At 49.4% G+C, this 275,596-nt stretch overlaps 5 protein-coding genes, 3 long non-coding RNA genes and 4 other non-coding genes across 38 annotated transcripts in view, besides 37 other annotated features; 3 read left to right on the top strand and 9 right to left on the bottom strand.

Moving 5' to 3' along the window:
• Positions 27,357-27,858: an enhancer, noted in NCBI's record as "H3K4me1 hESC enhancer chr7:44995675-44996176 (GRCh37/hg19 assembly coordinates)". NCBI's record gives its function as "activates a minimal SCP1, AML or CMV promoter by ChIP-STARR-seq in primed H9 embryonic stem cells {active_cell/tissue: H9 hESC(primed)}" and the evidence as "EXISTENCE:reporter gene assay evidence [ECO:0000049][PMID:30033119]".
• Positions 33,471-33,971: an enhancer, noted in NCBI's record as "H3K27ac-H3K4me1 hESC enhancer chr7:45001789-45002289 (GRCh37/hg19 assembly coordinates)". NCBI's record gives its function as "activates a minimal SCP1, AML or CMV promoter by ChIP-STARR-seq in primed H9 embryonic stem cells {active_cell/tissue: H9 hESC(primed)}" and the evidence as "EXISTENCE:reporter gene assay evidence [ECO:0000049][PMID:30033119]".
• Positions 33,943-50,296, bottom strand: MYO1G (myosin IG). Of its 2 annotated transcripts, NM_033054.3 has the most exons (22): positions 50,148-50,296; positions 48,144-48,352; positions 47,845-47,938; positions 46,765-46,930; positions 46,455-46,508; positions 43,396-43,506; positions 42,954-43,070; positions 42,116-42,340; positions 41,873-42,018; positions 41,321-41,435; positions 40,986-41,156; positions 40,694-40,764; positions 39,165-39,239; positions 38,886-39,018; positions 37,953-38,119; positions 37,354-37,561; positions 36,918-37,141; positions 36,226-36,370; positions 35,696-35,800; positions 35,330-35,443; positions 34,251-34,405; positions 33,943-34,176 (listed from the first exon to the last, which is right to left on the bottom strand). In NM_033054.3, exons 1-22 carry the CDS (start codon positions 50,240-50,242, stop codon positions 34,020-34,022), a joined length of 3,057 nt encoding a protein of 1,018 aa, NP_149043.2. In that variant the 5' UTR covers positions 50,243-50,296; the 3' UTR covers positions 33,943-34,019. The 2 variants fall into 2 exon arrangements, 1 of the variants encoding a protein (NP_149043.2); XR_007060129.1 differs by lacking the exons at positions 33,943-34,176; positions 34,251-34,405; positions 36,226-36,370 and having other exon boundaries at positions 35,351-35,443.
• Positions 37,339-37,438: an enhancer, noted in NCBI's record as "active region_25958". NCBI's record gives its function as "activates an Ori minimal core promoter by ATAC-STARR-seq in GM12878 lymphoblastoid cells {active_cell/tissue: GM12878}" and the evidence as "EXISTENCE:reporter gene assay evidence [ECO:0000049][PMID:35858748]".
• Positions 45,265-45,344: a silencer, noted in NCBI's record as "silent region_18159". NCBI's record gives its function as "represses an Ori minimal core promoter by ATAC-STARR-seq in GM12878 lymphoblastoid cells {active_cell/tissue: GM12878}" and the evidence as "EXISTENCE:reporter gene assay evidence [ECO:0000049][PMID:35858748]".
• Positions 50,239-50,328: a silencer, noted in NCBI's record as "silent region_18160". NCBI's record gives its function as "represses an Ori minimal core promoter by ATAC-STARR-seq in GM12878 lymphoblastoid cells {active_cell/tissue: GM12878}" and the evidence as "EXISTENCE:reporter gene assay evidence [ECO:0000049][PMID:35858748]".
• Positions 50,529-50,598: an enhancer, noted in NCBI's record as "active region_25959". NCBI's record gives its function as "activates an Ori minimal core promoter by ATAC-STARR-seq in GM12878 lymphoblastoid cells {active_cell/tissue: GM12878}" and the evidence as "EXISTENCE:reporter gene assay evidence [ECO:0000049][PMID:35858748]".
• Positions 50,629-50,678: an enhancer, noted in NCBI's record as "active region_25960". NCBI's record gives its function as "activates an Ori minimal core promoter by ATAC-STARR-seq in GM12878 lymphoblastoid cells {active_cell/tissue: GM12878}" and the evidence as "EXISTENCE:reporter gene assay evidence [ECO:0000049][PMID:35858748]".
• Positions 51,906-52,035: an enhancer, noted in NCBI's record as "active region_25961". NCBI's record gives its function as "activates an Ori minimal core promoter by ATAC-STARR-seq in GM12878 lymphoblastoid cells {active_cell/tissue: GM12878}" and the evidence as "EXISTENCE:reporter gene assay evidence [ECO:0000049][PMID:35858748]".
• On the bottom strand, positions 54,304-57,977 carry SNHG15 (small nucleolar RNA host gene 15). 5 transcript variants are annotated; one of them, NR_003697.2, is made up of 5 exons: positions 57,806-57,977; positions 57,302-57,378; positions 55,638-55,707; positions 55,103-55,327; positions 54,304-54,603 (listed from the first exon to the last, which is right to left on the bottom strand). It is a non-coding gene; the product is annotated as a small nucleolar RNA host gene 15 (long non-coding RNA). The 5 variants fall into 5 exon arrangements; NR_152596.1 differs by having other exon boundaries at positions 57,163-57,378; NR_152594.1 differs by lacking the exon at positions 57,302-57,378.
• Positions 56,369-56,549: a silencer, noted in NCBI's record as "fragment chr7:45024687-45024867 (GRCh37/hg19 assembly coordinates)". NCBI's record gives its function as "represses an EF-1alpha promoter that drives an FKBP-Casp9 reporter gene in an ReSE screen in phorbol 12-myristate 13-acetate-treated (for megakaryocytic differentiation) K562 erythroleukemia cells {active_cell/tissue: K562(+PMA)}" and the evidence as "EXISTENCE:reporter gene assay evidence [ECO:0000049][PMID:32094911]".
• SNORA9 (small nucleolar RNA, H/ACA box 9) lies at positions 56,659-56,791 on the bottom strand. The gene has a single exon (NR_002952.1). It is a non-coding gene; the product is annotated as a small nucleolar RNA, H/ACA box 9 (small nucleolar RNA).
• Positions 57,076-57,822: an enhancer, noted in NCBI's record as "NANOG-H3K27ac-H3K4me1 hESC enhancer chr7:45025394-45026140 (GRCh37/hg19 assembly coordinates)". NCBI's record gives its function as "activates a minimal SCP1, AML or CMV promoter by ChIP-STARR-seq in primed H9 embryonic stem cells {active_cell/tissue: H9 hESC(primed)}" and the evidence as "EXISTENCE:reporter gene assay evidence [ECO:0000049][PMID:30033119]".
• Positions 57,668-57,787: an enhancer, noted in NCBI's record as "active region_25962". NCBI's record gives its function as "activates an Ori minimal core promoter by ATAC-STARR-seq in GM12878 lymphoblastoid cells {active_cell/tissue: GM12878}" and the evidence as "EXISTENCE:reporter gene assay evidence [ECO:0000049][PMID:35858748]".
• Positions 57,823-58,570: an enhancer, noted in NCBI's record as "NANOG-H3K27ac-H3K4me1 hESC enhancer chr7:45026141-45026888 (GRCh37/hg19 assembly coordinates)". NCBI's record gives its function as "activates a minimal SCP1, AML or CMV promoter by ChIP-STARR-seq in naive H9 embryonic stem cells {active_cell/tissue: H9 hESC(naive)}" and the evidence as "EXISTENCE:reporter gene assay evidence [ECO:0000049][PMID:30033119]".
• Positions 62,222-62,776: an enhancer, noted in NCBI's record as "H3K27ac-H3K4me1 hESC enhancer chr7:45030540-45031094 (GRCh37/hg19 assembly coordinates)". NCBI's record gives its function as "activates a minimal SCP1, AML or CMV promoter by ChIP-STARR-seq in primed H9 embryonic stem cells {active_cell/tissue: H9 hESC(primed)}" and the evidence as "EXISTENCE:reporter gene assay evidence [ECO:0000049][PMID:30033119]".
• Positions 62,975-71,289, bottom strand: LOC102723334 (uncharacterized). 3 transcript variants are annotated; one of them, XR_927229.3, is made up of 5 exons: positions 70,999-71,289; positions 70,561-70,654; positions 69,634-69,798; positions 66,310-66,425; positions 63,894-64,130 (listed from the first exon to the last, which is right to left on the bottom strand). It is a non-coding gene; the product is annotated as an uncharacterized LOC102723334 (long non-coding RNA). The 3 variants fall into 3 exon arrangements; XR_428139.4 differs by lacking the exon at positions 69,634-69,798 and having other exon boundaries at positions 62,975-64,130; XR_927230.3 differs by lacking the exons at positions 69,634-69,798; positions 70,999-71,289 and adding an exon at positions 70,864-70,935.
• Positions 66,211-66,260: an enhancer, noted in NCBI's record as "active region_25963". NCBI's record gives its function as "activates an Ori minimal core promoter by ATAC-STARR-seq in GM12878 lymphoblastoid cells {active_cell/tissue: GM12878}" and the evidence as "EXISTENCE:reporter gene assay evidence [ECO:0000049][PMID:35858748]".
• Positions 66,341-66,390: an enhancer, noted in NCBI's record as "active region_25964". NCBI's record gives its function as "activates an Ori minimal core promoter by ATAC-STARR-seq in GM12878 lymphoblastoid cells {active_cell/tissue: GM12878}" and the evidence as "EXISTENCE:reporter gene assay evidence [ECO:0000049][PMID:35858748]".
• Positions 66,431-66,490: an enhancer, noted in NCBI's record as "active region_25965". NCBI's record gives its function as "activates an Ori minimal core promoter by ATAC-STARR-seq in GM12878 lymphoblastoid cells {active_cell/tissue: GM12878}" and the evidence as "EXISTENCE:reporter gene assay evidence [ECO:0000049][PMID:35858748]".
• Positions 66,511-66,560: an enhancer, noted in NCBI's record as "active region_25966". NCBI's record gives its function as "activates an Ori minimal core promoter by ATAC-STARR-seq in GM12878 lymphoblastoid cells {active_cell/tissue: GM12878}" and the evidence as "EXISTENCE:reporter gene assay evidence [ECO:0000049][PMID:35858748]".
• Positions 70,749-70,798: a silencer, noted in NCBI's record as "silent region_18161". NCBI's record gives its function as "represses an Ori minimal core promoter by ATAC-STARR-seq in GM12878 lymphoblastoid cells {active_cell/tissue: GM12878}" and the evidence as "EXISTENCE:reporter gene assay evidence [ECO:0000049][PMID:35858748]".
• On the top strand, positions 71,027-147,751 carry CCM2 (CCM2 scaffold protein). 15 transcript variants are annotated; one of them, NM_001363458.2, is made up of 11 exons: positions 71,482-71,644; positions 109,534-109,707; positions 135,199-135,282; positions 135,744-135,927; positions 139,724-139,860; positions 141,107-141,242; positions 143,031-143,153; positions 144,007-144,064; positions 144,741-144,852; positions 145,551-145,689; positions 147,058-147,734. In NM_001363458.2, the coding sequence occupies exons 1-11, from the start codon at positions 71,615-71,617 to the stop codon at positions 147,336-147,338; spliced, it is 1,458 nt and encodes a 485-aa protein (NP_001350387.1). In that variant the 5' UTR covers positions 71,482-71,614; the 3' UTR covers positions 147,339-147,734. The 15 variants fall into 15 exon arrangements, 14 of the variants coding, with proteins under 14 accessions (NP_001350387.1, NP_113631.1, NP_001350388.1 ...); XM_011515561.3 differs by lacking the exon at positions 71,482-71,644 and adding an exon at positions 98,915-99,078 and having other exon boundaries at positions 147,058-147,751; NR_030770.2 differs by lacking the exons at positions 71,482-71,644; positions 143,031-143,153 and adding an exon at positions 71,027-71,138.
• Positions 71,429-71,958: a silencer, noted in NCBI's record as "silent region_18162". NCBI's record gives its function as "represses an Ori minimal core promoter by ATAC-STARR-seq in GM12878 lymphoblastoid cells {active_cell/tissue: GM12878}" and the evidence as "EXISTENCE:reporter gene assay evidence [ECO:0000049][PMID:35858748]".
• Positions 98,378-98,447: a silencer, noted in NCBI's record as "silent region_18163". NCBI's record gives its function as "represses an Ori minimal core promoter by ATAC-STARR-seq in GM12878 lymphoblastoid cells {active_cell/tissue: GM12878}" and the evidence as "EXISTENCE:reporter gene assay evidence [ECO:0000049][PMID:35858748]".
• Positions 98,838-98,887: an enhancer, noted in NCBI's record as "active region_25967". NCBI's record gives its function as "activates an Ori minimal core promoter by ATAC-STARR-seq in GM12878 lymphoblastoid cells {active_cell/tissue: GM12878}" and the evidence as "EXISTENCE:reporter gene assay evidence [ECO:0000049][PMID:35858748]".
• Positions 99,490-99,559: an enhancer, noted in NCBI's record as "active region_25968". NCBI's record gives its function as "activates an Ori minimal core promoter by ATAC-STARR-seq in GM12878 lymphoblastoid cells {active_cell/tissue: GM12878}" and the evidence as "EXISTENCE:reporter gene assay evidence [ECO:0000049][PMID:35858748]".
• Positions 143,769-144,428: an enhancer, noted in NCBI's record as "H3K27ac-H3K4me1 hESC enhancer chr7:45112087-45112746 (GRCh37/hg19 assembly coordinates)". NCBI's record gives its function as "activates a minimal SCP1, AML or CMV promoter by ChIP-STARR-seq in primed H9 embryonic stem cells {active_cell/tissue: H9 hESC(primed)}" and the evidence as "EXISTENCE:reporter gene assay evidence [ECO:0000049][PMID:30033119]".
• Positions 144,429-145,088: an enhancer, noted in NCBI's record as "H3K27ac-H3K4me1 hESC enhancer chr7:45112747-45113406 (GRCh37/hg19 assembly coordinates)". NCBI's record gives its function as "activates a minimal SCP1, AML or CMV promoter by ChIP-STARR-seq in primed H9 embryonic stem cells {active_cell/tissue: H9 hESC(primed)}" and the evidence as "EXISTENCE:reporter gene assay evidence [ECO:0000049][PMID:30033119]".
• Positions 145,686-145,855: an enhancer, noted in NCBI's record as "experimental_99227 CRE fragment used in MPRA reporter constructs". NCBI's record gives its function as "activates a minimal promoter by MPRAs in K562 erythroleukemia cells, with activity observed for the non-introgressed 7:45114089 or rs2289370 variant allele {active_cell/tissue: K562}" and the evidence as "EXISTENCE:reporter gene assay evidence [ECO:0000049][PMID:34662402]".
• Position 145,771: a transcriptional cis regulatory region, noted in NCBI's record as "Neanderthal adaptively introgressed variant 7:45114089 (GRCh37/hg19 assembly coordinates) or rs2289370 in the experimental_99227 CRE". NCBI's record gives its function as "modulates activity of the experimental_99227 enhancer by MPRAs in K562 erythroleukemia cells {active_cell/tissue: K562}" and the evidence as "EXISTENCE:reporter gene assay evidence [ECO:0000049][PMID:34662402]".
• Positions 151,718-160,250, bottom strand: NACAD (NAC alpha domain containing). 2 transcript variants are annotated; one of them, XM_006715674.4, is made up of 9 exons: positions 160,109-160,250; positions 154,180-157,393; positions 153,389-153,540; positions 153,036-153,148; positions 152,882-152,953; positions 152,398-152,544; positions 152,157-152,303; positions 151,921-152,043; positions 151,718-151,804 (listed from the first exon to the last, which is right to left on the bottom strand). In XM_006715674.4, the coding sequence occupies exons 1-9, from the start codon at positions 160,173-160,175 to the stop codon at positions 151,790-151,792; spliced, it is 4,050 nt and encodes a 1,349-aa protein (XP_006715737.1). In that variant the 5' UTR covers positions 160,176-160,250; the 3' UTR covers positions 151,718-151,789. The 2 variants fall into 2 exon arrangements, with proteins under 2 accessions (XP_006715737.1, NP_001139806.1); NM_001146334.2 differs by having other exon boundaries at positions 153,389-157,393.
• Positions 160,251-171,380: 11,130 nt separating this feature from the next.
• On the bottom strand, positions 171,381-182,978 carry TBRG4 (transforming growth factor beta regulator 4). 4 transcript variants are annotated; one of them, NM_001261834.2, is made up of 11 exons: positions 182,924-182,978; positions 180,108-180,524; positions 176,722-177,045; positions 175,819-175,990; positions 175,380-175,537; positions 174,614-174,724; positions 173,628-173,772; positions 173,106-173,351; positions 172,784-172,895; positions 172,539-172,653; positions 171,381-171,707 (listed from the first exon to the last, which is right to left on the bottom strand). In NM_001261834.2, exons 1-11 carry the CDS (start codon positions 182,948-182,950, stop codon positions 171,606-171,608), a joined length of 1,929 nt encoding a protein of 642 aa, NP_001248763.1. In that variant the 5' UTR covers positions 182,951-182,978; the 3' UTR covers positions 171,381-171,605. The 4 variants fall into 4 exon arrangements, with proteins under 4 accessions (NP_001248763.1, NP_004740.2, NP_954573.1 ...); NM_004749.4 differs by having other exon boundaries at positions 180,108-180,568; NM_199122.3 differs by lacking the exons at positions 175,380-175,537; positions 175,819-175,990 and having other exon boundaries at positions 180,108-180,568; positions 182,945-182,978.
• Positions 174,844-175,011: a silencer, noted in NCBI's record as "fragment chr7:45143162-45143329 (GRCh37/hg19 assembly coordinates)". NCBI's record gives its function as "represses an EF-1alpha promoter that drives an FKBP-Casp9 reporter gene in an ReSE screen in K562 erythroleukemia cells {active_cell/tissue: K562}" and the evidence as "EXISTENCE:reporter gene assay evidence [ECO:0000049][PMID:32094911]".
• SNORA5A (small nucleolar RNA, H/ACA box 5A) lies at positions 175,630-175,763 on the bottom strand. Its single transcript, NR_002919.1, has one exon. It is a non-coding gene; the product is annotated as a small nucleolar RNA, H/ACA box 5A (small nucleolar RNA).
• Positions 176,187-176,323, bottom strand: SNORA5C (small nucleolar RNA, H/ACA box 5C). Its single transcript, NR_002991.1, has one exon. It is a non-coding gene; the product is annotated as a small nucleolar RNA, H/ACA box 5C (small nucleolar RNA).
• On the bottom strand, positions 177,249-177,380 carry SNORA5B (small nucleolar RNA, H/ACA box 5B). Its single transcript, NR_002990.1, has one exon. It is a non-coding gene; the product is annotated as a small nucleolar RNA, H/ACA box 5B (small nucleolar RNA).
• Positions 182,677-183,386: an enhancer, noted in NCBI's record as "active region_25969". NCBI's record gives its function as "activates an Ori minimal core promoter by ATAC-STARR-seq in GM12878 lymphoblastoid cells {active_cell/tissue: GM12878}" and the evidence as "EXISTENCE:reporter gene assay evidence [ECO:0000049][PMID:35858748]".
• Positions 182,677-183,505: a biological region, named in NCBI's record as "NANOG-H3K27ac-H3K4me1 hESC enhancer GRCh37_chr7:45151068-45151823".
• Positions 182,750-183,505: an enhancer, noted in NCBI's record as "NANOG-H3K27ac-H3K4me1 hESC enhancer chr7:45151068-45151823 (GRCh37/hg19 assembly coordinates)". NCBI's record gives its function as "activates a minimal SCP1, AML or CMV promoter by ChIP-STARR-seq in naive H9 embryonic stem cells {active_cell/tissue: H9 hESC(naive)}" and the evidence as "EXISTENCE:reporter gene assay evidence [ECO:0000049][PMID:30033119]".
• Positions 190,259-190,358: a silencer, noted in NCBI's record as "silent region_18164". NCBI's record gives its function as "represses an Ori minimal core promoter by ATAC-STARR-seq in GM12878 lymphoblastoid cells {active_cell/tissue: GM12878}" and the evidence as "EXISTENCE:reporter gene assay evidence [ECO:0000049][PMID:35858748]".
• Positions 195,134-195,959: an enhancer, noted in NCBI's record as "H3K4me1 hESC enhancer chr7:45163452-45164277 (GRCh37/hg19 assembly coordinates)". NCBI's record gives its function as "activates a minimal SCP1, AML or CMV promoter by ChIP-STARR-seq in naive H9 embryonic stem cells {active_cell/tissue: H9 hESC(naive)}" and the evidence as "EXISTENCE:reporter gene assay evidence [ECO:0000049][PMID:30033119]".
• Positions 205,102-205,602: an enhancer, noted in NCBI's record as "H3K4me1 hESC enhancer chr7:45173420-45173920 (GRCh37/hg19 assembly coordinates)". NCBI's record gives its function as "activates a minimal SCP1, AML or CMV promoter by ChIP-STARR-seq in primed H9 embryonic stem cells {active_cell/tissue: H9 hESC(primed)}" and the evidence as "EXISTENCE:reporter gene assay evidence [ECO:0000049][PMID:30033119]".
• Positions 212,144-212,213: an enhancer, noted in NCBI's record as "active region_25970". NCBI's record gives its function as "activates an Ori minimal core promoter by ATAC-STARR-seq in GM12878 lymphoblastoid cells {active_cell/tissue: GM12878}" and the evidence as "EXISTENCE:reporter gene assay evidence [ECO:0000049][PMID:35858748]".
• RAMP3 (receptor activity modifying protein 3) lies at positions 229,072-255,531 on the top strand. Of its 2 annotated transcripts, XM_006715631.4 has the most exons (5): positions 229,072-229,167; positions 233,539-233,702; positions 234,979-235,147; positions 248,590-248,722; positions 254,438-255,531. In XM_006715631.4, the coding sequence occupies exons 1-5, from the start codon at positions 229,110-229,112 to the stop codon at positions 254,691-254,693; spliced, it is 780 nt and encodes a 259-aa protein (XP_006715694.1). In that variant the 5' UTR covers positions 229,072-229,109; the 3' UTR covers positions 254,694-255,531. The 2 variants fall into 2 exon arrangements, with proteins under 2 accessions (XP_006715694.1, NP_005847.1); NM_005856.3 differs by lacking the exons at positions 233,539-233,702; positions 234,979-235,147.
• Positions 248,782-249,282: an enhancer, noted in NCBI's record as "H3K4me1 hESC enhancer chr7:45217100-45217600 (GRCh37/hg19 assembly coordinates)". NCBI's record gives its function as "activates a minimal SCP1, AML or CMV promoter by ChIP-STARR-seq in naive H9 embryonic stem cells {active_cell/tissue: H9 hESC(naive)}" and the evidence as "EXISTENCE:reporter gene assay evidence [ECO:0000049][PMID:30033119]".
• Positions 261,757-262,403: an enhancer, noted in NCBI's record as "H3K4me1 hESC enhancer chr7:45230075-45230721 (GRCh37/hg19 assembly coordinates)". NCBI's record gives its function as "activates a minimal SCP1, AML or CMV promoter by ChIP-STARR-seq in primed H9 embryonic stem cells {active_cell/tissue: H9 hESC(primed)}" and the evidence as "EXISTENCE:reporter gene assay evidence [ECO:0000049][PMID:30033119]".
• The window catches only part of LOC124901623 (uncharacterized), a 6,429-nt gene continuing 3,814 nt past the window's right edge, over positions 272,982-275,596 (top strand). The window contains exons 1-2 of the long non-coding RNA XR_007060301.1: positions 272,982-274,279; positions 275,416-275,596. The exon at positions 275,416-275,596 is cut by the window's right edge and continues 3,814 nt beyond it. This is a non-coding gene — a long non-coding RNA (uncharacterized LOC124901623). The remainder of the gene's footprint in view (positions 274,280-275,415) is intronic.
• Positions 275,494-275,596: part of an enhancer, noted in NCBI's record as "active region_25971", that runs on past the window's edge. NCBI's record gives its function as "activates an Ori minimal core promoter by ATAC-STARR-seq in GM12878 lymphoblastoid cells {active_cell/tissue: GM12878}" and the evidence as "EXISTENCE:reporter gene assay evidence [ECO:0000049][PMID:35858748]".

Below are 275,596 nucleotides of genomic sequence, written 5' to 3' on the forward strand. Positions count from 1 at the left end.
AGCCACTATTTGCAGTTGAAAGCATTTCTACCCTGTTCTTTACCCTCTCATACACATACCTGCATTTACATTTTCAAGACTGTTACTAAGCTATAATTTAAAAATAATTACTTATTTCATTTTGCTTGAGTGAACATAGTTCTGTCATTAAATATTATTTCAACAATCTTAATGATAGCATATGTTCCTTTGTATGATCAGCCATAATTTATTAAATTCATTTTTAAACATTTTGAAATTTTCCAAGGTCTTACATTTAAATACAGATGCTCCTCGACTTACAATGGGGGTTATGCCCCAAGAAATCCATCCTAAATTGAAAATATCATTAAATTGAAAATGCAGCCCAGTAAGGCATGATGGTCTGCGCTGTAGTCCCAGCTACTCGGGAGGCTGACCGGGATGATCGCTTGAGCCTAGGAGTTTGAGGCTGCAGTGAGCTATGATCACGCCACTGCATTCCAGCCTGGAATGATTATGGGTGACAGAGTGAGACCCCCATCTCTTAAATTAAAAAAGAAGAAGAAGAAGGAGAAGGAGAAGAAGGAGAAGAAGAAGAAGAAAGAAAAGTAGCCCAGAGAGTCTTTGGTCAGAGAATCACTAGTGCTTAAAATCTGAAACCTTGTGGTTGTACCATTGTAAATTTGAAAAATCATTAAGTCAAACCATCAGAAGTCAGGGACCATCTGTACGATAGTGTCTTGATGTCTTGGTCTACTTGGTCTGCTATAACAAAAGACCATAAACTGGGTGGCATACAAACAATAGAAATTGATCTCTCACAGTTCTGGAGGCTGGAAGATCATAATCAAAGCACTGGCAGATTTGGTGTCTGGCAAGAGCTTGCTCTTTGCTTCATAGATGGCATCTGGCTGTGTCCTCACATGGTGGAAGGGATGAGGAGTCTCACTGGGGTCTCTCATATAAGGGCACTAATCCGATGTATGAAGGCTCCACCCTCATGACCTAATCACTTCCCAAAGGCCACACCTCCTAATACTATCACACTAGGGGCGAAGATTTCAATATACAAAGTTTAGGAGAACATGAACATTCAGACCACAGCACTTGATATTTCTGCTAGGTCAATATTGCTATAAATATGTTGTTATTACCTTCCTTTCTTTCTTTCTTTCTTTCTTTCTTTCTTTCTTTCTTTTTCTTTCTTTCTTTCTTCTTTCTTCTTTCTTCCTTCCTTCCTTCCTTTCTTCTTTCTTCCTTTCCTTCCTTTCCTTCCTTCCTTCGAGACAAGGTCTCACTTTGTCACCCAGGCTGGAGTGCAGTGGTAGGATCATAGGTCACTGAAGCCTTGACCTCCTGGGCCCAAGTAATCCTTCCGCCTCAGCCTCCCAAGTGGCTGGGACTGAAGGTGTGTGCCGTCACGCCTGGCTAATTTTTTAAATTATATTTTTGTAGAGATGGGGTCTTGTTATGTTGCTCAGGCTGGTCTTGAACTCCTGGCCTCAAGAGATCCTGTTACCTCGTCATCCCAAAGTTCTGGGATTACAGGCGTGAGCCACTGCACTTGGCTGAGATGTGCTATTTTTAATTTTCCTAGGAACTGTCAGTGCTTATCTTAAGTTATGTTAAAGTGGTGTTTCACATTTTCATTTTCATGTCTTATTACATTCCATATTTGCTATTTTTTCATGAATTTATTGACCATTCATATTTCTTCTTTGTGAATGTATTACATGTGTTCTTTATTCAGTTTTCCAGATGTCTGCCAGTGATAATAATTTTTAAGAACACACTATATATAAATATAAAAAACTTCCTGTATATGTTACAATGTTTCATTTTGTCATTTGCTATATAATTTCACTTATGGTTTTTTTTTTTTTTTTGATGAGAGAATTTTACTTTTTTTTTTTTTTGAGTTGGAGTCTTGCTCTGTCACCCAGGCTGGAGTACAGTAGCACAATCCTGGCTCACTGCAACCTCCACCTTCTGGGTTCAAGTGATTCTCCTGCTTCAGCCTCCCGAGTAGCTGAGATTATAGGAGTGCACCACCACACCTAGCTAAATTTTGTATTTTTAGTAGAGATGGGGTTTCACCACGTTGGCCAGGCTGATCTCGAACTCCTGACCTCAGGTGATCCACCCACTTTGGCCTCCCAGAGTGCTGGGATTACAGGTGTCAGCCACTGCAGTCAGGGAGAATTTTACTTTTTAGTTTATGCATATACACACAATACACACATACACACACACACATGCATTTTTCTATTTTATGCCCTGCTCTATGCTTAAAAAAACTTCCATTTATAAAGATGTTTTAGATATCTATTATTTAACTGTTTTCTTTTTCTTTTTCTTTTTTTTTTTTTGAGACGGAGTTTTGCCCTTGTTGCCCAGGCTGGAGTGCGATGAGCCGATCTTGGCTAAACACAACTTCCGCCTCCTGGCTTCAAGCAATTCTCCTGCCTCAGCCTCTTGAGTAGCTGGGATTACAGGCATTGCCACCAAGCCCGGCTAATTTTTGTATTTTTAGTAGAGACGAGCCACTGTGCCCTGCCAACTGTTTTCTTTTACATTAAAAATTTTAATCAACCTAGATTAATTTTGGTATGTGGTGTGAAGTAGAAACATTTTCTCAGATGCCTAGCAATTTGGCTCAATAACATTTACTGAGAAAGCAGCAATTATTTGTAGCCATATTTATCATATGTCAGATGTTATAACGGAATTCTGCCTGTCAGCTTCCTGATATGTTTCATTAATCTGCCCTTCATATTTGGATTTATTCTTCATATTCAGTATCAAGATACCTCAAAATTACAGCAATGTGTTAACATCAATAGGGCTTGTCCCTTAATTTATCTTTTGACTTTGTAGTTCCCTGGCTATTACTATACGTTCATTTCTTCCCAAGGATTTTAGAATACTATTATATGTTAATCCCCTTAAATTCAAGAAGGAGATAATGGTTCTCATTGGCCAGGTTATTACGCTTTTTCCTACTGGAAGTATTCTAAAAATCTTGAGAGTAAAAACACAGGAGAGAGATAAAAGAGAGGTATTAAAATCATGAAGAAGATAAATACAGTACTATTTACAACAGACAAGGCTTTATACCAGAAAAACCTAAGAGAAATAACCAAAAGTTCACTATTATCTTACTCAAAGTGTTGTAAAAAGTAAACAGTGGTAAGTTATATATGTATATTATAATATGCAGAGCAACCACGAAACATATATCTATAGATATACAGATACAGTTACACTTAAAACACTATAGATGAAAATAGGATAGGATGGGGGCGGTGGCTCAAGCCTGTGATACCAGCACTTGAGGAGGCTGAGGTGGGCGGATCATGAGGTCAGAAGTTCGAGACCAGCTTGACCAACATGGTGAAACCCCGTCTCTATTAAAAATACAAAAATTAGCCAGGCGTGGTGTCACGCGCCTGTAATCCCAGCTACTCGGGAGGCTGAGGCAGGAGAATCACTTGAACACAGGAGGTGGAGATTGCAGTGAGCCAAGATCACGCCACTGCACTCCAGCCTGGGAGACAGAGGGAGAGGCTGCCTCAAAAAAAAAAAAAAAAAAAAAAAAATTGAATGCAATTTATAGAGGAAAGAAGATGTTTTATTTTTATTTATTTATTTATTTTTTTGAGACGGAGTCTCGCTCTGCCGCCCAGGCTGGAGTGCAGTGGCGCAATCTCGGCTCACTGCAAGCTCCACCTCCCGGGTTCACGCCATTCTCCTGCCTCAGCCTCCCGAGTAGCTGGGACTACAGGCGCCCGCCATCACGCCAGACTAATTTTTTGTATTTTTAGTAGAGATGGGGTTTCACTGTGTTAGCCAGGATGGTCTCGATCTCCTGACCTCGTGATCCACCCGCCAGGGCCTCCCAAAGTGCTGGGATTACAGGCGTGAGCCACCACGCCTGGCAAGGAAAGAAGATGTTTTAAACAAATCATGCTGAAATAATTAGAAGTCTACCTGGGAAAAATTGAACATTTATACTCACCTCACACCATTTACAAAAACTAATTTGAGATGGATCATAGATCTAAATAGAAACTCTAAAACCGTAATGCTTTTAGAAGATAACAGAGGTGAGTATTTTTATGAGTTGAGGGTAGCAAAATTTTCCTAGTTAGGTCACAGAAAGCAATACCCATGAAAGAAAAAAAAGTGATGAATTAGGCCAGGCACGGTGGTTCACGCCTGTAATCCTAGCATTTTAGGAGGTTGAGGTGGGTGGATCACCTGAGGTCAGGAATGCAAGACCAGCCTGGCCAACATGGTAAAACCCTGTCTCTACTAAAAATACAAAAATTAGCTGGGTGCGATGGTACATGTCTGTAATCCCAGCTACTTGGGGGGCTGAGGCAGGAGAATTGCTTGAACCCGGGAGGTGAAGGTTGCACTAAGCTGAGATCATGGCACTGCATTCCAGCCTGGCAACAGAGCGAGACTCTGTCTCAAAAAAAAAAAAAAAAGAAAAAGAAAAAGTGGTGAATTAGAGCCTATTAAAAATTAAAAGCTCTTGGATGCCAAGAAGAAACCCCCTACTTCATGAGGCTGACTCCAGCACTGCCAAAATAATAATAAATTAAAACCTCTCCTCACTGAACCATAGCTTAAAGGAAAATATTTGCAGAACATGTGTCTGACAAAGGACTGGTAACCAGGGTATGTAAATAATCCCACATTTAAATAATAAAAAGCCAAGCAGACCAACTGAAAAATGAGCGAGATTTGATCAAGCCCATCAGAAAAATAACAACAAAAATCATGGATAACCAAGAGACCAAAAGTGGCAAGGGAGTGGGCCCACCGACTCTCGAGTTGTGGGACCAGTAGAGACCACTGTGGGAAGATGTCCGGCAGCTTCTTATCAAACAATACAGACTTACCCCATGGGTCTGCAATTCCTCTCCTGAGAAAAAAGAAAACTCATCTACACAAACTGATGTACTGAGAATGCCTCACAGCTTTATTCACAGTAGCCAAAAACAGGTAACAACTCAAATAAATTTCCATCAACAGGTGAATTGTGATCCATCCATACAACGAACTAGTTTTGGACAATGAAAAAGAAGAAACGCTGATACAGAAAACATTTGCCACGGTGGCTTGGGCCTGTGATCTTGCACTTTGGGAGGCTGAGGTGGGCGGATCACCTGAGGTCAGGAGTTCGAGACCACAACATTGATGAATATTAAAAAATGGCAGAAAACATTTGCCACGGTGGCTCATGCCTGTAATCCCAGCACTTTGGGAGGTCAAGGCTGCAGTGAACCCTTTCCCAATCCAAGGCTGCCTGCCTTGGCCTCCCAAACTGCTGGGATTACAGGCATGAGCCACCATGCCCAGCCTTTTCTTTCTTTCTTTCTTTCTTTTGAGACAACGTTTCACTCTGTTGCCCAGGTTGGAGTGCGGTGGCACCATCGTAGCTCACTGCAGCCTTGAACGCCTAGCCTCAAGCAATCCTCCTGCCTCAGCCTTCTGAGTATCTGGAACTACGCGTGTGCACCACCATACCCGGCTAATTTCTTTTTATTTTTATAGAGATGGGGTTGCCCAGGCTGGTCTTAAATTCCTGGCATCAAGCAATCCTCCTGCCTCAGCCTCCCAAAGTGCTGGAATTAACAGGCGAGCGCCACCGTCCCCGGCCCTGCATATTTTTTATTGAAATAAAAATCTGTAAACACTAAATTCTAGTTAATGATATGAGTGCTGAGGTATTTGGGGGAAAGTGCACTGTAATCTACATTTACTTTAACATACATCAAGAGAAAAAATGATGAATTTATGACTGGAGAGAATGATGGATAGATAGCAGTGTTGCTGGTGGACTTGAAGTGGGAGGTCTAAGGGCATTCACTGCAAAAATCTATCAGCTTTTCTGTAGGTTTGAACATTTTTTTTTGTTTTTTGTTTGTTTTGTTTTGTTTTGAGATGGAATCTTGCTCTGTCTCCCAGGCTGAAGTGCAGTGGCGCAATCTCGGCTCACTGCAACTTCTGCTTCCCAGGTTAGAGTGATTCTCCTATCTCAGCCTTCTTGAGAAGCTGGATTACAGGCACGTGCTACCATATCCGGCTAATTTTTGTATTTTTAGTAGAGATAGGGTTTCGCCATGTTGGCCAGGCTGGTCTCAAACTCCTGACCTCTGTTGATCTGCCTGCCTCAGCCTCCCACAGTGCAGGGATTACAGGTGGGAGCCACATGCCCGGCCTGAACATTTTCATAATAAAATGCTGGAGGAAATCATCACTGAGGAGGATGTTTTTTGAGTTGCACCTCCCTGGGGTGGGTGCCATGGGCATAGGGTCTGCTGGGGAAGGTCAGCACTCAGGGAGAAGGGGAGGGAGAAATGAGGAGGTGATGGAGGAGAGATAAGGTTGAAGGACACCCTGGGAGGCACTGGCTAAAGAGAATGCTTTGAAGCTGCCCAGCAGACACTCCCTTGTTCCCAATCAGAGCCCAAAGGAAAAAACACATTCCACGTTTAAAACTACCCCTGGGATTGGCCACCTCCCTCCAGGACCTACTGGGAGCCACCATTGCAGCCAACCAGAGCCAAGAAGGAGTCATCCTCCTCTCTATAATGACAGGCAAGGGACATGAGACAGGCTGACCATGGAAGAAGCCTAGTGGTTAGGAAATGGGCATTCTCTGAGGGCAAGGGAGCAGGGAGCCACCAGGAAAACCACTCCTAAAATTGGGGTACCTGTTAGGAGAGAAAATGACATATCTTTCCCTGGGAGGGGGTCTTAATGTGAGATGAAAGGGTCTGGGGCATGGAGGGGGCTGAGGAGAGTGGACAGGGATGTTGAATGGCAGGGACACTCCATGGAGACCCCTGTCCCCAAGGAGCTAGGAAGATGGACCCACCAGTGCTCACCCACCCTGGGCTGGTGCTGAGGATGGTTGATGCTTGGGTCTGTGTGCCTTCACGGGAGATGCTCCAGTAAGTGGGGATCCCACTACCGCTGTGGGGGTATCCTTGGCGCAGGTCCTTTGGTTGCAGCAACATTGCAGCCTCCACTGTCCCCTCTGAGTCTGCAGGTGGTGAGCTAAACTGGGTGATGGCAGTGGCCTGATTGAGCAAGAAAGCCTGCCATCAACTCCCTAAGGGGCAGGGAAGGAAGGAAGCAAAGAGGATACTGACCACAGACCCCTCCCACAGAGTTCTGGCAGGGCACAGAGAGAGGGAAACATAAGATCCACATTTGAACTCAGCCAATTCGCCAAGAAATTCATGACACCAAGAAGGCTGCTGTCCATGACAGTGAACTATCTCTGATGGAGGTGATCACAGGTACATGCAAATAGATATCTCTCTGTCTACACCTGGGCCTAGTGTCAAGCCAGTAACTGTTACATGAAATAGTTGTTAATTGTGTTATGCTTTTATTGATAAGATGACAATTATCAATGACTGTGATCTCAAACGTGATGTGTGTAGAAACAGGGGCGTGAGTTAAGGAATGGCGATAACTGCTTTTACTCCCATGATATCGTTCTCCCAAGGTGAGTCTTTAGAATGGATGCTTTTGTTGGATTGGCTTCTTCCCTGTTTATTTGGGGGGAACCGTTTTAGAAAAGAGGTTATACTTTCTTGTAAGTCCTGGGGCTGGCATCTGTGCTTCGTAGCCCTCTTTGAAGCTTTAGGAATTCTCAGGTTTGACACTGGCACAGCAGCCCTTGTAGAGAGACGGCCCAGGACCGCTCGTCCCCTGTTCTTGGGTCTGGCAGCCTGTGACTGACCTGGTGTCCCTCATGCAACCTCACAGAACAGAGTCAGGGTCACAGCACTGTCATGGCTGCACCATGACCTGGCAGTCATTCTGAGAATTGTGGGTGACCACAGGAACATGCAGCAGCCTTTTATTTCAAATAAGCTCCAATAAGCTCATTGCTTGGAAAGAGTAAACTGTGGGGTCTGCAGCTTAGAGGAGACATTCTGGGCTCCTTCACTCACTGTCAGAGAGCAGGCTATCTGGGAGCATCGAGTTTGATTGCTTTTTGTAGTCTAATTTTTTTTTTTGAGATGAGGACTCGCTCTTGTTCCCCAGGCTGGAGTGCAATGGTGCAATCTCAGCTCACTGCAAACTCTGCCTCCTGGGTTCAAGTGATTCTTCTGCCTCAGCCTCCTGAGTAGCTGGGATTACAGGCGTAAGACACTGTGCCTGGCCCTAATGTTTTATTATATTTTAGTATTCAGTGATTTTACTGAAATCTATCATAGTTTAAAAGTTTTGTGAGCGTCATCTCTTAACAGACAACTGTCTTGCAAATAGAAAAATAAATAAATGTAAAAAAAAATTACTGAATTGATTCTTTGAATAGCCAAGGAAACTTTGTGGTTGTGTTATAAAATTACATGTGACAAAATAAGTTGAAATTCTGAAGGCTGTTTTCTCTGGGCTGGTGCTTGGCAGTCTCCCCAGCACATTCATGAATGCCATGTCAATACTCCAGGCTGTCTCCATATTTTAGAAATTCCAAAATCGATTTGAGATTTGTAACTACATTCTATAAGAAGGCTCCTGTGAGAGTAGAGTCAAAGAAAAGACTTTCTAGAAGCTTGAGAATAATGCCCTTCTCCCAGCCCTCCCCTGCACACCTGTCCCATGAAGTCAGGAGGGTGAGACTTACAGGCATTGATCATCTGGAGACTTCTGAAGGCAGGAGCAGGGTAAGAATCGAGGCAGAGTGCAAAGAGAATGGGAAGTACTGTTCCCTAGAGACAAGGACTTACTCCGATTTGAGTCTTGCATTTCTCACTGGGCACAGGAGAGGCCCTGGTGTTTCTCTGGCCTAAAATGATGGAGCATAGGGTGTAGCCAGTGGAGCAGAGGACCTGCTGCCCCATGGAGGGCCTCCAGGCTGAGCAAAGGGCTCCCCAAACAGAAAAGAGGTGGAGGCACACACGTCTCAAGGGGCCCATGGGCCGTGGCTGCTCTATTCTGGTGAAGGGCGTCCTCCACATGAGAGAGGTCAGCCCCCCAAATAAAACTGTGCATGGTCACATAGCAAGCCCCCTGCCAGCTGAGACTGCTGCATCTCCCACCCTCTAACAGCGTCAGTGACAGATGGGGCACAACTGGGCAGGAACCAGAATCATCCCCTCTTCAGCCACAACATTGCTGGGCCCCAGGTGGATGAGAGACCCTGAGGGGGTAAGACATTGGAAAAAAGATAGAGGGGATGAGATGGCATATCACCCCTCACAGACACATGCACATTAACTCTTCTCCAAGACACAAGTCTGAGCTGAACGGCAGTGGGAGCAGAAGTGGGGACCTCTGAATAAGTATAAAAGTGGATTTTCTTAATTGTCTGGATTAGTGAAAATGACCAAAAAGCAATGGCCATGACTTATAGATATGTGTGTTCCCATTACCTAATGATACCATCTGCTATAAATTTCTTAGCAGGTATTGTACCAATAAAAGCATTATTAGAAGCCATTAGAACAATGACTAAAATAATTATGGTATCAATCCTAGGACTGAGTGAGTTGGGCAGCCTACCAGGGTCTTATCTACACTGTAAAAACAAAACCTCTTACCCTGCTCTGAGTTACTAAAATGGAAACTGGAGACTTCTTTCTCCACTCCTGAATCTGAGCCACGTCACAAAGTGGGACCCATTGAAGAAAGGTGACCCTGGGGCATGTCCACAGAAATGGGCTGTGACTCTCTCTCCTAGGTGTTTCCAGAGGTGCTTGCAAGACAGCTGTGCTCTGGGGAAAGGGGAATGAGCAAAGACCCAGAGAAACCTCTGTGGACCACAAATCAGAGAGGAGCAGGTGGAGGTTGAGGAAGGTGGTGCTGTAGTGGGCCCAGTGTTCTGCAAACCCACCTTCGGTAATTTCCCAAATTGTTCATAGATGTCAGGAATAGACATACTTAGTTACTTGCCAGAAACTCTGCATTAGGGGCCGATGAGCTAGAGCTCTTCAGCTAAACTGGTTATATGTATGTAACATCTGTATCTATGTTGCTATATATGTCTATATGATCATATATACATGTTGCACGTATATATTTGTGCATGTACATTCATGTGACAAAAGAAATAGAAAGATCAATTTGACCTTTTGAAGACACAAAATTTAAAAATACAATGCATTTGTTGGAAAGAATCTAGTATATAAGAAATGTGTAATGTTCAGGGGAATTAATCAACACAAGCTGTGGTTTGTGTCACGTTTTAAACTTAATGATATCTGTAGACCCAATGGATGGCAGAAATAGAAATGAGTATTGTCCATATTTAATGATGAGGAACTTGAAGCTTTCCCACTAAGATCAGGAACAAAGCAAGGATGTTCCCTCTCACCACTCTTTTTCAACATTGTACTGGGCAACCTGGCTAATGCAATAAGATAAGGAAAGAAAACAAAAGGTATACAGGGTGACTTTTTTTTTTTGAGCGTCTTGCTGTGTCACCCAGGCTGGAGTGCAGTGGTGTGATCCCAGCTCACCACAACCTCTGGCTCGCGGATTCAAGCGATTCTCCTGCCTAAGTCTCCCAAGTAGCTGGGACCACAGGTGCCCACCACCATGCCCTGCTAATTTTTTTTTGTATTTTTAGTAGAGATGGGGTTTCACTATGTTGGCCAGGCTGGTCTTGAACTCCTGATCTCGTGATCCATCCACCTCAGCCTCTCAAAGTCCTGGGAATTACAGGCATGAGCCACCGTGCCCAGCCAGGATGACTTTTTAAAAAAGAAATAAGGCCGGGTGCAATGGCTCACGCCTGTAATCCCAGCAATTTGGGAGGCCAAGGTGAGCAGATCACCTGAGGTGAGGAGTTCAAGACCAGCCTGGCCAACATGGTGAAACCCCATCTCTATTAAAAACACAAAAATGAGCCAGGCGTGGTGGCGGGCGCCTGTAATCTCAGCTACTCCAGAGGCTGAGGTGGGAGGATCGCCTAAACCTGGCAGGTGGAGGTTGTAGTGAGCTGAGATTGTGCCACTGCACTCCAGCCTGGGCAACAGAGCAAGACTCCATCTCAAAATAAATAAATAATAAAAACTAAAAAAGAGATAAAACTTTTTAAAGATGGCATGATTGTCTATGTAGTGAATAACAAAAACAAAAACAAAACCTCCTGAAGCTAATAAACAATTATAGCAAGGTTGTAGGATACCAGGTTAATCTATAAAAGTCAAATTGCTTTGTTATATACCAGTAATGAACAATTGAATTTTTTAAGAGACAGGGTCTTACTTTGTTGTTGCCCAGGCTGGAATGCAGTGGTGTGATCATAGCTCACTGTCACCTCAAACTCCCTGGCTCAACCAGTCCTCCCCTCAGTCTCCCAAGTAGCTAGGACTACAGGTGGATGCCACCATGCCCAACTAAGTTTTAATTTTTTCTGTAGAGACAGGGTCTCGCTATTTGCCCAGGCTGATCTTGAACTCCTGGCCTCAAGCAAGCATCCCAACTAGGCCTTCCAAAGCACTGGGATTACAGGTGTGAGCCACTGCACTTGGCCTGAAATTTTAAATTAAAAAGACAGCATTCATATTAGCACCAAAAAAAAGGGGGGGGGGAGGGGAAATAGGTATAAATCTAAGAAATATGTACAAGTTCTATATGAGAAAAACCATATAACTCTGATGAAAGAAATCAAAGAACTAGATAAATGGAGAGATACCCCATGTTCATGGACAGAAAGAGTCACTATTGTCAGGATGTCAGTCCTTCCCAATTAGATCTATATATTTAATGAAATCCAAATCAAAATCCCAGCAAGTTACTTTTTAGATATAAACAAATTATAAACTTTATGCAGAAAGGCAAAAGACCCAGGATAGCCAACACAGTATTGAAAAAGATGAGCACAGTCAGAAAACCGATACTACCTGACTTCAAGACTTACTATAAAGCTAGGTGGGGCGCAGTGGCTCATGCCTGTAATCCTGTAATCCTGTGCTCATGCCTGTAAAGTGCGGTGGCACTTTGGGAGGCCAAGGCAGATGGATCACCTGAGGTCAGGAGTTCGAGACCAGCCTGGCCAACATGGTGAAACTCTGTATCTACTAAAAATACAAAAGATTAGCTGGGCGTGGTGGCAGATGCCTGTAATCTCAGTTACTCTGGAGGCTGAGGCAGAAGAATCGCTTGAACCTGGGAGGCAGAGGTTGCAGTGAGCCAAGATCGTGCCACCATACTCCAGCCTGGGTGACACAGCAAGACTGTCTCAAAAAAAAGAGACTTACTATAAAGCTAAAGTATTGGTGAAAGAATAGACAATAGATCAATGGAACAGAATATAGAGCCCAGAAATAGACCCACACAAATATAGTCAACTGATCTTTGACACAGGAGCAAAGACAATATAATGGAGCAAAGATGGTCTTTTAAACAACTGGTGTTGGGGCACGGTGGCTCACCCCTGTAATCCCAGCACTTTGGGAGGCCGAGGCAGGGGGGTCCCTTGAGGTCAGGAGTTTGAGACCAGACTGGCCAACATAGCAAAACTCTGTCTCTACTAAAAATGTAAAAATTAGCTGGGCGTGGTGGCGAGCACTTGTAATCCCAGCAAGAGGCTAAGGTAGGAGAACCACTTGAAACTGGGAGGCTGAGGTTGCAGTGAGCCAAGATTGTGCCACTGCACTCCAGCCTGGGTGACAGAGTGAGACTCTGTTTCAAAAAACAAACAAACAAACAAACAAAAACAAATGGTGTTAGAACAATTGGACATTCATATGCCAAAAAAAAAAAAAGAATCTAGACAGATAGACAGATATCTTATACTTTTCACAAAAATGAACTCAAAATGAATCATAGACCTAAATATAAAACACAAAACTATAAAACTCCTAGATGATAACATGGGAGAAAACCTATATGACTTTAGGTATGGTAATGATTCTTTAGATATAACACCAAAAGTATGAACCATGGAAGAAATAATTAATAAGCTGGACTTCATTAAAACTAAAAATATTTGCTGTGTGAAAGACATTATTAAGAGAATGAAAAGACAAGCAACACACTGGGAGAAAATATTTGCAAAACACATATTTGATAGAAGGCTTGTATCCAAAATATAGAAAGAACTTCTATAGAAATAAAATATAATATAGAAATATAACATAATAGGCTGGGCACGGTGACTCACGCCTGTAATCCCAGCACTTTGGGACGCCGAGGCCGGCGGATTACCTGAGGTCGGGAGTTTGAGACCAGCCTGACCAACATGGAGAAAATCCATCTCTACTAAAAATACAAAATTAGCCGGGTATGGTGGTGCATGCCTGTAATCCCAGCTACTCAGGAGGCCGAGCAGGAGAATCACTTGAACCTGGGAGGCGGAGGTTGCGGTGAGCCGAGATCCCGCCATTGCACTCCAGCCTGGGCAACAAGAGCAAAACTCTGTCTCAAAAAAAAAAAAGGCAAAAGATCAGGACACCTCACCAAGAAGATATACAGATGTCAAGTAAGCATATGAAAAGATGCTTAACATGATATACCATTAAGGAGATGCAAATTGAAACAGCAATGATATACCACTTCACCCCTGTTAAAATGGGCAAAATCCAAAACACTGACAATACCAAATGATGGCGAGGATGTGTAGCATCAATAACTCTCATTCATTGCTAGTGGGAATGTGAAATGGGGACAGCCACATGGAAGACAGTTTGGCAGTTTCTTTAAAATCTAAACATATTCTTACCATATGTTTCAGCAATTGCGTTCCTCGGTATTTACCCAAATGAATTGAAAACTATGTCCAGACACAAAAAACCTGCACACAAATGCTCATGGCAGCTTTATTCATAGTTGCCAAAGCCTGCAAGTAACCAAGTTATTCTTCAGCAGGTGAATGAATAAACAAACTGCGATACAGCCATAAAATGAAACATTATTCAACAATTAAAGAAAAAGAAGAGCCACCAAGCCATGGCTCTTAATCAAGATCCATGATCAAGCTCTTGATCACCCAAGAACCTGGGTGATCACGCCACTACACTCCAGCCTGGGTGACAGAGCAAGAACCTGTCTCAAAATTTTTTTTTAACTTTTTATTTTTTTATTTTTATTTATTTTTGTTTTTGTTTTTTTGAGGCAGAGTCTTGCTCTGTCACTCAGGCTGGAGTGCAGTGGTGCGATCTTGGCTCACTGCAAGCTCTGCCTCCCGGGTTCACGCCATTCTCCTGCCTCAGCCTCCTGAGTAGCTGGGACTACAGGCGCCTGCTACCACGTCCGGCTAATTTTTTGTATTTTTAGTAGAGATGGGGTTTCACCGTGTTAGCCAGGATGGTCTCAATCTCCTGACCTCGTGATCTGCCCACCTCGGCCTCCCAAAGTGCTGGGATTACAGGCGTGAGCCACCGTGCTCGGCTAACTTTTTATTTTGAAATAATTGTAGATTCACATGTAATTATAAGAAATAACACAAAGCCATGAAAAGACATGGAGGAAACTTAAATGCATTTTGGTAATTGAAAGAAACCAGTCTGAAAAGGCTACATATTGTATTATTCCAACAATATGACATTCTGGAAAAGGTAAAATTATGGACATAGTAAAAAGATTAGTCAGTGGTTGCTAGGGGTTTGGAAAGAAGAGGGGAGGGATGAATAGGTGGAGTAAAAGGGATTTTTAGGGAAGTCAAACTATTCTGTATGACACTGTAATGGTAGGTACATGACATTATGTATTTGTTAAAACCCATAGAACCATACAACACAAAGAGTGAACCTTAAGGTAAATTGTGAACTTTAGTCAATAATGTATCAATATTGGTTTATCAGTTGTAACAAATGTAGCACACTAATGCAAGATGTTAACAATAGGAAGCCATATGTGTAGTAGGGAGAGGGAATACATGGGAAATCTGTACTACCTGTTCAATTTTTCTATAAACTTAAAACAGAAAATCTATTAACAAAATATCAGCTTGCCACTGTAGCTCATTCCTGTAATCTCAGTACTTTCCAAGGCTGAGGCTGGAAGGTTGCTTCAGTCCAGGTGTTTGAGGCTGCCATGAGCTATGGTCCCACCACTACACTCCAGCCTGAGTGACAGAGCAAGATCTTGCTAAAAAAAAAAAAAAAAAAATTGTATTCTCACCACCAACATATGAGAGTGCTTCTTTCCCAACAGCCTCACCAACAGAGTGTGCTGTCATATTTTTACAATTTTTAATCTGATGTGTGAATGTAGTTTTCATTTGCAGTTATTTAATTTTGAGTGACATTGAACATCTTTTCACATATTTATGTCTTTTTATGTATGTGTGAATTGTCTGTTTATAGCTTTTGCTCATTTTTCTATCAGATTGTTGGTCTTATTTTCACCTAATTTTTTCTTTTTTTTTTTTTGAGACAGGGTCTCACTCTGTTGCCCAGGCTGGAGTGCAGTGGTGTGATCACAACTTACTGCAGCCTCAACCTCCTGGGCTCAAACAATCCTCCCACCTCAGACTCCTGAGTAGCTGGGACCACAGGCATGCACCACCACACCTGGCTAATTTTTAAATTTTTTGTAGAGGCAGGATCTCCCTGTGTTGCCCAAGCTGGTCTTGAACTCCTGGGCTCAAGTTATCCTCCCGCCTTGGCTTCCTAAAGTACTGGGATTACAGGCCTGAGCCACGATTCCTAGCCCTCCTTTTAAATTTTTAAATTAAGGGTGGGCATAGTGGCTCATGTCTGTAATCCTAGCAATTTGGGAGGCCAAGGTGGGAGAATTGTTTGACCCTAGAAGGTTGAGACCAGCCTGGGCAACATAGGGAGACCCCACCTCTACAAAAATATTTAAAAATTAGCCAGGCATGGTGACGCGTGCCTGTGGTCCCAGTCCCAGCTACTCGAGAGGCAGGGGTGGAAGGATTGCTTGAGCCCATCATGCCACTGCACTCTAGCCTCGGTGACAGAGCGAGACCCTGTCTCAAAAAGAATTTTTTAAATTAAACTTTTTATTTTGAAATAATTGTAGATTCACATGTAATTGTAAGAAATAACACAGAGAGATCCTATGTCCCCTTTACTCTATTTCTGGCATTGGTAACTTTTTACTTTTTGAGATGGAGTCTCACTCTGTCACCCAGGCTGGAGTGCAGTGGCATGATCTTTGCTCACTGCAACCTCCACCTCCCAGGTTCAAGCGACTCTTGTGCCTCATCCTCCCGAGTCGCTGGGATTACAGGTGCATGTCAACACATCTGGCTAATTGTTGTATTTTTAGTAGAGACAGGGTTTCACTATGTTGGCCAGGCTGGTCTGGAATTCCTGACCTCAAGTGATCCACCCGCTTTGGCATTCCCAAAGTGCTGGGGCGTGAGCCACCACGCCCAGCCCAATGGTTAACATCTTGCAGAGTGAGAGTACAGCATCACACCAGGACACTATAGTGACGCAGTCAAGGTACAGAATGTCCATTTCCACAAGAACAGCTCCTGTTGCCCTCTCCAGGCAATCATAGCCCCTACAGGATATGGGATACAGATTAGTGGTTTCCAGCGAATAGGGACTGGGAGGAGGAATGGGGGTGGGAGGGAGGTGGATGTGCATATAAATGGGCAACACGAGGGATCTTTATGGTGAGGGAACTTTTCGGTATCTTGACCATGATGATGAATACATGGACTTATACAGGTGATAAAATCGTATAGAACTTAACACACACACAGACACACGCACACAATGCAGAAATAAAATGAGGAAAATCTGAATATGATCAATGGATTCTATCCATATGGATATACTGGTCATGATGTTAGACTATATTTTTGCAAATGTTACCCTTGGGGGAAACTGGGCAAAGTGTACAAGAGATTGCTGTATTATTTCTTACAACTGATTGGGAATCTCCTTTTATCTCAAAATAAAAAGTTTAATTAAAATGAGAATTTTCATAGCAGCTTTATTCATAATCACCAAACACTGGAAGCAGTTCATGTAGCCAGAGAATAGATAAACACTCTGTGGTTCATCCCTATAGTGAAATATCACTCAGCAAGAAATATGAATAAACAACTTATAAACATGCTTAACCTCAGAAATATGCTGAATGAAAGAAACCTCAGAAAAGAGTACTTAATGTGTGATTCCATATGTGTGGCATCTAGAATGGCCAAAAATAATCAATCTATGGTGGAAAAAAAAATAGAACAGTGGTTGCCTGGTGAAGGGGCAGGCACGTTTGGTTTGGGAATGCTCTCTAACCCCCTTGCTAGGGGTTAGGTTACAAAAGTATACACACTTGTCATCAAATAAAAAGTGGGGAAAAAACATAATCAAATGGTACACTTAAAATTTGTGTACTATGTTATATGTAAATTGTACCTCAAAAGAAAAACAAGAGCCACAAACAAATAACAAACTTCAGTTAATAATGTGCAAACAGAAGTATCTGAATACGGGAAGTATACTGTTGCCTGCAACTTAATTTGAAATGCCCCAGAAAACAAAAGCAAGATGGCTAGTAGAGAGGATAAATGGATACATATGTGATAAGGCAAGTAGAATATAAAATATAAGTCTTTTCAACTTTTCTGTGTGTTTGAGAATGTTCATAATAAGATGATGGAGGAAAAAGTTTTTGATCCAGCAGTTTGAGACACCATTATGATCAGGTACTAAATTTTCATGTGAATTTGGGTCTGTTCCTGTACTTTCTTTTTTTTCAAGACAGAGTCTCACTCTGTCACCCAGGCTGGAGTGCAGTGGTGCAACCTCTGCTCACTACAACCTCTGCCTCCTGGGTTCAAGTGATTCTCCTGTCTCAGCCTCCTGAGTAGCTGGGACCATAGGTGCGCGCCACCACACCCAGCTAATCTTGGTATTTTTAGTAGAGAAGAGAGTTTCACCATGTTGGCCAGGCTGGTCTCAAACTCCAAGCATCAAGTGATCTACCCGCCTTGGCCTCCCAAAGTGCTGGGATTACAGGCATGAGCCACCGCGCCCGGCTCTCTACTTTCTTTTCTATTCCACTGGTAATCATTCTAGTACCATACTCTTCATTTTAAAGGCCTTTGTAGCATGTTTTAATGTTTGGTGTGGCTAGCTGGCTCTTGTAGCTTCTCTTTTTCAGTGGTTTCCTGGCTATTGTTTCCTTCTAATTTTTCTATATGAACTTTAAAATAACTTGTTTATATTCGGGGCCGGGCACGGTGGCTCACACCTGTAATCCCAGCACTTTGGGAGGCCGAGGCAGGTGGATCACAAGGTCAGGAGATCGAGACCATCTGGCCAACATGGTGAAATCCTGTCTTTACTAAAAATACAAAAATTAGCTGGGCGTGGTGGTGGGTGCCTGTAATCCCAGCTACTTGGGAGGCTGAGGCAGGAGAATGGCTTGAACCCGGGAGGCGGAGGTTACAGTGAGCCAAGATCATGCCACTGCACTCCAGCCTGGTAACAGAGGAAGACTCTGTCTCAAAAATAAATAAATAAATAAATAACTTGTTTATATTCATAATTGGTGTTTTTATTGGAATTGTGTTAAATCTGTAAATTTGCTTAGAGAAAACTGACATCATAATGATACTGACTTTTCTGTCCAAGAACAAGGGACAAATGTCTTCCATTTATTCATACTTAGCCTTGTATCTTACAGGCTTATATAGGTTTCGCCCATTTTATTTTATTTTTATTTATTTATTTTTTGAGATGGAGTCTTGCTGTGTCACCCAGGCTGGAGTGCAGTGGTACAATCTTGGCTCACTGCAATCTCCACCTCCCAGGTTCAAGTGATTCTCCTGCCTCAGCCTCCTGAGTAGCTGGGATTACAGGTGCCCGCTACCACACCAGGCCAATTTTTGTATTTTTAGTAGGGACGGGTTTCGCCATGTTGGCCAGGCTGATCTCAAACTCCTGACCTCAAGTGATCTGCTGGCCTCAACCTCCCAAAGTGCTGGGATTACAGGCGTGAGCCACTGCACCCAGCCAGGTTTTGCACATTTTAGGTTTATTCCTAAGTATTTGACCTTTTTGGGCTGTTACATATACAGTGTTTGCTACCACTGTATACTCTGACTGGTTGAGATTTGTGTATATGTAGGGCATTATTGATTCCTGTATGTCAATTTTATGTATTTATTTATTTTTAATGTTTTCCACTCTGTTTTATGGTACTGAACTGTGTGTTAATTTTATATCCCAGTTATGTTCATGAATTCTTTTGTCTCAGTAACTTTATCATTGACTCTCCAAACACAATTTTAATCCTAAACCTAACTTTCACTGTAATTCTAGCCTAACAAGACCCTAACTAGCATTAACCCAAAAGCTAAGTCTGTCATTGATTTTAATCCTAACCCTATTTCTATCCCTAATCATAAATCTAACCATAACATTAAGCCTGACTCAAGCCTAATCTAACTTTTACCTTAAACCTAACCCTAGTCAAACCCCAAAGTTACCACCTATATTAAATAAAACATAACCTTACCAAAACAGAATATAAACCTTAATCCAAGAGCTCTCTCTAAGCCTAACTCCTGACCCTAACAACAAATAGCTCTACTAATAAACTTTATCCTAATTATAACAATAACCCACATCCACACTCTAATCCTAATTCTGAATTTAACATAATCTGTCACTAACAATACTCTAACCACACCCAATCCCCAAATTAGCATTAATTCTAAACCCTAACACTAAGCCTAACCCAAATGTAATTTAATCCTAACCTGAACTTCAAACCCAAAACTAACCCTAACCTTAAATCTAACCCTAAACTAACTGTAACCCTAACTAACTCCAGCTCTGAGAATCAACTTTACCTCAACTCTACCCCATTAACCTAAACACTAACGATATCCTTAACTCCAACCCTAAGTCTAAAGGTAATCCTCATACCAACCAAATATTAAGCCTAACCATAATCATAAATATAATCATATTGCCAAAACTAATCCAAATTTAACTCTAACACCAAATTTAGCCCTAACCCAATACTAATTCTAACTCTAATATTTGAACTAACCCCAAATATTACCTTATTATAGTCATGAACTTCATCAAATTGCCAACTCTAATCCTAACTCCAACACTGTCGTTAACCTTCAATTTAACTGTTAATAGTATCACTAAACCTCAGCACTAATCTTTACCCTCATATTAACTCTATCATTAAGCAAACCCTGGATTAACAAAACTCCTATGTAAACCCTTACTCTAATTCTAATTCTAACCCCAACTCGTCAACTAAAAACAACTCTAGTCCTAATGCTCATTTTAATAACCCTAAGCCCGGTGCCAACTCTAGCACTAAATTTATCCTGAAACCTAATACTAACCCCAAAACAAGAAACAGAGCTCTAATTTGAATAAATAATCCAATTCGAAATCTGTCACTGTTTTTTTTTTCTTTTTTTGAGACAGAGTCTCGCCCTGTCACCCAGGCTGGAGGGCAATGGTGTGATCTCGGCTCACTACAAGCTCCAGCTCCCTGGTTCAAATGATTCTCCTGCCTCAGCTTCCTGAATAGCTGAGATTACAGGTGCCCGGCACCACACCCAGGTATTTTTTGTATTTTTAGTAGAGACAGGGTTTCACCATGTTGGCCAGGATGGTCTTGAACAGCTGACCCCGTGATCTGCCCTCCTTGGCCTCCCAAAGTGCTGGGATTACAGGAGTGAGCCACTGCACCCGGCCACTGTTTTTATATTTTACTGTCTAATCAGATTCAAAGACCTGTGTCATCTGACAGGCACATTTCCCCCTAATTTGCTATGAATATTAAAATTCTAAAGAGAAATCATGTGACGGTTTTCAGAGAGATTGGTGTCTATTCCAATAAGGCCCCTTCTCTGACACCTGGATCTCATTACCAGATCCTAGGCTGTTTCTTGTCATTTCTGGAACTTGTCCTGAGTATTTGCAGAGTTGGTCAGACTTTGGGGGAGTAACTCATACTAACCCAAACCTATCAGACAAATGTATAATGCAAATCACCAATGTATTGTGAGTGTGGAGTTGTATACAAAATGGACAACCAGCCCATTTGTACAACTAGAACTCTGAAGTACAGCCTGCAGCCACCTACCCAGGAAAACAACATTTTCTTTTTTTTTCTGAGACAGAGTCTTACTCTGTTGCCCAGGCTGGAGTTCAGTGGCGCGATCTCGGCTCACTGCAACCTCCGCCTCCCGGGTTCAATCAATTCTCCTGCCTCAGCCTCCTGAGTATCTGGGATTACAGGCGTCCGCCACCATGCCCGGCTAATTTTTGTATTTTTAGTAGAGATGGGGTTTCACCATGTTGGCCAGACTGGTCTTGAACTCCTGGGTGCAAGTGATCCACCTGCCTCAACCTCCCAAAGTTCTGGGATTGCAGGCGTGAGGCACCGAGCCCAGCCACAACCTCTTTTATCTACAGTAACCAGCCTGGGGTGCCAACCTGCTATAAGTCAAACTTGCAGGAAGCCAGGTGCTATCTCTAGTGACAATCTAGGAAGCTAGTAATTGGCACTGTGGCTCACACCTGTAATCCCAGCACTTTGGGAGGCTGAGGAGGAGGATCTCTTGAGACCAGGAGTTCAAGGCAAGCCTGGGCAACATAGCGAGACCCCATCTCCACAAAAAATTTAAAAATTAGCCAGGTGTGGTGGTGCTCATCTGTACTCCCAGCTACTGAGAAGGCTGAGGCAGGAAGATCACATGAGCCTGGAAATTCAAGGTTACAATAAGCTATGATTCTGTCACTGCACTCCAGCCTGGGCAACAGGACAAGCCCTGTCTCAAAAAAAAATTAGCATCTTAACAATTTTCAAGTGCACAGTTCAGTGGTGTTAAGTACATTCACATTGATGTGCAATCACTACATCCATCTCCAGAACTTTTTCATCTTCCCAAACTGAATTTCTGTCCCCATTAAACACTAACTCCCCATTTCCCTTCCCCCAGCCCCTGGCAGCCACCATTCTACTTTCTGTCTGTATTAATTTGATGACTCCAGGTTCCTCATATAAGTGGAATCAGACAGGATTTCTTTTTGTGACTGGCTTATTTCACTTAGCATAATGTCCTCAGGGTTCATCCATATTGTAGCATGTGTCAGAATATTCATCCTTTTTAAGGCTGAATAATATTCCACTGCGTGTATATACCACATTTTGTTGGTCCATTCATCCATCAATGGACACTTGGCTTGCTTCCACTTTTTAACTATTGTGAATAATGCTGCTATACGTATGGATGTACAAATGTCTCCTCAAGATCCCTTTCAACTCTTTTATACATATACCCAGAATTGGGATTGCTGGATCATATGAGAATTTTTAAAAAATTTTTTGAGGAACTGACATACTGTATTCTATAGAGGCTACTGCCAAATTTTTATTTTTAACTCCTCTTTTTAAGATCTGTGAAGAGCTTCTGTCTTAGTCCATTTGTGCTGCTATAAAAGAATATCACAGACTTCCAAACACAAAGAAAAGATAAATGTTTGAGGTGAAGAATATCCCAATTACCCTGATTTGATGATTAATATTGTATACTTGCCTGGATGTGGTGGCTCACGCCTGTAATCTCAGCACTTTGGGAGGTAGAGGCAGGTGGATCACTTGAAGTCAGGAGTTTGAGTCTAGCCTGGCCAACATGGTGAAACCCCATCTCTACTGAAAATACAAAAATTAGCCAAGCATGGTGGTGGGCACCTGTAATCCCAGCTACTCAGGAGGCTGAGGCAGGAGAATCGCCTGAGCTAGGGGGGCAGAAGCTGCAGTGAGCCAAGATAGCACCACTGCATTCCAGCTTGGGTGACAGAGTGAGACTCCATCTCAAAAAAACAATTATATACATGTATCGAAATATCATACGTACCCTCCAAATATGTACAACTATGATATGTCAATTTGAAAAAGAATACCACAGACTAAATAATTTATAAAGAAAAGAAATTTATTTGTCACAGTTCTGAAGACTGGGAAGTCCAAGATCAAGTTGCCACCATCGGGTGAGGGCCCTCTGCTGTGTCATCTCATGGCAGAAGGCAGAAAGGCAAGACAGCAAGCTAGCCAAGTGCAGCATGAAGGCTCTTTTTTAAGAGCCTTAATCTCATTAATTTATTTATCCCATTTATGTATTCATTCCTTATTAGGAAGGAGCCCTCATGGCGTAATCACCTCTTAAAGGTCCCATCTCTTAATGTCAGCACACTGGTAACATCTGAATTTTGGAGAGGATACATCCAAACCATAGCGTTCTGCTCCATACCCTCCCCAAAACTTATGTCCTTCTCACATACAAAATGCATTCATTTCATTCCAATAGCCCCAAAAGTCTTAACTCCTTCCGGAATCAACTCAAAAGTCTAAAATCAAAAGTCTCAGGTAAATCAAATATGAGTGAGACTCAAGGTGTGATTCTTCCTGAGGCAAATTGTTCTCCAGCTGTGAATCTGTGGAATCAAACAAGTACTTGTTTCCAAAATACAATAGAGGAACAGGCATAGCATAAACATTCTCATTCCAAAAGGGTGCAATAGGAAAGAAGGAAGGAGTAACAGGTCCCAAGTAAGTCCAAAACCCAACAGAATAAATAACATTAAATCTTAAGACTTAATAATATTTGGCTAGGTGTGACAGCTCACCCCTGTAATCCCAGCACTTTGGAGGCCAAGGTGGGAGGATTGCTTGAGTCCAGGAGTTCAAGACCAGCCTGGACAACACAGCAAGAACCCACCTCTACTTTAAAAATAAATAGGTCGGGTGCAGTGACTCACACCTGTAATCCTAGCACTTTGGGAGGCCAAGGTGGGCAGATCACCTGAGGTTGGGAGTTCGAGCCCAGCCTGACCAACATGGAGAAACCCCGTCTCTACTAAAAATATAAAATTAGCAGGGCATGGTGGTGCATGCCTGTAATCCCAGCTACTCAGAAGGCTGAGGCAGGAGAATCGCTTGAACCCGGGAGGCGGAGGTTGCGGTGAGCTGAGATCGCACATTGCATCCCAGCCTGGGCAACAAGAGCAAAACTCTGTCTTAAAACAAAACAAAAGAAAACAAAATTAGCCAGCCATAGTGGCAGGTGCCTGCAATCCCAGCTACTCGGGAGGCTGAGGCAGGAGAATCGCTTGAGCCCAGCAGGTGGAGGTTGCAGTGAGCCGAGATGGCGCCACTGCACTCCAGCCTGGGTGACAGAGGGGAAACTCTGTTTAAAACATTTTTTTAAAATAAATAAATACGTAAATTTTAAGTAAAAAATAAATGTATAATTTAAAAATATTTTTTAAAAATTAAAAAAGAAGAACAATCTTCTTTGACTTCATGTCCTGCCATCTGAACAGAGTAGGGCAGGGGTTGGGCTCCCAAGGCCTTAGGCAGCCCTGACTCCATGGCTTTGTTGGCCACAGACTACGCTCAAGTTTCATGCATTGAATTTTCATGCCCGCTGGTGACTTTACAGGTCTGAGGTCTTGGGGGCAGCCCCACTCCCATGGCTCCATTAAGCATTGCCCTAGTGGATGCTCTCATTTGTGGCTCTCCCCCTGCAGCAAGTCACTACCTGGACCCTGAGGCTGTTTGAGACATCTTTTGGAATGTAGGTGGAGGTAGCTATGCTTCTACAGCTTGTGCACTCTGTGCACCTGCAGAGTTAGCACTATGTTGATGCCACCAAGGCTCACTGCTTGTGTCCTCTTGAGTGGGCAGCCCACTTGTGGTATGGCAACTCAGCCACACCCGAGCCCACCTGAGCCACAGCTGGGGTGGCCAAGGACTGCTGTGCGAGAGTGGGGAACAGAGACCTGAGGTGGCCCTGGACAGTAAGCCCCAAGGTCCCTTGGGCATCTTGGACCCCTCCTTTGAAACTCTTCTGCCCTCAAGGCCTTATCACTCTAAGCCTGTGATGGGTATAGCAGCCCTGAAGATATCTGGAATGCCTTCAAAGTCACTCTCCCATTGTCTGGATGAATAGTACCTGGCTTCCTTCTAGCCATAATCTCCCGATTAAATGTTGTTTGGCCACACCCTTAGTTTTCTTTCTTAAACACACTTTTTTATTCTTTCTATTCTGACCAGGCTGGGAATTTTCCAAATCTTTACATTCTACTTCCCTTTTAATTAAAAACTCTGTCTTTCATCTTTCTCTGTCTTTCTCGCATCTCACTTTACCATAAGCAGGTAAGAGAAGCCATGCACCATCCTAAACATTTTGCTGCCTAGAGATTTATTCTGCCAAATACTCTAGTTCATAGCTCTCAAGTTCTGCGTTCCATACATTAAGTCCTAGGACACAAACACAGTTCTGCAAAGTTCTTAGCAATTGTATAACAAGGATGGCCTTTCCTCTAATTTTAAAAAATTTTTTTATTAAAAAAAAATTGTTTTTTGAGATGGAGTCTCGCTCTGTCACCCAGGCTGGGGTGCAGTGGCATGCTCTCAGCTCACTGCAGCCTCCGCCTCCTGGGTTCAAGTGATTCTTCTGCCTCAGCCTCCTGAGTAGCTGGGACTACAGGTGCACACCACCACGCCTGGCTAATTTTTGTATTTTTAGTAGAGACACGGTTTTGCCATGTTGGCCAGGCTGGTCTCAAACTCCTGACCTCAAGTGATCCACCTGCCTCAGCCTCCCGCTCTTGGTACCACCCCACTTCTGGTATCAATTTCTGCCTTAGTCTGTTTGTGTTGCTATGACGGAATACCACAGGCTGGGTAACTAATAATGAAAAGAAATTTACTTCTCACAGTTCTGGAGGCTAGGAAGTCCAAGATCAAGTTACCAGCATGTGGTAAGGGGCTTTCTTGCTGTGTCATCTCATGGCAAAAGGTAGAAGGTCAAGAGAGCAAACCAGCCAAATGCTGCATGAAGCCTCTTTTGTAAGGGTCTTAATCCCATTACTACCGAAGAAGTCCACATAATCATCTCTCTTTTTTTTTTTTTTTTGAGACAGAGTTTTGCTCTTGTTGCCCAGGCTAGAGTGAAATGGTGTGATCTTGGCTCACTGTAGCCTCCGCCTCCTGGATTCAAGTGATTCTCCTGCCTCAGCCTCCCAAGTAGCTGGGATTACAGGTACCCACCACCACACCCAGCTAATTTTTTGTATTTTTAGTAGAGATTTTCTCCTTGTTGGCCAGGCTGGTCTCGAACTCCTTGCCTCAAGTAATCCCCCTGCCTTGGCCTCTCAAAGTGCTGGGATTACAGATCCACTGTGCCCGGCCAACCTCTTAAACGCCTCACCTCTTAGGACAAGCACATTGGCAACACCTGAATTTCAGAAGGGATACAGTCAAACCATGGCACTATCACTTTCCTAAGAACACATTTTTTCCAGACAAGCCCGGAACAGCTGGGTGGTCACAATCACCTAGACTAGCCTGGCCTTCCCAAGCCTCTGCGCCATTCTCTGGTGCTCAGCCTCTTACTCCACACTTGGTCCTGTCCCATCCACCCATGTGGCTTGTCACCAGCCTCATTCATGAGATTAATGGGTTTTCACACTCAGAGGCTGCTTGCTGGCTCTGCGCTCTCACCTCCACACTCAGCCTGTCCTTGCAGCAGCTGTGGTCAATTCCTTTCTGCTCTGTCTCCCTCTGCTCAGGCTGGGGTCACAGCAGTGTGGTGAGGTCAGCCCTGTGTGGGGAGGAACACTCAGCATGGCTTATTGCTAAGGAAGAGCTGGGAGGTTTCTGTCCTGTTTTGTTCACTTGGAAAATGTATTGATTGCTTGGTGGCACATTTTTCTGATAAACAGAGCAGAGTAATGGATGGTGTATGGGAACTGGACCTGGGGAAGCTAACCTCACACTGCTATGATACGGACCTTGTGATGTGCAGCATTTCTCCATCTGCAGGATTATTCTTCTGTTTGCTCAGCTCAGTGAAGATTTAAACTGAACAGATGGTCATGTTCCTTCAGATTTGCTTTCTAGAATATTCTGACCTTTTGTAGCCTGTAAGGATTTTTTTCTCCAAGCAAAAGTAAAAGCAAGAGCATATCTTGGTTGCATTGGGTGTTACTAAAGTGATTTGTGCAGGCCTCTCAGTCTCAGGACTTCTCCCAGCCCCTGCTCTGTGGGAGCCAGTACCCTTGGACTTCTCTACCAGGTGCTGGAGGTGGAGGCCTCACCCCACAGATGAGGCCTATTCCCACCCCATTATATGCATGTTGACCAAAGCCAGGTTGAATTTCCCAGGTCCAGCCTCAAAAAGTACCATCTCCCAACTGACAGGGATGGAGGCAACTGTTTTGGCTAGCTTAAGGGGCAGGTAGGGGTCAACAGGAAGCTGCCTACCCCCACCCTGCTGCTTATCTTGGTCCTGGGTGGCCTTGGTCCAAGGCTGCTTATTTTAGTCCAAGATGGAGCTGGCCTCAACCCCTGATGAAATACTGCCCTCCTGCTGAGAGCTCAGCACATGGGGGAACCATGGGAGCACAGACAACCCCTGGCCTACAGCCACTCTGTACCCGGCCACCTATAAACTGGCATGACTTGGCAGCATTCATTGTAGCAATTCGGGGGAAAATAGGAAAATACCTGCAAAAACAGGGTAGAAACTCCCTGCAATCCCACCAGCAGGACACAAGCACTCTCAATATTATATTCCATCTTTTTTTTTCTACCTACACAGACAGAGAACGGATTCTACGACAGTTTTGTTTCTGATTACCCTGGCCTGCAGCGCCTCTCTCCAGCCCCTCCCAGCATCTTCCCTAGATCCGTCTCACGCATCAAGGTGGGGTCTGGGCTCCTGGGAGGGACAGTGTGTCACAGTGCTCTCTGTGGCCTCCAGCTCAAGTATCTTGTGACCCTGCAGCAGAGTGACAGCAAGCCAGGGGTTACTGCTCCATCTGTTCTTCAGGAGCTCCGGGGGCTGAGCATCACTTTAGGCCAGGACAGAGCTTCCAGAAGACATGGCTGCATTCTAGGGGAGGGGGGCTTGCGGGCAAAGCTCTGACCCTTCTGGGGCTCAGGAGCAGTTTTTGGAGAGGATGAGTTTGTCAATGCCCACCTGCGGTGCTTACGCACCCACATGGCTGTAGAACCTGCTGTCTGGCCAGAGCGCTTGCCCCTCCTCACCAACCAGGCAGAGAGGGGGTCACAGCAGACAGAGGCTAGAGCAAGCCTTTCCCTGCATGGAAAAGGAGCACCCTGGTGACCACTGGAGAATGGCCTACAGTCCATGAATTTAAAAAAAAAAAAAAGGGGGGGGGGTTGTTGGGGGAGGCCAGGCGTGGTGGCTCATGCTTGTAATCTCAGCATTTTGGGAGGCCGAGGCAGGTGGATTGCTTGAGGCCAGGAGTTCAAGACCAGCCCGGCCAACATGGTGAGACCACGTCTCTGCAAAAAAATATATAAATTAGCTGGACGTGGTGGCACACACCAGTAGACTCAGATACTTGGGAGGCTGAGGCATGAGAATTGCTTGAACCTGGGAGGCTGAGGTTGCAGGGAGATACAGATTGCAGTGAGCCAAGATCACACCACTGCACTCCAGCCTGGGTGACAGAGTAAGGTTCTGTCTAAAAAAAAAAAAAAAAAAAAGAAAAAGAAAAGAAAAGAAAAAGTGGGGCGGGGGCAAGGAATTTTGAATAAACTGGCCAGGTGCGGTGGCTCATGCCTGTAATCCCAGCACTTTGGGAGGCCGAGGCAGGTGGATCACGAGGTCAGGAGATCGAGACCATCCTGGCTAACACGGTGAAACCCCGTCTCTAGTAAAAGTACAAAAAATTAGCCGGGCGTGGTGGTGGGTGCCTGTAGTCCCAGCTACTTGGGAGGCTGAGCCAGGAGAATGGCTGAACCCGGGAGGTGGAGCTTGCAGTGAGCCAAGATCGCACCACTGCACTCCAGCCTGGGCAACAGAGTGAGACTCCATCTCAAAAAAAAAAAAAAGAATTTTGAATAAACATTCCTTCAAAGACAATATATGAATGGCCAATAAGCACATGAAAAGTTGTCCAACATAATTCATTATTAGGGAAACGTGCATCAAAACTGCAATTAGGTAAGACTTCACATCCTTTAGGAAGGCCATTAAAAAAAAAAAAAAAAAGAAACACTTTGGGAGCCTGAGGCAGGCGGATCACCTGAGGTCAGGAGTTCGAGACCAGCCCGGCCAACATGGTGAACCCTTGTCTCTACTGAAAATACAAAAATTAGCCAGGCATGGTGGCGGGCACCTGTAATCCCAGCTACTTGGGAGGCTGAGGCAGGAGGATCGCTTGAACCCAGGAGGCAGAAGTTGCAGTGAGCTGATACTGCGCCATTGCACTCCAGCCTGGGCGACAGACCAAAATTCTGTCTCAGAAAAACAAAATAAAACAAAACAAAAACACCAAAACTTGGCTGGACACGGTGGCTCACGCCTGTAATCCCAGCACTTTGGGAGGCCGAGGTGGGCAGATCACAAGGTCAGGAGATTGAGACCATCCTGGCTAACACGGTGAAACCCCGTCTCTAATAAAAATACAAAAAAAATTAGCTGGGCGTGATGGCGGGCGCCTGTAGTCCCAGCTACTCGGGAGACTGAGGCAGGGGAATGGCATGAACCTGGGAGGCAGAGCTTGCAGTGAGCAGAGGTCGCACCACTGCACTCCAGCCTGGGCCTCAGAGCGAGACTCCATCTCAAGAAAAAACAAAAAACAAAAAACACCAAAACTTCAGAAAATAACATATTGGCATAGATGTAGAGAAGTTGGAACCCCATGTATTAGTTGTGGGAATGTAAAATGGTGCAGCCACTTTGAAAAACTATCTGGTGGTTCCCCAGAAAGTCAAACATAGAATTACCATTTGATGGCCGGGCCCAGTGGCTCACGCCTGTAATCCCAGCACTTTGGGAGGCCGAAGTGGGCAGATCACCTGAGGTTGGGAGTTTGAGACCAGCCTGACCAACATGGAGAAACCCCATCTCTGCTAAAAATACAAAATTAGCCAGGCATGGTGGCGCATCCCTGTAATCCTAGCTACTTGGGAGGCTGAGGCAGGAGAATCGCTTGAACCCAGGAGGTGGAGGTTGCAGTGAGCCGAGATCACGCCATTGCACTCCAGCCTGGGCAACAAGAGCAAAACTCCGTCTCAAAACAAAACAAAACAAAACAAAAAACAAATAAAAAAAGAATTACCATTTGACCCAGAGATTCCACTCCTAGATACATACCAAGAGAATTGGAAACATGTGTCCACACAAAAACTTATACACAAATGTTCCTAGCACCACTGTTCATAATAGCCAACCCAGATGTCCATCACCTGATGAATGGATAAACAAAATGTGGTGTCTCCATACAGTGCAATATTAGTAGTACATAGAAGAGTGAAGTACTGACAGATGCTACGATATGGTTGAGCCTCGAAGACACTATGCTCAGTGAAAGAAGCCAGACAGATGAGGCCATATATTGTATGATCCCATTTATACTAAATATCCAAAATAGGCATAACTGAAGAAACAGAAAGTACATTAGTGGTTTCCAAGGGCTGAGGGTAGGGGTAGGTAATTACTACCAGGTAACGAAGAGTGACTGCTGATGGGTATGGGTTTCGTTTTGGGGTGATGAAAATGTTCTAAAATTAGATAATGGTGTTGGTTGGTTGCACAACCTTATGAATATACTAAAGATTACCGAATTGCACGTTTTCAAATGGTAAGTTTTATGGTGTGTAAATTACACTTCAGTAAAGAAGCCGGAGGAGTATATGTGAGGATAATTAAAATAATTAAGTCTAAGCATTTTTTGAGGGGAGACCAATTTAACTTTAAATGTAAAAAAGAAAAAGAAAAAAGGTCACCTTTATGGTTCTGCTTCCTCATCTGCAAAACGGAGATAGTCACTCCTGCTCCCAGAGCTGCTGGGGGACCGGACACTGCAGTGAGGGAAGCCACCCCCAAGCCCATGTATGGGATCTCCTCTTCCTGCATGCTGGAAAAAGGATCTCCTCTGTGTGTGTGTCATCACATGCCATGTCATGTAGTCCTTGTACCAATTTGAGGAGAGGTTTCTAGTAAACTCGTTCTGTTGGTGGAAAATGTGGATAGACTGGAACAAGTGGGTAGAAGCTGGACTCCTATATAGGCACTGTCCAACACAAGCCAATGATGCCATCCCAGTGCTCAGGCATCGCTCCTCATCTGCAAAGTGAGTGCACTGGTGTGACATGGAGGGCGTGTGCCTGCACGTGCGGCCACAAGTGCTGACATCATCCCCCTCAGTGCCTCAGGCACGTCATGGAACCTCTGTTTTCTCACCAGTAACTAGGCAATGATGGTAACTCTCACCTCAAAGGTATTGGGTGGGGGATATTTGCAAAGTGCTGGAACTATGGTGCTTCGTGAGTTTTTCTATTCACTATAGTGAATGCTATGTATGGGTTTGTCAAAGTGGTGTGTGATGCATATGAACCTTCTGTCACTTTCCCCTTCCTAGCATGTCGTCCCATCCCTTGGGCTGGATCTCAGGACCCCAGGAACCACCTGTCAATTATGACCTTTTCCCCTCGAGGCTGTGGGCATGAGCAGGGAGTGCCCACCAGCAAGCTGGACCCCAGATGTGTCTCCCACTCTGGACTTCCCTGAAGTTATCACTTGTCACTAAGGCCCTCCACTCAGCCTGACAGTGGGGCTTCCTAAAGATCTGGGGGAGCTTTGGGCTCTCCTCCCACTCCCAGTGCACTAGGGAGGAGAATGTAGACAGGAAATGGGCAGATGCTGCTGGGCTCTCTGATGAGGTCACCTGCAGAGGGCAGAGGACCCACCTAATGTCTAGGACTGTGTAGGATTGTGTGATTGAAAGGTACCCTTCATGTCTGATTGTCCTGTGAGGGAGGTGCCTGGCCCAGTCCTGAAGCCACCTAAGCCAAGGACAGACTCCGGAGCTGGCTGTGTGGAGGCTTCTGGGGGCTTTTGGGTTGGGCTAGGAGAGAGCTGCCCTCCCCAGGACAGGAGCAGCAAGACATTGACCTGCAGGCCGGAGGTGACCCTGAGCCCCTACACCTGCAGGTGCCTAGCCATTCAACAGGAGAGGCCCCAGAAAGTACAGAGACTGGACAGTCCCAAACTGTCATATGCCACCCAAAGGCCCTGGTGGAAGACGTGAACCTGCCCACACAACAAAGTGGCAAACCAAGCCAGGGTGCTCTCTGAATTTAGGTTGCCCCATAAGAAGGAGAGCACAGCTCTGGGGGCACAGAGAACACCAACTGATGGAAAAGAGGAAGGAGCTAAAGGGCTGAGGGCTGAGGGGATTGAGGGGTCTGAGGGGGCTGAGGGCTGAGGGGCTGAGGGCTAAGGGCTGAGGGGCTGATGGGGCTGAGGGCTGAGGGGCTGAGGGGCTGAGGGGGCAGAGGGGCTCAAGGGGCTGAGGGCTGAGGGGCTGGGGCTGAGGGGGCAGAGGGGCTCAAGGAGGCTGAGGGCTGAGGGGGTTGAGGGGGCTGAAGGGGCTGAGGGCTGAGGGGCTGAGGGGTTGAGGAGGCTGAGGGGCTGAAGGAGGCTGAGAGATGAGAGGCTGAGAGCTGAGGGGCTGAGGGGGCTGAGAGGGCTGAGGGGCTGAGGGGGCTGAGAGGGCTGAGAGGGCTGAGAGGGCTGAGGCGCTGAGGGGTTGAGGGGGCTGAGGGCTGGGGGGCTGAGGGCTGAGGGGGGTAAGGGCTGAGGGCTGAGGGAGCTGAGGGTTGAGGGGCTGAGGGGGCTGAGAGGGCTGAGGGGCTGAGTGGTTGAGGGGGTTGAGGGGGCTGGGGGCTGGGGGGCTGAGGGCTGAGGGGGGTAAGGGCTGAGGAGGGAGCTGAGGGGGCTGAGGGGATGAGGGGTTGAGGGGACTGAGGACTGAGGGGCTGAGGGTTTGAGGGGGCTGAGCACTGAGGGGGTTGAGGGGGCTGGGGGCTGAGGGCTGAGGGGGTTAAGGGCTGAGGGCTGAGGGGCTGAGGGGGCTGAGAGGGCTGAGGGGCTGAGTGGTTGAGGGGGTTGAGGGGGCTGGGGGTCGGGGGGCTGAGGGCTGAGGGGCTGAGGGGTTGAGGAGGCTGAGGGCTGAGGGGCTGAGGGCCTGAGGGACTGAGGGCTGAGGGCTGAGGGGCTGAGGAGGCTGAGGGGGCTGAGGGCTGAGGGGTTGAGGGAGCTGAGGGCTGAGGAGCTGAGGGGTTGAAGGCTGAGGGGCTGAGGGCTGAGGGGTTGAAGGGGCTGACGGGCTAAGGGGCTGAAGGGGCTGAGGGAGCTGAGGGCTGAGGAGCTGAGGGGTTGAAGGCTGAGGGGCTGAGGGCTGAGGGGTCTGAGGGCTGAGGGGTTGAAGGGGCTGAGGGGCTGAGAGGCTGAAGGGGCTGAGGGGCTGAAGGAGGCTGAGGGCTAAGGGGTGAGGGGGATTGAGGGTGCTGAGGGGCTGAGAGAGCTGAGGGCTGAGGGGGCTGAGGGAGGCAGAGGGGCTGAGGGAGGCAGAGGGCTGAGAGGCTGAGGGCCTGGTGCCATGAGGGCCCCTGAGGGGCTGGCGGAGCTGCTGGAGGCTGAGGCTGGGGTAGGCCTGGAGATGGGGTGGTCAGCCTGGGGGCTGCAGGGGTCTCCCAAGGCCTCCCTGTGGGTCTTTCGAGGGCACAGGCCCTGCTCCCGGAGGCTGGGAGTTCTGGCCGCAGGGCCTGTCCTTCAGTTACTAGGCTCCAGAGGTCGGTCCCAGCGCCTCAGACACCCACATCCAGCAGGGACAGGGACAGCTCGCGGCTGGGATAGCGTCAGCCCTGGGCCACGGCGGCTTGGCACCACATCCCGTGACAGCTCTGTCTCCAGGCGTGCTCCCCAGCCCTGCCTGAAGATGAACCCCAAGCCCTCGCCAGTGGCCAGGTAGGAACAAGGCCAGGAGCCCTGTGGAGAGGAGCAGGGGACCACTGCGTGGACGGGGCAGGCTGGGGCACAAAGGGCACTGCTTCCTCTGGATAGCGCTAACTCCGAGAGCTCGGGCTCCTATCCCTAGCCGGGGCGCCTGGCCTCCTGCAGTCGGGTCCCCAGCGGGTGAGCCGGGCGCAGGTGGACCTGACCGAGGAGGCGGCCGGAGCCCCTGCGGGTGAGGCGGGAGCGGCGAGCAGGAGGGCTGACTCAGAAGGTTTATTTGCAGCGCTGGCGGGGCGGACAATTGGCGGCCTCGGGGTGCGGCGGGTGCGGGCGCTCAGCGGCTGGGCCAGAGCAGGGTGAAGGAGCCGCGAGCGCAGCGGAAATCGGGCTCTGGCTGCTCCGGCCTGGGCTCCACGGAGATGAGGCGCCGGACCCCGCGATGGCTTAGTGGGATGCAGTCGGAGACGCGAACCTCCAGGGTGCGGCCCTCCCTGCGGCAGGAGGAGGGGTCAGGGCGGCCACGCGGCCGGGGCTTCGTGCCCGCTACCGCCCAGCCTGCACTCACCCCTGGCAGTGTGCGGCCAGCACGCCCACCAGCTCCCCAACGCGGTTGTCCAATGGCGGCCGGGAGCGGTGCAGGCACACCACGAGGTCGTCCTGGCCGCGGGCGTGCAGCACCACCAGCTGGTCTCCTCCGCTGGTCACGCTCAGCCCCGTCACCTGAGCGGAGCGCGGGGTCAGAGTGCAGCCGCCTCAACCCGCACCCCAGCCTAGCCGGACTCACCCCCTCCCCAGGAAGCCTCTGCCGAACCCCCAACCGCACCCGGGGAGCGCCGCCCTCGCCAGGGCCACCAGCCCCCCACCGCCCCCTCCTCCCTCTCGGGGCCCTGCTGACAGGGGGAAGCTTGGGCGGGACGCTGCACAATACGATTTTCTCCAGGACTGATGGTTCTAGATCCTTGCTGTCCAACAGGGCCGCCACTGCTCACCTGTGGATGCTAAGCCCTTGCATGTGCTACTGCCTGGAGGAGCCGTTTTTAGTTCTAGGTCACTTTCACTGCATTTAAACAACCACGCCGGCTTTGGGCTGTGGCATTACACAGCAAGGCACTCACCGCCCTTTCTATTGGGACAGTCATGGGACCCCTGAAACTGTGGGAGACCCAGAGGTAGCCTGGCCTTGATCCCTACCCCCGTCTTGTGGGAAAGAGAATTTATGGGAACAGCAGCTGCTAATGAAGGGAGCAAGTAGGCCACAGAGCTCGGCAGAAGGTTCCGGAGTGGCCGGGACGGTATCCCACAGGAGGCCCAGAACATTGTGGTGGGTACTCAGGTCCCAGAATGCCCAGGTGGGAGAACCCCAGTTGGGCACAAGTTGGAAGAGGGGACCATTTGGCTTGGCTAGAGTGTGAGAGTGGGGGTGGGGGGTGACTGGGCTGGTGGGGATCACAGGATGGGACCTTTCACTCTGTGGGCGTGGGAAGCCACTGCAGGATTTTCAGCACGGGTGCCACCATCGCTGAGTTTTAGGATGGTCTGGGCCATCTCAGGTAAACAGGGGAGAGAAGACTGAGGCAGGACTCTGAGCAGCCCAGCAGTGCCCCTCACAGATGCTGCACCCTACTCCCCACCCACATTGCTCACCGCCTCAAGGGGCACGGCCCGCATCACCCGGTACTGCCGGTCAGGGTCCAGCTTGTAGAGGTGCTGGTCTGTGAGCAGGAGGGCCCGGTTCCGGATCTTGTGGAAGCGGTTCACCTGTGGGAGAGGTGGCTGGACCCAGGCTGGTGCTGCCCTGTCACCCACCAGGGCCCCAGGCTTCGGCAGTCCCTACTGCCTCCCCTCCCCGCTGGCGACAGTTTTGGGAGTGTCAGGAGCAGCTGGGCCTGGGCTGGGGTTGCCTCCATTTTCTCCCAAGTGCCCCCCCAAAACTCTGCACCAGCTTCTAACCTTGCAGACGTGGCTAGAAAAAGAGCACAGCCCTGAAGCCATCCTTGTCCCTTGTCTAACCTTGCGGACATGGCTTGAAAAGAGCACAGCCCCGAAGCCATCTTTGTCCTGAAGTGTCTTTAGTCGCTGAGCAAACAGGCTTGATGCTGTGGGATTGTCAGTGGCCTGAGGACAGATGGAGGGGAGGGGGCGCTGCTTGGGATTGAGTCATGGGACCAGACTCAATTGATAGCAGCTGTCTGTGAATCAGCATAGCTATCCTTCATCTCGGGAAACTGAGTCACACAGACTTGTGCGTGAGCTGAGCAGCCCTGGATTTCCTGAGGGCACAGAGCCCTCTTGTGTTGACTTCTAGGCTGCATCTGAGCCTGGCCCTCCTGTCATCCACACCCACCCCCGAAGGCCACTGCTCCTGAAGCCCAGGATGAGACCTTGCAGAGCTCTGGTGGGGGCTGAGGTACAGGGCCACCAGGACAGACAACCCCAGGCCTGGGAGAGGACATCTGAGGGGACCTGGTCACAGCATTAGCCGAGAGCCCTCTTTGGCAGCCCACTTCCCCCTGGCAGCCCTGGACTCGCCTGGCACTTACAGAGGACAGGTAGTCTCGGGCCCAGGCCCGTCGGCAGCCCCAGTCCTGACGAAGCCCTTGCAGGGCCCCCATGGCGGCCACCTTGGCCTTGATCTGGGGCATGTCTGAAGGGGGGATGTTCTTCACCAGCTGCCGGGCCCGCCACCTGGGAGAGGGCATGTAGTCAGACAGATGCTGGCCATGTGTTCATGTGCTCCCTGAGCCCCCTCTCCACAGAGGAAGCTGAGCCCTCAGCCTGGTGCTGCCTGCCTTTCATGTCCCAACCTCTGCCGGCCTCTCTGGCCTTGGCCCCTTGTGCCTAACGCTTGTTCCTGGAAGGTGACCCAGGGACCAGCAGTCGCCCAGTGTCCTCCTGTTCTGAGCATGCTCTGTGCCCCTCCTTCTGGAGAACTCCTACTCAGCCCTCAAGACCCCGCTCAGATGCAGAATCCCCTTACTTCCCAGCCCTAATGGGCCTCCCCCTGCAGGCTGCAGCCCTGGACCTTGAATGCCCACCACAGTACCCAAGATGGTCAGGGCTCTGCACCAACTGTGGGACATGAGCAGTCAGCTAATGTGGCATAGCATCCACCTTCCCACCTATCAAGGGGGCTGGTGTATCTCCCATCCAGGCACTGCAGGCCCGGGATGATGGGTTAAGGTATTCAGTGGATGCCAGCTGAATGGAATGTGTGGTGGGCTGAGAGTAGTACCTGCAGAAGAGTGCGTGGCAGGTGTCCTGGAAGGGCTGCAGCACAGCAGGGGGCAGCGGCCACACAAGGTCACGCCCGTAGAGTGGCGGCTGCCTTGCAGCCTGGAATCGCCGCTGCAGCTCAGCCAGGTGAGCCCGCACCTTGTGTCTCCGGAACCAGCGCATGATGGTGTAGATAGCCCTCAGCCTCCGGCAGCGCCACCTCGCCAAGGTGCCCCGCCATGCCTGGGTGGGCCAGGTGGGATGGGATACGCAGTCAAATTCAATCAGGCCCTAACCCTTAGACCCAAACCTGGCCCTGAGCATTTATTGAGCACTCCCTGGCCTGTCTCCATCAAGCAGAGACTCCTGTGAAACTTACAAGTGTGTTTGTGGCCCCTGGGACACAAGCTTTCCCCACCTCCATAGTGGATGTCTTCCTGCCCCGCCCACCTCACCTTCTGCAATAGCAGCACAATGATGGGGATGAGGCGGGCTCGGCTCTGCTCCAGTGTGACCAGTGTCCGGGGTGAGCGGATGAACAGCTTGCTGTGGCCAAAGGCCACGTCCCCCTGCAGCCCGTGCTGCTCCAGGAGAGCGCTCACGGCTGCCTTGTCGGAGCCCAGCAGGTGGTTGGGCCATGTGTATTCACAGGTCATCTTGTACCTGTCACCACAGGACAGGGCAGTGTGGCCCAGGCCTGGGGGAGAGATGATGGAGCCCACCCTGCCCACCCCACACCTGGGGAGATGGCAGGGATACAGAGTGTGTTCCTGGAGCACTTATGACACCTGTGCACATATGTCTTCCCATACACATGTCCTCACATACATGTCCTCACACAGCCCTCATACCCATGTTCCCACCTGTATGTCCCCACATGCATGTGCTCACACACATGTCTTCCCAGATATTTTGGTGTCTTGAGGCCAGCAGCGTGCTGGTTCCTGCTTGTATCGATGTTTGCGACGTGCTGTTTGGGGACCCTCTGCTCCTACCCCTTGGACTCCACACAGGGACTATGGCCCATGGAGTGATGGGTGTCAGGTGCCAGTACCTGAGCAGGAATCGAGAGTAGGGCTGGCGGGAAGCGAAGCCAGCCCTGCGGACCCTCACATTCTCCAGCAGCCCCAGGTATGCGACCTGGTGGCGACAGTGGTTCTCATCCAGCTTCCCAGCTACCTTGTCCTCATTGGGCTTGATGCAGCGGACGTAGAAGGGCTCCTGCAGGGACAGAGGGGACTTGGAGAGGGTCTGCGCCAGCAGCACTGTGCACCCTGCCCCACACCAGGGGCTTCCTAACCCCTCAAGGTCCCAGGCCAGGAGAAGAGTTGGGAACAAAGAAGGGAAATCAGCAGAACAAGGGCCCTGGAAGCCCTAAGTGCTGGGCAGAGGCCAGCAAGGCCAGGTTCAGAGCCAGGTTCCAGCCCCTGGTCGGGGGGTGGGGAGGTGGGCGTGGCAGGGGCAGGAGCAGGCCTCGCCCCATCTGCCTTCCTTCTCTCCTTCCAAAAGGGGCTGACATCTCTGGATGTTCTGTAGTTAAGCTCACCCTAACATGTCCTCTCCCTGACCCTTCACCTGTTCCTCTTCTGACTTTTGACCCAAAGCTCCCCAAGAAAGCTTGTGCCAGTTTCCTGTCTCTCTGGCCCCACCTGCCAGAAGAATCCTGGGTTTTTGCCAAGAGCTGGGCTGGGCCAAGCCAGCCTCTCAGCAGGGTCTCCCCAAACCCCTCCCTGTTCAAGAGACAATGGGGCGAGGAGAAGCCTGGGTTCCCCATGATTGATCAAGCCTCAGCCCAGCCCCTGAGGCCCCACATCTCACCTGTGCAGTGGGTGGGGTCCACTGCTGGAGCAGATGTGGCTCATACAGACAGGACAAGAACCCTCTCCCCACCACTATGATGTACAGAGGTGGTTGGGACCCTACTTGGCACCGAGGGCACAGAGAGAAGGATCCGGAACAGCCAGAGTGGGAGAGGGGTGGAACATACCTTGGAGGCAAGGTTCTCCACCAGGGCCACCATGGAGTTCTTGAAGAGTGTGCCAGCCGTCAGGGGGCGCTTGGTCACCTCTGTGATGTCCTGCTGCCCGTCCGGCCACATGGCCCGTAGAGTGGGGTCCGTGCTGCAGACACAGGCCGAATTCCCAGCCATCCTCTGGGAGAGCAGCCCCACCCACCCACGTCCTGACGCTAGTCAATGCCTGACCCCAGAGTCTCTGGGGCCCCAGGGCCCTGGCCCTCCCTATGGTGCCCAGCAAGCCGTGCTCACCTGTTGTACAGCAGCCGCTTGAAGTCCTGGAAGAGGAAATCTCTGTTCTTGTCGATGAAGCCTTCCACGGAGTACCTACCAGAAGCCAGGGCTGGTGAGGGAGCAGGGGCGGGGGCTGCCAGGCCAGAGTGCTAATGACCCCAGCAGCCCCCACTCTCTTCCCATCTGCCTCTGTTCCCATAGGTCAGTCTCTCTTCCTCCCTCTGCCTTGGCTCCTCTCCTCCTTCCCCCTCACACCTGCTTTCTCTTTCGTCATGTAAGACTCCCTCCCTCAGGAGACATTTCTCTCCTGGAAGATGAATCGAGTGGTTAAGCCCCCAGCTCTGAAGCCAAATGTCCTAGCACCGAGTCCTGCTTCTACCACATGCATGCTGTGTGACTTTGCCTAAGCCACTCAACCTCTCTGTGCTTCAGTGTACATCAGTTGCTCAGAACAGTGCCTACTGAATTTTGATAAACATCAGCGACTACAACTATGACTAGGAACTCCTGAGTCCTGGGCCTATTTTGATCTGTGGGCACTGAGAGCCTCAGAATCACTGTCTAGTTCTTGGACTGCTAGAAAGGTCAGTGCCAAATCTTGGCTCCAACTGCAGCACCTATGAAGGCTCAGGGAATGGATTTTTTTTTTTTTTTTTTGAGAAATAGTCTCACTCTCTTGCCCAGGCTGGAGTGCAGTGGTGCGATCTCAGTTCGCCACAACCTCTACCTCCCAGGTTCAAGCAGTTCTTGTGCCTCAGCCTCCCGAGCAACTGGCATTACAGGCACGCGTCATCGTGCCCGGATAATTTTTATATTTTTAGTACAGATGAGGTTTTGCCATGTTGGCCAGGCTGGTCTCGAACTCTTGGCCTCAGGTGATCCACCCACTTTGGCCTCCCAAAGTGCTGGGGTTACAGGCATGAGCGACCTCATGGGTGTAGATTTTGCGAACAGATAAAGGTAGATGATATTGGGCTGCTTTGTTGTCATCATCTATTCTATTCCCTCTCCTTGAGAAGTTCTCATGAAACACTTATACCTTGATGTGAGTCACCTTAAATCGTTTTGGGATGCGGCAAGCAACACATAAGTTAATAGCCATCATGACAACCCCTGAAGACACCTGGGCTTTGGCACTGGGAGCGTGGTCCAAGTATGGTAGCGAGGCCTCACCTGGGAGCTTGTTAGAAATGCAGAATCTTGGCCCCCCTGCACCTTCCACTCCCTCCCCACCCCCACATCACCAGCCTGAAGCCCCCCACCCCACAGATGCTGGTATAGGGTTGGGCCCAGACATGAGACGTGGGTATTTTTTAAAGGCTCCCAGAAGAATGCAGCCATGGTTAACCACTATCCTCAAACCCTGTTTCCTGCTCTTCACTTGTGAATCTGCTGTCCGGCATGTTTCAGTGTCTTAAAGGGGTGGGGGTGGCAGAAGTGGCCATAACACCTGTCTCCGAGCCACTCCCCTGAAGCGCTCCTGCCCCATGACACATGCCATGGTGCCTGTGGGAAAGCCAGGGATGTGGGTGGGAGGGGGCCCTTACGTGACGTCCCCTGCATAGTGCTTGATCCGGAAGTCTCGGCCAAACTCCATGGTCTTGTCTGTGGGGCAGAGCTATGGGGACAGGCTGAGGTCAAGGCACAAAAGGTATGTGGAGGGTCTGTATGAAGGGATAGCCCTGCCTCCCCACCTCCAGGGCAGAGAAGGTTGCCACAGTGACGACAATGGCACCAAAGCTGGGTCCCCAACCAGGCCCCACGAGGCATGGGCAGCATGGTGCCTGTGGGGCAGGTCCCACCAGCCCACTGTGGTGGCACTGGGACAGCCGGGGGCACCTGGCGGCTGGTGTAGTGTAGGTGATGGCGGTGGTGCATGTCCAGGGTCTGCAGGAAGATTCGGTCAGTGATGGTGCCAGCAGAGCTGCAGGCCTCGTCCAGCACGGCCAGGATGCCACGGTGGGGCCGCTCCACCAGATCCACAATGGTGGCGTTGTTGAAATACTCAACCTGGGGCAAAGGCAGCCAGCAAGGAAGCTCCCAAGGTCTTTCAGGCCACCTCCCCTCCTCCGCCCCACACTCAGCCACCTGTCAGGCCAGCCCGGGCCCCTCCCCATGGGCTGAGGCCCCTCCACACCCCACTGCCTGGCCTCCCTCCAGGCCACAGTGCTCACGCTCTGCCAGGTGATGCCCTCGCGCTCGTACTCTTCCTGTTCCTGCTTCAGGATGAGCTGGATGAATAGCTGCTGCAGCTTCTCGTTGCAGTAGTTGATGCAGAACTGCTCGAAACTGGGGGTGGGGTGGGCCTTTCAGAGGGGAGGTCGCTGCTTGTGGAGTGCATGGTAATGGGTGGCTGCTCCCCTGAACATCTCTGCTAATGTTCATTGAGGGTTCTGGTGCCAGCACCCTGTGTGGCTTCCCTGTGGCTTATGCATCCCTGCCCTGGACTCCTTTACCCCACCCACACCTCCTGCATGCACGTTCTGGAGTGGACTTGGGAGTCACAACCAGGAATTACTCATGCCCCGTAATTCTGCCTTCCATCAGGACATCAATGGTCAGAGGGTGCAGGTGAGGCAGGTTTGGGAGGCATGAGCCTTGGGCCCAGGGACCAGCCGGGAGAAACCCCAACATTCCTGCTGCCCAGCCCCAGCCGAGCTTTCCAGAACTAAGTGGGCAAAGCTGCTGGGTGTCAGAGGTGGAGATGTGGCTGGCCAGCCACCCACCTGTTGACGGGAAACACCTCGAAGCCATAGATGTCCAGCACGCCAATGACTGTGTCCTTGCCATCACGCCGAGGATCCCGGCCCCGGGGTTCCATGACACTGTTGATCCTGTTCACCACCCACTCAAACAGCCGCTGGTACACTGCCTGGGGGATAGGAACACCCTGCTTCCTGCTGCCTCTGGCCTGGCCTCCCCCATGAAGGCCTCCTGGGCTTCCCTCCCTGTGCCTGCCCCCAAAGTACCTTGGCACAGGCATCCCGGGCATAGCTGGCCTCAGCTGCAGTGTGGCCCTTCTCTATGAGTTCCCTGCCTCCCGAGGCAACTGTGCGAGCCAGCAGGGAGCGGAGCACGAGGTCCCGGGGTGTGGCCGTCAGCTCAGCCACATGGTCCACCAGTGCCTCCTCGGCCACTGCCAGGCCCTCCTTCTGCAGCCCACCCTCCTCCGTCTCCACAAACTCGATGTTTCCCTGGTGATGGGAAAACCATGAACAGTCCGGGCTCCATGTCTCAAAAGAGCCTGGACAACTTTGGACAAGAAGGAGGAAGGAAAGCAGGGGACATGGATGCGGTAGAGTACAGCTCCTTCTCAGACCAGCATGGTCAGCTGCTCACCATGGGCACAGACACAGCCAGAGACTGGGGGAAGGGGGCATGGGCACACCAGAGTCTCTGCCAAGGCCTCGAGGCCTCGAGTCCAAATGACATGTGAATGACCCCATCGCATCCTCCCACAGCCAGCGGAGCCCTGCACTACTTACTCCTCATGCCGCTTAGAGAGAACTGAGGCCAAGAGGCACTGAGTAAATGCAACCAAAGCCACACAGCTCATGACTGCACTAAGAGGCAGTCTGCATGATGCTCAGCTTTTACTGCGCCTGGCTGACCTGGCCCTAAGAATGGGGTCTGGACCATGTATCAACTGAGCTCATCACTCGAGCAGCTCAGCTTCTGCAGGAGAGGCAGTCAGCCTAGCACATTGCTGGGGCATCTCCAGCCAGTCTCCTCCTCATCCCTGGGTGCTTCCCAGCCAGGAAACCCTTGTGGGGAAGTAGCCCTCCCAGGCTTCTGAGCCAGGCTCACCAGGTGCAATATGGCAGCCAGGATGCGATGCACAGACTCCACCTCTTCAGGACTGAAGCCGATGACCCTCATGGCCTCGGTCACTGCCTGGTGGCTCTGCTCATCACTGTCCAAGGCCTAGGGTAGAAGGGATTCATCACTCCAAAGCCACACTGGGCCCAGGACACCTGTCTCCCTTGAGGCTTGATTCCTCCATCCTAGGCACCTGCTCACCCCTGTCCCCTGTCCCCTTCCTGAACCTGATTACTCCAGCCTAAGCACCTGCTCACCCCTGCACTCTGTCCCCTCCATCAGCCATTTTCACTCCACCCCGAGCACCCTCCCCACTCACGCAAACAGTTCACTTCACCCTGGCCTGTGCTGAGTGCTGCCCATTCCCTACCACCACACTCAGGCCCTGACACTGAGCCCAGTTTGAGCCCTTGGTGCCCCTCACACTCACACTGTGCACAGTCATGTTGAGTCCTGCTCCCTGGTGTGTGAAATTGTATACAGCAGGGTTTCTCTCCAAGTGCAGTTCATGCAGCTGCTTGTCCTCACTGCCTCTCAGCAACTAGAGGACACAGGCATCCTTTAGACAAATAAGCTCCCAGGATGTCCCCCTGTACACACACACAGGCAGGAGAACAAACAGACTTGCGCTTCCTTCCAGTATTGAACGAACAAACGTGGGGGAAGGTCAGACAGTGTGAACAGTTTCTGTGTGCCAGCAAGCTCCCCATTCAGCTGTTCAGTGGGTCAGGGAGCTCCACTTCAGTGGGAGCTATGACTCCACCATGAAGTCACTGTTCTTGTGCCAGACCTCATCTTGGTAGGGAGCTCAGTCCCTGTGGAGACATTGCCCTCGACCCAGGGGGATCCCACCTCAGTGGGTAGCTCAGAGTATGTGGAGACACTACCCGGGTCCCAAAACCTCCCACTGAGTGAGGAGGTAAGAGTTTGTGGACAAACTGCAGAATCCTAGGGAGCTCCACTTCAGTGGGAGCTCAGAGTTACTGGAGACCCTGCCCCTGTCCCAGGAAGCTCCCACCTCAGTAGGGAGCACAGGTTCCGTGGAGACATTGCTCTCCACCCAGGGAGAGCCCATGTCCTAGGGAGCTCAGCGTCTGTGGAGACACAACTGGTGCCACATGAACTCCCACCTCAGCAGGGAGCTCAGAGTCCATGGAGACACTGCCTGTGTCCCAAAAGTTCCCACTTCACTGGAGGTGGTAAGAGTCTGTGGAGATCCTGCTGTTATTCCAGAGAGCTCCACTTCAGTGGGAGCTTAGAGTCTGTGGAGACCCTGCCCTGTGTCCCAAGGGGCTCCCACTAGTGGGAAGCTCAGATTCCACAGAGACAATGGTCATGTCGCAGAGAGCTTCCACCTCATAGGGGAATGGAGAGTTTGTGGAGACATCGCCCATGTCCGAGGGAGCTCCCAGCTCCGTGAGGAGCTCAGAGACCATAGAGACACCGCCAGTGTCCCAGACAGCCCTACTTCATGGAAACTCAGAGTCTGCGTGGACACTCCTTGTGTTCCAGAGGGCTCCCACCTCAGGGAAGCTCAGAGTTCTTGGACACTGACTGATTCCCAGGGAGCTCCACTTCAGCGGGAGCTCAGAATCCGTGGAGACGTTGCCACTGTCCCAGTGAGCTCCACTTTGGTGGGAGTTCAAAGTCCAAGGAGATAGTGCCCCTGTCCCAGGGGGCTCTTACCTCAGAGCAGAGCCCAAAGTTGATAGAGACACTGCCTGTGTCCAAGACACAGCCCACCTGAGTGGGCAGCCCAGAGTCCGTGGAGACACTGCTTCACATGTCCCACTGAGCTCCCACCTCGGTGGGTAGCTCAGAGTCCTTAAAGACACTGTCCATGCTCCAAAGAGCTCCATTTCATGGGAGTTCAGAGTCTGAAAAAAACTCTCTGTGTCCCAGGGAGCTCCCACCTCAGTGGAGAGTTTATAGTTCATGGAGACCCTGCCCAAATCCTGTGGAGCTCCCACCTCATGGGGAGCTCAGAGTCTGTGGAGACCCTGGCAACGTCCCAGGGAGCAATCCCCTCAGCCAGGAGCTCAGAGTCATTAGAGACAATGCCCATGTGCCACCGAACTCCCCCTTCAATGGGGGAACTCTGAGTCCATGGAGACCCTGCCCATGTCCCAAAATCTCCCATTTCAGTGGGGAGGTAAGAGTCTGTGGAGATCCTGCCGGAGTCCCAGGGAGCTTCATTTCAGTGAGAGCTCAGAGTCTGTGGAGACGCCCTCTGTGTTCCCAGGGGCTCCCACCAGGGGGAGGCTCAGAGTCTGTGGAGACACTGCCAGTGTCTCAGGGAGCTTTTACCTCAAATAAAGGTCAGAGTCCACAGAGACACTACTGGTTTCCCAGTGAGCTCCCACCTCAGTGCAGACTCACTGGAAAGACAGCCCAGGGGGCTCCCACCTCAGTGGAGTTCAGAGTCCTTACAGACACTGCTGTGTCCCAGAGAGTGTGACTTCAGTGGGAAGTCAGAGTCGTGAAGACACTGCCGTGTCCCAGGGAGCACCACACCATGGAAGCTCAGAGTCCTTAAAGGCACTCCTTGCATCCCAGGAGGCTCCCACCTCAGCGGGCGGTTCATAGACCCTGGAGACCCTGCCCGCTACCCAGGGAGCTCCTGTCTCATGGGGAGCACAGAGTCTGTGAGACACTGTGCTTGTCTCAGGGAGCTCCCACCTCAGTAAAGAGCTCAGAATCCATGGAAACACCGCCTGTGTACCAGGGAGAAACTGCTGTGTTCCAGGGAGCTCCCACTGCACTGGGGAGCTGAGAGTTGGTGGGGACCATGTCTGTGCTGCAGGGAACTCCTAACTCAGTGGGGAGCTCCAAGTCCCTAGAGACACTGCTCCAGTCATAGGGTGCTCCCAGTTCAGTGGGGGAGTTCGGAGTCTGTGGAAACACTGTCTGTGAACCAGAGGACACAGTGGGCAGGCCACAGTTTGCAAACACACCGCTGGCGTGCCAGGGAGCTCCACTTCAGTGTCAAGCTCTGAGACTGCAGAGACACTGTTTGTTTCCAGGGAGCTCCCACCTCAGTGGGGTGTCAAAGCTTGTGGAGACAGTCCCTGGGCGCGCCTATCTCACAGAGGTGCTCAGAGTCAATGCCCGTGTCCCCAGGAGCACCACTTCAGTGTTGAGCTCTGATACCACTAGAGACACTGCCTGTAATCCCAGGGGAAGCCCACCTCGTGGGGAGCTTATTGTTCACAGAGACACTTATGGGTCCCAGAGAGCCCTCATCTGGAGGTGTCTCAGATAAAGGGGACATCCTGCTTTTGTTCCCTGCAAGTCACACCCTCTTGTTTGTGGGGTGTGGGGTACTGGTTGGGGTGAGTGTGGTGGGGAGTGAGGACGATGGGCTAGGTGGGGTTGAGTGGGCAGAGAGGGGGAATTGGGGTAGTGATGGAAGGGTCACAAGCTGGTCCAGCTTGCTGCCCTCCCTTTCCCCACCCCATTTTTCCACCTCCCCTTGCCCTCAGGGCTTACTTGGTAGAAGGCGTGGAAGTTTCTTTCACCCACGTGCTGCTTGAGGACCCGAGACTGAGGAGAGAGGGGCAGATGGACTCAGGCCTGGGAAGGAGTCTGACCCTGGGGACCCCATCTGAACATTCCCAGGTGCAAGGCAGGCTGGGGGTCAGAGAGTCCTGACTATGAGGACACTGAGGCCCAGAGAAGGGCCACAGGGAGAGACAGCCCAGCCCTCCTAAGCTGCACCGTCGGGATGGGTACCTTCCCAGGCCTGGGATGGGTCTCGGCCAGGGCTCCCCATGGAGGTCTCCTCAGCCCACCTGCCCACCTTCTCCAGTAGGTAGCTGTGGATGTGTCCTCCGATCGGGTCCCCCTTGAAGTCAAAGTTGATGTCCATGTACTTGCCAAAGCGGCTGGAGTTGTGATTGCGGTTGGTGCGGGCATTGCCAAAGGCCTCCAGCACACAGGTGGACTTGAGCAGCACGTCCTTGACCCTGTCAGGGCAGAGGGGCTGGGTCTTAAGGCAAAGACTTCCCATCTGGGGAATGCTGTCTCTGCCCCTGAGTCTTCCCAACAGAAATCACAGCATCTCAGGATGAGTTCCTCTGAACTTGCTGAGAGGGAACCAATGGCCTGGCCTCGCCCAGTGTTGCCTCTGAGGTTGTGTGACGGTCACTTCACCTCTGAGAGGCTGGGAAATGCACTTGCCGGGCTGGCTGTGCTCAGCATGGTCTGTGTAGCATTGAGGTCCTTGTTTCTCACAGCCACCTCTTCCCCTCCCAGGCCTCAGCTGCAGCCTGGGGAGGAGGGGCTGTTCTGACCACTGGGCTTTAGACCTCCAGCTGCAGGGGTGGGCAGTGGTGCTGGCCATATGTGCTCAGGAACTGACATTGCTTGTCCCCCCTGAATCCCATCTCGCTGCCTCTTGATAGGAAGAGACAGGCACTGACAGAGGAAGCTGCTTCCATAAGGGACAGGTTTCCTGGTTTCAAGGCTCCTGGCCATCACCCACACAGCCACCTGGCATGCTTGGCCATCTTGGCCAGGGCCTGCCAGCTTCTCCAGGTTTCCATGGAATCTGCCTGCTGCCCTGTCCATGAGCCATTTCAAGCATCTCTGGGCCCTGCTGCACTTCTCCTCATCCTACCTGTGGCTGCTGCCTCCTCCCAGCTGGTAGGCCCAGTACCTTGGCTAGGTCTCACCCACCCAAGGAGAGGTCCTTGGCATGGGTCACCCTGTCTCACCTCCGGGTGTGTTGGCATTATCTGGAAACTTCCCAAGTTCCCACTGAACTTGACCTGAGCTAGACTCCAGTTGCCGTCTCTCACTCCCCAGAGCCAGCCCTTCCTGCCACACTGAGGTCCCTGGCCTGCCATGCTGAGGCCCAGAGCTGCCCATTGCCACTCACCTCTCCACCTCAGCCCTCTGGCTTGGATTGGTGACAGCAGCGATGTACTGCATGATGTGCTTACTGGCTTCTGTCTTCCCTGCCCCACTCTCCCCTGCCGGAAAGACCAGAGTTGAGAGAATCAGCCAGGTTCGCTCTCTTAGCCCAGCTCCCTGTGCCCACTCACACCCCCAAGACTGGCAAGATGGGGTCCTAGGGCCCCCATCAGGACACAGGGCACAGGAGATGCTCTAATGGCCCTCCCAAATGTTCACAAATGAAGATGCCGAGGGTGGGGGCCCGGCGGCAGGGACAGGTACCTGAGATGACGATGCAGGTGTCCCTGGACCGGTGCTTCATTGCCTTGTAGGCGGCGTTGGCCACAGCATAGAGATGGGGTGGCCGCTCATAGAGCTCACGGCCCTGGTACCTGGCGATGGCCTCAGGCCCATACAGGGGCAGCTCCTGGTAGGGGTTCACGGACACCAGCACCTCACCGATGTAGGTGTAGATGCGGCCCTTCTCGAACCTGGACACAGCAGGGGTAGGCCTCAGCACTCACAGGCTTACAGGCACCCACAGGCCTTTCGCCAGAGCCCATATCAGGGCCTGGCCCCAGTAGGCCAGCGCTCCCACCCTGACGGGCTGAGAGTGGAGAAGGAAGAAGGGGGCAGGTGTTGACCTTGCGTCTCCCTGGTGCCATCCTGGGTGAGCTGAGCCACTCAGAGACTGTCTCCATTGCGGCATAGAGTTTGGGGTCCACAGTGGTCTCCCCAGGGATCCCAAGGTCACTGGAAACATGACCACTCATTTTGCAAAGGAAACAGACTTGCCCAAGACTGCACTGGGTGCCGTGAGTCAGGGCTGGCTCCTGGGGTGAACCCCGCAGGGCAGATGGGGAGATGGGGTTGAGAAGTGACTGGGCTGGGAGGGGAAGGAGGGGCCTCCTCGGCTGTTTCCTGTCTCAAGGCCTGGGCGGGAACCCAGAGACAAAAGGGGACCCCACCCAGCCCCACCCAGATGACAGGGAGGGAGTTGATGTCGTTGTCTTTACACCCCCGACCCCCCAGCCTGTGGCCAGTGGCTGCTGCCTCTCCCCTGGCACAGCCTCAGACTTCTTGACCCTTTCCTTCACAAACCTGGTCCCCAGTGGGGGTGGATGTCTGCCCTTCTCTTGACCTTTCTGCCCCTGGGAGGAGGACTGGCAGGCCTGCCCCTCAGACCCATCTCCCCTTGGTGTGTGGTACCCACCCTTCCCTGGATGGCCCTGTCTCCCGGCAGCCTGTCCTGGGTGGGCCTGTCCTGAGGTTCCTCTTTCTCCACCACCTCTGACATGGGTTTTCCTGGGCCTAGCTCCCATCCTCCTACAAGCTGGGGATGAGGGCACAAGTCACCCACGTCTCCAGGGCTCAGTGTTCTCCTCATCAAAATAGAGAGGACAATGTTTCATAAGCTCATTTTATAAGAATGAGGTAGAACAATGTGCACAAAGTGCTTAGCTCACGTCCTGGCTAGCCCTCCTCTTTGAGCCAGGCTCGTGGTCTCTTGCCTTCGGTGCTTAGTGGGGATCCTGGTCCCCAAGCTCTCCCCAGGGAGCTTCCGGAGTACACAGCGAGTGGCCTTCTGCCCCTCCCTGGGAGTCCTGGCAGGAAGCCCAGCTGCCTGTATGGCCACCCTACTGTGCCATGCCCCTACCTCCCGGGCTTCTCCCTGCCCTCCACCTGCCCTCCTTGATGGTAAATTGGGCTCCAATATCACTTCTACCAACTGTGTCCTGTGATACTCCATGTACCCCAGGAGAATGTCACCTCAACTTGGTGGGAATGTTTGGACCCTAGGGTGGAGCCTGACTGCTTCATCTCAGTGTCCCCAGGGCTCAGGCCAGGCCCCATGGATGAGATGCATCGAGGGAGCATCAACAACTGGCTGGGAAGTGGCTGGAGGGAGGTGCCCCTGGTCCCTCCTGGAAAGATAGTGCCTGGTATGTATCTGTCCAAGAAGTGTCATGCCCTGGCCCCGTCGGGCAGGAAAGAAGGGGCAGAAGATGCCTGGACTGTGTGGGAGGCAGGGGTGGGTTGAGGTGGTGGGCAGCTCCGGTGCTGACTTGCCAGCCCTGACAGGGACAGTTGCCTCCTTGTCTGTTCCTGTCCCCTGGGGCCGTGCTTTGAGGCACTCATTTCAGCCCCATCTGGTCTGGGTGGGTGTGTGCCACTGCCCCCTCCCTTGGACAGCAGCGTGCCTTCCTCTTTCCCTCAGGTCTCTGCGAGGACGCAAGGTGGGAGACCCTGGAGGAGGGGAGCCACTGCCTCCTGCCCTGGGCCTACCTGAGCTGCAGGTTCCTCATGAAGTCCTCCATGGTCACTTGGTCCAAAAGCACAAAGTCAGGTTTGCCATACTCAGGGCCTTCCTCGTCCTCCATCCTGCCGGCTGGAAACACCTTGCCTCACCTTCCTGTGCCTGCTGGAAGGACAGTGAAGGAGAGGGGGAGGGAAGGCTAGGGGAGGCCCCACCGCCCCCGCCCTGCCCCACCAGCCTCCTCCAGTGCTGGTGTAAAGTAGGAAGTGGGTTCTAGTCCTGGGAGGGGCTGCCCTCCGCACTTGCCACTCCTTCCCCCTCGAGGTGCTCTAAACCCTGCTTCCTGTCCCTGCGCCCCACAAGGAGGCTGTGCCTAACGGTCTGACCCGTTTGCACGCCAGGGGCGAGGGGCCGGATGCTGGGTCCTCCCCGCTTTGGAGGGTTCTTCGCTGGCCTCCTTCGGAAGCTCCCCTCCACCCACAAGCAGGAGACAAGACTCCGTGGGTTGGCTTCCAACCCTGGCAGCACGTTAGAGTCACTTGTGGGACTTTAAAGAAAGATTTTTTGACGTGATCTTGGTTACCTGGCTGTGTGTGTCTCTCAAGTCAGAACTGAACACTAGATGCAATATACTGTATGTACATTGTACATTAATACAAAAATGAAAAAGGATCCTAATGCCCAGGCCTTTGGGGTGGGGGCAACAGCCTTCTTTGCAGTGTGAAGGCCACACTGGGGTGTAGACGAGCAAAGCTTCTTGTGTGACCTGCCAAGGGCCAGTGGTCCTAGCACTGCAATTCCCCACCCCAGCCACGGGGGAGGGACAGAGGACCCCAGAGCATCCTCTGCATGGGGCTGGCCTTCAGTGGGACCCCTGTGCCCCTAACTGTCCTCTGCCTTGTACTTGTGTCCAGCCGATCCCCCATAAACTGCAGTGAGGACCAGGAACATGCCTGGAGCCCTGTGGCCTCATCTCAGAGCTGCTGTCCCTGCACTTTGAAGATGAGGCAGCGCATTTGGGGAGCGGCTGCATTTAGGGAGTGGCCAAAATCTCCAGACACTGCATTCCTGACACTTAGTGCTCCTGGAAGAAGTGGGAGGGGTGCAGTTCTCTTAGCTTCCAGGCAGACTGGAAAAAGTTCTTTTTCATCCCAGGACAGACTGGGGCAGGTCACACCCATCCTCTAGGAACACTGGGGCGATTCTCTCATCAAAGGTCAAATGGATGCAGTTCTCTCTCATCCTACAAATAGACTGGTGACATTTCTCTTTCACCCCTTCCCTCATACAGGGAGGTCAAAGGGCAGACTCCAGAATTCCCAAACTTCAGTCATTCATGTGCTGCCTTTGAGATTTGTTGTACTCATAAGCACTAGTTTAACTATTGTCTTTCAGTCATCCCATTTTTTAAACTTTGAAGTAATGGATAGGCAAGTTAAGTTTATTTTTTTCTCTCGAATACCTTAAAGCAAATGCATTCCTGATAAAACTGAAAGTACTTATTCAAGTACCTAATAAAACTGAGTCACGCACCACTGCAATAAGGGGCCACTGGCCTGAAAAATCCCCAAATTTGTAAGTGGGCAGCCTCTGGCTCCACCCTGGGCCAGACCTGGGGCTCCTCTTGGGCAAATTCAAAGTCAGTCCTTCGGAACTCTGACAAGTGTGGCCTCCTCCCCACCCCCAGGCTCTTGGGCTGGTGCTTTTGAAGGGTTTCCCAAACCTACACTCAAGTCTGGGAATTCTCACCCAGACTCTTGCCAGCTCATCTGTCTTTTCAAGTTTCACTTCCCCAACCCCCAGGGAGTCAAGCCAACCAGTGGAACCAAGATGGCTGTATTCCAGTAAAACGTTAAGGACACCGAAATCTGAACTTCGCAAACTTTTCATCTGTCACGTAATCATACTATTTTGGGTATTTCCCCCACCACTAACCACTTAAAAATGTCAAGACCACTCTTAGCTCAGAGATTTGGCTGGTGGGAGGAGTTTGCCCGCCCTTGCTTTAGCTGCTGCTGGTTGCTGGGACCCTGGGCGTCCTTCCTTGGTAGTTTGCACAAATTTGCCATGCATTGCCTCATTTGATTCTCATGACACATGTAGGAGTTACTGTTATTTTCATTTTACATATATTAAAACCGAGGCTGAGATGACATCACTACAAAGGAAGTTCCCTCCTGGGTCAACAGACCTCTGGGCCCTTATAGCACTGAATTCAGTGGGTCCTACTCAAATCCCAGGGAAAAGTCGGTCAGTCAGAGTCACGGCCTGGTCCTCAGAAGGGAGGACAAATGGTAGCTCTATCTGCAGCTTCCCCAGGGCATGCTCCTTACAGGGTATGACTGGTAGAACAGGTAGATGAACAAAGGCAGAGGCTCCTAATGGAAGGACAGCAAGGAGGGGCCACCACCAACTCAAGCCTGGCAGGGGCTGAGGAAACCATCCTGGCCCCAGTGAGTTTCCCTCTCATTATCTCATCTGGATCAGTTTCACAATGCCTGCCTCCACCAGGGCTCCTACGGCTGCACCTGCAGGTCCCTTGCCCTCACCCTCCTCGTTGCAACCTTCAAATCCCAGGCTTGCTCTGTTGGTGCTGACCTTGCAGCAAATCCCCAGCCCCAGAAAAATGTCCCCTTTCAGGGGAGTTGCTTTTTCGGCTCTACACAACTGTACCATAACTTAGTATTTCTATTAAAAATTTTTTTTTTTTACCTCATCTGAGGTGATACCATTGGGCTAATTGTAGGGGAATGGCTCTACCTAGGGGTATACTCTCATAGGCCACAGGCCACACAGCTCAACTGAGCCTCCTGGAACTGAGAGTGGAGGCCTAGGAGGCGCTGCCACAAGGCCAGCTCCATTCCCCGCTCCATCCTTCTGGGAGGCTATCAGGAGTTACTGTCTCCTGGGATTTTTTTTCTAAGCAGGGATGTGAGACTTCCGGTTCGTACCCCACTCCCCCCATGGTATAGCTGCAGACTAGACAATCTGCTCAGCTGCAGTCTAGAATTGGCTCCTCAACAAGGGGAGATGCTGTGCCTCCTGTTGCAGGCCCCTTTGGGTGCTTTTCCATTCACTGTCAGTAGTAAATTGGATGTAAGTCACTGGAGGCTGGGTGTGGTGGCTCACGTCTATAATCCCAGCACTTTGGGAGACTGAGACAGGTGGATCACCTGAGGTCAGGGAGTTCGAGACCAGCCTGACCAACATGGTAAAACCCCACGTCTACTAAAAATACAAAAATTAAGGCATGGTGGCATATGCCTGTAATCCCAGCTACTTAAGAGGCTGGGACAGGAGAATCGCTTGAACTCGGGAGGTGGAGGTTATGGTGAGCTATCATGCCACCGCACTCTAGCCTGGGCGACAGAGCAAGACTTCGTCTCAAAAAAAAAAAAAAAAATGCTGGGCCTGGTGGCTCACGCCTGTAATCCTAGCACTTTGGGAGGCTGAGGTGGGTGTATCATGAGGTCAGGAGTTCCAAGACCAGCCTGGCCAAGATGGTGAAACCCCGTCTCTACTAAAAATACAAAATTAGCTGGGCATGGTGGTGGGCGCCTGTAATCCTAGCTACTTGGGAGGCTGAGGCAGGAAAATCACTTCATCCGGGAGGCAGACGTTGCAGTGAGCTGAGATCATGCCACTGCACTCCAGCCTGGATGACAGAGACTCCATCTCAAAAAAAAAAAAAAAGTCACTGGTACTTTAATGGCTCTATTTGTCAGGGCTTGGCCTGGCCTGCTGCAACATTCCTTGACAACATCCCCAATACCAACATGGGGCACATCACACATATTAAGGGTATTACTTCTGTAACTTGTTTGAATGCTTAGGTGAATACCTAAGACTATCTGATGAGACAGAATGTCTTATCGAGCCAACCATCAAATGCTCCTGGAAGGTAAAGCTCCTGATGACAGTGCCTTTGTGCACCATCACCTCACTGTAGAACTCAGCCAGTTGGCCTTGGCTTGTGAACTCTCACCACAGCTTGCCACTGTCAGTTGAAACTGGTGGCACATGCACATAAGATGATCAGAGTTCCAAGTGGCTATCTACAAGCATGAGCATTGAGAATGGTGAAATACTTGGGGATCCCTTGGACTTAGCTGACAACTCCTTCAAGAAGACGCAGGGTCTTCCTATCTTTGCATCTGGCATATGTAAAAAACAGGCAAGACTAAATCACATATTTAAATCCATATTTATTAAATATCCCTTGTTTTTCATTCAGGAGATACCAGAAGGGCCCAGGTCCTGGTGCACAGCAAAGCTTCTCATTCTGGAAGCAGAGAACCTGGCACCCAAACCTAGGGCCAGAGGTCTGTCTGCCAGACCCACAGCCCAGGCCCAGAACTGGAAATTCCTGACTCCTTCCAGAAGGGCAACAAGCGAGGTTTCAAACTTGCTCAATTAAGGTGCCAAGGCTTGCATTCAAATTCAGCTCCACTCCTCACTAGGTGTATTAACACAGGCAGGCCTCATCTGTAAAAATGAGATGAGAAACACTTCAGAGACCTGTTGTGAAAATTAAGTGACATAATTGACACAACTAGGGATTATTACAAACCCCTGTTGCCATCGGTGGCAACAACAGAACTGAACCCTACTTACCAACTCCTGAACCCACTCCCACCATGAGCTGAGAGGCCTGTGACCAACCTCAGTGGCAGCCCATGCCCTTTCCAGGGGCTGAAACACTGGCCACTGACCTAAGGTAACTCCGGAGAAAAGACTATATATGTTGAAACCAAATCACAAAAGCAGTAAAATACCACCCTCAAGAATCAGGGTTCATGAGTCCAAACACTAGACAACTGTTTGTCCCAAAATAGTATTGTGAGCTTGAAGACAATGAACCTTTCTGGGATTCAATCACCTGACTTACCATACGGGAAGGTCAAAATACTTTTCATTAGCCAGGTGACTCTAAATAAAACAGGAGTGAAGTGACTTGCCAGGTCAGACCTTCCTGCACACTTACCCCTGCACAGGTTCCAAGGAACAGCCTGGCAGCCACTGAAGGTATCTTCTCTCAGGTCAGGTCCCCTCTAGCTCCAGCATCTTGGGATTGCTGCTGTAGAAACACTGACGGATGGCAGGCACTCTTGTGCCATGTGCTGGGTCAGGGACACAGAGTGAAGCCACTGGTGAGAGGTGGCTGTCAGGAACTGGCAGCTAACACGGTCGCCTCCCAGTTTCATGGACACTGGTAGAAAATACAAAATTCCTCGATTAGGGACAAGGGACCACTGATTATTCAAAACAATAGCAATAGCCAGAGCATCAGCATTTTCCACCACCCTCCCAAGCCCCAGTTCCCATAGGGGAGTCAGAGGCACCTGCATGAGCCATTGGACTACTACAAGAAAGGAGCGCAGGACTCTACCCTTTCACAACGCACAGCAAGAATGCCTGCCCTCTGCTCTGGAAGAAGGTACTAACCTCTTACCTTCCAAGGTGGTAGAACATGCTTGAAAAGATAGTAAGTGAAAAGGGGTAGCCAGTGCTTTACTCACAAGACTGCTTGAACATGAGACTCAAGGAGGGACCTCAGCAGGCCTGGGGTGTTCAGCAACTATTCCTGGCCTGAAAAGACAGAATCAGCTGAAAGCCTCTACCTTTAAGAGAGGTGACCCCACCACCCAGAGGAACACAGGAGCTGTGCTGCTCGTGCTATGCTCAAGCCAGCAACACTCTTCTCATCCCAGCCAGTCCTTTAACACACCTAACACCAAGACAAGAACTTGAAGGCATCCATCTCCTTCCCATCCAAACTTCCCACCGGCTTCTATATTCCACTCAGGATGCAGGGTTAGAGAGGCCTGGCATCAAACCCTGATCTGCTGGTTTGTGGCTGGGCAACCCTGGACACATAATTCTGACCTTGGGCCCCTCATCTGTACTGAACTTAAAAACGACCTCATGATGATACCTCAAAGATTTAAAACAATTAAGAGGTCTGGCGCAAAATAGGTGTTCAACATTAGCACCTTCCTCTTCCATGAGTTTTTCCTTTAAGATGAGCACACATTGACCTCACCCTCCACTAGCTCCTGGGGCACTCAGCTCCTCTGCAGAACTGAGACTTTGGTTCTCTTTGCTTTGCCTTGTAAATATCCTATTCCATGAGTCTCTCAGGGCAGGACTCTTCCCTGTTATTCCTCTTCACTGTTTCAACTCCTACCCTTACCACCACTCTTGGCTTCATCCTCAACTTTTATAAGACTTTTGCTTTAAGTGTATAATAAAATAAAATTTGTACTGAGCCTGGAGCACAGCAAACACTCAGGATTCCCTTCACCTTTCACACCAGCATTGTCCAAAACAACTTCCACAGCGACAGAAATGCCCTCTAATCTGTGCGGTCCAATATGGTAGCCACTGGCCACCTGTGGCTACTGATCATCTGAAATGTGGCTAGTGTGAAAATGAAATAAAACTCCAAATTTAATTTAATCATGTGTGCCAAGTGGCTACCACATTAGATGGCACGGATCTATACAAGGCCCAGGACACTAGATCCAGGAGGGAGGAAGTCATTGTCTGAAATTTCTATAACCTTGCTCTGGATGGAGCAGGGCAAGGCCTCAAACCGTTTCAAAACTGTTCTAGCAAGCACTGAAGGAATGCATAGGGTCACCGCAGACCCAAGCACGCTGGAGGCTTGCTACCCTCATTCACCCAAATCCCCCACACTCAAGGAATCTGGCAGTCCACTCTCACTAAGCACCAGTCCCTGCTGGGGGCTGTGGGAAGAGACCAGAGTTCAATTAGGCACCTGAGCTTGGTTCCAGGAGCCCAGAGCTACTAATGACTCTCAGGGAAAGATCCTTTCTGGCTGAGGAAGAAGGGAAGGTGTCTTGGAAGAGATAACCTTATTAAATTATTAAATAGATCAGACAACACGAACTAAACTTCCACATTATTCTATGACACTACAATTCTAGCATGGCTTTTCACTGTGACCAGAAACATCCTTATCATCATGTAGTTAATATAAATACTGCCTTTTCCCCTTCATTTTTTTCTCATGTATCTTACGGCTCAGAAATCACTTCTGAAGGAGTAAGTAGACCAGGCACATGAAGTAGATTTCATTTTCCCCATGAAATAATGGTTCAGAGAAAACGCAGGCCTAGTTCCAGGAAGGCAGAGTTGGGGTCTCTGCAACGTGATTTACCGGGGCATCTTGCAAAGGAGTTGCTGTGACAGTAAGCTCTTCCACTTTGAGACCGTCACCTCAGCCACGGCTCCCACCTAGAAGGGAACAAATGCAGTTAGCTCCAAACGCAGTTAGCTTCAGCTTGTGCCTCTGAACCATTATCCAGCTCTAGCTCCTTGCAACGCCTGGCCCACTCTACAGCCTCTCTTGCGGCAGGTCTACACGCCACCCCATGCCTTCCGGTGAGGTCCCTCCTGACCACACGTCCCATCCCACCTACTGGGGTCCACCCAGGTCATGCAGAAGCCCCACTTCTCGGCTGAAAGAGAAGCACGAGGTTACTCATCAAGTAATCCCCGAGTCTCCTCCGGGTAAAATGTTCCGAACGCGCTCAACCGCCTCTTGAGAGGAAGTAGCACGTGTAGTGAAGGCTTGGTCTCCAAGAATCACTGGTGCCCCCACTCACTGCGGCCCAGCCTCCCACGCCGCCCGCCACTGAACCCAATCCCCCAGGACCCCTACCTGGGCTCAGGAATGGTCAGGCAACACGTGGGGCCCAGGATGGCGGTGGATGACTAGACTGCCGAAGACCGCGCCGCTGCGACTACGAAGTACGGAGTACGGAGTACAGGTCTGCCAGCCAAGACTGACGCCGCGCGCTGCGCCGCGCACCTCGACGTCACCGCGTAGTCCCGCCCCGAAGCCGTGCGTGGCCGGGGCCACAGCGTTTGGGGTAGATGACGTCACGCGGCCGCGGGCGCTCGCTTGGTAGGGTGTGCTGGGGCGTAGAGTTTAGGGTCCTGAGGCTGCGTCTGCGTGTCAACTCAGTGGAGTCTCTCGACCGCCCTTTGTTACCCTCCTTTAGTGACCAGAAGGCTGGAGTTACGTAATCTGCCCCTACAGCTAAAAGGACGGAGGCCTGACGGCGTGGCCTGGAGGGACGCGCTGAGCCCCTAATGGGTGGTGCCTTCCTGGTGCGGCCGCACAGGCGGGGCCGGGCGGAATCCAAGCACGATGTGGACACGGAGCCTTGGGAATGAACAGGAGCCTGCCTGTGGGAGCATGTGGGAAAGGTGATGCAGGTGGAAGGGCAAATACAAATTATACATAGGGTTTAATTTTCCCTGAGGAAAAGAAGGGACGAGAAACCATCCCCCTCCCTTTTTCTTTCAAAATTTCAGCCTCTCTCCTTTCCAAATGTACTCAAGTCTTTTTCTTATATGGCCAGGTTCAACTCAGGAATGTTTCTTGGGAGCCATCTCCTTGAAGTGTAATTGTTGGCTGGGTGCGGTGGCTCACGCCTGCAATCCCAGCACTTTGGGAGGCTGAGGCGGGCGGATCACAAGATCAAGAGATCGAGACCATCCTGGCCAACATGGTGAAACTCTGTCCCTACTAAAAATACAAAAATTAGCTGGGCATGGTGAAGCGTGCCTGTAGTACCAGCTACTCGGGAGGCTGAGGCAGGAGAATCGCTTGAACCCGGGAGGCGGAGGTTGCAGTGAGCCGACATAGCACCACTGCACTCCAGCCTGGAGACAGAGCGAGACTCTGTCTCAAAAACAAAGAAAGAAAAAAATGCAATTGTTAAGGGACGAAAGGGCCAAGAGTCCAGCTTCTTAGGAGGACAAAGGCTTAACTTGGCACCTGACTCCAAATTGCAAAACCTACATAATGTGATGGGCTATCTCTACTTAGCTGCATAGAAAAAGTGAGTTTCTGTCTTTGTGTTGCCTTTAGCAGGTTGCATGTGATGTACGGCATCACAATCTGGTTTAATACTTATTCAGTAATGGTTTTCTGTCTCTTCTACCTTTGTGGAGAGGTTTCATGGGTTGGGAGGAAACTACTCTCCACCCCCCACCCACCCCCAGGCAGAGGAAAGCACATTGAAAGGTCCTGAAATTGGGAAGGACATGGTTTGCTGGTGATACAGCTAAGTATTACAAGTTTGTAGTGTTCTGGAAGGGTCTCAATGAGGAGCGGGAGATAAGGACGATGTGTTCAAGGGTCTTGAATGATCAGGCTAGAAAAGTGAGAACGTGGTTCTATAAGTAAAAGCAGAGCAGTGCTTGAAACTCGTATTTTATGTATTGCACCTAGTAAATACATTCAATCACTTTACAGTATACAAATCCCATACTTCACTAAGTGTCAAAACCCTAACAGACAGATAAGGCAGAACTGTTACTTCCAGATTACTAACGTGGAAACTAAGCCCCACCCAAACAAGTTAAGTGGTTTGTTCAAGACCTCCTACAACAGGCTGGGCGCGGTGGCTTATGCCTGTCATCCCAGCACTTTGGGAGGCCGAGGCGGGGAGGCGGGTGGATCACCTGAGGTCAGGAATTTGGGGCTAGCCTGACTGACATGGAGAAACCCGGTCTCTACTAAAAATACAAAATGAGCCGGGCGTGGTGGTGCCTGCCTGTAATCCCAGCTACTTGGGAGGCTGAGGCAGGAGAATTGCTTGAACCCAGGGGGCGGAGGTTGCGGTGAGCCGAGATCGCGCCATTGCACTCTAGCCTGGACAACAAGAGTGAAACTCCATCTCAAAAAAAAAAAAAAAAAAAAGGACCTCCTACAACAGCCAGGGCCTGGTGCAGGTTGTCCTAGCACAGGGTTCACTGGTCTGTCCATTCTGCCACTGCTATGAGATTGTAATGGCCCAACAGGTTCACCTTGCCTGCTGCCTAGGCAGAACCAATTTATCAAGACAGGTGAATTGCAATAGAGAAAGAATAATTCATGCAGAGCCAGCTGTGTGGGAAACTGGGACTTTTTTTATTACTCAAATGAGTCTCCCCAAGCATTTGGAGGTCACAGTTTTTAAGGATAATTTGGAGGGTGGGTGGCATCCAGTGAGTCAGGAGTGCTGATTGATCGGGTCAGAGATGAAATCATAGGGAATTGAAGCTGTCTTGTGCTTGAGTCAGTTCCTGGGTGGGGGCCACAAGATCTGATGAGCCAGTTTATCGATCTGGGTGGTGCCAGCTGATCCATCCAGTGCGAGGTCTGCAAAATATCTCAAGCACTGATCTTAGACTTCAGTGATGTTATTCCCGGGAGCAATTTGGGGAGGGTCAGAATCCTGTAGCCTCTAGCTGCATGACTCCTAAATCATAATTTCTAATCTTTTGGCTAATTTGTTACTCCTACAAAGGCATTCTGGTCCCCAGGCAAGATGGGGGTTTGTTTTGGGAAAGGGCTATTATTGTCTTTCTTTTAAACTATAAACTAAGTTCCTCCCAAAGTTAGTTCAGCCTACACTCAGGAATGAACAAGGACAGCTTGGAAGTTAGAAGCAAGATGGAGTTGGTTCGGTCAGATCTCTGTCACTGTCTCAGTTATAATTTTGCAATGGTGGTTTCAAGATGATGAAAGAGTACTGGGAAAGTAAATAGCTACGAAGGGCCAGAGAAGGTGTGTTACTGAAGAAAGTGGGATCTCCCAAGGGACTCAAAGAGAAGAGCTTTTTAACACAGTGATAACCCCAAAAAATTCACTAGAGAAGTGGGGGATGCGGCCAGGCGCGGTGGCTCACACCTGTATTCCCAGCACTTTGGGAGGCTGAGGTGAGCGGATCACCTGAGGTCAGGAGTTCCAAGACCAGCGTGGCCAACATGGTGAAACCCCGTCTCTACTAAAAATACAAAAATTAGCTGGGTGTGGTAGTGCATGCCTGCGGTCCCAGCTACTCAGGAGGCTGAGGCAGGGGAATCGCTTGAACTCAGGAGGTGGAGGTTGCAGTAAGCCGAGATGGCGCCACTGTACTCCAGCCTGGGTGACACAGCGAGACTCCAGCTCAAAAACAAACAACAAAGAGCCAGGCGTGGTGGCTCACACCTGTAATCCCAATACTTTGGAAGGCAGGTTAGGAGTTCAAGAGCAGGCTGGCCAACATGGTGAAACGCCATCTCTACTAAAAATACAAAAAATTAGCCGGGCATGGTAGCACACGCCTGTGATCCCAGCTACTTGGGAGGCTGAGGCAGGAGAATTGCTTGAACCTGGGAGGCAGAGGTTGCTTGAACCCAGGAGGCAAAGCCAAGTTTGTGCCATTGCACTCCAGCCTGGGCAATAGAGTGAGACTCTGTCTCAGAAAAAAAAGAGAAGGGGAGATGCTTACTTATTATCAAAGTAATTAGAGGCCAGACATCGTGGCCTGTAATCCCAGCACTTCAGGAGGCTCAGACAGGAGGATTGCTTTAGCCCAGGAGTTCAAGACCAGCTTGAGCAACATCACAAAACCCGTCTCTACAAAAAGTTTAAAAATTAGCCAGTCATGGTGGCGTCCGCTGATAGTCCCAGCTACTCAGGAGGCTGAGGTGGTGGGAAGATCACTTGAGCCCCAGAGGTTGAGGCTGCAATGAGCTGTGATTATGCCAATGCATTCCAGCTTGGGTGACACACCCAGACCCCGTCTCAAAAACAAAACAAAAAAAACAAAATCTGAAAGGATGCCAAAACATAAAAATCACATTATCAGTTTAATTGTGATTTTGCTGGGAAACTGCATGAGACTGGCACAAAGAGAGAAACATGACAGCAGTATTTTAACTGCTTATCAGAATACTAAAAATAACTTTCTTCAAACCCACATCTCAAATGAGTAATTCCATTGTTCTTCCAGGCCAACTAGTGACGCACGATATTTTTCTTCTTAGTTCAGCTAAAATCTGGGCTCTTGTCTCCCGATCAGGAAAAATTAGGCACATGGACACATTGAAGGGTCAGAATGTATTAAGTGAAAAGAAAGCCCTTAGCAAAGAGGTGGTCCTGCCAACAGGCTCCTACTCCACAGACTGAATATCAGGCCACCATACTGGAGCTGAAGAAGCCCGGCTCCCCTGCATAAAGCATGAATTCCTGGTGGCTCCACCCCATTTCCCCAGTGCACATGTAGGCCTCTAATCTGAGCCACTCCACACTGATTTATTTCCCTTACTGCACATGTGTTAAGGGATAGAATTTTTCACTGTAGGCATGTTTAGGCAAGCCCCCTGTGCATAATGACCTGGATGGCATTTGGCTGTCTCCCGCCTCTATCAGTAGCATATTTAGGGGAGGAAAGATGAATTTTCTTGCTACCCTTCTAAATTCTCAGCTAGAGTCCTTGTAACAAAAGATAGATTTTTTTTTTTTGAGACAGGGTCTCACTGTGTCTCCCAGGCTAGAGCACAGTGGTGCTATCATGGCTCACTGCAACCTCCACACCCCCAGGCTCAAGTGATCCTCCCATCTCAGCCTCCCAAGTAACTGGGACTACAGGAGCTTGCCACAACACCTGGCTATTTATTTATTTATTTTTGAGACAGAGTCTTGCTCTGTCACCCAGGCTGGAGTGCAGTGGCATGATCTCGGCTCACTGCAACCTCTGCCACCCGGGTTCAAGCAATTCTCCTGCCTCAGCCACCCGAGTAGCTGGGATTACAGGCGCTTGCCACCATGCCTGGCTAATTTTTGTATTTTTAGTAGAGGCGGGGGTTTCACCATCTTGGCCACGCTGGTCTTGAACTCCTGACCTTGTGATCCACCTGCCTCGGCTTCCCAAAGTGCTGGGATTACAAGTGTCAGCCACTGCGCCTGGCCCTAATTTTTTAATTTTTTATTTCGTAGAGATGGGCTCCTGTCATGTTGCCCAGGCTGATCTCCAGCTCCTGGGTTCAAGCAATCCTCTTGCCTTGGCCTCCCAAGATGTTGGGATTATAGGCGGGAGCCACCATGCCCAGCTCAAAAGATTAACAGGAGAAAAACAAATGGAGCTATATTAACATGTATACTTTGCATATACATGTGAGATGCCCAAGAAAATGAGTAATTCTCAAAGGAGTGGCTTAGAATTCAGGTTTAAGTACCATCTTCAGCTAAAAACAAAGAAGGGAGTGAGGAAGGCCAGTTTTGGGAAAAAGACCCGGAGAAGCACACAAAACAAGTTGCTGCCTTCTCCATTGATAAGGGTCTCTGGTGATTTAGAGTCAACTTTCTCTTCCTGGTACAGAGAGGGAGACACCCTTACAAAGAGCGATTTCTTTTAAGACTGTGAGTTTCTCTTTTTTTTTTTTTAGTATTTATTGATCATTCTTGGGTGTTTCTCAGAGAGGGGGATTTGGCAGGGTCATAGGACAATAGTGGAGGGAAGGTCAGCAGATAAACATGTGAACAAGGGTCTCTGGTTTTCCTAGGCAGAGGACCCTGCGGCCTTCCGGTGTTTGTGTCCCTGGGTACTTGAGATTAGGGAGTGGTGATGACTCTTAACGAGCATGCTGCCTTCAAGCATCTGTTTAACAAAGCACATCTTGCACCGCCCTTAATCCATTTAACCCTGAGTGGACACAGCACATGTTTCAGAGAGCATGGGGCTGAGGGTAAGGTTATAGATTAACAGCATCCCAAGGCAGAAGAATTTTTCTTAGTACATAACAAAATGGAGTCTCCTGTGTCTACTTCTCTCCACACAGACACAGCAACAATCTGATCTCTCCTTCCTTTCCCCACATTTCCCCACTTTCTACTCGACAAAACCGCCATCGTCATCATGGCCCGTTCTCAATGAGCTGTTGGGCACACCTCCCAGACGGCCTGGCGGCCGGGCAGAGGGGCTCCTCACTTCCCAGACGGGGCGGCTGCCGGGCGGAGGGGCTCCTCACTTCTCAGACGGGGCGGCTGGGCAGAGACGCTCCTCACTTCCCAGACGGGGTGGTGGCCGGGGTGAATTTCTCTTTCAAAGGGGTAGCTTATGCTGTTTTCATAGCTTCTGTTTCTCAAAATTACTAGCTCAGAATAATCCTTAGGCCAAGGAGGCATATTTTGGGGTGGCATATTCTGGTCTCCTACAGATGTATGCCTGAAAAGAAAATTAGCAATTTGGCTCTAGAAGAATAAACAGTGTTAGCTAATGAGATGTCAAAATGGAACTTGCAAGGTTGCTTCCGTTGGGGGCCACACAGTGTGGCTGTATTTCTGAGGGGTCATTCTGATCCAGAGTTGATTTGGTCCTTCATGATTTATAGGCCTGGAAACTGGATATTAAAATTCACTGATAGTTCACTCTAATCAACTCTGAAGTGTCTTTCCTTCACTAATGAAGTCTATATGGTTTTATCATGTGCACAACAGTCAAAGTGTTGCATGTCATACGTCAAAGAATAACTCAGAGAAGGCCAGGCGCGGTGGTTCATGCCTGTAATCCCAACACTTTGGGATGCCAAGGCGGGTGGATCATGAATGAGGTCAGGAGTTCGAGACCAGCCAGGCCAATATGATGAAACCCTGTCTCTACTAAAAATACAAAAATTAGCAGGGCGTGGTGGCACACGCCTGTAGTCCCAGCTACTCGGGAGGCTGAGGCAGAAGAATCGCTTGAACCCAGGAGGCAGAGGTTGCAGTGAGCCAAGATTGTGCTACTGCACTCCAGCCTGGGCCACAGAGCGAGACTCTGTCTCAAAACAAACAAACAGAAATCAGAGACATCTAGTTAGTTATTTGCAAGCCAGTTCTCATATGAGGGAGACAACTGATAGACTCAAGGACAGATGGCTGAGAGGCACAATAAGAAAACAACTGCAGTCAGTTTCGAGACCAGTGAAAAGATTCACTTAAAAAAATTGGCTGGTTGGCTGGCTGCAGTGGCTCACACCTGTGATCCCGACACTCTGGGAGGCCGAGGCTGCTGGATCACCTGAGGTCAGGAGTTTGAGACCAACCTGGCCAACATGGTGATGGTGAAACCCTGTCTCTACTAAAAATACAAAAATTGGCTGGGTGTGGTGGTGCATGCCTGTAATCCTAGCTACTCGGGAGGCTGAGGCAGGAGTCACTTGAACCCAGGAGGTGGAGGTTGCGGTGAGCCAAGATCATGCCACTGCACTCCAGCCTGGGCAATAGAGCAAGACTCTGTCTCAAAAAAGAAAAAAAATTGGCTGGAAGGCTGGGCACAGTGGCTCATGCCTGTAATCCCAGCACTTTGGGAGGCCAAGACAGATGGATTGCATGAGTCCATGCGTTCAAGACCAGCCTGGGCAACATGGTGAAACCCTGTCTCTACAAAAAATACAAAAATTAGCCAGTGTGGTGGTGTGCATCTGTAGTCCCAGCTACTTGGGAGACTGAGGTGGGAGGATAGCTGGAGCCTGGGAGGTTGAGGGTGCAGTGAGTTGAGATGGTTCCACTGCATTCTAGCCTGGGTGACAGAGTGAGACCCTGTCTCAAAAAAAAAAAAAAAATTGGCTGAAATCTAGCAAAAATGCAAATCTGGGAACACTGTCTTTGAATAGGCCAATTAAGTGTAAATTTTCAGTGTTTAGGGGTTTTCTTAAAACCAGGGAAACATTACCTGAACAGGGCCTAGCTGGGAAGCATCTATGAGAAACTATGTTCAGGTAATGTTGCCAGTGCCCCTCCACCTCAGTCTGGCTCAGTGTACATAATTTCCCTTATTAGAGTTTATTTCAGATACAAGGAGGAATCCCACATAGTCCGTACCTTCAAAGGAGCTTATTCTAGTAGAGGAAATGTCCTAAACCTGGTTAACTCTAGCATCACAGACATACAGATACAGTTATCTGGAAACTGGAGGAGGGAAAAATTGCATCCAGAAATTTAGTGGAAGATGTGATTATTGAGCTGGGTCACAAAGCTCAACAGCCAAATTCACCAGCAGTCTAAAAGACTTGGGTTTAAGCCAGGCGCGGTGGCTCACACCTGTAACCCCAGCACTCTGGGAGGCCGAAGCAGGCAGATCACGAGGTCAAGAGATCAAAACCATCCTGGCCAACATGGTGAAACCCCGTCTCTACTAAAATACAAAAATCAGTTGGGCAAAAAGATTTGGGTTTATTAACCTACCATGACCAGGGAGAGCACCCCAGAGGAAGAAGGGCTGCTTCTCATTACGAGGGAATAGGAAGGGGACTTTGTAAGGTTTGGGCTGGCCCTGAGTAATTCTGAAGAGGGGACAAGGGGAAGTGAGTATCATGGCTATAAAGTTGCTTTCATGAAGTGTGGGCAGTTTAGTAATTGGGTACCTTGGTCGCTTTTGTTCAAGATGTAGGAGCCACACAACAGGCTGGGGAGGTTATTGGTAAGAAAGCAGTAATCATAAGTAGGTGGCTGTTAGGACACTTTACAGCCAAGGTGTGACCTGGAGAGAAAGAAAAGATTGTTTTATGTTATAATTGTCTCATTGGTGTCTGTTACGAGAGACTGAATATACAAATAGACAATGGCTGGACCATTTGTACAACTAGAACTCTGACTGACAACCTGCAGAAACCTCCTCAGGAAACCAATTCGTTATCTACAGCAACCAGCCCAGGAAACAAGCCTGCTGTAAGTCATACTTGCAGGAAGCCAGGTGTTATCTCTAGTGACAATCCAGGAGTAACTTTTCTAACAGCCCCCAAAGCCTAGGACTTAATTAATAACTGGCACCCTATCTCTCACCAGATACAAAAATCAACTCAAAATGGATTAAAGACTTAAACATAAGACCTGAAACTACAAAACTACTAGAAGAAAACATAGGGGAAATGCTTCAAGACATTGAACGAGGCAAAGATTTTATGGCTAAAATTTCAAAAGCATAGGCAACAAAACCAAAAATAGACAAATGGGACTATATTAAGCGAAACTAAAAAGCTTCTGCACAGCAATGGAAACAATCAACTGAGTGAAAAGACAACCTTTAGAATGGGAGAAAATATTTGCAAACTATTCATGCGGCAAGGGACTAATATCCAGAATATACAAGGAACTCAAACAACTTGACAGCAAAAAACCACAAATAATCCATTAAAAAGTGGGCGAAGAATCTGAGTAGACATTTCTCAAAAGAAGATGTACAAAAAACAAATAGGTACATATAAAAAAATACTCAATATCATGAGTCATCAGGGAAATGCAAATCAAAACCACAATGAGATACCATTTCACCCCATTTAGAATGGTTATTATCAAAAAGGCAAAAAATAAGGGTGTTGGCGCACCTGCAGTCCCAGCTACTTAGGAGGCTGAGGTGGGAGGATCCATTGAGCCCAGGAGCCCAGCTCCTTAGCTCAAGCTGCGGTGAGCTAAGATCATGCCACTGCACTCCAGCCTGGGTAACAGAGGGAAGCCCTGTCTCTAAAAAAAAAAAAAAGACAAAAAATAAGGTTGAGCGTGGTGACTCAAGCCTATAATCCCAGCACTTTGGGAGGCTGAGGCGCGAGGATTGCTTGAGCCCAGGAATTTGAGAGCAGCCTGGGCAACATAGAGACCTCATCTCTACAAAAAGTAAAAAAATTAGCCAGGTGTGATAGCAGACACCTGTGGTTCCAGCTACTGGGGAGGCTGAGGTGGGAGGATCTCTTGAGTCTATGAGATCAAGGCTGTAGTGAGCAGTGATCATACCACTGCACTCCAGCCTGGGTGACAGAGTGAGACCTCATGTCAAAAAAAATTAGTATATATACACAATAGAATACTATTTGGCCATAGGAAAAAAAAATGAAAATGTCATTTGCAGCAACATAAATAGAGCTAGAGGTCACTATGTAAGCCTGTAATCCCAATACTTGGGAGGCTGAAGTGGGAGGATGGCTTGAACCTAGGAGTTGGAGACCAGCCTGGGCAACATAGTGACCTCATCCCTGTAAATTTTTTTTTAAACAAAAAAACAAAGACAAGTATTGCATTTACTCACTCATATGTGGGAGCTAAACAAATATTCATCTCATTGAGATAGAGACTGGGATGATAGCCACCAGAGGCTGGGAAGGGTGTGTGTTGGGGGAAAGTAGGGGGCTGAAGAGAGGTTGGTTAGCGTGTACAAACATACAGCTAAATAGAAGCAATAATTTCTCATGGGTGTGTGTGTGTGTGTGTGTGTGTGTGTGTGTGTGAGACAGATCTGGCTTGTTGCCCAGGCTGGAGTGCAGTGGTGCAATGACAGCTCACTGCAGCCTCGACCTCCTGGGCTCAAGGACCCCACTTCAGGCCCCTGAGTAGCTGGGACCACAGGTGCACACCACTATGCCCAGCTAATTTTTGTATTTTTTGTAGAAGAAGGATCTCACTATATTGCCCAGGCTGGTCTCCAATTCCTGGGTTCACGTGATCTTCCCAGCTTAGCCTCTCCAAGTGCTCGGATTACGGGTTTGAGCCACCACACCCAGCCTAAATTCTAATGTTCCATAGCAGAGTAAGATGACTATAGTTAATAACAATGTACTGTATATTTCAGAATAGCTAGGAGAGATCTGAAATGTCTCCAACACAAAGAAATAAGTGTTCAGGTGACGAATATCCTAAATACCCTGATTTTATTATTACACATCATATGCATGTATCAAAATATCACATGTATTTTGGCCGGGTGCAGTGGCTCATGCCTGTAATCTCAGCACTTTGGGAGGCTAAGGTGGACAGATCACATGAGGCCAGGAGTTCGAGACCAGCCTGGGCAACATGGTGAAACCCTGTCTCTACTAAAAATACAGAAATTAGCCGGGCGTGGTAGTGGGCACCTGTAATTCCAGCTACTCCGGAGGCAGGAGAATCGCTTGAAACTGGGGGGTGGATGTTGCAGTGAGCTGAGATTGCACCACTGCACTACAGCCTGGGCAATACAGAGTAAGACTCTGTCTCAAAAAAAAAAAAAAAAAAAAAATTAGCCTGGTGTGGTGGTGCATGCCTGTAATCCCAGCTACTTGGGAAGCTGAGGCAGGAGAATTGCTTGAACCTGGGAGGCAGAGGTTGCAGTGAGCTGAAATCATGCCACTGCACTCCAGCCTGGGTGACAGAGTGAGACTCTGCCTCACACACACACACAAATCACATGTACCTCATAAATATGTACAATTATTATGTGTTAGCTGGGTGCGATGGCTCATGCCTATAATCCCAGCACTTTGGGAGGCTGAGGAGGGAGGATTGCTTGAGCCTAGGAGTTTGAGACCAGCCTGGGCAACATAGTGTGACCTTGTCTCAACAAAAATATACTAAAATTAGCCAGGCTTGGTGATGCGTCCTTGTAGTCCCAGCTACTTGGGAGGCTGAGATGGGAGGATTGCTTGAGCCCAGGAGGTTGAAGCTTCAGTGAGCCATGACTGCATCACTGCACTCTAACCTGAAGGACAGAGTGAGACTTTATCTCTAAAAATACAAAAGAAACAAAAAATTATTTGTCAATTAAAAAAAAACTGGCAGCTTTCCTAGTTTTCGGTCCTGCTTCCAGCTTAGGAGCAACCAGAGAAAGACAAATATGTGCCCCTAACCAATCACTTGGGATGCCCTGCCCCTTGCTTCCCCAGGCCAACAGCCTCAAATGAGGACATCCCTGGAGGCTTCCCTTTTTTCACTATAAAGCTTACCCACTCCTCTGCCTGACATTGAGTCTCATCCAAATACAAATGATGGTGGCTGACTCCCTTGTTATAGCAAGCTAACAGCCTTTTTGCTTTTCTCATTTTATTGTCTTTATTCCCAGTTATCACCATCTGATCATTAGCCAGTGGACTTTTGCTTGAAGCATGAACCTGTGTATGCAAAGACAGGGCAAAGGTATTCTGATGGATAAGAACAGCCTGAGGAAGTCAGCACATCCAGAGTTAGGCTAAGAGAAGTTTTAGTAGTGTTGTTTACTGTATTATGGAGTGATAAATATGCATTTGTGGAAGACGGTGGAAGACTTTAAATATCAGGCCTTTGTTCTGTGAATGGTGGGAAAATAATGACAACCAGATGCGCTACATCATTTGCGTGTGTAAATGTGGCAAGCTGGATTATTGCAGAAGGCAGATTGAAAGGGTGTTTCCACTATCTCTGCTTTATCTTGCAGAGAATGGAATACTTATGCCTTTGGAGAGGTCTAGAGACCAAGTATTTCTTTTGAATATCAGTATAACATAGGCCCAGTCAGGAGACAGAAACACAGTAAAGAAAAGTTTAATATAAAGAATTATTAGGCCGGGCGCGGTGGCTCACGCCTGTAATCCCAGCACTTTGGGAGGCCGAGGTGGGCGGATCACCAGGTCAGGAGATCCAGACCATGGTGAAACCCCGTCTCTACTAAAAATACAAAAATTAGCCAGGTGTGGTGGCTGGCGCCTGTAGTCCCAGCTACTCGGGAGGCTGAGGCAGGAGAACGGCGTGAACCCGCGAGGCAGAGCTTGCAGTGAGCCGAGATCCACGCCACTGGCACTCCAGCCTGGGCGACAGAGCAAGGCTCCGTCTCAAAAAAAAAAAAAAACCACCAAAAAAACACAGTTTACATTCTAGCTGTGCTACAAAGTTCTTACCGGCAGATTGGTTTAGTGGCAAAATAGCAGACCTGCTGGTGACTCCAATTTGTAGTGTGCTTTTGGGCGAATCACCTCATTCCCCGGACCTCATCTGGAAAATGTGGAAATTATACCGGATGACTGGTAAGGTTCTACGATTTTATTCTGATAGGGTCTGCACATCCTTGTGGTTGCACTTCTATTTTCCAAATGTGTTTGTCTAAGGCAGGCAGACTTTATAACAGAGAAGTACTAGAAAACGGATTCCCTGTGGCTCAGGGAATAAAGTGGGACACAAGAAAAAAGAAAACCGCACCGCACCCAGACTCTCGGCGGGACGCCCCGCCCCTCAACAGTGGCCGCCTCCTCGCGCCCCTCCTTCGCCATCTGCCGGCCGCGTCCCCTCCCGCCGGCCCCCGTCCCCCGTCCCCCGCCCCCCGTCCCCTTTTCAGAGACCTGAGCTCCGCCTCCCTGGACGCGAGGCAGGCTGGGAAGTCGGCCGCCGTAAAGATGGCGGCAAATTGAAAAAGTTGGAGCTGCTCCCGCGCGCGCTCCCGCGCGCGCTGAGTGGGCGGAGCGAACAGGGGGCTGGACAGGTGCGTTCTCGCGGCCGTGCAGAAGCGAAGTAGGGGTAGGAGCGTTTCCGGCTCTCCTGAAGGACGCGGGGCGGGGTGGGGGTGGTGCAAGGCAGGCGCGTTCTCGGCCGTCCTGAAGGGGCAGGATCTTCAGCCTGTGGGCGGTGCTCTCGCCGTGAGCGGGGCCAACGGGCCGTGTTCTCCCTGAAGGGGCGGGGTCTGATCGCTGCGGGTCGGATTCCCTTGGGCCTGAAAGTGAGGATGAGCGACAACCGTGGGCGGGGCCTGCGCTGGGGAAGGTGGGGCCTGGGCGGGGCGGAGGGGGCTCGGGCCCGGAAGTGCGGGTGTGGGGCGCGGCCGGGGCGGAGACTTCGGGCCCGGCTGGCGGGCGGCGCCGGGAGCGCGGGGGCGGCGGGCCCGGGTCGAGCATGTAGCGGCTGCTGGCGGCGGGGCTCCCGGGGCGGGCCGGGCGGGCCGCGGGAGCCGCACGCGGCGATATGGAAGAGGAGGGCAAGAAGGGCAAGAAGGTGAGCGTGCGCGGGGGCGTCCTACTGCTGTGGTCGGCGGGCGGCTGGGTTGAGGGGCCAGGGTGGGGTGGGCGGGTGTTCCTTGGGGCCCGGGGGGGGGGGCAGTGGGCCAGCTGGCGGGGCGGGGCGGGGCAGGGCGAGACCCCGGACAATGGTCAGGTGGGCTTTCGCGGCCGGGCGGGCAGGAAGCGCCGCGCCTTTCCTCTGGCCCGGGCAGCGGCTCGCCCCGACCTCGGCCCCAGACGGCCTTCCCTGCGCGTCGGGACCTGGGGCTGCAGAGGAAGTGGGCCCGGCGAGGGGCCAGAAAGCTGTCCAGGGCTGGAACTGGAGCTAGTGGGCTGTGTGGTTAACGTGGAGACGTTTGCTGCTCACTGGACTTCGTTTTTGGATATCCAGTAAAAGCAAGGGTGGCCTTCACCTTATGGCCAGCTCACTCGTCCACTATCACTCAGACCTAAAACCATTGATTGATTTTAGTGACGCTAGCTACATTTGGCAGTGGGATTTAGGACATAGTTCATAGTCAAACCCCAGTTTATGTAGTTTTACAAAATGTGGCTTTAATTACAGTAAAGGGTTATAGTAGTCGATAAAGAAACATTTTAAGACTGGAAAAACGATGTGGATTGAACTACCATTAAAGTGGAAAATGGATTTTAATAAAATGTATCTTTTTCAAATAAATGCTTTATAATCTTCACGTCTTGGCTATCATTTTCTTTTTGATGTGTGTGTGCGCACTTTTATCCACAAGTTTAAAGCAGACCTCGATAATTCCTAACTATGATTTTACTACCCTGAACTCTGCAGGGAAGTGTCCTTTAATTGACAGCTACTCACCACCTTGTTTGACAGAGTGCCCCATTTAAAAGTCCTGTTTGAAATAGAATGTAGCCAGGTGGCCTTCAGGGAGTCCTGTGGTGCTGGTTCTCTACTTTCTCAACTCATTGTTTCATGTTAGCACCATGCATGTCTAATTTAGGTGCAGTATAATTTGCGGTTATCTACAAAGATGTTTTAAGTCTGGAAAATAGCTCAAGATAGTGATTCAGCCTGCAGGTGTTAGATTAGAGATGCGTGCTGCGCACAGAAGAGGGAGGAGCCAAGCAGTGTAAAAGGAGTTAGCTGGAAAGGAGAGGTGCTAACCCGGTGGCTGCTTAGTAGGGACCATCAGGCCCGAGTGTGGATGATGCTGAGCTTTGCGGAAAGTGAGCCATGTGCTCTGTGGAATGCCGGGATCCAAGAGCGCGCTAAGGACTGATGACCTCATTGTGCACCGCTTACAGGAGTACCTGGCCCATCTACCTGTGTGTGATAGGCAAGGATGGAATTGAGTGATTTTTTTTTCTAGAGCTGTCTATCAGCTTTGGTAGAAACATGAAACACCCAGCAAATAGGGAGAGAGAGAGAGAAGCAGTAAGACTGTTTTTGGGGTACAAGTGAAAAAACAGTAAAATTATCAAGAATTTTCCAGTTGGGTAATGAAAAAATTTAGGCATAAACAGGTTAATTATTAATTTCATTTTCTCACTAGAGGAGATAATCAGTTGTTATGTAGTTGCTTAAGCCAGGGGTTTTGTGTTTTTTCTGTATTCTGCCACTTGTCTTAGCTTGTTTCCTGTAGACAAGCCAGACAAGGAGCTTTGGGGCATGGATTCTTCTCCAGGTCATGACTTAACACTACCTCGTGTACTCTGCCAGTTGCAAGCTGGCAGAACCTTCCTGCTCAGCTACCACATTCAATGTGAGATCACCTCCAGTTTAATAACTTCGGTGGTTAAATCATTCTCATTAAGGTAAATTGCATTGCTCTAAACTTATACACAAATTCAGACATAAGTAGCAGAAGTGCTGACAATAGTTTTATGAAGGTACAGTTTGGACGCTTAAATTCTTCTAAGTTAGCTTCTTCAAAAAATGCAGAATTAGGCTGGGTATGGTAGCTACGCCTGTAATCCAGCACTTTGGGAGGCCAAGGCTCGATCACTTTAGCTCAGGAGTTCGAGACCAGCCTGGGCAACATGGCAAAACCCCATCTATACAAAAAATACAGAAATTAGCCAGGCGCGGCAGCGCTCGCCTATAGTCTCAGCTACTTGGGAGGCTGAGGCAGGAGGATCACCTGAGCTCAGGTGGGCCTTTTTTTTTTTTTTCTTTTTAATCTCAGACACTTGTCTTGGTGTCTGCCAAGCAGTGATTCAGGCTTTTTTTTACCTCGGCCCATTTTCCTCAGGACACAGGAATCAGTGAGTTGGCAGAGAACCTATGGACCAAAGTGAGTCTCACGGAAACTTGGCCCCAGTGTATCACTGCCCTTTCTCAAGTCACCTCAGCACATGTGGTGATGATGACTGTACACCTGGGTTTCCTCAAGTGGGCCATGGTTCGTTTAACAAATGTCTGTTGAGCCCCTCTTGTGTCCCATGAAACTCACTGGGTGATGGGGATACAGGAAGAGCTTGTGGCCCCCAGGAGCTGATGGGGAGATGGATCACTCATGGGTCCATCTGAAGGAATGAGTGCATTGACAGAAAAGTCCTCTGGCCACTAAAGGTGTGGGGCCTGGGGAGTAGAAGTGACCACTTGGGGCTGCTCTTCTGTCCTGATGTCTACAGAGTGTCTACTTTTTAGCCTACAAGTTCTGTTTTGGGGTTTGGAGAATAAGGCTCCTACCTACGGTATGGACTCATGTTCTGTGCATTGTGGCACTATGTAATTCCTTTTTTTTTGAGATAGAGTTTCGCTCTTGTTGCCCAGGCTGGAGTGCAATGGCACGATCTCAGCTCACTGCAACCTCCGCCTCCCGGGTTCAGGTGATTCTCTTGCCTCAGCCTCCCGAGTAGCTGGGATTACAGGCGTGTGCCATCATGCCCAGCTAATTTTTGTATTTTTAGTAGAGACGGGGTTTCTCCATGTTGGTCAGGCTAGTCTCAAACTCCGGATCTCAGGTGATCCACCCACCTTGGCCTCCCAAGGTGCTGGGTGGCTGAGCCACCGCACCTGACAGTAATTCCTTTTTATTAGAAACTTGGATGCACTTAAGTTGGGTTGTGTGGATTTTTATACTCAGATCACAGCCCAAAAAAGCTGTCTTGTCAGGGTTGGGTGTAGGTAATCCTAACACTTTGGGAGGCCGAAGCAGGCGGATCACTTGACACCAGGAGTTTGAGACCAGCCTGGCCAGCATGGTGAAACCCCGTCTCTACTAAAAATACAAAATTAGCTGGGCGTGGTGGCATGTGCCTATAATCCCAGTTAGGAGGCTGAGGCAGGAGAATCTCTTGAACCCGGGAGGTGGAGGTTGCAGTGAGCTGAGATCATGCCACTGTACTCCAGCCTGGGCAACAGGGCAAGACTCCATCTCCAAAAAAAAAAAAAAACCATCTTGTGGCCTTAACCTTGTGGGTCTCAGCTTCTCTGCTGCCTCTGGTCTTCGGTTGCCCCACCAGGTGGCTATGATTTCACACTGATCAAAGTTAAATATTTTTACATTCATCTAGTTTATTTGCATTGTTTAAGGTAGAAAAAGGTTATAGGTTGAGTGTAGTGGCTACGCCTGTAATCCCAGCACTTTGGGAGACTGAGGTGGGAGGATCACTTGAGCCTAGGAGTTTGAGATCAGCCTGGACAATGTAGTGAGACCCTATCTCTACAAAAAATAAGAAAATTAGCTGAGCATGGTGGTGCATGCCTGTAGTTCCAGCTACTTGGGATGCTGAGAAGGGAAGATCGCTTGAGCCCTGGAGGTCGAGGCTGCAGTGAGTGTGATTGTGCCACCACCTGAGTGACAGCAAGACCCTGTCTCAAGAAGAAAAAGAGAAAAAAAAGGTTATAAAGTTCCCTAGAAATGTAGGACTAGATATTAAATAATAAATAAGGAATTATTAATTTTGTTGGGTATGATAATTAAGTTCTGATCTGATAGGCATGTATTCTGAGATATTTGTAGGTGAAATAATATGATTTCTGGGATTTGCTTTACTCAAAATAGAAGAAACAAAGGGGATAGCTGAATGCTTTGGTAATGGTTATATATTGTTCTGTCTACTTTTATGTATTTTTGAGAATTTCCATAATAAAAAGTGGAGGGGAAAAGATCCTCTAGGTTACAGGCCCTGAACTATCAGCTGCTGTAGTCACTGCTGGACCAGTGTCTGTGAGGAACTGAAAGCTTGGATTGGACCAGTACCTTTTAAAATTTGGTCACTGCAGGCACCAGGAAGCCATACCTTCTCCATGCTGACCTGATGCAGACATAAATGTGTGTGTCTGTATAACCGAAGTGAAAGTTTAAAGGAACCACACTTAAACGCTCTGATTTTTTAATTCTATTTTTTTTTCTTTCTATTACAACTGGTGGTTGGCCAGGTGCGGTGGCTCACACTGGTAATCCCAGCACTTTGGGAGGCTGAGGTGGGTGGATCACCTGTCAGGAGTCTGAGACCAGCCATGGTGAAACCCCATCTCTACTAAAAATACAAAAATTAGCTGAGCGTGGTGGTGGGGCCTGTAATCCTAGCTACTTGTGAGGCTGAGGCAGGAGAATTGCTTGAACTCGGGAGATGGAGGTTGCAGTGAGCTGAGAATGTGCCATTGCGCTCCAGCCTGGGCGACAAGAGTAAGACTCCGTCTCAAAAAAAAAAAAAAGGCTCATGGTCATGACCCACTAAACCGATTCTATAACTGTCACAAGCCATACTTGGGTTCAGAAGGTGAATTGGGGCTGCTATATTTTGTTTTATTTTTCCTCTTGGGTAGCTATTGCAGTGATTCTTGGATGGCAACTTGGTAACTCAGGGTCAGGAGGCTGGAGAACCAGGCAGGAGGTGCTCAGCAGAGAACCTAAGGCAGCCAGTAGGTGAGGCCAGAATGATCGGCAACATAAGGCTGGTTACTTTTCTGTCTTGAAGAGTTACCATTTACATAGTATGTATTTGTTAATTTTCAACATATTGTCAGATTCTGTCATAATTTAGATTCAGAAAGCACATCAGAACCTTCCAGGGCTGCTCTGAGCATCCTTTCAGAGGAAGATAGTGTAAAGCAAAACGTTTCTCTTAGCAATATTATTGCAGTGAAGGGCTTCCCTGCAGACGAGAAGGGCGTCTGCAGTCTGCCCCACTGGGGCGCTTACTCTTGATCTTCCAGTTTTTTCATTTCCGTCAGCAGTGCCCCCTCCTTGTTGTCACTTTGCAGTGTAAGTAAATGGTCATGATTAAGTCCTATAAACCTAACTATTGAGCATTTAAATCACCCTCTATTGTTGGTTTACGTGGTGGCGATACAAGTTTTTAGTGAGATAACTTGGTCATGCCTTGCCTATTATGTGCTTAGCCCACTGAGAAGAGGGTTAGGGACATTGCACTTTGGAAAGTAGGTCACTTACACCTAAAATTAGAGACTAAAGGCAGACCTAGGATGTCAGAAGAGACATGGGGCAGGCAGCAGCCACTTCCAGCCAGGTTGAGACCGGGACTGTGTCCTGCAGTTCAGAAGCAGAGATGAGGTGGAGAGGACCCCCCAGTCCTGGGAAGTCCTTGGGCTGGGAAGTTGGGTGTTGGTTCTGTATGCACTTGAAGCCACTGGAGGTGTTCCACATCATGCATTCACTTGTCCATTAAACTATTGTTTATTAGCACCAATGGTGTCAGACACAGATGCTGGAGACTGAAATGTGTACGGTGAGCCTGTGGCTGCAGAGCAGGAAGTGGAGCCCGGGGATGGATGGTGGGAGCAGGCTTTGGTAAGAGTGATCAGGAACACCTTTATGAAAACTTCAAAAGCAAATGTAAAGAAAAAAAATCATGTAACGAAGTCCCCTGTGCCCATGTGTGGGCAGTCAGTTTCATGTGCACCTTCTCCTCATTCCTGCTTCCTGCCTGTGTGGGCCGAATAGTGTCCCCTCAGAGTCATGTGCTGAAGCCCCTACTTCCAGGACCTCAGGATGTGACTGTATTTGAAGATGGAGTCTTTTTTTTTTTATTTGTTTTTATTTTAGACGGAGTCTTGTTGCTCTGTCACCCAGGCTGGAGTGCAGTGGTGCAATCTTGGCTCGCTGCAAGCTCCGCCTCCCAGGTTCCCGCCATTCTCCTGCCTCGGCCTCCTGAGTAGCTAGGACTACAGGTGCCCGCCACCACACCTGGCTAATTTTTTTGTATTTTTGGTAGAGATGGGGTTTCACCGTATTAGCCAGGATGGTCTCAATCTCCTGACTCCGTGATCCACCCACCTCGGCCTCCCAAAGTGCTGGGATTATAGGCTTGAGCCACCATGCCTGGCCTGAAGATGGAGTCTTTAAGGAGGTGATTGAGGTAAAATGAGGTAATTGTGTGGGCCCTAATCCAATCTGATGGATGTCCTTATAGGAAGTTATTAGGACACAGAGAGGAATGATCATTGGAGGACTCATGGAGAAGGCAGCCATCTGCAAGCCAAGGAGAGACCTCAGGAGAAACCACCCTGCTAAATTTACCTTGATCTTGGACTTTCAGCATCTAGACTCTAAGAGAATAAGTTTCTATTATTGAAGCCACTCAAGTCTATAATACTTAGTCCTGGCAGCCCAAGAAGGCTAATGCACCAGGTGATTTTGAAGCAAACCCTAGAGTTCAGTTTGTAGATAGAAGTGCAGTAGTAACTCATCAAGACAGAAGAGTAACAAGCCTTATGTTGCTGGTCATTCTGGCCTCATCTGCTGGCTGCCTTAGGGTCTCTGGGGTGAGTTCTGAGGACCAAGTCTACACTGTCAACATGGCCACGGACGAGCTGCTCAGAGTGACAGGACAACCCTCACTGTGCTGTATGTAAACCATAAATCACAGCACACTCTTTGTGGTTGGGAGAACATGTATGGTGTTTTGGGAGCTGGCACAGTCAGGGATGTCATTCATTTCATCTGGGACAGGCTTTGTGCTCTGGGATCTGTGGCGGGAGCAGTGAGCCCAGCCATGTCCTCTGCATGCATCGCTGTGTCCTTGTGAACAGTGGATCTTTGTTAGCGCGCTTCGCACTCCTTGGCTTTTTTATCTTTCAATCAAGAACAGCAACTGCTCTTCAAATGATTCTACAGGTATGAGGGAGTTTACATTTGGATTTGTCAATGGAACCATTAGGATTTTTTGTTTGTTTGTTTTGTAAAAATAAGAACTTTTTTCCTTAGCCTTGTGTCTGTGCCAAAAATGTGACCTTTTTTTTTCTCCCAAGTGTGCCCAAACAGTAACAATTTTTTGCTTGGATTATGTTAAGAATTAGGGCATTTGACCATAGGCATTAGATGTATGTGCAATGAAAGTGATCCCCTTTAATAAGCATAATAGGAACATGGAATTTGGGCTTTTGTTTGCAGCTTAGGATGATGGTGTGTCTTGTAACCCAAGGAGGTTTTTCACTTTTCTGAAAGTGAGAAGACTGGTCAGCCTAAACCCGTGGTGTCACTGTTCTTAAGGGAAACCTAGTTGAGGAGTGGGAGATAACCATTTCACATGTTGTTTTTGTACCTTGGAGAAAAAAAAGAGAGAAGCCTTTATTTAAATCTTTATGTCTATTCTATAGTTTAAAATTCCATACAGGTTTTTTTCAAAAAATCAAATTTGCTTCCTGTGTGTTGTCACCATGAGCTCTCTGGTCAGGTGTGGAAACTGAAATGTTTCCCTTGTTGGTTTATGTGGTGGGGTACATTTTTTTTTTTTTTTTTTTTTGAGGTGGAGTCTTGCTCTGCTGCCCAGGCTGGAGTGCAGTTGCATGACCTCAGCTCACTGCAGGCTCCGCCTCCTGGGTTCAAGCAATTCTGCCTCAGCCTCCCAAGTAGCTGGGACTATAGGTGCGTGTTCCCATGCCCGGCTAATTTTTTTATTTTTGGTAGAGATGGGGTTTCCCCATGTTGGCAAGAATGGTCTTGATCTCTTGACCTCATGATCCACCCGCCTCGTCCTCCCGAAGTCCTGACCAATGTGTGCCTCTGTGTGCCACCGTGCCTGGCCAAGGGTACATGTTCTTTTTTTTTTTTTTTTTTTTTTTTTTTGAGACAGTTTTGCTCTTGCCCAGGCTGGAGTGCAGTGGCGCGATCTCGGCTCACCACAACCTCTACCTCCCAGGTTCAAGCGATTCTCCTGCCTCAGCCTTCCCAAGTAGCTGGGATTACAGGCATGCGCCACCAAGTCCGGCTAATTTTGTATTTTTAGTAGAGACGGGGTTTCTCCATGTGGGTCAGACTGGTCTCAAACTCCCAACCTCAGGTGATCCACCTACCTCGGCCTCCCAAAGTACTGGGATTACAGGCGTGAGCCACCGCACCCGGCCAAGGGTACATGTTCTTAATGAGATGCCTTGGTCAGGTCTAAGTGTCAGTTATGGTGCATGTTGATTTTCTGTCAGATGTCTGAAAATGCCCTAGATATGATTATGTCTAGCTAATTTATTACTGCCATTAGATACATCACCTTTACATAGCTTTTACTTTTCATGCTACTGGGTATAGACAATAACCATAGCCCACCTGCCTGTGCACTTCTAATATCAGGCTGAGTTCAAGTTCCTTTCTAAGGCTCCCCCTCTCACTTAGTATTGTCCGTCTTTCTTGAAAGAGGTATGTGCAGCCTCCGTGTTTGCTTTTTCCAGCACATTCTTCCACCCTCAGCATTTTATGATGAAAATTTTTGGGACAGGCACGGTGCTCACGCCTCTAATCCCAGCACTTTAGAAGGCCAAGGCAGGCAGATCACCTGAGATCAGAAGTTCAAGACCAGCCTGGCCAACATGGCGAAATGCTATCTCTACAAAAATACAAAAATAAGCAGGGCATGGTGGTGTGTGCCTGTAATCCCAGCTACTCCAGAGGCTGAGGCAGGAGAATCGCTTGAACCCGGGAGGCAGAGGTTGCTGTGAGCCAAGATTGCGCCATTGCACTCCAGCCTGGGCGACAGAGGGAGCCTCTGTCTCAAAAAAAAAAAAAAAAAAAAAATTTTTGAGTACACCAAAGTTGAAAGAATTTTGCAGTGAATACTTGCACCTAGATTCTGCCACTAACGTTGGCTATACTTGTTTTTTTTTTTTTTTTTTTTGAGACGGAGTCTCACTCTGTCACCTAGGATGGAGTGCAATGGCGTGATTTCGGCTCATTGCAACCTCCGCCTCCTTTGTTCAAGCGATTCTCCTGCCTCAGCCTCCCCAGCAGCTGGGATTACAGGCATGTGCCATCACGCCTGGCTAAGTTTTTGTATTTAGTAGAGATAGGGTTTCACCATGTTGGTGGGGCTGGTCTAGAACTCCTGACCTCAGATGATCCGCCCACCTCGGCCTCCCAAAGTGCTGGGATTACACTCATGAGCCACCCTGCCTGGCCTGGCTATACTTGTTTTATCCCATATCTAGCATTTGTTTATCACTGTACCTGCCCATCAACTCATTTTATTTTTCTGATGCATTCCTCAATAAATTGCAGACATTGTTTCACTTTGATCTAAATACATTAGCATGCATGTCATTAACTAGGGTTCAATATTTGCTTACAGTTTTCTTTTGATGTAAAATTATGTAACAATGAAATACACACTTTTTTTTTTTTTTTAAACAGGGTCTCACTCTGTCACAGAGGCTGGAGTGCCGTGGTGCAATCATGGCACACTGCAGCCTTGACTTCCCAGACTCAAGTGATCCTCCCGCCCCAGTCTCCTCAGTAGCTAGGACTAAATGGGTTTGTCACCATGCCCAGCTAATTTTTTTTATTTTTTGTAGAGACGAGGTCTCACTGTGTTGCCCAGGCTGGTCTTGAATTCCTGGGCTTAAGCAATCCTTCTGTCTCGGCCTGCCAAAGTGTTGGTATTACAGGCGTGAGCCACTGCTCCTGGCCAAATAATACACATCTTCAGTGAATATTAGCTAAATTTTGACAAATGCATACTCCTACGTAACTGAAACCCCTACTAAGAAATAAAATATTACCTACCATCACTGAGAAAATTCCCTTATGCCCCTTAGAAAGTCCTTCCCCCAAGGTAGTACTGTTCTGATTTTTTTCCACCATAGGTTAATTTTGTTCATTCTAGAACTTCATACAGATGGATTCATACAGTATACATTGTGTTGTGCAGGGATCACTGTACTCAGCATAATGTTTTTGAGATTTATCCATATATTGCTGCATGTTTCAGTTGCTGAGTAATATTTTGTTGTATGTTTATGCTGTGATTTGTTTATTCATTTGTTGGAGATTTAGTTTCTTTCTAGTTTGTGTATATATATATATATTTTTTTGAGATGGAGTTTTGCTCTTGTCGCACAGACTGGAATGCAATGGTGTGATCTCAGCTCACTGTAACCTCTGCCTCCTGGGTTCAAGTGATTCTCCTGCCTCAGCCTCCTGAGTAGGTGGGATTATAGGTGCCCGCCACGATGCCTGGCTAATTTTTGTATTTTTAGTAGAGATGGGGTTTCACCATGTTGGCCAGGCTGGTCTCGAACCCCTGACCTCAGGTGATACACTTGCCACGGCCTCCCAGTCTACTTTGTATTTTGAAAAAGCTGCTGTGAACATTTGTGAATGAGTCATTATGTGAACATGTTTTCATTTATTTTGGGTAAATACCTAATAATGGAATTGCTGAATTTTATGGGAACTATATGTTTAACTTTATAAGACACTGCCAAACTTTCTGCTAAATTTTTGTCTCCTAATTCTTTGTTTTTTTCTCTTTCCAGAGACAGGGTCTCATTCTGTAACCCAGGCTGGAGTGTAGTGGTGCAATCAGAGCTCAGTATAACCTCAAACTCCTGCAGTTCTCATGCCTCAACCTCCCAAGTAGTTAGGACGATAGGTGTGTGCCACTATGCCCAGCTAAATTTTTTTTTTTTTTGAGACGGAGTCTCACTCTTGTTGCCCAGGTTGGAGTGCAATGGTGCGATCTCAGCTCACTGCAGCCTCTGCCTCCCAAGTTCTAGTTATTCTCATGCCTCAGCCTCCCTGGTAGCTGGGATTACAGGTGCCCGCCACCACACCCGGCTAATTTTTGTATTTTTAGTAGAGATGGGGTTTCACCATGTTGGCCGGGCTCCTCTCGAACTCCTGACCTCAGGTGATCCAGCTGCCTTGGCCTCCCAAAGTGCTGGGATTATAGGTGTGAGCCACTGTACCCAGCTGGGCTAATTTTTAAAAATTTTTATTTTTATGTTTTATTTTTTAATGGTTGCTTTATTTATTTATTTATTTACTGAGATGGAGTCTCACTCTGTTGCCCAGGCTGGGGTGCAGTGGCGTGATCTTGGCTCACTGCAACCTCTGCCTCCTGGTTTCAATCAATTCTCCTACCTCAGCCTCCCAAGTAGCTGAGATTACTGGTGCCCACCACTATGCCTGGCTAATTTTTGTATTTTTAGTAGAGGTGAGGTTTCAATATGTTGGCCAGGATGATCTCAAATTCTTGATCTCAAGTGATCTGCCTGCCTTGGCCTCTCTAAAAGTGCTGAGATTATAGGTGTAAGCCATCGTGCCCTGCCCTGGCTAACTTTTTAAAAAGTTTTTGTAGAGTATCAGTATTTTAGTATGTTGTCCAGGGTGGTCTTGGACACCTGGCCTAAAGCCACCTTGGCCTCCCAAAGTGCTGGGATTACAGGCATGAGCCACTGCATCCAGCTAATCCTGTCAGTTATTGAGAGAGAGGGTGTTAAGTTCTCTAGTTATTATTTTGGATTTGTTTTTCCCTTTAGTTAGTTTTGGCTTCATGTATTTTGAAGCTCTGTTGTTAAGTACATACACATTTAGGATCATAATATCTTTTTTTTTTTTTTTTTTTTGAGATGGTAGTCTTTCTCTCTTACCCAGGCTGCAGTGTAGTGCTACGATCTTGGCTAACTGCAACCTCCACCTCCTGGGTTCAAGTGATTCTCCTGTCTCAGCCTTCTGAGTAGCTGGAATTACAGGCATGCACCACCATGCCCAGGTAATTTTTGTATTTTTAGTAGAGACGGGGTTTTGCCATGTTAGCCAGCCTGGTCTTGAACTCCTGACCTCAGGTGATCCACCCGCCTCGGCCTCCCAAAGTGCTGGGATTACAGGTGTGAGCCACTGCTCCCAGCCCATAATGTCTTGTTGAAATGAATCTTTTTCATTATGACATGACCATCTTTATTTCTAGTAAGACTTCTTGTCCCAATCTCTTGTCTGATATTAATATAGCTACACCACATTCTTTTTTTGCCTTAGGGACTTTAGCAACTGCCGAAGAGTCTCGCTCTGTCGCCGAGGCTGGAGAGCAGTAGTATGATCATAACTCACTGCAGCCTTGAACTCCTGGGCTCAAGTGATCTTCTGCCTCAGCCTCCCAGGTAGCTGGGAGTACAGGTGTGCGCCACCATGCCTGGCTAATTTTTTTTTTTTTAGAGATGGGGTCTCACTATGTTGCCCAGGTCGTCTCAAACTCCTGGCCTCAGTGATCCTCTTCAGCCTCCCGAGAAGCTGGGGTTACGGCCTTGAGCCAGCCACACCTGGCTACCCCACTTTCTTATGCTGCATGTTTGCATGGTGTGTGTCTTTCAACAAGTCTGGAGTTTTAAACTGCATGCTTTATAAAGAGCATTTTGTTACAGCTTGCTTTTTTATCTAGTCTGATAGTTTCTGCCTTTTAATTGTGAAGTTTACATAATTGATGTCATTATGTTTAAGTCTATCATTTTGATATTTGTTTTCTCTTTCCCTTTGTGCTTTCTTCCTTTGTTTCTCCTTTTTGATTATTTTTAACTCTGTTCTATTGCTACTGGCTTTTTTGCTGTAACTCCTCTATATATTGCTATATATATCCATGTCTTGTCACAGATTACCATCCATTAATATCATTTCTTTCTTGTACACTGTAAGAACCTATCAGCAGTATCATTCCATTTGTACTCCCTCCTGTTTTTTGCAAACTTTTTGGCATATATTTTCTTTCTATACGTGTTATAAATCTTACATTAGATTTTTTTTTTGCTTTAAACAATCGACTTTTCACCTTTTTATATTGAAATGATTTAATTATATATACGTAGTAGACTTAAAGCACACAGAGTATATACAGAGTACACAGAGCCCTCATACGCCTTCCACCCAGATCCCTCAAGTGTTAACATTTCTGAACCATTAAGAATAAGCTGTAGACATAATGCCCCATGACCCTTTAACACTTCAACTGTACCTTCCTTGGTACAAGGACACTCTAACCACACCATTCTGACATCATTAAAATCAGGAAATTGACATCCATTTGATCTTGCTACGTAATTCATGACCCCACCCAGACTTGCTGATTGTTATGATACTTTCTTTATATAGCTCTAGGATCCATAGATTTTATAGATTCAGGATCATGTGTTGCATTTGGTTTGCATGTCTCTTTAGGCTCTTTGAACTTGAAATGGTTCCTAGTCTTTTCTTGTCTCTGATGATTGATATTTTTGAAGATTACAGATCAGTTAGTAGGATGTCTCTCAGTTGGGTCTGTTTTTTCCTCATGAGTTTATGTGTTTTTGATAGGACTGCCACACAGATGATGTATTCTTCTCATTGCATCATATCAGGGAAAATAATGTCGATTTGTCCCATGTTGGTGATGTTAACTGTGGTTACTTGGTTAAGATAGTCTTGCCAAGTTTCTTCATTTTAAAGTTCTTATTTATTCTTATTTTACTTACAAGACTGTAGTTCTCTAGTATCCTTATTTATTTTGAAGCTCAAATTGTCCCAAACTCAGCCAGTGGGAAGCACTTTAAGCTGGCTCTGGTCTCTTATTTGTATTTTTATTTATTTTAATTATTATTACTTTTTTTGAGATGGTGTCTTACTCTGTTGCCCAGGCCGGAGTGCAGTGGCACAATCTTGGCTCATTGCAACCTCTGCCTCCCAGGTTCAAGCGATTCTTCTGCCTCAGCCTCCCGAGCAGCTGGGATTTCAGGTGCCTGCCACCCATACCCGGCTAATTTTTGTATTTTTAGTAGAGACAGGGTTTCACCATTTTGGCCAGGCTGGTCTCGAACTCCTGACCTCGTGATCCGCCCACCTCGGCCTCCCAAAGTGCTGGGATTACAGGCATGAACCACCGCGCCCGGCCTATTTTAATTTTTAATTGCAGTAAAAAAGCAAACGCATAACAAAATTTACTATCTTAACCTTTTAATTTTGGCCATGTTGCCCACGCTAGTCTTGAACTCCTGGGCTCAAGCTGTCCTCCCACCTCTGCCTCCCAAAGTGCTGGAATTACAGGGCTGAGCTACAACTCCTGGCCAGTCTTAACCTTTTTTTTTTTTTTTTTGAGATGGAGTCTTGCTTTATCACCCAGGCTGGAGTGCAATGGCGCCATCTTGGCTCACTCCAACCTCCACCTCCTGGGTTTAAGCGATTCTCCTGCTTCAGCCTCCCCAGTAGCTGGGATCACAGGCGTGCACCACCAAGCCTGTCTAATTTTTGAATTTTTATTAGAGACGGGGTTTCGTCATGTTGGCCAGGCTGACTGTGAACTCCTGACATCGGCTGATCGGCCCACCTCAGCCTCCCAAAGTGCTGGAATTTCAGGCGTGAGCCACCATGCCCGGCCAGTCTTAACCATTTTTAAGTGTACAGTTCAATAGCACCAAGAATATTCATGTTGTGCATCTGGCATCTTTTTGACAAGCCCTTGTCTTTCTTTAAACACTTTCTTACATTTGCTAAAACAAGATGTTTCAGCTAATCTTGTTCTTTCCTGTCCCAGCCCTGGAACCAGACAGTCGTCCAAGGAGTCCTCCTTGCTTTTAGTGGAAATGGTATTTGGAAACCAAATAGCTCTTTTTCTGGATCTATTTATGTATTAAACATTAGAGTTCACACTGATACCTCTAATTCCAGTCCATGACACAGAATTTATTCCAGTCATACCCCTTTCCACATTTATACCTTGCTTTTCCAACAGTGAGAAATCTGGTTCCTGTTTTCTTCAGTGTATTTGCTTTTTTGCTCAGTCTCCCCATAGGTTAACACTCCTAGCTGTGCTAGGCAAACTCAGCTGAAGACATGCTGCTGTTCCCTCCCCACAGTTTGCTGTTGGGGATGCTGTCCTAAAGCTGAACTAAGAAATATTCCCTTCCCCTTCCCCTTCCTGGATTCACTGGCCAAAAGCTTGGGTTTGATGAAAGGGAGGGGGAGGTGAGGATGAAAAAAGGGTAAAGGTCAGTTACACAGCTCAGCCCTGACCAACATGTTCCTGTGCCTTGCTGAACACATTGGCTTAAGCTGGGCCCTGGGTATCTCAGTTTTCCCCATGTCTTGCATGTTGAGGCAGAGTTGGTCCCAGACATGCCTTCTCTAATCCTATGGCATGTGTGCCAGTCCAGAGGTGGCCCAGGACGTCCTGGTTCCTTAAGCGTGGCCCTGATGAAGGGGAAGGGATAGTGAGAAGACACAGGATAAAAAGCCAGTTAGAGAGCTCATCTCTGGACATGCTTCCCGTCTTGTCCTTGACATGCATGCTGACCCACTGCTGGGCCTTGGGCATTCTGCCCTTTTCAGCTTGACAGACTGATGCTGCCCCCACCTCCCCATCCGAAAGCCATGATTTGACATTTTTAAAAGACCGAAGAAAAGAAAGAAAATTTATCTTTTCTGTTTATCCCTCCTTTTATCATTTTTAGCACTTTTATTTCCTCTGGAAAATTTCCATCTGGAATAATTTACCTTTGGCCTTGTCAACTTAAAAATTCAAGAAATGTACATATTTGGAAAGGATACTTTATTTCTTACAAAGAGTTGCAACCTGTAGGCTGGCCATCCCACAGGCTGGGAAGCGTAGCCTTTGGCAGAGCCTGAAAGGTAGGCACTTCAGAGGAGGAGGGGTTGGAACAGGAATTTGTGCTGAATGGGTTTGTGCTGACCAAGTATATACATATTCAACAGGTTATAGGAGGAGTTATGAATATTCATGGAGGGGGTCCTGATGCATGTGTACTGAACAGACATGCAATTTATTTTATTTTATTTATTTTTTTTGAGACAGTTTCACTCTTGTTGCCCAGGCTGGAGTGCAATGGCGCGATCTTGGCTCACTGCAACCTCTGCCTCCCGGGTTCAAGCGATTCTCCTGTCTCAGCCTCCTGAGTAGCTGGGATTACTGGCGCATGCCACCAGGCCTGGCTAATTTTTGTATTTTTAGTAGAGACGGGGTTTCATTATATTGGTCAGGCTGGTCTTGAACTCCTGACCTCAGGTGATCCACCCGCCTCAGCCTCCCAAAGTGCTGGATTACAGGCATGAGCCACTGTGCCTGGCCCAAACATGCATCTTTTTTTTTTGAGATGGAGTCTTGCTCTGTTGCCCAGGCTGGAGTGCAGTGGCGCGATCCTGGCTCACTGCAACCTCCGCCTCCCAGGTTCAAGCGATTCTCCTGCCTCAGCCTCCCAAGTAGCTGGGATTACAGGCGCCTACCACCACGCCTGGCTAATTTTTGTATTTTTGGTAGAGACAGGGTTTCACCATGTTGACCAGGCTGATCTCTAACTCCTGGCCTCAAGTGATCTGACTGTCTCGGCCTTCCAAAGTGCTAGGATTACAGGCGTGAGCCACCTCGCTTGGCTAATTTTTTTTGTATTTTTAGGAGCGACAGGGTTTCACCATGTTAGCCAGGATGGTCTCGATCTCCTGACCTCGTGATCCACCTGCCTCGGCCTCCCAAAGTGCTGAGATTACAGGCGTGAGCCACTGCATCTGGCCCAAACATTCATTTTTAAAAGAACTTTTAGGTTCAGGGGTACATGTGCAGGTTTGTTATATAGGTAAACATCTGTCATGGGGATTTGGTGTATAGATTATTTCATCACCCAGGTACTAAGCGTAGTATCTGACAGTTATTTTTTCCAGACAGGCATGTTCTTTGCATTCCATGTTCACTTTGAGGTGGAGACAACATTATATTCAGGCCCCATACCTCAAAAGGTGAAGCAAGGAGACAGGGCACTCAAGTGCACAGCCTCTATAAACTGGCTAGAACCAGTCTGTGGCTGGTGGTCTTCTTGTCAGGAGAGAGTTACTGAAGTCAGTCTCTTATACAGTCACAGCTATAGTTTTGGCTTGTGGAACAGGAGGTCAGTTGGCATCTGGTGGTGAGTTGCAGTTGTTTTCCTATTGCTTATCCAGGACAGTGCTTGTTTGGCTGCTAGAGAAAAAGAAGAACCCTGTGGCAGTTAGAACAGAGTTGATCTTGAAGAGTCAGACTGTGTGGCTGAATCCTTACCTGGCACGGTCGTAGGTCTTGTTTATAATTTGGTGTCTTTTTTTCCCCATGATCTTCATGAACGCATGTAATTTGGTATTTTATTGCCACAGAGTCCATTCTGTCAGTTTTGTGGTCTCTATTTTAACATTAATGCTGGTCAGTTGTGCCTGAACTACAAAAGGGAGGGAATATAATGAGGTGCGTCCCAAGGCATCTTGTCATGGCTGGAACCAAAACAGGCTTTGTTCAGTCAGTTGGAGTGCTTAGGATTTTATTTTTAGTTCTTAGCCTGAAGACCTTGCTTAGAATTTTTCATGGTGTAGGTCTGACACATTGTTTCACCTTTTATTATCTGAAAATACCTTCATTTCATCTTCATTTTTGAAGGATAGTTTTACAGCAGCAGTCCCCAACCTTTTTGACACCAGGGACCGGTTTCGTGGCAGACAGTTTTTCCATAGACCAAAGTGGGGAAAAGGTTTTGGGATGAAACTTCCATATCAGATCATCAGGCATTAGATTCTCTAAGGAGTGCGTAACCTAGATCCCTCCAACACACAGTTCAGGGTTTGTACTCTTATGAGAATCTAATGCAGCCACTGATCTCACAGGAGGCGGGGCTCAGGTGGTAATGCTTGCTGGCCCTCCACTCACCTCCTGCTGTGTGCGGCCTGGCTCCTAACAGGCCACGGACCCAGACCAGTCTGTGGCCTGGGGGCTGGGGACCTCTGTTTTACAGGATATAGAATTCTAGGTTGACTGTTTTCTTTCAGCATTTTTTATTATTTATTTATTTATTTATTTTGAGATAGAGTCTCGCTTTGTCACCCAGGCTGGAGTGCAGTGGCGTGATCTTGCTCACTGCAACCTCCACCTCCTGGGTTCAAGTGATTCTTTTGCCTTAGCCTCCTGGGTAGCTGTGATTATAGGCACATACCACCACGCCCAGCTAATTTTTTTTTGTATTTTTAGCAGAGATGGGGTTTCACCATGTTGATGGGGCTGGTCTTCAACTCCTGACCTCCAGTGATCTGCCTGCCTGAGCCTCCCAAGGCGTGAGCCACCATGCCCAGCTTCTTTTGGCATTTTAAAGATGAAGACTCATTATCTTCTGGCATCCATTTTTTCTCTTGAGAAGTTACCTGTCATTTTTGTTGTACTGAATGTCTTTTATTTGACAGTTTTAAGAATTTCTTTTTTTTTTTTTTGAGATGGAGTCTTACTCTGTCGCCAGGCTGGAGTGCAGTAGCGCAATCTCAGCTTACTGCAACCTCTGCCTCCCAGATTCAAGTGATTCTCCTGCATCAGCCTCCCAAGTAGCTGGGATTACAGGCATGCACCACCATGCCAGGCTAATTTTTGTATTTTTAATAGAAATGTGGTTTTGCCATGTTGACCAGGCTGGTCTCGAACTCCTGACCTCAGATGATCTGCCTGCCTCGGCCTCCCAAAGTGTTGGGATTATAGGCGTGAGCCACTGCGCCTGGCCTTTTTTTTTTTTTTTTTTTTTTGAGACAGGGTCTCACTCTGTTGGCCAGGCTGGAGTGCTGTGGCGTGATCTCGGCTCACTGCAACCTTGCAACCTCCGCCTCCCGGGTTCAAGTGATTCTCCTGCCTCAGCCTCCTGAGTAGCCGGGACTACAGGCATGCACCACTGTGCCCGGCTAATGAAAAAAGTTTTTTAAATATAGATGGAATCTCAGTATGTTGCTCAGGCTGGTCTTGAACTCCTGGCCTCAAGCCATCCTCCTGCTTCCGCCTCCTGGGATTACAGGAATGAGCCACCGCACCTGGCTGGGTTTTATACTTTGGTTTGGTAGATCAGTTTTGATCTTTGTCCTTACTCTTAGGGTAAATTTCTTAGTCCTGGAATGTATGTTTTACTCCTAAGATGTGGCCTTTGTGGGGTTTCAAATGGATAGTCTCAAGTGTTTAAGGTACTGATTAAGCCCCTTTAACTTGGCAGGACTTGGACTCCAAACTCTTATCTACCCTGCAGCTAGGGAGAGCTAAAATCTCAGCTTTTTTTTTGAGACGGATCTTGCTCTGTTACCCAGGTTAGAGTGCAATGGTGTGATCATAGTTTACTGTGACCTTAAACTTCTGGGCTCAAGCAATTCTCCTACCTTAGCCTCCCAAGTAGGTAGGACTACAGGCATGCACTATCTGGCTAATTTTTATTTTTGTAGAAATGGGGTCTCACTATGTTGCCCAGGCTGGTTTCAAACTCCTGAACTCAAGTGATCTTCCTGCCTTGGCCGCCCAAAGTGCTGGGATTATAGGCATGAGCTCCCGCACCCAGCCATCAGCTTGCTCCTTCAACCTTCAAGCTATCGTGTCCTTTCTGGGCTTGTGGGAGTCTCACCTCCGCTTACGCAGTTCAGGGTTCAGCCAAAGATTTGAGGGGACCTTATACTCAGACTTTGGGTTCCTTTTTTAGTGGGTTCCTCCTTTCCTATATTTCCCTCTCAATTTCCAGCTTCTTTAGCAGTCTCAAATCCTCCTTTAACCTGTCAGGCCAATAAAATTGCAGCTTTTTTTTCTCTGCTCCACTCCTCTGAGACTGGGGCATACTCTCAGGAGTAAAGCAATATAAAAGTGGATCTTGCCCAGTGATGTTCCCTTCTTTCAAGGGTCATATAAATTCCAAGCTTCTTTTTTATTTCTTGTTTGTCTCCAGTGTCTTTAGAAGATTGTTTTTCACATTTTATCTAGAGTTCATAATCTCGGTCTGTGAGAAAGTTATTTTGATACAGTCTACTTCTCTCTTAAGGGAATAAGAACTTCTTTGGGTTTATTTTTTCTTGACAGTGTGTTTTGGAGCTCTTTCATTATAGATATATAGTTTCTTTATTCTTCTTTAGGGTGGAATGGCATTTTTATCTGTGGGCTACTGTATTTAAACAGCAGCCCTCCTATGGACTTTTAGGTTGTCATTTTGCTTAAAAAATAATGAAGCAATTAATTTTCTAACCTGTCATGTATGTAATGCATCTGTAGGATTAATTCCCGAAAATGCACTTGCTGGGAAACATAAGTGCATTTGTAATTTTAGTAGATGTTAACAAATTGTTTTGTATGGTAGAACCAAGGTTTATTCTTTTTTTCTTTACCCACCTCTCAAGAGAACAGTTTTTATTAGGTGAAAGTGGTATTTGCTAAAAATTTTGAGTATTTTCCAAAATGAACTTGTTAAGTTTTCTTACTAAAAAATACATTTGTATCTCAGAAGAAAGTAGCAAAATATATTATATGAAAAAAATCACACCCACTAGAAACAACTGTTATTAGTCTTTCACGTTGCTTTCCTGTTTGTGTATGCTTTTCTGTGTTAGCAGTAATAATACAGTCTTATTACCTTGGTATTTATTTCAAACACTTGCTTAGTGCCCACTGTGTAAAGAGCTTTCTGGGGAGCTGTCACTGCCTGCCTGAATCTCCCTCACTGTCTGAGGGTGGTCTTAGTGCTCATGAGGTCGAGAATATCGAGTGCTGTGTCAGAAGGGCAGAGGTCAGGTGGATTTAAAGCTGTTGCACCAAAGCCAGGTGTGGCGACATGCCTGTAGTCCCAGCCTACTCATGAGGCTGAGGTGGGAGGATGGCTTGAGCCTAGGAGTTAGAGAATGCAGTGAGCCATGATTGTGCCACTGCACTGCAGCCTGGGTAATAGAGCAAGACCCTGTCTCTAAAAAATAAAAAAAATAATAAATAGGCTGGCACGGTGGCTCACGCCTGTAATCTCAGCACTTTGGGAGGCCGAGGCGGGCGGATCACCTGAGGTCAGGAGTTCAAGACCAGCCTGGCCAACATGGTAAAACCCCCGACTCTACTAAAAATACAAAAATTAGCCAGGCATGGTGACACATGCCTGTAATCCCAGCTACTCGGGAGGCTGAGACAGGGAGAATTGCTTGAACCCGGAAGGTAGAGTTGCAGTGAGCTGAGATCGCGCCACTGCACTCCAATCTGGGCGACAGAGCGAGGCTCTTTCTCAAAAAAAAAAAATAAAATAAAATAAATAATAAATAAATAAAACTATGCATCAAGCACCATCTCCCTGTCCCCTGGGTATGCCTTTGGAAGTGCAGTTTGCAGAGTGAGTGAGATGAGGCAGGGGAGTAGGAGGAGGAGCTGAGGAGGAGAATGGGGCAGGGGAAGATGAGACAGGGAGGAGGAGGAGGGGAGGAGAGGGGAAGGGATGAGAGAGGGAAGGAAGGTGGAGTCATTGTTCCTGCTGTTGCCTTGCGTGGCTGTGACAGCTGTTGAAGCTGTCTTCTCACAGTTTTGCACACTGTGGGTTATGATTCATTAGTGGCATGTGAAATCAACCATGTAGGTAGCAACCTTTTTTTCATGTAAGAATTTAAAGGATACAAGTATAAAGTTAAAGAACTTAAGGAAAAATTTTGCTAGATTCATTTTGAATTAGAGCTGTCACGTATTTCTTAGCTATCTGCATGGAAAACACCTAGAAGCAATGACAGTCCAATAGCAGTGGAGCACACCTAGGACTTTATTGTAGTCTGAATTGTATGTCAAGTAGTGTGGTTACAGTAAGTGAGGGGATGTAGCTTTTTGCCACAAAATCTGTACTTTGGAAGGTGAATGTGAAGCAATGAGAACAAATGGAGATTATTAATCTGTGCTGTGGTTGGCGTTCAGAATTAGGCCACATTTTAGTATGTTTCATGTGGGGATCATTATTTTTTTTTGGACCAGCTTTTTTTTTTTTTTTTTTTTTTTTTTTTTGAGATGGAGTCTTGCTCTGTTGCCCAGGCTAGAGTGGAGTGCAGTGGTGCGATCTCGGTTCACTGCAAACTCCGCCTCCCGGGTTCACGCCATTCTCCTGTCTCAGCCTCCCGAGTAGCTGGGACTACAGGCGCCCACCACCGTGCCCGGCTAATTTTTTGTATTTTTAGTAGAGACGGGGTTTCACCGTGTTAGCCAGGATGGTCTCCATCTCCTGACCTCGTCATCCGCCCGCCTCGGCCTCCCAAAGTGCTGGGATTACAGGCATGAGCCACCGTGCCTGGCCTTTTCTTTAGAGTTTCTGATGAATTGCTTTTCTTTTTTCTTTCAAAAGAAACATTAAATTTTAAAAAATTTCAGTAGCTTTTGGGGTACAAGTGGTTTTTGGTTACATGGGTGAATTGTATAGTGATGAAGTCTGGCTTTTATTTTATTTTTTGAGACGGAGTCTCATTCTGTTGGCCAGGCTGGAGTGCAGTGGTGCGATCTCGGCTCACTGCAACCTCTGCCTCCCGACCTCAAGCGATTCTCCTACCTCAGCCTCTCGAGTAGCTGGGATTACAGGTGCCCACCACCACGCCTGGCTAATTTTTATATTTTTAGTAGAGACGGGGTTTCACCATGTTGACCAGGTTGGTCTCGAACTCCTGAGCTCAAGTGATCCACCAGCCTCGGCCTCCCAAAGTGCTGGGATTACAGGCATGAGCCACCTCACCCTGCAAGTCTGGGCTTTTAGTGTACCCATCACCCAAAAAGCGTACATTGTATCCAGTAGGTAATTTTTCATCTCTCACCTCCCTCCCACTTTCTCCCTTTCTAAGTCTCCAGTGTCCATTATATCACTCTGTGTGCCTTTGTGTAGCCATAGTTTAGCTCCCACTTATAAGTGAGAGAACCATGCCCGGCCCAGACTTCTTTTTTTAAATGTTCTAATAAAACTTTATTTACGGCTGGGTGCAGTGGCTCACACCTGTAATCCCAGCACTTTGGGAGGCTGAGGAGGGTGGATCACCTGAGGTCAGGAGTTCGAGACCAGCCTGGCCAACATGGCGAAGCCCCATCTCTACTAAAAATACAAAAATTAGCCGGGTGTGGTGTTGCGCGTCTGTAATCCCAGTTACTTGGAAGCCTGAGGCGGGAGAATCGCTTGAACTTGGGAGGTGGAGGTTGCAGTGAGCTGAGATCGTGCCACTGGACTCCAGCCTGGATGACAGAGTGAGACTCCGTCTCAAAAAACAAAACTAACAAAAACAACAACAAAACACAAGAAAACCCCACTTTATTTACAAAAACAGGTGGCTTGCCTGTGTGGTAGAGTTTACTCAGCCTTTTTCTAGAGAATGCCTTGTTATTGTGAATGAGATTCAGTTTTATTATGGTAGGCAGTGAGATTACTGGGAAATCTTTTTTTTTTTTTTTTTGTCGTGTGCATCTTTGTTTAGTCATTATTTTGATAGCTCTGTATCAGTTTTTTTTTTTTTTTTTTTTTTTTTTTTTTTTTTTTTTATGAGACAGAGTTTTGCTCTTGTTGCCCAGGCTGGAGTGCAATGGCACAATCTTGGCTCACTGCAACCTCTGCCTCCCAGGTTCAAGTGATCCTCCTGCCTCAGTCTCCGTAGTAGCTGGGGTTACAGACATGTGCCACCACGCCCTGCTAATTTTGTATTTTTAGTAGAGTTGGGGGTTTCTCCATGCTGGTCAGGCTGGTCTCGAATTCCCGACATCAGGTGATCCTCCTGCCTTGGCCTCCCAAAGTGCTGGGATTACAGGCATGAGCCACCGCACCCGGCCTCTGTATCAGTTTTGAATTTAGTTCTGGGTGTTTTCCTTACACCTAAAGTGTGGACTTTTTGGATTTCTACTGAGTAGCCAGTTCAGCAAAGTCTCTTCAGCTGATTATAATGTTCAGGAAAGACTCTTCAGCTGATAATAACTTCTGGCATCACCATTCAGCAGTCAGTCAAACATTAAATGATTACCTGTAGGCATTGTGGAGTTTCATCTCTGCATGTCCAGGCCAGCCCTTAGTCAAGGCCCAAGAAACATGTTTTTATCGTCAAGAACTTCTAGGCTCTTAGTTTACATAATGGAATCTTACAGATTTTCCTTTGTTTGCTTGCTGAACACTGTCATTGTCACCCTGGGATTTCTTTTCTCTGCTTCCTGGGTTGGTTCCACTGTTTCTTGGAGTCCACATCTTTTTCTCTCTTGGATGATCCTCGTTTTGCTGGGAGTAGATCCTCTAGTATGTTTTTCAAAAGGGGGTTTTTAGAGTGTAAAGATCCCAAGGCACTGCAGGTGTGAAAATAACTATTTTGCACCTTGATTGACAGTTTGGTTTTAAATTAACTTCCAGATTTAAATTAATTTCCACACAGAATTTTAAAGGGATTACCATATTCCCATTTATCAGGATACATCTGATGCTGATCTGAGTCTTACTGCTTTTACAGGTACTTTTTTTTGCATTTTCTTATTGGAAACCTAAGATTCTCTTGAAATTCTGCAGTTTTGTGAAGATGAGTCTAAATGTTGAGGGTTTGTCTCTTACATTCAGCCTACTTGTTACTGTGCTTTTTCTGTCCATAAAATTGAGTTCATCGTTGTTGTCTTCTGATATTTGTGTCCCTCTTTGATTCTGCCTGCTCTTATTCTCCTCTTAGGAAACTGTTAGACTCGATGGACCCAGCTTCTGTGGCCTTTAATTTTTCTCATGTTAAACTTTTTACCTTTTCACTTTATGTTCTAAGACAGGGTTGGCAAACTTCATGTAAAGGACCAGACAGTAAATATTTCAGGCTGTGTGGGCCAGGGGGCAAAATTGAGGCCATTAAGTAGGTACTTATATAAGAGAGAAAGCAAATTTTCGTAAATTTTTTTATTGATGAAATTCAAGGTATAATAATTGAGTACAATTTTTTGTAATATGGTTCTACTACTGAGAATGGAATTCTTTTTGGGGGCTAACATTTTGCTTAATCAGGGTTCAAAGTTGGTGATTCCCTTTATCGAATTGGTGGCAAATGTTCATCTGTAAAACATTTGCAGCTGTGGCCATCAGCAGCAGGCAGGCATTGGCCAACCCCGCAGTTCTCCTTCACATCATTCTTTGGGCTCTCCGCTATGTCCTTGTTATTATTCTACGAATTTTTTATTTTGGCAGTCATATTTGTAATTTCTAAGATATATTTCTTGTTCTCTGTTCTCTCTTTTTCTTTTTTTTTTTTTTTTGAGATGGAGTTTCACTCTTGTTGCCCAGGCTGGAGTGCAATGGCGTGATCTCACCTCACCGCAACCTCCGCCTCCTGGGTTCAAGTGATTCTCGTGCTTCAGCCTCCCGAATAGCTGGGATTAACAGGCATGCGCCATCACGCCCAGCTAATTTTGTGTTTTTGGTAGAGACGGGGTTTCTCCATATTGGTCAGTCTGGTCTCAAACTTCTAACCTCAGGTGATCTGCCCACCTCAGCCTTCCAAAACGCTGGGATTACAGGCGGGAGCCACTGCACCCGGCCGTTTTCTCTTTTTCATAGCTATCTAGTCTTATTTTATGGATGCAGTTCTTCTCAAGTGTCTCTAAGTATACTAGCTAGAATGTAGGTTCCTGTGCCTGTCTCTTCCCATTTGTTCTTTGGCTTTTCTCTCTCATGCTGACCGTGGGGATCACTGTGTTTGTGAGGGAAGGTTGGGGTTGACTAGTGTTCAGAGCATGTGGGTTTTCTTTTTAGTCATGTCTATTTCCCTGGAATCCTTCCCCTCCCTGCAGTAGCCAAAATAGAGGTGAGGCTGCTCAGCTGAGTGGCACCTCTTTCTGTATCTCCCTCCTGGTTTGCCTTTTTCCCTTTGAGCCTACCTGAAGGTCAGGGTCAGCTGGTTCTGCCCTGTATAGGCAACTTTTAGGAAGGAGCAATCTGAAATTGTGACTCTACTCTGGTTTTTAAAGACAGAAAGTGACAGTCCAGTTAATACCGGATATTGACTCAAATCTAGTTCTGATGCTGCTTTTCCAACTTTATGACAGTTTCTACATCTGTGGTATATGGAATAATAATTGAAGCACTAAATTTTATTCTGAAGCAATCAGTCTTTTTGGAATCAGGAAATATTAAACTTTATTTGTTACAGGTTAATGAAATAGAATTGTATGAAAGTACCATTTTTATAGCCAAAACACTGTTGAAAATCAGCACTTTGATTTGGTTCAACCTAATATTTAAAAAATTATATTGTAATTGTTATGTTTATTTATTGATCTGTGAATATAGTCACTCTAACCAGATTTTTTTTTTTTTTTTTTTTTTTGAGATGGAGTCTCACTCTGTTACCCAGGCTGGAGTGCAATGGTGCTATCTTTTCTTACTGGAACCTCTGCCTCCCAGGTTCAAGCGATTCTCCTGCCTCAGCCTCCCAAGTAGCTGGGATAACAGGTGCCCATCACCACGCCCGGCTAATTTTTCTACTTTCAGTAGAGACGGGGTTTCACCGTGTTGGCCAGGCTGGTGTCGAACTTCTTACCTCAGGTGATCCACCTGCCTCAGCCTTCTAAAGTGCTGGGATTACAGACATGAGCCACCGCACCCAGCCAACCAGAATATTTAATTAAGTAGCCCTCCCTATTTGCAAGCCATTCTGGAATTATCAGAGTTCTAAGAGCCTTCACCAGCAACAGATCCAACTTCTGCTTTTCTAGATTAGGAAATTTGCCTTGAAGAAGTGAGCTTGGCCAGAGGCACGCTGTTTAATTTCAAAGTGCTGCTGACTCAAACTCATGAGTCCTGGAGGCAGGTAGAGGCACTTGTAGGCTGAGGACCCGTAGAGCCCGGTGTGCCCTGCCCAAGCCCCACCTGGGAATGGAGTTATCTCTGTAAAGATCTTGCTGCCTTTGAGCAAGCACTGCAAATGGGGTAACTGGAACAGCCTTGTCGCGTGTTTCCACCCTTCGTATGAGGCAGGTACCATGGGTCTTCACCAACAGCACGGCCTGTTGTCTCCAGGAAATGGTAGCCCCTCACAGTGCTTTCTGTCTGCTTGTTTAGCTTTGGCATTTGAATGTGCAGAATGGTGGACTTTGAAATTAATGTCCTTCTGTTGACTGCAGAATTTCTGCTGGAAATGCAGGGAGGCTGCTTGTGGGGTTCGCGTGCTGTGGGAAGTAGGGAAAATGAGCTGGTTTACTTTGTGTCTTTTTGTGCATGCAGACTGTTTGGATTTTGCCAACAGTTTCTGGGTGCTGCCTGCTTTTTAAACTTTTAAAAAATTGTAAACAGCTTCAGTGGCTTTGCAGAAGGAAGCTGTGGTTTCTGGTCTTCCTGTTCAGTCATGTTTTTTTCAGAGGGAGGGCTAACATCTGGCCATATTTTTCAACAAATTCAGAAGTGAGTAGAGAATGCATAGTAGCTGTCGGCAGAGGAGGAACCAGAATCTCTCCAAAGAAATTCCTCAAACAGAATTTCACACAGGGTATTCCATGGAGAATGAGGTAGGTGCAAGTCCAGTGTGGAAAGCGCCATTTAGAATGATGATGGTGTGAGTCCCTTGTGGGTGGCTTTCATGGCTGCTTCCCAGGGCTTGCCCATTGTGAGCTAGGGTAGCCCAGTCTCCATGACCCCTGCTTTGGGAGGATGGGGTGGGTGGAGGGTTCATTTGCTGGCTTCCTGGTCTGAGACCCTGTGGCAAGGGGCGTGTATGGAGAAGTGCCGTTCCACCCAGGTGGGGAGTATAGGTTGTTGGATTCATCCATCTTGACTCAAGGAAGAAGAAGCCACAGGTTTTACATCTTCCACGGAGAAGTAATTTTCCTATGGATTTGTGGTCGGGACCCAAGAGCCTGGTTGAAAAATGATGTAGGGAGATGGCCAAGCAAGAGAGCACCCAAAGCTGGAATTTCATCCACGAAGCCTGCAACACTAGTGGGGTTCTGCTTGAGACTCCACCAGCATGGATCCTGGCCACCGCCAGTGTGGCCTCCTGTGGGCACTAAGGTGCCTATGCCTTTCTCACTGAAGCAAACAGGCGGTAGTGGGCAGAGCTCTGGTTCCCCTTGAAATTCGCTCTGTCAGCCGGGTACAGTGGCTTATGCCTGTAATCCTAGCACTTTGGGAGGTGGAGGTGGGTGGATCAGGAGGTCAGGAGATCAAGACCATTCTGACTAACATGGTGAAACCCCGTCTATACTAAAAATACAAAAAAATTGCCGGGTGTGGCGGCACGCACCTGTAATCCCAGCTATTTGGGAGGCTGAGGCAGGAGAATCACTTGAACCCGGGAGGTGGAGGTTGCAGTCAGCCGAGATTGCGCCACTGCACTCCAGCCTGGGTGACAGAGTGAAACTCCGGCTCAAAAAAAAAGAAAAGAAAGAAATTAGCCGTGTCCTGAGATGCGGGTGCACACCGGCTGTGTCATACTTATCATTTAGACCTCTCCAGCACCGAGGAAAGGTCCTTTTTCCATTGGTAGGCACCAAAGCACTTAAAAAAAAAAAAAGCTAATCTGTCAACTGACACTGCAGGGAGTGCTGGAAGTTTGTGGAAATTCACATAGGCAGGGGTGCAATGTGGGTGTCCACAGAGGAGTTCTTTGTCATGGAGCTTGTAGGAGGGGATTTGTCGTAGTGCCTCGGATGTGCACCTTAGGCAGTGTGATTTATGAGGATGGCAGGTGTCTCTCTGGGACTATAGCCTATCACTGTCCAGCTGGACAGAATCATCGCTCCAGGTTCCACTGTCTTCTCAGACCCAGGCACTGAGTTTGGTGCCTCTTCCAGTCATTTTCCCTCATTCCTGCTGGGCCCTCATGTGGCTGTGCAGTTGCGGTTTGTCTGTCTCCCTCTTTAGACTGGGGGTTCCCTGGGGGCAGGGACGGTGGCTTCTACAGCCCCAGTGTCTGGCGCATAGTGAATACTCATGAGATGTACTGAATGTTGGCCTTAAGGATACCTAGGCCTTTTTATAATACTTTAAACATCTTTGTTCAGAGGCGGTTTTGTTTTATTAGATAAAACCCACCTTGTAGTTTATTCATAAGGGTTAAATAATTTGCGCAAATGAAAATGCCTGAACCCTGTAGCAGAGACATGCTGGGTACTGCTCAGTGTGACTAAGTGTTCTTCTCTTTCTTCCTTCATAGACTTTTTAGCACTTTCTCCAGAGTAATACTGAGCTCAATGTTTTGCATGGAGAATGCAGCTAGAAGGTATAGCCATACTATTTACTTTGGTCCCCAAGTAGAGGCCACTGTTTCATGAGTCTGCTTTTGCTGGTTCTTTTAGTGGATTCATTTCTCCTTGTAAATTAATAAACAGGTGCCCTGACTTATAAGTTAGTTTCTGAGAATTTGTTGAGCAGATCCAGTTACTCCAGATCCTGTTCACCCAAGTGAGCTGATAATGTTGAGCTTCAGATTTAACAAAACTCAAGACCCGCAGTTGGCATCTGAGGGCCAGCCTTGCCCAGAGCCTGAGCCTTGGCTTTGTGTGAGGAGGGCATTCTCACTAGGTAAGCCCTAGTAGGCCAGATTTAGTTTTAGTTTTTTAACTCAGAAGTACATTTTAGGTTTCCAACTTTAAGAGTTGTTTTAAGCTTAAGACGTTAACTTTGTAAGAATTTGTAAGGATCTAGGCATCTTCCAGAGTGAGTTTAGAAAGTTCTGTATAGTTATCTGAGGTGGCATATATTCCATATGGATGTCTTTGCACAGCGCTGCATGGTGACTCAGAGCCCTGTGTTCCCTCCTCCTGGCTCCGTACTGTGGACTCTGGCAGGTCCCTTCGACCCTCACAGCCTCAGTTTCTTCAGGAGAGACTTAGGCTGGGATAGACTCCACACCTCACTTTGGTGCTGGGACTCCACTCATGGAAGAGAAATAGCACTTAGCCTGGTTTCCTTCTGGGGACTGAATTGGTCCTTTGGTCTCTGAGGTTCAAAGGTGACAAGATCATTTAGTGGTGATGAACAGGCATACTCAATCAAATACATGTTGAATGAAGAATGGTTGCCTGGGCTAATCCCACCTTTTAAATTCTATGTGTCCATCTATAGTACATTCTAGTGAGTTAAAGAACCCATGATGGTTTACTGGAATCCTGATTCTGTACATTAAAAATATGCTAAACCATTTAATTATTTCCCTCGTTCCTTCCAGACAGGGTCTCACTCTGTTTCCTAGGCTGGGTGCAGTGGTGTGATCACAACTCACTGCAGCCTCAACCTCCCAAGCTCAAGTGATCCTCCCACCTCAGCCTCCTGAGTGCCTGGAACTACAGGCTAATTTTTAATATTTTTTAGAGACAGGTCTCGCTATGTTGTCCAGGCTGGTCTTGAACTCCTGGCCTCAAGCGATCCTCTTGCTTTGGCCTCCCAAAGTGTTGGAATTACAGGTGTGAGCCACTGTGCCTGCCCTCAATTTATTTTATTTATTTTTTTCTTGAGACGGAGTCTCACTCTGTCACCCAGGCTGGAGTGCAGTGGCGTGATCTTGGCTTACTGCAACTGCTACCTCCCAGGTTCAAGCAATTCTCCTGCCTCAGCCTCCCGAGTAGCTGGGACTACAGGTGTGCACCACCATGCCCGGCTAATTTTTGTATTTTTAGTAGAGACGGGGTTTCACCATGTTGGCCAGGGTGGTCTTGAACATCTGACCTCAGGTGATCCACCTGCCTTAGCCTCCCAAAGTGGTGTGATTACAGGCGTGAGTCATTGCACCTGGCCTCGATTTATTTTTTAACTAGAACTTTCCTTTAAATTTATTTTCTTTCTTTTTTTAGATTTAAAGAGAACAGGGCCTTGCCCAGGTGCAGTGGCTTACACCTGTAATCCCAGCACTTTGGGAGGCCGAGGTGGGTAGATCACTTGAGGTCAGGAGTTTGAGACCAGCCTGGCCAACATGGTGAAACCCCATCTCTATAAAAATACAAAAATTAGCCAGGTGTGGTGGTGCACACCTGTAATCCCAGATACTCGGGAGGCTGAGGCAGGAGAATCGCTTGAGCCCGGGAGGTGGAGGTTGCAGTGAGCCGAGATCACACCACTGTACTCCAGCCTGGGCTGTATAGTGAGACTCCAGGTCAAAAAAAAAAAAAAAAAAAAGAGGGCCTTGCTTAGTCACTTAGGCTGGAGTGCAGCGGGCAGTCATAGCCCACTGCAGCTTTGAGCTCCTGGGTTCAAGTGATTCTCTCCCCCCAGTCTTTCAGGTAGCTAGGACTACAGACGTATGCCACCACGCTCAGCTTTTTTCTTTTTAATTAATAATTATTATTTGTTTTGAGATGGTCTTGCTCTGTCACCCAGGCTGGAGTGCAGTGGTGTGATCACAGCTCACTGCAGCCTTGACTTCCTAGGCTCAAGTGATCCTCCCACTTCAGCCTCCCAAGTAGCTGTGACTACAGGTGTGTGCCACCATGTCCTGCTAATTTTTATGTTCTAATTTTTGTATTTTTTTTAAAAGATGAGGTCTCACCCTGTTGCCCAGGCTGGTCTTGAAGTCCTGACTCTAGTGATCCTCCCATCTTGGCCTCCCAAAGTGTTGGGATTACAGGTGTGAGCCACTGCGCCCAGCCATCAGCTTAAATTTTGTGTTCAAAAGCAACTTCTTTTCCAAAAATCTGAGGTGGCTTCTTGTTCAGTTTTGTATCTGGAATAGCAGAGAGCTCTTCCCCAGCACCGGCTGTCCCTCCTACCACCCCCTGCAGCTGAGAGCTGAGCAAACATTACCTCTGAAAAGCCCCATCATCCTCAGCGAGAACAGCAGCTACCCTGCATTCCGTGCTGAATGGGTAGGAGTGGCAGAGGGAGGCTGCAGCAGATGTGCAAAGATGCATTTCTTTACTTAATAGTGTTAATATTCCACTTTCTAGGAAGGCTTACCCATCAATTAAAATTATTTGAGACATTAAAAAAAGAAACTTAGGGTAGCTGCTATTGAAGACTAAGGACTAGGGCCAGAGAGACGCCTGCCTCCAAGTAGTCCACAGAATCTGCTTGTTAAAATGTTCGTGATTTGGAGGCCCAGGTAGAAGGGGCAGGTTCCTCTGAAGCGCCTTGGCATGCCCTATCTTTGGCGTTCCGGGGTCGCCCTCCTCTGCTAGTCTGTGAGCAGTCAGAAGGTTGTATCTCCTGTTCATTCCTCTCCTTGTCTCTTGCTGCTCAGAACAGCAGCTTTAAGAACAGGGTGGCTGAGCCCTAAGTGTACCTTTGGAGCATCCTGTGTGTCTTCAGCATTGATTGACTGTTTTTACTGTGGATTTAATTTCAGTTACTTTACTCTGGTCTTACTACTTCGGCTTGACTGTGACATCGTTGAGGGCAGGGGCTGTGTCACCTCTAACCAAAGGGCCTCCCCAGATGCCTAGCCTGGTCCAAGCGTTCCATCAAGAGTCAGTACCAGCGTTTATTGCTGTCCAGTCTGTGCAAGCTCCATGCTGGCTGCTGGGTAAGAGCCAAGGGCAGCCAGGCCTAATGGCTCATGCCTGTAATTCCAGCACTTTGGGAGGCTGAGGCTGGTGGATCACCTGAGGCTGGGAGTTTGAGACCAGCCTGGCCAACATGTTGAAACCCCATCTCTACTAAAAATACTAAAATTAGCCAGGCATGGTGGTGGGTGCCTGTAATCCCAGCTACTCCAGAGGCTGAGGCAGGAGAATTGCTTGAACCGGGGAGGCAGAAGTTAAGTGAACCAAGATTATGCCATTGCACTCCATCCAGCCTTGGTGACAAGAGCAAAACTCCGTCTCAAAAAAAAAAAAAAAAAAAAAAAAAAAGAGCAAAGGCCAGAGGAGGAAAGAGCTGAGCTCGATGTAGGGAAGAATTGATGTGATGCTTGGGCAATAAGAGGCATCTACAGATGGCCGTCCTGGTTTCCTTGCCCTGCAAGAGTTCCTACTATTTCTCACTGCCTAACTGCAGAGGGTCTCTCTTTAGGGGTGGGATTGTAGGACGGGGGAGCGCCAGAGTCCTTCCCAGTGCAGACTGTAATTCTGTGTGGAGACTATAATTTTATGACCTGTACATCAACATTAAAATAACAGTGTAGGTTGCATGTGGTTTGTGGGACCTGTTGATTTGGTGTGGGCTTCTTGGTTAGAGGTTGATCTTGGCAAATCTCCTGTCTCAGAGTTGGTTTCCTGTTGCTCCCATAGGTAGATTAGTAACTAGTTTGGCTAACAGGCAGCTTTCAGAAGAGCCAACAAATGGAGCCAGGCTGCTTGCCCACACTGTCAGATTCAGAGCTCAGTCACTGTCCATGACACAGCTAGTTATCATTTAGGAGGAATGAGCTTTGGGGGCTAGCAGGCAGAAATGGTTTAGGGACAGCCATTTTCCTGTGGCTGATGTGAGATTATCCATGTCTGTGGAGATGCAAGCTTCCGAAAAGCTGGGCTCATGGGCCAAATGCCTCTGTATTTCCATAACCTCCAGGCCAGGGTCTTGCACATCATAGGGCCTGGGAGAATAAGTGAGTGGTCAAGCATACACATTTGAAAAGTAATTCATGTGCCATCTGTCACTTGAGAGTGCCAGAAGAGAGGAAATCACAGGCAAGCAAAGCCTGGTGTGTTTTTAGTGAGGCTAGAGAAACATGATTTTTTGCATGGCTAAAATTGCATCACTAAATTTTGAGGGCCGTTTTTAACTTACAGTTTACCATGATTTCTTGGCTGACAAATCATAGGTGACCATTTCTCACCATTCTCCCATGAGAACCCCGCACTGCAAACTACCTGTCATGTCCAAACTTGTCCTGGGGCTCAAAGCTTGTCAGGGATTAAGGAGAATGAAGCCCGAAAGTGCCTTAGGGACATCCTGTCTTCACTGCTGTCATAGAGCCAGGGCCTGGGCAGCACAAGGCCACATGCTTTCTGAGCCCAGGCCAGTCCCAGCAAGCTCTTATGGAAGCACTTTTTTTTTTTTTTGTTTTGAGACGGAGTCTCTCTCTTGTTGCCCAGGCTGGAGTGCAATGGTGTGATCTCAGCTCACTGCAACCTCTGCCTCCCGGATTCAAGCGATTCTCCTTTCTCAGCCTCCTGAGTAGCTGGGATTACAGGCATCTGCCACTACACCCAGCTAATTTTTGGTATTTTAAGTAGTGACGGGGTTTCACCATCTTGGCCAGGCTGGTCTCAAACTCTTGACCTCAAGTGATTTGCCAGTCTTGGCCTCCCAAAGTGCTGGGATTATAAGCATGTGCCACCATGCCTGGCCTTTTTTTTTTTTTTTTTTTTTTTGAGATGGAGTTTCACTCTTGTTGGCCAGGCTGGGGTGCAATAGCACAATCTCGGCTCACTGCAACCTCCGCTTCCCCGGTTCAAGCAATTCTCCTGCCTCAGCCTCCCAAGTAGCTGGGATTACAGGCGCCCGCCACCACACCCAGCTAATTTTTGTTATTTTTAGTAGAGACGGAGTTTCACCATCTTGGCCAGGCTGGTCTCTTAACTCCTGACCTCAAGTGATCTGCCTGCCTCACCCTCCCAAAGTGCTGGGATTACAGGTGTGAGCCACTGCACCCAGCTTCTGGAAGCATTTTTAAAAAGTTTTTATTTTTCTTGAGACAAGGTCTCACTCTGTTGCCCAGGCTGGAGTGCAATGGCATGATCACAGCTTACCGCAGCCTTGACCTACCGGGCTCAAGCAACCTCCTGCCTCAGCCTCCCAAGTAGCTGGTACTACATGCGTGAACCACCACACCTGGCTAATTTTTGTAGTTTTTGTAGAGATGGGGTCCCACCAGGTTGCCGGGCTGGTCTTGAATCCCTGAGCTCAACAATCTACCCACCTCGGCCTCCCAAAAGTGTTGGGATTATAGGCGTGAGCCGCTGCACCCAGCCTGGGAGCACTTTCTGTCCCCTCTGTGGTTCGTCTTAGAGCGGATCATCTTGTAAGGATGTTGGTGATCTTAATTTTTTATGCTTTTATATTTTGCCTCAGTTTAAGTGTAATCAGCAGGAAGCAGAAAATATATTCATCATTTTCAAAAAATATTTAAAAATTCAAATATTAAAAAAATACAGAGAAAAGTTAACAAAGCTACTGTATACATCATCTGGCTCCAACTGTTACCAACTCTGAGGACCTTTAGTCATCCTTACTCCATGCTCTCCCCTACCACCGGATGTACTGAGCAGCAGAGAATGGGACCTGGGAGGGGGCCTATTCCAGGTCAAAGGGGAGAGACTACTCCTGGTCAACGGGGAACTACTCTGGGTCTATGAGAGGACTAGTTCAGGTAGATGAGGGACTACTCCAGGTCAATGGGGAACCACTCTGGGTCAAGGGAAGACTATTCCAGGTCGGGCAAGGGGAGCTATTCCAGGTGAAGAAGGCGGATGCAGGGGTGGGTCCAGTCAGCCCAAGTGAGAGAGGAAGCATTTTAGCAGATTATAGGGCTTTAAGCCTGGGTCACAGGTGTGTCACCTGTTGGGGGCACGAATGAAGAGCTTAGGCTGTGATGCTGGTCCAACTTTATTATAGTCTGTGGTAGTGATGAGTAGGAGACAGTCTGATTATATACATATATACATATATATATATATGTATAGACAGCAGTGGAAGAAGAGATAAATTTTAACTTATTGTCAAGGTAAATACAGTCATAAAATTAACTGGTATATATTTTGCTTGTTCACAACATATCAGACGTGCTCAGAACTTTATGTAGATTATTGTATTGATTGCCTGTGGCACTTCTCTAAGGATTGTTAGCCTGTTGTGCAGATGGTGAGAGCTCATCCAACCAGTTTGCTTAGTAAGTGGTGCAGCCCAATGCATGCCGGAGCAGAGATCATGCCTAGGACCTGAGGAACATCTATCTTTACTGGTAGAAGAAAGAGAGCTGGCAAAGGGTGCGTGAGATGCAGGAAACACAGGGGACAGAGTGACAGAGGCGTGGTGGCAGCGTTAGTGCACTTCTCTGGAAGCAAGACTTTCTGTTGTGTTTTTTGTTTTCGTTTTTATTGAAAGAGCTTCCTGATTCCATGTCTGTTTTAGTGGGTGAATGGAATAAAAACCCAGCTATGAAAGGGTGAAATAAATAAAGGTAAGAAGGAAGCTGAGGAGCAGAAAGCTCAGCCTTGGCTGTCAGGAGGCAGCAGGGTCAGGAAAAATGTTGGGTTTTGCTCTTTGAGGATTTGTTTTATTTGGGGTGGCTTTTGTTTGCTTATTTACTTTTCCCGCTAATGCTGGAGAGCTGAGCATGATGGTGGTGGTGGGGAGGGGCTCATACAGGGCAGGGTCCAACCCCAGCCTCATTAGGGAGGCAGCTGCAGGGCCTGCTGGGAGCCACTGGACGACCAATTTCTGCTTTTTTCAGGAGTGGTTACTGAATAGTGTAGTCCTTGGCTGCAATTGTCTGTGAAATTGGTGGGTTTGAGGAGGTGTCCTTATAGGACCACAGGTTCTGCTACACCGTTTTATATTGGATTTTGCATATGGGTGAATTTCCCATATGCTGGAGAGAGACAGAAATGAGAGCTTTTAATGAAAGTTTGGTGGTTTATTGTATATATGTTTTGTTAGTTTCTGTGTTTGGTGATAAGGGGGGTCTGAGCTTGGCCTACTGTGGGGGTTTCGGCTGCCATCTGTGCACTGGGTCACCCTATCCTGGCAGGCACCTGCAAAAGGAGTGTTGTCATCTCCTCCTGCGTTTCCTCTGTTGAGAGTTATGGAGGAGATGGTGGGGAATAAGTTCTCACTCTTAGTCACGGCTCTGGTTTTTGCAGGCCTGCGTGATGTTTCCTTGCTGCGGCTGCACATCAGTGTCTTGTTTTCTCGGGTTTATGTTCCTTTGGGTGACTGTAGATAGGGATTGTAGCATGATCTCTCAGCACAATTTGGGATTGCTTCCCCCCAGACCCCCACCCCCCGCCGCCATTGTCAAAGGTGGTGATGAAAAGCTTTCTTACGGAGTTATTGTGAATGAAGTGTCAGGTCTTTTCCTGGGTTCTGCAGGCGAGGCTTGCTGTAATCCTCTCTTGCTCTCTCACTGATTCTCACTCTTTAAGGTGACTTTGATTGCAGGATTAGCCTTCAGAACCCTCATGAAATGCTGGATAGGGTGTGAAGTCATCAGAGTTAGGGGCTGGCCAGCTGCTGATCAGGGCTTCTCCCCCTACTTTTTTTTTTTTTTTTTTTTGAGACAGTATCTTGCTCTGTTGCCCAGGCTGGAGTGCAGTGGCATCTCGGCTCACTGCAATCTCCGCCTCCTGGGTTCAAGCAATTCTCCTGCCTTAGCCTCCCGAGCAGCTGGGATTACAGACATGTGCCACCACACCTGGCTAATTTTTGTATTTTTAGTAGAGATGGGGTTTCACCATGTTGGCCAGGCTGGTCTCGAACTCCTGACCTTAAGTGATGTACCCGCCTCAGCCTCCCAAAGTGCTGGGATTACAGGTGTGAGCCACCGTGCCTGGCCTGGTTTCTCCCTTGTTGATCTGCATTGGAGCTCAACACACTCAGTGTCCCCACTTGGAGTGTTCCCCACTGGGGAAAGAATTGCATAAAAAACATATGCTCCACTTGTTGATGCTAGCACTGGCCACACCTTCCACCTGCCTTCCTGGAGTTCTCAGAAATGAAGTGTCCCAGCTGAGCTGGAAAGAGTTGGAGTGATGTTATGTTTTATCTTCTGTGGGGAATCTCCCCCTTCTATCATTGTCTTGCCAGATAAGGTTACCTGGCTTCTATGTGTTGTAGGAACAGGTGAAGAACAAGGTGCCTCCATGCCAGAGGCTGCATGGCAGCCCAGCCCCACCGTGCCGGCCTGCGTGCTGGCTGTGGTCCCTCAGGCTTGTGTGCTGTTGGTACCTTTCTCACCAGTCTGGCAGTCAGTGATCCCTGTTGCATGGGGGCCATGGTAGTAGTTTTGGCTACTTCTGTTTGTTAACCATAGGTACAACACAAAGCATTTGTAAATAATGAACTCCAATCATTGCCGTTTCTGCCTGCAGCCTGGAATTGTCTCGCCATTTAAACGAGTATTCCTAAAAGGTGAAAAGAGTAGAGATAAGAAAGCCCATGAGAAGGTGACAGAGAGGCGCCCTCTGCACACTGTGGTGTTGTCATTGCCTGAGCGCGTCGAGCCAGACAGACTGCTGAGCGACTATATTGAGAAGGAGGTAAAGGTAAGTCGTCATGGGCCACAGGACGTGCCTGCCAAACGACAGTGACGGTCATGCTTGTATCCACCAGACACTCTTGAGTTTATAAGACACAGCCACACAAACACCTTAGTAGTTGATTATCCCACCCATTGTCTTGTCTATGCTGATAAATTTAATAATTGGATAACTGAAAACCCAGATTCTGTCTGCTGACCCCAGTTTATTTTTTTCTGTAGTAGCAATGCCACCTTCTTTCTCTCGAAGACTTGGCTGTGTGAGTAGTATGTGCTGCTCCACCAGAAGAGGGTTAAAGAGCTGGGAGAAAACTCACATCTCCTGTAGTTTGCAGTTGAAAAGAGTTACCTGGTCAAGGCCATGACCTTGCAGGTCTAACAGTCACCGCCTAGAATTCAGACCATGTGTTTGAGGCTCATCATTGGGTCTCAAAGGCCTGAGGCCAAAATACTGTGCATAAACCATGTGACGTGCATAAGTTGATTTTTAATCCCTCCCCTAAAATGAAAATATATGAATAAAAAGGTATAAAGCCATGAGGTCAGAGAGAATAGGAAAGGAGACAACAGTGGATGAGGTGGTCCGTAAACATGGAAGAAGGAAACCGCTGAGGGTGAGATGAGTTAGAGCTAATGCAGCCAGACCCGAGTTCCTGCAGAGGACCCAGAGTCCAGGGGGCTCAGGAGGGGCATGGGGCAGTTCGAATGTCCATGGGAGGGATTTCCACTCTCACCTGGCTCAGCCAGATGATTAACTCATCCCCACCCACTGGAAGATGGGGCTTTGGACGTGCAGAAACCTGGTACAGGGGCAGGTGGGGAGAGACCAAGACAGAAGATAAGGAAGTCAAGTCAAAGCCTGTATGTGGAATGGAGAGAATTCCCAATTCCTTTTTCTTTCAAGCTTCTAGAATGCCTGCAACCAGGCCTTTCCCACAAAGGAATTCTTGGAAGGGTGCTCATTGGGGAAGTTAAGCAGCCCCTACTGGCCCTTGGGTTTACCCAACCAACCAGCCTGAATAAACTCCAACAGTCAGGACTCCCGCCAGGCATCCGACGTCTGTCAGCTTTTTGGAGCCTCATTTCAAACACAGGCAGCTGAGTATAAGTACACATTTGAGGACAACTTTCAACCTAAAGGCAGAGCTCAAGACAAATACACAAACATGAATAAACAGCAACAATGCAGAAAATAGGGGAAGAAATGTAAAAGTATATAATATTTTCAGAAAGATAAGAGGAAATATTGTTGACAGTGACAACAGGATTCTACTTTTAAATAAAAAGGTGAGAGGAAGAGCTTCTGGAATTAAAACTGTTAATTAGGCCAGGTGCGGTGGCTCACACCTGTAATCCCAGCACTTTAGGAGGCCAAGGTGTGCGGATCACTTGAGGTCAGGAGTTCGAGAGCAGCCTGGCCAACATGGAGAAACCCCGTCTCTACTAAAAATACAAAAATTAGCCGGGCGTGGTGGCAGGCGCCTGTAATCCCAGCTACTTGGGAGGCTGAGGCAGGAGAATTGCTTGAACCTGGGAGGTGGAGGTTGCAGTGAGCCAAGATCACACCACTGCACTCCAGCTTGGGTGAAAGAGTGAGACTGTATGTCAAAAGAAAACAAAACAAAACAACTATGTTATTTATATATCTTTAAAAAATTCAATAGAGGTGTTGAAAGATAAAAGTAAAAAAAAAGGCCAGGTGCTGTGGCTCATGCCTGTAATCCCAGCACTTTGGGAGGCCAATCACGAGGTCAGGAGATTGAGACCATCCTGGCTAACACAGTGAAACCCTGTCTCTACTAAAAATACAAAAAATTAGCCGGGCGCGGTGGCGGGCACCTGTAGTCCCAGCTACTCGGGAGGCTGACATAGGAGAATGGCGTGAACCCAGGAGGTGGAGCTTGCAGTGATCCCAGATTGTGCCACTTCAGCCTGGGCAATAGAGCGAGACTCCGTCTCAAAAAAAAAAGTAAAAAAAAGTCCCAGAAAGAATATTCAAAAAACAAAGAAGGTTAATAAACAAAAGATGAGAAAGAGAAATGAAATTAGATGACCAATTCAGGAAGTTCAACATCTGACTCCCAAGAAAAAAGAATGAAGGGAAGAGTGAGAAGAAGTTATTAAGACAGTAAAGGAAGAACATTTTGAATAATTGACTGATGGACATGACTCCCCCCATTGAAAGGATCCTGTCATGATGACTAGACAGGTCTCTAAAACCTCAACTCACAGAAGCCTGTTCTTAGAAGTTACTGGAGGATGTGCTGCATCAAAACATAAGGGGAGGCCGGGCATGGTGGCTCACGCCTGTAATCCCAGCACTTTGGGAGGCCAAGGGGGGCAGATCAGATGAGGCCAGGAGTTTGAGATCAGCCTGGCCAACATGGCGAAACCCTGTCTCTATTAAAAATGCCAGAAAAATTAGCCAGGTGTAGTGGCACACGCCTGTAATTCCAGCTACTTGGGAGGCTGAGGCACGAGAATAGCTTGAACCCGGGAGGCGGAGGTTGCAGTGAGCCGAGATCGCACCCCTGCACTCCAGCCTAGGCGACAGCGTGAGACGCGGTCTTCAAAAACAAAACAAAACACAAGGGCAAACCAAGAATAGGAAGACACGGATTCATAGCCCAAGGGGTCTGCCAGGGAAAGGAACAAAGATAATTCCCAGGATGACAGGAAAGTGAAGTCCCAGGAAATTAATCTAAGAAACAGGCCACAGAAGCTCTGGGATAAGTAAGTATAGACTATATGTTTGGGTAGAATAATGTATTGAGAAGTTGCTGAAGAAATAGAATAGTACATAGAAACAAAGCAAATAGAGGTGTGGAGGAATTGATAATAAATCATTAAAAATGAAAACTTAAATGTTGGAAACTCCTGTTTCTGGGAAGATGAAGTAGACATTCTTTTCCCTGTTCTTCTAGTTAAGTGCATCTAAAATCTAAAATCCTTGGACACTATATGCAATAACGTAAGAACACTCTGAAAGGTAAAGAGAACGCAGACCACCCAGGACCCAGAAAATGACCCAGTAGTGATTTCTTCAGGTTGTCTTTTTGCCTCATGTAGCCCAGACTATGAGCCGAAGAAACTGGCAGCCCAGAAACACCAACAGGTACAGACAGAACCCCCTGCCAAAGCCAGCTCCTTCTGACCAAAGGACCAGGAAAGGGGCAGCCTAGCACAAAACAGAGAATATTTAGACAACTGCTCAGTGCAAACCAAACATGATAGAAAGGACTGTGGTCCTACCTCTGTGCCTGCTACCAGAGGCTAAGTGAGGGCCACTTACTCCTCCAGAGAAAGTTGAATAGGGACCATGGACTTTTATCCCTGTTGGGCAGTAACAAACCCCTAAGGAACCTTGTGTGGTTCTGGAGTGTTAGTGGAGACCACATTGGGTGGGGCAGTAATGAGGCCCTCCTATTCCTTCCAACCAGGGAAGAATCAGTGGAAGCCACATGGGGAACCAGAACTCTTATCATACCCAGCAGTAACGAGGAAGGAGCCCTCCACGCAGGAGGCCAAGTAGGGAATCTGACCTTTGACCCCTACTTGGTGGTAAAGGTGGTGTTGTCGAGCGCCGTGGCCCATGCCTGTAATCCCAGTACTTTGGGAGACTGAGGCGGACGGATCACGAGGTCAGGAGTTCAAGACCAGCCTGACCAACATGGTGAAACCCCATCTCTACTAGAAATACAAAAATTAGCCAGTTGTGGTGGCACACGCCTGTAATCTCAGGAGGCTGAGGCAGGAGTATTGCTTGACTCCGGAAGATGGAGATTGCAGTGAGCTGAGATCTCACCACTGCACTCCAGCCTGGGTAACAGAGCGAGATTCCATCTCAAAAAAAAAAGGTGCCGTTCCCTTCCCTTCTGAGGGCCTAGGTTAAATTTTCTAGCATTTGTATTGTTGAAGTCCTGAAAAGAGAGGAGAAAGAGGGAAGGGCTGAAAAACTTTTCAAAGATCTTATGGGTTGAAACGTTTGGCAAAGGACAAACTTAAAAGATTCAGAAAGCTGAGCAAACGCCAAACAAGATAAATCCACTACTAAAGCCCATCATAGTAGAATTTCTGAAAAGTAAAGACAACAACAACAAAAAATCTTGAAAGTGGCAAGAAAGAAACACTTTACTCATAGGGGAAAACAGAAAGCAGATTTCTTGTTACACATAATGAGGACCAGTGGCACAACATTCTTCAAGTTCTGAGAGACCCTGAGAATCAAAAGGATAATGAGAGAACACAAGCAACTCCACACACAGTGGGCCAAAAAATAGACCAATTCCTTGAAAAGCACAAACTCCTCCCACAGTCATCCAATATGAAATAGATCATTTGAATACCCCTATAATTATTAAAGAAATTCAGTATCTAATTTGAAAACTCCCATTAAAAAAAGTCTTTAGGCCCAAATGGTTTCACTGGAGAATTCTATCAAACATTTAAAGAATTAATGTCAATTCTACATACTCTTCCAGAAAAACAGAAAGGGAGGGAACTCTTCTGTTCTCTCTTCTCTTCTCTGCTTTCTCTTCTCTTCTTCTTCTTTTTTTTTTTTTTTTTTCCTTGAGATAGGGTCTGTCTCTGTTGCCCATGTTAGAGTGCAGTGGCATGATCATGGTTCACTGCAGCCTCGACCTTCCAAGCTCAAGCAGCCCTCCCACCTTAGCCTCCTGAGTAGCTGAGACTACAGGTGCCTGCCACCATGCCCAGCTAATTTTTTATTTTGTAGAGATGAGGTCTCACTGTGTTGACCAGGCTGTCTTGAACTCCTAGACTCAAGCAGTCCTCCCACCTCAGCCTCCCAAAGTCCTGGAATTATAGGCATGAACCACTGCACTTGGAATATTTTCTGACTCATTTTGTAAGGGCAGTATTGCCCTGATACCAAACCAGACAAAAAACAGTGCAAAATTAAAAGAAATAACAGACACCAATACAAACATAAAATTCCTCAGGAAACTATTAGGTAACATATTCAGCAATATAGAAAAAATTATACCTACTGTGGCTGTGAGAATAAACAACAAAAAAATTATACACCGTGAACAAGTGGAGTTTGTTCTGAGGATGCAAGGCTGGTTTGATACTTGAAAATGTAATCCATTGGCAGGAGAATCACTTGAACCCAAGGAGGCGGAGGTTGCAGTGAGCTGGGATTGTGCCACTGCACTCCAGCCTGGGTGATGGGGTGAGACTCCATCCCAAAAAAAAAAAAAATTGTGGAGAAATTTTAATTAACATTTCTTCAAATATTTAACTTTATTTTTTTCTTTCCTTCTAGGGCTCCCATTAATCACATATTGATATTTATTTTATTTTTCATGCCCTTTCATTTTTCTCTCATTTTTCCTATTCTTTACTCTTCCCAATGCCTTCTGGGAATGTTTCAAACCACTCTCCGTCTTATGAATTCATTCCTCAACTGTATTCATTCAACCCTGAATTAAATTGTTTGTTTCTACTATATCTGATTGGTCCTTTTTTATAACTCCTTGTCCCTATTTGTTTCCAGTGCCCTCCTACATGCCCTTGAGAATATTTATTAGGATTATTGTAAATTCTTGTTTTCTCTGGCTTATCAGTTCTTCTCCCTCCAGAATTAGTTGTTTAGTTTGTGATCTTGCCTTTCCAGTGCTTGAGGTCTGTGTTCCACAGATCTGTCTTTATTTTTTCCATTCCCTCCAGAATATCAGCTATAGTTTTTTTGTTTTGTTTTGTTTCGTTTTGGGATGGAGTCTCGCTCTGTCGCCCAGGCTGGAGTGCAGTGGTGCAGGCTCCGCTCACTGCAAGCTCCGCCTCCCGGGTTCACGCTGTTCTCCTGCTTCAGCCTCCCGAGTGGCTGGGACTGCAGAAGCCTGCCACCACGCCCAGCTAATCTTTTTTTGTATTTTTAGTAGAGATGGGGTTTCACCGTGTTGGTCAGGATGGTCTCGATCTCCTGACCTTGTGATCCTCCCGCCTCGGCCTCCAAAGGTGCTGGGATTACAGGTGTAAGCCACCACGTCTGGCCCAGCTGTAGTTTTTATATTACGTTCTGAGTTCCATCTATAGCCCACTTGCTTCTGAGGCATCTCCAGGATGAGATTCAAAGGAGGGAAACCCCAATTGCTGTAAGTTCCCCATCTTGACTCTTGACTTCCTTACAGCATAAACTACACTTCTGGTCCTCAAGATTTAGCCCAATTTGACTGGGCTGTCTTTTTATGTTCAGTAGAATTAGACTATATCACAGAACCACCAAACATTTTTTACTAGTTTATGGAGAGAATTACCATTTTCTAGAGGTAGGGAAGAGACATTAGTGACCTCATATGGCAAATTACTATGGAGAATATAATTATTTCCAAATTTTCCTAGAACCATAATACTTTGTGATTGTTACAGTGATTCTTATTTTCCTTCCTTCCTTCCTTAGACCTCTTAAGTATACCCTATAATATGATTTTTAATTCAAAAGTTATTAAAATTTTGTTTTGAAGATTTCATAACTAAACTCTAACCGATCCCCAAGATGACTAGAAAAGCCTCTTGGTTTTACAAAACTAGTTTGGATAGTGCTGTTCTGAAGGTATAATAGAAATTGGTGAAATTATTTGTGGCCTGTCTTTGTGTTCTTGCTGTATCAATATTTGTATCTTATCAGATACCTTTACATATGTCTAGCCTTTTCTTTCTATCTGACATTAACTTATTCAACAAATATATGTTGAACACTTGCTCCACTATCGTTATAGCTGCTAGGTGCAGCTAGAAGTGACAGCTGATAGAGCAATTTCTTTAGAGTAGTTTGTGCAGTTTCAGTTGAAAAATCAGCGCCTGGTTTCCATTCAGGCCCTGCTATTGTGCATGGGAACTTGAATCACCTTGGAACTTTTGTATTGATTTCCATAAATGGGAAGTTAGATGAATTGCTTAATAATACCATATGTTTGCAGAAATAAAAGAAAAATCACCGCTTAAAAAAATGTAATCCATCATATTAACAAGCTAAAGAAGAAAAATCACATAATTATATCAATCAGTGGCAGAAAGTTTATTTGACAAAATTCAGCACCCATTCTTGATTAAAAACTCAGACAAATGGGGCTGGGTGCGGTGGCTCACGCCTGTAATCCCAGCACTTTGGGAGGCCGAGGCAGGTGGATCACAAGGTCAGGAGATCAAGACCATCCTGGCTAACATGGTGAAACACTGTCTCTACTAAAAATACAAAAAATTAGCCGGACGTGGTGGCGGGTGCCTGTAGTCCCAGCTACTCGGGAGGCTGAGGCAGGAGAACAGCATGAACCCGGGAGGCGGAGCTTGCAGTGAGCCCAGATCATGCCGCTGCACTCCAGCCTGGGTGACAGAGTGAGACTTTGCCTCAAAAAAACAAAACAAAACAAAACAAACTCAGACAAACAAGATATGTTTTTGAACAATGAATATGTGGATATCAAAATTAAATCAATACCATTCACAATCACTTAAAAAATGAAACACGGGTATAAATCTTACAAAACATGAATAAGATTTGTATGCTGAAAACTATAGAACACTGATGAAAGAAATCAAAGATCTGAATAAGTGGAGAGACACACTGAATTCATGGATTGGAAGACTCAACCTAATTAGTATGTTACTTGTCCCTAAGTTGATATAAATGGACCAACTCCTTGAAAAGCACAAACTACTACTACAAGTCATCCAATATGAAATAATTTGAATAGCTTGTAACTATTAAAAGTGAATTCTACAATTCCTATCAAAATTTCAGCAAGAATTTTTTGTAGATATAAACAAGACTATTCTTAAAGTGCAGTGGCACGATCTTAAATTTCAAGCTATTCTTGAAATTTAAATGGAGAGGCAAAATAAGTAGAATAGCTAATAATAATTTTGAAAAAGAAGAAAATGAGAAGAGTCAGCCTGTCTGATTTCAAGATAGATCATACTGCTATCACAATCAAGACTGTGGTATCTGCAGAGGGACTGACACAGAGATCAGGGGAGCAAAATGAACTAGAAACAGATCCACACATATATGCCCAGCTGATTCTTGACAAAGGTTCATAAGCAATTCAGTGGAGAAGGGATAGGATAGCCTTTTAACAAATGGTGCTGGAGCAGTTGGACATTTGTAGGCAAAAATTGAACCTTGCCCTGAATTTCACAACTTAAACACAAAAATTAACTCAAAATGGATCATAGGCTTAAATATAAAATACAACTTCTAGGATAAAACATAGAAAATCTTCAGGATGCAGGGCTACGCAGAGTTCTGAGACTTGATACCTAAAGCATAATTCATAAAAGAAAAAACTGATAAACTGGACTTCATCAAAATTTAAAACTCTTGCTCTATAAAAGACAATGAAAACATATGCTACAGACTGAGAGGAGATATTTTTAAACCACATATCTGACAGAGGGTTGGTATCTACAGTATATAAAGAACTCTCAAAACTCAACAGTAAAACAAACAATCCGATTAAGACATAAGCAAAAGACAGGAGGAGATACTTCAATGAAGAGGATATACAGATGGCAGTAAGCACATGAAAATATGCTCAGCATCATTAGCCATCAGGGAAATGCACATTAAAACCATAATGAGCTGCCAATACACACCTAACAGAATGTTTAAAAAAAGTAGAACACAAGATGCTGGAGAAGATGTGGAGGAACTGGACCCCTCATTCATTGCTGGTAGGGATGTAAAATGGTACCGCCACTCTAGAAAGCAGTCTGGCAGTTTCTTCAAATCTCCACGTGCAACTACGAACAACTTGGCAATTGCACTCCTAGGCATTTATCCCAGGGAAATGAAAATTTATGTTCACATGAAAACCTGCCTACTAATATTCAAAACAGTTGTATTCATAGTAGCCCAAAACTGGAAACAACTCCATGTCCTTTGGTGGATAAATGGTTAAACAAAATGAGGTCCATCCATGCCACAGAAGACTATTCAATAATACAAAGGGCTGGGCATGGTGGCACCTGCCTGTAGTCCCACCTACTGGGGAGGCTGAGGCTGGAGGATTGCTTGAGCCCAGGAAGTCCAGGCTGCAGTGAGCCATGATCATGCCACTGTGCTCCATCCTGGATGACAGTGAGACCCTGTCTTAAAGCAACAACAAAGGAACAAACTACACAGCAACCTGGATGGGCCTCCAGAGAATTATGTTGAGTGAAAAAAGCCGTTCCTAAAGGTTTCACACTGTATGTTCCTTTCTGTAACATCTTTGAAATGACACAGTTGCTGAGGTGGAGAACAGATTAGGGTTTGCTAGGGGTGGAGAGAAGTAGGTGTGCCTATAAAGGGCAACAGGAGGGGTCCTCACAGTGATGGGTGCTCTGGCTGTGTTTACATCCATGTCCTGGTGTGATGTGCTGTAGTTCTGCAAGATGTCACTGCTGGGGGCAATAGGGTAAAGGGAGCGATGGATCTCCCTGTATCATTTCTTATAATAAGAGAATTTACAATTACCTTAAAATAAAAGTTTAATTATAAAGAAATTGCAATTTGACTACTACTTGGCATGTCAGTGAGAGAATGTAGATAATAAAATGATGTAAAAACTAAGTAATGATTAAGAAAAATTATCTAAGTTGTAAGAAAAGAGAGGGAAAGTGGGAATGGTGATACAATTGGAAGTCAATATCTTAAATTGATAAGCAATAGGAATATAAGCCCATTATTTAGAAAAATGGCTCTAGATCCTAGAAGAATCAGAAGACTTCAGTGTGGCTGCCTCTTGGAAGTGGTTTGTGGATGGGGTTGTCCCAGTTAGTAAAGGAGATTGTTGTTGTTTTGTTTTACAATTTTTTGAACTTTATTTGCCTTTTTAAACTGTATACATTTCATAAAATAAAAACAATCACAATAATAAAATCCACCAGTGATAGGAGACATTTAATCCCACATACTCCAGTGTGGTGTTTATGGGAAGTATTTTGTTTTTAGAATGAACATTAATGAACAAGTTGAGAGGGATTTAATAGTAGCTTCTGTTTTGGAATGCTTACTGTGTGCAGCAACACTATTTAACATTTTAAATATATTTTTCTCATTTAATCTTCACAAAACCTTCATAAAGTAGAAACATTCCTCTGGGAGGCCGAGGCAGGCGGATCACGAGGTCAAGAGATCTAGACTATCCTGGCCAACATGGTGAAACCCCATCTCTACTAAAAATACAAAGATTAGCTGGATGTGGTGGTGTGCACCTGTAGTCCCAGGTGCTTGGGAGGCTGAGGCAGGAGATTCGCTTGAACCCAGGAGGTGAAGGTTGCAGTGAGCCGAGATTGTGCCACTGCACTCCAGGCTGGTGACAGAGCAAGACTGTCTAAAAAAAAAAAAAAATTCTTTCTGTAGTTTCCATCACAAGCTGACATTTTCCCCAGTAGGATTTGGTGCAGTGCAAGGCTCACGTGGGCTCACCTAGTGACTATGAATGGACTCATAGCAGGCTTGCTGTGTGGTTTTAATAATGGGACAGGGTAATTAATCACATTTGTGATAACAAACCCAAGAAGCTCTTCTCAGATTTGTTATTATTTTTTGAGACAGGGTCTCACTCTGTCACCCAGGCTGGAATGTAGTGACACAGTCATGACTCACTGCAGCTTCAACTTCCCTGGGCTCAGGTGATCCTCTCACCTCAGCTTCCTGAGTAGCTGGGACCACATGTTGCACCATCACACCTGGCTAATTTTTGTATTTTTTTGTGGTGATGGGGTCTTGCCATGTTGCCCAGGCTGGTCTCGAACTCCTGTGCTCAAGCGATCCTCCTGCCTCGGCTTCTCAAAGTGATAGATTACAAGTGTGAGCCACCATGTCCGGCCTATTATTTATTTTTATCTAATTGAATATGTAATTTATGTACATGGTTCAAAATTCAAATGATAACAGAGATTCTTGGTGAAAAGAAATCATGTGCACCCTCCGTGGGAGGAATTGCTGACACCAGCTTCTTGTGTCTTTACAGTCTGTCCATATATGAGCTTACACATGCATTTGTTTCCCAAATGATTACACGGTATACACTGTTTGCACCTTGCTTTTTACACTGAACAGTGTATCTTGATTTATCGCCGAGTGTTCACATTAGCACACATAAAACTGCCTCGTCCATTTTAATGGTTGCATGATATTCCATTAGATAGCTGTGTCATATTCTATTTAACCAGTGATTTATTAATACATATTTAATTTATTTTCAACTGTTATGTATGTTTTACTGTACCTATAGGATAAATTACAAAAGTGGAGTTTCTAGATCTAAGGCTAGGTTACTTTTTAATTTGACAGACATTTCCAAATTGCTCTTCATAAAGGGTTGAAGTCAGTGCATACGTGAGGACTCTGTGAGTGTGCAGGCGGCCCTGTACCTCTGCAGGTTCTTCACCTGAGTCAAGCAACTGTGGGTTGAAAGTATTCAAAAAAAGAACAATAAAAAAACCACTACAACAATAAAAAATAATACAAATTTAAAAAATACAGTGTAACAACTATTTACATAACATTTACATTGTATTAGGTATAAGTAATCTAGAGATAATTTGAAGTACAGTCTTGGCCATATAACAACATATTGGTCAACGACAGACCACACATATGACAATGGTCCCATGAGATTATAAGGGAGCTAAAAAATTTCCATTGCCTAGTGACATAGCTGTCTTAACATTGTAGCACAACGCATCACCTTTTCTGTGTTTGAATGTATTTAGAGTCACAAATACTTACTATTGTGTTACAGTTGCCTGCCTGCAGTATTCATACATTAACATGCTGTACAGGTTGTAGCCTGGGAGCAATACCATATAGCCTAGGTGTGTAGTGGGCTATAATGTACCATCTGAGTTTGTGTAATTACACTCTGTGATGTTCACTCAATGATGAAATTGCCTAATGACATATTTCTCAGAATGTATCTCTGTTGTCGAGTGATGCATGACTGTTACACAGGAGGAGTGTAGGTTATGTGCAACTAATACTGCCATATTGTATGAGGAACTTGAACATCTGCAGATTTTGGTATCCCAAGAGGCTCCTGGAACCAAGCCCCAGCAGATACTGAGGGACAACTGTACCTGTTTCTCCACCCTCTGAGGAACGCAGTGTTTATTCAAACTTTTTGGTCTTTGCCAGTCTGATATTCTTAAAATGTTTTCTCATTATAGTTTGTACTTATAAGTGAGGTTGAGTGTCTTTCAAATGGTCAAAAGTCAGGTCTCTTTCAGACTACCTTTCTAGATCCATTGCCCATTTTTTCTGTTGGGTTATTGCTTCTTTTCTTATATCTTTGCAGTAGCTCTCAGTGTGTCGGGTAAGTTAGTCCTCTGCTGTAAAGTTAGTTTTAAATGTTTTCCCCTAGTTTGTCATTTGTCTTTGTTCATCATTGTCTTCAATTGGTTCTCTTGCAGCAGAGCCTGAAACTGGGGATCATGTTCCACTGATCTGTAAAGGGCATGCTCAAGAGAAAGAGTGAAGGGGGTAGGGTAGGGCAGAGGGGAAAGATGCCTGAAAATCATAGACTCGGGTTAATTTCAACCTGATCATGCTCTAAAGCCTAGAATGCCACAGCTCGGTGAAGACAGAAGTAGCTCAGGGTGTTACCCATCCACCCTCAGAGCAGTGGGGGGATCCTGGGTGAGACACCACTGCCTGTACTACACTCCACCCTGCACTTCCTCATCCACATATTTCTCACGTTAAGTTCATTCTATCCAGACTCAGCTTCTCCAGAGGCATTTGGTCATGATTTCTGGAAACCTTTCCAGATGAACTACAGCCCTGACTACTTCAGTGGGTCCCAAGGCCTCATTCCACCCACTGGGGACATAGCACCATGTAGCAACTATTGGTTTAGATGTATACTGCATCCTAAAGAAGAGGGGGCATCCTTTCAGGGTGTCATCTCCCAGCTGGCCACAGCTCTATCAAGATGACAGCTCCAGGATGCTTGGGTATTTATTTATTTATTTATTTATTTATTTATTGAGACATAGTCTCGTTCTGTCGCCCAGCCTGGAGTGCAGTGGCGTGGTCTTGGCTCACTGCAAGCTCTGCCTCCCGGGTTCATGCCATTCTCCTGCCTCAGCCTCCCTAGTAGCCGGGACTACAGGCGCCCGTCACCACGCCTGGCTAATTTATTTATTTATTGTGAGACGGAGTCTTGCTCTGTCTCCCAGGCTGTAGTGGTGGCATGATCTCAGCTCACTGCAAGCTCTGCCTCCCGGGTTCATGCCATTCTCCTGCCTCAGCCTCCCAAGTAGCTGGGACCACAGGCACGTGCCACCACACATGGCTAGTATTTTTGTATTTTTAGTAGAGACGGGGTTTCACTGTGTTAGCCAGGATGGTCTCGATCTCCTGACCTCGTGATCCGCCCACCTCGGCCCCCCAAAATGCTGGGATTATAGGCATGAGCCACTGCGCCCGGCCACGCCTGGCTAATTTTTTGTATTTTTAGTAGAGACGGGGTTTCACTGTGTTAGCCAGGATGGTCTTGATCTCCTGACCTCGTGATCCACCCGCCTCGGCCTCCCAAAGTGCTGGGGTTACAGGCGTGAGGGTATTTTATAGGACATTGAATTCCGTGATCATGTGCCTACTGCTGTACCTCCTTTAGCACTAAGTGAGTCCCTTGATCCAAGGTGATGATGGTACTTGCTGTCCCACATCGGAAACCACATGCTCCACAAGCCCTTGGAGAGTAGGTTGGCAGCTGCTGCAGGCAGGAGAGGCAAACCCTTATGTGGAGGACATGCTAATTTTTGCCAGAACAAGTGTTTCTTATTGCAGGATCAAAGGAGTTCTGAAGTATTCAGCTGGCCAGCAGACAGGACAACTGGTTGGTCTCTTGGAGGGGATGATGCCTTATCAGGGCTGCAGAATTGGTATCCTGCTGGCAGGTCTGCCACGGTGAAGGGCTGTAGTGTATTTGCTTGTGCCTAAGTATGTGAACCAGGCTTGGGGTTTTCTTTCTGTCAGCTGTGTATTGGGAACCCTTTCTGAGGCTGTGGGTGTAATTTAAGGGAGAGGCTTCAGAACAGGTCCGCTGGGAAGTGTTTAGGTTTGGGCCACCTGTTCCTGCAGCTGGCACTGTTAGCACAGTCCTGCAGTAAGAACGTGAACATGTACTGTTGTCCATCCCACATGAACATCAGTAGTTCCTGATTGGTTTGAGGAAGAAGTGTTTACCGCATCAGTAGCTACAAACCATGTACCCAAGATTGTTTATCCACTTGAATAAAGATTCCATTTAGCTCAGTTTGTGGCAGTCTACAGTCATCTACCACAATTTATCCACCATAATTTCTATAGGAGCCAGACTGGGCATGAGATGGGGGCCCCTACCCTGTGTCATTTATGTTTTCAAGAGCAGCATTAATCTCTGCTTTTCCCACTGGGAAATGATACTGTTTTTGATTTACTATGGCCAGGGGTCAGGGGCCGGATAAATTTCAGGGGCTTCCAAATGGCCTTTTCTACTTATAGCTCTTATTCTTTAGACAAAGGACCAATGGAAGGATTCTGCAAAGTGCTAAGTATGTCCGTTCCTCTTGTATTACGTCTCTTATATTCAGGGAAGTGGGCAGATGGCCACCAGTGGAGTCTTTACCCAGTGGATGTACTTTCAGGTGGACCTGGCTGGGCTTCATGTATTATCTGACTCCCATATGTTCCTACTCTGCAGAGGACCTTTTTGATAGTTTGGGTCCCTAAGTATGTGCATTGTCTCAGACCCTCTATTTCAAAAACCTCTGAAGACTTGCAGTTCCTATGGTACTTTTACCCAGGTGAATGAAGTCCCTTTGGGAAGAGCTGGGGAAATCACTGTGGTGTGTACTTGCCTTGGTGTTGCAGGTCGACTCCCACGCAGGCTTGGTCTCTCCTTCAGTCAGTGTTTCTGAGTCTGAGAGCTGCTCCAGATCTAGAAACGGAGTCAGGGATTGATACTTTGCATTGTAGAAGCTCACCTTAGCCTTCTGCTTATTCCGTTTTGATTTTCTTGTTTATATATAGTAAGCAGCACCCTTCTTGGCTTCGTATCTGTCCTGCCCATGGAAACTCCAGCATTCTGTGAGCCGTCTCCATAGATCCCTGCATGGATCCCAGGCTCCCCTGGCTACTATTTTGACTTTGCTGCCTATTACCAGCTGACACCTACACCTGCTCTGTGCGAGTCAGTGCTGCTCCCTGGCTTCTGCTAGGGAAGGTCTTATTACCCCCTTGCTCCTGGGGAGCCCAGTTCTGTACACGCACACCTGATGGTTAGCTTCCCCTTCGGAGGCTGGCCAGTACAGAGCTTCCCAGTGATGCCTGTAGACCTTCTGCACACTCATTAGTGCCATGGTTGATGGAATGCCATCATGTTCTCCTGAGGGACATGGGCCACGGGTGGGCTTTCCTGTCATTTTGTATGTCGATTATAGTATGTCTACTTCCCTGAGCCTTTCGATACCTGGATCCACTTTGCCACAGCAGTCCCACAATCTCTGCTTTAATATGAGCCATCACTTTGGCTGAACTTTGAAGAGCCTGCCAGCAGTATCTGAGAATGGCCTCTGGACCCCTTCTCAGGGTGTTAAATGCTGTGTTATAGTACATGCCGTAGTAGAGAAGATCTCTCATTCAGCTTAATATTCTGTCCCCCTGGATCCAGCACCTTGAGGTCCTCTCCCAGGTGCATTCCCCAGCTCTGTCAGAACTCGTTAGACACATCCCGTAGCCGGTGTCAGCCATGGAGGAGGACAGGGCAGATTCTGGGGAGAGCAAGCAGTATCTCATGAGATTCCCATTTCATTTGAGGCCTATGTGTTATATTCAAGCAAGGAGTGTGTGGGGGGCTTCTGTCGTACAACAAAAGGGGATAGGTCACTTCTGTAGGCACAGTGTTAAGAAGAATTTGAGGACTAAGGTTCTCAAAGGCATTTACCCAGCTATCCCCATCCCAAATCTCAGAATCCTGTTCCTTCCCTGTTAGGGCCCAGACCCTGCCACGGGAACTTTATCAATCAAGGCCAATAAAGAGAAGTTATGGGGAGACTGATTTAGGATCAATATTAAAAAAAAAAACACTTATATCTTGTCAGAAGTTGTTTTTAGAAGAATTTTCTGTTTAGAGCCAACTCCCCTACCCCACCCCCTAGACAAGGTGCTTGAGGAGGTGGTGAGCCTGCCAGCGTGGAGCTGTGTGGTTGGCAGTCAGGCAAGGGTGTGTGAGAGGCCACCTGGCCATACCGTCTTCTTTCACTAATCCCAGAACTGATGGAGCTGATGGCTGGCTGGTCAGATGTCCCCTTGCTCTCTCACTGCTTCACCGTGGTCCTCTCTCTTGTAGCTGTGCTCTTGGCTTGCTGGGACAGTGGGTGTGGGCTGGGCATGGCATTGCCATAGGGGCACTGGGTGTTGGCCAGGGGACACCCAGGAGACAGGGTTCCCCAGGGCAGATGGGGAGCCCATTTTGAGAACTGTCCAGGAGGCATACATACCGTATCCTATTCAGATATTAGAACAAGGATTAGAGCTGTACTTTTTCTTTATTGACAAAAGTTGTTTTCCTACTATAAATATTTCACAGTGAAAAAAATCTCAAATGAGTAAAGATTCATCCCTATAGGAAGAAAGTAGAATCGTGAATCCTCTTTAGAGATCTGTGAGCCTGAGTTTTTGAAGCATCATGGCCAGATTTTGGATAACACCAAAGAAAAGCAAGATAATGATGGTGATGTCGTGTCACCCCAGCCACAGGGAGGCCAGGGAGAATTCCTGTACAATTCTGTAAACATAATTCCGGGGTACTTTTGTTTCAGCAAAGCACTTGACATATGACCCCATCTTAGTCAGTATTTTTTATTACCCTTTTGAGAACAGAGAATAATATTTGTGGATGATACAAAACTAGGAGGGATAGCAAATGAAATTGAATAAAGCTAATTAGATGAAATTTTTTATTGTAGTAAAATATACATAAGATTTATTATCGGCCGGGCCCGGTGGCTCATGCCTGTAATCCCAGCACTTTGGGAGGCTAAGGCGGGTGGATCACGAGGTCAGGAGTTCAAGACCAGCCTGGCCAAGATGGTGAAACCCCGTCTCTACTAAAAATACAAAAAAATTAGCTGGGTGTGGTGACGGGTGCCCGTAATCCGAGCTATTTGGGAGGCTGAGGCAGATAACTGCTTGAACCCAGGAGGCAGAGGTTGCAGTGAGCTGAGATCGCACCACTGCACTCCAGCCTAGGTGACAGAGCGAGACTCCATCTCAAAAAAAAGATTTACTGTCTTAATCATTTTGAAGTGTAGAGTTCAATGGCATAAAATCAATTCACATTGTTGTGCAACCATCAGCACTATCCATCTCCAGAGCTTCCCACCAGCCCTTACTGAAACCATGTTCCTGTTGGACAATGCCTCTCCATCTCCCTCCCACAGCCCCTGGCAACCACCGCTTTACTTTTTGTCTCTATGATTTGACTACTCTAGGTATCTTATGTAAGTGGAATCATACAATATTTGTCCTTTTGTGACTGGCTTATTTCGCTTAGCACAGTGCCCTCAAGGTTCTTCCATGTCGTAGCATGTGTCAGCATTTCCATTGCTTTTAAGGCTGAATAATATTTCATTGTATGTGTAGATCACATTTGGTTTATTCATTTATCTGTCAATGAACATTTGAGTTGTTTCTTGCTTTAGTTGATTGTGAATCATGCTGCTATGAACATGGGTGTACAAATGTCTTTTCAAGCCCCTGCTTTTATTTCTTTTGTATATATACCCAGAAGTGGAATTACTGAATCATATGCTAATTCCATGTTTAATTTTTTGAGGAACCACCATATTGCTTTTCACAGGAGTATCATTTTACATTCCCATCAGTAATGCACAGGGTTTCAATATCTCCATATCTTTGCCAACAATTGTAATTTTCCCTTTTTTAAATAGCCATCTAGGCTGGGTGTGGTGGCTCACGCCTGTAATCCTAGCACTTTGGGAGGCTGAGGCAGGAGGATCAATTGAGCTCAGGAGTTCAAGACCAGCCTAGGCAACATAGTGAGACCCCACCCCCGTCACTATTAAAAGAAAAAAGTAGCCATCCTAGTGGGTGTGAAGTGGTATTTCATTACGGTTTTGATTTGCATTTCCCTAATAACTATTGATGTTGAAAATCTTTTCTCATGCTTGGCTTATTGGCCATCTGTGTATCTTTAGAGAAATGTCAAGTCATTTGCCCAGTTTTTAATTGGGTTGTTTGGTTTTTGGTTGTTGAGTTCTAGGACTTCTTTATATATTTTAGATATTAATCCCTTATCAGATATGATTGGAAACATTTTCTCCCATACTGTGGGTTTTTTCACCGTGTTGATTGTATTCTTTGGCGCACAAAAGTGTTTAATTTTGGTGAAGTCCAGATTTGTTTTTCTTTTGTTGCCTGTGCTTTTGGTGTGATAGCCAAGAAATCATTGATAAATCCAATATCATGAAGCTTTTCCTGTGTTTTCTTCTAAGAATTTTATAGTTTTAGGTCTCACATTTATATATTTGACCCATTTTGAGTTAATCTTTGTAAATATTGTTAGGTAAATGGTCTAAACTTCATTCTTTTGCCTGTGGATATCCAGTTTTCCCAGCACCATTTGTTGAAAAGACTGTCTTTTCCCCATTGAATGCTCATCATGGCACCCTTGTTGAAAATAATCTGACCATATACACAAGGGTCTTTCTTGGGCTCTCTTTTTTTCTTTCTTTCTTTTTTTTTTGAGATGGAGTCTCACTCTGTTACCCAGGCTGGAGTGCAGTGGTATGATCTCGACTCACTGCAGCCTCTGCCTCTTGGGTTCAAGCAGCTCCCCTGCCTCAGCCTCCCAAGTAGCTGGGACTACAGGTGTGCGCCGCCACACCCGGCTAAGTTTTGTATTGTTAGTAGAGACGGGGTTTCACCATGTTGGCCAGGATGGTCTTGATATACTGACCTCGTGATCCACCCGCCTCGGCCTCCCAAAGTGCTAGGATTACAGGTGTGAGCCACCGCGCCTGGCCTTGGGCTCTCTTTTCCAATCCATTGGTCAGTGTCTGTCTTTATATCACGCTCTTTCCATGACTGTGGTGGTGTAGTAAGTTTTGAAATCAGGAAGTATGAAAATAGTTGAAATTTATTACTGATAAATGTAAGCAGTATCTACATTTGGTTTATATGAGCAGATAGGAAGAGGATGGAAAGGCCTCAGCTAAGGGCAGGTCTGTGGAAACATTCCAAAATGTTCACTGATGACAGGCTAAGGATGAGCCAGTACTTGGATGTGCTGCTTATTTGTTCTGAAACTGCTCTAATTATCAGAAGGGTCTTACCAGCACTATAGAGATTGGGGAAGCCAATACATACTTTTGCATTCTTCCCTCCCCACTTCCATCCTCACCTTATGAAATATAAAACTTCTTGGAATAACTATACATTTCCTTATGGAGCTGCCCAGCACACGCAATTCTGAAGTTTAGGTTGCCCATCTGACTAAGCCCAAGATGAACTTGTATTTGCCACCGTGCCCTGAGTGTGCTTCAGCCAGTTACTCTTCTGCCTGTTTCCTGCTCCATCCAGTGAGAAGGCTACATTGCATAGCAAGCAGCAGGTAGACTGACTCATGTCACCGTGTTTACGTTGCTTGGATTCGGAAATCTCCAGAGTGACCTCCTTGCTTGGTTCCCAGTCAGAGAGGTCATCTGTCAGCAAAGACAGTTTCCCAACCTTTATACTTTTTGTTTCCTTCTCTTGCATAATTGCATTAGCTGAGACTTCTATATGATGTTAAATCATAGTGATAAGAGGGGACATCTTTGCCTTGTTCCTGATCTTAGGGGGAAGGTATCTAACTTTTTGCCATTAAGTATGATGTTCGCTTTAGGGTGTTTTTTTTTAATACTTTAAGTTTTAGGGTACATGTGCACAACGTGCAGGTTTGTTACATATGTATACATGTGCCATGTTGGTGTGCTGCACCCATTAACTCATCATTTAGCATTAGGTATATCTTCTAATGCTATCCCTCCCCCCTCCCCCCACCCCACAACAGTCCCCGGTGTGTGATGTTCCCTTTCCTGTGTCCATGTGTTGTCATTGTTCAATTCCCACCTATGAGTGAGAACATGCGGTGTTTGTTTTTTTGTCCTTGCGATAGTTTGTTGAGAATGATGGTTTCCAGTTTCATAAATAGATGTTTTTAATTAGTTCAGGAAGTCTCTATTCCTGGTTTGCTGAGAGCTTTTGTCATGAATGGGTGTTAGATTTGTCAAATGCTTTTTCTACATCTATTGCTACAATCATATGATTTTTCTTTAGCCAGTTGATGTGATGGATTACAACGATATATTTTTTTTTGAGACAGAGTTTTTGTTCTGTCACCTAGGCTGGAAAGCAGTGGCACGATCTTGCCTCAGCCTCCTGAGTAGCTGGGATTACAGGCACCTGCCACCACGCCCAGCTAATTTTTTTTTTTTTTTTGTATTTTTAGTGTAAACGGGGTTTTGCCATGTTGGCCAGGCTGGTCTCAAACTCCTGACCTCAGGTGATCCACCTACCTTGGCCTCTCAAAGTGCTGGGATTACAGGTGTGAGCTACCATGACCAGCCTAATTTTCTTATTTTTAGTAGAGATGGGGTTTCACCATGTTGGCCACACTAGTCTTGAACTCCTGACCTCAGGTGATCCACCCATCTTGGCTTCTCTAAATGCTGGGATTATAGGCATGAGTCACTGCCCCCGCTACGATTGATATTTGAACATTGAATTAGCCTTGCACACCTGGGATAAATCCTGCCTGGTCGTGGTGTATAATTATTAATACATTATTGGATTCAATTTGCTGATTTTTTGTTTAAAAGTTTTGGCCAGGCATGGTGGCTCATGCCTGTAATCCCAGCACTTTGGGAGGCCAAGGCAGGAGGATCACTTGAGCCTAGGAGTTTGAGACTAGCCTAGGCAATGTGGCGAAACCCTGTCTGTTAAAAAAAAAAAAAAGAAAGAAAGAAAGAAAAAACAAAAAATACAGGCTGGGTGCGGTGGCTCATGCCTGTATTCCCAGCACTTTTGAAGGCCGAGGCGGGCGGATTGATTGAGCTCAGGAGTTCGAGACCAGCCTGGGCAACATGGCAAAACCCCGTCTGTCTCTACAAAAAATACAAAAATTAGCTGGGCCTGGTGGCATGTGCGTGTAGTCTCATCTACTAGTGGGAGGATCGCTTCAGCCTGGGAGGTTGAGGCTGCAGTGAGCTGTGATTGTGCCACTGCACTCCAGCCTGGGCAACAGAGCAAGACCCTGTCTCAAAAATGTGTATGTGTGTATATATATATATTTATTTTAGTGGTTGCCTTAGGGTTTGCAATATACATTCACAACTAATCAAAATCCACTTTCAAATAATGCTGTGCTGCTTCACAGGTAGTGCAAATACCTTGTAACCAAGTATTCCCAGTTCACTCCTCCCACTGCTTATAACATTGCTGTCATTTATTTCATTTATCCTTAGGCTACAGTCACCCAATACACAAATTTTATTTTGAACAAATTGTTAATGTGTTAGAGCAATTAAAATAAGAAAAATAAAAGATTAATTTTACCTACATTTATTTCTTCTCTGATGCTTTTCCCCTTCTTTACATAGATCAGAGTTTCTGACCAAATCATTTTCATTCTCTCTGAAGAAGTTCTTTTAACTTTTCTTGAAATGTTAAATCCCTGAGTTTTTGTTTTTCTGATAAAAATCTTTATTTCTCTTTCACTTTTGAAGGATAATTTCACTGGATACAGAATCAAATAGTTCCCTCCTCTCTCTTCTTGCTTGGATGGTTCCTGAAGAGAAATCCAGTGTCATTCTTGTTCTTGCCATTTTATAGGTAGGATGTTTTTTTCCTGTGGAAAAAATTCCCAGATTTCTGCAAAGAGAGAATCTTCCTTTCTAATTTTCTTTTTGTCTTTGATTTCTGCAGTTTGATGTGATTTGCCTCAGTGTAAATTACCTGCTTTTTACCGTTTCATGTTCTCTGACCTTATTGGATCTGTGGATGGGTGTCTGACATTAGTTTGGGGAACTTCTCAGCTCTCATTACTCCAAATAGTTATTGTGTTCTTTTCTTTCTCTTGATATCCTCATTGCACATATGTTACACTTTTTGTAACTGTCCCACAGTTCTTGCATATTCTGTTTTCTTTCTTTCGTTCTTTTTTCCCTTTGCTTTTCATGTTTGGAAGTTTCTGTTGACGTATTCTTAAGCTCAGAGAGTCTCTCCTTGGCTGTGTCCAGCCTCTTGAGCTTGTTGAAGGCAGTCCCCATTGCTGTTACAGGACTTTTGCTTTCTGGCATTTCCTACTGATTGTTGCTTAGGGTTTCCATCTCTGCTTATGCTGCCTATCTGTTCTTACATGATGTCTACTTTTTCCGTTAGAGCCATTACCATATTAATCGTAGTTGTTTTAAATTCCCAATCTGGTAGTTCCAAAATCTCCACTATGTCTGAGTCTGGTTCTGATATGAGGAACTTAGGCGTCAGGTTAATAGGCCTTAGTGTGAGGTACGTTTGGCTGGCTGGGAGTTGGGCTGTGTTTACTGTTTGCTGCCCTTGTGATGCTGGGGGATAAAAATCTCCTGTGTATCCTTGTTTTTGTCTTCCATTGTTTTTGGGTTTTCTTCAAGATTCCTTCTTAAATAGAGTCTGAGGCCTGCAGTTCTTATAGGTGTGCATCCCTGTTATTACACAGGGGTCCTGTTGATGTGGCTTTCAGGGGAGAGGAAGTGTTCTGTAGTCCTGGGATTAGGTCTCAGTGTTTTAGTGAACCTGTGTCCCTGGGCCGTGGCCTTCACATGTGCTTCTCAGTTTTGTTTTTTTCCTCCCCCTTAGGAGAGACATAAACGATAGAGGAGGCAGGAATTGGGTGTTTCCTTACCCCTAGGTGGTTAGGCTCTGGTAAAATAGTTTTCCTTGAGGAAAGCCCTTTGTTAAGGATAACAGAATGCTCTGGTCATGCCTTTTTCTTTCTTTCTTTCTTTTTTTTTTTTTTTTTTTGAGATGACCTCTGAGCCCTTTATATGTTGGTTGGGAAACTGGAGTGCAGTGGCACCATCATGACTCACTGCAGCCTCAACCTCCTGGGCTCAAATGATCCTCCCATCTCAGCCTCCTGAGTAGCTGGCACCACAGGCACACTGCCGTGCCCAACTATTTTGTTGTTGTTGTTGCTGTTGTTGTTCTTGTTGTAGAGATAGGGTCTCACCATGTTTCCCAGGCTGGTCTCAAACTCCTGGCCTCAAGCAAACCTGCCGCCTTGGCCATCCAAAGTCCTGGGATTATGGGCATGAGCCACCACACCTGGCCTGGTTATACTTTTAAATGATGTATTCTTCCCTCCTCCTACCAGAGTATGAGGAGATGTTTCTCCAGTCTCACCCTGAGAGCCTGGTGGGGCTCATGGAGGTAAAACTCAGACTGGTATGGGGACCTCCCCAGTGACTATTCCCCTGGAGTTTTTGTCTCCTACTGGTCCATGCTCAGTCTCTGCCATTTGTCAGTTCCCCTTTCCTCTCTGCTGGTGCTGGCTCTAGGGTTTCTGCCCCGCAATGAGCTGTGATTCTTAGCATTGCATATCTGTCTCTCCATCTTTGGGGTTATTGTTTTTTCATGTGACCTCAATTATCTGATGGATCTGAGAACAGTCATTGATTTTAAGTTTGCCAGCTTTCTTGTTGTGAGGATGGGAGTGATGACTTCTGAGCCTTTACAAGCTGGACAGGAAATTGGAAAGTCCCATTTCATTCTTTTTTAATAGAGAACTTAACTGTGTGAGGTAATGAACAACTGAGAAATGTTGAGTGCAAGAAGCCTGTTCTTGGGAAGAATCAGCAACCCATTTTAAAAAACAGAAACATTGAAAATGTTATGGTGGTTGGTAAGATGCAGGCAGGAGCACAGCAGGTACAGTGCTGCTGCCCACAGCCTTCTACACCTGAGGCCCTGCATTATGGAGGTTTGCTAAGCCAAGTGCCTCATGGCCATGTGTGACCAAAAAAACCTTTTTACTAAATGTTTTGTGCTGCTATAACAGATACCACAGACTGGGAAATTTATAATGAATAGATATTTCTAGGCTGTGCATGGTGCCTCACACCTGTAATCCCAGCACTTTGGGAAGCTGCGGTGAGCAGATTGCTTAAGTCCAAGAGTTCGAGACCAGCCTGGGCTACATGGCAAAACCCTGTCTCTACAAAAATTAGCCAGGCGTGGTGACACACACCTGTAGTACCAGCTACTCAGGAGGCTAAGGTGGGACAATTGCTTTGAGCCTGGGAGGCAGAGGTTGCAGTGAGCCAAGATCACGCCTCTGCACCCCAGCCTGTGTGATAGAGTGAGACCCTGTCTCAAAAAAAAAAAAAAAATCGTATCGTTCTGGAGGCTAGGAGGTTTAAGGTTGAAGGGCACAGCTGGTGAGGGGCTGCATCTGCATCTTATGTTATCCCAGGGCGAAAGGTGGAAGGGCAGGAGAGGGAAGGGGGTCAAATTCATCCTTTCATCAGGAACCTGCTCCTGAGATAACAAACCCTCTCCCAGGATAACAGCATTAATGTGCTCACAAGGGCAGAGCTCTCGTGGCCTAATCAGCTCTTTTCTTTCTTTTTTTTTTTTGAGATGGAGTTTTGCTCTTGTTGCCCAGGCTGGAGTATAATGGCGCAGTCTTGGCTCACCACAACCTCCGCCTCCCGGGTTCAAGCAATTATCCTGCCTCAGCCTCCTGAGTAGCTGAGATTACAGGCATGCACCACCACGTCCAGCTAATTTTGTATTTTTAGTAGAGACGGGGTTTCTCCATGTTGGTCAGGCTGGTTTCGAACTCCCAACCTCAGGTGATCTGCCCACCTTAGCCTCCCAAAGTGCTGGGATTACAGGCGTGAGCCACCGCACCTGGCCTAATCACCTCTTAAAGGCCCCACCCTTAACACTGTTGCATGTGGGGACTAAGTTTCCAGCACATGCTTTTTGGGGGACACATTGAAACCATAGCACTTCATTTCTCTATTTATGCTCATTTCTCAGCTATGTTGACCTTTGCAATTGAGGAAGTTTATTTTTTAGTGAAGTTGTGCATGATGCCATTGTTTTCAGTTTCCCCAGCAGTGACGAGAAAACCCTGACCATCCCTGTTTTAGAATACAGATTCTACCAAAACTAGTAGTTTTGGTACTAGTAGTTTGGGATACTCATTGCAGGACTTTTGATGATGACCTTCACTGTAGAATAGTAGGAGATGGGGCAGCACTGTCCTCAGCCAGTAGAGATTTCTGTAAGAACCCAGGACTCTCTTCCTAGAGTTGGGCCTCCACGCGAGCCGGAATGGAGACCCATGGGCCTGGTGGCCTGAGTATGAAGCACTTGGTTTGTGCTCTCGGTGGTAGTGATGGTGGTGTTGGCTCAGCTCCCATTTCTCATGGCATTTTTTTCTTCACTTTCTTTCAGTATTTAGGTCAGTTAACGTCCATACCAGGATACCTGAATCCCTCCAGTAGGACTGAAATCCTGCATTTCATAGACAATGCAAAGGTAACCCTATCCTCTTAACCCTGTGCACTAGCCCTCAGCCCCCACCAGCCCTTGGTCCCTGTACTCTTGGCCTCGTGGCTGTGAGGAATGAGCCAGTCCCATCACATTATGGGTACACTTGGCTCTTGGCCATAAAGACTATTCCTTAGTATGGACATTAAGTTGATTCTCGACACTTGCTCCATGTGATTTTGGGCTGTTTCCAAAATTTACACTTTCAAGATATTTCAAACCATGTGCCGTAAGTCTGAATCTGAAGGCAGTTCCAGAAGAATCTCCCAAATGGTTTGAACACATTGGTGTCCCTGGAATAAGCACTGTTCTGAGGGGAATAACACTGACCTTATTCACTCAGCATTTGTCACATGTGTGACATCGGCCAGCACAATATTCTCAGGAGAAGCGCCCCATGCCGGTTGACAGCTGAGTCTGTATTTCTGATGCCCTGTGGTTCCTTCCAGAGAGCCCACCAGCTTCCGGGACACTTGACTCAGGAGCACGATGCTGTGCTCAGCCTGTCTGCGTACAACGTCAAGCTGGCCTGGAGGGACGGGGAGGATATCATCCTCAGGGTGCCCATCCATGACATCGCCGCCGTCTCCTATGTTCGGGATGACGCTGCACACCTGGTGGTCCTGAAGACAGGTACAGGAGGTCAGGGGTCAGGAGGGTCCTTGTCCTAAGGAGTACATGTGTGAATTTTATGAAGTTCTGGAGACAGTTTTTGCAGCTTCGTGTTGGGTGCTGCTGTTTGTCACGACCAATAATTGTCTTTCCTGTCTCTGAGATCAGCCAGAAGAGGGCTTGAGATCAGTTACCAGACACTGGGGGTGACTGTCACACTAAGAGCCTTTGGGGACTCAATAATACTGGGATACAGTATTTAGGACTGGTATCCTGTTCCTCTGCCCGGTGGGGCTCCTATTGACTCCCTCTGGGTACAGTGGAGTTGCCCCTCTGCCCAGGTGTGGTGGAGCCTAGAGAGAGTGCAGTGGATAGGGACCTCACCTCAGCTTGACTGATATTTTGAGCTCTGCACAGTGTCCTCAAACCTGGGACAGAAAAGATGAGACCCAGACCTCCCAGGAGCTCTTGGTCATAGAGGTTACTCTCTGTGTGTCCTTGCCGTCTGCTGCTTTCACAATGGGATAGAATTGGGCAGAATTGGGCAGAATTGGGCAGAATGTTATTTTTGGCTGTGGTGAGTACAGTGCTGCCTCACTGGACCCAAGCCCAAGCTGCCCGTTAATTTCCAGCAGCTTCCAGCCCAGGCATTCAGGCCACTGAGGATGAGGGGAGAGACCATGGTTCGCCCTACCTGTATTTTGCCCCTCCCAGTCCTGAGTTTCGAGGCTGGTGTTGCAGTGGGGACAGTATCCTGGGCTCCTTGGATCTCTGCTGGTGACTGGGTTGATCCCAAAGCCTTTCATTTCCAGAGGGCCAGTGGCAGGGTGTGAAGGGGTCACAGTGGGTCTGCCTAGACCACACACTGTGTTTTAGGTAGCAGAGAGGGGAATTTGTTGTTCCACTTAAGGTCAGTAGTTCATTGAGAATCTGGCGAGTGTGTTCATTATTGACCCCTTGAGCCATGAAGCTGCCAGCTTGAGTGCGCTCTTGAGAGCAGTCCACTGAAAGCCTGTGAGTCTAGATGCTTGGGGTTGCTGTGGTCATAAACTACACAGGGAACACTGGCGGGGTTTATGAAGGTGGCTGTTGCTCTGTTTTGTTCTCTGTGTAGCAGTAGCTTAGACTTGCGTACACCCTCCCCAACGCAGGCACACACCACACCTACACACATGTACATTACTCACCCTATCTGGCTTAGAAGGCTGGGTTGGTGGCTCCTTCCAGCCATACTATCCGACACCATGGTGACCCTCCTGTTTTTCTACCTTTGGACCCTGCGGGAGGCCTTAGGCCTGGGACATCCTTAGGGACAAGGAGTGAGGAGACTGGTTTCTGACTCGCTTCTTGCAGGTGTTTCAAGCTGGTAGGGAGGGGAGATAGGCTCCTCCCTTTATTTCTTCTGCTGCATGACAGTTTCTCAGCTTTAATTATTAGAACACATTGCTAAAGGAAATGGATGACAGATTTTTTTTAATGGAGAGAGAATGAGCGCCATAGGAGAAACTTTCCAAAATTAGATGAAAAACAGGACTTCTGGTCTTTGAGAGAACTTTTGATTTAAAGGAAGAGAGTGAATCCCTGTGTCCTGGGGGCCATCTTCCTTGTTTTTGTGGATGCACCGGAGCAGTTGTGTGTCCCCTGTGTTACATAAGGTGTGCTGTGTTTATTTTTTAATTTTTAAAATATTTTAAAAATTTTTGTAAGGATGAAGTCTCTCTATGTTGCCCACGCTGGTCTTGAACTCCTGGCCTCAAGCGATCCTCCTGCCTTAGCCTCCCAAAGTGTTGGGACTATGGGCATGAGCCACTGCACTGGGCCGCCATGCTGTATTTAGGATTAGGCATCCAGAGTTCTCAGCATAAGAGACTAGCAGGTGAATAGCTAACGTTTACTTGGTGCCTGCTATGTGCAAGCAAGTCTCTGTGCCTCTTTGGACCAAAAGTACGCTGGTATTTGGGATAGCACAGGAGTGGGGAAGTTGGGGGCCAGGTCTAGCTGCAATAGGGTCCATGTGGCAGGAGCTGCTTGGAGGGTGATGACTTGAGTTGGTGCCAGATGGGGCAGGGTCACCCGTGCACCCGTGGTAGCACTTCCTGGATGATATAGGAGAGGCACACAACTCGCTGCCCGCATCCTTAGGCTGCCCACCCTGCTTCCTTGAGAACTACCACAGGCACACACCAGGGAGCCAACATTTAAAAATGTTTAAAAGGTAGAGATTTCTTACCAAACTCATACCAAAAAAAGAAAAAAAGTAAAGGGAAACCAGTAAATTTTTTTTTTTTTTTTTGAGACGGAGTCTCGCTGTGTTGCCCAGGCTGGAGTGTAGTGCCGTGATCTCAGCTCACTGCAAGCTCTGCCTCCCAGGTTCACGCCATTCTCCTGCCTCAGCCTCCTGAGTAGCTGGGACTACAGGCTCCTGCCACCACGCCTGGCTAATTTTTTGTATTTTTAGTAGAGATAGTATTTCACCGTGTTAGCCAGGATGATCTTGATCTCCTGACCTTGTGATCCGCCACCTTGGCCTCCCAAAGTGCTGGGATTACAGGCATGAGCCACTGTGCCCGCCTTTTTTTTTTTTTGAGACAAGTTTGGTGCTTGTTGCCCAGGCTAGAGTGCAATGGTGTGGTCTTGGTTCACTGCAATCTCCGCCCCCCGAGTAGCTGGGATTACAGGCATGAGCCACCACGCCCAGCTAATTTTTTTGTATTTTTAGTAGAGATGGGGTTTCACCATGTTGGCCAGGCTGGTCTTGAACTCCTGACCTCAGGTGATCCACCCGCCTTGGCCTCCCAATGTGCTGGGATTACAGCCATGAGCCACTGCGCCTGGCCAATTATTTTCAATAATATATTTTATTTACCCCTCCGTACCCAAAACATTATTACATCAGTATATAATCAATATAAAAATCGTTGAGCTACATAGCATTCTTTCTTTGCCTACCTCTGAAACCCTGTGTATAGTTTGCACTCACACATTTCAATGTGGGCTCATCACATTTTGCATACTCAGTAGTCCTGTGGCCAGTGGCTGCCATAGGGACAGAGCAGCCCCAGGAGTCTCACTGTGGGGTTTGAGGTACAGTTTCTTATGGAGCCCTTGTCTCTGTGCATGCGCTAACTTTGCATGTGGCCTGGGACGGCCTTCTTCTCCCTCCTGAGGCTGGCCTGCCCTCTGACACCCTGGCACTAGTGGCACTTCTAGGTTTTGTTTTCAGTCTTGAAGTCCTCCCAGGGTGGTCCGAACTGATGGTGAGAGCCCTGCTTCCTGGGGATTGGCCTCACTTCTGCCATCAGGAAAACCACTGAGTTACTCCATGTATTTCAGGAGAACCTCATTTGTCTAGGGAGGCAATGGGTAGGATGTTAGAAACAAGGGCACTGGGGTCTGACCGTCTAGATTGCCATGTGGACAGTGCAACTCACACGCCCTCAGGCCAGGCCTTTCACTTTCCCATGCCTCAGTTTACCCATCTGTAAGAAGGGAACTCCCCAGAACACATGGAAACCTCCTGGAGGTGACTGTTCTCAGGGTTGTATATGTGGTCTGTTGTATATGAACTTGAAGCGTGTGAAACTGCAGGATGACATGCAGCTCTGGTGCCCTTGGAGCTCAGGGGTCGCGTGTTCCCACCCTTATTTAGAGAAGCGAAGTGTGTCTGGTGCAGGCCCTTCACCTGAGTCGTTCTGTGGGTGCCTGAGCCAGGTAAAGGTCCTCTCAGCCTGTTTCCATGGCGGCCTCAGCTGTTTCCTCAAGTGCCCCCATGCCTGCCCTTCCACTGTGCTAAACTGAGATGGTGTTGACTTCTCAGCCCAGGACCCAGGGATCTCCCCCAGCCAGAGTCTGTGTGCGGAAAGTTCCAGAGGCCTCAGTGCAGGCTCCCTGTCGGAGAGTGCAGTTGGGCCCGTGGAGGCATGCTGCCTGGTCATCCTGGCTGCAGAGAGCAAGGTGAGACTTTCTCGCCCCACTTACTCAGAACTGGCTCCTCCCAGACCCTGCTCATGGCCAGCCCCACCCTGGCCACACCCAGCACAGTGCTGGGCACTGCTGGGTGCCCCAGCTACTTCCTCTGCCATTGCCTGTCCCTGCCTCACCCTAGTCTCCACCCAGCCCCACCTCTCTCTGCTCAACCCTGCCCCAGGCATTGCCCCCATCCTGGCCCTGCCCACAGCTCCTCTGCGCATGACTGCATCCCAGGTCCTGCCCCAGGCCCAGGCTCCCCACCGGTTCCCACCCCTGTGCCTTCTGACCCTCCTACCTCCAACCCCCAGCAACTTCTCTGAGACCACCTGGCCACTGAGCTTTTTGCTTATCATTCTTCAAGGTGCCCCCACGCTGATGGGCGGGCAGCGGCGGTCACCTGTGCATCCTAGACCTGCCTGGTGTTAAGGACTGTGCTTGCAGATTCCTCACAACCTGGAAGAGCCAAGGGCTGGGCCCTTGTAGGCTAGGATTTGGGGCCCCCTCAGCCACCCAATAGCTGTGGGGCCTTGGCAGTCACTTAACACCTTTGTTTAATTTCCATATCTGTAAAATGGATGCTAGTGACCACCCACCTTAAATATCCTCTAATGAGCATTTCTCAGTGTTGGTGCTACTGTCATTTTTAGCCGGATAATTTTCCATTGTGGGAGGCTGCCCTGTGCACTGTAGGGTGTTGAGCAGCATCCCAGCTTCTCCCCTTGTGACAGCTGAAAATGTCTCCAGATATTGCTACATGTCCCCTGGGAGGGGTACAAAAATTGCCCCAGTTGAGAGCCTCTGCTTTAGACAGCACACTGTTATAAAACTGTTTTATAGCTGTTAGAAATGCCTCCAGGTGGGCTGTGATACTGATGGTATCTCCTCTCACCTCTTTCCTGGGCTGGGATAGGGTTGTGAGGGTGTTGATAGGTCAGGTTAATGGAAAGAAGACGTTGGACTGGCAGCTAACACTTGTGCCCTGCACAGTCCCCTCACACTTGCAATACCACCCCTGGGCCACATGGCAGTCCTAGATAGAGTCCTGGGGCAGTTGGCTGGGTCTCTCTTTTGACACCCCTTTGGGTCAGTGAAAGGCAGAGGGACACATTCTGGTATCCACTCTTCATTCATGTTTATTGAGCATCTGGGCTGCCCCAGGTATCCTGGAAGCCGCCTGGGAAGGCGCAGTCTCCAGCCAGACTGACCGAGCAGCTGCTGTCCCCCACTGCAGGTCGCTGCGGAGGAGCTTTGCTGTCTGCTAGGCCAGGTCTTCCAGGTTGTTTACACGGAGTCCACCATCGACTTTCTGGACAGAGCGATATTTGATGGGGCCTCTACCCCGACCCACCACCTGTCCCTGCACAGCGGTATGTTGAGTGAGAGTGGGCAGCGGGTGGGAGCAGGGACAGGAGGGGCTACTGCAGTGGCCCCCAGCTCCCCATGAGTTACTCCTGGAATAGCGCAGTTACTGCCGTGACATGGTGGCCTTTTGTTTCCAGACTTTGCTGTTCACATTAGCCCATAGGGTTTCATGAAGGCAGAAGTGTCACCTGTCCTTGAGAGAGTTGCACCAGGTCAGCGCTATGGCTTCCTGGAATAAATTTGGGGTCTGTGAACACTTTTTTGGAACCACTTGTGGCTAAAGTCACTTCACTTAACTCGGAACAAAGAGCTTGGAGAAGGCTCCTAGCACTGGGGCCTGTGATGGAATTGGGGAGGCTGAGAGTGGGTCTGGGGAGCCTCCTTTTCAGTATGCCCAGACTATGGCTGCTCTTAATGTGAAACTCCTTCCAGGACCATGGCCAGACCCATGGGAAGCTGCTCAGGCTGCCCTGGGAGGCCAGCTGGCAGTGGTGGAGCAGTGGCAGATGGGGAAGAATGGAAGGTACCCCAGAGCTGTCTCTTCCTGCATGGCCCACACAGCATTTTCAGGAGTCTGTTAGTCCATTGAAAACACTTCATCAGCAAGCTCACTTGAGTTAAGTCTTCAAAAACATCATCTGTTTTTCAGATGTATTACTTATTGAGGATTAATGGGTTATATAAATTGAGGTGCATAAAAAGCTGTTGGAGGCTGGGTGTGGTGGCTCATGCCTGTAATCCCAGCACTTTGGGAGGCTGAGGCGGGCGGATCACCTGAGGTCGGGAGTTCAAGACCAGCCTGACCAACATGGAGAAACCCTGTCTCTACTAAAAAATACCAAGAAAAAAAAAAAGGCTGTTGGAAACAGTGCGGCTTGTTGAGTACAATTTCTTCTTTTTACGGAGATAAGTCCCAGCCCTCTGCCCTTTCCCCAGTAACTCGCACATCTCAGTGAAGAGAGTAAATGGTGGAGAAGCCTGTGCTGGTGTGAGGGCTGCTCCTCAGTGCCTCCTTCTTCCCTTTCTTGCTGCTGGTGCCAGAGCCCTTTGTGGGCACTACACGCCTTGTGTTGGCCCAGCAGCTGCAGAGAGACAGCTGCTGAGCTCTCAGGCATCCTCTCTATCTCATTTAGTCCTCGGTGGCCCAGCGAGATAGGTGCAATCTTCATCCCCATTTTAGAGATGGGGAAGTGGAGGCTTAGAAGTCAACAGCTTATCCAGAGGAATGTACCATATGAGTAGCAGATGATTTATCGAGCTGTAATTAAACATTCAGTTTTAGTGCGACTGGTTTGGCCCTTGTGCTTTAAAATTCCCAAAGGGCCTTTTTTTCTTTAATAATTTTTTTTTTACTGAGAAGTACACAAGTCATACATGTACAGTTGAATGAATTTTCATAAAGTAAACACATCATGTAACACCACTACTGGGGGTTGCTGAAGTGGGCTTCTTCCCCTGCCAGCCTTTCCCAAGACCTCCCCGTGGGATCCACACACAGATGTGCACACGTTACGCACATGCATGCATTCTCTGCTTATTTCTGCCTTGGAGTTTTGCTTGCTGTGTTCTCTCTACTACAGCTATGCCAAAACATAGCAGCATAAACAGCAGAAATATATTCTCTTATAATTCTATACGTTAAGAGTCCATTGTGGGTCCCACTGGGCTAAAGTTGAGGTGTCCACAGGGCTGGTTCCTTCTGGAGGCTCCAGAGAAGAAGCCATTTCCTTGTCTTTCCAGCTCCTAAAGGCGGCTGCATGCCTTGGCTCATGGCCCTTCCTCTGTCTTCACAGCCAGCCACGTGACCTCTTCCACAGTCACATCTTCCTTTGACTGTCAGCTTCCTCTGCATTTCAGGACTCTTGCAATCACATTGAGCCCACCCAAATTCTCCAGGGTCATCTCCCTATTTCAAGGTCAGCTGATAAGCATCCTTTACTCCCCTTTGAAATTGGTAACATATTCACCAATTCCAGGGATTAGGATGTGGACGTCTTTGGGGGGTCATTATTCTGCCCTCCATACTTACCTTGTTCCTAGTGCCAGAAATGTCCCTTTTATCTCTCAGCCTCTCCCTCTGCTTCATTTAAAATCTTACCCTCTCTGCAACACTCACCTGCCTCGCTCACAAAGCTTTCACTCACTGTCTGTGCTGGTGTGAAATGTGCCTTCCTCAGGTTTGAAATAGCAAATTACAGTCTGTGTCACACGGACCTAATGTCATTTGTTGAATGTAGCTGCTCAGTGCCAGACCCTTTGCTGGTCTGAGGGTCTTGGGAATCCTGTGGCTTCACTGGGTTCAGATGGGGAGTCAGACTGCCCGGCTCTGACTGTGGTTTCTGCTGTGTGACCTGGGCCAAGTTGTGTAACTCTCTGACTTACTTCCTAATCTACAAGTGAAGACAGGGGTGATATATGCCTGGGTTAAAGGAGACAAAGCCCCAGTAACCCTGCCTGGCACATGAGTGATACCTCAAAGACAGCTTTTGCTGGCTCTGGCCATGGGTGAATGTGTACTTCAGCCCAGCGTGCAGCAGGATTTGCATTTGCCAGGATCCCCAGGAGGGGTGTATGTGGGCTCAAGTCTGGGAAGCCCTGCCCTGAGGCACACAGCACATTCCAGAGTGCGGGCAGCTTGATGAAGGACAGCAGGGTCCCTGAAGACCAGGGCTGCCGCTGTCTCCTGTAAATACAGCAGTGGGCTGGACTCAAAATGCCTCCCCACTATGTCCCTGAAAGTCATCTTAGTTTTCTGCATCTTCCTTACAGATGACTCTTCTACAAAAGTGGACATTAAGGAGACCTACGAGGTGGAAGCCAGCACTTTGTGAGTGCACATGCCACCAAGCCCTGCGGTGGGACACGCACCAAATGCGTTGTCTGGTGTTGTCCAGGCTGCAGCCAGTCAGCTCCCCCATCTCAGCTCACCCTCGCTAAGCCATCCCCAGACCCACTGTACCCAGCTTAGTGAATGGCTGAGGCCTGGCTCGCCGCCCTCTCCTCGTAGACTTCTAGAGCCCTTGCTGTCCCTCTTGTCTCTCCCTGCCTACCTTCCCATGGCCTCCCAAGAGTGAGCTTGTAATAGGCATGTTGGATGGAGCTGTTCCCCTGCCCGAGCCTGCCGAGGCGCTGGCCTTCCAGCCCATCTCTGCCACCACCTGGGGCTCTGTAGTAGTTCACCCACTCGCGCTCTCCATTCCTGCCACCTCCCCAACCCTGGCTCCTTCCCCTGCCCAACAATGCTGCCCACTGCCTTGACCTGTGTACTCCCTCTCTTCACTCAGAGCCCAACTCAGAGCCATGCCCCCGGGGAGCCCCAGGACCAGGCCAAGCTGACCACCCTGCATGCCCAGTCAGCTCTCCTCTCATCATCATCATCATCACTTACATTCCTCTGTTCAAGGACAGGGACCCACACACACGGCATGGACTAGGTTTCCTGAAACGTGTGTGGGATGGAGGGTCGGGGAAGCCACCCGCTCACATACCACATTCTTTCGCAGCTGCTTCCCTGAATCTGTGGATGTGGGTGGTGCATCACCCCACAGCAAGACCATCAGTGAGAGCGAGCTGAGCGCCAGCGCCACTGAGCTGCTGCAGGACTACATGCTGACGGTAGGCCTCCGCTGCAGGGACGCTGGGCTGCATGAGGGAGGGGGTGCCCCAGGGAGGATGGGGGGAAGGGGAGGAGGAGGAGGAGCAGTGCAGGGCAGGCTGCAGTGAGTGAGGTCACCTAGAGCACTCTTGGTCAATTTTGCTGACATCACTGCCTTTTCCTGGGGATAGTCTAGGAGAGCATCAGTCAGTGGGGCTGAGTTGGGAGTGCTGTGGCCGTCAGGGCTGGACTGTGGGCCTGTGCTTGGGTCCTGGGGGAGGGGAGGGAACGGTGGCCCCTGCAAGGCCACATGGCCAGACATTTTTATCCTCCCCATCTTATATAGTTCTGTCATTGCAAACTCAAGTCTTCCTGATTTGCCTGTGTGCCTGTGTGTAGCCTAAGGGCACAGGCATTGGCCCCGGGCCAGGTTGCCAACTTCCACCCTGCCCTGCTGGCTCCTGTCCCTCCCATGCACTCTGTGTTCCAGCTCAGGAGAGTGGAGCTGCCCGGGTGCCTTGGTCTCCTCTGGGTGGCCCCGTGCCAGGTCTGGTAGGATGGGGACACATTGTGGTCATTCTGATGCCCCAGCCTGTGCAGAGGTGAAGCCAGAGACAGCTGGTGCTCTGGCTGGGGTTAGTGGCTGTGGCAAGGTGGGCCCGACTGCCGACTCTTGCCTACTGTGCCCAGCCCCCTATCTGGCTCTGCTCTCTTGCAGCTGCGCACCAAGCTGTCATCACAGGAGATCCAGCAGTTTGCAGCACTGCTGCACGAGTACCGCAATGGGGCCTCTATCCACGAGTTCTGCATCAACCTGCGGCAGCTCTACGGGGACAGCCGCAAGTTCCTGCTGCTTGGTGAGTGGGCCCTGGAAAGAGGGTGGCTTGTCCAAACCTGGCTTGGAGAGGCTGATCCCTCCTGGGAATGTGCACACGGACCCCTCAGTGGGTGCAGCAGGGGCTCCATCAGGGATGGGAGATTTGAACCAGAGATGGCATGAGAGCAGAGTCCAGAGATCGGGGAATCTGCTGTGATTAGTCAGAAGGGCTTTTCCCAGGTACTGTTGGGGGCCCACCGACAGGCCTTCATTCTCCTGGGAACTCAAGCTGAGCTGGGTGGGCCCTGCCAGGAAGTAGCAGAGATCCCCCAGGAGCAGGGCTGGGAGTGAACACAACCCTGAGATTTAGGAAAACAGTGCTGGAGGAGCCAGAGAGGCATGGGTTTTGGTGAATGTGTAGGACTTCAAGGCGGAAGGACCAGCGTTTGCCAAGACCCCTAAAATGCTCGGCACATTAGGTCAGTGCGGCTAGAGGGCTGTGTGGTCTGAGCAGCAGAGTTGGATGTTGGCCCCACACCTCTCAGGGGCGGTGACTTAGCTGTGGTTTCCCTCTGCCGACACTTAGAACACAGCAAGTTTGCGGTAATGTGTTGCTAGTAGCCAGTTGAAGGCTTCTGGGTCCTGGCCTGTTTTCCCTGCAAACCAAGGAAGGTGGGTTTGTTAACCATCGTACCGACCTGGCAGTGGCAAACGTGGATTGCCTGCCCAGGGCTCCCCGCTCTTAGGAGCGTGAAGGGCTGGAGGCTGGGGCAGCCTGTCTGTACAATAGGTTCTGTCTAAGCAGTGCCTGCCCCTTCTGTGCTGGGCCCTGCGTTGCCTCCTGGCATGGGACTCTGTCTGCCCCTCCACATCGGGGAGTAGAGATTCTGAGAGACACACTAGGCTTCCCAAATAAGAGGGCAGCCCTCTGAGTTGGGACAGTCACCTAGGTCATGGCAGGGAAACTGGACTTTGGCATGAGGCCTGCCTCTGAGGACTGCACCCTTGTTGCCGGGTGCCAGCAGGTGGCTTTGAGCACTGCTCTGGGCCTCAGCTTTCCCCACTGTAAAATGGGTCCTTTGTGAGGACTAATAGAGAATGAGAGGAGGCCACAGGTTCTTGGCCTGTGCTGGTGCCTTGAGGCCAGGGAGTGTGCATGTGGCAGAGGCAGTAAGCTGTCAGGGCCAGCAGCAGTGTCTGTCAAGAGTTGAGGTTTTAGCCAAACTGTCTGGCCCCAGGAAGCATGATTTCAACCAGGATGCTAGATGCAGTGAGCATGGCATCAGGGTCCCCAAGGCCATGCACCAGGGGCAGCTGTGGCCCTGTCAGGGGGCTTTGAGCCCTGAGAGAAGAGCTGAGTGGGCTGAGCCGAACTGGAGGTGCCATGCTGGGTGTTGTGTGTCTGCAGGTCTGAGGCCCTTCATCCCTGAGAAGGACAGCCAGCACTTCGAGAACTTCCTGGAGACCATTGGCGTGAAGGATGGCCGCGGCATCATCACTGACAGCTTTGGCAGGCACCGGCGGGCCCTGAGCACCACATCCAGTTCCACCACCAATGGGAACAGGGCCACGGGCAGCTCTGATGACCGGTCGGCACCCTCAGAGGGGGATGAGTGGGACCGCATGATCTCGGACATCAGCAGCGACATTGAGGCGCTGGGCTGCAGCATGGACCAGGACTCAGCATGATGGACAGTGGATGGGGGGGCACCCACACCTTCCGCGCAGTCGTCATAGGCCTTCCCAGAAGGAGCTGCCCAGACCTGCGTGTCAGCCCTTGGTGGTGGCCAGGGAGAGGCGCCCGGTGCAGATGGCCCCGGGCGGCCCAGGTCCTCTACTGTGAAGGAGCAGGGAGCTGCCGAGGGACACGAGCCTCAGTGCGGGGTGGAAGGCTCTTTGCCTTGTCCACCAGGGCTCAGCCAAGCCCTGCAGTGTGTCCCCGCTCGGGGAGGGCCCGGCCGAGCGGGCAGGGAGAGCCAGTCCTGTCGGCTGGGCCCTTGGACGGCTGTCAGTTTTGCACATGATGTTCCTATTGTAACTCTCAGAGACCTTAAAAAGAAGTTTACTGCAATGTGAATAATTTAATCTCTGGTTGCCAAGCATGTTTCTGATCCAGTTGGGTGAAAGCCATCGGTGCCAGGAGGGGTGTCCGCTCTAGCCTCTGTCCCTGGGTCCCCATCTGCCCTGCAGCACCTGGGACTCGGCAGTGGTCCCTGGGGGCTGGGGTGGAGGAGGCAACAGGCTCTTGTGCCACAGGAAGGACTTGATTTGGACTTGAGCAGTGTGGATGTGGGGCAGGAGCGGGTGTTCTGAGGCCTTTCGTGGGCAGCGTGTGTGAGGGTAGCGTGTGTGGCATGTGTTGGGGGCACCTTGATCTTTACATCCTGTGCACTGAATCCTTCAAGGTCACTGGCTGTGCCCCGCACCCCCCCTCCCCCCAACCCCATGCTGCAGGTTTTTTCCTCAAGCAGCCTGCACTACCCCGTGGAACAGAAATGCTCTCTGAGATCTCGTCACCTTGGAGCCTGGGGGCTGGGTCTTCAGAGGCCAGTGTGCAACTCTGCCGACCCTCCCTGTGCCGTCATTGTGGGCCTGTCTCCATCCTTGTCCCGTGAGCTCTTCTCCCCAAACCCTGTTGGCCTTGGTCTTGCCTATACCCTTTGGGCCCTTACAAAGCTTCCTTGGATATGGGAAGGGGAGAAGAGGTGACCTGGGTCAGGTTGTCCGGAGCCTCTCCCTCCACCGGAGAGCAGCCACAACCCTGCGGAGACCCCCAAGGGGACAGACATCTAGGAAGGAGACTGGCTGTCACATCTCCCTCCTGCCCAGGCTGGGGGCCTAGCCTTGCTGGATGGAGGGGCTGCATGTCAGGCCCCAGGGATTCTCTGGCCCAGGCTTGGGGAAGCAGGGAGAGCCTCTGGGGCTCCATGGACACCCTGATTGTGTCCAGGCCAAGCCAGAGGATCTGGAGTATCTCAGGCACCTTCCTGAATAAGGTAGACGGGTTTGTATGGTATCACAGCTTCTGAACAGGAAGGGGCCTGGTCGGTGTTTTTTTGTTTGTTTTGTTTTGTTTTTCTCAAGACAGAGTCTCACTCTGTTGCCCAGGTTGGAGTGCAGTGGTGCGGTTTTGGCTCACTGCAACCTACACCTCCTGGGTTCAAGCGATTCTCCTGTCTCAGCCTCCCGAGTAGCTGGGACTACAGGCGCCTGCCACCACGCCCAGCTAATTTTTGTATTTTTAGCAGAGACGGGGTTTCACCATATTGGCCAGGCTGGTCTCAAACTCCTGACTTTGTGATCCGCCTGCCTCCCAAAGTGTTGGGATTACAGGCGTGAGCCACCGCGGCCGGCCCGGTCAGTGTTTTATGGGCGAGTTTTTCCACTGTACTGGGCTGTTGTAGAGCTGCTTACTCATGGGACCCCAGGCCAGGGCAGGCAGCAGGCTCTTTACTGTTGACACTGTCTCTTAAGTTTACATGAAAATGGACATGCCCTGGAAGCATCAGGAGAGGCTGAGGACAAACCACACAGTCTCCTGGGCTCTTGCCCCCTACCAGAGCCCACCCTGTGCCAGAAGGTTCAGTGTCCCCCTTCCATCCCTCTGGTTGAACATGGCCTTGCATGGGCCTTCTGTGTGGAGTGTCAAAGGAACCACATGCTTGCCCCTCCAGGGTCCATCCCAGGTGTGGCCCCCGTGCTGCAGTCGCTGGTCTTTGCTAGCAGAAAGAGTAGAGGACATGGAGCAGATGAAGGGACACCAGAGGGTAATGAGGGGACACCAGAGAGTAATGAAGGGACATCAGAGGGTGGTGACAGGACACCAGAGGGCAGTGAGGGGACACCAGGGAGTAATGGGACATCAGGGAGTGATGGGACATCAGAAGGTGATGAGGGGACACCAGAGGGTGGTGAGGGGACACCAGAGAGTAGTGAGGGGACACCAGAGAGTAATGAGGGGACACTAGAAGGTGAGGGGACACCAGAGGGCGGTGAAGGGACACCAGAGAGTAATGAGGGGCACGAGAGGGTGGTGAGGGGACATCAGAGGGTGATGGGACACCAGAGGGCGATGAGGGGACACCGGAGAGTATTGAGGGGACACCAGAGGGCAGTGAAGGGACGCCAGAGAGTACTGAGGGGACACCAGAGGGTGGTGAGGGGACACCAGAGAGTAATGGGGACACCAGAAGGTGAGGGGACGCCAGAGGGCAGTGAAGGGACACCGGAGAGTATTGGGACACCAGAGGGCAGTGAGGGGACACCAGAGGGCGATGAGGGGACACCAGAGAGTAATGAGGGGACATCAGAGAGTAATGAGGGGACATCAAGGCGGTGAGGGGACACCAGAGAGTAATGGGACATCAGAAGGCGGTGAGGGGACATCAGTAATGAGGGGACGTCAGAAGGCGGTGAGGGGACACCAGAGAGTAATGGGACATCAGAAAGCGGTGAGGGGACACCAGAGAGTAATGGGACATCAGAAGGTGGTGAGGGGACATCAGAAGGCGGTGAGGGGACATCAGAAGGCGGTGAGGGGACACCAGAGAGTAATGGGATATCAGAAGGCGGTGAGGGGACATCAGAAGGCGGTGAGGGGACATCAGAGAGTAATGAGGGGACATCAGAAGGCGGTGAGGGGACACCAGAGAGTAATGAGGGGACATCAGAAGGCAGTGAGGGGACATCAGAGAGTAATGAGGGCACATCAGAAGGTGGTGAGATATCAGAAGGCGGTGAGGGGACACCAGAGAGTAATGAGGGGACATCAGAAGGCGGTGAGGGGACACCAGAGAGTGAGGGGACATCAGAAGGCAGTGAGGGGACATCAGAAGGCGGTGAGGGGACATCAGAGAGTAATGGGACATCAGAAGGCGGTGAGGGGACATCAGAGAGTAATGGGACATCAGAAGGTGGTGAGGGGACATCAGAAGGTGGTGAGGGGACATCAGAAGGCGGTGAGGGGACACCAGAGAGTAATGAGGGGACATCAGAAGGTGGTGAGGGGACATCAGAAGGCGGTGAGGGGACATCAGAAGGCGGTGAGGGGACACCAGAGAGTAATGAGGGGACATCAGAGAGTAATGAGGGGACATCAGAAGGCGGTGAGGAGACATCAGAAGGCAGTGAGGGGACACCAGAGAGTAATGAGGGGACATCAGAAGGTGGTGAGGGGACACCAGAGAGTAATGGGGACATCAGAAGGCGGTGAGGGGACACCAGAGAGTAATGAGGAGACATCAGAAGGCGGTGAGGGGACATCGGAGAGTAATGAGGGGACATCAGAAGGCGGTGAGGGGACACCAGAGAGTAATGAGGGGACATCAGAAGGCGGTGAGGGGACATCAGAAGGTGGTGAGGGGACACCAGAGAGTAATGAGGGGACATCAGAAGGCGGTGAGGGGACATCAGTAATGAGGTGACATCAGAAGGTGAGGGGACATCAGAAGGCGGTGAGGGGACACCAGAGAGTATTGAGACACCAGAGGGTGGTGAGGGGACACCAGAGAGTATTGCGGGGACACCAGAGGGCAGTGAGGGGACACCAGAGAGTAATGAGGGGACACCAGAGAGTATTGGGACATCAGAGAGTATTGGGACACCAGAGAGCAGGGGACACCAGAGGGTGGTGAAGGTACACCGGGGAGTATTGAGGGGACACCAGAGGGCGGTGAGGGGACACCAGAGAGTAATGAGGGGACACCAAAGGGCAGTGAGGGGACACTGGTGAGTATTGAGGTGACACCAGAGAGTAATGAGGGGACATCAGAGGGTGGTGAGGGGACACCAGAGGGAAGTGAGGGGACACAGGGTGATGAAGGGACACAAGAGGGTGATGAGGGGACACCAGAGGGAAGTGAGGGGACACAAGAGGGTGATGAAGGGACACCAGAGGGTGATGAGGGGGCACCAGAGGGCAGTGAGGGGACACCACAGAGTAATGAGTGGACACCACAGGGCAGTAAGGGGACACCAGATGGTGGTGAAGGGACACCAGAGGGAAGTGAAGGGATGCCAGATGGTGATGATGGGACTCCAGAGGGCGAGGAGGAGACACCAGAGGGCAATGAAGGGACACCGATTTATTGAGTAGCAGAGCTGAGGGAAGGCGTAGGATGGCTCCAGCTTCCGGTCAGTGGCTACATGGTCAGTTCCTGCAGAAAGAGATGGTCATGTTGGGGGAAGCACCCCGCAGTGGAGCCAACATCAGGACCTCTCGAGGCCCTTGGGGACAGCTCAGGGGTAGGGAAAGGGGCCAGTGCTCACTCACCATGATGGCGTTGACGATGTCACTGTGGTTGTCTCTCAGAGCCCGCACGGCCTTGGCCCTGGACACATTGGCCTGCGCCATCACCAGCTCAATGTCACGCAGTTCCAGCCCCGCCTCGTCCACCTGGAGTTGGGGGAGCAGGGAAGTGGCTGGAGCTGCTTGAGGTCCCTGGGGCAGAGCCCCCATGTAGCGCCTCCCACCACCCCCTGCGAGGCCCTGGAGCCCCTGCACTTCACCTCTTCCTCCTCCTCCTCTTCCTCTTCCTTGCACTCCAGCCTCACCCGGGGCCTGGGTGCTGACTCAGGGACCAAGGCTGAGGGCTCTGAGGGCACCTTAAACTTCTCAGCTGCGGCTTTGTGCACTTGCTGGGACAGGTCCTCAATCTGCAAAATGGAAGACAGCTGTGTCAGTAGAGCCTGTCCCCCCCTTGTCCCCTATCCCTCGGATCCCCCATTCCACCACAGCCGCCACCCAGACCTTGGCCTCGCCAAAGACCACATAAGTGTCTGAGGCTGGGCTCTTGAAGACATCAGGCTTGGCGATGACAAAGAGGATGTTCTTGGACTTCTGGATGGTGATCCTGGTGACTCCCTGAATCTGCCGCAAGCCCAGCTTTGACATTGCCTGGGAGTAGAGGGCAGAGGGGGGCTCAGACCTGGTGTTGACCCACGTCGGGGGAGGAGAGCAGCACAGTGCCCAGGAAGGCAAAGTCTCCACCGCCAACTTCCCCAAGACCTTGGGCTGGTGGTTGGTCCTTCCCCATGAGCCTCAGTCTATAAGGGCCTTCTCATGACATTCCAGCCTCAGCTGTTTAGGGGAAGGTGTGTGGGTTACTGGCATGGACCCAAAGGTCCCCTGATGGATGGGATTTCATTAGCCATGGAGTGTGAGGGTCTTGGTAAGGACGTTCCCCACACAGATGGTCCCAGGCCTGAGGTCCCAGAGGGAGCCACCAGCCCACCTTTCGGGCCTTCTTCTCACTGCGACTCTGCTTGGCTTTGGCGATGGTCTCCTCACTGCCGCCTGCTGGGGCCTGAGAAAAGGTGAGGGCTGAGCATCCATGGGTGGGGTGTGGGGCCCTCCCAGAGGCCCACCCTCTTCCCTGGACTGGGCACCTGGGCTGGACACTGCACGGTCTGAGGAGCCAAGATGTCCTGCTCGTCCAGCTCGGCTGATGACTCCCCGTGGCTATCCGAATGCTGGCCCGAGCCCAGGGCCCGAGGCGAGTCTGGGGAAGGGGAGAGGTGTGAGGATGGCCTTTTGCTTCTAGGTGGCGGGGAAGGGGGTTCAGGACCCTGGCCCTGCTGCCACATCAGGGCCAGAGGAAGCAGTGCCAGCTCTCCATGGTGGCTGTGGGGTCTGGGCCCCCCACCTCGCCACCTCAGAGGCCCTCCAGCTCAGGACAGCTCTAAGGAGGAGTCCAGTTGACCCAAGCCCCAGGGCACTTCACTCCCACCCTCTGCCTTACCTTCCTCCAGGCTGTCCTCATCCTCTTGCTGCTCGGGGGCTGAGAGCCCTTGAGGGCCAGCTGGGCTCTGGGGCCCAGAGGGAGGAGGCACTTGGCAAGGCGGCAAGATCTGCAAGGCCAGGTCTTTGGCATCCATGGAGGCCACCTTGGGGCTGAGGAGTGGGGAGTGAGGCGAGAGGCTGACTCGCGGCCCAGTCCCCAGAGGCTGTGTGGTTCCTGAGACAGCAGCAGCGGCAGGCTGGACTCCTGCCTGGGGCGGTGGGAGGCCCAGAGAGCCTGGGGGCTCCTCGTCTTCCACAGAGTCTTCCTGGGGGTCCTGGCACAGGCAGGGGGCTGGGGGCTCCAGTGGGGGTAGGGCTGCCCCAGCAAGGGTACCAGGAGCAGAAGGGTCAGGGCCCAGGGGCCTGTCCACGGGCGTGCTGGGCTGACCCTTGGCAAGGTTTTCTGGGGGCTGCAGCAAGGGGGTGCCAAGGACACTGGGTACTTCGTGGGGTTGCTCAACACTGCCCAGACCCAGTACAGGCTCCGGCTGCTGGGAGGTTGGTGCAGACGTGGGGGCAGGCGCGTCAGGGCAGCCTCTGTCCAGACTGGACACAGCCCCTACTGAAGACTCTGGGCAGGAGTCCAGACTGGCCTCTGTGGCCACAGCTGAGGGAAGCGTGGGCTCCGGGGTGGACTTGCCACTCAGGCCTCTTTCCTCCCTGGCTGGGCTCAGGAGCCGGGCCTGGCTGACCTCAGGGCAGGCAGCAGGAGGCGCATCGGGGACCTCCCTTGCACCTCCAAGTGCTGACCTGGGTCCATGTTCCTGTGCCAGTGGCTTCAGGCCTCCTTCCTGCTGGTTCTCAACCTCCAGGGTCTCCTTTTGGGGTGAGTCAGGCTTAGCCCCATCACCTGTGTGCGCTCGCGCTTCCAGACATGCTTCCCGTCCAGGCCTAGAAAGGGCTTCTGCTATTTCCTCCCCAGCACCAGAGGCCGGCTCAGGGAGACTGAGGGCCTCCATGCCCAAAGTGGAATCCGCATCTTCCTGTGCGGCCCAAGGTGTCCCAGCTTCTGCAGCTGGCTGTGGGTCATCCTGTTGGACCTGGTCCAAGGCTGCAGGCTCCGGGACTGTAGGGAGGGCTGCATTCTTCTCCTCAGGTGCTGGCCTGGGGCCTAAGGCCTCACCTACTTCCTGCTGAGCCATGGTGGCCACAGGCTCTGTCCCTGGGGCACAGCCTGCTTCTGCCTGCAAGGTTTGAGGGGTGGCCACAGCCAGAGGCTCTGGACCTGAGGTGGGGCCTGTGTCTTGCAGAGGCAGAGGTGCTGTCATAGCGGAGTCCTGGGGTAAGGTGAGGCCCTCTTCAGCCTGCTGGGACACAGGCGTGGCTGCAGCCACAGGCTTTGGGGCTGACGAGAGATCTGTGTCTTGTAGGGGCAGAGGCGGTGTCATAGCGGAGTCCTGGGGTAAGGTGAGGCCCTCTTCAGCCTGCTGGGACACAGGCGTGGCTGCAGCCACAGGCTTTGGGGCTGACGAGAGATCTGTGTCTTGTAGGGGCAGAGGCGGTGTCATAGCGGAGTCCTGGGGTAAGGTGAGGCCCTCTTCAGCCTGCTGGGACACAATCGTGGCTGCAGCCACAGGCTTTGGGGCTGACGAGAGATCTGTGTCTTGTAGGGGCAGAGGCGGTGTCATAGCGGAGTCCTGGGGTAAGGTGAGGCCCTCTTCAGCCTGCTGGGACACAATCGTGGCTGCAGCCACAGGCTTTGGGGCTGACGAGAGATCTGTGTCTTGTAGGGGCAGAGGCGGTGTCATAGCGGAGTCCTGGGGTAAGGTGAGGCCCTCTTCAGCCTGCTGGGACACAAGCGTGGCTGCAGCCACAGGCTTTGGGGCTGACGAGAGATCTGTGTCTTGTAGGGGCAGAGGCGGTGTCATAGCGGAGTCCTGGGGTAAGGTGAGGCCCTCTTCAGCCTGCTGGGACACAAGCGTGGCTGCAGCCACAGGCTTTGGGGCTGACGAGAGATCTGTGTCTTGTAGGGGCAGAGGCGGTGTCATAGCGGAGTCCTGGGGTAAGGTGAGGCCCTCTTCAGCCTGCTGGGACACAAGCGTGGCTGCAGCCACAGGCTTTGGGGCTGACGAGAGTTCTGTGTCTTGTAGGGGCAGAGGCGGTGTCATAACGGAGTCCTGGGGTAAGGTGAGGCCCTCTTCAGCCTGCTGGGACACAATCGTGGCTGCAGCCACAGGCTTTGGGGCTGATGAGAGATCTGTGTCTTGTAGGGGCAGAGGCGGTGTCATAGCGGAGTCCTGGGGTAAGGTGAGGTCCTCTTTAGCCTGCCTGGGGACAATCGTGGCTGCAGCTACAGGCTTTCTGCCAGAGGGGAGGTCCAGCCCTCCTTCTTCCTTCAAGTTCTGAGGAGAGTCTGGACACAATGTGAGGCTTGTTTCTTCCTGTGGAGTTGGAAGTTTTTCTGCAGTGACAGACTCTTGGCCTAAGATCTCGCTGATGCCCTCCTGGGAGGGCTGAGGCATTGCCATGGCAGCAGATTCTTGTCCAGCGGTGGAGTCTGTTTCTTCCTCCCCAGCCTGTGGGGTCACTCTGGTAGCCACCTCCACCTGGAGGCCTGGGGCTACCTGCAGAGTGTGAGGGGTCACAGTGGCAGTGGACTCCTGGCCTAAAGCAAGGCCCTCTTCTGTTACTTCTGAGATCAATTCCTGTCTCTGGGACAGATAGGCCCCTCTGTCTGAGGTCTGAGGAGCAGCCTCCACGGCCCAGGACACAGTCCCATCCTGAGCCTGCAGCCCCTTGGCCCCACCTCCGCTCTCCTCCTCTGTCTTCTGGACACTGTCCTGGAGCAAAGTGGCCTGGGCATGGGGCTCCCCGCTGTACAGCCTCTCATCATCTGCCTCTGCGTAGGAGGCTGAGTCTGAATCAGAGGAGGCTGCAGAGGTGTCGTCCCGGAAGGCAAAAGCCTCGTCCATGCCCTCCGTGATGGACAGGTCAGACAGTGACTGCAGGAAGGAGGCAGACGTGCTGTCCTCCTCACCCTCCCCAGCCAGGTCCCCACCTGGGTCGGGATCCGCCACAGCCTCCTCTTCTTCTTCCTCTGGGGATAGCGGTGTCACCTCCACTGCCTCCACCTGAAAGATGAGGCTGCCCTGGAAGGGTAGGAGGGCTGCGGGGATCATTGGGTCATTGGCCAGGAAGTCCAGGTCGAAGAAGTGGCCCTCCTGGCCCCAGGAGGAGCTGCTGTCTGCAGAGAGGCTGGACTCAGAGGACGGGGGCTCTGGGGTCCCTGCTGGGTGCAGCTCTCGTTCATCCACCATGGACCCCTGCGGGGACAGGCCCCAGCCTGAGGGGAAGTCCAGCCCTTCAGCCGGAGCCAGCAGGCTGAGGGAACAGGAGGGTGAAGAGGCCCAGCTGTCCCCATCGGCCGTAATGTAGGAGCCCGAGGGTGAGGCGGGGGGCGAGTCCAGCAGCTCATCCCGCAGCTCAGCCTCTGAGTCCCTGGCGTCCCCGTGGGGCCCACAGGCAGGAAGCAGGGCATAGGTGGTCTTGGTGGGGGTGGAGGGAGGCGTGAAGAAGGAATCAGGGTCTGGGGGAGGGGAAGGCACAGAAAGATCACCCTGAGAACACAGCTCGGGGGGTGGGTCTGGGCTTGCGTGCCCACCCTCCTGGTCCCTGAGCGCTGTCCGGGCAGCTCTGGGTGACAGGAGGGCCTGGCACGTCTCCTCTCCCATCACAATCCGGGGCTCCAGGGTGGCCGGGAGAGGAGCCTCCGTGGACAGAGCCTGGGAAGACAGGCCCTCAGGGAGGAGCATGGGGCTTGGGCCGCCCTCCCCTGGGTCCGCCCAGGCCGAGGGTGCCCCACCAGGCCCTGCATCCCAGCTGGCTCCCTCGGGCTGGGGCCGGGCACCCGGCTTGCTGGGCAGGAACGTGAGGGCCAGGTGGCTGGGCCCTGGGGTCAGAGCACAGGGCTCCCGCCGGTCCCCTCCCAGGATGGTGGTGGCAGCGGCCGCATCGCAGGACAGATCTGTGGAGATAGAGAAGATCATGAGGTGCCCCTGGATGCATCTCCCAGGCAAGGGCCAGGCCCGGGGAGATGAATTCCGGCTGCATAGGGCCCAGAGGAAGGTGGATCCAGGAAGGCAGGAGAGAAAAGAGAAGACCCTCTGCACGCTGCGTTTGAGGGAGAACTTCCAGGAGTTTTGACAGCAGAGAGCAGATGCTAGTGGTTTCCTAGAGAGGGGTTTTGAGGGAAGTGTTGCTGGGAGTCATGAACAGACCTGTCTGGCGGCTTTTCTCAAGGACACCTCAGCAAAGAACTAGCATTTCAGCCTCTCTGGGGAGACTGGATTGCAGTTTCCATTCCACAGAATCAGTGTGGTTCAGCTGGGCTCGGTGGGAGGGGCTGGTGGTGGGAATCTGCCAGGCAGTGCCAGTCCCATCCCATGACCTCCCAATAGATGCGCCACATGAGGCAGGTGGCACCAGCACGACGCGCGCAGCTCGAACACTCTGGGCTTCATGCCTCGCTCTGCCTCCTCTCTCTGCTGTCCTTGCTACCTACACTTGAGGCCAACATGTCAGGGTTTCACCAGGCCCCTCTGACCCTGCTCCCCTCCTGCACCCAGGGAGATGGGGAAGCCAGGGGCCACCACACGCAGCCAAGTTTCTGGAGAACAGAGATGAAGTGTCCCGTGGAGGCTTTGCTGGAGCATCTGGCCACAAGGGCAGTGGTGGGCAGGAACGGAGACCATGGAGCCCAGCAAGAGCACAGGACAGCTTCAGAGGGCCAACAGCAGCCTCTGGCTGAGTCCTCTCCTTGGTGGCAGCCACCCCATGGGTGACCACCAGTTCCTTCCCGGGTGCTGGGAGTTCCCACCCTGCCCTGTGGGCCTTCTCTGGGTCCCATGATGCACTCCCCCAACCCGCTGGGCAGGCTTCAGTATGAGGAGGCTCTGGTACTCAGTAAACGTCTGTGAGCTAACACACCTCCAGCTGAGAAAGGAGTCCATAGGAAGTAGCCCTCATGGGTCAGAAAGGACTTAGGGGACTCAGGAAGATGGAAGAAAACCCCTCCGAGGTTGCGGCACACCAGACCGCTATGGTTTTCTGCCTCCTGGACTCTTACTGGCCTGTATTTTATCACAGGCGAGATCACATTGCACATTCAGTTTTGAATCTAGCTATTTTCACCCAACCTAATCTCATAAGCATTTTCCTGTGTGCTCTAAATGCTCATAAGCTTCATTTTAAATGTCTCCATTATGTCCACTCCCTCACTTGGACCTAGGCCAAAGGCACCTCTGTTTGAAGCATCCAATGAAGGCCCTTCAGAGCCCAGGCCAGGTCTTGCCCAAGGTGGGGGAGCGGCGGCACACAGGGGCCAGCTCTCCAGGCTGCAGATGCCTGCCTGGTGGCTCCTGCTCTCCCGCACTCACTGGTGACCAGGACAACATCTCTTGCACCTCAGCTTTCTCATCTACAAAGCAGAGCCAGGATTAGAGTTGAAGCTGAAAGAAGGGGGACCCTGTTGCCAGGCTGCTCCAGCTCCCCTCAGCAGCATCAGAGCCCTGAGCCCTGAACCACCAGCCAAAACTTGTCACCCAAGGGCTTTGCTGCTGGGGTGATGGGACATCCAGGGGGTCCTGAGACAAGGGGGTCCTTTGGGTTCTTGCATGCCTGACACCCAACATCAGGAGTGGGCGTGGCTGGTGGGGCATCACTGGGTGCCCTGAAGCTGGGCTCTTGGTTCTGGCCCCTGGTGTGGCCCCCAGGGCAGGGGAACGGCTGAGCTGTTGGGATGGAGCAGAAACCAAAGGCCAAAGGTTTTTATAACTCATTCAAGGTCACCAAGCAAGCCAGAACAGAGCCAGCACAAGACCCTGGGGCTGGGAAGTCTGGGCCTGCACTCCCTGCCTCCCACCTAGAGCAGAGGCAGCAGCCTGTGTCACCCCAAACCAGGCCCCAGGCCCCAGCAGTGGTCCCATCTCTGGGTGACTTCTTGCCCACAGCAAGGTGCCCTTGGCCCTACCCACACATGGCTGACCTCCACGCCAGGACTGTCCAGGCTCGGCTCTTTCTAGGCCCCGTAGACCCCATCAGCCTCCACCAGCATTTGTTGACCCAGCCTAAGGACAGGTGGTCTGCACACCCAGGGCCATTGCTAATCAGGCCACCTCCCCCAAGGCCTTCCACCTTCCAGACCCAACTTAGGCTTTATTCCACCACCTGGCCCTCCATCCGGGCTTCCTAGGCTCTGGCCAGTCCTGCTCCTCCCTCCAGAGCCATGACCAGTCGCCGGCCCAGGACAGACCGGGTGCAACTGAGGACCCTCCCGGTGGTCACCTGATCGTACTGGGGGTATCAGCCGGACACCCCGCCTCCAGAACCCGCTGCCTCTGTCCAGAGCGGCCCAGCCCCAGCAGGCTGGCAGCTCGGTGCAAACAACGGGATGCAGCGGGCGGGATGCGAGCCCCACGATCCCTGGGTCGGAAGCCAAGGGCTTAAGCCCCCACGTTCTTTCTGGCTCGCGGCGGGCACTTCGTGCGCCCCACCTTCCCCGCAGTTCTGAGAGAGGCGGTAGCAGGGTTCAGATGGAGGGAAGGACAGGGCGCGGAAAGGGGAGGGGACTCGAGGGGGGCCAGGGGGATGGGGGAGAGGGGTGAAAGGTGAGCGATGGAAAGAGAACCCGGGCTGGAGAGGGGAGAGGCTGAAGGCAGGGAAAGAGTGGCCACGGCCTCACCTGTGCGGGGCCCGGGTCGGTCCGCCTCGGGCAGCAGCAGCTCGGCGCGGGCAGCCTCCCCAGGCATGGCCTGGCCGTGCGCCCGCCCGTCCCTCAGTCCTTCCGACCCTCCGTCAGTCCGTGCCGCCGCCCCGCCGAGCCTGCGCGGCCACCGCCCCTCGGCCGGGCGGTGGGGGCAGTGGGTGACGTCAGGCCGCCCCGCCCGCCTGTCCCAGCGAGTGAGCGTGCGCGGGCTCGCCAGGCACTGCGGAGGGCGTAGGGGGGGCTCCCTCCCCGCCCCCACCCCACCCGGCTGTGGCCTCCCTCTCGCTGTGGGCGGTTTCGTGGGGGAGCGGGGGTGGGCGCCTGCGCCCGGTCCCACCCTTTCCACAGCATTTACGAGGGAGGGTTTCAGGGCCAATTGGAAGCTGGGTTGCCTCAGGGTGGCATTCGCCCGTGGCCAGGAAGAGGCGGGGACGCCCCTAGAACCCTGGTTGTGGGAGGCTGGGGAGGTGGTTGGGATTCTGGGATGCTCGGAGCGCTTTGGGTGGAGTTGGCGGCGCAGCCTCCTTCCCCGCTGACCAAGCAGAGGGTGCAGGGCCTGGGGAGGGAGGGGGCCCCGCCCAGCCCGATGCCTCCATGCAAAAGGTGAGCTGGAGCTGCAGCTCTGGAGTGATTGGCTGGTCCTGGCAGTCGTCGGTCTCCGTGGCAACCGCCTCCTGTCTCCATGGCAACCAGGGATGGAGCCGACGAGAGCGCACCAGGGAAGGCGACCCGGATGGGTCGGTCTCCAGGTCTCTAGGCAACTCGGTGATCTGTCCTATCATCTCCCCTCCACCCCCACACTAGGCAGTAGAAGGAAAAGGAAGAAAGTGTTTCCCTCTATTCCTGGCAGCACCCTCTGCCACACCTCCCAGGAGGAAGCCCGCCCCGTGAATTTCCTGAAATGCCTCTTGCTTTCACACAGGCTACTGCGCCACCCAGATTCACTGAGCACCCCTCCTCCCCCGTGCCAGGCACCAGGGAGACAGATGAATGAGACATTGTCATCACCCCTGACTGGGGTGGGGGGAATCAGAGTAGCCATTGTCACAGGCAGGGAGGGAGGTTTCAACATCCTCAGTCTTCTGTGGGTTCTAACTTTGAGCTCATGAAGCCAGGGGCTGCCCTCTGACTCCCCCAGACCTGCCTCAAGGCTCAGTGCTACACACCTGGCTGCCTGCTGGGCATCTCTCCCCGCTGTACCCCAGGAGTCAGACACACCACACCATTAGAATTAACATCAACTTCAAACAATCTCTTCCAGAAAACAAAAGAGAAGGGGACACTTCCTAACTCATTTTATAAGGCAAGAAATATCCTGATGTCAAAACTAACAATGTGTCGCCAGGCGCGGAGGCTCACGCCTGTAATCCCAGCACTTTGGGAGGCCGAGGCTGGCGGATCACGAGGTCAGGAGATCGAGGCCATTCTGGCTAACGTGGTGAAACCCCGTCTCTACTAAAAATACAGAAAATGAGCCGGGAGTGGTAGCGGGCTCCTGTAGTCCCAGCTACTCAGGAGGCTGAGGCAGGAGAATGGCGTTAACCCGGGAAGCGGAGGTTGCAGTGAGCCGAGATCGCACCACTGCACTCCAGCCTGGGCGACAGAGCGAGACTCCGTCTCAAAAAAAAAAAAAAAAAAAAAAAAACTAACAAAGTGTCAATACACCCCAAGACCCCCAAAACGAAAACTGCAGACCAGCATCTCTCATGAATTCAGGCACAAAAATTCTCAATATTGGCAAATCAAATATAATGATGTATAAAAAAAATACACCATGACCAAGTGGAATTTATTCCACGTATGCAAGGCTGGTTTGACAGTTGAAAATCAATCAACAATACTCCAGAACACCAACAGGCTAAAGAAGAAAAATTTTGGTATCAGTTGACACAGAAAATGTGTTTGACATAACCAACATCATTCATGATTTAAAAAAAAACACTTTCAGCAAGTTAAAAATAAACTTGATAAAGATCTTATATAAAAAACTTATACAGCTAACATCATACTTAATGGTGAAAGACTGAATGCTTTTTAAGATTGGGAACAAGGCAAGGGTGTCCGCACTCACCACTCTTTTCAACATATTATTGGAATTTCTAAACCTTGCAATAAAGCAAGAAGAAATAAAAGGCAGATTGACTTCCAGAATGAAAGCATGGGGAGTTCTGCTGAGCAGCTCCCCAGTGAAACTGGTAAAAATTATTATTATTAATTTTAATTTTTTAATTTGAGATGGAGTCTTGCTCTTTTGACCAGTCTGTAGTGCAGTGGCATGATCTCGGCTCACTGCAACCTCTGTCTTCCGGGTTCAAGCGATCCTACTGTCTCAGCCTCCCGAGCAGCTGGGACTACAGGTCCCACCATGCCTGGCTAATTTTTGTATTTTTAGTAGAGACGGGGTTTCACCCTGTTGGCCAGGCTGGTCTTGAACTCCTGACCTCGTGATCCACCCACCTTGGCCTCCCAAAGTGTTGGAATTACAGGTGTGAGCCACCACACCCAGCCTGGTAAAAATTATTAAAAAAAAAAAAAAACAAACTGAGTTGAAAGGTCAGCAAGCCAGGCGTGGTGGCTCATGCCTGTAATCCCAGCACTTCAGGAGGCTGAGGTGGGCAGATCATGAGGTCAAGAAATCAAGACCTTCCTGGCCAACATGGTGAAACCCTGTCTCTACTAAAAATACAAAAATTAGCCGGGCGTGATGGTGCATGCCTGTAGTCCCAGCTACTCGGGAGGCTGAGGCAGGATAATTGCTTGAACCTGAGAGGCATAGGTTGCAGTGAGCTGAGATCGTGCCACTGCACTCCAGCCTGGTGACAGAGTGAGACTCCGTCTTGGGAAAAAAAAAAAAAAAGAAAGGGCCCAACAAAATAAAAGTGAAAGAGAGAACAAATTAAAGCTTCTGGAAATGGTCTGAAGGGCAAACAGCAAATGAAGAAACATCTGTTCAAGGCTGGATGTGGTGGCTCACGCCTGTAATCCCAGCATTTTGGGAGGCCAAGGTGGGCGGATCACTTGAGATCAGGAGTTCGAGACCAGCCTGGCTAACATGGTGAAAATCCATCTCTACTTAAAAAAAATACAAAAATTAGTTGGGTATGGTGATGCACACCTGTAATCCTACCTACTAGGGAGGCTGAGGCAGGAGAATTGCTTGAACCCTGGAGGCGGAGGTTCGTTGCAGTGAGCCGAGATCCTGCCACTGCACTCCAGCCTGGGTGATGGAGTGAGACTCTGTTTCAAAAAAAAAAAAGAAAGAAACATCTATTCAAGAAAATCTATGAGAATTTAGTAAGAAAGGCGAGAGTCTGTGGTATTTGAATCGAGACAACTCACTCCAGCAAAGGGAGGTGGACTCCACACCAGACTGGTGTTGCCAAGAACACAGGCTTCTTTTCTTCCATCTCCCGGTCAGAGGGCTTTCTTACTGGGAGGACGGAGTACTTCAGCATATCTCATCCTGCTCCCAGCTGCCTGTTGTGGAAGTAAGTCCTGGGTGAGTCTGGTTGAGGTGGGGCTCCCTTCTTCCACTTAGCCCCCACTTGTGGAAAGTGGACTCTACTTCGGGTGTGGCATGCTGAGAATACTGGGGTCCTGACAGCCCTTCTCACCGCTTATGAGGTGAGAGTTCCATGCCAGGAGAGGCTGCTGCCTCCCTTCCACTGACTGCTCAGCTCCTAGAGTGGGAGTGTGACTCAGAAGTTTGCCACTGAGCTAAGAGATTTTGCCTGGAGGGGAGAGGCAGGTTGTAAAACAGATAGCCCATGATCTCTTCCCAGAGGAAATGACCTTACTTGCAAGGCAACATAGGAAGTTTAAACCCAAGGGTATTCTCAACAGCAGTAGAGGTTATGGTGAAAGGCAACTGGAAGGAGATTCATGGATCTAATGAAGATACAGCCTAGGCTGGAGGTTGGCTAGTTTGCAGGAGAAAATGGGGTAATAAGACACCTGGGTGGAGCCCTACTGGGATTAAAGAAAATGTTAAACACTGGCCTCTGAAACTATTCTAGCTAAGAGGCCACAATTTGGATGAGTTTGCAGAGGAATTTCTGCCCAGAGTATTGTCGAAAACAATAGAGCAATCAGTGGAGTTTAGGAGTGGCAATTAGTGGAGTTTAACAGCTGGGCATGGTTAGGAAAAGAGAGTAGGAGAGCCTTACCAGAACCACTCTCATTCCAGGGTGACTGTGGGCATACACATAGCTGCACCTCCCTGAAGAGGACCATCAGAGGCGGAACATTGTAGGGGAGCGCGAAAGACCTCACCAAAAATAATCCAGCTAGTCACTAAGCAAATAAACAAGCAAACAGCAATACAAGCTCCAGAAGGGAGGGGGTTTGGACCTGTACCCAGAGTTGCTATTGGGTTACTGTTCAATTATTTATTTAATGTTATTAAAATGTCCACTTTCCAACAAAAAATTGGCAAAGAAATGAAAGTATGACTTGTATACCAGAAAAATAAAAAAGGCAGGAACAGAACCTGCCTGTGTAAGCAACAAGATTTTAACAGAAAAATATTTCAAAATAACCACTACGAATATGTTCGTAGAATAAGGGAAAGTATGATTAAAGAAGTAATGGAAGGTATATGATGATATTCCATCAAATAGAGAATATCAGCAAAGAGATAGAAATTATTTTTTTAATTAAAAAAAAATTTTTTTTGAGACAGGCTGTCACTCTGTTGCCCCAGCCGGAGTGCGGTGGTGTGATCATGGCTCATTGCAGCCTCCACCTCTGGGGCTCAGGTGATCTTCCCACTTCAGCCTCCTGAATAGTTGAGGTATGTGCCACCACACCCAGCTAATTTTAAAATTTTTTTGTAGAGACGAGGTCTCACCATGTTGCCCAGGCTGGATATAAATTTTTTAAAAATGCAAATTATGGAGTTGAAAAGTAAAATATCTGAAAGAAAAAATTCACAAGAGGGCTGAACAGTAGATTTCAGTGGGCGAAGAAAGAATTAGTGAACTTGATAGAGATTAGAGATTGATGGAGATTATACAAACTGAATAACAGAAAAAAAAGGAAAAATGAACAGAAACTCCAGAGAATGTGAACACTATTAAGCACACCCACATACACATAATGGGAATACCAAAAGGAGAGAAAAGAAAAAGGAGAAAGAAAAATATATGAAATAGTAATGACTGAAAACTTCTCAAATTTACTGAAGAACAATAATCTACACAGCCACAAAGTTCAATGAACTAAAAAAGAATATATGAAAATAGACCCACATGCCTGTAATCCCAGCATTTTGGGAAGCTGAGGTGGGTGGATCACCTGAGGTCAGGAGTTCAAGACCAGCCTGGCCAACACGGCAAAACCCCATCTCTACTAAAAAATACAAAAATTAGCCAAGCGTGGTGGTGGGTGCCTGTAATCCCATCTACTCAGGAGGCTGAGGCAGGGAGAATTGCTTGAACCCAGGTGGCAGAGGTTGCAGTGAGCCAAGATCAGGCAACTGCACTCCAGCCTGGGTGACACAGCAAGACTCCATCTCAAAAAAAGAAAAAGAAAATAGACCCACAGACACATTATAATCAGACACATTATAATAGTTCAGCAAGGTTGCAGGATTCAAAATCCATATATAAAAATCAATTGTTTTTCTGTAAACTTGCAATGAAAATCCAACATTGAGATTATGAAAATTCCAGGAGCCAGGCATGATGGTGCACACCTGTATCCCAGCTACTTGGGTGGCTGAGGCAGAAGGATTGCTTGAGCCCAGGAGTTTGAGGCCACCCTGGCCAACACAGCAAGGCCCTGTTTCTAAAAATAAAAAAATAAGCAAACAATTCCATTCAAACTGGCATTAAAAAAATAACATACTCAGGAATAAATTTAACAAAAGTAGTTCAAAACTAATACTCTGGAAACTCCAAAACAATGTTGAAAGAATTAAGGAATATCTAAATAAATATGAAAGTATCCCATGTTCATGGATCAGAAGACTTAACATTCACATGGTAAAAATCCCCAAGATCTAAAGATCCAACCCAATCCCTATCAGAGTCCCAACTAACTTCATTGTAGAAATGGATGAGTTAATTCTAAAAATCACATGGAATTGCAAGGGACCTAGAGTAGCCAAACAATCTTGAAAACAAAAACCACCTCCCAATTTCAGTACTTAGTACAAAGCAACAGCAATCAAGAGATAGTGTGCTACTGGCAGAAGGATAGACATAAACATAAATGGAATAGAACTGAGAGCCCAGAAGCAGACTGATTTTTGACAAGGCTATCAAGATCATTGAAAGGGGTAGGGGGAAAGAACAGTCTTTTCAACAAATGGTGCTGGGACAAAAGGATAGCCACATGCAAAATAAAGCTGACACTTACTTCACACCATGCTACCGTTTGAATATGCCCTCTTAAACTCATGTTGAAATTTAACTGCATTGCAACAGTATTAAGAGGTAAGACACCTTTAAGAGGCATTTAGACCATGAGGTCTTGGCTATCATTAATGCTGTTAACATGGGATGGTTTAGATTCTGAAGGGTGGGCCCCTGATAAAAGAATAAATTTGGCCTCATTTTCTCTGTCTTGTGCATGCTATCTCACTGTGTGATGCCTTCTGCTATAGGATGACACTCACTAGATGCTGGTGCCATGCTCTTAGACTTCCCAGCCTCCAGAACCATGAACCACATAAAATTCTTTTCTTTTTTTTTTTGAGACACAGTCTCACTCTGTCACCCAGGCTGGAGTGCAGTGGCGTGATCTTGGCTCACTGCAACCTCCACCTCCTGGGTTCAAGTGATTCTCCTGCCTCATCCTCCTGAGTAGCTGGGATTACAGGCACTTGCCACCATGCCTGGCTAATTTTTGTACTTTTAATAGAGACAGGGTTTCACCATGTTGGTCAGGCTGGTCTTGAACTCCTGACCTCATGATCTGCCCAACTTGGTCTCCCAAAGTGCTGGGATTACAGGCATGAGCCACCATGCCTGGCCAAGTTCTGTTCTTTATAAATTACTCAGTTTGCAGTATTCTGTTGTAGCAGCATGATATAGTCTGGTATCTGTCTCCACCCAAATCTCAGTTGAATTGTAATCCCCAATGCTGGAGGTGGGGCCTGGTGGGAGGTGTTTGGATCATGGGGACGGACCCCTCATGGTTTGGTGCTGTCTTTGAGACAGTGAGTTCTCCTGAGATTTGGTCTTTTTTGAGACTGAGTCTTGCTCTGTTGCCAGGCTGGAGTGCAGTGGTGTGACCTTGGCTCACTGCAACCTCTGCCTCCCAGATTCGAGCAATTCCCATGCCTCAGGCTCCTGAGTAGCTGAGACTACAGGCATGCACCACTAGGCCCAGCTAATTTTTTTTTTTTTTTGTATTTTAGTAGAGATGGGGTTTCACCATGTTGGCCAGGATGGTCTTGATCTCCTGACCTCGTGATCCGCCCGCCTCGGCCTCCCAAAGTGCTGGGATTACAGGCATAAGCCACCGCGCCCGACCAAGATTTGGTCATTTAAAAGTGTGTGGCATCTCCCCACTCTACACACTCTCTCTCTTGCTCCTGCTTCACCATGTGACATGCCTGTTCCCCCTTTGCCTTCCTACCACGATGGGGAGCCTCCTGAGGCCTCCCCAGAAACAGATCCCACTATGCTTCGTGTACAGCTTGCAGAACCCCATGCCAATTAAACCTCTTTTCTTATAAATTACCCAGTGCACACACATACACACACACCTTTGCAGCAAGATGAATGGAGCTAGAGGCCATTATCTTGTGAAATAACTGAGAAACTGAAAATCAAATATCGCATGTTCTCACTTATAAATGAGAGCTAAACAATGGAGGGGTACACATGGACATAAAGATGGAAATAATAGACACTGGAGACTCCAAATGTGGGGAGGGTGGGAGACAAGGGTTGAAAAACTACCACTGGGTACTATGTTCATTACGTGGGTAATGGGTTCATTAGAAGCCCAAACCTCAGCATGATATAGTATACCCATGTAACAAACCTGCACCTAGTGTACTCCCTAAATCTATTTTTTTTTTTTTTTTTTTTTTGAGACAGTCTGCTTCTGTTGCCCAGGCTGGAGTGCAGTGGCACGATCTCAGCTCACTGCAAGCTCCACCTCCCAGGTTCATGCCATTCTCCTGCCTCAGCCTCCCAAGCAGTTGGGACTACGGGCACCTGCCACCACGCCCGGCCAATTTTTTTGTATTTTTAGTAGAGATGGTGTTTCACTGTGTTGGCCAGGATGGTCTCAATCTCCTGACCTCATGACCCGCCCACCTTGGCCTCCCAAAGTGCTGGGATTACAGGTGTGAGCCCCCGTGCCCGGCCACTCCCTGAATCTTAAAAAAGATATTCTTCCAAAAGACATGCAAATGGCCAAATAAGTAAATGAAAAATGCTGAAAACCATTAGTTATTAGGGAAATAACAAAAACCACAATGAGAAATCACTTTATACGCACTCACATGGCTAAAATAAAACTCAAATTACAAGTGTCATTGAGGATGTAGAGAGATCTGAAACCTTACACACTGCTGGTGGGAATGTAAAACAGTCTAGCAGTTCCTTAAACGACTAAACATAGTTACCATAGACCCAGCAATTCCACTCCTAGGTATATAACCAAGAGAAAAATGAAAACATACATTTATACTCAAACTTGTACAGGAATATTTATAGCAGCATTATTCATGTATTAGTCCATTTTGCATTGCTATAGAAGAATATCTGAGATGGTAATTTATAAAGAAGTTTATTTGGCTCACAGTTCTGCAGGCTGTACAAGCATGGTACTGACATCTGCTTGGCTCCTGGGAAGGCCTTAGGAAGCTTTTACTCATGACAGAAGGTGAACAAGGAGCAGGCATGTCACATGACGAGAGAGGGCAGAACAGATAGGGCAGGAGTTCCCAACAACCAGCTTTCAAGTGAACTAATATAGAGCAAGAACTCACTCATTACAAGGATGGCACCAAGCCATTTATGACAGATGTTCCTATGATCCAAACACTTCCTAACAGGCCCCATTCTCCAACACTGGTGATCCTATTTCATGAGATTTGGAGGGGACAAAATATCCAAACTGTATCAGTTCATATTATCCAGAAGGTGGAAACAATCCACATGTCCATCAATGGATGAATGGATAAACAAAATGTGGCACAAACTATAATGGAATATTATTCAGCCAAATAAAGGAATGAATACTCATACATGCGACATGAATGAAACATGAAAACAATATGCTAAGTAAATGAAGCCAGTCACAAAACACCAAAATATCACATCAGTATATGAGGCTTAGAAAATGTGCAAATTGTGGTGATGGTTGCATGTATCTGCAAAGAGACTAAAAACCACTGAATTATACATTTTTGTTTTCGAGATGGGGTCTCACTCTGTCGCCCAGGCTGGACTGCAGTGGTGCTATCATGGTTCACTGCAGGCTTGACTTCCCAGGCTTAAGTGATCCTCCTACCTCAGCCTCCTGGGTTGCTGGGACGACAGGTGCGTGCCACTGCGGCTAATTCTTGTATTTTAAAAAATAGAGACAGGGTTTTGCCTGTTGCCCAGGGTGGTCTTGAACTCCTGGGCTCAAGATCTGAGGGCCTTGGCCTCCCAAACTGCTGGGATTACAGACGTGAGCCACCACACCTGGCCTAATTATACATTTTAAATGGGTGAAGTGTATGGCATGTGAATTATATTTTAATGAAGTGGTCATAAATAACAAAATAAAAAGCATATTGATTTGAAAGGATAAATACATTCCTGTTTTCAGGACATAAATATCTACATAGGAAATCCAAAGGAATTTTAAAAATGCATAAAGTTTAGCAAGATCACATAAAAATCAATCCCATTTCTATATGCTAACAATCAATGTGTGAATGCCAAAATTAAGCACTACACCACTTACAATTGCTCCAAAATCATGACTTAGGGGTGTGTGTGTATATACGTGTATATATACATATATACACACATATATACTTATATACACATGTACATATATATACACACACACACACACACATATATATTTTTTGAGACAGAGTCTTGCTCTGTTACCCAGGCTGGAGTGCAGTGGCACAATCTTAACTCACTGCAGCCTCCACCTCCCGGGTTCAAGTGATTCACCTGCCTCAGCCTCCTGAGTAGCTGGGATTACAGGTGCCTGTCATCATGCCCGACTAATTTTTATATTTTTAGTAGAGACAGGGTTTCACAATGTTGGCCAGGTTGGTCTTGAATTCCTGGCCTCAGGCGATTCGCCCGCCCCAGCCTCCCTAAGTGCTGGGATTACAGGCGTGATCCCACCACACCTGGCCGACTTAGGTAATATAAAACAAAAACTACAGGCTGGGTGTGCCTGATGGTGCCCAGTGAAGCCAGCACAAACTACCCCAATGCTTGGGTGAGTGGCCAAGCATCAGAGCAGTGACTAGACTTTTTCTTTTTGGGGAAACAGCCTAGGGTTGGGAGCCTACAGTGCTGAGGGCTGTGGGCCTCTCCATCTCAGCTCCACCCCACTGTCCTACTCTCTGTTCTGTATGGCTGGAGGCAACCCAGTTCCCTGACTGCTATTTAGTCAGGTTCTGCCAATAGGTGTCTCTAAGGAGAGGCTGGAAGGTAGAAAGCTTGTTGCCTCCCAGCACCTGGTAATCCCCGCAGCAGCAGGGAGGCTGCCAGGGTCCTGTTTGGGCAGCCAGTTCCTAGATGACAGCACAAGGCTCTGGTCAGGGTGGTGAAGACAACGATGGAGTTTGGCTCTTGGTGCCGTGGTGTCAGCCAAGTGGGATCTTCTCCTCTCCCAGAGCCAGCGCCTCCCAAGTGCTCACCCAGCCCTCACATCACCTGTCACCACATGCTGTCAGGGTGCCTTTCACTCAGCTAAGTGTGAGACAACTGATGGGAGAAAGCCTCCCAGGATGGCTGTGGTTCAGTAGCCACAGCTCCATCAGAACCCCCAGCCATGCACTGAATCTCCAATCAGCTTCCCTGGGAAGCTCCTCTGCTCTGGAGGTTCAGAATTCTAGGACTCCACCTGCCTGCTGGGGCTGATACAGACCCCTACGCAAGAGGCCGGCATATGTGAATAAGCACTCATGGAGGGAAGAAGCTGGGAGAGACAGGCAGGTAACAACCCAGGTCTGTCCCTAAAGCAGCCCTCTTGGGCTGGGCGTGGCGGGGGAGTGCACAGGGCAGACTGGAGAACCACGCCCTGCTCAACAAAGCAGACAGACAAGTGCTGACAGTGCAGAGGGTGACCAAGCCTGGGAAGGCCCCAGGGGTCCAACACCAAAATTAAAGGTTTATTATACACAAGAGGACGTTCTGTCCCTCAGAGTGGCTGGCCACCCTCCCCACTCTGGCCAAGGTCCTGCACAGAGGTTTGTCCTCAAGGGTGACCCTTCTTGGCCGCCCACAGCTAGACCTCCGGCGGAGAGGCACGCAGTCCATGCTGCTGGCACAAGTCACTTGGCCAGCTCCTCAGCCACCGCTTTGCGCATCTTGTCCTTGAGGTAGGCGCCTTTCTGCCATTCAGACTTGAGTTCCAGCCACTCATAGAATGGGACCTAGAAGGAGGCAGGGGAGACAGGTCACATGGGCAAGGAGATCCCTTCCAGCCAGTGGCTCTGCCTGCTTGCCTGCTGTCCTCACATTGACCCCTCACCCAACACCTCTGCTGACCAACAGCTCTGCACACCTGCCCCTTGGCCTCCAAGTCTTCAAGGCAGAGCCCATGAACTGCAGGCAGTGCGGGCGGGGAGAGGTGCTAGCACTGTCAGTGCTGGAGGGGTCTGCAAACTACTCGGAGGCCCAAGAAGGGCTTCTGAATTTTAAACAGTTAAAAAACTCACAACAACCCAAAGAAGCAAACAGAACCCTTGTGTGGCTCATGAAGCCACATGTTCATTCACTGGCCCTTCCCAGGGAAGGTGACCACCTTTGATCTTAACCAAGGTCTCCCAGGTGTGAAACCAGAGTCAGGCCCAAGACCTGCATCTTTCTGCTCCTGCCAGTTCCACTGGTCCTACTTTTCCTGACAACAGGCGCTGACCAAGGGGGCAGAGCAGCTGCACTCAGAGCCCCAACAGCTGTGCAGCCTCTTGGGCTTCAAGCTGCTCATCTGTGAATGGGCCCTACCCTGCCCACCTCTTAAGCTGAATAAGCAGGCTTGGTTGCCTTTTTGGGTTCACCCACGGGGTGAGATGCTGGGAAGGTTAGAGGGGAGGCTGGAGCAGCTAGGATCCACAGTAAACTCCCTCCCTGGGCTCCTGGGAGAGGCCCGGGGCCACGGGCAGGGCATGTGTCTATACCTGCTGGCTCAGTTCCACCTGATCCCCTCTCTAGCGTGGGTTGGGGATTCTCCCTGTGCAGTGACCACCTGCCCAAGAGGTACTCACGTCCACTATCAGGAAGCCTGCAGCCACTATGTGTCGCCGGGCCAGAACAAAGCGACCCAGCAAGTCCTTGCTTCGGCTGTTGAAGTTGGGGAACTCCCACCGCAAGAACGCTAGCCTGGAAGGAAGAAGAGGTGGCTGACATGCTTCCACTCTCCCAGCCCCTCGGAGGGGAAAGATGGAAAGCAAAGAATATGCAGTCCAACAGCCATGGTGCCCCCATGGCCAACAGGTCCCTGGCCACCTACCTCTTAGACCCTGGAGGTGGTGACTGGCTCCCAGTTGGCTGGGCAAGGTGAGGTGCCACAAAGTCCCTTACGGGCAGAAACTCGCCGTCACTGTCCAGCAGCACCTCAGCATCTGGGGAAGGGGTGTGGGATGAGAACATGTTGGGGGACATCCCTCAGAAACCCCCCCACAGGAAAGATGAACAAAGATGGGACTGTGGGGAGCCCAGGCTGACACCCTGCAGCTCCCTAGGTCAGTACTTGCTGCAGACGGGGTGGGTTAGAAGAGTCCCGTTAGACTCAGGCAATGCCAGGCCCTGTGCCAACCAGGGGGAGCCCTCACCCAGCACCCAGCCATACTGCGTGGCCACCTCGAGGCTGCCCTTGTCGGCGCTCCCCAGCAGCCCCTTCAGCGTCTCCTGCAGCTCCTTTTGCAGGGGGGTCACCTTCCTGTCAAGGGCTGAGGGCCCAGGGGCCACAGCCGAGGCAGGCAGAAGGGGACCCGAGTACTCGGGGTACTCCAGCAGGGCAGTGGCGTTGATGTGGAGCAGCTTCTGGAAGGTGTTCTGATCCTTCTGAGACTTGCCCCCTAGGAGACAAGGAGAAAGAAGAGGGAGGTGGGCCTACGGCCAGAGATGGGGAGACCCTGATGAGAGGGCAGTGCACCCCTACACCCAGTCCCAGCCCAGTTTTCTGGGTCAGGAGGCAGCAGAGTTACGGTCTGCTGGCCACCTACAGGGAGAGGATGGAGAGCGAGGGGGAGGGAGAGCCCTGGCCTCCATCTGCCCCAAATTCTCACCTGGCACTAGGCAGACAAGACCAGGCAGTTTCCCAGTTCCAGTAGTACTAGGGGCAGGGGGCTCACCTAGAAATTGGATGTGAAATTCAGGGTGGAGGACGGCTTGCAGCTCTGCTTCCCGTGCCTGCTGCAGCACACACAGGGCCCACACCAGGTCCACCTGCAGGGCTGGCTCCAGGCCTGGCAGCTCTGACCCCAGCTTCTCATGTACCTGGGCAAGGATAGAGTGTGGTGGAGAAAGCAGGCTCTCCTTAGGGGCTGCAAATAGCCATGGGTGAGACACAATCCATGATGTGGTCTTGGCCTGGTTGGGATGAGGCCAGAGGAGGCTACTAGGTAACAAGAGGCAGAACCCTGGCCCTTGGTGAGGCCTGGAGCAATCCTGGGCTTGAAGGTACCAGGAATCTTCCTCATGCCCCAAGACCACTCTGAACAGCAGAAGAGTGCTGCTGAATGCTGGCATTTGATTAGGTTTACTACAACCAACCTACTGGCAGGGAACAAGATCCCTTCTCCCATAATGTCTCCAAGTGAGCACCTGGGACAAGGAAGGAGGAATCTCTGGTCCTCTGAGAGATGAGAGCATCCAAGAGGTGAAGCAGCACTCCCCAGCCCCTGGCTAATTGTTCTCAGGACTGTGCCAGACAAACCCCTGATGGAATCCCAGGGAGCCTGGGATCACACCTGGCCTGCTGGCCTCTGTGGCTGTCCTAAGGTCTTCATAAAGAAGGCTCCCCCTCCTGCCCTGAGCTGGTGCACATAGCACGAAGGCCCACTGGAGCTTCTGAGCATCAACAGGGCATTAAAAGGAGCACCAGAGGCAGGACCCCCCAGCGCTGCCTGGCAGGGCAGTCAACCAGACAGCAGGATTTCATGTGTTCTCAGTAATCCCTAGGATGCCTGGCTCCAATCAGTTCCCCCTGCCCTCCCATGCCACACATAGTGGCCCCTCCCGCCTCCACCTAGCCCGAGCTGATCTTGGGAGGACGGTTCATGAGCCATTAGCTGAAGGGGAGGATAAAGGTCGAGCAGTGGGAGCCCAGAGGCCCTACCAGGCTGAAGAACTGATCCTCTTGGTCTGGATGGAAGTTCAGACGCGCAAAAGCCAGAAGTACGCTGCACAGGTGGGGCAGGGTGATGTCCTGCGCTCTGTTCAGGACGTGCTGGGTGGGTCAGAAATAGCAGAGGGACAGAATAAGCTCTCTGCCCAGCACGCTGTCCTCCTGCCTGGCTCTGAGTCTGAGGAGAGCCTGCATGGCCAGGGGCAATGGCAGGACCCTCCATCCAGGGCCCATGAGCTGTGTCGGGAACAGAGAAGGACTTACACAGGCCCAGACACTCCTTCGCCTGGCAGCAACTACCCACAGAGGCTGGGGACACCTAGAAGCTGCTTCTTTCTGATAAGGGATTTAGAAATATTCTCCAACCAGTAAACTTAGTTTAGACTGGTCACACATAAACGTAACTGCAGGTGTCATCTTTCTGTACAGTTCCACTTTGCGAGGGGGATCAGTGATTCAGTAGACAGTTCTCAGTGGATTCTCAGTCTCATCAGCCATGCTGCTACCTGCTACAGCTACCCCAAAATGGATGGAAGCACTTATAATGGTCAGTGAAAGAACAGAGGAAACAGTTCTCAAACACTTTTTTGAGAACTGAATAGCAGCCCTTTCAAAATAAGCCAAAATGCAAGAAATATGTATTTGCCCCCACAAGTGAGCATTTTCAGACTGGCTTTACTTTCCCGACTAAGGCAATGGTTCCCAGCAGATGGCCAGGAAGCCAGCTTCTCTGAGTTGGGGCCAGGCCCTGGCTCACCTGGGCAAAGGCCTCAAACAGGGGCAGGCTGAGCCACTTGAGTAAGGCGAAGGACTTGGCACAGTGGGCCACCTCACCAGAAGTCAGGCTGGGCATGAGGGATAGCAGGTCGGTGGCCAGGCGCTGGGACACCTGGGTCTGGTGAAAGCTGAGTTTGCCTTCAGGACAGAGCAGATCACAGGGTTTAGCTGGAGAGAGTCAGCAATCACCCAGCAGCTCCACCCCACCTCAGCCTCGAGGTCTAGATATTTGATGTCTGTAACCAAATTTATCCCTGAGCCTGGGACACAGGAACAGGGCCCATGAGTCACAGTGTTTCTGTGGCAGCCTTCTGGGCCAGTGCCTACCATGCATAGGACAGGTACTGAATTTGACACGGCTGCAGGCATCTGCAGGGCCAGCGCTCCCCTCTCTCCACCGTTCTGTCCAAAGGGCTCACCATAGGCATAGGCCACGTCCAAGAGCACATCTTTCGTCAGAGAGAAGGGCTTCTGCACCAGGTGGTAGGAGATGGCCCGCAGCAAGGGCACGGACCGCCGGCTCTGAGCTGCCAGCATCACCAGCACCTTCCGCAGCTCATTGGGGCCAAAGTGCTCCACCAACTCCAGGCACTGTCAACCACAGCCGCGCAGAGGTCAGCTCAATGGCCTGGGGTGGCAGAGATGAGCTGGGGGCAGGGGTCCCATGGTCCCATCCAGTGCAGCCCCTGTGACAGCCCCTGTCAGACTGGGCCTGAGCTGACTAAACACAGGACCACTGTGCAGGGCCTGCCTCCTCATCCACCCCAGGGAACCCCTGGACCTGGAGCACTGTCCACAGCCAAACTTATCCCCAGGTCCCAGGGTAGGTGACCCAGGGCCCATGAGCTGTGGAGCTTGCTGTGGCAGCCATCTGGGCCAGCCCCCGCTATGACAGAAACGGGCACTGAATTTGACTTGACTGCAGGGCTACAGCCGATAGGGGTTAGCACATCTCCAGGAGAGTTCTAGCCAGAAGCCAGGCCTGGGCAGTAGCTGTGTTACTTCAGGAGCTGCCTGCCATGCCCCCCTCTCAAGATCGTGCTGTGATGGGGTTTGGGGGAAAGATAAAGGTGCAATCAGGGAAGCGCCTGTGTTGGGAGGAGCAAGTGGTGCTTGATGAATGCAGCCACAGGGCAACCACCTGTTGCAGCTCCGAGCCCTCTGGTCCTGCCCCATGTGATGCCTGAGGCTCCAGACAGAAGCTCCCAGGGCTCTGATCCCAGTGCACACAACGCACCCCTCTGCAGACAACTGTCACCCAAAGAACAAGCCCAAAGCCCAGGGGAGGCAGGCTGGGTGCCACCTGCTTTCAGGCCCAGTACCTTGTCTTCCAGGCGGTTCATTAGTGGCTCCGAGAGGTGTCCCACCTTCATCATGACGGTCACTAATGTGTGGGAATCTTCAATTTCTGTCCAACGCCTTTCCAGGTGTGTGAGCAGCTCAGCCAGCAGCTCCTGCGAGTGCTGCTCCTGTGAGAGGGTGGCACAGGACTCTGCCAGGAAGGCCAGGTGCTTGTACTTGAGCTTCCGCATGCGCCAGCGGACCTCCTGCTCCACCGACTGCAGCTCCTTGGAGGCCTTGGGGATGCCCAGAGCATACAGGCTTCCCAGCAGCTTCGAGAGGGTACCATGCCAGACCGAGGCAATCTAGGCAGAGAAAGGACACAGGAGAAATGATGTGGCACTGTCAGTCCTGTGTGTGAGCTGGAGGCTACCTCTCTGAACCTTGTTTCATGAGCATTTACTACAACTCTTCAGAGAAGACAGTATCAGTTCCCCACTCCATTGTAACAGGGCCCCAGTGCCTGGCTGCTCCTCACAGCCTTGCTCAGCCTCGAGGCCTAGACGCTTGGTGTCTGTAACCAAATTTATCCCTGAGCCTGGGACACAGTAACAGGGCCTGTGAGTCACTGTTTCTGTGGCAGTCTTCTGGGCCAGTGCCTACCATAGACAGGGCAGGCACTGAATTTGACATGGCTGCCAAGCACCTGCAGAGCCAGAGCACCCCTCAGGCACAGGCCAGATCCAAGGGTACACCTCTGAGCCTGATCCTCTAGGCTACAATAAATAGCACATTTCTGCTCAAGGTGGCTGAGGTCATTTGCAATTGCTTGCAAGCAAGAACTCTAGAGTGGCAAGGGAAATTCTCCAAGTTTCCCCAATGAAGTTTTGACCTAATGTAGTTGATTAAAGAGAGACCACACTCTTTTACATGGTCCTGGCTACAGCTCTGGGTAGTGGGCACGTAGACTTCAGCTGCAAGTAAAGCTGTCAAATCAATACAAGAGGTCAGAGAAAAAGTTGAGCCTGATGGATGTCACCTGATGGCAGAGAAGGTGGCACTTACGCTTGCTAAGATCAGTTTTGTTATCATTCGTGACTTTTACTTGCAACGACATTAAAAGTTTTAGGTATTAAAAACTTGGGCCAGGCAGATCACCTGAGGTCAGGAGTTCGAGACTAGCCTGGTGAACGTGGTGAAACCCTGTGCCTATTAAAATTACAAAAATTAGCCAGGTGTGGTGGCACATGCCTGTAGTCCCACCTACTTGGGAGGCTGAGGTGGGAAGATCACTTGAACCTGGAAGGTGGAGGCTGCAGTGAGCTGAGATTGTGCCACTGCACTCCAGCCTGGGTGACAGAGTGAGACTCTGTCTCAAACAACAAAACAAAACACACTGGCTTTTCTCCAGGAAAATAATTTGTTTTTGAGTCAGAGAAGCTCCAACCCCTAAACTGTTCTCTAACAAACCAATCTCGCAGTTTCTGGCAACGTGAAAGTTTCTTAGGAATGCAACTGCTGCAATAAGCAGGAGTCCCTGCAGTGCGTTAGGCAGTGAACCACCACCTTTACCCTCCAGGGACGCGGCACCCAAGCATGCCAGACCCTCAACTGCCTGCAAAGGGAGGAGCACCCCAGGCACAAAGGTTTGCAGGAACGCTTTTGACATATGGGTAAAAAGACCCCCGGTATCACTAAGCCCTGCCCACTCCCAAATGCAGAGGCCTCCTAGGGATGACCAAGCTGCTGCTGCTACCAGCAGCACCTCTGAACAGGCTCTTACTAAATGCCAGGCATCCTTCTGTGTGCGTACCCCCATGAGACACCAACATCCTATGAGAACCATCAGTCCCACTATACAGGTAAACGAAGGTGAACTTATTTCTACATAGTTCTGGGTCCGGAACCTGCACCACAGCCCGTCCTCTCTGCTGGTGCCTGCTTTGTTTCTGAAGAGGGTAACTGCTATTCAGGTACTGTGTCCACAGGGCCCACAGTGTCAACATGGGTGGCTCTAGAGCCCTTTGGCCCTGAATCCAGCCTTGCAGAAGAGAGCAGATGGTAAAACAAGTATGGCTCTGTCCTTTCCTGGGCCAAGTCTCTCAACACTGAACCCTCAGGTTCAGTCTCTGCGCTTATGAATGAGAAGCAGAAACCACACCTTCAAGGAAGTGAGCTGCGAACAGAGAAGCTGCTGTCTGAAGGGCTGGGGAGGAGGGAGAAAGTACTGGAGTAAATTCTAATCTTACAGAAGATCTGGGTGTCTACCTTCCGGTTTCATGGACAGCAGGAAAATCTTTGAAAAGAAAGCTGTTATTACATTACAGATACTTGCCTTATAATTTTGTTACAATGTTCAGTCTTGCATCATAAGACTTTCTTAAATCACATGTGAGTAAAAAGAGTCAATAAACAGCAATTAGAATTGTAGCCAAATAACAAGGGGGCCTAACTAAGTTCATTTTATGAATTATATCCCCAGCAAGAAATAATTATGTACTGTAACCCCAGTCCACACAACACAGGCATATATATACATCCTTAACTAGAACAAAAGTTCCATGAGACATTAGTGAATCCCCTTACTATATGTGATGAATTCTGGTATTTTTTATACTACTCTACCTCATTAAGAATCAGCTGGCCACATCCCACTACACTGATTTTATAACCTGCAGTTTGAAAAGCACTCAGTTAGTGCAACTCCTTCCTTGGATAGTGCCTTTCTCTTCATTACACCTGACAACTGGAAACATGGTTTCAGTGCCCCAGCACTTCCCTTCCAAAGCAGACCAGGGATTTAGGGCCAGTTCAGCCACAGCAGGAGTCTGTACTCCTTTTTTTGTACATGGAGCCCAGGGGAAGACTCTCTAAGAAGGGAGTCCCTCACAGTGAGCAGGAACTGGCTTCTGTAGTCTGAGTTCTGCCCTGCTCAGTGCCACACAAATGGGTCTTGTTGCTTCTCTCCATGGTCATCCTTGGAGGGTCTGAACATGGCTAGATCATGCCCACGTCTGTCTCAAGTTTCAAGGACCTTCCATCAGTCATGCTGCATCTCCTTTGGCTTCAAAAACAGTGCCTTGCCATCAGCCAGACACTGGCAGAGAGCAATACAAGTCAAGACTATATGGTGAGGGGGAAAGCACCCAAAGAACTGAGAAGAACCAGGCTCACTTCCCATGCTTCTATCACTATGCGTCTTGGCTGTCTGTAAGACGAGCATAGCAATATTTACCTAACAGGCCTCTTGTAAGGATAAACAAAGAGAAAGCACGATAAAGCACTTTGAAATTTATAAAAAAATAAAAAATATCACAAGAGATGCAAGGCCCCTGTCTATGCTTGGTAAGCACTGGCTGCTGTGGACCCCAGCATTTCTGGCTGTTTTCCTCTTGTCTATGCTCTCAGACCACACTCCGGCACCCACCTGACTGTTGAGCAGACAGAGAAGTTGATGAAAGTGGGCATCCTGTATGAGCAAGCCTTTATCTTCTGGCTTCTCAGACAGCAAGTGAGAGAGCCGGATAAGTACCATTGCTGCTTGATTGCTGTCCAAGTCGTGACTGCCACCAAGTAGCTCCAGGAGCTCCTCTGGCCTTGTGGCCTTCTTGATGAGGTGGTCCACCTGCTTCTCTATGTAGGGAGTAGATGCTCGTTCCTTCTCCACCGGCTCCATCAAGGAACCTGGGAGGTGGGAAATGGGTGAGGTGGCTGAGGAAGTCAGAGTCTTATGGGCTACCCAGGCAAGTCTCAGTCGGCCAACTGGAGCCATGGCAGGGGCCTGACGAGCAGCTTCTCTCAGGAGGCACGTGCATCGCTTTACCAGGTGAGCTGCCATGATGTCCTGGGTGGCAGAGAGACAAGACTCCTAGCAAGTGATTCCAAACCCTGAAGAGAAAAAGGAGAGAGAAGGGGCTACTACAGGGGCAGTTCCTGACTCACAAACTTGAGAAATGAAATAGTCAAAGCCACTCTATCTGTAAAATCAGACTAAGTCTTTCTTGACAATCCATAGGTATGTGATAGTATTTTCTAAAGCAAAAGTCTCACAGGATTTTTGTTTCAGTACAGAATGCCATCAAATATCAAAACTCAGGAACATTACAGCCTGGGTGGGAGGGTTTCCATCCTGCTTGTAATTTGAAATCACCTAGGATGTGGTTCAATAATTCAGATTCCCAGGTCCTGCCCAAGGCCTCCTAAATGATGGCATCTCTGCAGACACGACCTAGACAGCATTAATTTTTTTTTATTTTTTTATTTCAAGGGTAACCAGGATTAAAAATTACGGGCTTGGCCAGGCGTGGTGGCTCACGCCTGTAATCCCAGCACTTTGGGAGGCCTAGGCGGGTGGATCACTTGAGGTCAGGAGTTTGAGACCAGCCTGGCCAACATGGTGAAACCCCATCTTTACTAAAAATATAAAAATTAGCTGGGCATCATGGTGCACGCCTGTAATCCCAGCTACTTGGGAGGCTAAGGCACAAGAATTGCTTGAACCTGAGAGGCGGAGATTGCAGTGAGCTGAGATTGCACCACTGGACTCCAGCCTGGGTGAGAGACTCCATCTCAAAAAAAAAAAAAAAAAAAAATTCACATTCCCAAAGCCTCTGTGGATATATTTTAACACTGTAGACATAGGTGTGAGCCTCTCGAAACCAAGGTAGATTACATCACTAGCCTACTAAAACCCCCCCACCAAATTTCTAACAGCAAAAATTCTGAACCAATAATAAGAAGCACTTCATAACATGGCCCAGAATGATTTTCTCAGTCTTAGCTTTTTCTGCCTCCCAGCAACACAAGGCCCCATTTTAAACAGGCCTTGCACTTCCACTTCACCTTACAGGGCTTGTTATCTGGGTCTCCTCCTCCCCCTATAAGACCCTTTAAAATACATCTCATCCTTCCAAGGCCAAACTCAATGTTGCCATCTCCAGCAATGTGTTACATATAGCCTTGATGTTGCTTTTAACAATTCTATCGGCCAGGCGCAGTGGCTCACGCCTGTAATCCCAGTACTTTGGGAGGCTGAGGCGGGCAGATCACGAGGTCAGGAGATCGAGACCATCCTGGCTAACACGGTGAAACACCGTCTCTACTAAAAATACAAAAAAATTAGCCGGGCGTGGTGGCGGGCACCTGTAGTCCCAGCTACTAGGGAGGGTGAGGCAGAGCTTGAAGTGAGCCGAGATCGCGCCACTGCACTCCAGCCTGGGTGGCAGAGCGAGACTCTGTCACAAAAAAAAAAAAAAAGAAAAAAAATTCTATCAGCTAGTCTAGCTCCCTACGGTGATTACATGATCCAGGGAAGACATGCGACAAGGGCAAGATAAAACGTTCACCTAGGCCTCATTTCTGCCAAAGCAGAATGTACGTTTGATCTTTCTCCACTTCCTGGAACTTGGTATATGGCCAGCACATTTTCTTTTTATATGAGGGGATTAAAGCAGCTGTAAAAAGCTTAGTCTAACTCCACTTAAAGAAAAAAAAAAAGAGAGAGAGATCAGAGAGTCGGAGTATTTGCCCAAACGCAACATCTACCACTTCCTGAGCCTAAGCACAGTGTAGAAATCTTTCCGACTTATTTTTTTGAGACGGAGTCTCGCTCTGTCGCCCAGACTGGAGTGCAATGCTGCGATCTCGAGTCACTGCAACCTCAGCCTCCCGGATTCAAGCGATTCTCCTGCCTCAGCCTCCCAAATAGCTGGGACTACAGGCCCGCGCCACCACACCTGGCTAATTTTTGTATTTTTAGTAGAGACAGGGTTTCACCATGACCTCAAGTGATCCACCCGTCTCGGCCTCCCAAAGTGCTGGGATTACCGGAGTGAGCCACCGCGCCCGGCCGCCTTTCCAATTTTTTAAGAGCCCTAAGAGCAGTTTAGCCGAGTAAACGGAAGCCCAGGAGCCAGACTTGAGTTTAGGCAAACAGCAATCCAAAACTTTAGTTCTAAAATGCAGAGAGAAAACAACTTGCACTAAGTCACGAAAACTGGCTCGCTGGGGTCATGGACGGTCAACAGGGGCGGCGTCTTCCAGGCCTGGCCGCGCGGGCTAGAGAGGAAGCGTGCGCACTGGCAAGCCAGCACGGAACGAGCAGACGGCCAGGCCCACGGCATCCCACCGCGTCCCAGCCTGCTCCCCAGTTCCACCGCATCCCAGGACCTTCCCAGCCACGCCTGTGTTGTGCACTCGAAACCCACGATCAGCCGCCCCTTCTCCCCGTGCCACAAGACCTACGCAGCGAGCACCACCGCTGACCTCCATCCGCCGCCCTAACTGTCCCCGGAACCATGAGGTGCGCGGCGCGCTTCCCTACGTCACTCGGAGCGCCGGCGGAAACGAGACGAGCCTCGCCCCGCACGTCCGGAAGCCACGCCTCCAGCTTCCGGCCACACCTTTCGGCGGGTGACATCTTTGCTGAGGGCTCAAGCGGAGCGATAGGTCATGGGAAACTTAGAAAAGATAAAGAACCTAGGAAGAAAGGCTTCGGTTGCCCCCCGACCAGTACGCCATCCTCATACGGAGTGCGGGAGACGACCCTTTGTTGTCGGTGCTGTCACCCTATCCCTCCCTGCTTGCGTAGGCGTAGGAGAGTTCCTAGGGCGGTGGAAGACTGGGCTGGTGGAGTGGGATAGGCGACGTTGAGGCCTGTGGGGGCTGGGAGGACGAGTGAGTGGAGACTGGGGAACTCCAGAGCGCCCACTTGCAGCTGGATTTTTATGTGCAATTTTCCTGATTTTTAAATAGTGGTGTTTAATTACAAAGTAAAGTGCAGGATAGCCCAAACGAAATGTATCTGAGGTCTATATATGGACTTGATTAATTTTTACTTCCTGCACAGCCTTTTATTTTCTGTGGAGTTAATAATTACTTGGCTACGCACGGTGGCTCACGCCTGTAATCCCAGGCCTCGGTGGGCGGATCACTTGAGTTCAGGAGTTCGAGACCAGCTTGGCCAACATGGCGAAACCCCGTCTCTACTAAAAATACAAAAAAATTAGCCGGGCGTGGTAGGGCGCACCTGTAGTCCCAGCTACTAGGGAGGCTGAGGCATGAGAATCGCTTGAATCCGGGAGGTGGAGGTTGCAGTGAGCAGCGATCTTGCCACTGCACTCAGCCTGGTTGACAGAGCAAGACTCTGTCGCAAAAAACAAAACAAAAAACATAAAAATAAATAATTACGTTTGTTTGTGTTTGTAAACTAAAAATAAAATTGTAAGCCCCCCAAGCACTGAACGGACCTCCTCTTAGCCAAGGAGACCCCAGAGAAACCTTAAAAACTGAGTTCCCAGCCATTCTGGAAAGGGAGGTTGAACACCCCTTGTTAAAGTAGAGATCATAAGACTAACAGACTTTGTGGTAGTAAGATACCAAATTATAAACAAGACCTAAGGCCGTGCAAGGCAAGGGTTAAGTCAAGCTTGCAGACCATCAATCTTGCTGAAGAGGTCTTTTTTGACCCAGTGTATTGTGGCTGATTCTGGCATACTATCTTAAACATTCTTTTCTGCTGACTCCAAATTTTACACAGAGCCTCACTCTTTTAACCAGTTGCAAATTAAAAAATCTCTTGGTCAAGCTGGCTGAGGTGGGAGGATCACTTGAGGCCAAGAGTTCAAGACTAGCCTGGGCAACATAGGGAGACCCTATCTACCCCTACCAAGAGATCTATCTATCTATCTATCAATCAATCATATATCGTGTATATATCTATGTATTTGAGTCCACATATAACTTGTAAACCCCCCACATCAAGACATCCTGTCTTTTGGAGCCAAACCAGTGTATACCTTCCACACATTGATTTATGTCTTTGCCTGTAACCCCTGGCTCCCTGAAATGTATAAAACCAAACTATAATCTGACTGCCTCGGGAACACTTAAGGCTTTTTGGGTTTGTATTTTCCTGGGGCTGTGGTCACTCATTGGCCCTGAATAAACCTCTTTAAGTAATTTACAGAGTTTGATTTTTCTGTTAACAGTTAATTAAGATTCCATGTATTTATCACAAATTCTACTCCAAATCCTTCACAAGTTGTCTGTCAAAAGACAATATTACAACAGATTTATAGATCTGTTAAAAGAAAAGCTTTAGACAAACTAATGGAGTTTTGTTGAGGAAAGAACCTTGAAAACATGCTAAGGGAAAGAAGTTAGACACATGAGGCCACATATTGTATAGTTCCATTTATATTTGCAATGTCCAGAGTAGGTGAATTGATAGAGTCACCTATGTGATGTTGAGGTGGGGAGAATAGGGAGTGACTTCTGATGGGTTTGAGGTTTCTTTTTGAGATGGTAAAAGTGTCCTGGAATTGGATAATAGGGATGGTTGCACAACACTGAGTATACTAAAAGCCACCTGTGACTTAAGAAATATATATGTGGTCTCTGCATAGAGCTTCTAAAACCCTTGTAACTTTTTTCTTTAGGTTTTCATTAAGGCATTTTATAAAGATAATATCATTTGTATTTATAAAATGTTTGCTACATATACATAATATATATAGTGTATATATAAATTTAAATATGCTCAAGTTACAAAGCAGAATTATGAAAAGAAACCCGTGAACCCATTACTCCACTTAAGAAATAGAATATTACCAATATTGTTGCAATTTTCTGAGAGTTTCCTCTTCTTTCTTATCCCTCCACCCCAGCTAATTGCTATCCTGATGTTTTTCATTTGTGTATGTGTATTTTAATTTAATTTAAAGTTCCAGGATACATGTGCAGGACGTGCAGGTTTGTTATATAGGTAAACGTGTGCCGTGGTGGTTTGCTGCACCTATCAACTCATCACCTAGGTATTAAGCCCTGCATGCATTGGCTACTTATCCTGGTGCTCTCCCTTCCCCCTGTCCCATGGACAGACCCCAGTGTGTGTTGTACCCCTCCCTGTGTCCATGTGTTCTCATTGTTCAGCTCCCACCTATAAGTGAGAACATGCAGTGTTTGGTTTTCTGTTCCTGTGTTAGTTTGCCAAGGATAATGGCTTTCAGCGCCATCTGTGTCCCTGCAAAGGACATGATCTCATTCCTTTTTATGGTTGCATAGTAGTCCATGGTGTATATGTACCACATTTTCTTTATCCAGGCTATCATTGATGGGCATTTGTAAAACACTTGTAACTTCTTGAATGATAGTGACATCTTTTGTTATTCATCATAAGCCCCTTTTAACCATACCTGAGTTTATGCCACTAATGAAGTGGCTTTTGGAAGATGGGAGCTGGTTATCAGAGAAACCAACCATGTGATTAGAGGGCTGAAACTTTTAGCCCCACCTCTCAACCTCCAGAGAGAGGAGAGAGGCTGGAGATTGATTTGATTACAGTTTATCTAAAAGAAGAAACGGAGGCAAAATTAATAAAAGTGGAGAGTTTACATTTGAACCAAAATGAAGACAGCTGCCCAGAAGACTCACATGCAAGTAACCTGGGATATGAGCTTCATTAAGCCTTTGTTACAAGCAGGTTTTTAAAGGTAAAAAAGGGGACTAGGCATGGGGCAGATAAAAAGTTGTTTGTCAGGAATTCTCATTGGTTTACAGAAATAACATTGATTAGTGATGGCTATACATTGTTGAATGATAGGGTATGAGTTATGTTGTGCAGCATGCAGTATTGTTAGGTTAATTTATAGCTACTTGGGGGGCAGTCAGTCTAGAGTCCACATAGCAAGCAGCTTCAAAAGATGATTATTCAGCAAGAGGGAGGAAGTGAGATGTGACTGCTGTCTCTTTCTCATGCCTTTTTTTGGGCCTGATAATTTAGAGGAAGCTCATATTCCTCATATAAAAACATTTCTTTTGACTGTCATTACTAATGGCCAATGATTTTATCAATTATACCTAGGTAATGAAACTTCATAAAAACTTATTAAACAATGGGGTTCAGAGAGCTTCCAAGTTGGTGAATGCATCCACATGCTGGGAAGGTGTCACCTCCCAAACCCCATGGGAACAGAAGCTCTGATGCTTGAGATTCTTCCAGAAGTGTTGTGATTAGAGGAACAGTTTCCTTTGGAACCTGGCCCTAAGACTTTTTTTTTTTTTTTTTTTGAGATGGAGATTCGCTCTGTCGCCCAGGCTGGAGTGCAGTGGCGCTATCTCGGCTCACTGCAAGCTCCGCTTCCTGGGTTCATGCCGTTCTCCTGCCTCAGCCTCCCGAGTAGCTGGGACTATAGGCACACGCCACCATGCCCGGCTAATTTTTTGTATTTTTAGTAGAGACAGGGTTTCACCGTGGTAGCCAGGATGGTCTTGATCTCCTCATCTCGTGATCCGCCCGCCTCGGCCTCCCAAAGTGCTGGGATTACAGGTGTGAGCCACCGTGCCTGGCCCCTAAGACCCTTTTAATCTAGATGTTCATCTGTATCCTTTAAAATATGCTTTGTAATAAACTAGTAAACATAGATGTTATGATCTGATTGTGTCCCTCCGAAATGTGTATGTTCAAGTCTAATCTGCAAAGTGTTGATATTAAGAGGTGGGGCCTTTGGGAGGTAATTAGGTCAAGAGGATGGAGCCCTCGTGAATGGAATTAGTGCCCTTATAAAAGAGGCCCGAGGGAGCATGTTTGTCCCTTTCTCCTTCTGCCATGTGAGGACACAGTAAGAAGTTACCTTCTATGAGGGAGAGAGCCCTTACCAGACACTGAAGCTGCTGGTGTCTTGATCTTGGACTTCCCAATCTCCAGAACTGTGAGCAATACATTTCTAGGGTTTATAAATTACTCAGTCTATGGTATTTTGTTCCAGCAGCCCAGATGGAATAAGGCAGTAGATAAAATGTTTCTCTGACTTCTGTGAGCTCTTATAGCAAATTACTAAACCTGAAGAGCAGGTCATGGGAAACCTTGCTTTGTAGCCAAGTCAAACAGAAGTGTGGATAGTCTGGGACCCACTACTTGTGACTGGCACCTGAAGTGAGGGCAGTGTTGTGGGACTGAGCCCTTAACCTGTGAGGTCTGTGCTAACTCTAAGTAGTTAGCGTCTGTTGTGGTTTGAATACTTGACCCCTCCAAAACACATGTTGAAACTTCTCCACTTGCCATGCTGGTTTTAGCATAGAAAGTCTCATGTCTTGGGAAGCTCCCCTACCCTTCCTCGCCTCAAGTCCCAGGCAAACTGGGATGCTTGACCACCCTGTTTCTGTCTGCTCCTGTCTATTCACCTTCCCTCCAGTTGGAATCAAACCACAGTTGATATGAGCTCTGGAGTGCAGAAGCTGATACAGCACCTGAGGCTGCCTTCTGACTGGCATCTGGAAACTTGGCTGGCAAACAGTTTCTTATACTGATAATAACTTCCTATAAAGGGCAGGGGTCTTCCCTGCACCTAAACTGTTTGTACAACAACATGGCTCATGCTAAGCACCTGCCTTTCTTCTGGGAGTTTGGAATTTTGGTGTATGCTAGGCAGACACCAGCTCCTGATAAAAACCCTGAGCACCAAGTCTCTATGAGCTTCCCTGGTAGACAGCATTGTACACGTGTCATCACAACTAATTGTTGAGGGAATCCAGTAGTGACTCCCTCTTGTTTCTGCTGGAAGAGAACTCTTGGAAGCTCATGCCTGGTTTCTTCCAACTTCACCTCATGTACCTTTCCCCTTTGCAGATTTTGCTCTGTATCCTTTTCTTTAAGTCTTAGCCAAGGGTATGACTGTGTACTGAGTCCTGTGAGTTCCTCTGGAGAGTCACAGAACCTTGGGGTGGTCTTGGGGACCCCTGACAAACCTGTTGAGGGACTTTCTCAGAGAAGGGCCCTTCTTCAGGGCCTGATGGAATCGATGTCTCTTCAGATTCCTGCATAAGAGGAGGAATCAGACCCAAAGGCTAGTCTAAGGTCAGCCTGGCTCCCTGCTCTGGCCATACACAGCCTGTTCTACCCTGCTATCTATGTGGCAAACTGAGGCCCAGGGAGGGCAGGACTTGCCTAAGGACACATGGAGAGTGAGTGTCCAGGTCTTCTGCCACCAGCCCCAGGCCTCCCCCTGCTTCTGTGCCTGCCCGGGGCTCTGTCCCAGCTGGACTCAGAGTGGTGGGTCTTTTGCACCCCCAGCAGGAAACCCTCAGCAGGGCCAACAGTCCTGACCTCTGCCAACCCTTCCAGAAATCCACAGAACATCTCATCCATCCTTCCTTCTCATCCACCAAGAAGGCCACAGCACCCTCCTCATGCAGTGTGGTGAGAGGTGTGGTACAGTGTGCAGAGTGGGTCGTGACAGCCACAGCCCAGTGGACCCAGCCCTGTCCTGCACCAGTAGGGCCCAGCTCATAGCCGTTCCTGGCTTTCAGTCAACCTGGGCTCCTGCTCTGGAGGCCACTGACATTGAGTACCTGTGCTAACAGATGTGCAGGTGAGAAGGCCTCTGGGGGTACGGGTGATGGAGCTGGGAAGGGGCCAAGGTGGTCCACCTTATCAGAGTCCTGGGAGCTCCGGTGGCAGCTGCCATGAGAATGCAGTGGGAGATGGTGGAGTGGCCCCATGGATCTCTCTGGCATGGATGCTCAGCCTCTAAAGGGGGCTGTTTTACCAGCTTGTAAAATCTACCCAAGTAGGGTACAGGCTGGGCTGTCTTGGGGGAAAAAACATTAAAACTTAAAGCAGTGTTTTATATGGAAAAATATGAAAGGGTTTTTTTTTTTTTTTTTTGAGACAGTCTCACTCTGTTGTCCAGGCTGGAATGCAGTGGTGCGATCTTGGCCCACTGCAACCTCCGCCTCCCAGGTTCAAGCGATTCTCCTGCCTCAGCCTCCCAAGTAGCTGGTATTACAGGTGTGTGCCACCATGTCCGGCTCATTTTTTGTATTTTTAGTGGAGACAAGGTTTCGCCATGTTGGCCAGGCTGGTCTTGAACTCCTGACCTCAGGTGATCCACCCGCCTTGGCGGCCTCCCAAAGTGTTGGGATTACAGGCGTGAACCACTGTGCCCGGCTGGGACTATTTTAAAATATCATGTATTAATAAAAAATTTGAGGTTCATGAAGACTGATGGATCAGGAGATGATTGCCATTGAGAAGCTAGTTTATTACTCTCAGTTCTGGAGAGAAGGGCACATGCCACACCACAGGGGCCACATGGGAAAACACTGGGGTTGGCCCTGAGGCAGAGGAATGGGGCAGGGAGTGGTGGGCAAGAGCCTTTACTGTGGTTTCTGTGGGAAAGAACAGGTAAGGCAGGGCGACAGTTTAGGATTGGGTGGTTTGAGTAACTTCAGGGCCTGGAGCAGAAGGGCTGTCCCTCATTGTCTGATACCTGGCCCTGGAGTGATTAGAGCAAGTCCATAGTGGCCAGAGTGTGAGAGCCCCATAGAGGAGGTGTTTGAGGGTGTGAGCATTGGATTGGTTGGTTTGTGTTTGAAAAGTGTACCCTGCCCAGGAGGAGGACTCTTCCTGAGAGGTGAGGAGCTGATGAGGGAGGCAGAAGGCCAAGGCAAGGTGATTCAGGCCCATCATCAGGGTGCAGAACCAAGTCTGTCCAGCATATACATACAAGGCAGATGTTAAAGCATTGTTTGCAGAAGCTGGAAACATAGTCAATACAGGGGCCAGGGCAGGGTGAAACTTCTCTGTAGGGGAGGAGCCTCCAGCATCAGGGGATGGATGTGTCTCCTGCAGCCTAACTCTGAGCTGCAGGCTAGACAAGGTTGGGTGGTTCCAGCTGCCCAGGCTGGCCTCAGGGTCCCAGCATGAGCAGCAGTGCATGGAGGTGGTACGGCTCCATTTCAGCCCTGCCTCTCCCCAGCACCTGACCAGCATGGGAGGCTGAGTGCTGGGCCTTGGTGGGCAGGGACAGACGGGGATGGGGAAAGGGTATGTCCGCTGGCCTCCAGCCTGCAGGACCTCCTGGTAGCTTCTCCTTGAGATGGGGAGGGGCAGGCCTGGTGCAGCAGTATGCAGGGGTCCTGGCCTGGGAGAGCAGGCTGCTGGCTTCCCACCAACACAGTGCATCATTGACAGGGCCTCCACGGGACCTGTTGACCCACCTTTCCCATACCTGTGTCTCAGGCTGCTGGGCCAGGTGCCACAAGGTGACCATGTTACCTGCTGGTCCTCCTTTCACATAGATCTGGCCTCCTTGTGGCGCCCCCTCAGCCCACCCAAGTCATTCCTCTGATGAGAGGTTCTCTTCTGTGCTACACTCCCACCTTGTGCTTTACCAAATTCAGGGCCTGCCCCTCTCCCACCAATCCTGGTCCCCAAACACTCCCTGGCCTGGAGGGCCAGCCCACAGGCCCTTTCTGGTTCCCCTCTTTTTATTTAGAGAATGTGCAAATTTTTTGAAAAGCTAAGAGCATGGTACGGTGACTATCCATAAATCTGTCATCTAGATTCAGCAAGAATTTGGCCATACTTCCGTCTTCCTTCTTTATCCCTACCCCTGCCTCACCCCCGCTTGTTCTCACTGTACATATGTGTGTATGTATTTGTGTGTATGTGTGCATGCATGTATATGTGTGTGTTGTGCATACATGTATATACATGTGTGGGTATATGTATGTCTTGTGTGTACATGTATGTATGTGTGTGTGTGTATGTATATCACAGTCTGCTCAGGCTGCTATGACAGAATATTATAGACTGCATGGCTTAAATGACAGAAATTTATTTCTCACATTCCTAGAGGCTGGAAGTCCAAGATCAAGGTGGCAGTAGATGTGGTGTCTGGTAGAGGCTGTCTGGGCTGTCTTCCTGGTGTGCATGTGACCATCTTCTTGTTGTATTCTCACATGGCCAAGAGCAGAGAGAGAGCTCTCTGTGGTCCCTTTCCACTCGTGAGGGCTCCACTCTCATGATCTAATTATCCCCCAAAGGCCCCACCTCCGAATGTTATACCTTCACCTCACCTTAGTGGTGAAGATTTCAACATATGAATTTTGGAAGAGGAAGGATGAACATTCAGACCATGCAATGTAAGTGTTTATATTTGTGTATGTTTATAAGCATATGAATATAGGCATGCATATGCGTGTGTGTATGTGCTGTATATATACAATTCAAAAGTTTTCTTGGTTTGTTTGCTTGCTGAATCCTTTGAAAGTGAGCTGTAGGCTGGCCGGACACAGCGGTTCACGCCTGTAATTCCAGCACTTTGGGAGGCCGAGGCAGGAGGATCACGAGGTCAGAAGATCGAGACCATCCTGGCTAACACGGTGAAACCCTGCCTCTACTAAAATTACAAACAAAAAAAATTAGCTGGGCATGGTGGTGCATGCCTGTAGTCCCAGCTACTCAGGAGGCTGAGGCAGGAGAATTGCTTGAACCCAAGAGGCGGAGGTTGCAGTGAGCCAAGATCGTGCCACTGCGCTGCAGCCTGGGTGACAGAGGGAGACTCCATCTCAAAAAAAAAAAAAAGAAAGAAAGAAAGAAAGTGAGCTGTAGACATCACAAACTTCTCCCTTAAGCACTTTAGCAGCAAACATTGTCCATGTGACCCCACTGTAATTATCCTACTAGGGAAATTAACATTGATGCAATAAGGCCATCTGATTCAGGTCCATATCCGAATGTCCCCAATTGACCTTTGTCTCCTTAATCTCTATGATTGTTGTTGTTGTTATTTGTTTGTTTGTTTTTGAGACAGGGTCTTGTTTGGTAGCCCAGGCTGAGTGCAGTGGTGCAAACACAGCTCACTGCAGCCTTGACCTCCTGGGCTCAAGCTATCCTCCCACATCAGCCCCCCCAGGTAGCTGGGTCCACAGGCATGCACCACCACACCTGGCTAATTTTTGTATTTTTGATAGAGATGGGTTTTGCCATGTTGCCAAGACTGGTCTCAAACTCCTGAGCTCGAGGGCTGCCTCAGCCCCCAAAAGTGCTAGGATTACAGGTGTGAGCCACCGTGCCTGGCCTATTTTTAATTTTTTTCACATGTAAGCCTTCCTGCACCACATTTCTTCCATGTCTTAGTATCACTCTCAACTCTGGGGTTTTTAGAAATTCAGCGTGCTGTACTCTGTCCTCGTCAGTACCCTCACGGCGCTCATGTGTGGCAGGCTCATGTGTCCCTCCAGCAGATCATCATTGGTCAGGCGGACGCCAGCACTCCCCTTGTGCCTTCTTTGCCCATCTATTTCTCCAAGGAATCCTGCTGCCTTTCAGTGGAGGATTGTTCATGAACAAAATCCAGGCACTAGTTGAACCCCTTCATGTGTGGGATGGTTCATCCCATTTCCCAAGCCCCTGACATGTCATGTGAACTCAAAGATGTATTGAGTTATTGAGTGAACACAGAGAGGCAATGATGGAGACAGCAAAGCTGAAGATGATGCAAAGACCTAGCATCTCAAACAGTCCTTGCACTCCTGGTCCCTGGTCCCTGACACCAGTGTCTTCTGAGATGGCCCCTGGTGCCCCAGACTCCCCACTTCACTGGTTGGGCCCTGCCTTCAAGACAGCTCTGGGTGCTCTGTTTTAGGGGGACCCTTCTTGTCCTTCTGCACATGGCTCTGGGGAACTCTTTTTGGGGGCCTTCCTCTCTTCCTGTACACATCAGCAGTGAGCAGGCTCTTTCTTCTGGGAGGCCCCTGTGCACCTCAAGGGCAGCAGCTTGGCCAGGACAGCCTGGTCCCTCTGTGTGCAACACCTAGGAAGGCCTGGCACTTATGGGTTAAAGGTCAGTCCTGCCTTCCTCCTCCATTCACTGACAGAGCATGATGATGGAGGTCTCTGTGGGCACTGAAGCCGTAGGGAAGTGACCTTACCAGGTCACATAACCAGTGAGCGTGGCTCTCATGGATGTGGGCTCCTCATGAGTGTGGGCTCCCGGAGAATCTAGGCTTGCTGTGAGTGTGGCTTGCTTGGGCCGGCCCTGTTGTTCTCCCTTGCAAGCTCTGAGGAGGCAGGGATGGAGGAAGCTGAGCAATATCTCCAGGTCCCACCTTCATCTCAGCCAGCCTGATGGTATGGGTCGTCTCCTTGACCTTATGTGCTGGGTCAGTGAGCCAAATGGGGCTGACCTCAGGTCAGGCCTGGGCCTGGGGCCCCTGGGCTCCTGCAGAAACCTAGGCAGGTGAGGTAGTGGACCCCTCCCTCTGGCTTGACCAGGGCCCAGCCTGCCTCCTATGTCCTGCCGGAGCACACACAGAGAGGACCCCCATTCAAAATGTCTCTGCTTTATCATGGACTCTCCCAAGGCTGTGGCTTCGTGTTTTCGAGGCTCTCATCTGGACTTGATCCAATTCGAGCCACTCCTCAAGTGCAGCCACAGAACACGGGGAGGCTGGTGATTTTTTTGAGTACAGCTCCTTTCTTCTTGCTGCTTAAGCTCAATCATTTGATTTTCTTCTTTCTGCTGAGACCCTTGGCCCCTGGTGAGCTAACTGGATTCCTCTCGACCCCCAAGCCAGGAGCACAGCCAGGGTGTAGAAAGTGTTTGGAGAAAGAAAATCCCACTAGAGGCGTTTTAGACAAATTTTTTCAAACATGTGAAAAAGCAGCCTAGAGTTGAGGAGAATAAAAACCCCTTCTTTCAAGTTGCCTTGTATACCGTGTTCAGCTTTTTTGTTGCTAAAAGATAATTTTCAAAAAAGGGAAAAATCATGACTCTTCTATACAATAGATACAAAGTGAACAAGGGACAAGAGATTTAATTTAACTCTAGAGGGATCAGGCTCAAACCAAAGAGCAGACACAGGTACAGGTTAGGACGATGAAACTGCTATACGAATGGAGACAGAACTGTTTCCTCTGTGTGAGAGTAAGTGTGCATCCTGTGTGCGACAGAGGGGCTGGAGCTTGGTGCCGACAGGCACTGGCCATTAGCGATCCTCCCAGCCGCTCAACAGGCCTGTGTCACTGCACAAGTCAAGTGCAGTTCCCTGGGGCCGCAGGGATCTGGCCAGGTGTGAGTTCCCACACAGCCATCTTCTTGGGTGCCTGATGGCCAACACTGTGGACCCTGAAATGACCAGCAGAGCTGCATGTCCTGTTGTGTGAGGCAGCCGTGTGTGGACACAGAGCTCAGTGTCTCTGTGGGGTGGTGACTGTCTTCCAGGGACATAATATTCTAAACACCCCTGACCTAGAGCAGCATCCACACTCACCCCACCCCTTCCTCTCACTTCCTTTGCACTTCCTGTAACCACACCTTTGCCCTTGCCATGCCACCGAAACTGGCCCAGGCCTAGGCAACCTCTGAGCTACCAGACCCCCACAGGCTCAGCTCCTGATCTTGTCCCCATGAGCAGGGCTAGCAACACCTCTGAAGGGGGTCAGCCCCGGGAGATCTGGCCAGTGTCTCCAGAACCTAGTGGAGAGGCCTTTCCTGGCCCAGAGATGCCACCATGGCTGTGTATTCTCACCAGAGGTCAGCCGCCTGTTGAGTGCACCTGGCTGGACTCCCCCACCCACCTGGACATGCTTATCGCCACGGGGTTTCCCTGTTCCCGGCCAGCTGCCTTGTCTGCCTGGAGCACCCAGGGATGAGGCCTGCGTTTGCTTCGTTCCTCCCTCAGGAGCCCGGGACAGATACACAGAAAGACAAACACATGAAGCTGAGTGGATTTTTAAATTAGCAGCCGTAGAAGGCATCATGCACTCTCTGGATCCAAGAGAGATGGTTTCTGTCGAGCAGACTTGGGTGGGTCACTCCTGGCAGCAGGGGCTCCCAGGGGAAGGTCTCTCACTGAGAGGTGTTCTCTGCAGGGGGGCACGGGGAACTCAGATGCAGTACAGAGCCCGGCCAGGGGGGTGGTGGGGAGGAGGGAGGTCATCCGCTGTCCATTGTTCATGTGCTAATGTGTTCACGCCCACAGGCCCGGGGACCTGCGCTGCTGGCCCCTTTGCTGTTGTGCAGGGGAGCAAGCAGAGCCCTGCACCCCACTGGCTTTCCCCCAGCCCTCACCTCGCCTGCAGACAGGTGGATGAGGCCACCCTCATATGCCAGAAAGGGAGTCCAGGTCATAGGTGGGCTTGGACGGTTAGCCCAGAACCCATGTTTGGAACCCCTGACCTAGAGCTCTCCCAATATTTGGGAGGTAAGCTGCTCTCTGCAGTGAAGTGGGAGAGGCACAGGCTTTGCACACAGGTCGAGCAGCACTGGGCCTGCCAGTCATTTGCCTCCCTGGGCCACTTTCACTCACTGACACTCACTCCCAGCCTGAGTGGCTTCCTTGAGTGCCTGGGGGCCTGCAGCTGGCATAGTCTGGGTTGGTGTGCCGAGCCCTATCTGCCCCCAGGGCCTGCTCATGGACTGCACCCACTTTCAAGGCCCCACTGAAGGCCCAAGCTGGCCAGGGGAAGCTCAGGGAGAAAGGGAACTCATACCTAGGACAGGGGCCAGACACTTCATGGCACAGCGGCTGAAGCGGCACTTCTTTTCTCCCTAACACCCGCCGTCCATGGAGCACTCACTCTGCTCCTCGCAGAGCTCTGGGCTCACTGCAGGCTGCACCCAGGGGCAGCTGCCAATCTTTGGGGCTGATACTAGGGGAGAGATGGGCCAGCCCTTCATCACCCAAAGCCCTTTTATGCTTCCCAGCCTTGCTGGGCCCACCTCCCAGGGCTCCCCATGCCAAAAATACCCATTTTATAAATGAGGAAGTTGGGCTGGGCGCTGTGGCTCATGCCTGTAATCCCAGCACTTTGGGAAGCCAAGGAAGGAGGATCACAAGGTCAGCAGTTCGAGACCGGCCTGGCCAACATGGTGAAACCCTGTCTCTACTAAAAAAAAAAAACTACAAAAATTAGCTGGGTGTGGCAGATACTTGGGAGGCTGAGGCACAAGCATTGCTTGAACCTGGATGGTAGAGGTTGCAGTGAGCCGAGATCGCTCCACTGCACTCCAGCCTGGGCAGCACAGCGAGACTCAGTCTCAAAAACATAAAAAAAAAATAAAAATAAATAAAATAAAAAATAAATGGGGAAGTTGAGCCTCTGTTCTGCTCTGGGGTCAGATGTGTCCCCGGGGCCTCCTTTCTGCTGATCTCATGGCAGGAACCTCCACACCATCCTTGGAGGCTGGACCACAGGACAGAGGTGGATGAGGGTGGGTCAGCCTCAGGCAGGTTCCGGCAAATGAAGGGGGCTCACATGTAGGGCCGAGTGTGTGGGGCAGTTGTGTGGGCACTAAGAGGGTGGTCCCAAGTGTCCAGCTCAGGAAGATACTTGAGAAAGCTGGTTCCTCCCTCCCCCAACAGATGGGAGCCAGGCTGTCACCATGGGGCACAGGGCCAGGTGGAGTATTACCAATGGTGGGGTTTTGCAGGAGCGGCTGCAGGAGCTGGGGCAGCACTTGCTGTTGCCAAGACAGTCATTGTAGGTGAGGCAGGTTTTGACGCAGGGCACCTCCTCGGAGGAGCTGGCCTCGGGGCACACGGCCTGCTCTGCACACAGGATGGGCAGGTGAGTGGGGGTCCAGGCCCCATCCCCAGGCTCCTCAAGGGAAAGCAAGGTAGGGGCAATGAGGAACGCAGCCGTTAACAGCTTAACATGCTGTTTCTTAGAAGGCCAAAAAAATCTACCAGGAATGTGACAGCCTTGACAAAAGCATGGGAAGTCAGCTGAGAAAATTAGGAAGCAAGACCACAGGCCCACTGCAGGTGGTGGGACGTTAAGACCCTGACCAGACTGGCTAGGGCCTGAGGATAGCCCCCATTCTCCGCTGCCACTTCCCCATCTCCCAGCTGCACTGCTCGCTCTCAGGCCCAGACGCTTCTCAGGCCCAGTGGGACAGCTGCCTCCACGTGGAAATACAGCCCTGCTTTTCTGCCATCCCTGGACTCCCCACCACCCACCCCCAGGAGTGAGTCTCCTCTGTTTCTCTCTTCCCCATTCCTGTCGCCAAACCACCAGGACCTGTGGTGCCTTGGGTTCCACCAGAAGCAGAGATCAGGCAGGAGGACTCTCCTGGGAGTGTCCCCTAGAGAGGTTACCTGGCGAAATGAATGCTGGGGCCACAGCAAGGGTCACTTTCAGGGCAAGCAGGGCCAGGGCCAGGCTGAAGAGACAGTGTATGGTGGCGGGTGGCAGGCAGGCGGCAGGTGGTGGCCTGAGGACATGGGTTACATTTAAAGGACCTGGGTGGGAGGAGGGCCTCGGGGCGGGGGGCAGGGGGCAGGCTGGCATGGCCCCAACTGGACTGAGGCACTTCCTCCTTGAATGCCTCCAGAGGCCAGGCCCAGTGCTGGGGAAATGGCTGAGAGGTCTGGGGCGGCTGCTATAATCAGGGTCATGTTTCAAAAAAAAAAGTCCTTAGTTAGGTTGACCAGTTTTTCCCCATTTTGAAAGTAATGCGTGTTTATTATGAGAATTGATAAAATTAAGGACAGGGGAAGGAAGAAATAGGACCTATCCCAAACACTGCTATAGCAGTTATTTTAAAATGGTTGCATAGGGGCCCCCGGGGACAAAAGAAATGATGTGTCCCAAAGTTGTACGTTACCTAGGAAACAAAATAGGAGAGAGATAGCAGGCGCAGGGGCTCTCTCAGACGGTGTTTTGCTTCTTTTTTTTTTTGTAGTTTTTGGGCTTTTGACAAGAAGGAGATGCCTTCTGCTTATGAGCTGCAAGCTCCTTGTGGAGAATGCCAGGCACTGGATGAGGAACGAGTCAGGCTCTATGTTAGGGGCTGTCTGTGCAGGGCAAACACCAGGAAGGCCTCTTCCCAGAAGGGACCCTTCTGTGCCAAGTGAGCGGGTGCCACGGAGCAGGGGCGGGTGCTGCCAGTGCGCTATGCCTCCTCTGCTCTGGGGCATTTTCTTGATCCTCTTGCCTGGAGGGCTTGGACAGGGAAGGGGCCCTGGGGATTGTGGAACCTGGACATCTGCCTTGAAGACCCCGTGGTGACCATGTGCTGGCTGACAGCTGGTGCTTAGTCCCAGGTCCAGGCTGCACTCCTGTCCAGCTGGGGACCCTCATTGCAGGCCTATGGCCTCTGGGCTTTGGACACAGAGTCCCTTAAAACTTCCCCTGGGACCCTCTGCTACTGAACATCGGGATGTTCCAGCCCAGAATGTCCTGCTACTTTGGCGGAGCTGTAATGTGCCTCCTGTACGTGCCCATGGCATGACATGGCTCCATCACGGCCCTTATAGTCCCTCTGCAAAGCAGTGGGCCTCAACCCAGGCCCTTCCTGGGGTAGCCAGCATGGACACTCTGGCCATGGTGACTTGCCACCTCTTGTGCCTCTCCATGGCTTGAAGTTTACCCAATGCTTCACGTAGGCTGTTCCACCTTCCCGGGAAGGGAGCTACACACACACCAGAGACCTGGTGGAGTCCAGGGCTTGGGGAAGTGAAGGTGGCAAGGCCGTGATTGTTTACTGGCAGGCCTTGGTGGCCCTTTTCTCTGTCTCTGTCCGTTCCTACCTACATCATGAGTGGATTTGGCTAGAAGATCTGAGTCCTTCTGTCGCCGATGCTGGGTCTGAGGTGAGAGCTGACCCATCCATCCCAAGAACTCAGATCCCTGGCCACAGACTCACACTGTGAGCGCCCTCCCCCTGCCCCCCACCCCACACCTAGTCCCTTCTTCCTTGACAGCACAGAGGGGCACTTCCTTCACCAGCATTTCCCATCTCCACAGGGTGCCCCCAGAGCTAGCTATGCCATTTTCAGGGCACCTTGTTCAACAAATGGAAAAAAAGTACTGGTAAAGGTACTAGAATAAAAAAGTATTTTTCTCTTCCACAGTCTCTCTGTACTTGTCATGATGCTTTTCACAATGTGTCAATTTAAGTAAATGAAAATAAAAATTTCTTATTATGAACATGAGTATCAGCAGTCATTTTTATGTTGTACAATGCCAATTCAAAGGCAAACACAAGAGCATTGAGCTCTTAGGCAGAATCACCCAATCACACAATTCTTACCTTGTAGCTCACATGGGCACACATATACAACAGTGCAAACGCTGCACAAAACTAACTCAACTGGTTTTGTTCCACTTATTTTTTTCTCATTTCTTTTTATTTAATATTTTTGGATCCATCTGTTGTTCTGAGGAAACAGCTTCCTCTTAAGCAGTTTTACTCTTCTGACACAAGGAACTGGTTGACTGAATGTGTCAGATTAAACTTTCCCTCCATTACATCAAACCTGCTGTAACCAATGTTGTGGCCAGACACTCTTAGCACCCTAGGTCTGCTTTGCCTCTTATGGCCATTCATATCTATATGAACTTGTATATTAATAAGGATAAAAAGTTGCATTCTTTATTTTTATCTTATTTTAATAAGATAAAAATATTTAATTTAATTTAATTTTTTTTTTTTTTTGAGACAGAGTCTTGCTCTGTCACCCAGGCTGGAGTGCTGTGGCACAACTCCGGCTCACTGCAACCTCTGCCTCCTGGGTTTAAGCGATTCTCATGCCTCAGTCTCCTGAGTAGTGGGACTACAGGTGCTTGCCACCAAGCCCGGCTGATTTTTTTGTATTTTTAGTAGAGATGGGGCTTCGCCATGTTGGCCAGGCTGGTCTTGAACTCCTGACCTCAAGTGATCCGCCTACCTCGGCCTCCCAAAGTGCTGGGATTACAGGCATGAGCCACCGCACCCAGCCCTATTTTAATTTTTTATTGAGATGTAATTCACATGCCGTCAGATTCACCCCCAATTGTAAAGTGTACAATTGAGTGTTTTTTAGTACATCCAAAACGTCATACAACCTCCACCTCTAATTCCAGAACATTCCATCACCCTAAAAAGAAACCTAGTACCCACTATCAGTTACTTTCTATTTCCTTCCGTCCCCAGCCTCTGGCAACTGCCAATTGACTTTCTGTCTCTGTGGATTTGCCTATTCTGGACATTTCATGGAGATGAAATCATAGAACGTGTGACCTGCTGTGCCTGACTTATCTCACGGAGCGTGGCTGCTGAGGTTCATCATGTTGTAGCACGTGTCGGTGCTTCACCCTGTTTATGTACCATAGTATTCCTTGGTGTGCATGCACACACTCTGTTGGTCCATTCATCTATTGATGGACATTGGGCTGTCTCCACCTTTTGGCCCCCGTGAGGAGTACCGCTGTGAGCACTGGTGATTTCACCTGTTGACATGTACATGCCCTGCCAAGGCTCTCCTTCTCTGGCTACCGGACAAGCAAGGAAGGCACTTGGCTACTGTCTTCCCCTTTCCTGCTGTGCTGTCCTTTTCAGAGTAACTGGCTGGCTCCTACGGGAATAAGGCAGGCAGGAAAGGGCCGGCAGGGCTCCTGGGCTGCTCGTGTTTCTCAGAGACCCGTCGCATCCTTCTGTGGCTCCAGCCTGTCGGGAAGCCAGGGCCCCACTCCGTCTGTGCCTTTCTGGGACCTGTGCACATGGGATGGCCAGGCCTGCTGCACATGTGGGTCACATGTGTGTTTGTTCCATTGTCCCACCAGACTTCACTTACTAGCACATATGTTGACAGGTGAAATTAAGGATTTCAAGGCATAAGAGCAGAATGTTGAACCAAGCTTAGGGACACATGGTTGTGTGGGCTGCTGGCATGAAGTGGCACACACCTGGAGCCCCTGATTTACCCGCTGTCTTGGCTGCCCCCAGGGGTCCCAAAGACCCTCTGTCCCTGGCCCCTACTCCCCAGCTCTGCTCTAACTCTGACGTCTCAAGTCCCACAGAGGCTAGGCCCTGCCACAGCCTGACCCCCTTCCAGCCGGCTCAGCCCCTCCTGATCCACACCTCTGCCCTCACACCTCTCGGGGCTCCAGGCTCCCGCTTTCCCCTTTTCTCCCCAGCCACCCTCTGCCTGGCCAGTGGACGTCTTCCGATGAGTTCACTCTGTGGAGCCCCAAAGCTGTTGCGTTCAGAGTCTGCCTGGGCCCCGGGGCACGACTCCCATCACACACCCACCAACCCCTCCCTGCTTCCCCCAGGGACTCTTCCACGACCTTCGTCTGCTCTCAGGGCCCTGGAGCCCCACCTCCCACTCCCAGCAGCAAATGGCCTACTTCGACTTCAGAGAGGAGGGCGAGGCTGTCAGCAAGGCTGTGCCCACCCTCTGGAAGACTTAGTCTTCTTCATCCCTAAGTCTTCTTAGACTTAAGAAGACTTAGGGATGATCTTTCTCTTGCCTGTCATCTGGGTTCAGGGGATGACCTTTCTCCTGCCTGGGCCAGGCGGCCAGTTCGAGGCTGCTTCCAACACCACTAGCACCCCCAGTCATGTCAGGCCCAGTTCCATTCCCCTTTCTGCGCTCCTTTATTCCCTTCATTACTACTATTTCTGGAAGAAAAGCCACAGGCATGCAAGGATGACAACACACACGGTGCAGGGCAGGGGGCAGTGGCGTTCCCACTTGGCCCTGACCCCCGTTCTCATTTTTGGAGGCTGATTTCCTACTCTCTTCAGAGATGATCAAGCCTGTTCAAGTATGGATGTGCAGGTCCGTTCTCCTTAGAAATGCGACTTATGTGCACACTGTCTCCCCCTCCTTTTTTTTTTTTTTTTTCCATTTGGGGAACATCCATTTAGCTCAGCCAAACTGAGCTAGTTCTGTGAGCTCAGTTTGGCTGGGTTTTAATGACACACGCCTGCTTCTGAGTGGCGGCTTAGTCCCCTCGGTATGGATGTGTCCACATAATTGCTAGTCTCCTATTGATGGACATTTAGGTTGTTTCTGATTCTTTGCTACCACAGAAGACCCCAGCTTTCGGCATGTGGGCAGGGAGCTCTGCAGGGTACCAGTGTAGAGGCGGAGATGCTGGGCCAAAGGGTCCATGTTTCGCCCACATGGGAGGCCCCGCCCAAGTGTCCTCCAAGCATCTGGCCCGATTCCCAGTCCCTGCTGGCACACCTGGGTATGCAGGGCTGGTCCCCGACACCTCATGAGCAGACACGCTCATCCTGCCCACTGGGTAGATAGGTCGATGGGTGATGGTGGAGGCTTTTATTTTTACTTTTTATTATGATAATTTTAAACATACAGCAAAGTAAAAATAATAGTTCAATAGGTACTCACAGACCGATGGTCTAGATTAACCTTGTCAACATTTTGTCGGACTCATGTTACTATTGTTTGTGTTGTTGTTGGAATTTAAATCTGAAACATCGTGTTGTTTCAACCCCAACTACTTTCTTTTTTTTTTGAGACAGAGTCTCACTGTCACCCGGTTTGGAGTGCAGTGGTGCAATCTCAGATCACTGCAACCTCTGCCTCCTGGGTTCAAGCAATTCTCCCTGCCTCAGACTCCCGAGTAGCTGGGATTACAGGCTCCCACCACCACACCCGGCTAATTTTTGTATTTTTTAGTACAGACGGGGTTTTGCCATGTTGGCCAGGCTGGTCTTGAACTCCTGACCTCAGGTGGTCCACTCGCCTCAGCCTCCCAAAGTGCTGGGATTACAGGCATGAGCCACCACGCCTGGCCAATCCCCTACTACTTTCATATGAAGTTGGAAATCCCAGGGCTGTTTTCCTACAGATAAAATTATTCTACGCGTAAAGTAACTGCTAGTTCCATGAGCTCAGGTTGGCTGGGTCTTTCCTTCTCAGTGGTGTCCAGCCTCTGCAGTCCTCCTTCAAACTGCCCCTGCACCCCAGCTCCCCCAGCCTCCCTCCTGTTTCTTGTCCCTCTATAGTCCTCACTCCTCAGGGAATGTCTATGGCACTGCCACTATCCCCTTTCTCTGCTCTCCCCTCCCCTCATCCTGTGGGAAGCATCCGCCCACGCTCCCTGAGCCCCTGCCCTAGCCCCCACCCCTGCATCCCTGGCAGCAGCTCCCAGGCACAACCAGGGCCCTGCCTGGTCCGGAGCACGCCCATCTGTTCAGCCTTCAGAGGCCTTGGACCCACATCTGCCCACTGTTGCCAATGCAGAACTTGGCCTCCTCCCACATCTCCTTTCCCTGGGAATGGTTCCTCACAGCCAGAGACTTGGAGGGCCTCCCTTTTGTGTTTCTCCATCTAATCAGTTACCAAGAGGTTGGGCCACTGGTGGATGCCCCTCCAAAACCCTCTTGAGTGTGTTCCTGTCAGCTCTTCTGGGCTGCTGCCCTGGGATGGGCTGTTGTGGCATCGGCCACTGCAACAACCGCCTTAACACACTTGTCTGACTACAGACGATCTGATTTGTTCATGAGATGTCCTGTATACTGTCCTCCAGAGCACAGGACCTCTCTCATCTTGTTGAACAGCACATTTGCAGCATCTGGGGCATTAGCCTTTAATGGGAAGGAAGGGAGGGAAAAAAGGAGGAAGGGAGGGAGGAAGGAGGAGAGGGAGGGAGGGAGGGAAGGAGAGAGGGGAGGAGGGAGGGAGGAGGTGGGAGAGGGAGGGAAGGAGGCAGGGATGGAGGGAGGGAAGACTATATCAGGCCTCCCCACTTTCCAGTTAGTTGTCAATGCTCTGTCCAGCATGGCCTTTCACGCCTGGGCATGATCCTATCACAACCCCATCTGAAACTCTTCGGCGGTTTCCCATTACCTGGGGGGAGAAGTCCAAATGCTGGGGTGTGGCATTCATGCCCTTCATGACCTTGAATGAAGTGGCCTAGAGGAAGCGTTTGAGTGCATGCCTGTGTGAATCTAGTCTTGGCTGTGCTAGTTGTGTGACCTTGAGCAGCTTACTCCTTCCTCATTTGTAAAATGGGGTAATAATGAGACCTATTCCAACTACCAGAGGGAGCTGGGGCCCGGGGGGCCAGGAGGGAACACATGTTCTGTGTGGCTGGTGGGGGGCAGTGGGGAGGAGTGAGAGGTGTTGGCAGGACAAGGAGTTCGGGTTAGGTGCACAGCTGCCCTTAGAGCCCTCAGGGCCAAATGGAGAAGCCAGAGGGTTCCAGGAATGCCATTCCTCCAGGCTCACCAGCCCCAGAGGCAAGGAATGTAGGGTTCTTCTTGCGCCCAGGGGAAGGTTGTTGGCCCCTGGCTTGCCTGGCTCCAGCCTATCATCTTCTAAGATGCACAGGCTCTTTCACTCCCCAGCAGCTCCTGTGTGCCCAGGATTGATGGGGAAATGAGGCCCCGGGTTGTGGTCATCTGGAGCACACTGTCCCCACTCCTGGTCCTATGGGGTCAGCTGGGTCAGGATTTTCTCCAAAACTCTGAGTAAAGACAGGGATGGAGGAGGCCATGCTATTCCACAGGTGTGTCCTGGTCTTGTGGTGACTGCCACAGGCCCTGGGTACATGACCTGCCTTCAGCCCTTGCAATCAGGGTCACGGCCTCTGATCACGTGAAGGTCTCATGCTTGTCATCAGGGTCACAACCCTGGTGCAGGTCCTCAGCCCTTGTCATCAGAGTCAGGACTCCTGGGTGAATGTCCTGTCCTTGTCATTGGGGTCATGACCCTTCGGTGAAGGTCTCACTCTCATTATAGGGGTCCCGACCCTGGGTGCAGGTCCTGCCCTCAGCCCTCTGCCCTCATCATGGTCTGTCTGCTCTGACACCCTTCCTACATCTCCTGTCTCACCAAGTCATGTCCCTGCATACAGTTGCTACACCTCCTGCCTCTAGCTCCTGCTTAGAAAGTTCTCTCCTCCCATCTTTCAAAGCTCTACTGCCACCTCCTACTCCAGGGCTGCAAGGCTGTGAGGCTGCAGTGGGCCCTCTGCCCCTTCTCTTGTACCTAGCAGAACCGTGGGCCTCATGGGCCTGTGGTCATTGGCAGGTGGGTTGGATGTCCCACTGGCTCTGTTTCTGCCCTGGACCACAGCAGGTAGAGCAGGGCTGCAGAGGATGCTGGGCGCAGCCCTGGTGGCTAAGGCCTCATGGTGTCATCTCTGTCCAGCTTGTTCACTTGTGGTCCATTTGCTAACACTTGTGTGTGGCCAGGGGCACAGGCACATGAAATGCAGACCCCAGGTGCATACCCACAGAGGCTCCTCCCCAGCTGCGAGGCTTCTGACAGGGAGTCGCCCCCGAGCTTTCAGAAGAGTCCAGCGCTACACAAGGACGCAAGGAGCATGGATGGTCCTAGGCTGAGATATCATGCAGCCTGGCAGGTGCAGAGAAACAGGGTCTTTTTGGGGAGTCATTTTCTCCAACACTGAGGTGGGAGAGGGCTGGGGAGGCTGGCAGGGCTGGACCATGGAGAGCCATGGGGGCCAGGCCAGGGGTCAGGGTGGCAAGGCAGGATCAGACACGTTTTAGAAAGGCCCTTTGCCAGTTGACAGGGAGGTGGGAGGAGAGGAGAAGGGGAGCCTGGACAAAGGTAGGCACTGGGCCTGGGAGGAAGGTATGTGGGACCGGGGCCTGGGTCTCCTGGGCTGAGAAGGGAAAGTCCAGCAGGGGTGGGGTTGTAGAAGGGAGGGCAGCAGGCCTGGCCTCTACATCTCCATAAACTCTTGATTTCCAGCTGATGCCCCTACTCTGCAGAAACACTGACCCTGGGGAGATTCTGAGGCTCAGGTCAATGCCTTGGGTAGAGAATGAGGAGGTAATGAGCCCTGAATGGAGTGGCTTTTCACTGTTCCAGCCAAGGGGCCCCCTTCTTTACAGCTGGGGGCCTTGAAGCTCAGCTTGGTCAGGGACTTGCCAGTATCACACTGGGATTGGGGAGTGGCCCTGGGACTACCCTTGGCCTCTGGAGCCCCAGGGCCAGGCTGGGAGTCAGAGCACCACCCTGCTCTGTCTTCTTAGAAAAGTGGCCCAGACTGCTGTCCCACACTACTCATGTCGTACAGGGTCAGAGACCCACAGTGGGCCTAAGGCCCTACTGAGGCCTGGTTCTGAGATGAGGTTTCTGGGAGAAGCCCCCTTGGCCGTCCTTTCTCTAGCGGTGGCAGAGCTGGGTGCTCTAGCCTACTAGAAAGATTTCAGTGGCTCCCGCCATGCTCTGCAGACATGGCGGTCCTTCAGCCTACTTACCCCCATGACATTTTGCAATTTTATTTTCTTTGCTAACATTAGAGGACCATTAAAAGCTAGCTTTCTGGTGTGGGAATACAGAAAGACCACCCACATGAGAACAGGCAAAATCTCTTCATCTAGAGCTGCTCTAGCAAGGGGGCTGGCCGCCATCACTGCATTTGGCCAAGACTCACAGGCAGGCAGAGGGAAAGGGAGGGAAAGCTTCACAGTGGAAAAGGGAGGCTCAGGTGAGCCCTGATGGAGGCAGCCAGCCCGGGGAAGCTGGGGCAGCTCACTAGAAAGGGGGCTGCCTATGTGATTGGTTAGAAGAGCATATTTGTTTTGTTTCTGGCTGGTCCTAAGTTGGAAGCAGGGACAAAAATTAGGGAAGCTGCCAGTTATTAATCAAGTTCTGGCCATTTGGGGCCGATTGTTAGAGGGGTTATTGTTTGGCCTTCCAGGATCGTTGCTAGAGAGAGTGGTCTGACTTCCTATGCATTTGGCTGCATAGGAATAGCAGGCTGGCATCCCGGCTGGTTGCTGCAGACTATGGGACAAGTTCTACTCATATGTATGGCCTGGCTATTGTCCTATTTGATATTCAGTCTCTCCCTGGTTTCTCCTGAGGAATCAGAAGAAAGACCTTTGGCAGCTAGGCAATCCAGATCAACTTCCCCTCTGAGGATGACTCAAGAAGCTGAACAATAATAGCCCCCAAAAGTCTTACTGAAAGCATCAAAAAGCTAGCAAGATCTGGAAGAAGACAAGAACCCAGCGGGGTGAGCCTAGACGTTCCAAGCTGCTTTTGCTCTGGAGGCATTTCCAGTTCCAGGGAATTAGCCTGAAGATGAGCTTTGTTTCTGGCCCTGTCCTTGGACTGGAGGTCTAGACGCCAAAGCCCAGTAAGATGTAAGAGGACAACATTTCACCTGATTTTTAATGCAGCTCTGCCAGTTTTCTTTTGGCAATGTCTATTGGTGATACTAATCTTGACCAATTTTTGCCGAGCGTCTCCACTGCTCAGAAAGAGACTAGCAGCCCTGACATCCGGGGGCCATGCCTTAGGGTGCTCCTGCTGAACACAAACAATTACCCAAAACATCGACCTCAGAGAAAGAAGCCTGCTCCATAATCAAGTGTAACTCAGGAGAACATCAACTAACCACAAAATGGCCCAACAGCTCCCTCTCCTGGGTCATGTGAGCAATTGCTGCTTCTTTACCAACTATAACTTTAGCTGAAGATATTTCATCACAGAATTAATTACTCCTGCTGCCTGACAGCCTCCCACCCAGAAAAAAACCCTGTTTTCTTAAACCCTCCCCCAAAATCAAGGCCCAATCTCATGAGGCCTTTATAACACCCTCTCCCCAAGTCGCCTTATGGTTCTCCAAAGCCTGTGTTCTCCCTTGTTACTGCAGCAAGAAATAAACCCAACTTGTTCAACCTGGTGGCCTTCGCCTGGAAGTCTTAACACTGAAAAGTGACTCTGTGTATCTCTCCATTTGTAGTTAATAAATATCTTGGGGGTTGAATTTGAGATTATACTAATAACTTGTTCTTTTCAAACTTGTGCCCGCTAATTTTAACATTCGTTGGTGGATCTTGTCTGTACCACTTATTACTGTGGTGTTTGCCTGATGGTAGTTTGTCTTCGTTCTTCTACACTTATTAACTGGAATTATTCTGTAAGGAAAGGCTGCCCTTTGCCCCATCATTTATTAGATTACTTAGCACTTTGTTCCAGCTTTGGCCATTGGGAGTGCCTTGAGATTGGCTCCCATGTTCTTTTGACAACTGTTCTTTTTTTTGGGCACTTTCTCACTTTCTGGCATGAGAAGATGCTCCAAACTCATCTTGTAGCTTCCCTGCTTCAACCTGGGAATGAGCCATTTTTCTAAGGATCATGGTGCCTTTTTACTGGAGAATGGTGCTTAGAAGCTGAGATCCTAGCAGAGCTGTCCATGCTCCTGGGTTGTCCCTTGTTGAGGCTCTCTCATCAGCAGACAGGCTAGGAAATATACGCATGTCTGCTAACCCACGCGTGGACATGCATGTGTATTTCTGTGTCTATCTGTTTGTATGCAGATTAAAGTCCTGAGTTTATACTGATACCTCTGGTTCCAAACCAACACAATGGGGCTCGCTTTAGCCTTTCCTCACTTGTAACTTCTTTTTCCAACAGTGAGAAACCCAGCTGTCATTATTATGATATTCTTACTAATTTTTTCAGTTCTAGTCCATGCCTCAAGTAGTTTCAGAATTGCTTGCCACACCCTTGGAGGAAATACATTCACTGGCTACATTACAGCATTTCTTTTTTTTTTTTTTTTGAGACATAGTCTCACTCTGTCTCCCAGGCTGGAGTGCAGTGGCACGATCTCGGCTCACTGCAACCTCCGCCTCCTGGGTTCAAGTGATTCTCCTGCCTCAGCCTTCTGAGTAGCTGGGATTACAGGCACGTGCCACCATGCACAGCTAATTTTTATATTTTTAGTAGAGACAGGGTTTCACCATGTTGGTCAGGCTCGTCTTGAACTCCTGACCTCAGGTGATCCACCCTCGTCAGCCTCCCAAAGTGCTGGGATTACAGGCGTGAGCCACCGTGCCTGGCCCATCGCAGGATTTCTGTGCGGTTCTTTTTGCCTTTAGCCATACAGGATCCAGTCCCGGTACTGTTTTCCACAATGACTTAGGTGAGCTCTTTTCCTCCCTGCTCCCTTCAATGCAGCTGTGCTGTTCATTTGCAGTGCTGTGAAGCTCAAGTGCTACTGTCTGCATTCCATTTTGGGTTTTGCTTGTTTTTTGAGTGTGTGAACTCTACTTTAACTCTAAGAGTCACACAAAAGGCTAGAGACGCAGAGTGTACCCCTCCCCATCCTATCACTTTGTTCTCATCCCCCTGGGTACCCTTTTTCCACCCTTCTCTTAGGTGACCAATCTCTTTAGCTCCTCATTTATCCTTTTCTATATTTCTTTGGCACAAATGAGCATGTACATGTCTATTTTCTTCTCTCTTTTTGAGACAGAGTTTTGCTCTTGTCACCCAGGCTGGAGTGCAATGGCACTATCTCGGCTCACTGCAATCTCCACCTCCTGTGTTCAATGATTCTCCTGCCTCAGCCTCTCAAGTAGCTGGGACTACAGGCATGCGCCACCATGCCCAGCTAATTTTTGTATCTTTAGTAGATGCGGGGTTTCACCCGTGTTGGCCAGGCTGGTCTGGAACTCCTGACCTCAGGTGATCCGCCCGCCTCGGCCTCCCAAAATGCTGGGATTACAGGCATGAGCCACCACACTGGCCCATAATCCACAAGTTTAATATGTGGTAGTTTCATTATTTTTCAGTTCAAATATTTTATCATTTCCATTTTTATTTCTTCTTTTGCTCATGGTTTATTAGAAGCATATTTCTTTAGCTGTTAAAAAGGAGGAAGAGGCGACAGAGCGAGACTCCGTCTCAACAAAAAAAAAAAAAAAAAAAAAAAAAAAGGAGGAAGAGCTCCACAATTGAGGTGAGGGTATTTCTAAGACATACTTTAAGTGAAAAAGGCAAAACACAAACAAGTATCCATAAAATGTTATCCTTCAGGTAGGAAAGAAGGGGATGTAAGAAAATAGACATGTCAACTGGGCGTGGAGGAGGAGCATTTCTTCCTTTGCTCTTTCCAGCGGCCATATGAGCAGTGTCATCTACGTTCTGCAGATAAGGAAATGGACTGAGAATTCATTTGCTCTTTCCAGCAGCCCTATGAACAGAGTCATCTATGTTCTGCAGATAAGGAAATGGACTGAGAACTTAGACAGGGAGTGTGTCTTCTTTCTCTCTGCACCCCGATGCCTGAAAATGTCGACTGGAAGACACCTAGGCCTGCAAGGCTGTGAGGGAAGTCAGGGGGTCCCAAGGGCTGCCTGTGGCCACCCTGACTTGGATCTGGAACACCTGCTCCTCCTTACTCATTGCTGCCTGGCGTGGCTCCACACTTACCCACTCCTCCAAAAAATGGCCCTGGCTAGGTTGGGTTTACAGTGGATTATTAATGCTTTGATAATCCTGCCTGCCCTCTCCCTCCGCCCTCTCTCTGTCTCCCCAGCCTCCTGCTCCTCCTCTGGTCTTCCTGTCCAGTCATGCTGCCACTGTCCTGCCTTTATTCTGTAGGCTGAAACATTCCTGCCTCCTGCTTCTAGTCTTCAAGTAAACTTTCAAGTAGCGTATGTTCCTCAAACATGGCTCTCAGGGAGCAGATCTTACCAGGAGTGGAAAAGGCTCCCCGTTGCCTGTCATGTGGTATATACACTTCTAGAAAGCCCTCCATAAATCCATTTCAGTAAAAGGGACATTTACCACTGCTAAGAAGGGATGGCTGAGCACACTAGTTCTTCACTTAACAACCAGAGTTATTTACAGAATCTCCTTCCTACACATGCTTTTGGGATTTCAAGTTTGAATTGTGACTTGAGTCTTACTCTGTCACCCAGACTGGAGTGCAGTGGTCCAATCATGGTGCACTGTGGCCTCATCCTCCTGGGCTCAAGCAATCCCCTTAGTTCAGCCTCCCAAATAGCTGGGACTACAGGTGCACATGACCATGCCCATCCAATTTCTAAAATTTTTTTTGTAGGGATGGGGTCTCACTGTGTTGCCCAGGCTGGTTTCGAATTCCTGGCCTCCCAAATGAACTCTGAAAAATTTTTTTTTGTATTTTTTATTTTTTTATAGAGACAGTCTCACTGTGTTGCCCAGGCTGGTCTCAAACTCTTGGCCTCAAGTGATCCTCCTGCCTTGGCCTCTCAAAGTGTTGGGATTACAGCTGTGAGCCACCGTGCCTGGCTTGACTTAATTTTTAATAAAATGTGTGTTTCAGTAGGGTTTCCTTTGTTCTGCATGGCTAATTATTGTACTGAGCCACGTCTTCCATGCCCAGAGGACATCTGTGTTTCAGTCAATGGACCCCATTGCTCCCCATCCTTGCCCACAGGTGCTTAGGCTGCTCCTCCTCTCAAGCTCTTAGACTCATGCATCAAAACATCCAAACAAGGTCCCTCTTCTCCAGATATCTACCTCTTCTCCTACAGTGTCTCTTCCTGCCTGAGTCCACCCTGTCTCACTCTGTCCTCTGCTTGCCTACGTGTATAAACCATACTCCTCAGAAGCATGAAAAGCTGCAGGCTGAGATCTTATTAGGCTGGGCCAACGTGGAGTGCAGTGGGACTGCCCTGCAGTAGTGGGAGTCGTGGGGCGGCCACTGTTCCTGCCAGCTCAGGGGTGGAAGAGGAGCATTTCTTCATTTGCTCTTTCCAGCAGCCCTATGAGCAGGGTCATCTATGTTCTGCAGATAAGGAAATGGACTGAGAACTTTAGAAAAGGACCTGGGAGCCAGGGTCTGAAACAAAGTCTGTTTGACACCAGAGTGAGGACAATCATTCTGCCCCGGCTTTGATTGCATTTTATGGTGAGGCTCAAAAGAGAAAATGGGAAAACTTCCTATGGGCTGTGACATGCTGTATAACGTTGGGCATAGTGGTTACTAGAAGTCCTTGTAAGCACTGTGAGCCAAGAAGGCCAGCGGGGTTGAGTGCTACTAGAAGGTTAACAGGCTGTCTTCTAAGAGGCCTCACGAGGTGGGGATACCTCAGTGGTACTGTAGTATCGCCACAGCATCCAGGCTTAGGGCCTTAACCTCACAGGCCCAGAAATGCACAGAAAACTTCATACACAAGGAAGGACTATGTGTTAGTTTATTCTCACATTGCTATAAAGAACTACCTGAGACTGGATAATTTATGAAGAAAAGAGGTTTAATTGACTCACAGTTCCACAGGCTGTTCAGGAGGCATGGCTGGGGAGGCCTCAGGAAACCTACAATCATACCGGAAGGGGAAGTGAGTACCTTCTTCTCATAGTGGCAGGAGAGAAGAGTTCTCGAGAGAGTGTGAGAGAAGGGGGAGGTGCTACACACTTTTAAATGATCAAGTCTTGTGAAAGCTCACTCACTATCACGAGAACAACAAGGGAGAAATCTGCCCCCGTAACCCAATCACCTTCTACCAGGCCCCTCCTCTGACACATGGAATCTCAGGTGTGAACATACTCCTCTGGCCTCCCGGGCTTTCTTGTTCCACCTATCTTCTGTTTCACCCAGAGTATGGCCATTCTCCAGGTCCTATGTCTGTCCTGATTTCTACACAGGTGACTCTTTAGCCATTTTAGGTGCTACTTGGGTCATTGGAAGAGATGATCCAAGGTAAGTTTGGGAAAGGCAGTGCTATGGGATGAAAAGAGCCAACAATTGACTGAGTCAACAAACTGGACCCCACGCTAGCTCTTTTGTGTGTGTGTGTGTTTCTTTTTTTTTAAATTATTATACTTTAAGTTCTAGGGTACATGTGCACAACGTGCAGGTTTGTTACATATGTATACATGTGCCATGTTGGTGTGCTGCACCCATTAACTCATCATTTACATTAGGTATTTCTCTTAATGCGATTCCTCCCCCCTCCCCCCACCTCACGACAGGCACCGGTGTGCGGTGTACCCCACCCTGTGTCCAAGTGTTCTAATTGTTCAATTCCCACCCATGAGTGAGAACATGTGGTGTTTGGTTTTCTGTCCTTGCGACAGTTTGTTCAGAATGATGGTTTCCAGCTTCATCCATGTCCCTACAAAGGATGTGAACTCATCCTTTTTTATGGCTGCATAGTATTCCATGGTGTATATGTGCCACATTTTCTTAATCCAGTCTATCATTGATGGACATTTGGGTTGGTTCCAAGTCTTTGCTATTGTGAATAGTGCCACAATAAACACACATGTGCATGTGTCTTTATAGTAGCATGATTTATAATCCTTTGGGTATATACCCAGTAATGGGATCACTGGACCCCATGCTAGCTTAACCACCGTCCCCTCTCTGGGTCTCAGATTTGCAACAGGTGGCGGGAGTGTGGGAACTATGGGCCTCACCCCAGAGTGGCTTCCAGGAAAGAACTTCCTGAAGCTGTGTGTGTGGCTGCCTTTGCACTCTGCAGCCATTTTATTCCAGGAATGTAACACATAGGCCTGTGCAAAGATTTTACCATGAAATCACATTGTTATTTGTTGTACAGAAAATCTAACACTAGAAAGTTGGTGATGTCCATTGTGATATCCACACAAAGGAATACTATTCAGCCATCAGAAGCCTTCTTTTTACAGTAGGGCTGAAAAGGGGAGGAGAAAATAATTTTCACTTTATGTATTACTGTGTTGCACAAGGTTTAAATTGATATATTTCTGTCTTCTTTACTGCTACCACCATGTACTCCTTTAACTTTATAGAAGGTTTTATTATTACCAAATAGTAAAATGGTCATAACAAACTAAGAAAAAACATCAGTATCTTCCCTGTTGTAAAATCTAATGAAGACAGATAAAGGATTTCCAATCACGGCAGACACAGTACTGGCAGAATGGTCATACTCAGGACACGAGAAAGCCAGGGAAGCCAAAGAGCACATTCACACCTGGCATTCCAGGTGCCCAGTGCATGTTCTCAGAGCAGCAGCAGGGGAGCCTGGAGGGTTATGATTTCACATGAATCTAACTAAAAAACGTAAAAAGTAGGCTGGAAGGTATTATGATTTTTTTTTCTAAAGTCAATATGCCACAGATGATTTTTATTTCCTTTTGTTTCACTTCATTTTTTATTTCTTCCCCCAAAACGACATGTACCACTTCTGTAAAGTGCAGAAAATGCAAACACAAAAACCCGGAAGGTGCCTTCCAAGTCTGCGAACTGCACAGGAGCCTGTGCCCCCCACCTCTCCAGAAGCCTGCCTTTCCCCAACTACCAACACCAGTTTCAGATCTTTTGCTATCATGAGGGTTCAGGACAGCTCTGCTCTGACATCCAGAAAGGAGGAGAGTCCCAGGTCAGCCATTTGGCCCTGGACAAATAGCCCTTTATTTACTTCTTTCTCCCTGTAATATGGGGACAGACAAAAATGAAGTTATTAAGTGCCTATGAACTAAGAGCTTCTGGCATACTTCATCTTTTTTTTTTTTTTTTTTTTTTTTTTAGACAGAATCTTGCTCTGTTACCCAGGGTGGAGTACAGTGGCGTGATCTTGGCTCACTGCAAACTCCACCTCCTGGGTTCAAGCGATTCTCATGCCTCAGCCTCCTGAGTAGCTGGGATTACAGGCACCTGACACCACGCCTGGCTAATTTTTGTATTTTTAGTAGAGATGGGGTTTCTCCATATTGGCCAGGCTGGTCTCAAACTCCTGACCTCAGGTGATCTGCCCTCCTCGGCCTCCCAATATGCTAGGATTACAGGTGTGAGCCACCGCACCTGGCCTACTTCATATTACTATTATTATTATTATTTTAAAAGATTCCCAAAGCAAAATCCTGGCATCCAAGAAAATCTGGAAGGAACATCTTCAGTTTCATGGCCCATGTCTCTTGCATTTCTCCTCAACACTTCTTGTGCCAAATGCTCACCTCCCTGACAGGGACCATCTTTGGTATTCACCAAGTCCTCCAGATCTCTGATGAAGGCCTCCCCCTTTTTCAGTTCAGGATATCAAGTCTGGCTTTGGGTAAGCACAGTCAGCACTGAGAGGCTACCCCGTTAGGCTAGTGTCCTTGAGCTCTTAGTCAGAAAGCCCATTCACAGCCACAGCATTTACTTTGACTCATTAGAGGTGTAACCTATTGAGAAAGATAAAGGAATAAGCAGAGGACTCAGGGATTCATTCATCCCACAAAAATCTGAGTCTCTACTATGTGCGAGGCTCTCTACTGGGCATCAGAGGCTTGAAGATGGGTAAGACAGGATTGCCGCTCTCATACGGCTGAGGAATACTATATGCAGTTTTGCCCCATCTCCTGCTCACACTCTCCCTGGCTCTGTATTTTATGTTACTATATTTCCCCTGCCTTTGCATCTGCCATGACTATGACTGTAACTATCCTGAGAGCCAGGGTGAGCATCTTCCAAGTTGTAGACTCACCATTCTTCTCAGCTTTTTGTCCTGTTTTTGACTTAATTAAACAGGAACCTGGGCTCTTGTGAGCAGGATTAGGGGAAAGAGCGATGAGTGGCTATAAGGCATCAAGGACTTGATTCTATTCCGAGACCAGGAGGTCAGCGAGAATGAACCATTCCAAAGGGATCTTGCCTTGAATCCATGCCCCAGCCTTGTGTGAGGGAGAGTGTGTGTGTGCCCATCCTATTGCTGGGGTGGTGTGTCTAGTGTGTGTCTAGTGTAAATTGGATCACAGTGGTGTGTTGAATGTGGGAAGGATCTGGCAGAGTGATTCAGTCCTCAGATGAGGGTATCTGGAGGGTGGGGTTCAGGGAGCTGTCCCTTGTTTGCTTTTCTGCTTGTTGAGTTTGAGGCACAGGTAGAGGACAGACTGGGGGCAGAGAGGTCAGGGTCATTTCAGATTTGTCTGCACAGGGTGCAGAATGCATGGTCTTAATGGTCATGGATTATATTGCCAAGAGGTGCTGAGGGAAGAGAGAGACTGCCAAGGGCCAGTCTTGGAGAAAGCCTGTGTTCTTAGGGCAAGGGAGGGAGAGAAAGACACTGAGAGGAGTGACTGAAGAATACCAGGAAGGAGAAAGTATGGGGGGTGGGGTGGAGGGAGTAGGGAGATGGGGGAGGGGAGGTAAGGGGGCCGCAAGTGCCAAATGCTGCCAAAGTTGGAGAAAATGAGGTCTGGCAGTGTTCACAGGGGTTGGGAACCAGGAGCGTACTTTGGAGCTTTCAGTGGCGCCTTTTCAGGAAATATCAAGACTAGAGGGAAAGGTTAAGATGAAAGGTGGCGAGTAGCGGGAAAGATGGTTGGAGGGTAGATGCTCCAAGAGTTGGTTTGTAAGGCAAACGTGGCAGAATTGGCTTTGGAAACAGAACCCCATATACCATCCCTGGAGTGGAGGGAGGGTGAAGATGAGGCGTGTAAAGATGAAACGGGGGAGCAGAGAGCACATCAACTTTTACCCAGTACAGGAGGCCACGGGGCCATCCACAGAAAGTGATAGGGACAGGAATGCAGCTGATGCTCTGGGGGACTGGGAGGTCTCGGTTGATAGCAGGCAGCTGTCCTTCGTTGAGCTTCGGGCTGAGCTTTGTGCTCAGGGCCTTAGACTTCATCATTATCTTAGCTATCTCCACAAAATCCTTCCAGACCAGACATTACCCTCATTTTACAGACCAGGAAACTGGGGCTTAGAAAGGCCAAGTAATTTTCTCCATGTGACATAGTTGGGAGGTGATGAAGCCAAGAGGTGAACACTTAACCCCATACCTAGGAGGGGATCAGCTGTGGGGCGATGCTGAGCCCTCCTACAAGGCTGCCCACGCAGCAGGACTGCTGGGCTGCTGCAGGCGTGGGGAGAAGCCATTTTAATAATGAAATGGAGAGACCCATAAGGCAGGCATAAGTATTGCTGAGACTTTTATTTTTGATTCTAGAGAGTCCAGAATACATGATTTGATGCAAGGAGGGCTGCCTTATCTTGGAGAATCAGATCAGGAATGTCCTGGGCCCCCCAGTTCTGCCGGGTAAGGGCGGCAAGGGCCGCATGGGTAGGCGGGGCTCGTCAGCCACATTCTCAAGAAAATCTTTTCCAATCTGGGCAACATAGTGAGACCCCATCTTTAGAAAAAACAAATTAGGTGGGCATGGTGGCATGTGCCCTTAGTCCCAGCTACTCAGGAGGCTGAGGCAAGAGGATGGGTTGAGCCTGGGAGGTTGAGGCTGCAGTGAGCAATGATGGCGCCACTGCACTGCAGCCTGGGTGACAGCATGAGACCCTGTGTCAAAAAAAAAAAAAAAAGCTCTGTGCTCCAAGGTGATGGGAGCTACTTTGGCATTTGTGGCCACCCACCGAAAACCAGAGGATGGGAAAAGTTTGCCAGGGAATGCTGATGGCGGGGGGGCACCGTCTTTGGGATAGTGGGAGAGGCTGCTGTGCTGGGGATCGCTCCAGCACTGGTCTGGGGCTTGGGGCTCCTCAGCTGTGCCTCTGCACCCGGGGCCCTTGGATTTGGTTTCCTCCTCCGTGGCTGTAGGGACCCTACAGAAGTGTCCTCTCAGCCTCTGTTCTTCTGGAAGGCTTGGGACAACCTGATGCAGACCTGGGGACTATGGCTAATGAGTGTGGGAGCCCCAGACAGAAAGCCAAATGGGAGGGGTGGGGGGTGTAGAGGCTGTAGGCTGGGCCCCTGTGGTTGGAGAGGAAGGTTTAAGACACAGTCAGGAAGGCTCTGAGGGCTGCCCAGACATAGTCTCTGAGGGGCCCTTTTGAACAGCATTAGGATGGGGCTAGCCTAGGAACCTCTAGGAAAGGAGCCAGGCTCACCCAGGGCTGGAACTTGTAGTTGAGGTGTCCTCTTCAGCATTGTCTGTCCCGTAAGCATAAGGCTGGGGGGCTGGCGGACATCAGGCAGTGTACCCAACATGGGGCAAAAGGGCTTTTACAGCCAGCGGAGCCAGGTGCTGTGAGCAGTATGAACGAAGGCAGGCCGGGAGCAGGGCCGTGGGCCTGGGCTCGGGAGGAAACCGCTGAGCAAGGTGGGCTGTATCCCCAAGTAAGGAGTCCCTGCAGGGGGTGGACGGGAGTTGACAGGCTCAGGCTGAGCTCCACTGGGCTACACTGAGTGTCTCAGGCCTCTCCATCTCAGGCCACGATTGTCCTGGGGCCAGCTGGGGTGGAGGTGGCAGCAAGGTCAAAGGGCAAGAGAGGTAGACAAGGCTAGAAGCACTAAATGCTCTGGGAACCCCAGGTGTGACTTAGAGATGACTGTGGAAGGGAGGGCAAGTGGGCCACCTACTGGGCAATAGGCCAGGGGGCAGCGGTCACAGAGTCACTGGCTTCTGAGACCAGACATGAGCAAGAGTTGGGCCTTAGGCACGGAATAGCACACCCTGTTGCTGCCCCCGAATACCCCCTAGGCTGTCCTAAAGCAGACTTTGCCTAAAGCCCAACGAGAAACGGTGCATGCCTCGGATGAGGGCTGGCCCCACAGCTGGATCTGAAGAAGGACTGGAGCACGGGAGTACATGGGCACTGGAGTTCTCTCTGCCTCTCCTCTCTGGCTGCATCTCTCGGCAGTGCCAGGGTTCTCTCCTCCTGAGTTTCGGGAAATGGTCCCAGGCTGAACTGAAGTCTCAGCCCAATTTCAGATTCCCAGCAAGGAGACTTTGAGCAGGAGCTTGGGTATTATGTCCATCTGACCATGCAGAAGGGGTGGAGACACCATGTGACTAGCTTACACTCAGCTGGGGGGTTGGAGGTGATTGGTTTGCACACTGGGCAGTGGTCCCAGGAAGCTCCTAGGCAGGTGGGGAATGTCATGTGTCCAGAAGATGCATGTGCAGATGTGTGTATACATGTATGCCCTACCTGTGTGTGGGGATGCCCTGAAAACTTAAAAAATTATGTAATAAAAATAAATTTTGCAATAGAAATATTGTTAAAACTTCAGAAAAGACACAAAAGAAACTTAACTGATATCTCTGGACAAGTGGGACTGAGGCGTTAACATTTAGCACTTTCGTAACTAAAAAATTATTTTGTAATAAAACATTTTGTAATAAAATAATTTTAAATAAAATATCAAAAAGATATTGTAATTGAAATTAATAAAATATATATTAAATATTTTTATAATAAATATGTAAAAAAAGTGACAAACACTCTACAGTATATCAATGTTTAAAACAAGAAAATGAAGACACACATAAGTATAAAAAATGCAAAACTGCAAAAAGGTACAGAGTGTTTGGGTGAGGGAAAGTTCATTTAGTTCTGTCCCAGGCATTTGATGGTGAAACCCAGTTCCTGAGCTGGGGATTGCGGGCGAGCGCAGGAGGGCACCCAGCCCAGAGATCAGATGTGAGAAAAGAGTCAAGGAAGGCTCCTCGGAGGAGGTGACCCTGCAGCTCCATCTTGACAGGTGAAGTTGAGCCAGGAGGAGACTGAGCTGGGGGAGCTGACCCGGAGGAGGAGGGTCTCAGAGCGAAATGAGGAGCCGGTTAATTCCAGCAGAAGGCAGAAATGAGCCGCTGAGAGCTCAGAGAGGGTACATGGGCATCCTGGATGGAGGACACACGCGGCTCACCTCCTCCAGGCTCTGAGCTGTGCAGAGAAGCGGGCCAGGCTCAGCCCGTACTCGGCTCCTCGGCGGCAACCGCACTCATGCATGAGAAGAGCGGCGTTCCTGTAGGTCAGACACCGCAGAGCTCGCCCCTTAGCCTGGCTGGCTTCTCCTCCTGTCCTGGCCTTTGAATGTCGAGCCTGCCGAGCCCCGTGCTTTTGCAGGGTTTCTGCACAGGTCCAGCCCGGCAGCCCGCCTCTCTCTGAGCTCAGGTCAGCCTCACAGCAACGCCCGTCAGGCCTGGCTCCTTCCCTCCACTACTGCTCCTTGTCTGCAGCCGGCCCCGTCCACCATCCAGGACCTAGGCAGACCAGCGGAGACTTCGGCATGGGCCTGCTATTCCCCAAACTCACCGGCTCACCATCTCCCCATCTCTTTCCCTGCGGAGGCATGTGTCCTTGTGCTTCCGGTGGATCCTCCGCACTGCTTCTCAAAGTGCCATGTGATGTCACACTCCTGATGCACGTGCACAACTTGCAGAGGGCATTTGTTCATTCGCTCATTACACAAGTATGCGTCAGGCGCACACGTTGTACTAAGCATTGTTCTGGGCGCTGTATTACAATCATAAACAAGACAGATGTGGACCCTGCCCCAGGTAGCATGCATTCCACAGGAAGGCATGCAGTAAACTTGAACATCATTCATTCCTCTCAGTCTTTTCATTTCCCCGGTGAAGGGGAAAAGGAGTGCAATATGAAGTCAGCACTGGAGTGCAAGAGGGGCTCCCCAACTACTACCTGAGGGACTTCAAGTAAAGCAAATCAGGCAATTAATCAGAAAATTACATTATTTAAAAAAATTTATTTATTTAGACAGGGTATCACTGTGTCACCCAGGCTGGAGTGCAGTGGCGCGATCACGGCTCAACACAGCCTTGACCTCCTAGGCTCAAGTGATTCTTCCATCCCAGACTCCCAAGTAGCTAGACTACAGGTGCTTGCCACCATGCCTGGCTAATTTTTTTTTTTTTTTTTTTTTAGAGATAGGGTTTTGCCATGTGGCCTAGGCTGGTCTCTAACTGATTTATTTATTTGAGACAGGGTCTCACTGTTTCACCCAGGCTGGAGCTCAGTGGTGCGAACACGGCTAACTGCAGCCTTAGTCTCCTGAGTAGCTGGGACCACAAGCTCATGCCACCATGCCTGGCTGATTTAAAATTTTTTTTTTTGTAGAGACAGAGTCTTGCTTTATTGCCCAGGTTGGTCTTGAACTCCTGGGCTCAAGTGATCCTCCCACCTCAGCCTCCCAAAGTACTGGGATTACAGGTGTGAGCCACTGCTCCCAGCCATGACTTTACTTTTTATTGAAGGATCAGGTCTATTATCACAAATGTGGAGTTCAGATGGTAGGTCAGTCAGCGTGCTAGCTGGAGATGGGACATACTCTCCAAAGAGCAGATTGAAGCAGGGAATGTCTGTGTACTGTGGTGTCCAAGGAGCCAGCGCTGTATGGGGAAGCACACCTAACATCTGCCAACCAGAAAGGGAGCCATCCAGCTGCAGCCCCAGGCCTGAGGGAGCAGGGGAAAGGGGCTGGGTCTAGAAGCCACTGGCAGGGCTGCATCGAGCCCTTCCATCTGCCACTGGTGCTTCCTATTGGCCAGAAAAGCGAAGGTAGAGGATCTGTGATGTGTCTGAAGGTTAGTGTGGGTGGAAGATCAAGTGTGGCACCGATCCAGGGGGCAGACATGAGTGCCCAGCATGGACAGAAACTTTCTCTCCATCCTTCTTGCCAGCTAACAGAGAGGACCTCACCTCGTCCTCCTCTGTAACAGTGGGGTGTGGAGAAAGATGGTGTTGAGTGGAGAGTGGTAGCAGGAGAAGTCACTGGCAGTAGTTTTAGGCTGACAGAATCTCTTTGAGCAGAATTACTAAAAAATGAAAAAGGGGTTTCCACCTAGAAAAAGGTGACTTGGGGTTTTTGTTGTGTGACTCTTTTGCAACCAGAGGGATTCTCCTCTCTCTTGGCTTTGAAGGTTTTTCACCTTAAGTCTGGGCTCCATAGACCTTTTGAAATTTGAAAATCACAGAGCCTGATTGTCGGCTGACAACGGCCAGCACCATCCATTGTTGCACTGCCTTCCCGTCCCCTGTGGCTTCCGTGTGGCTTTGTGGGAACCAAGCTGTTTGTGGAGAAAGCACACAGTCGAGCGTTCATTGGAGAGGGACCTGGTGGGTGGGCGATTGTCATCCAGGACCCAGGCATGAATAAAGGGTGACCAATGAGAATAAATAATAGCGCACATGAGCGGAGGACGGACTTGAGGACAGTCCAGCCGGGTTCCCTGGGGCAAAGCCTTCTCTCTGAGCCTCCATTTCCTTGGTATTACACACTAAAGTCCTGAGTCCTGGGGATGGGTTTTGAGGTTTGGAATTCAACATGAAGTGACTCAGGCAATAATTTAAACTCTTTTTCCATTATTGAGTATCCATCTCCTCTTTTAAGATACATTCTAATCCGATCCGTCATTCGCTAGATGATGCCGTTATCATCCCGCTTTAATCAGGTTTGAGGCTGGACGGTAAACTGAGTATCTGAAGTAGTCACACATTAAGACCAGTGAGGCCTAATTTCAAGGATGCAGTGCAGCACAAGAGGGGTTTCGGGTTGTTCTAAGGGAGTTGATGGTTTCAGAATGTGTCCTTTGTAGTGGGGCATGCAGGACCCAGGGAGAGGATTCTATTGTCCTCTTCCCTGGGGAAGCTCAGAAGAGGAAGATCGTGGGGTCATCTACAGCTCTCGCCACTGCTCTCATATCATTGCCCTCTACTCTCCCTCCTGGGTTCCCTTGACTCTTGGCTAGCATGTTGGACAGTCTCTCCCTGGTCTCACCAGCCCCTCCCAGGCCATAGCTGCAGCTCTTGCACATTTACTGTCAAAGCACTGCCAGGAAGGGCCCGGAGACCCCTAAGTGGACTGACTGCCTGGGTTTTCCATCTTCCTTTTTGGCCCCGGTGTGAAGCCGCAGCCCTTCCTTCCCCAATGATCAGGGTCAGCTCCTCCTATCAGAGTGGTCACTCTGTTCTCCCCCTGGTAGGATCAGGACGTCCAACCTGCAGAGTCAGAGTTATGGGCATGGGCAACATGACTTCCCCATGTGGGCCACTGGAGTGATGGCGTGGGGCCTCCTGCTTCTTCTTTGATATCCATCCCTGTGGAGTCTGCACAGCAACATGGCAAATGTACACTGCATTGTGGAGGATGGGACCTCACTCTCACAGGGCTTCATCTCCAAGCTGGCTTTTCAACAGGGTGACCCTGTACTCCAGCAGGAGGGCGGCTTCTGGGTGGAGCCGTGTGTGATGTGAGTAGGGCTGCCAGGGCTGGGTGTACCTCCCACACTGCGGGATTTTCCTGTGTGCTTTTCCCACCTCCATTCCCGGTGTCAGGGGTTGCTCTGGGGGAGGCCCAAGTAAGACGTGAAGTGTGTTAGTTGTATGAGTTTTAGGTTATATTAGGTGGTACAGTTTTCTAGGGCTGCCACAACATTTTATCACAAACTTAGCACCTTAAGCTACACGAGTGTATTATCCTACAGTTCTGACGTGGGTCTCCCGGGCTAAAGTCAAGGTTTTGGCAGGCTGTGCTCCTTCCTGGGGGCTCCAGGGCAGTCTGTGTTCTTGCTTTTTCAGGCAGTTGGCGGAGAGGAATTCTTTGTGGCTGTAGGCCCTGGGCCCCTGCTTCCTTGCTGGCCGTCAGTGGGGGCTGTTCCCAGCTCTAGAGGCCACCCCATTTTTTGACTGGTGACTCCTTCCTCCATCTTCAAAGCCAGCCATCGGAGGTCGAAACCTGTGACATCTCACTTCTCTTCCCCAGTCTCAACTCTCTGATCCAGCCAGGAAAGGTTCTCTGATTTGAAGGGCTCATGTGATTAAATTGGCCTCCCCCCACCCCCCACCAGATAATCCAGGATCATCTCTTTGCCTCAAGGTCTGTGAGCTTCATCACCTCTGTGTTCATATCAGTCAGGGTTCTCTAAAACAGAGCCAACAGGATGTGTGGATATACAGAAAGAGATTTATTTTAAGGAATTGGCTCATGGGGTTATGCAGGCTGGCAAGTCCAAAATCTGCAGGGCTGGCTGGAAGGCTGGGGACACAGGGGAGAGCCCACGCTTAAGTCCAGTGCCCATCTGTGGGGGGACTCCTTCCTTGGGGGAGGTCAGTCTTTTCATTACCTTCGCGTCTTTACCTGACTGGATGAGGCCCACCCACATTAAAGAGGGCAATCTGCTTTGCTCAGAGGCCACCGATTTAAGTGTTAATCTCATCCAAAATACCCTCACAGCACACCCAGCATAGTGTCTGAGCACGTATGTGGGCACCGTGGCCCAGCCAAGTTGACACATGAAATTAACTAATACATCCACAAAGACCCTTTGACCAAGTAAGGTGACAAAGGTTCTGGAGATTAGGTACGCACATCTTTGGGGGCCGTTATTCTATGAACCATACTGATCTTTCCCTTTCTCTCTTCTACTGAAATCCAGAGCTTCATCTTTTCCTCAGGGATTCATGACACACAACCAAACCAATGGAGTGTGTGGCCCTGAGCTTTCCAAACCAACAGGGAGCACATGGTACTGAGCTCTCTGGGGTAAGTGCTTCCTTAGGCCTCACCCTGAGACAGTGATCCTGGGCACAGAGCTGGCACCTTGGGGCTTCATGGTTTCTTGCTTCACCATGTCACGTGGGAAGGGGCTTCCTGCCTCCCTCCCTCTGTCACTGTGCTGTACTCCCTCGGAGGAGACGGCAAACACGTTCTTAAGAGAATGACCCTTAACATGTACTGTGCTCTCCAGTCTCCAAAGTACTTTTCCTTCTTAGCAACGCAGGAACCCTGCTCCTAAATGACATTGTTTTTATTGTCAAGTGCAGGCAATAAAACTCATAACTCACACCCCAAATAATCATAACAGGTGTTTTAAACTGTTGCAGTTAACTTTGAGCTCACCAAGGTTCAAAGAAGCCAAGAGGTATGCTCAGGGCCCCAAACTTGCCCTGGCACCAGCTCTGAGTCTTTGCTTATGTCGCCTGGTGGGAGCAGGGCAGAGGGGGATGGGGTCAGCATGCTTAGGGTCAGATGATGTGGTGGGAGAGGGGAGGTTGTGCTCCAGGAAATGACTGTGCGTATTTTGTCCAGCAGGGGCCAACAATGTTCTGCCTGAACACACTCACACATTCCTCACGTGTGCATACACTTATGCCCCACACCACAGTCACAATCATGAGACACATAGATTCATATATGCTCCACACACAACACACATGAACACCCATTCATACACCACACACACACACCATCACCTCACAGCAGGTACACACACATCCCATACACACATGCCACACATTCGTGAGCTGCACAACACACCCACACAGGTACATATACTCATCAGTGCACACACATAAACTCTCACAACACATGCATTATATAAAACCCACCACATGCCACAAAATGCACTGTAGGAAAATGAGAAAGCAGAGACCAGCAGAAGGTAATGTAAATTAAACACCACTTTAAATCTTTCCAGAGCCAGAAATGACCACAGATAACATTTTAATGTATTTTCCTCAAGACATTTTCTGATAGGTTTTTCAAAAATAAAATAAAATGAAAGTAAACTTGCTTCATTGACTTAAAAAAGGAAATGAATGGCAGATGAATGGGTAAATGAAATGTGGTCTATCCACACAACAGAATATTATTCAGCCTTAAGAAGGAAGGAGGCCGGGCGCAGTGCTTCACACCTATAATCCCAGCACTTCGGGAGGCTGAGGTGGGCGCATCACCTGAGGTCAGGAGTTCGAGACCAGCCTGGCAAACATGGTGAAACCCCATCTCTACCAAAAATACAAAATTTAGCTGGGCGTGGTGGGAGGGCCTGTAATCCCAGCTACTTGTGAGGCTGAGGCAGGAGAATCGCTTGAATCCAGGAGGTGGAGGTTGCAGTGAGCCGGGATGGCACCATTGCACTCCTGAGTGACAAGAGCAAAACTATGTCTCAAAAAAAAAAAAAAGGAAATTCATCTCAGCCTCCACAGTATCTGAGACTACAGGCGCACCTCACCACACACGGCTAATTTTTGTATTTTTTTTGTAGAGGCGGGGTTTCACCATGTTGCCCAGGCTGGTCTAGAACTCCTAAGCTCAAGCAGTTAGCCCACCTCGGCATCTCAAAGTGCTGGGATTACAGGCATAAGTCACCACACCCATCCTAAAATGCTTGATTTGACGTTAAGTATTTTTTATTGCAATTAAACAAATGAGCAAACAAACGCAACAGGAGATGGAAGGCTGTGTCTTGATCCGTGGGAAGGTGGAAAACAGCTGAGGGTCAGAGGCACCCCTTCCTGGAATCTCCTTCATCACCCTTCTTTGAAGACCGGTCCTCTGTGTCCCTGGAGAGGGGTCACCGAGGCGTTGCTGCTGCCTCAGGGACAGAGGCGTAGTCTCATCGACAATGATACCGTTATTTCAGTGTCTGTCCAGCAGGGGGAGCCAGGTGCCCGGGAATGGCTTCCCTTGGCTCCTTCTCAACCCCCACCCTCCTGAAGTCTAGCCCCAGAGCAAGCAGAACCAGATCCCAAACCTCACCAGGTTCTGTGCTCAGGCCCTTGCCTGGACACGTGGACTCCGGGCAGAAGCATTACTTCCAGGGAGAGTGAAGGCCCAGCGGCCATGTGTTCCCCTGATCTGGTAGAAACACCAGGATGTTATTTCTTCCTCTTAGAAGAGGCCACTTGAGTGTCAAGAAAATGTTCTCTTACAACTATTTAAGAATAAGAGGAATCACAGAATAAATATCATGATAATGGTGAATCAGGGCTTGATCAGGAGAGAGACTACACCGCAACCTGAATGGGGAAGTTTGGTGTAAAGAATTATGAACCGGCCGGGCGCGGTGGCTCACGCCTGTAATCCCAGCACTGTGGGAGGTCGAGGCAGGAGGATCACCTGAGGTCGGGAGTTCGCGACCAGCCTGACCAACATGGAGAAACCCCGTCTCTACTAAAAATACAAAAATTAGCCGGGCATGGTAGCACAAGCCTGTAATCCCAGCTACTCGGGAGGCTGAGGCAAGATAATTTCTTGAGCCCCGGAGGCAGAGGTTGCAGTGAGCCAAGATCATGCCATTGCACTCCAGCCTGGGCAATAACAATGAAACTCCTTCTAAAAAAAATATAAATAAATAAATAAATAAATAAATAAAATAAATAAATAATTATGAACGCTAAGAGGGGATTCCTGAGAGGACCCCAGTGCACACAGGATCGCAGACACAGGGAATGGTGCCGGGGCCAGCACCCACCGAGGGACAAGCAGGGAGACAGGTGCTGTCCAGGGCACACCCCATGGTCAATCTCATTTATGGCGGCAGCCTTTCCACACTCAGGGTCGGGGGGATGCACCGTGGAAGGGGCAGGTCCCTCTCTCCCATGGCTCAGCTCCTCACAGCCTGTGTTAAACCCACCTGCCCTGCAGAGGCCATGGGCACCACTGGGCACAGAGAGGAGAAGTGAGGGCCCTGCCTTAGAGGGACCTAGGGGCAGTAGACACAACTCCCTGGGAGTTTGTTGGGGCATGGTTGGTTCCATGGAGGAGAGGTGTTGGAACCCAACTCTGTAGAATGGCCAGGGCTTCCCCACTGCAGAGCCAGGGTGGGGAGTCCAGGAAAGGGAGCATTGCTCCCTGGTGCAGGCTTGGGGGAACTGGCTGCCCCCCTCCCACCTGACAACCCCATCCTACTGTTCCAGCCTGCAAGCTATGTGCAACCGCCTTTGGGGCTGTGGGACCGAGTGGAGACTAAGACTCTCCTGGAGAGAGCTGTAGGGCCGAGTCTGTGTGGGATGTGGGTGGACACCTGGGCCTGGACCATCCTCTTGGTTTGTCTTGGCTGGTGTAGGGTGTGCGTGTGTGTAAGCCAGCCCCCTGCTGCCCTGGTCAGCTTGTTTTATGACCCCTGGCCTGTGGGCAGAAGGCCTGGCTGTGGGCACCATCAGTCTCACTAGAGGCTCTGTGGCCACCCCTACACCTGCTGCCCACCCCTCAGGCAGAAGGCAGGACAAATGATCAATTTTAATTAGTTTTGACTCCTTTGAATTAATTCTGGCTGTAATCAGAATTTCTTCAGTAAAAAAGCACAGAAAGTTCTTCTCCCGAATAAGGGTCTTGTTAAATAAAGTGGGTCTTTCTAAGCCAGGAGAAGTTCAGCTCAGCTCCTGGGAAGGTAGCAGTACCTACGGCTCAGAGGAGTGGAGGGCCCATCCATGTAGGAGCCTGGGCCTGTGCCCCAACCTCAGACCAGCATGTGCCCCCAGGGGTGGTGGGTGGGCCCTGGAGGGCAGAGAGGTGCCTCTAGCTGGCTCTCGGAAGTCCTGACCAGTGACAATTCTTAAGACACCATTAAGTGTCCACTGGAGCCAGGGCCTGTGCTAGGGGCTGAGGGTGACAGAGGTGACCCATCTGGCCAAGTGACCTGTGGCTGGAGAAACTGAGGCCCTCCTTCGCCTCAGGGACCCTGACACTCTTCAAGGCCAGGTCTTTGGTGGTGCCAGATACTCTCCTGTCCCTTGGTTTGCTTGTGGCTTGGTTCTTGGTGTGTGATACGTCTCTGTGTGTGTAGTTGCCACACCCTCCAGTCTCTCTCATACACACTGTTTCCCAAGCATACACTCACAAACACACCTTGTCTCAGACTCAAACACACACATGCCACACACACACCATACATCACACACTCCATGCACACACATGCATCTACACACACCCCACATGCACATCACACACACGTACTCCATGAACAACACACACACGCACACACACAGACGCACACACACACACCCCCCAACCTCTTTTATGCACTTTCCTGACCTTTGGAGACCTGGCTCCTAGATGTATCTCTGCTCAAAGTTCCCCTCCCTGCCTGGGGGCAGCTCTGGACTCTGGTCTACTTTCGGCCAGGGCACACCTAGCCCACTCCCAGGTCCACCTTCCTCCAGTCTACCCCCAGACTCCTCTAGGCCATCATCAGCCAGCGCTTCATCCTCACCTCAGCTCCCTCCCCGGTCTACCCCCACCCTCTGCCCCTGAGCCTGGACGGAAGTTCCCCAAGTCTCTCCAGCCTGCATCCCAGCCCACCGTCAGCCGGCCCCCACGCTCACCCCAGCTCACCTCCCAGTCTGCCCCTACAATCTGCTCCCAAAAAGCTCCTTTGCAGCTCAGCACCCCAGCCCCGCCCTCAGAGCCCATCAGCCGGCACCCCACCTTACCCCAGCTTGTCCCCAGCTCGAAACCCTGCCCTCGCCCCCCTCTCACCCCGCTGAGACTCCAGCCGCCCCCATCCCTCCCACCCGGCGCGCCTGCAGGGACTGCACCCCACATCTGGAGGCAACGGGGCACGGCCGCAGGCGTGGTCTGGGGGTGCGGCCTGAGGGCGGACCCCCTGAGGCCCCGCCCCACCCCAACCCCAACCGGGCGTCCCCCAGCCGCGCCCCCAGCGGGACCGAGCGTGACCCAGCTGCGGCCGGCCAGCCATGGAGACTGGAGCGCTGCGGCGCCCGCAACTTCTCCCGTTGCTGCTGCTGCTCTGCGGTAAGGGGGCGACGGCCCGCACCGGGGGCGCCCCCACTCCTCGGGGTTCACCGGACCCGGGTGGACCCGCGCCTTCCCGCACCTGCGCCGCGGTCCTTCCCTTGCCCCGGAGCTCGGGAGGGGCGCACAGTGACCCTGGCGGGATTCCCAGGCTCTGCGGGAGGGTTCCACCCGGGAGAAGCTGAAGGCGAAGGACTCTGGCGGGCAAGGGAGGCACAGGGCCCCCTCCGGGGTCTTCTGACGGCAGGGTCCGGCAGCCCCCGGTCCTTCTAGTTGTGATGTCCCCCCACGCCCCGGTTCTGGGGTCGCCTCAGGGTGGGCGAGAAGAGGTGGACCAGGTCTGGCTCTTTACCCCTTATCCCCCAGGGTGGGCTGTCTGTAAGGTAGTGAGCTCTCTGTCCTGGCATTGAGTGCCTGCCCACCACTCACAGGGGCGTGGGCGGGTGGACTCCGGACTGGGTAGCTGGTCCTCCCAGGGCCCCTCAGTGTGTGGACGCCTGTGTGTGTCCTGGAACTGGCTGAGAGGGGAAGCGGGGCGACTCTCTGAGCCATCCTCTCCTAATGCCTTCTTCGGCAAGAAATCAGGACTCTAGGAAGAACCATTGCTCACAAAATGGAAATAGATTAAACTAAAAGCTTGTTTTGAAGTACCTTGCTAAAGAAATTATCCAAGAAAAAGTAAGAGAGAGAGAGAGAGAGAGAATGTGTGTAAAGGCTGTTGGGGAAGAGTGCTTGCTGAGGGCTGGGGTCCACTGAGTGGTGACTGAGCCTGGCCAGTTCTGGGGGGGACATTGGTGATGGAGGGCCCTGGCCTGGTGGTCCCCAGTTTCCCTGGCTGTAAGATGCAGAGTTGGGCCTGTTTTGATGATTTGGGATTTGGTACGGGAGGTGGGAAAAGGGTGGACCAAACTCAGTGGTCATTTTCCTTCCATTGAAGAGGTCTTGGTGTGCAGAACTTGTGTGGCTTCATTTGGTGTTCCAGGGCTGGAGCCTAGGATGTGGTGGATTTTGTGTTGAAGTGCAAAGGTGGATGGCAGCTTCTGAAATCAGGAGCATGCTGATTTGGGATTTCAGCAAACTTCCAGTGAGCGCCCCTTAGGTGGAGATCTTGGTCGCTATAGTGGAAGGAAGGTCCTCTCAATTCATTCTGGGAGAAGCTGAGGCTTTCCTGATCATCTCCAGTATCAAATTGAGAAGGACCACAGGCTTCCGCCTGCACAGAATCCCCCCTTAATAATCCTGTCTCTCGTGGACCCAGTTCCTGAGGGCCACTTCTTTGTCCTGTTGTGTTGGTCCTGACTGTCCCCCTCCAATGGGACATGGGTTCACGCTCCCTGGCCAGAATAGGGACCAGGTCCAGCTTCTCAGCAGACCCTCCCAGTGTTCGACTGGCCAGAGTGAGATTCAGGGAGAGGTAAAACTTGCTCATGGTCCCAGGCCGATGTGTCAGAGGTATCCGGGACTGGAACCCACATCTGCCCTGGATGCTGCTGTGTCTGGAAGGAAGGAGCTGGGTGGGTTCCTCTTGACTGAGGACTAGCTCAGGAGGACCAGCAGGGAGGGTGCAGGCCTCTGGGGCTTCTTTGAGAATTCCAGACCTTTTTCCAGAAAGCATTTGATGCTGTGTGGGGCTGTGGGGATGCGAAGTCCAGCAGTTGTCTACTCAGCAGGACACTTTGCTGTGGTGCCCAGCTCTTGACTGGACTCTTCTGGTCTGGGTGAAAATCCTGATCATGATCCCAAGATTATAAAGCACTCACTGGCCTCAGTTTCCGAGCTGCAATGTAGATGTAATAATAGCAATCTGTAAAGGGCTGCTGAGACCGTCAGTTTGATTCCATTCAGTTTAGTCCCTATCACCTTGTGTTGGGCATGGGATTGTGGGGTGGAAGGGTTCATGCTTAAACAAGGGGAGGTATGGGAAGGCACCCACCAGTGACTGCACTGGGCCTCATGAGGCTCACTCACAGCACCCAAAGATGGAGCACCATAGTGTGTGTGCCTGTGTGTGCAAGCGTATGAACATGGTACCATCGTTTTTATCATTAAATGATGTCCTGCTGCCATGTTACCTGTGGTCATATTGATTCTACTGAATCAAGTGGGCCCAAGGGCCATGGTTGGATAGCAGTAACTCTGGTGAATTAAAGACTTGGAGGTGGCCGGCCGGGTGCGGTGGCTCACGCCTGTAATCCCAGCACTTTGGGAGGCCAAGGCGGGCAGATCTCGAGGTCAGGAGATCGAGACCATCCTGGCCAACATGGTGAAACTCCGTCTCTACTAAAAATACAAAATATTAGCCGGGTGTGGTGGTGCATACCTGTAGTCTCAGCTACTCAGGAGGCTGAGGCAGAGGAATCGCTTGAACCTGGAAGGCGGAGATTGCAGTGAGCCGAGATCATGCTATTGCACTCCAGCCTGGTGACAAAGCGAGACTCTGCCTCAAAAAAAAAAAAAAAAAAAAAAAAAAAAAAAAAAAAAAAAAGACTTGAAGGTGGTGATTGGCCAAGAAGAGGCCCATAGATTTTTGGCACTGGAGGTTCCTTGGAGGTTATCTGACCTCCATGCTCTTACCTATTCTTCATAAGGAAACAGAAATCTGGAGGTTAGAGAGGAAGTTGCCCAACCACAGAGACCAGGGGCAGAACCGCCCAGAATCCACAGCCTCCCAAGGTCGACTGACCGTGGCCCATGGCAGCCACTTGCCAGTCTCGTCGATGCTCTTTCTGTCAAGGAGGGGGAGAGCGCCTGTGTTTCATTTCCAAATGACTAGCCACAAAAGCCCTTTCTGGCGGAAATGCATCTGTTTGGCTGTTTATCATCTCTCAGTGGCGTCTGGAAGTCCCTGAGACAAAAGAAACACAGGCCGGCATGTTCTTTGTTTCCCAATGAAACCAACCAAAATGGATTTCTATTTTGATTCAGTTCCTGCGACCTTTACTAATGCAGCCAGTAGCTTGATTGGCAATGGCCCTCTTTTGTGGTGTTGCCAGGAATCTGTCTTTACACCATTGTTCTAACATTGGGTGGGTTGTCAGGTTTTGCTGGGAGCCCCTCAAGCCTCATGTGCACTAGAAATGAGCTCCCTGGGGAGGGCACTTGGTTTCTCAGGGTGCCTGCCTTGTGCAGGCCCAGGGCTGGTGCTGTCACAGGCATCCTCATAGCACCTCCGTGGGTAGAGGAGTTATCCCAGAACACCTGCCTGAGGATGGCATGTGGTCCTCAAAGGCACATTTACAATCTGCCTGAGCCAGGTCCTTGCGATGGGGCATGTGAAGATTATGGAGTATGTAGAGATTTGGGGCATGCAGAGATTCAGGGAGGGGCATGTTGTCAGGGACCCCTCCTTCTCTTTTTAGATAGCTGTGCGACCTGGGTGGGTATTTGTAGAGCCGTGGGGGAGGGGCTGGGCAATGCCCTGGCACTGGGGGTGGTGGGGAATTGATGCTGTCTTTGCCTGGCTCAGTGAGGGAGATCAGGGGCTCAGGGAGAATAATAGTTGCCTGAGGGTAATGAATACTTATCAGGACCTTGTCCCTGAGCTGTGTTTCAGAGCATCATAGTTAATGTGAAAATGTGGCAGACACAGGCCCTGTGTAGGGAGGTGGGCTGTAGGAACAGCCATGACTTGGGCTGGCTGCGGCAAATACCTCCAGGAAAGGGCTGGGGAGGAGAAGGCAGTGGTTCAGATTCATTCTGACTTCCAAGAAGAGGAGGAAGGAAGGAGAGGAGAGGAAACAGGGGAGGGGGAGGAGGGTAAAGAAGGACAGGGGAAGGAGGAAGAGAGGAAGAAGGGGAAGGAGGGGGAGGCAGAGGAGGAAGAAGAACTGGGCTGGGTCTCGGTGGCCTGATAGGTGACAGTCAGAGTAGGCTGAGGGGGGACCAGGCCAAGTGGTCCAGGTCTAGGGGTTCAGATTCAGACCTAGGGGTCCAGGTGGACCAGGCTGCAGGTGTGGGCACTGGCCAGGAGGGACAGGGTGGGGCTAGCCTGGCTCGTGCCCATTGGGATGGTGGGCGGAGCTCAGGAGACCCACCCAAGGGTGCTGAGAGAATCTGTTAGGGAGTGACGCCAGACCCAGGGGTGAGGACAGGAGCTGGATGTGGAGAGCAGCTAGGCGAACCTTCAGAGTCCAAGGCAGGGGCAGCTTTAGGGTGAAGGTGCACAGGCCGCCTTAGTCCTCGTGTGACTCCACGTGGTCCCTGGGGCTTGCACCCCTTGGTCACTTATGCCAGGGCTGTCTTTTCACCTGCAGGCAGGTGCAGTTGAGCAGGGTGGCAGAGGGAGGCCTTGGGAAAGTCGCTTTCTTTTGGGCCTCCATCGTCCCATCTCTAAACTGAGGGAGGTGGTGAAGGAGGCATGATGTTTTTCAGGCCCTTCCCAGGATCAATGCCGACCTGTACTCCAGAATCTGTTGCAGAGCCCAGGCTTGACATGGAGCTTGGAAGTGCCCACTGGGAGAGAAGGAAAGGAAGGTGGGGATCGGGGACCAGGGCTAAGTGGGGCCACTCCAGCCAGGAGCCCTCAGGGCAAGGAGGTGAGCCTTGGATGCAGCCCTGCTTGGCAGACCAAGGGTGGGAATTGGAGTGAGGGTGTCAGTGTGAGGCAATGGTGACATGCCACCTGGAGACAGCTCTGTGGGCAGGTGGCCTGGCTTTGAACCTTGACTCCCCTGCCTTGTCTAAGTGAGGAAGCAGCTGACCCACCCTGCCACAGGGTTTCAGTCTTTAAGTACCTGCCCTGTCTGGCTGTTGTAGGGCTTGGCGGGTTGGGCCACACTTAGAACAGGGCATTCAGGGAGCACTGGTCAGTACTGAGGGGGGTGGAGAGCCTGGCTGAAGGGAAAGAGAAATGGGGCAAGGGTCTGCCAGGTAGGTGCCACTGGTTCTGTTTCTGAATGGGGACATTGAGGCTCAGAGGGGCAAGTGAGTGAGTGTCAGGGTCAGGGGCAGAGCCGAGGTGAGCACCTAGAGCCTTCTGGCTCCTGCTTGCTGCTCTTCCATCCCCCATGCCCTTACTCCTTGGAGTGTGGTCCTCGGACCTGCAGAAGGGGCTTGCCTGGAGCTTGCAGAGATGAGTGCTTTGGCCTCCAAGCCTGCTGGACTGGAATCTACATTGCTTGAGGTCTTCAGGTGATGGCCTGCACATCTGAGTGGAGACACATTGCTTTCCATCTCTCAGTCTCAGCCTTGACCCCATGTCTGAATCACTTGGAGGTTTTAACAAACATGAATTATTGGTTTCACACCCCAGAGGCTCCCATGCAATAGGCCTGGGCTGTGGCCTGGGTGAGCCTATTGTGCAGTTGACTCTGCTGGGTCTGTCCTATCTCTGGTGGCTGCCCTGAAAGATGACAGTGCCCAGAGGAACTAGGGATAGAGCCCCCAAGCCTCAGGGCTTTCTGGGTGGGTTCATGAATGGTGGTCCCTACCAGCCTTATAGAAGAATGGCTTCACTTTTGAGTCTCTTATTACTTTTTGGTTCCTTCAAAGCACTTCAGGGTCTAGAGCTGTGCTACAAGAGAACCTGGGGTCAGCAGCTTGGGATACACAGAAGTGGGAGCTGCTGGTGTCCAGGAAGGAGGCTGTGGTAATGGGGGACAGTCTGATTGTGGAGGAAGAGGGGCAGGTGCTGCCAGCAGCCAGAGGGTCGTGGAGCAGCAGCTCATGGGTGGGACAAGCTGGAGGCTGGGGTCAGCAGTGGTGGGAATAGGAAGTTGGGGCCCGATGGAAGCTAACCTTGACAGAGATTTTGTAGGTGCACAATTATTAACCAATGGAAACACACAGAATCAGAATCACTCTTTTTTACAGATGGGGAGACAAAGGACCAGAAAGGTGAAGGGCCCTGCTTGGAGTCACACAGCAAATCAGGAACTAAACAGGATGAGGTCTCTGTCTTCTGGCTCCGTGCCAGTGGGGCATCTGGAGGGTGGCACGGTCAAGCTTCAGAAGGACACGGGCCTCCATTCCTGCAGAGATGGTATGGCTTCTCTTGAAGGGACGCCAGCTTCAGTCCTGGCTGATGCTTGCCCAGGATTCCATGATGTGAAGGTTCAGAGGGCCTATTTGGGTTAAGTGGGAGAGTACTGTGGCTGAAAACCCACTTCTGCCTTTCTATTAGACTTTAAATAAACTCTGAAGACCTGTACATCCTGCTCCAACCTTGCCCTGGGTCTACCTTTCCAAAGTCACTTCTTCTTTCCTTTACACCCACAATGGTGTGTACCCCACCCTTCCACACACAGTATACCCAGCTCCACTGTGCTCCTGCCTGTGCCCTGGACACCTCTGTTCCTCCTCTGTTCACGTTTTCTAATAGCTTCCTGATTTTTATCTACTTGTTCTGTAAATTATTGAGAGAGGAGTATTCTCCAATTATCTGCTGGGTGCGGTGGCTCATGCCTGTAATTCCAGCACTTTGGGAGGCCAAGGCGAGAGGATCACTGGAGCCTAGCCTGGGTAATATGAGATCTTGTCTCTACAAATAACAAAAAAAAAATTAGCTGAGTGTGGTGGCACATGCCTGTGGTCCCAGCTACTCAGGAGGCTGGGGTGGGAGGATTGCTCAAGCCCAGGCAGTGAAGGCTGCAGTGAGTCATGATCACACCACTGTACTCCAGCCTCGGTGACAGAGTGAGACTTTGTCTCAAAAGAAAAAAAAAAGAATTCTCCAATTATAATTGTGAAATTGTGGATTTGTCATTTTCTTTTTGTAGTTCTGTTTTTGCCTTGTGTGTTTTGATGCTGTTATTAGGTGCATACATATTTAGGATTGCTACATCATCTTGATGAATTGAGCCCTTTATTGTATTGAAAAGACCCTCTTTATCTCTAGTAATATTTTTTGCTCCAAAACATACTTTGTCTGATATTAATATAGCCACTCCATCTTTCTTTTGATTAGTGGTAGCAAGATGTGTCTTTTCCCACTCTTTTATTTTGAACCTATTTGAGTCTTTTCATTTAAAGTTGGATTCTTGTTGGCAGCCTACTGTTGGACCTTACTTTTTGTTCTTATTTGACAATCTTTGCTTCTTAGTTGAAGTGCTTAGACCATTTACTTTCAATCTGATTATTGATATGGTTAGATTTAAATCTACCATTGTACCATCAATTCTTTTCCTCTCTTTTCTCCTTTTCTGCCTTCTTTTGGACTTAGTATTTATTATTATTACTCCATTTCTTTTTCCTCTTGCCCTTCTCCTCCTCCTCCATCCTTGCTAATTGGGTGTAATTCTTTTTTTTGTTTTGTTACTCCAGTGGTTGGTTCAGGGTTTATGGTATACATCTTTAATTCATCAATCTGTCTTCAGGTGACATTACACTGATTCATGGATAGCCTAAGAACCTTCCATTTCTCTCCTCCTGAACTTTATGCCATTGCTGTCATATATTTTATTTAAATCAAAGTTATAAATCTCACAATACATGATTATTATTTTTTACAGAATTTAGACATTGAGAAAAATTCTATATATTTACTTGCATAGTTAAAATTTCTGATCTCCTCCATTCCTTTGCATAGGTCCATATTGGCTTCTGATAGGCTTTCCTAAACATTACTTATAGTTTGGGTGTGTGGGTGATATTTCCTTTCACCTTTTGTATGTTTGAAAAAGTTTTTATTATGCCTTAAAAAGCCAGCATTATTGAGATATAATTCACATGCCACACAATTCACCCATTTAAAGTATACATCAATATTTTTTAGTACATTCCTAGAATTTTGCAACCATCACTATACTCAATTATGGAACGTTGTTGTCACCACAAAAATAAACCCCCTACCCATTAGCAGTCACTCCCTATTTCCTCCAACCCCCTTAGCCTTAAGGAATCACTAATATGTTTTCTGTCTCTAGATTTGCTTGTTCTGCACATTTAGTGTAAATGGCATCATATAATATGTGAGATTTTGTGACTGGCTTCTCTCACAGCAGAATGTTTTTAAGGTTCATTCATATAGTGGTATGTTTTAGCACTTCACTCTTTTATGTACAAATAATATTCTATCACATGGGTATACCACATTCTAGCCATTCATCAGCTGATGGACATTATTTCATCTTTTGGCTATTATGAATAATGCTGTTATGAATCTTCATGTAAAAATCTGTGTGTGAACATGTGCGGTATAAATTTAGGAGTGGAACTGTGTAGTCATATGGTAACTCTACGTTTAACATTTTGAGAAACTGCTAGACTAGTTTCCAACGTGGCTGCTTCATTTTACATTCCAATCAGCAGTAGTATATAAAGGTTCCAATTTCTGCATGTCCTCACTGACACTTTTTTTTTTTTTTTCTGAGAGAGGGTCTCATTCTGTTGCCCAGTCTGGAGTGCAGTGGTGCAGTCATAGCTCACTGCAACCCCGGACTCCTCAAGCCATCCTCCCACTTCAACCTCCCAAATGTCTGGGGTTACAAGTGTGTGCTATCACGTCTGACTGCCTTTTTGATGATAGCCATTCTGGTGGGTGTGAGTGGTATGTGATTGTGGTTTGATTTGCATTTCCCTGATGGTTAATGATGTTGATTGTCTTTCATGTGCTTATTGATCATTTATATATATTTTTGTAGAAATGACTATTCATATCCTTTGCCCATTTTTAATTGCTTTATTTTTCCCTTTATTATGGAGTTGTAAGAATTCTTTATGTAACCTGGGTACAAGTCTTTTATCAGATATACAACTTGCATATATTTTCTTTCATTCAGTGGGTTGTCTTTTCACTCTCTTGATGCTATCCTTTGAAGTACAGAAGTTTTAAAATTTGACGTGTCTAATTTATCTATTTTTCTTTTGTTTCTTGGGTTTTTGGTGTCATGTATAAGAAGGCTTTTTCTCACACAAGGGCACAAAGATTTTCTCCTGTATTTTTCTAAAAGTTTTATTTATTTATTTTTTGAGACAGAGGCTTGCTTTGTTGCCCAGACTGGAGTGCAGTGGCGCAATCTCAGCTCACTGCAACCTCGGCCTCCCAGGTTCAAGCTATTCTTGTGCCTCAGCCTCCCGAATAGCTGGGTAATCTAAGAGTTTTATAATTTAGCTCTACATGTAGGTCTTTGATGCTTTTTTTTTTTTTTTTTGAGACAGAGTCTTGCCTTGTTGCCCAGGCTGGAGTGCAGTGGTATGATCTCCGCTCACTGCAAGCTCCGCCTCCTGGGTTCACGCCATTCTCCTGCCTCAGCCTCCCCAGTGGCTGGGACTACAGGTGCCCGCTACCTCGCCCGGCTAATTTTTTGTACTTTTAGTAGAGACGCGGTTTCAGTGTGTTAGCTAGGATGGTCTCGATCTCCTGACCTCGTGATCTGCCTGCCACGGCCTCCCAAAGTGCTGGGATTACAGGCGTGAGCCACGGCGCCCGGCCTGTGATCCATTTTGAGTTAATTTTCGTGTATGAGGTGAGAAGGGTCCGACTTTATTCTTTGGCAAGTGTATATCCAGTTGTCGCAGTACCATTTGTTGAAAAGAGTATTCTTTCTCTGGTGAATTGTCTTGGTACCTTTGTAGAAAATCAATTTATCATAAGTGTGAGGGTGTATTCCTGGACTCTGAATTCTATTCCACTGGTCTATTTATCTAACCTTATGCCAGTACCATGCTATCTTGATTACTGTTGCCATGTTGTAAGTTGTAAGATTGGGATGTGTGAGTCCTACAACTTTGTTCTTTTTTTTTTTTTTTTATTTTTGAGACGGAGTTTCATTCTTGTTGCCCAGGCTGGAGTGCAATGGCGCGATCTCGGCTCACCGCAACCTCCGCCTCCCGGGTTCAAGCGATTCTCCTGCCTCCTGCCTTGGGAAGCCTCTCCTGAGGCTTCCCAAGTAGCTGGGATTACAGGCATGCGCCACCACGCCCGGGTAATTTTGTATTTTTAGTAGAGACGGGGTTTCTCCATGTTGGTCAGGCTGGTCTCCAACTCCCGACCTCAGGTGATCCACCCGCCATGGCCTCCCAAAGTGCTGGGATTACAAGCGTGAGCCACCTCGCCTGGCCAACTTTGTTCTTTTTCATGATTGTTTTGGCTATTTTGTGTCCCTCGCTTTTCCATAGAAACTTTAGGATCAGCTCATCAATTACTGCAATGGGCCAGCTGCGATTTTGATAGGGATTGCATTGAGTTTGTATATCACTTTAGGTAGTACTGACATCTTAACAATTAAGTGTTCCAATGTGTTAACATAGGATGTCTTTCTATTTATGTAGATCTTTTAAAATTTCTTTCAACAGGCCTGGCATGGTGGTTCATGCCTGTAATCCCAGCACTTTGGGAGGCCGAGGCTGGTGGATCACCTGAGGTCAGGAGTTCGAGACCAGCCTGGCCTACGTGGTGAAACCCCGTCTCTACTAAAAATACAAAAAATTAGCTGGGCATGGTGGCAGGTGCCTGTAATCCCAACTACTCAGGAGGCTGAGTGAGGCATGAGAATCCCTTGAACCTGGGAGGCAGAGGTTCCAGTGAGCCGAAATGGTGCCACTGTACTCCAGCTTGGGTGACAGAGTGAGACTCTGTTTCCAAAAAAAAAAAAAAAAAAAAAAAATTCTTTCAACAGTGTTTTATACTTTTCGGAGTACAAGTTTTGTACTTTTTAATTATACTTATTACTAAGAATTTTATTATTTTTGATTGTATTGGAATTGGAATTGTTTTCTTTGTTTCCTTTTTGGATTATTCATTGCTAGTGCACAGAAATACAACTTATTTTTTTGTGTTAATTTTGTATCCTGCAACTTTGCTGAGTTAGTTTATTACCTGTAACAGTCTCTCTCTGTGTGTGCCTGTATGTTGATTCTTTCAGATTTTCTAAGTATAAAATCGTGTCATCTGTGATAGAGATAGTTTTACTTCTTCCTATCTAACTTGGATGCCTTTTATTTCACTTCTTGCTTAATTGCTCTGGCTAGAACTTCCAGTAATTATGTTGAATAGAAGTGGTGAAACCTGGCATCCTTGTTTTGTTCCTGATCTTAAAGGATAGCTTTGTCTTTCATCATTGGTTATGTTAACTCTGGGCATTTCATATATGGTCATTATCATGTTGAGGAAATTCCATTCCATTCCATTCCTAATATATTGAGTGTTTTTTAATCATGAAAAGACATTGGATTTTGTCAAATGCTTTTTCTGCATCAATTGAGATGATCGTGTGGTTCCCCCCTTCGTTTATTAATGTGATATATTACATGAATTGACGTTCTTATGTTGAACCACCCTTGCATTCCTGAGATAAAACCTTCTTGGTCATGGTGTATAATCCTTTTTATATGTTGCTGGATTAAGTTTGCTAGTATCGAAGGTTTTTACGTATATATTCAGAAGCAATATTGGCCTATAGATTTCTTTTCTTATGATGTCTTTGGTTTTGCTGTCAAGATTATACTGGCTTCAGAGAATGAGTTGGAAGATGGGGAAGTGCTGCTTGCTCTATTTTCTGGAAGAGTTTGTGAATGATTTCTGTTAATTCTTCTTTCAGTGTTTGGTAGAATTTGCCAGAGAAGCCTCTATACCTGGGATTATCTTTGGGAGAAATTTTAAAATTAAGAATTCAGTCTCTTTATTTAGTATAGACCTATTTAGATTTTTGATGTCTTCTTGAACCAATTTCAGTAGTTTATGTCTTTAATAGTTTCCTAGGTTGTAACAAAGTACCATAATCTGGGTGACTTAAAACCCGTTCTGGAGGCTGGAAGAACCCAGGTGCTGGGCACTCCTTCCCAGCCTTTCCTGAACTTCTGGTGGCCCCAGGTGTTCCTTGGCTTGCAGTAGCATCACTCCCATCTCTGCCTCCATCTTCACACTGTTGTCTTCTCCCTGAATGTCTTCACCTCATCTTCTTTCTGTGTGTGTCTTTCTCTGTGTTCATATTTCTCCTTTTTGTAAGAATATACCAGTCATGTTGGATTAGGTCTACCCAAATGACCTAGTTTTAACTTGATTACCTCAGTTGAGACCCTATTTCCAAGTAAGGTCAGAATCTGAGGTGTACTAGGGGTTAGGACTTCAATATATCTTTTTTAGGGGAGATGCAATTCATTCCATAACAATGCCTTATTAGGAATTTGTCCATTTCATTGACATTATCTAATTTGTTGGCATATAGCAGTTCATAGTATTTGCATATAATCTTTTTTATTTCTCTAACACAGGTAGTGATATAGTGATATCTCCTCTTTCATCCCTGATTTAGTAATTTGAGTCTCTCTCTTTTCTTCCTGGTAAGTCTAGTTAAAGGTTTGTCAATTTGTTGATCTTTTAAAAGCTTTTTTTTTTTAATGAGCTTTGATTTTGTTGATTTTTTTTCTATTTTGTAGTTCATTAATTTCTCCTCTAATCTTAATTTCTTCCTTTCTTCTGCTGTCTTTAAGCTTAGTTTGATCTTCTTTGTCTGGTGCCTTAGGGTGGAAGGCTGGGTAATTGATTTGAGATCTTTCTTCTTTATTATTTTATTATTTATTTATTTATTTTTGAGACGGAGTCTTGCTCTGTCACCTAGGCTGGAGTGCAATGGCGCAATCTTGGCTACTGCAACCTCTGCCTCCTGGGTTCAAGCGATTCTCCTGCCTCAGCCTCTCGAGTAGCTAGGACTACAGGTGCATGCCACCATGCTTGGCTAATTTTTTGTATTTTTACTAGAGATGGGGTTTCACTGTGTTAGCCAGGATGATCTCGGTCTCCTGACCTCATGATCTGCTCGCCTCGGCCTTCCAAAGTGCTGGGATTACAGGCGTGAGCCTCTGCGCCCGGCCTTATTTTATTTATTTATTTATTTTTTAGAGACAGAGTCTTGCTGTGTCACCCAGGCTGGAGTGCAATGGTGTGATCATGGCTCATTTCAGCCTTGAACTCTTAGGCTCAAGTGTTCCTCCCACCTCAGTCTCCCTGTTGGCTGGGACTGCAGGTGTGCCACTATGCCTGGCTAATTAAAAAAATTTTATTTTATAGAGATGAAGGTTTCACAATGGTGCCCAGGCTGGTCAGGAACTCCCAGCAACAAGCCATCCCACCTGGGATTCTAAGAGTGAGTCACCATGTCCAGCCTTTTTTTTTTTAATATAAGTTTTTACAACTAAAAATTTTTCTCCAAGTACTGTTTTAGCTGCATCTCTCTAAGTTTTGGTATGTTGTGTCTTTTATTTTTATTCATCTCAAAACCATATCTAATTTCCCTTGTGAAATTTTCTTTGGCCTATTGGTTATTTAGGAATGCTGTTTATTTTCTACATATTTGTGAATTTCCCCAAATTCTTTCCATCTTTGATTTCCTTCTTTCTTTTTTTTTTTTCGAGACAGAGTTTCACTCTGTTGCCCAGGCTGGAGTACAATGGTGTGATCTCGGCCCACTGCAACCTCTGCCTCCTGGGTTCAAGCGATTCTCCTGCCTCAGCCTCCTGAGTAGCTGGGTCTACAGGTGTGCACCACTGTGCCCTGCTAATTTTTGTATTTTTAGTAGAGATGGGGTTTTGCCATGTTGTCCAGGTTGGTCTCGAACTCTGGATCTCAGGTGACCTGCCCACCTTGGCCTCTGAAAGTTCTGGGATTACAGGCGTGAGCCACCACGCTCAGCCCTGTCTTTGATTTCTAATTTTATTCCATTGTGGTCAGAGGACATTTATATAATCCTTTAAAATCTATTCAGGCTTTAACAAAGTCTCATGTCTTTTTTGATTTTTTTTCTTTTTTTAAAAATTATTTTAGTCTAATAAAAAATTATTTTATTTATTGTTATTATTTTTTGAGACAAGGTCTTGCTCTGTCACCCGGGCTGTAGTGCAGTGGCATGATCATGGCTCACTGTAGCCTCAGACTCCTGGGTTTGAGCAATCCTTCCACCTCAGCCTCCCAAAGTGATGGGATTACAGGTGTGGGATGCCACGCCTGCCTCCATTGTTTTTGACAACACCCTCAGGCATGGACTTCTGTTCTGTTCCAAATATAGTCAATCCCTTCTGCAACAGCTATGGAAATATCTGTCTCTTCTTACAGCCTGCCTCTTCCCCTGGGCAGGACCTGGCACTGTATTGGACTGGGGGATAGGACAATGGCCTGCTTCTACCAGAATGACATCTCTGCTCCACAAGCAGGCACCCATGAGGGACACTGTAGTTCCTGATTTTGGCTTGCTCCTCCCATTGTGGAGCCTCCACCCTACCAGTGAGCTGGGGTGGGGTGGTTGGGGCCCCAGTACTCTTGGCCTGCCATGCCTGGTGCAGAACCTCCACCTTAGAAGTGGGGACTGGGCGGGGCAGGGAGCCTCAGTTCTCTAGGCCTCATCTGCCCAGAAAGAAGAGACCTCCTGCAACCTGGAGCTGGGAGGGACATGCCTGCTTGTCCCAGGGTGAAACTGTAGCCCAGGACTGGGAGCTGGGGTAGAGAGAACCTCCATTTGTGGTTGCACCCACTGGAGTACAGGCTCTACAGCCAGAGGTAGGGTGTGGAGTGGGAACAGGTTGTGGCTCAAATGTCACAGATTCTCACTATTCTTCCCGAGATGTGGTAGATTTTCTTGAATAACCTTCTTCATTTGATGTGTGCCCTTAGGATGAGCTTCTCATACCACCATCCCAGAAGTCTGTACCCCCTTGTTGAGTTTCTTTTCTTTTCTTTCAACAGAGTCTCACTTTGTCACCCAGGCTAGAGTGCAGTGGCACGATCTTGGCTCACTGCAACCTCTGCCTCTTTGGTTCAAGCGATTCTCATACCTCAGCTTCCCGAGTAGGTGGGACCACAGGTGCACGCCTCCTTGTCTGGCTAATTTTTGTATTTTTAGTAGAGACAGGGTTTCACCTTGTTGGGTCTTTCTATTGAGGTTATACTTAGTTGATTTTTGATTGTGAGCTGCTTGTTTTCCTTGGGAAGTTAATTATGGCAGCTTTCTGAGGGCTGCAATGATGGTGCCTCCTTCTGAGAGGGTTTGGGTTTATTTGCTCCTGCGGGGGCCTGTCCATGATGATCAGTTTAAACTTGGGGTTTCCCTGGGTCCATCCAGGTCATGTGAATTTGGGCTGTGAATCCACAAGAAGGTCAGCCTTGCTTATGACTTCTCAGAGAGGGGTCCCCCTCCCTGCTCAGTGCCAGGTCCCATTCCTCCTACTTGGCCGAGGGTGAAGAGTTATTTCTGGTTCACCTACCTCTGAATGTCAGTTTATGGGGCCTTTCATTAGACTTCTCATCTTGGCCTTTATCCACCCCCAGTTTTCCAGGCTGGGAAGATGCCTCCAGGGCAACAAATCCATGGCCCTCTGGGTTCCACTCCATCTAGTCTTTAGCTTGATAATTTCTTGCCATCTTGTCAGCTCCTTGATGATTTTATGAATGTATGGTTTATATTTTATCCAGGCTTTCAGTTGTTTTCAGTAGAAAGTTTGTCCAGACGTCTGCCATATGACTGGACATGGAAGTGTGTCCGCTTATCTTCTCTACAAGGATATAGTGAGGCTTGTATAAGCCTTTTACAAAATCCACACTATAGCTGCAAGCGGTGTCCATCAGAAGCTGTGGGTGGTGCCCAGGTGTCAGGACCCTGGGCTATTGTCCAGGCTGCCGCTAACAAACTGGGATTTTGGGTGAAAAATGTGGCCTCTCTAATATTGCTTTTGTGGAAGGAAGGACACATGCCTTGAGGTGCCTGTGGGGACCAAGTGGGCTTCTCCCTATGAAGGTCCCAGCTGTGTCTGTGGACAGCTGAGCAGGAGGTGGTGGGCAGTGGTTTTTACGTCCAAGTTTCCCAGTGCCCAGTGAGCCCTGATGGGCTTTGGGAAGTGGAGGAAACCCCAGCATGGAGCTGACTGCCCACTGGGGAAAGCTGTAGCTTTCCCTGTAGCCTCTGTAGGCTTCTGCCACTTCTGATAGTGTGGGGAGGACTGCAAGGAGCAGGGCTGATCATCCAGGGCACCTGCTTTCCCTTGGGGACTGTCAGCAGCTTTGCCCACAGCTCACACTGCTTCAACTGCTACCATCCTGGGGTCCTCACATTCATGGCGCAAATGCTGCTGTGGACCTCCTGACACCAGGCCTGAGCTGGGAGGAGGGCAGACACATATAGCAGAGCCTCGACAGCAGGGGAGCAGTGGGGCCCAGTTGCCAAGGAGAGGGGTGAGGTGGGGGTGTTGGTGGGGGCTGTGGATTTCCTCCTAGGGAGATGGGAGTGGGCACTCCCAGCTGAGGAAATGGACAAGGCCCAGTGAGAGCAGACAGGATGGGGAGCACCGTGCTTTGGCTGGAGGAGTGAGCCAGGAGGGTCTTGGGTACCGTGGGTGAAGACAGCAGGCCCGGCATGCACAGATGACTACCCCAAAGCTGTGTGACCCTGGGAGACACTTAACCTTTCTGGGCATCAGCCTCTCCATCTGTGTAGTGGGTGTTATAGTGCCCTTGGGGTCTGCTGTGATGTCTGGGACAGATGACAGGGGCCTAAGGGCCAGGGAAAGTACAGGCTGGGTCCTCAGGGACCTCCTGACTCCCATGGCCTCAGCAAGCCCTCATGTGTGCGGCTGGCCACTGTCCCCACACTGGCTGCTGTTCTTGGTCCATCTCTGGGCCATTGACTGGTATTTGCTGAAGCCATGTTGCTTTGGGCACCTGGACCCATCTTGCTCCACGCTCCTTCTGCTACCCGGGCAGCTCAAGTCCTCTTAGGTGATCCCGATGGGGCCTGTGCATTTTTTATCCCCCTATAGCCACTGCACCATCCCTTTCAGTGGTCCTGATGCAGCCCTGGTCATGTCCCCTTCCCGCCACTGACATCGGAGCTCAGGTCTCCTTCTGACTGTGGCTGCCTGTATGCGCAGCCCCTATATGGCCTGTGCATCTTGGTGAGACTTCCTGACACTCTGTCCTGGGTTCTGCCCCATCTATTATATGCTCTATCTTCAGTCACTCCCCTAGTTGGACTGAGATCCCTGTGTCTTCCTCTTGCCCCCTGGAACCCAGATGGCAGGTCCTGAAGACAGGAACCAGACCCTCTCCCTCTCCCCTTGTCCAAGGATCCAACACAGTCCGCAACACATGATAGCGGTGGTCCAGGATGTTTTGCTAAATCTTTGGATAAATTTCACTGGGTTGACAGTGGGTACTGAGCCACCATCTCCATGTGCAGACCCTGTGGGACCATGTGGGGGACCTGTGCTACATGCAGGGATGGGACAGACACAGAATGAGCACATGGCCTTTCTGTGAAGAGAGGTGAGCACCCCAGAGGCTCACTCAGGGGTTGGGGCCCTAAGTGGGATGTGTGGCCTTTCAGAGAATCCAGGCCTGCAGCTGTGCTGATGAGACAAGCGAACGTGGGGGTCAGGGACATTCCAGGTGCTGGAAACCATGCAGAGTGGCCAGAAGGCCCTGAAACACCTGTTCTGGGAGAGCCAGTCACTGACCCTGTGTCCAGGGGCCATGGTGGTGACTTCACCCAGCCTGTGTCCTTGCCATCTGCTTACACATGGCAGCAGGCTGACCACTGAGCCACAGCCTGTGTGCTTCCCATCTCCAGGGTTCTCTGGGGCCTCAAGATGCCCTGGGTCCTGGGGAAGCTTGCATGGACAGAAGGGGAGATGTGAGTGCCTACACAGGCTTCTCAGACCACCTGCTGGGACCTGCAAGTCCTCTGTCCAACTTTACCAGCTGTGACCCCCAGGGGCCCTTCTCAGTGCTGTCAGCCTGGATTCTGAGGTATAGGTTTGGGCAGTCACGAAGGGAAGAAGGTGCCTTGAGTCTGGGAACCCACGACCCTGAACAGCTGGCAAGCCCTTTTGTGTTCTCCTCTGTGGGGTTCCAGCTAACACCTGTCCTCTGTATGTGCTCCAGGTGTTCTGCTGCAGGTGGGGGTGGGCTGAGCATGACAGTTCCCTTAACCCTGGGATCTGGACCCCTCCAGCCTTCCTTTGGCCTTAGACAAGCCACTCCCTTTTGCTGGCATCAGACGCTTGTTCAACCAAGGGGCTTCCAGGGTCTTCCCTAATGTTAGCATTAAGCAGGCTATGACTCTTGAGGAGTGTCTGGGGCGCTGTGTTCTGGTGGAGCAGGTCCCTGCACCAGAAAGTGGTCCTGTCTAAACCTGCCATTTCCATATTAAAGTGACTTATTCAGCACTTGCTCAGTGCCCAGGGTGAGCCACACATGGAAGAAGATCAGACTCTGAAATGCTCACTGCTTTCTCTATCATTCAGCCAAGACTTATTGAGGGAATGAATGAATGATACGTTCCTGGAGGTGGCACTGAGCATTTCAGACTAAGTTAGCCAGCTCAACCTCCTTGTGAGGTGGGGCCTGTATCCCTCATCTTGCGGATGGGGAAACTGAGGTTGAGCTGGTAACCAGTGAAGTGTGGGTGTGAGCCAGGTCTGTCCCATGTCAATCTGGAACCATTTTCTTATCTGCTTCTTCATGGTATTTCCTCTAGCCCAGCACCAGCCGCCGGAACACAGATGACAGGGCTGTGTACACACATGCTCATGTATGCATACACATATGCACTAAGATATAGATGGCAGGGCTGTGTACCTACACACACACACACACACACACACACACCAAGACACAGACAGCAGGGCTGTGCGTGCACACACACACACACACCCGAGACACATATGCCTGGGGTCTCTCTTGAGTATATGATGAGCACCAAAGCAGAGGTCAGGTGAGGGAAGTTTAGGAGCAGGGAGGTCCTGTCGTCTGGAAATGGGATGACCGTGGAGACAGGCCCTGAAGGACAGGGGGCATTGCTCAGTGGGAGGGAGGATGTTCCCCATGGGGAAATGTGTGGAGCAAAGGCATGAGGAGGAAGGGGAGGGGATGTTTTGGTGGGCAGAGGTTGGGAAGGGCAGTGGGGAAATCCTGGGACAAGCAGCTTGTGTCAGACCCTGAGAAAGTCCAAAGGACTCATTCCCATTGCTGGGAACATGAGTCCCTGCAGTGGCCTCAGCCCCTGGTTTCCCAGAATTGGAGGGGGTCTTTGACCGGGAGGGGTTGGTCTTTACTGGCCTGGAGCCCTCCTCTGCCGCCCCTGCAGGCAGTGGGATGGTCCCCAGGTCTTAGAGTCCTCAGGATGTTCCCAGGCCCCTGGGACTCCTAAGCTGGAACTGGAGCCTCTTTGCCAGCCCTGATCTGCCTGAGACCCTCTCACCACCTCCCAAGGAGTTTGGCCCAGGGTCTCACTGCCTGATCCCTGCCTGTGCCACTGCCTGTGAGGCGGTGAAGTGAAAAGGTGGACTTGTCCTGTCTTGGGGACAGGTCCCTGTGTGGAGCCTCCTTTCTGCACTGACAGGTAGGTCAGGGTGGAGGGTGAAGGACTCCGCTGGAACGGTCTCAGGCTTGCAAACGGAGCCTTGCTAGTGAGTACTCAAGTTATGGCCCCTTGGGCCTCCCCTGTCCTGGCATCCCCAGTGTGAACTGTAGTGGAATTCTTATGGCTGTCCCCTCTCCAGGTGGGTGTCCCAGAGCAGGCGGCTGCAACGAGACAGGCATGTTGGAGAGGCTGCCCCTGTGTGGGAAGGCTTTCGCAGACATGATGGGCAAGGTGGACGTCTGGAAGTGGTGCAACCTGTCCGAGTTCATCGTGTGAGTGCCACTGCTGGGCGTGGGATTTGCTCTGACCACAGCGCTGCCCACTGCCCAACCACTGCCTGACCACAGCCTGACCGCACTCTACCCAAGGCCTCACCCATGCCTCACCCACAACCCACCGTAGGCCACCCACAGCCCTTTCATGTGCTGCCCCACACTTTGCCCAGGGCCCCAACCACGCTCCTATTCACACTCTGCTCTTGGCTCTGGCCACCCCACCCACATCCCCCTGGCACATCACTCACGGCCCCGCCCATGCCGTGCCCCTGCCCACGGCATTTGTGCTCCCCACACCCACAGCGGGTTCCCAGCTTCCTACCCCCCATTCCGCATCCTCACTCTGATGTTCTAGCAATTCTACACTGTGCCTCTGCTTCTCCCTCTCCTCTGTTATTTAGGAATCCTCCCCATGCCTGCTTTTCCTCCTGATCCAGATTAGTGCCCTGCCCTGGGAGTGTCCAGTTCGGGGGTTCCCTGGCCTGGGGGTGCCCTGTCTGGGAGGTGCTCTGCCTGGAGGGTGCCCTGCCCGGGGAGTGTCCAGTTTGCGGGTGGCCTGGCCTGGGGGGTGCACTCTCCCAGGGGTGGGTGCTGCCCTACCCCAGGGGGTGCCCTGGCCTGGGGGATGCCTTGCCTGGAGGGTGCTCCACCTCTCCTTACAGCTGGAGCTGGGTGGACATTGTCATGTGTCTTTCTTACAGCACCAGTCATGGCTGGGTCTGTCCTCAGTGGTCAGAGGACTTAGAGGAATTGGGTTCCAATGGTTTATATCAGGTGTAATTGTGGACAACACCTCATAGTGAAGGGAGGTCCCCTTGTTCTAGAAGCTTCCCAAGCTTTTCATCTCCTTACCTCCTTGGAAATTGCTCATGGCCTCACAGTCCTCTGCCCCACCCCACTCCACCTCTGGCTTTGCAGTCTTGTGCCACCCCCTGGTGGCTGCTGCCAGACCCTAAATGTGCTGGCCTCATGCTTTTGCATGTTAGCACCCCAGCCCCTGTCTTCCGTAGAGACACTGACCATGGCCCTGCCCCAGGAAGCCTCCCCGGCCCTGGCCATTCTAGTGGCCCAGCAGATGGGGGCTTCTTGAGGCTGTCACATCTGCAGCCCCACTCTGTGGGGGAACTGCTTGCTGAACCAAGTGGAATGGAATTCTGAGTCTGCTGGGAAGGGGTGCTGGGATTCAGGAAGGGGTTTTGCAGGCTCCTCCTGGTCCTCAGTGAGCCTGGACACAGGCCTGGAATGGACCCACTGGTGGGGGTGGAGTCAGGGAAGAGGAGGTCATAGCTTCGTAGCTTCTGGTCTTGCTCCTCTCTGTAACCCGCTAAAGCCTTGGTAAAGAGACTAAATAGAGATGTCCAGCCGTGGATTGGGAGGACAGGAGTGGAGGCAACCCGATGGGCATTTAGGAGCCAGTGAGTGAGTGGGCAAGAGCCACTGACTGAGTGCCCTTGGTGAAGTCAGACCTGATGCTGGAAAAGGGGAGCTGGGAACAGCCAGGTTGACATTGCGGAGCCCTCCCACGACCCGGCCGGCAGCACCAGCTCCCAAGAGAGTGGCAAGAGTAGCTGAGAAGCAGTGAGGTGTCCAGAGCCCTCCTCCACCCCAGCTGGACACTGGAGGTGTATTCTTGGAGCTGGTGACACCAGGGTTTCTGGGCCTTCCCATGTAATTGAGAACGTGGCACAGTGTCCCAGAGAGGGAGGCTGGAGAGAGCGGCTGATACGCATTATCTTTTGCCACTGGGTCCAGGAGGGTGGTCTAGGGTAGGATTGGAGCTGTCCTTTCTGAGGAGTGAGACCAGCCAAGAGGAAGGACCTAGAAGCAGTGACCCCCCCAACCCCTGGAAGCTCTGGGGACAAGCTCTTCTGCAGGGTCCCAGTGTCTCATCAGCTCTCAGTCCCCACTCCCAGTCACGAGTCACTTCCAAGCAGGGTCCCTGGAAATCTGACCTAAGGCTCTGACCCTGAAGGACAGAGACCAGAGAGATGGAACCAAGCAAACCCGGGGGCCATGCACCAAGAAGAAAACTGCAAACGTCACGACTGATATCTTCAGAGGGCAACAACTATCTCTCATGTGATGAATGAGAACAAAGAAAGAGGTTTAGAAATGGAAGATGCAATAGAAGTGAAATGGAATAGAAAGGTTGGAAGGGAGATGTTGAGGAAATCTCCCAGGAATAGGAGAGAGAGACAGAGAAGATGATCAGGAGGTCAGTGGTCAGTCCAGGCGTAACACCAAGATAGTAGGAATTCTAGAAAGAGAACAGGAGAATGGAAGGATAAAGGGCCCTTGCCAGGGGCTGAGGGCATGAGCTTGCAGCCGGTGAGGGCTTGCCCGGTACTAGCACGAGGGAGGAAAATGTCCCACATGGACCCTGGAATATCAGAGCTGTGGAAACAAAGGAAAACTTCTACACCTATCCAGAAGGAGGAAAAAAATGAGCTCTAGGTTGGAGATGAGGGGATCAGAGGCCTTCAGGCTCCCCCACCGCAGCCCTGGAAACCGAGGACTGTGGGATGCAAGGACCTGAGAATTTCGGACTGTGATTTCTCAGCTAGTGTGCTATTTCCCGCCAATTTGTCCACTAATTAGGGAGAAACGAAAATACTGTCAGACGTGTGGCACCTCCAGCATCTGATTCCCACATACCTTTCTCAAGCTCTGGCGGCTGTGCGCCAAGGTGTGGAGCAAACCACGACAAAAGAAGCTATGAGATTTGGGGAGCGGAGCCAAGGCAGGAGAGGGAAGCCCCAGGGAGGGCGGTGCCCCAGCGTGGCAGTACACCCTGGGTGGAGGCAGCCTGGCCCAGGTGGAGGGCACTTGATGCTTACCTGACATGGTGACTGCCTGCCCATGCCCTGCAGCCCAGCTCAGTCAAGAATGAAGGACACTCCTTTCTTTCCCCTGAATGTTCATTCTGCTTTGGTCCCCACTGAAGCAGGGTGGGCCTTGGTGAGCTTAGAGGAGAGGTGGCTTGCTCCCCTCAATAGGACTGGTCCACATGACGACCCCATCAGGAGTCGAGTCATGGCTGGGAAGACCCTATTCCCCAAACTCGCCCATGGCCTGCCTGTGGCCTTCCCTGGGGAGGAGTCTCATTGCCCCTCGGGGCAACCAGAGCGTGTCCTCTCCTGGGAACCTCCCTCCAATAGCAGCAATGGGCTCCTTCTGTACCCAGTTAAGGAGCATTGCTATGGGATTTCCAAATGCAACACTATATTGCCTGGGAACACACTCAGGTGGTGAAACATAAAGGAAGGTGGGCAAACACCCCAGAGGTGGGTGGGGGGAGAGGGAGTCTGACTGGGGGGTTTGCCCGGCTTCCAGCCTGCTGGGCTCCTCTCCTTCCCATCCTGGGTTGTGGTGCATCTTTTTTAGGGAGAGTGCTCTGGGGAGCCTGACTGAAGGAGGAGTGGAGAGGCCCCAGATTATCCAGGGGATGAATAAATCATAAGTAGTTCCCGGTTTTCTAGAGAAGCACTGAATGTGGACCTCTCTAGATATGTGACAAAAATGCAGATTTTGTGGATCCACAGAGATGGGTGCTGTGCTCAGCTCTGCCCCAAACCTAACAGCTGGGGTGGGCTCACCCCATGACCTCCTCTGTGCCAGGCACTTGCTGGGGCACATGGACCTCAACTCATTTGGTTCTCTCAACCACCTGATAGGATAAGTGTTATTAAACCCACTTACAGATGAGGAAACTGAGGTCCAGGGAGGATAAATGACATGGCCCATACCACAAAGATGGTGAGTGGCTGAGCTGGAGTTGGAGAGGCCCTGCCATGTTGGCTCTGCAACCTGAGCCTGAAGCCACTGTCCATGCTGTCTTCTGGGATTACCTCTGCTCCGTGGGCTTCTCCATGTGGCCTAGCTTTGGCTGGGAGTGGGGTTTGGGAACAGCAGGGGCTTTCAGCCCTGCCTCACCTCCTCTTGGGACGGTTCTGGGGCTAGACATCACTCCTCTTGCCCTGTAGACTCGCTGTCCACAGAGGGTCTTCTCCAGGGTCTGTCTGGCTCATCTCAGCCCTGGGGATGGTTGTTGGGGGGTGGCATTCCTGGGTAGCAGTTCAGTGGAATGACTTTGGAGGCACAGAGGTTACCGCATGTGATTCTCATCACACACATAGATGCTGGGAACTTCTGAAGGTGAAGGCTGTTGCAGGGTGTTGTTAGACGGCTCCCCAGCTCCTGGATCAGCTGGCGGGGGGTTGGGGTGGACAGCAGGCTACTGAATCTGAGGCCCTGTGGGAGAAGCAGGTCAGGGAAGATGAGGGTTTGTCCATGGACCTAGCTGTTGAGGTGTCTCTAATGCCTGGGCATGTCTCAGGTGCTGCATTGTGGCTGAGGCCCAGGAGAGCCAACAGCTTTGTACTTGGATTCGAGGCTGTTTCTTTTGCTCTGGCTGTTCTCTGCTGACACTACCTGGAAAGGCACAGGTGTGTGTCTGACCTACATTCCAAGGTGCTGAGAGCCAGCCTTGGATCAGTCAGGAGCTGGGCTGAGTGACTGTACCTGGGCTTCCCAGACCCTTCCTGGGGCATGGGGTTGGGAGACCAGGAGAACCCTGGGTGGAGTAGGTCAGAGTCCCTGTTTCCTACCCCTTTCTGATGCTTTGGGAAATCTACGCCCAGATGATGTTCCATGCAGGAGGCAGCTCTTTCCTGTTGATGGGCCAGATCAGTGGCTCCCTCCTGGGACAGCGCGGGAAGGAGGAGATGGGCTACTTTCCCATGGGGAAGCCGAGGCAGGACCCTTCACACTCCTGCATCTGTACTCATGCAGCACAGACGTGGGGAAGTGCTAGCCCTGCACAGAGGGGGTGGCATCTGGGCAGGAGTCCATCTAGCTTCGTCTAGAACATCCTGAATGAGTGGCTGCCACTCTAGGCCTTGCAGACCCCAATGACAGGGAGGTCATCACCTCCACAGGCTGCCCATTGGAACAGGTGGTGGCTGGGAAGTCCTTTATGCTGAGTTGACCTCTGGGTCTTGGTGGCTATAGCCCTTGGTCAGCATGAGGACTGTCCAGAGCCTGTGCTGGGCGGTCATGGAGCATCATGGGTGGTTTGCTGAGTGCCCTTCCCATCTTTGATCTCATGGACAGGGGGACCCACAGGAGGGGGCTCCACATGTCCTGCTAGATGGGGCTGAAGGAGGCAACTTCTGAGTAGGAGATGAAGAGGCAGGGACTGGGGCTCACAGGTCTGACTCCCACTTGGCCACCACCTGGCACATGAGGGCAGGCTGACTTGATTAGGAGGTGGCTGGCCCCTGGCCTCAGAGAGACCCTCCTCTCAGGCTCTTAGGGTATCCTGGATGATGAAGGCTTTGCAGGTCCAAGCGGCTGTGATCCAGGCACCCTTTGGCCCTGGAGAAGCATGGCTTGGTGTGTCCTCTGGGCAGACCTGCGTAGTGCTTAGAGGTCCAGGGAAGCTGGGCTGAGACCCTGGATCCTGGGAGCTCATGGCCTCAAAGGCAGCAAGTCATGGTCATTGTGATGCAAATGTGGGCAGGGGACACAGGGAATGGGTCATGGGCACAGATGACCCTGTGGCCAGAATGGGGATTTTCCAAGGCTGGGCTGTGAATAGGTGGCCAAATGGGACTGTACCCAAGCCACCCCACCCATCTTCCTGGCCTCAGGTCAGGGCAGGTGTGAGGGGGGATGGCGAGAGCCTGGCTTTCACCCCCTCTGCTTTTGCAGGTACTATGAGAGTTTCACCAACTGCACCGAGATGGAGGCCAATGTCGTGGGCTGCTACTGGCCCAACCCCCTGGCCCAGGGCTTCATCACCGGCATCCACAGGCAGTTCTTCTCCAACTGCACCGTGGACAGGGTCCACTTGGAGGACCCCCCAGACGAGGTTCTCATCCCGCTGATCGTTATACCCGTCGTTCTGACTGTCGCCATGGCTGGCCTGGTGGTGTGGCGCAGCAAACGCACCGACACGCTGCTGTGAGGGTCCCGGTGAGATGGAGTGGGTCACACCTGGCAAGCTGGAAGAAAGTTCCCTGGGGATGGGAGAGCGGGTGGGTGCTGCCAATCTCCAGCTACTGTGGCCACACCCCACCTGGTCATGGGCAGACCCCTCCCTTCCTGGGCTGACCTGCTCCCTCGAGGCCAGCCTGCTCCCTGGCTGAGGCTCAGGCTATCCGCCCAAGCTCTTTGCTCATTCTAGGGCCAGTGGAGGAAAATGTGATAAGGCCAGAGCTTGTGTGCTGGGCACAGAAATCACCTGCTGCATCCTGTGCTCCGCAGGCTGGGCCGGAGCCTCTGCCCGCAGGTTTCTATGCTGTTTCTTAGCACAGAATCCAGCCTAGCCTTAGCCGCAGTCTAGGCCCTGCTTGGACTAGGACTCCTTGCTTGACCCCATCTCTGGTTCCTGCCCTGGCTCCTGCACCAGCCCCAGCTCCTGCCTACATCCAGGCAGAAAGATAGGCAGGGGCTCTTGGAAGACGTTCCGTGCTGTGACCTCCGAGCCCTCCTGGTGGGAAGACAGCTGGAAAGGCTGGGAGGAGAAGGGAGGGGCTGGGGGTTCCCAGGAGCCATGCGTGGCCTGCAGAGTCCATTCCATCATGATGCTGTGCCCGCTATGGGCTGTGTCCATGACCAGAGGCTGGAGTGGGGGTGTGTTAGAGCCCCTCACCGGGACTTGCTGTGCGGATGGGGCCTGGGCCTCCTTCCTACAGGGGCTCCTCTGTGGGTGAGGGGCCCTCTGGAATGGCATCCCATGAGCTTGTGGCCTCTATCTGCTACCATCTGTGTTTTATCTGAGTAAAGTTACCTTACTTCTGGAATTTCCTGTTTTGTTTCATGTTATTCAGAGAGACGGTGCATCTCTTGGGACTGATGAGTCCCCTGTACATATTGTACAGATAGGGAACAACTGAGGTTCTGGAATCCCAGAATGTCAGCGCTTAGGGGGCTCAGAGAGTGTTACAATAGGAGAGGGGCCTGACAGGAGGAGGGACTTGCCTAGCTACTCGCAGCCCCTTGGGCACTTCCCATCCCTGACCCATTGGTTTGAGGATGACAGGGAAGATTTCTCTCTCTTCTGTTTTCCCTTTGCAGCTGCCTTGGGCTTGCTAGGACCCCTGCCTGGGTTTTCTGGGGACCGAGAGGCCCTGGTCAGGTCTGGCTGGAGGCAGATGCTGGTCCTGGGGGGTCCCTAGAGCAGGTGGAGGGGCTTTATCTCCAGGCCTCTGGCCAGGCCCTTGTCCAGGCTCCAGTTCTGTGGACCTGTGTCTTTTGCATGTGGGCTGTTGGATCCAGGATCTTCTTGCTGGATCCCAGGACCCCTGTGAGTGGAGGCAGGCACGACCCTGGTAGTTCCTCTGCCTTTAGAGGCCCAGCTCCCCTTCAATGCCCAGGCAGGCAGGTTCTGGCACTGGGGATCTGCATGGTGGATGCCACTGGACCGGAGGTCTGGGTGGGTGGCCTGAGCCTGACCCCATTGGGGGCACAGTGTAGGGGACAGAATCTGAGTCTACTCCATGTTCTTGGGGCAGCCTTGGCCGGGCATGAAAGGTTGCGATCCCCATCACCTGAGCCTTGGCCAGCTATCTCTGAGATGGGACACCATCTGCCCGATGAGGTGACTGTGTGGAGACAGGGAGGTCAGCGTGCCCACAGGTGTCAGGCCATCTGGCCTGCAGTGGTGGCTCTGTGTTCAGTGGATCCTGGGGTCTCTCATGGGGCCTCTGTGTAACTTGCTCCCTCCAGCCCATTCCGATTCCAGAACCACTCTGCACTGGGTTCCTGGCTGCTATGGTAGAGGTGCAGCCCTGCCCCTTGGCTAGTGTTAGGCACCCCCTGGTTGTGCATCCCTGAAGAAATGCTTGAAATGTGCTGAGGGAACCCCCCAACAAGGGGCTGGGACACCTGCAGCTACCTCCTGGGTCCCCTGGAACCCAAGCCCTGGAAGCTGCTCTGAGTAGGGAGTGAGCCTGGAGTCATGCTCTGGCCTCCTCCCAAGCTCTTGGGCACTGTCTTCTGATCTGCTACCTCCTCCCTGAGGACAGAGGTCCTGGGGGGCCTGGTGAGATTTCCGTGAGGGTTTGGATTCCTGGGGATGGGGTCCAATGAGGGGTGTTCTGGAGGCTTGGAGGTCCCAGGGCAGGGCCCTCAATCACTGTTTCCAGGCTAGGTAAAGCATCAGGCTCTAATTCAGTCAGATGCTGCTCTTGCTGAGTGCACTCTGGAGACAGCTTGAGTTTTTCTGCGATGCAAACTCCAAACTCGGCAGGAGTTTCAAGCTCCCTCACCAGGGACAGGGCCGGTGGGTGCAGCTACACTGCTGTGTGGGCAGATTGAGGAGTTGGGTAGGGAGCCAGGAGGCCTGTCCACATAACCCTGCAGAGGCTCACAAGGCAGGAAGGGACATCAACATTTACTCAGCCTTGATCAGGTGAAAGAGAAGTAATTATTCAGGCAGTAAGAGGATATCTATTCATGTTTCCTATTGGAATCTTCTTTCAATTTTTACTTCTCCATGTGTTTTCTCCAGGGCACCAAGGGTCTAAGGTGCCAGGCCCACAAAGGGAATGTGCTTGTGTGGGTGTATGTGTGTATGTGTGTATGTGTGTATGTGTGTGAGCGTGTGTGTGAGGGTGTATGTGTGTTGGTGTGTACATGTGAGTGTGCGTTGGAGGCAGCAATAGTGTGTGTATTCTAGGAGCTTCCTTATCTAAAAGTCTCTTACATTTCATCAGTTTACGCAATCATTATTAATGTCTCATTTTGCAGATGTGGAAATTGAGGCTCAGAAATGTAAGGGGACTTGCTGAAGAGTGGTCTTTTATATTTTCCTGGCCTGCTGCCCTACTGAATCCAGCCCTGAGAGGTGACAACTGCCTTGAGGAGCCCCTCTGGACCCTGGACCTGCATGGGTTTCCTCTGGCCAGAGCGGGTCCCTTCCTGACTGTGGCAAGTTTCGGGCATGCAGAAGGCTGCCGGGGTCCTCTAATAGGGTGACTGGCCCAGGCGGTCAGTCTGGTGCAGCCTTAGTACTCGGGTCACCATGGTGGTTGTGGTGGAGTGCAGCCACAGCCCTGCCTCATGGGGGTGGAGGACTCATCCCCGAGTCTGTTCTCTGGGCAAACCCAGCTGTGGTCCACAGGTCTTCCTTTCTGGACACACCCAGAAGACCCCACCTGCTTCACTCCTTGAAGAAGGAATCAACCCTTAGCCCTGAAAGGCCCCCTGTGGCTCAGCTTCAGGACTGGACTGGCGTCACAGGTGATTAGAATTAACGTGGGAATGACCGCTCATAGGAAGCAGCCGCCATGAGTATGCGTGTGTGTATAAGTGTGTGTGGATGTGTATATTTGTGTGTATATGTGTGAGCATATGTTCATGAGCGTGCATGTGGGTACATGTGAGTGTATATTCCTGAGTGTGTGTGTGACTGTGTGTACAAAGTGTTGGCAACTACAGCAAGATGATGGCTGAACCCTGTGTGGGTTGTACACATTTGCCACAGTCCATGCCCTTTGTCACGTGAAAATACTACTACTCGTAAGTGAGAAGAGTGAATGCCAGCAACTCTTGGGGACTGTTGTGGCTGGGTTGTGTCTTTAATCATTTCATCTGCCAAGGTTTTTGCACCACTGTGTTGAGAGCTGTGGGGATCACAGAGACATACAAGGCACAGCCTGACCCCCAAGGGTTCCCCGACTTGTTGGAGAGGCAGATATGCAAGGCCCAAATGCAGTGTGCACAGTGAGTGAGGCAGCTGAGAGGTAGGTTCCTCCGGGGATTTTGAGGAAGGTTGATGGTTGATGGAGAGGGTTTTTAAGCTGGATCTTTAAGGGTGAGTAGGAGTTTTCCACTGCAGGAGAAGAGTGTCATGAACAGAAGCTCAGAGATGTGCAAGAACATGGTGTGGGTGGAGCCCAGGCTGTGTGGGTCAGGTGGGACTGAAAGTGTGAGCAGGGCCCAATTTGAGGAGGCAGGAGGGGACGGTTTGGGGATGAAGGTCTCTGCAAATGCACATTATTTAAGTCATTGATGGCTTCTCTCATGGGGCCTCTGTGTAACTTGCTCCCTCCAGCCCATTCTGATTCCAGAACCGCTCTGCACTGGGCGCCATGCAAGGCTCTGGGAGACAGTGGGAAGGGAGCCGCTGTTTCTGCCCTGTAGGGAAAGGGAGAGACTCTCCATATCAAAACACAACACGGAACAAGACAGCTACTCTTTGTACAGTGGCCTTAGCAGAGGCACTTCAGTGGGTTGCAACGGCTCATCAATGGAAGTGTGAATTCTTTTTGTCCACCTCACCCCTGACTACTCAGCAAACAAAACCTGGGAGTACACAGGGTTTGTAGTGAGGGCAGCTATTAGAGGGTAGCCATCTTTATCCTTGGCAGAGGATATCCTGCACCGGTCTATGGGACCTGCCACTGAGGTCACTGTGGTGGCAGCTGTTGACCTCATTCACTGGAGGCTGAGCCTATGGGAGCATCTTGTTAAGGAGCAGGTGACCTTTATTCCCTGAAATTGCCCCATGTGTGGTCTGCAAGCCAGTTCTCATGACTGAGGAGTGGACTTGCCAGACTGCAGAAATCCAGGCCTGAAGAAGTTATGTTGCCAAAAGGGGAGATCTCTAGAACACAGACCTGCCTCTCCATCAGGCCTGGCAATTACTGATGGTACCTGGGGCAGTCCAGGCAACGTGGGGGCCGAGCAGCTGCATCATGAACGGGGTCCTTGAGGACTCTGACTTCCATCTGAAGAGTGGTTGTGCGGAATTAAGAAGGAAATTTCCTGACCCTCTCTGGCAGGTTTCTGAAGGCCTGAGTACAGCGTGCTCTAAAACAGGCTTCAAGTCCACGCCGAGACTCAGCCCCGAGGATGTGGCCAGTGATGCTCACTCAGGGTGCTCCTGTCCTTACTCACTGGGGGAGGCATTTATTGATGAAATAGATTTGAATTTTTCAACTGATGGGATTTTGTTCACTTTTAAGACCCCAGTGGGTTGGAAAGGCTTTAAGAGCCCATGGAATTTCTTCTGATATATATAAAGTGAAAAAGTAGAATATAAAACAATGTAGAGGAACTGCTTCCGAAATGACATGAGAACTTCATGGACCAAACAACCATAACTAGTGCAAATCATAAAAAAACCCCAGACAACCGTTTAAAGTCTCTGGAAATTGTCTTAAGGCTACACAGCAAATGAAACATTTATTAAAGAAAATGTGTCAAATCTGGGTAAGAACAGGAGCATCTGTAGCACTGGAGCTGTGACTGGTTCACCTGCCCCACCCCCCCGCCCCCAACCCAGAGTCCAAGAAGACAGGGTTCTCTCTCTCTAGCTCCCAATCAAGGCATCTTGACATGATGCCCCTTGGAGGAGCAGGTTGCCAGCACTGCTCACCCCCACGCAGCTCTGCGCTGCAGGGGCCGAGCTCCAGGCAGGAGCGAGGGGTTGGCTTCCAACATGGTCCTTGAGAAGGCGAGGCACTACTTGTCCACAGCCTCATCCCTGCCTGCTGAGAGCCACGCACTGGGCAGCTCCTGGCCCTCTCGATGCCCACTGGCACAGCAGACCATGAGCTCCAGGGCACACTCAAATCCCCCACCTCCGTGAGACTACTGGATAAGGTTCCAGGAAGCGAGAGAGTCCACGGGTGAGAGGAGTGGGCTGGAGGGTGGGGGCCTGGATTTTCCTGAGGGGTGCTGAGGAGTGAAGTGGACTGGCCAGAGGCTGCTGGCCCAGGCTGTTTTACAGAGAGCAATGGGAGATATGGGAAGGGTGTGTTAGAGGTGCAGGTCACATGATGGGAGCAGCACATGGCAGAAGCGAGGGATCTTGAGGGGTCTTGGGCAGGAGGACCAGCCCCACCTCACCCCATGGGTGGGGACAGTGGAGGGGAGCTGGGGGCATCCACTTCAACTCTGGCTTCCTGTTGACAGGGAAGGACGGTCTGTCAGGGGACGGAGGGCCCCTCCCTCACACAGGCATCTCTATTTCCTTCAGGCCCTGGGCCAGCCTCCGCTTCCCTCAGGGTGGTTTCTGCTCTATTGGCCGTTGAGGCAGCGTGACCCTTCCTCCCTGAGCGGGAGAATGTTCCGTCCTGACCCCTTGCTGCCAGGGCTGTGAGCTCTGTGTCCATCTCTGTTCACACAGAGAGGCCGGCTGGCATTTCAAGGCACTGTCTTAATACCCTGGTGCCCCCTTCCCTGCAAGCCCCTACAGCCCTTCCCTCAGTGTCCTTGCTCGGACTGGCCTGGGCTCGTGCATCACAGGCATTGCGGCCAGGGGGCCTGTGATGCATGTGTCAGCTTTGGTTACACGCCTGGCATATGTGTAGACACAGCGATGGAGCAGCCACCCGGGAGGGCGCACAAGACCTGGCACCAGGGAGCAGAAGTGGGGGCCGAATATGTAGAGCCTGCTTTGGGGTAACTGAAGGGAAGAAGGAAAGCAGGACCGCAGGAGCATGGGGCCTGCACTGTTACCCACCAGAAAACCGCCTGACGTCCAGGAGGCCCACTCCTGGCCATGGTTACCAAGGAAGCAAGGTCGAGGAGAGAGCTGGTTGAAAATAACTTCCAGGTGGGCGTGGTGGCTCACGCCTATAATCCCAGCACTTTGGGAGGCCGAGGCAGGCGGATCATGAGGTCAGGAGATTGAGCCCATCCTGACTAACAGGGTAAAACCCCGTCTCTACTAAAAATACAAAAAAATTAGCCAGGCATGGTGGTGAGCACCTGTAGTCCCAGCTACTCGGGAGGCTGAGGCAGGAGAACTGCTTGAACCCAGGAGGCAGAGGTTGCAGTGAGCCAAGATCACACTACTGCACTCCAGCCTGGTTGACACATAGTGAGACTCCTTCTCAAAGAAAACAAAAAACAAAAACAAACCAAAAAAAACCTTCCTGTCCTTTTTTTTTTTTTTAAATCAAATTCAGTTAAAATTGGATTAACTCAACTTCAAATATAGTTGAAATGATTCCGGCAAATGGAGGGTGATCAGTCAGCACCAAGCGGCGAGGACAGGCCACTGGGAGGAAGAAGCCTCCTGAAGGTGCAGGCCTTAGTCAAGGAGCTGACCAGGAAAGTGGAAGAGATGACCGGAAAAGACCAGTTTCGGCACCTCTGACCTACCTGTACCAAGCATGTCGTTGGCCACATGTGGACCCCACCGGCCTGAACCTCCTGACAGGAGCCTGCCTTAGGCCACCAGCCATTCGCAGGACTGGGAGGCCGTGCACTGGGCTGGCTTCAGCACTGGGGCCTGGCTCCTTTCCTGATTTGCTGAGGAGCTGCAGGAAATCCCCCCACACCCCTATCCCATCTCAGTTTCCTCTGTCAGTCATGCAGTGGATCTGCGAGGGGGCCTCAGTGCATCCTGGGACCCCACCCTTCTTGTCCTTCCCTGAGTCACCCTCATTCTGTCTGGAATCCTCTGTGGCTGCTTTTCCACAAACTACACTCACTGGCAGAGTGACCCCTGGGGCTTTGGACCTCTGGGTATTATCAACATGGTAATGAGCCGGCAGGCCTATCATGGACACCTGGGGGGCGATCATGCTTGTCCACAGTTAGGTTTTCTAATGTATTTCTCTGTCCCTGGCTGTGACAGCCTGTGGAACTCAGAATGGAAGACAGTAAGGGGCCTGGACGCTTTGTTCCCACCTTGACCGGAGGCAACAATCTTCCTCTTGCATGCCAATGTCATTGTATACCTTGCTTCTGGCGCTGCTGACCCCAAGTGGCCCAGAACATTCCTTTGGGTCTCCTCAGTGAATCAAACATGTCCCTATTCCAGTACATTTCTATTAAAATCTGCTGAGCCCCACAAAGAACCAGGCACTGCTAGGAGCTTCCTGTAGGTGTGTAAACTTCCATGCACTCAAGCCGCTTGCCCCCAGGCACTGTGTTGGATTCAGCCTGCAGCCACTCATCCTCACTCAACCCTCCTGCTCTACCCACCAATGCCTTCCATGGGTTTGCCTAAAATTAAACATTAGTAAATGTTGAATGGATCCAACTGGAGAGAAAGATGTTCCTTTGCCTTAAGCATCTATGCTCCATATGTTTTGTTTCCAAGCAGTTTCATTCAGAAGGATGTGAAAGGGACTCTGTTCCACAGCTGCACTGGTTCATGGTGGTGGAATAATCACAAGATGAAACAATCGTATCATTGCTTTTCCAGCAAAGTCAGGCACTGTGCTCACAATACACTACATTCATGGAAGCCTCTTTGTTATAGGAATTTGCTTTGCTCTAGGGGCGTTCTTTTAATTTTACGGTTGGAGGATTGAGTTCTCAATTAAGGGATCAGCAACAAATAGATATTAGGTATGATCAATTAGCTATCTGGGAAGTATGAATGTTCTTTCAGTTACCTAGCACTAATTAAACAAGTGTCTTGCCTTGTGAGGGGGAGAGGCTCATAAAGACACCCTCTTTTCTCTCAAGGGCTATCTGTCTTGGAGCCTTGGAGATGAGACTTGTACACAGACTGCTCCCTAAAGAGCAGAATGAGGCCAGTCCCTCGGAGAGGTAGGTGGAGAGAGGGCGTCCATGGAGGATTAGTTTAGGCTCAGCTCCACGCCCTCGAGGAGCCCACAAAGGAAGTGGCATTGAAGCCAGGTCTTAGATGATAGGTAGGACTGTAGGATGCAGAGAAGCAGCTGCATATAACATCATAGCTTCAAAGGATTCAGAGCAGGATTGTTGGAGACAGGAGGAGAAATTCACCAGTTCATAATCACCATGGGAGATTTGCAATAGATCTCTTTCAGGAATTAAAAGATCAAGGAATTAAGTAAACACACATGAAAAAGTAAGTATATACAAGTTTTGAATAATAAGCTTCATATAATATATATCTAATATTTATCATCTGTCTCTCCATTTATCTGTCAATACACCCCCAAAGGAAAATATTCATTCTTTTTGAATATCCATGAGAAACTGACAAAAAATTAAAATGATGCTGGCCACATTCTTGGACAAATAGGCAAAAGAAAACAATCTTTTTGTTACTGAAACACCAGGGGTTTGGTCTAGGTCCTACTGCTCGCCTGCACAGAAAGCCCATTACTGAGACAATGGAGTATTGCCAAGGAAGAAGGCTTTACCTGGGTGCTGCAGCTGATGAGGACGAGAGAGCAGTCTCCAATCTGTCTCCTCAACTGGCTAAAATTCGGGGTTTATAGAGCAGGGAAGAAATGTGACTATGTGTGGGAAAAGAGGAATTAGCGAGGGTTAAGGAAGAGGAGTTGGTCAACAGGAAGCAGGTGGTCAGTTAGGCAATTATATTAGTCCGTTTTCATCCTGCTATAAAGAACTGTCAGAGACTGGGTAATTTATAAAGGAAAGAGGTTTAATTGACTCACAGTTTAACGTGAGACATGGCTGGGGAGGCCTCAAGAAACTTAATGATCATGGTGGAAGGTGAAGAGGAGGCAAGGCACATTCTTTACAAGGCGGCAGGAAGGAGAAGTGCTGAGCGAACGGGGAAGATCCCCTTATAAAACTGTCAGATCTCGTGAGAACTCACTGTCACGAGAACGGTATGGGGGAAACCACCCCCATGATTCAATTACCTCGACTTGGTCTCTCCCTTGACACGTGGTGTGTATGGGGATTATGAAGATTACAATTCAAGATGAGATTTGGGTGGGGACACAAAGCCTAACCATATCAACAATCAGGATGGGTGAGGGGTCTGGTGTCTCATCGTCCAGATGCAGTGATCTGGTGAGTTTCAGGTCCTTGATACTATCTGGGAAGCCTGATGTTTGGAACTCAGGAAAGACAAATGTACATTTCTCAAATTTTTAAGACTGGGACAGTCAATTTCTATTTTAATTCAAAAAAACAAAAACATCAGTTCTATGGGACAATTGGACTGGTTTCATTTTCACTTGGAAATTTAAAAAAGCCTTCTATATAATCTTGGATTCAATAAGAAATAAAAATGGAAACCACAAACTATTTACAAATTAATTATAAGAAAAGTACCAGCCTTATATCAAACTACATGAGATATGTTTATACACACACAATGGGGATTAGTATGTGAAGTATCTAGCACCCAGCATGACCACGACAAGGGCTCTGACCAGTCAATGGGGAGATAGTTGTTTAAAAACATGTGGCACCTCCCACCTCTCTCTTTTGTTCTCTCGCTCCAGCCATGTAAGATGTGCCTGCTTCCCCTTCGCCTTCTGCCATAATTGAAAGTTTCCTGTGGCTTCCCCAGAAGCAGAAGCCACTTTGCTTTCCTATACAGCCTGCAGAACCATGAGCCCATTAAACTTCTTTTCTTTGTAAATTACCCAGTCTCAGGTATTTCTCTACAGCAGTGTGAGAACAGGCTAATACAGTAGGGGTGTGTTGAAATGGTCCTGGTTTGATTATAAATTAATTTACTTTTTGGTGAATCTTTTGGCAGTCTCCATGGAAAAAGAGAGGCATTCTGTTTAAACCAGCAGCCCTAGAGAAATATTCCAGTGTAAGAAACATGTATGAGGATGTTCCCTTCAGCACTGTTGCTGTAGCAACAGATTGGAAACTAAACCAATGTTCAGCTAAGGTGGCCGGGCCTTTCTGAGAAGCTCAAGTGTGAGCCGCAGCCTGAACGGGAAAGGTCTTGGCAACACTTCTCAAAGTAGGGGGTCTGTGGACCAGCAGCATTGCTGGGGAGCTTGTTAGAAACACAGATTCTTGGCTCCACCCGGACCACTGGACCACAAACTCTGGGGCAGGCCCAGCACTTGTCATTTTAACAGTGCTCCAGGGGGTTCTGAGGCTTGGGTTTGGGAACCAGTGGTCGAGAGCAGTGAGGTTCTCAGCCCTCGTTGCATATTAGAGTCACCTGCAGAGCTTGTAAAAGTTCCAGTCTGGGGCCCTATCCCCAAAGACCAACTACGTCAAAATCTCAGGTGTGGTGCCCCTGAGGTGACTTTAGTAGGACTAAGACTGAGGACCCTTAGACCCTCAGGCCCTCAGGGCCTCGGACCAGGCTCCATGACTGCAGGTATCAAGCTCAGCCGGGTGTCCAGTTTCCACCTGGCTGGTGCCCACTTTTCTGGTCTGGGGCAGAGCCACCCAGAAGTTGGTATTTTTTACAAGCTCCCCAGGTGATTCTTAAGTTTGAGAACTACTGCAGACTTACGATACTCACCCTGGACTTAGTGTCCCCAAAAGGAGGGCGAGGGTTAAGACTTTGAAGGAGGAATGGGTGAGGGGTGTGCGAATGATGGGGTGGGGCGGGCAAGATTTTTCTGGTGTGGGGAGAAGCATTTGCAAGTTTCAGCCTCTGTGATTTCCACCTTAGAAGACCACTGTGACCCCTGTGGAGAATGCAGGATGCAATGCAGGGCAAGGAGGTTGGGGGGATCTCAGGGAGTCCAAGGGAGACCCCAGCAGGTGTGCTGGTGTCACAGTGCGGGGTGCAGAGGGGTGGGTTGATGGTGGAGGAGGGAGGGATGAAGGTTATCTCCTGGGCCTTACTGTTTTCTGAGATGGTGAAGACCAGACAGGAAGTCTTCCAGTCCAGAAGGTGCTCCAGCCACAGGATGCGATGACATAGGGCAGTGAGGGAAGCCAGCAGGGCAGTTGGACCGCTGAGTCTGGACCTTGGGAAGGTTTGGGCTGGATGTGGACATTTAAAGCCATGGGCTTTAAAGAGCACAGAGCTCACTTGGGGCCGAGGCCCGAGGCTGGGAAGAGGAGATGCAGCCAGCAGGACAGGAGGGGCTGAGGCCCTTGTTCTTGAGTGGAGGCTGAAGTGGGTGAATCTGGGGGCTTGGCTTAGAGGGAGGGGGCAGAAGAGCTGCCCAATTTCTGAGAGATCCTTTCTCCCTTCAGGATGTCAGTTGGCTGTCATTTTGCCTGGAATGCTTGGCTGCAGCCCGCTGGACTAGTGTGTGCGCAATGGACCGGCAGCCTCCTCTTAGGGTTGACTGCTCTGGTGAAAAGGCAGGTGACCCACAGTGAGCTCACAGGGTGCTATGACTTCTGGTCTGGGTGGACAGTCTATGGAGGGTGAGATGCCTTCCCTCTGCCAGGACCAGCAGAATTAGAGAGCACCTGCTGGATGCCTTCGCAGAGTCTGTGCTGCAGATGAGGACATGGCCCCTGAATGGGAGGGAGATGACTCACCCTACTTCTAACTTTGCAACAATAAAAATGATGAGAGGGGGACATGACAGAGATGATGTTAACAGCTTCAGATTCCACATTTGGGCATCCATAGTTTGGACATTTATCTGTACCTTTAAATTTAATAGTGGGTCCTCAGACTCCAGAGTGCTGTTTAGGGTAACATGGTTGATTGACTGTTCTAGGGTTAATCAAAAATAAAACTACCTCCAATGCGGTATTTTCATACCATTTTTTGAATCATAATAAAAGTAGTCAGGGCATCTAGTTTTGAAGCTTCCGGAACCCATTTGTGCATTTGTAAGGGTCTTGAGAATTTTATAACAATGTTGAAGAATGTTTTATTGTGTTGCAGCTTTTCAGAAATGATTTTTTTTCTGGGACAAAGCTTGGTTTAGGAACAATGTTCCAGCAAGTCCTATTCAGCAGTAGTCATGGATCTAAGGTACCATTTATTGTAAAAAGTATTCAAGTACAAAAGGGACAAAAAGATGGTTTAAGGTTAGTTCTCTTAAATCATAAAGATGTCATCTTCTTGGCCCCTGGGTAAGGATGACCCAACAGGATTTACTGCTATCTCTGATGATCAGGTAATGTTGAACTTGTTGGGAGAATGCAGCGTTTCTGGGGGTTTTGTCTGTGAAGATGTTCTGCTGGAATTAAGCTCCTTGGTAAACAGCTCCAAATGGTGAAGCAGGGTCTGAAGGTCAGATCATGGCTTGAAGGTCAAGGTAGTGGTTTATCATATGCCAGCTGGTATCTGCCCTCAGCTGTATTATCTAAGAGTGTGAGAGGACTTTTCCTAAAAAGCCACTACCTCTTCATTGTCATTTATCCACCTGTCTACCATTTGCAAGTGGCTCACTTCCGGCAGGGGAAACAGTGATGTCCACTCATAACTGAACTGTGCTGTGGTAGGAACTAGGTGGAGGGGTGAGCAGGGCTGTATGACACAAGAGGACTTTCTCAGGCTGGCTTCTGTTCATTCTTGGGTTTCCATGTGGGTGGAACTGAGTCAGTTTCAATCACTGTGTTGGGTGATATTTACTGGGTGCCCACGTTGTGCTGATTCTGGGAGGACATCTCGGTTATTGTCATCGTGGTTATTGAGGCGCGGCTTTCCATGCAGGTTCCCTTCCTCTGAGGAGTTGGGCTTGCGTCCAGCTGGACCCATTAAAAGAATGTACATCCCTGTGAACTGGGTGCACAGTGAGGTCCTAAGGTGCATTCCTGTTCCTCTTGACATTGTAAATTCTTGGATACAGCTTCCAAGAAAAGGACCAATAGCAGGAGGGACCACACATTCTGGCTTGTAAAACAACAACAACAACAACAACAAAACAAAAAACTACAATCAACCTAAAATATTAAAAAAATGGAGGCCAGGTGCGGTGGCTCATGCCTGTAATCCCAGCAGTTTGGGAGGCTGACGCAGGTGGACCACCTGAGGTCAGGAGTTCGAGACCAGCCTGACCAATATGGTGAAACCCTGTCCCTACTAAAAATACAAAATTAGTTGGGTGTGGTGGTGCATGCCTGTAATCCCAGGTACTCGAGAGGCTGAGGCAGAATCGCGTGAGCCCAGAGGGTGGAGGTTGCAGTGAGCTGAGATTGCACCGTTGCACTCTAGCCTGGGCAACAAGAGCAAAACTGCATCTCAAAAAAGAAAAAAGAAAAAAGAAAAAAGAAAAAAAAAAAAAGAAATGGGGAAGGCTGTGGGGGGCTGGATGACCACGGCAGGGACTTGGCTTTGGTCTGAGTGGAGCTTAGTACATTCTTAAAAGCAAGTAACTACAGAACAAAACCACTAAATAAACTGAAGCCAGTACCACCAATGATGAGAGTGTTCCATGAGATCAGAATGATGAGTCCAGTTCTGGAGGTGTTATTGAACTGAACTGGGTCTGTTCACCCAGTGCAGTGAGGCCAAACTTTCACATCAAGGTTTGCAGTGGGAGAAAGGACGGTATTTGTTTTCAGGGTGCCCAGCAAAGAGAATCAGGCAGCTCATGTTTAAGACCTCACTTCCCCTGTCTGCAGGTTTCTTGGCATGAGGAGGGGGACTGTCCTCACCATGTGTGACTGTCTTGCACTGGCTGCAAGACATAAGCTTGACCAACTGTCTGGGATATGGCTCCCTGACTGACCAGCAATCTTGAACTGACTGTAGCTCCAGATCTATCCACTTGTAGCTGAGAGATGCAATATTTATAAAGAATTGCTAGAAGGCAACATCTATGCCTCTTGATATCCAAAGATCTACCTTCATTACGCCAGACCAGCAAGACTGTCTGGTATTATTAATAGCATCTCTGGGGCTGATTTGTGTTTTGGTATGAAGACATTTGCTTCTTTTTAGAGACATATAAGAAAGAGCCCTTGTTTACTTATTGCTATGTCTCTAGTAAGGATAAAGATATTGATTTTGATAATCACTCAACACCCTCTATCTAAAGATCTGTAGTCCCAGCACTTTGGGAGACCGAGGCAAGCAGATCACCTGAGGTCAGGAGTTTGAGACCAGCCTACCAGCCTGGCTAGCATGGTGAAACCCCATCTCTATTAAAAATACAAAAATTAGCTGGTCATGGTGGTACACCTGTAGTCCCGGCTACTTGGGAGGCTGAAGCAGGAGAATCTCTTGAATCTGGGAGGTGGAGGTTGCTGTGAACTGAGATTGCGCCACTGTACTCCATCCTGGGAGACAGAGTGAGACTCTGTCTCAAAAAAAAAGAAGAAGTAATAGTAGATCTGAATGGTGCCGGTATTAAAGAAATCGAATTAATAAAAAGTTTTCCTAGAAAGAAAACTCCAGAGCCAGATGGTTTCACTGGTAAATTCTGTCAAACATTTAAGAAAGAAATAACACCATTATTTAACTAATACAGCAGAAGAGGAAAGAATGTTTTTGTATCTTATTATTATTATTATTATTATTATTATTATTATTATTATTATTTTGGATGCTTTGTCATCCCAAAGTGCTGGGATTACAGGCATGAACCACTGTGGCCTGCCGAGGAATTTTTTTTAAATTCACTTTATGGGTCCAGCATAACTTTGATACCAAAACCTGACAAGGAAATTATAAGAAAAGAAAATTATAGACCAATATTTTTCATGAACATAGATGTGAAAGTCTTTAACAAAATATTAACAAATTGCATCTAGTAATATATAGGAAGGATAATACACCTTAACCAAGTGGGTTTGATCCCAGGAATGAAAAGTTGGTTTTATCTTAAAAGTCAATCAGTGTCAGTCACCACATTCAGAGAATTTCAGATAAATATCAGACAGATGTGGCAACTAAACTCAACATTCATTTATGATAAACTCTCAGCAAAGTAGAAACAGAAAGGAATGCCCTTATGGTTAACAGAAAAGGGAGTCGTCTTCATTGGGTTTTAGGGTAGGAGGCCTCGGGGTGAGACAGCCTGTAGGAACTAGTGGATGGCTGATTACTTGCAGGCCCATCCCCATGGTGGAGCTCTCCAGGATTGGGCAGCCACTCAAGGACCCTGGCTGTGGCCATGGCCCCCCCCCATTCCCTGGACTTGGCTTTGCATTCTCCAATCAGCTTGAGTTGGGAAGCGTTGGCTTGCACCTAGACTTTCCCTTAGGATGGGCTGCACTGGCCTGAGGTCTGGCATGACGGCCATTTGGCAGCCCCATTTGTCACTGTGAATAAACCCACTGGCCCTGGTTCAGGCACCTGTCTCTGTGGGCTGATCAAGTGTCTTCACCAGCTGACCTGGGCCCCAGTGATGTCAATGAGCATTCTACAAACCCACCCACCCACCCACCCACAAGTTGAGTCTTCACAGGTAGAAAAAATCCGGTTGTCTTTTTAGGGACTTCCTGCCCACTCCCCGCATACCACAAATGAAAACGTTCTGGGAGGTTTTCAGAGAGTGTCCCACCTGAGTGTAACTCAGATTCCACTTCCTAACTCATCTCCTGCTCTGAGATCTGCATCTTGTACGTATCTTTCACCTGCAACTGATGCTGGCTTCCTAAAACTCAAGTCTCAGAATGTCACAACCCTGTGTAGAGGTTCCCTCCGGCTCCTCAGTGGCCTCCAAAGAGAAGTCCATAGCCTGAGCATGGTCCAGAGTCCTCCATGACCTGCCCAGTCTTCCTCTCCACACCGCCCTGGCCAACTCCAGCCTTACGACCCTTCTCACCTCATACACTTGGGTGCTCTCTCATGCCTGGTCTCCACACATGGTATCTATTCCCCTCTCTTGTTTTAACTCCTCAAAGAGTCCCCCTCAAAGTGTCCCCTGTGCCCTCCATGGAGACCCCTCCTTCTTCTCAGGGCTCTCAGCTCCATCTCAACACATTCTGTCAGCCCTTGTAAGGACCTGTTGATAACATCTGTCATTCCCACTGATGGTCATAGCAGCCCGCGGTGAGCTCCTGGCATGCTGTGCAAACTTTCACTCCCTAAATCCTCACAGAACTTTAGAAGGTAGGTTTCTACTCTTACCTCCATTTCTATGATGAGGCTGCCATTTGCCCAAGGCCACTAAACTCTTAAGAGGCAAAGGCAGAGCCTGCTAGAGGGTGAGCTTCTGGAGGGATTAATTTCTGTATTTCCAGCAATGAGTATAATACACAAAGTAGGTGCTCAGTAAACGTTTGTGGGTAGAAAGCTGCATGAGTTTTCTGTTTGGGATCCCTTCTCCCAACCCTGTGAGATAGTGTCAGAGCCCAATGGGTCCTTCTTGCCTGCTGTCCTGAAAAAACCAATGAGAACAGCAGGGGTTGCAGCAAAGAAAGAGTTTAATAATCTCAGGGCCAGCCAAGCGAGGAGAACGGGAGAAACTTCTCAAACCTGCCTCTCTGAGAATTCAGAGGCTAGGGTTTTTTAAGGGTACTTTGGCAGGCAGAGGGCTGGAGAACTGAGACAATTGATTGGCTGGGGATGAAATCACAGGGGCAGCTAAAACTGTCTTTGTGCAGCTGAGTCATTTCCCAGGAGGGAAGGTGGTCTCTGGACCAGGAGGTGTCTCTTTGTCTACTGAAATGCTAAATCTGAAAACTATCTCAAAGAGCAATTTTTTTTTTTTTTTGAGACAGTGTCTTGCTCTGTTGCCCAGGCTGGAGTGCAGTGGGGCAATCTTGGCCCACTGCAACCTCTGCCTCCTGGGTTCAAGTGATTCTCCTGCCTCAGCCTCCTGAGTAGCTGGGATTACAGGCTTGTGCCACCACACCCGACTAATTTTTGTATTTTTAGTAGAGGCGGGGTTTCACTGTGTTGGCCAGGCTGGTCTCCACCTCCTGACCTCCGGTGCTCCACCTGTCTTGGCCTCCCAAAGTGCTGGGATTACAAGTATGAGCCACAGCTCCCGGCTTAAGAGTGATTCTTTAGGTTTCACAATAGTGATGTTCTCTATAGGAGTACCTGGAGAAGTTAGAAATCTTGCAACCCCTCGTTGTGTGACTCTGGGGCAGGAAGCAACCTGTAGAAAAACAAACTAAGCAATGGCAGGTCATTGTTAATGATGACTATTCTTTAGCAAAGTTCAATCCCCTACCATAATTCTAATCTTGTCGTACGGATGCAGCTTCAGTCTCTAAACAAGGAGGAGGATCAGTTTCCCTTGCCTCAAATTTAACTATAAACGAAATTCTTCTCATAGTTATCTTGGCCTCTGCATGACAAGAAGCAAAACAAGCAAACAAACAATCAAACAAACCAATTTAGCCTGTGAGGTTAGAAGCAAGATGGAGTCATTCGTGTTAGATTTCTCTCTTTACTTACAATTCTGCAAAGGTGGTTTCAATAGGCAGGGCTCTCTCCACTTTAGGCCCAGGCAGATTTGAACTTTGCTCCTGGTGCCCTATCTTCCAGGGCAGGACTATTTCTCTAAAACACATGGCCTCTTTTCTCATATCATTTAAGTCTTCTAGGTTAGCTTTTCCCAACCATGGACTGGAGTGCAGTGGCACAATCACTGCTCACTGCAGCCTTGACCTCCTGGCTAAGGTGATCCTCCCATCTCAGCCTCCGGAGTAGCTTGGACTACAGGTGCATGCCACCATGCCCAGCTAATTTTTATATATTTAGTAGAGATGGAGTTTCACCATGTTGGCCAGGCTGGTCTCAAACTCCTGGGCTTAACCAATCCACTAGCCTCGGCTTCCCAAAGTGCTGGGATTAGAGGTGGGAGCCACTGTGCCTGGTCTGGTATTCAGTTTAGAGCAGAATATTCATCTCCATCACCAGTTCAAAGGTGAGTATCTGTGTGGCTACTGTACTTGCTCTTGTTACTGAGTGGAAGCCTGGACTTGTGAACCTCTTCAGGGACCCTCCTTCTCTCAGGAGGGCAGTGGGCAGCCCTCAGTCTCCCTGGCTTATTGGGGACATGCTGCCTCTCATCCTGTGAGCTCCAGTTGGAACCCTTGAGTTGTCTGAGAGGTAAGATGGGCTGGGCCCCATCTAAAAAGACAATCTGCTGCTTCCTCAACACCAATGAATCCCAAATTGTCAGAGCTGGAAGGACATTTTTTGATTACTGGTAGATTCCACCCTACTTCTAAGGACGCTATAGATGGGGAGGTGGAAACTGGGGCCGAGGGAAGTCCAGGGACTTACCAACACCATATCTTTAAATCTATTATGATTTTTTAAAAAGTCCCTGTTTGGGATGGAAAGGCATGGTCTAAATAAGCCCTCAAAGAAAAGCCATTTTAGGACATTTTTGCACTTCAGGACATTGGCTTATGGTGGGTCAGGGGAGTGGGGAGTGTGGTGTCCAGTCTCTGCTGGGTGATGCCTTAGATGTTGATATCAGGGGGGTACATGAGCTCAGGTGTCATGGGGTGCATGGGGCAGTGTCCTGGAAGGAGGATGGGCAGCAGTGGTGTAAGGAGTTCTCCGGCTCCACAGGTCCAGGGCCTGGCTCCTTGCCTGTGCCTTTGGCTGAAGCAGAGAATGGCCCCAGCAGCTCACCCATATATCATGGGGTGGCCAAGGCACTCCTGTGCTTAGATGTCCTGGATTTATGGCGTCAACTGGACAAGGTGCTGGTGCCTGTGCCTTCTGTCTCTGCTCTCCCAGCCCCAGCAGCACCAGCTCCTCCGGCTACCTGGTGCTTCTGGTCACCCAGGCCCTGCAGGCCCCAGGCCTCCTCCTCCCCAGAGCCTTCACTCAAGCCTTCCCCCTCCCTGCAGCCCCACCTGCTGTTTCCCCACCAGGGGGACCCTCCCCCGACATCCCGCACAGCCTCCATCCAGGCAGGGACTCCTGTGATGAGCTGCCTGTGAGGAAGATGCCTGGAGACTGTGTCTGATCCATCTCTGAACCTGGACAAGCTTGGCTTGTGGGCGGTCGATGAGCATCTGAGGAATACATGAAAGTGACTTTCAGAGGCAATGTGGACGTCCCCATCTGCTCCCATCTGTTCTTCTTAAGTAAGTTATTTTTAAATTTTAAAGCAATATATAGACATGGTAAAATGATAAGGAAGCTGTAGTTCTCCCTAAACTTTTGTCACCTAATCTTGTCCTCTGGGGGATGAATAATCAGCAAGTGGCATTTTGGGCCTCAGCACAAAACAGCCTTTTCAGGTGTCAGCAGGTCAGACTTTGGTGCTTACAGAAAACTCGGGGCCACTGCGGTGTAAACGCTCTAAGTGGTCTGCAGACCATGAGGAGCTGATGGAAGGAGACCCAAACATAGCACCGACAAGCAGGGAATGAGAACAACAAGAAGGAGGGGAGGCCAGAAGAGGAATTCCCACTGGATTGGACCCACGCAGTTCTGTAGTCATGGCTGGTGTTGTGTTCCAGTGACTCTGATAGGGGAGAAATCTCACTCTACCTTTCCTGTGGTTTTTGAAAATAATCTTGGTTACGTTAACTGTGTGTGGTAAACTGCATAGAGCTCAGTTCACAGCATGGATTTGTACGGGGAACATTTTTGTTGTTTTCATTTGAGCCAAATTAAAGAGCTCTTCCAGGAAGTGTCTGGAAGCTTGGTCAGGAAGGATGGGTCCTGTCTGATGGCTACAGGCGAGATTCTGGTGCCCAGATTGGGCGGGCAATATCAGTGTTCCCGCCCTTTATTGATTGGCACTCCATAATGCTTGTTCCAGAGCAACTTCTGGCCAAGGCGTGCCGCTCTGGCTTGGCTGCTGTCATTCCTAGTGTCTGGGGTCTGCCCATGTAGGGCCAGGTGCCGCAACCCAGAGCTCTCTCAAAGCCCCACTGTCCAGGGGCAGCAGCAGCCCACTCATGGGAACAGGGATCCACATAGGTCTCAGGAGGAGAGGAAAATCTTGGCTAGGGACCCTAGTCTGACACTCTATTCCAAAAGAGGCAGCAGGAGAACACTGATGTGTCTGTCCCTGAAGGTCCCAGCTCTGGTTCAGGGTATACTTTTCTCCCCAGGGATAGGGAGGTTGAGGCTCAGGACAGTATAGAGTGGCCAAAGCTGTTATAAGAACTCTCTGTCCAATATTTGGCTTGAGAAAGAAGGAAACTTGGAAAGCAAGGGGAGTGGTTTCACAAATAATCAAACTGAATTCCAAGCCTTGTGTCTTTTCCAGCTAAGGAAAGACGGTTGAAGATTGCATCATCAGACTTTCCAGTTCAGGATGAAGTGTACTTATGAACAGCAACCATATGCAGAAACTAAAGACTCAGAAAGTTCTGCAGGCTTTCTTGGAAACTAGACTCTATACAAGAGAAATAGAAACTAAAAGCAGCACTCAGAATATTACCCAAGGA

Source organism: Homo sapiens, chromosome 7 (genome assembly GCF_000001405.40).
Source record: "Homo sapiens chromosome 7, GRCh38.p14 Primary Assembly".
In the NCBI taxonomy this organism is placed as follows: Eukaryota; Metazoa; Chordata; class Mammalia; order Primates; family Hominidae; genus Homo; species Homo sapiens.

Excerpts from the sequence above, each read along its gene's own strand:
- MYO1G (NM_033054.3), bottom strand. The coding sequence starts at position 50,242 with ATGGAGGACGAGGAAGGCCCTGAGTATGGCAAACCTGACTTTGTGCTT. Across the intron at positions 40,765-40,985 it reads TACACTACACCAGCCGCCAG|CTCTGCCCCACAGACAAGAC; the intron begins GTGCCCCCGGCT and ends CTGTCCCCATAG. Across the intron at positions 37,142-37,353 it reads TTGTGCTGCTATTGCAGAAG|GCATGGCGGGGCACCTTGGC; the intron begins GTGAGGTGGGCG and ends TGGCCCACCCAG.
- CCM2 (XM_011515561.3), top strand. The coding sequence starts at position 98,986 with ATGCATAGTAGCTGTCGGCAGAGGAGGAACCAGAATCTCTCCAAAGAA. Across the intron at positions 135,928-139,723 it reads CCTGGTGGTCCTGAAGACAG|CCCAGGACCCAGGGATCTCC; the intron begins GTACAGGAGGTC and ends TTGACTTCTCAG. Across the intron at positions 143,154-144,006 it reads GGTCATCTCCCTATTTCAAG|ATGACTCTTCTACAAAAGTG; the intron begins GTCAGCTGATAA and ends TCTTCCTTACAG.
- NACAD (NM_001146334.2), bottom strand. The coding sequence starts at position 160,175 with ATGCCTGGGGAGGCTGCCCGCGCCGAGCTGCTGCTGCCCGAGGCGGAC. Across the intron at positions 152,545-152,881 it reads GTGAGAAGAAGGCCCGAAAG|GCAATGTCAAAGCTGGGCTT; the intron begins GTGGGCTGGTGG and ends CTCTACTCCCAG. Across the intron at positions 152,304-152,397 it reads TGGTCTTTGGCGAGGCCAAG|ATTGAGGACCTGTCCCAGCA; the intron begins GTCTGGGTGGCG and ends TCCATTTTGCAG.
- TBRG4 (NM_001261834.2), bottom strand. The coding sequence starts at position 182,950 with ATGGAGGTCAGCGGTGGTGCTCGCTGC. Across the intron at positions 175,538-175,818 it reads GGACGTGGCCTATGCCTATG|GCAAACTCAGCTTTCACCAG; the intron begins GTGAGCCCTTTG and ends TCTGTCCTGAAG. Across the intron at positions 173,773-174,613 it reads AGGATCAGTTCTTCAGCCTG|GTACATGAGAAGCTGGGGTC; the intron begins GTAGGGCCTCTG and ends ATCCTTGCCCAG.
- RAMP3 (XM_006715631.4), top strand. The coding sequence starts at position 229,110 with ATGGAGACTGGAGCGCTGCGGCGCCCGCAACTTCTCCCGTTGCTGCTG. Across the intron at positions 233,703-234,978 it reads GGAGCCCTCAGGGCAAGGAG|ATGGGGAGACAAAGGACCAG; the intron begins GTGAGCCTTGGA and ends TCTTTTTTACAG. Across the intron at positions 248,723-254,437 it reads AACCTGTCCGAGTTCATCGT|GTACTATGAGAGTTTCACCA; the intron begins GTGAGTGCCACT and ends CTGCTTTTGCAG.